Source organism: Acartia tonsa, chromosome 5, assembly GCF_053477335.1.
Source record: "Acartia tonsa isolate MP-2025a chromosome 5, ASM5347733v1, whole genome shotgun sequence".
In the NCBI taxonomy this organism is placed as follows: domain Eukaryota; kingdom Metazoa; phylum Arthropoda; class Copepoda; order Calanoida; family Acartiidae; genus Acartia; species Acartia tonsa.
Genome location: NC_137264.1, coordinates 11,537,049 through 11,751,898, shown reverse-complemented (window position 1 = coordinate 11,751,898; position 214,850 = coordinate 11,537,049). Strand labels below are relative to the sequence as shown.

General features: G+C 32.1%; 3 protein-coding genes across 5 annotated transcripts; all 3 read left to right on the top strand.

The window, feature by feature from the left end:
• The first annotated feature begins 2,755 nt into the window (after positions 1-2,755).
• Positions 2,756-151,746, top strand: LOC145318747 (protein spartin-like). 2 transcript variants are annotated; one of them, XM_080160239.1, is made up of 23 exons: positions 2,756-2,828; positions 15,631-15,720; positions 34,520-34,572; positions 45,610-45,661; positions 56,088-56,150; positions 56,417-56,526; positions 56,772-56,832; positions 61,844-61,893; positions 68,068-68,150; positions 71,082-71,129; positions 79,103-79,150; positions 81,862-81,948; positions 88,927-88,985; positions 90,363-90,429; positions 91,687-91,756; positions 92,207-92,330; positions 96,192-96,267; positions 96,692-96,778; positions 135,054-135,090; positions 148,218-148,338; positions 149,254-149,374; positions 149,772-149,850; positions 150,024-151,746. In XM_080160239.1, the coding sequence occupies exons 1-23, from the start codon at positions 2,800-2,802 to the stop codon at positions 150,113-150,115; spliced, it is 1,707 nt and encodes a 568-aa protein (XP_080016365.1). In that variant the 5' UTR covers positions 2,756-2,799; the 3' UTR covers positions 150,116-151,746. The 2 variants fall into 2 exon arrangements, with proteins under 2 accessions (XP_080016365.1, XP_080016366.1); XM_080160240.1 differs by lacking the exons at positions 2,756-2,828; positions 15,631-15,720; positions 34,520-34,572 and adding an exon at positions 43,305-43,378.
• On the top strand, positions 38,984-41,907 carry LOC145320246 (procathepsin L-like). Its single transcript, XM_080162677.1, has 4 exons — positions 38,984-39,364; positions 39,491-39,548; positions 40,833-41,166; positions 41,263-41,907. The coding sequence occupies exons 1-4, from the start codon at positions 39,274-39,276 to the stop codon at positions 41,890-41,892; spliced, it is 1,113 nt and encodes a 370-aa protein (XP_080018803.1). The 5' UTR covers positions 38,984-39,273; the 3' UTR covers positions 41,893-41,907.
• Positions 105,484-107,762, top strand: LOC145320245 (uncharacterized). Of its 2 annotated transcripts, none has more exons than XM_080162675.1 (2): positions 105,484-106,057; positions 106,193-107,762. In XM_080162675.1, exons 1-2 carry the CDS (start codon positions 105,572-105,574, stop codon positions 106,640-106,642), a joined length of 936 nt encoding a protein of 311 aa, XP_080018801.1. In that variant the 5' UTR covers positions 105,484-105,571; the 3' UTR covers positions 106,643-107,762. The 2 variants fall into 2 exon arrangements, with proteins under 2 accessions (XP_080018801.1, XP_080018802.1); XM_080162676.1 differs by having other exon boundaries at positions 105,484-106,108; positions 106,265-107,762.
• Positions 151,747-214,850: the final 63,104 nt, after the last annotated feature.

Below are 214,850 nucleotides of genomic sequence, written 5' to 3'. Positions count from 1 at the left end.
CTTTTAGGACTGTTGTAATAAAAGTTCAATGTCCCCTTTCTCCCTAATTGTATATGTGTGGTTAGACAGTTTTAATTTCAGAATATAAGATCAAATAGTTAGATATACATATAGTTATAGAGATATAAAGAAATATATAACAAGGAAAATATGTTCTGAAGTAGCGCAGCAATAACAAGTTTATACAAGATGAAATATATAAGATTCAAACAGTAAAATGTTGTACAGTAAAAAAAGATAGATTTATAACTGTTCTCAAAGCAAGAGTATATATGGGGGTGATTAAATATTTTTTTCTTCATTGTCCCTTCCTTGTATCTCTAAAGGTTGAATCTGTAGATTATAGACATGTGAAAATTAATTCCTTCAATAGGTATCCTATCCTTGTATACCTGATGGTTGAATCTGTAGATTATAGACATGTGAAAATTGATCATGATATATAACTTTTTTATTTATTCTAACATCCATACAAAACAACAAAATTTATTCTACCGTTTTAAGTCATATTTTTTTTACTTTAATGTTCCATAACTAATGAAACGATTGACTCTTCCTTTTGAGGGAAGCTTCATATAGGTCCTGCGATGGCTTTTGGGTGTTTTATCTTTAGATTTAAATCATATGATAGATTTAGGTTATTTTTCTGTCCCACCTTTCCATTATAGTCCCTAGATGCTAGGCTAGTGCAATAAATAAGGATAAATAAATCCAATTATAGCTTCTATAACATTGTATTAATCTTCTTGTTTGTTGTATAGTTTCCCGCCGTCTTTTATAACTAAGCAGTTGCGGATTAAAATAGAGATGAAACATTATTGCTATCCCCCCCCCCCACAAAAAAATTCGAGCTAGTAGTTACCGAGATTTTTTGGGGACAAACAGACAAACAAACATCCTATCTTTTTATTAGAATGAGACATTTTCTAGGCGTTCTCCTCTTAGAAATATTTTTTTTCAATGTAAAAATTTTTATACCCCCCCCCCCTCCCCCTTCATGACAGAACAACAATTTTGGTTAGGTTAGGTTTTAGGCTAGGGAGTCGAGCGCTGCTGGTGGGCAGGCAAGGGAGCCGAGCACTGTGGCTAGGCAGGTTAGAGGGCCGAGCGCTGCGGTTAGGCAGGCAAGGGTGCTGAGCGTCTGAGTTCATAGTTTTGTCGAGGGGAAATAAAAATAAATTTTCAAAATTGAAAATATATTTCTAAGAGGATATTACCATTTTTTTTTACTCTCTTTTCATGACTTATTTCATATTATTTACGAGACTATAGATTTTTTAACATTTTGCTATTTCTTCTATTTCTATAGAAACACCGTTTTTACCTTCATCTCTCGTTTTTCTTAAGGTTGTTGGAGGCGTAGCACCTCTATGACTTTAAGTTTTCTTTCCATACATATTGCAGGCAGGAAGGGGACATTTATTGGTATTAGAAGTTTTATGACCATGTTATCTTATTCGTCTGCATATAAACTATAGGTACTTTTATTGAATCTTAATAGGATAGTTAAACTTGAAGTGAGCATATATTTTAACCAATAATTTTAATCTACAAGTGGTTGATCATATTTAATAATTTTTTATGTACAGCAATTTATCGTCCATTGTCCAGTTCTAACTACAGATTGGTGTTAGCATTTTATTAAATTAAACCTTATTATTATTTTCACGAACAATACATGTTGAGCTATGCAACTTTGTTATTTAGTTACTTGTTGTTTTTCTTTACATTTTTGTATTTCTTCCTTTCTTATTTCTTGCCTTGGTTTTGAGTTAATTTATTTGGTTCTTATCAGTTGCTTTTATTTAAATTTTCCTTATTTTTGTTTGTGTTCTTATTTGGTTAATTATCAGTATAATATATAGCCTTAAAATATATGCATTAGTATTCTATGCAGGGAAGCTTATTGGCTGATATAAAAATTTAAAAAGATCCGTTTTTAAGGAGTGGGGACAAAACCGCGACAGGGACAAAACCCAACAGTGTCAAAACCGCGACAGGGACAAAACCGCGACAGTTAAAAAATAACAGAAATATAACTATGTAGGATTTTTTTTGTAGAAATACATGGCCGCAGCGCTCGGCCCCCTGGCCTGCCTAGCCGCGGGCGCTCGGCCCCCTTGCCCATAACCTAACCTAACTATTGTAAAAAAAAATTAAAAATTTGAAAAAAATCTACCAACCCCTTTTTGTAAAATCCACGAAATTCTAAACTACAAATAAGTTAATGTACATTAAAAATTTAAACATATAGGTTAGGTTAGGTTAGATTATAGGCAAGGGGGCCGAGCGCCCGCGGCTAGGCAGGCCAGGGGGCCGAGCTCTGCGGCCATGACCTTCTAGCATTAAGATTTTTTTATTATAGATTTCTTTGCAATGTCGCGGTTTTATCACTGTCGCGGTTTTGTCCCTGTCGCGGTTTTATTATGTCGCGGTTTTGTCCCTGTCGCGGTTTTGTCCCCACTCCGTTTTTAATTCATAATAATGATTTAATTAATCTACATTCTACATACCTTTCTACCCCCCCCCCCCAAGTTACAAAACACTTAAAAAACTTATTTAAAGCAGTGACATGCACAGTAATTCACAAGGGGAGTGTGAAAAATGGGAAGGCAGGCCTTCCCAATTTTGATTGCAATGGTGGTGTTGACTTCCCCAAATGCACGCCACTGATTTGAATCAGATTGATTTATCATTAATTGTCCTAACACTGACAAAAAAATAGTAAATATTCTAAAGTATTTATAAATTTTGCAGAATTTAAAAATGCAAATGTTCTGAAAACGCCCTCTTTGGAAAATGGAGGAAAACAATCTTGCAAAGTTTAGGTTGGTGCAAATTTTCAATACCCCTTGTGGATTTAAGGTTGCCATGTATAGGGATAAGACACAAAAAAACACAAGAATGACAATATCCATAACAGCAAAGCTCTTAAATCAGATGGTAGTACAAACGAACATTAAAACCCAGATGTAACCTAACCTAAATAACAATTAAAAAACAAAAGATCAAACAAAATTTTCAATTTCAAAATAATGTAGGATGGTTTCTGTGCACGACTTAACACATGGAAGGAAACTGACAACGAAGCTTTGACTATAACAAAGATATAGAAGTCTTAGTATAATTTCATTCGGATTTGTCTTGATCATTTTAGACTCAATATAAATTGTTTTAGTTGCATAATTATCCTATTATAAAAGAAATAGAAGGTCCGTATGAAAATTATAATCTATCTCTCCGCTGGACTAATATGGTTCGATTAAAGACTAGTTCTTCTTGAAATTTTTATCAAATAGTTGAAATAAGAAGAGTTTCCTTTTTCCAGTAGATGAAGGTATTTACCATTAGTGAAATAATAGTTTCAAAGATGCAAGTTTCAGAAAACTTGGGTACCAGTGTAATTTACAGTCCAATGTCCTATCTCTCCCTGTAGAAATAAAAGAGTTTCCTTTTACCCGTAGATGAAGGTCTTTAACATTTGTGAAATATTAGTTTCAAAGGAGCAAAGCTTCTCAAAACGTTAGTTCCAGTGTAATTATAGTCCAATTTCCTATCCCTCTCTGTTGAAAAAAGAAGAGTTTTTTTTTACCAGTAGAGGAAGGTATTTACCATTAGTGAAATATTAGTTTCAAAGGAGCAAAGCCTCTCAAAACTTGGGTACCAGTGTAATTATAGTCCAATTTCCTATCTCTCTCTGTTGAAAAAAGAAGAGTTTCCTTTTACCAGGAGAGGAAGGTATTTACCATTAGTGAAATATTAGTTTCAAAGGAGCAATGCTTCTCAAAACTTTGGTACCAGTGTAATTATAGTCTAATTTCCAACCCCTCTCTGTTGAAAAAAGAAGAGTTTCCTTTTACCAGTAGAGGAAGGTATTTACCATTAGTGAAATAATAGTTTCAAAGGAGCAAAGCTTCTCAAAACTTTTGCCACCAATGTTTAATTTCATCTTTCTCTACTGGAAAAAAAGAAGAGTTTCCTCTTACCAGTAGAGGCAGGTATTTACCATTAGTGAAATATTAGTTTCAAAGGAGCAAAGCTTTTCAAAATTTAGTATTAATAATATTTTCTTTTTTAAAAGTAGTAGGTTTTTATTTTGGTTTTTAAAATCAAGTTTACAATTTCAAGAAAGCCTCATATAACTCCTGAGATGGTTCTAAACTATTTTTATTTAGTATTTATTTTATTTTTATTTGTCTCATTTTCTTTATTGAGCGATATTTTCAATATCAACAGTGTATTCAAGTTTATTGTTCTTTTCTTAGTAGAAACATAATTATGAGAAGAAATAAGTTGCAGTGATTTTATAATGAAATTTTTTTTAGATTATCATTTTCTTGTTATTGTTCAAACTATATTTCTGAACTTTATATGAGGTCCCAACGCATTTAATATTGCAGACAACCAACTTTTTCATTGCATGATCTTTGTCAGAAAGTCATTAGTGTGCAAGGTACAGAGATGCACCTGTTTGGACCAAGGAATTTCCCTTCGCACATCTGACATAGCAGCAGTAGGTAACGTCTTTAGTAATGACCCAATTTGGGTCGAGATTCGAACCAATCACCTTCCTAACGACGAGCGGATGATGTCATCCTTGTTAAAAAGCTTCAACCTATCTCTCTCTGTGGTTAGGAAAAACTTTAATGACTTTTTGGTAAAAATAGTCTTGCCTTTTGCAAACCTTTTAAATATTGCGGATAAAAAGTGATCAACATTTGAGAAGGTGGGTTTAACTATACACTCGGATACTTTGATTTATGTGTTTAATAAATTTTACATTACAAGTAACAGGATGTATGTCTGTCTAATCTTTACATGGAAGCTTCTGATAGGTTTATGGAAGGTTTGTAACTGTATTGGTGAGAGGGTACGTCTCCCTTGAGAAATTGAGGTTGAGGGTCGACTTGTACTCCCTTCCACCCCTTACCGTACTATCGATACGTGGAAAAAATATCCAAATCCCCTAACACTTTCTAAAGCCATACAAAGATTTACTATTGAACCGTATAGAGAAGGGGGATAGTCAAATTATCTTCGATTGCTCCATTTCTGTATTTTAATATATAACTAGATGAAGTATCACACCCTTCAGGTTAAAAAAAAACACTTCAATTGCAAATTTAACAAAAATTAATTAATGAGAAAAAAAAGGAAAAATTTCATAAAAGTTAAATGTATTCTTTATCCTATATTGTAGTAGAATATTTATTTTGAATAACCTAAAGTTGTTATGTGATAAACTATACAGGCACATTTGTAAAACTCGTACCTATATAGTATATATAATTAGTTTTCTGGTATGTATCTAAAGCAGGGAGAAGGGGACATTGGACTGTCAATTCACTGGTACCCAAAGTTTTATAACAACGTTATTATATTCGTTAGCGCATAAACTTAGGGGTTACTTTTATTGAATTTTGATTGGTTGGTTTCAATCTACTCGTATCTAAACTTTACAACCAAAATATACAGAAAGGGTAATTTTGTCCAACATTATTGGGTATGTACGTCAATTAATCGAACATTTTCTTATCCTTTAAGATCCCTGATCAAAGGTTATGTAAGAATGAGAATAACACTCAAATTAAGAATTAATGAATGTGCAAACGCTATTTGGGTTTAGTCATATGCTTGTTTTAAGTCTAAAAAAGCAATTTCATAGTATAATGATTTTTAATATCTTAGTAACATAGGTGATATTGATTATTTATTATTTTCAATCTACTTCAAATAAAGGGGAGGGGGGAGCCGACACAGCTTCATTTTCTATTCAGTGTCTCCTTCCTTCCTAGTAAAACCTTTTTAATTATTATTTCGCGCTTTTTTTATGCCTCCACAAGATCTCTAACTCGTGTAGTTTTTAAGAAGAGTAAATTAAAATTACCTCAGGACGGCAGCGCAGCATACCATGGTGGAAATATAAATGCACATTTCAAAGTGTCCCTACCTTACAACTACAATTTGTGCTTACATATTTCTAAATTAATTGTGAATGCTAATCCTTATGATAAAGTAACAGGATGTCTATCTGTTTGTCAGGTGTTTCTATGTTTGTACTTAAGGATCTCGCTAACTGCTGAACCGATCGGGTTAACAGAGCTCGATCTTTAAATCGTTTATAGGTGATTTAAACCGGGGCGATTCATTTGGCGCACCATCAAATTATTAATATCAATCTTTAAATCGAATTTGCATGGGCGATTTGAATCGGGCAGTGGCGCGGTCCCGGCGCGGCAAGGCCACTCACCGAGTGGCATTGCCGGTTTAAATCGGGGTGATTTATTTAATAAATAAATATTTTTTTTTAATTACTTTAATATTTTATTGCAAAACTATTGTGAAAACATTTTTATAGTTATTTTTAAAATAAATTATATATTAATGTTTTATATAAAATACCATGCTGACACGGAATTTTACATAAAATGCCTTACTGACACGGCTTATGTAATAAAGTTGTACTGGCGCGGATCGATATTTTATTGAGTGTCGCAAGCGATTTAACAACACCGCGCCGAAAATCTTTTAAATATCAATGTTTTATAGGCGCGCTGTGGCTAACCACCAGCGCACCTACAAATCACCTGTAAATCGCCCCGATTCAGCGCACTATAAAAACGATTTAAAGATCCAGCTCAGGATAGCTTCTCATAGATACCAGGAAGGATTATAACTAATTTTTGGGGGAGGGTACCACCACCCTCCCAAGAGTTATCACAAATTTGTTTTTTAATATTCTAGTGACTTGATCGAAACATAGAATATTAAAAATTCTGCCCTTTTGGGTCAAGTCCTCATATAAAATTCAAAATTAAGCTTACTACTTAAAAGAAGCGAGTGATTAGACATTGGTCTGTAATTAACACTGGTACCCAAAATTGAAACAAGTTCTTAGTCTTTGTCTAAAAAATTTTATAAAGGGAGAGGTAGGTTGTGCTAAAATTCTGTTAAGGTGTGAGTTTTCAGGCTTAAAAACAGTAGTAGAACGATAATATTCACTAAATATGTGTATTCATTATTAAAAAGAACTATAAACAATTTTTTTTTTAATTTAGCATAAATTTTATCGTTCTACTACTGTTTTCAGCCTTAAAACTAACAATTTACGGAATTTTAGCACAACCTACCTCTCCCTTTGTTTCAATCTTATCTACCAATAATTTTAATCTTCAGAAGGAATAATTTAATGCATAATTATTAGAGATGAATTTATCCTCCATAGTCTTATCCCTAAAAATTCTTGCTTAAAATAAAATTTATTTTGATTCATGACAAATCCTTATAATAAATTAACAGGATGTCTTTTTGTCTGTGTGTTTTGTGTGTATGTTTATACCAAAGGATCTCGGTAACCGCTGAAACAATCGGGTTCTTCTTTGCAAGGTAGCTTCCCATAGGTCCTGGGAAGGTTTTTAACTATTTTGGGGGAGGGTACCACCACCTTGTCAAGAGAAATCGCCCCAAGAAAATTCAGCCTTCCCCCCCCCAAATTTTTTTTCTTTTTTAATCTAAATTAAAAAATTGGGTTTTCAAATTCAACTCCAGCCTCCTCAAGTGCCCATAGAGGCCTCTAGGGTCATAGCCGCTAGTAAAATATAATTCAGATAAAACTCTAATCTGATAAATAAAATAGTAATAAAAGACATGATATATTTGTTAGACATTTTATTGGTTGTTATGTTTGAACACTCCACATTTCAGTGGATCCATCACAATGCATTTAGATGCACACTTAATAAACTTATTGTTTATAGATACAAAAAATTAGTGCTTTCAAAAGGGAATATTAGCTTACGCAATTCCGTAAAATTGTTAGCAAGCTTCCAGTCAAATGCGCTTATTAAGTCTAACTGTTATTAATGTTGACCAAACGCATAATATAATTAAACGCATATTTAAAAACAGTTGCATTTGACTTGAGTCTTACTCACAACTTTATGAAATATTGCAAAAGCTACTATCCCCTTTGTCCAGAATACCGTTCAAGGTTCTTTTACATTTGATATTTTGATAAATAGTATATTAACGTTGATTCGGTGCTTTCCCTCTAAGTACCTATCATGTACTGAACCCCCCCAGCTACTTTTAAAATAATTGAAAATAAGGGGGGGCCGGGGGGGGTTAGTATTTTTCCTGGGCATAACCCAGCGGCGCTACAACCCCGCAGGGCTACCCAGTACCAAATATAACCTAACCTAACCTAAGTATAATAATCCTCCACCCCTCCCTCCCTCTTATTTTCAATTTATTTATAATCAGGTATGAAGGGGACATAGCAGTGTAAATTTCTCTGGTACTCAATTAATAATTAATCCTCTAAACCTGATAGCTTAATTTTTCACACATACACCTTCTTCTTCATGCAACATTGCCCCTCATACACACTTGCATATGCAGGGTGCCTGACTAATAATCAAGGAGGGAGGGGACAATGCACTGCAAATTACTCTGGTACCCAAATAATTAATATTCCTCTAAATCTAATAGCTTAATTTTTCACACATACACCTTCTTCTTCATGCAACATCGCCCCTCATACACACTTGCATATGCAGGGTGCCTGCCTAATCACGGAGAGAGGGGACATTACACTGTAAATAATACTGGTACCCAATTAATTAATATTCCTCTAAATCTAATAGCTTAATTTTTCACACATACACCTTCTTCTTCATGCAACATCGCCCCTCATACACACTTGCATATGCAGGGTGCCTGACTAATAATCAAGGAGGGAGGGGACATTGCAACGTAACTCACTATGGTTCATCTTCTTCGTTGGCTTAAATTATTGGGTACTTTTATTGAATTGTAGTGGTGTACATCAATTTATCGTCAATTGTCTTATCCCTTTAGATCCCTGACTAAATGGTTTTTAATTTTTAACAAAGATTAGGATGTCTGTCTGTCTGTGTATGTGTGTGTAGCTTAAGGTCAAGTTAGTGGAGGGTCTATTGACTCTAAGGGCGTGGTAACGCTTCGGGTACAAGTCCTCTCCGCGTCACCTTTGAACATACTATGCATTTTAAATTGCAATTTAACGAGCTCAATCGCCTGGGGTATCAACACCCATCAGACAACCAATCCTTTAATTGTACGACCTTTGTTTAAGTAGTTCTAACTGTGCATGTTAATGAGTTGCGCCTATTTTGGGCCTAGGCATTTCCTTTGCTCTAACTATTCATGTCGCGCATCTGACATAGCAGCAGTAGGAACCATTTTTAACGTCTTTAGTTATGTTGCGCTGTCGGACCGAGATTCGAACCTATCACCTTTTCGAGTGGATGCGCTAAGTGCTGAGCCTCGGTTGCGGGTTATTAGTTGAGGGTCTAATCAAGAGACTCTAGAGGCGTAGCAGCTTTTTTACAGAAGGACACCCTGTATATTTAATATGTATGTATTTAATCTTACATACACATTAGTAATCTAGGGTAGGGTAAATTAGATTATAAAAAAGTTTCAACACATTATCTTATTGGTTGCCTTAAGAACTTTTGTTACTATTAATAACTATTGATAGGTTGGTTCAAACTAGTAGTGGCCGCACTTTTTTTGTTTATTTAGGATTCACATTTATTTATTGTCCATTGTCTTATTCCTTAAGATCCATAATTTTTCTAGGGGGGGGGGGGAGGGGTTAATGCAACCAACTCGTAATAAATGTATAAATAAATCAACGAAAAATTTGCATGATTAATCCTTGGTAGGTCTATTTTCCCTATATCGAACAAAAAGTTAAAAAAGTAACGGCTCAGCAGATTTTTGGCTATTTTTAGGGCAAATCTATCATAAATTACGTATAATTCAACTATTTGAAACATAGTTTTGCTTTAAATCATGTAAAAAAATTTTTTTTTTAGATTTCTAGTACCAGCAACTACCGGCTGGAACCGTTTGAAAATGTTTTGTAGCGGAAAAGAGTATTATGAGGAGATAGGTTTCGTGATGGATTTGCCTCGAAAAAAGCCATAAAATAGCTAAACGGCTAAGCCGCCAGCCGTTACTTTCCCAACTTTTTGTTCGATTTAGGGAAAATAGACCTACCAAGGATTACTCATGCAAAATTTCAGATCGAAATTCGAATTCTAAGTGCCATTTATACATTGATTACAAGATGGTTGCATTAACCCCCCCCCTTCCCCCCCCCCCCCCCCCCAGCAACTACCGGCTAGAACCGTTTGAAAACGTTTTGGAGCGGAAAAGAGTATTATGAGGAGATAGGTTTCGTGATGGATTTGCCTTGAAAAATGCCATAAAATAGCTAAACGGCTGAGCCGTTACTTTCCCAACTTTTTGTTCGATTTAGGGAAAATAGACCTACCAAGGATTACTCATGCAAAATTTCAGATCAAAATTCCAATTCGAATTCTAAGTGCCATTTATACATTGATTACAAGATGGTTGCATTACCCCCCCCCCCCCCCCCTTAGGATTAAAGATCTCCTTGAGGAATGAAAAATCCGTGAAATTTTTAAAAAGATTTACACTGCACTGGATAAAAATGAATATATAAAATACTTTTAATGAACAATCTATAATTATATAGATACATGTTTTTGTCACATAATCATAATTAAAGATTTTTCTTTGAAACTAAAATAAGTTCTACATCATTGATTATTAAAATTATTTAATTATAGACAATTTATGTCCTGTATAAAGCTATGGCGCCCCCCCCCCCCCATTTTTGAAGTAGATTGAAAATAAGGTGGAGATTGGGGGGGGGGGGGTTGTTTTTTTGGTGTTAATTATAACCTGAAGCTAGTTTAGGTTAGGTTATATTTGGTACAAGGAAGCCCCGCGGAGGTTATACCTATGAAAAAGAACTACCCATCCTCTATATTTTCAGATTATTTCAAAAATAAGTGGGGGTAGGGGGATCATTGCTCAATAGGCACTGTAAGGGAAAGAACCAAGAAATGTTTCTTAAAGCTGATTTTGTACAAAACTAAAAATAATTTTAACCTCATTGATAATTAAAAATGTAATTATTATATCCTGTTTAAATCTATTTTTAGGAAGTGTTGTCTATTTCCACTTATAGACATGGCTAATTTTTTGGCTGATAACCTAAAAAAATTAACAAATCATCACAGAAATTAAGTTTTATATCTTTAGAAATGACCATCGGCTACGCCCCTAGAATCCTTTAGGGGCACTCGTGGGAAGAGTGGGGGCGGGGTGTCAACCCTGAATTTTCCGTTTCAGTTTTGAAAGAAAAAGTAAATTTTTAAAAATAGGTTTGTATTTCTCTATTGGCGATTTTCTAAACCGTCTTAGATCATTAAGAAAATTCACTTTAATGGTAAGCGTGATTCTTCACTAGATATACAGATAGACATCCTGTTACTTTTATATAAGAATTATTAAAGATTTTTGCCCTTTACCTGCTATTCTTTGGTGGAAAGTGCGTAATGAAATCAACAGTTTTTATAAAATATTTTTCAAAGTTGTAAACCTTAGAAATGTTGTAAGTATAAAAACAAGGATGACAACATTCTTATATTCTTAAAAGACAACAAAATATTATTATGTACGAGATTCAATGAATACAAAAAAACTTCAACATCTATGAACGCATGTAGAGAGTTATATTTGATACAGAATGCGTGGATATTGTGAATGATTCTTGCATTCCATAATAAAATTTGTTTCTCTCATCATAACGATATCCCCCATTTCCCCCATTATTACTTTACCCCATCCCCTCCCAACCACATATTGACCAATATATGAAGACTATATAAGCAACCTAAATTGACTACACTAATTCCCCTGTCACAATATCCACGTATTCTATACTTATTAAAGTTATTGACATATTAGAGTAGCTGCGCTACATAAAAATATCTAAACAAATATACATTCTCATTTTGGCAAGCGGAAATTGTACCTTGTATAAAATGCACTCCTTATGTTCAATATTGTCCACATGATGCCGCGGAAATTCCTAATATATTTGTGGACAAATCGATGTGGTCAATTTCAAAGCACGATTTTGTACATTTAATGTTCTGTATGTATGGGGGTTTCAAGAATTTTTCAAATCCGTTTTTTAAAGCTGACCGCTATGGTTCTCTATAATTAACCTCTCTCTTACAGTACCAGTGTTCATACCTTTTTATGGGAGGTTGTCTCCAACCTTCCAAGAGAAATCGCCGTCTCCTACTAAAATTGGTGAACTTTTTCTTAATGAATAAATGTAAGAGTTGAAAGTCACCATCCACCTCCCCATTCATTAAGTGCCCCTAGAGGATAAAGAGTCGTAGCCGCTAGTTAACTAAATTGTCCAAATAATTACAGTGTTAAACTCAAATATTAATGTAAAGTTTAAGATCGGTTCTTCTTTTCAGGAAAGATTCAAAGTATTTTTTTTTGTGTCATTGTTTATTTTTTGCAGTTTTTATAAATCACCCTTTCTCTTTCTGTTATAAACTACCAAAAAGGATATCAAAGAAAAGATGGTTGAGGCCGGTTAGTTAGGACAATTCATAAAAAGGATATTTCATTATTAAAAGGGGACACAAAAGCAATCTTGCTTTAGTCAAGTAGCCCAAAGGATGGTTGAGGCCGGTTAGTAAGGACAATTCTTAAAAAGGATTTTTCTTGATTTAAAGAAGACGCAAAAGCAATCTTGCTCTCTTTCATGCATAGTCCCCTTTAGTCAAGTAGCCCAAAGTGATATTTCCAAGAGAAGGTGGTTTAAAACAGATTGTTGATCAAGTAGCCTAAAATTGTAAATCTACAAGAGGTTGTTGGTTAGAATATAAGTATTAGTAAAATTACAATGGTAGATGTTGATTTAGGTTTAAATAATTATCCAAAAATAATTTTCAGGACATAAATATTACAAATTAAGTCCTTTTTTAAACAGAGTAGCATAGTAATTATAAACAATAATTGTAAAAAATCCATGCAATCATATCTTGTATCAAAAAGATTCTCATTTTTTATTTCCATAATGGTTAACAATCACTAGATAGGAAGCAATGTTTTTGTGGAACACCCTGTATACCTGGAAAGCCAGAAGTATATGTACTCGTGAAAATGGATGGACAAAAGAGACAGCAAGGACATGTGGTGTTCATATGTTGGATCAGAAAATGGATGGACAAAAAAGACAGCAAGGACATGCAGTGTTGATACGTTGGCTCAGAAAATGGATGGACAAAAAAGACAGCAAGGACATACAGTGTTCATACATTGGCTCAGAAAATGGATGGACAAAAGAGACAGCAAGGAAATGCAGTGTTCATACCTTGGCTCAGAAAATGGATGGACAAAAAAGACAGCAAGGACATGCAGTGTTCATACGTTGGCTCAGAAAATGGATGGACAAAAAAAGACAGCAAGGACATGTGGTGTTCATATGTTGGCTCAGAAAATGGATGGTCTAAAGAGACAGCAAGGACATGTGGTGTTCATACGTTGTCTCAAAAAATGGATGGTCTAAAGAGACAGCAAGGACATACAGTGTTCATACGTTGGCTGGATGGACAAATAAGACAGCAAGAACATACAGTGTTCATACGTTGGCTCAGAAAATAATTGGACAAAAAAGACAGCAAGGACATACAGTGTTCATACATTGGCTCAGAAAATGGATGGACAAAAAAGACAGCAAGGACATACAGTGTTGATGCGTTGGCTCAGAAAATGGATGGACAAAAAAGACAGCAAGGACATACAGTGTTGATGCGTTGGCTCAGAAAATGGATGGACAAAAAAGACTGCAAGGACATACAGTGTTCATACAATTGGCTCAGAAAATGGATGGACAAAAAAGACAGCAAAGACATTCAGTGTTCATACGTTGGCTCAGAAAATGGATGGACAAAACAAAAGAGACATCATTTATCTTTATTCACTAAAAGGTATAAAACACCCAGGACATTCGTCCATCCCTAACATTTATCTTTACTGTAAGGTATAAACACCCAGGACATTCGTCCATCCCTAACATTTATATTTTTTTACTGTAAGGTATAAACACTCAGGACATTCGTCCATCCCTAACATTTATCAAGTTGTGCCCAGAACACACAAATTTGGGCTAGTTTCTACACTTATTTGATAAGACCCTGGGAGGGAGGGTACTTTGGACTGTATAAATTACACTGGTACCCAAAGTTTTTTAATCCCGTTGTCAAACACTCTTGGTAAAATTTTATTTGACGGTTGCAAACAAGTAATGTCCAAAAAATTAAGGGGTAATTTTGTTAATGATGTAAATAAATTTATCCTCCATAGTCTTATCCCTTAAGACTTAAAAAGACACCAACTATAAGAAGCTTCACTATAAAGGAAAATCATATCAGTTCAGCGATTGAGAGATCTTTTGCAACACACAGACATCCATTTACTTTTAAATAAGGATAACAAATTGTTAATGATAATTATTGTAAAATACTTCATATGAAATTATATGAAACCCATAAGCATTTAGTGCCAAGGTTTATTATGTGCCAAAGCACTAGGGGTTCAATCAAGATGTAAATGATATTGTCACTGTTTCATTGTCGAACAGGACACTATGAAAATGTTCCCATAAACCAACATAATATAAAATTAAAAATAAAACGAATTTAATATATATCTATTTCCTTAAAAGAAAATCTTATTAAAATGAATCTAACTATTACAAAGTTTAGTGGATTCGAAAGTTATACCTTACTAATGTGCAATTCCACTTATTATTTCAAAGGTTTTTTTTTAAATCTAGCTATTTTGTTATAATAAATATATTAATATTTCATAGAAAGTGCAGATGATCATTCTCTTATTCAGACCAATAGAAACAATCCCACCACATTATTAGAAGCTTACACATTTTGCTATAATGGATATAGAATACTTGGATTTATTGAGAGTAAAATATTGGATGCTAATATGGACCTCATCTACTGGTCATCACCTTCGTCTGGTATGAAGAAAGGGGATAGGGTAAAGGGTGTGAAAAGGGGTTACTGGTATTTTAGCTAGCTGGAAGTATTACTTTGTAAGAATAAATAAAAATCTGATTCAACATCCAAGTTATTATTTATCGATTTTTGGAATATAATAAGAAAGAGCAGAGGTGAATTCTTAAAAAACTTTTGCCTCACTAAAATTTTAGTAAGGCAAAATTATACCCTCTAAATTTTTAGCGAGCTTCACTGAGTTTAGCGAGGCAAAAGTTTTTTAAGAATTCAGATATTTTTATGGATTTTTTCATCCTTTTTATTAATATTAATTATAATGTGTAAAGTTTTAACATCAGCTATTTTCTATAGAAATGCATTTCAACACATTAATTAACAATTTGACCTAATTAATCAGATAGGGAGTGTTAGGACATTGGACTAAATATTGTACTAGTCCAAAAAGTTTTATAAAAACTCTGGGTACTTTTGAAAAAAATTACCTATTTTTTTACCAAAAATTGTAATTTGTTTTTCATAATTGGTGGTGTGCAACAATTTATTATTCCTGTCTTTCTATGTGACAATCTAGATTCGAACCCTTGGGCATGCCACTATTTAAGCTAATGCGGGTAAAAGGCAGGAAGGGAAGGGAAATTAGACTGTTACTAACACCAATTCTTTTAATTTATCAATTTGATCCATCCATAATTTATTTTTTTTTAAGATCGTTGCATGACGAAGCCTACCTGTATATCAACCAAGGCATAACACAGGAAGATCCCATGATTGGCAGGAATGATGTTGCCCTTATTATGTGAGTAATCTTTTGGTTCTTTCACACAAAGTGCCTATCAAGCACTGAAACCCCTCCCCTGATTTTTGATAAAATTTTACATCCCTAACCACTGAGGGTAACCAATATAAACTAACCTGCTCTAAAATAATAATTAAATAAACGACTTTGATCTCTCCCCCCCCCCTTTTACATTAGAGGTTCAGTGGATAACTAGACACTTTTAGCGATACTGCCATTTTTCCATTTTAATTTGTGTACAAATTTCTGCCTTTATGCAGGAAATGGAACAAGAATACTTTAAACAAGGATGACAACATCCATGAGTAGCAAAGCATAAAAAAATCATGGACGTAGGTACACCAGGACAAAGTGAGTTATAGAGCAGATGTTCAATTGTCATGAAAAAGAAAGAAAAATATGGAATAGATCATAAAAAATCACGCAACCTTTATAAAAATAGTTATTTATGTCTTTTGAAGCATGACAAACAGACCGACAGACTAAGTAAATCATATATTGGATGGTCATTGATTCAAAGAATATTAACCAAAAAGTTGAGCTGTCTATCTAAAATGGCAGCCGAGAAAATCACATTTTCTCATAGGGGTATGGACGGCCTAACGGACGGACAGACAAAATGAATTACATAGAAACTCTGCTACTAATGAGAGAAACAAGATATTTTTATACAATTTTGTTTTTTTTTCTTCTTTTTTTTCCTTATATTTATTCATCTTGAATTTTGCTCATATAATTTCAAATAAATTAACTACAATTGGAATTAATCGCCCTTTCCTTTACTATGAATATTTATCCATGTCCTAGTGAGAATTCTAAAGAACCTTTCTTAACTAATTAAGTTTTAGGGATTAATTTAGCTGAAGGTTTAACAGCAGTTTCAATTAAGGAAAACATTTGATGAATTAAAAGTGCATAATCCTGAATTCACTTTATGTACTTTTCTTTTGAATGTAGGGTAGGTACTCTACAATAAGGGTCTGTCCTATATTATGGCTTAAAAATATGCAATAATTTTATTGAGTTTTAATTGGTTGTTCATTTATTGTCCAAACGCTTCAACCACTGATTGTAAACTACAGAAAGGGTAATTTTGTTTAACATCATTGATGGTGTATATCAATCCATGAGATCTCTGAATTTTAATAGATAACATTTTATTGTTTTTTTTTCTGCTGAAAATGCACATAAAAAATATTAAGTAGGTATTATGTTTAAACCCTTAGTGAAGGCCTAACCCTGCAGGGCTCTTCTGTACCCATTAGTTTTGTTATTATACTACTGTACATTATTTACTGTACATAAATTGAAAAATGATTGTTTAATTAGAACAAGTAGATTACTAAAAAGCGCAGCAATTGCTATCTAGCAATCGTAAAACAGAAAAGGTTGTTCTTTAAAAGTTGAATCTTAATTATAATTGTTTTTGCTAATAAATCCCTAAATATTTTTTGATTTTAGATATATAAAAAGGGGGAAATTTTTTCACGTATTTTCCGTTGTGTGTAAACTTTTTTTTGTCAAATACCATTATAAAGTCAAACTGTTCATAATTATGACCAAAGGATCAGTATACGAGCAGTTTGACCTAACAGAGCCTTTTACTAAAAGGTTAGGATCTACTGCAGTTCTCGGTAAAATATTGCTGGTAACTAATATTGCCAAAAATCTATGAATTATAAAGGCTGCTAGCTGCCAAACGGCTGAACGTACAGATCATGCCCGCACACTGTTTTAAGCGGCATAAGAAGGCCTAAAAATAATCTGGAATAGCCATAAATCAATAATGCATAATTATCTCGCAGTGCAGAGAAATGCGCAAAAGGGCCTATTTACGCGTTCTGTACGTTCAGCCGTTTGGCAGCTAGCATCCTTTAAAATTCATAGATTTTTGGCAATGTTCGTTACCAGCAATATTTTACCGTCAACTGCAGTAGATCCAAAGGTTACAATCAACTTTCTGGAAAATACAAAAAATGTTATACGTTTTAAAGGTTACAAAGTAGCTGCGCTACAAAAAATAAATTGGTTGGTTGCCAAAATGTTGTCTGATGCAGTTAACCTGAAATTTATAGTTTGCCATAAATATGCTTTTCATATATTCATTTTAAAGATAGGCTGCTATCCATCAATATATTATTTACATCTAGAGAGAGTGGGGACAATGGGCTGTTTATTACATTAGTCCCCAAAGTTTTATAGTAATGCTTTCTTATTCGTTGGCTTACAAACTTTGGGGACTTCATTGAATTTTGATTATAAAGTTGATTTTTGAAACATTTTAACCACTGATTTTAATCTACAGAAGGGGTAATTTTTGTATCATCATTTGGGTTGTACATCAATTTATCGGACATTGCCTTATCTCTTTAGATTCTTGATTCTTAGATTCTTATATAGCGCATTCTATTATTATTATGTTTGTCTAATATATGTGCACGTGCAGGTGCTTTAACTGTAACAGCATAGAGAGCGCAGCAACCCTTTTTTTGACATAAATTAAAAATAAGATAGAAGTATTTTTTATGACTTATCTAATCCTGCTGGGCTACCTAATACAAAATGTAACCTAACCTGACATTAAATAATAAACAAAAATATTAACAAGGCACTTTTATCAAATTGTATTATAAAAGTGAGATGTAATATATATATTATAGCCAGATTTTTTCAAGGGATCTTAAGGAATAACAAAATGAATAAGACGATAAATTGAGGTACATTCCCAATGATTTTAATAAAAATTACCAATTTAATATTAATTTTACTTCTTTTCAATTTAAAGTTTGATTATTTCTTGTAACAACCAATAAAGATTTATCAAAACAAACAATTGGGTAAACGGCGTTTTTAAGAACAATTGTAATTTATAAAACATTGTAATGAATTCAGACTTTCCTGCTGTCCTAAAATACATTAAACCCATATTTTATTTTATATAAAGATAAACTTTCCTTTTTCAACTAAACTTTTAAATATTCTATGAAAGAAGAATATTGTTGAAATCTTGGTTTTCCATGAAAAAAGTTAAGGGATGGAGGGGACATTAGGCTATTTATTACACTAGTCCCCAAAGTTTAATGATAATGTTTTCTTATTTGTTGGCTTCACAACTTTGGGGGGCCTTAGTAAATTTTGATTGGATGGTTGATTAAGTTGAGTGTCCAAACTTTTTAACCACTAATTGTAATCTACAGAAGAGGAAATTTTGTGTATAATCATTGGGGACGTTAATCAATTAATCGGCCATAGGCTTATCCCTTTAGATCCCTGAAAAAAGTTGCTCAGCTTTTGTTATTCGTTTTCCTTATAGACAGACAGACATACATACATATATTGTACCTATATAATACATATGTATATTATTTGTAAACCTTTAAAATCACAGGATAAGGGGAAATGTAAATTGAATTGATAATGGTGTATTTTAACAAGAAATGATCAAAAAAAATCAAATGAGATTATTCCAGAAAATGTATTGAATTAAAAGTTCTCCATTTTAGTAACAGATTTGCAAAGACTTAACAATAGGTCATATTATGTGATTTATTGATAATACCTGCCAGAGACTACATTTATATTGGGGCAGCTTTTCTAAAGTTAAGCTCTATCCGTTCTTCTGTTCATTCCATTTATCGCTTTAGAATTTCTGGGTTTAATTATAAAAATAAGTAATTTTTTTTAATATGTTTAAGTCTTATTAAGTAAAACTGTTCTGATTTATGACCAAATACTCAGTATCCTTTGGGTCATAAATAAGAACAGTTTGAATTAACTAGATCATTTGAAGTAAAGGTTACACTTAACTTTACGGAAATTATATTAGAAAAATGACCCCCTTAGTCAAGTAGATGTTACACCTTTTTTACTTAAGGTTTTATCTTTTTTTTTCATAATAAATTTCTAGCATTATAGCTTACTTTAATATTTAAATTTTTCTTTTCACACAACATTTATTTAGAAATTGTGAGCTTTTTTAGACCATAATTTCAGGGAGGGAAGGAACATTGGACTTCCAACTACCAGGGAGCTAATGGGATAAGACAATAGCCGGTAAATTGATGTACATCTCTAATGATGACACACAAAATTACATCTTCTGTAGATGAAAATTAGTGGTTAAACCTTTAACTTAATAAACCAACCAATCAAAATTTAGTAAAATTCCCCAAAATTGTTAAGCCAACGAATAAGAAAACGTTATAATAAAACTAGTGTAATAAACAGCTCATTTTCCCCTCTCTCTCTGTCAAATTACACTAGTATACTAAAAGCTTTGAATTTTTATATTTAGAGGTTTTGGGGATGTACATCAATTTATCTTACATTGTTTCGTCCCTTAAGATCCTGTACAGTTATATTACAGGGTTTAAAAAAGACTGGAATTTTTATCATTGAAAGAATCTATGAATATGTATTCTACAATTAGAAAACCAATCTAGCTTTACTAAATAAAAGAGCTTGAAACCATGAAAACCATGAAGGGTTCTCTTAGATCTTTTGCTTCAGACAAGCATGGCAATTTCAAACTTTGTCCTGTTAACTTTTCCAAATATGTACAATTTCCTTATTGAAAGGTTAGTTAAGATTTGAATATATGTGGTATTTTAAGTGATGTAGGGGTAGGAAAATGGATGATCTATTAGATCTTTTCTCCAATTCTGAATTTCTGATTAAATTAGTTGGTGAATGTTTGAGGCAAGAAATAGGTTAAAGATTAATTCAATGATCATTGTTCTTTCCCTACCTAGTTATTCCAAGAAATGAGGGAACATTGGACTTTAAATTACACTTGTACCCAAAGTTTTATAGCCCCATTATCTAAATCCTTGGCTTCAAAACTTTAGGTACTTCTGTTGAATTTTAATTGTTTTGTTCAAACCTGCAATTTTCAAAATTTTCCACCAATTTTGATTGTGGATTAATTTATCACCCACTGTCTTATCCCTTAAGATTCCTGGGTTATTCCATATTCCATATGAAAATATGATGAAATATGCACACTGCGCCTTCAATATTATTCTTACATTAAAATAGCATACAAGACTAGAATGAAGGTTTAATGTTATTCTTGATATTGAGATAAATCTAAAATCAGTCAACATCATTGCATAGATATTAAGATAGAATAATCATATATGAAAATAAAGAGCTAGTTGGCTTTGATTATTTGTTTATTCAGTAAAAACTATTAAAAAGTCTCTGATAAATCTGTTTTAAGAGTTAAAGTCACTACAAAAAAGAAACTTGTACTTTTAAAATCTTCTCTCTTAAAAACTTACTCCATGCAAAGAAAGTGAAGTACAAGGTAGATGAGAAAATAAGCATCCTTAAAGCAGTATACAGCTTATTTACTAGAAAAATTATTTCTGCAATATTGCAATAGCCATGTACTTTGTACTTAATAAATTTGCCAGATTCATAAATAGGATGCTTCCTTTAAAGGCTTACATAACTTGCATAGCATTACACTTTATAAATATTGTTAACTTTAAACTTAAAACTTTAGAATACAGTTATGCATTGATTTTCAGTTTAGGATTTTCAAGGTTTTTGGCAAACAGCTTTAACTTGAATTTTCTTCCTCACTTTATTTCTTTTATAGCTCTTGGATAATCATTTACAGAAAAAATCATCAGCATTAATGATCTCTCATTGGTGTATTTTTTAAAACCTTGTTATATTAAATAGAAATCAACTAGTTGTATCAACTATTTCAGTATTTTTCCATATGTATGGACTCAAACTATAAAATTAGTCACCTACCTGACATTCACTTATTTAAACTTATGTTACACATCTTACCACCTGTTGCAATGACAGATTTCCTGACTCCAAACTCTTTTACCAATTGTTTGACAGATTACTAATCCCTTTCCTGAGCTAAGCATGTGTAGAAGAGGTGTGTAATAACTGGATTCTATTGTATTGACATTGGTTTAGAATCCCTTGGTTTGCATGTTAGCCTTATTCCAAATCCCCCTTACCAATTCACATCCAAATATTAATAAAGAGGGTATTTTTTTCTAGTAATACTGTAAAGTTGGGTTGTGGTCAAATGCTCTTATTAGGTCAAAGTGTTCTTTATTATAACCAAATGTATATGTATAAAATGGTCAATAATTAAGAACAGTTTGACTTAATAAGAGCACTTGTCTACAACCCAACACTCAACTTTACGGAATAACGTGAAAAAAATGTAAAAACTGCAAATATACAGAATTGAAAATAATGAATCTTAAAAAGTAAATATTGTTCATCTCAGGAGGTCTGCTTAGATATTTAGACATAAATTAGAACAATCTAGAATTTTGGGCCAGCAATCTTTTTGCTTTCATGTTCCTAACATATTCCTTATAATGATCCTGTTAGTAGTGTATGATGGGATGAATTTGGACCACTTGACAGATCTGGAAGATACTGACATTGGTTCTGTTGCCAATGAACTTCCAACAATTGGAGAATTTCTGTCAGTTTAATGTGTGCTTGTGGTTGTTTGAGGAGGAGAGGGGGGGGGGTGGGTGATGGGCAGAATTGGCTCAACATTATTCACAATCATGGACAGGGAGGTGACAAGATAAAAGTCAATCAGAAATTTCCTGATAAATTCCCTGATATCATATTTACAAAAGATTGGATGACATTTTAATATTCTACACAATAATAGGCTGGGTGATAATTATTAGGGAATGATTTTATTTTTATAACACATTGGTTTTAGGATGTTGTTGATTTCTAAGAAATAATTCAATACTACATTATCAAGAACAATAAAATCAAACAATATTTTGTTTACAGGAGAATTTTTATCATAAAATATTATATTTTGAATATAAAAAACTTAATATTTTTTAAGAAATCTATCCATATCAGTTTTAGGACTTTTTTTACTAATTAATATTAGTTTCACAATGAATGTCTCATATCTCTGACAACAGCAAACCTCAGCTAATCTCTCTCTTGTGTTGGATTTTCAGTCCAGGATTCATTTGAATTTATATTGTGCATAATTCAAATATTATTCTATACTTAATAATTAATTTACATACCACAACTATTGAATGTAACATTGAAAAAAAATAAGTACTTTTTGATTCTTCGCCCTATGAGGTAAATGAAAGTCAACCCTCCTATAAAGACTTTTTCTTAGAGCTATAGATATTTTCAAGAAAGTTATTCTTTGTCAAATTATTCTGTGTAGTTCGCCATATACAGGGTGCGCCACATAAATCCGGACTTTTTTTAAACGGCCATAGCGCCAAAACTACTTGACCAATCAGGACGTTTGACCCCACTATAAAAAGCTTAGGTAATGACCTTTTTGCCCATGAAAATCTTTGGACGATGGAGGACGTGTACGCCGAGCTGGCCGCGCATATGTTCAACAAGGCAGATTCGAATTGCGCAGATGACTTGGGCCTACTAAATCTGACCTCAGCCCATCTGTAGGTGAGATGGACTAATGAAACTTGCTGGAGATACTATCAGATACCTAGTGAAAACACTAGAGAAGACTAGAGCTCTCTATCCCAGCTGACTTGGCTGTAGTACTCCGACAAAGTGGATCGTGGTAGATTTTAAGATGTCAAAAAACGTCAAAAATCTTGAAAATTTCTCGGTTCTTGACTTCAGGGGCCCATATGGAACCTTGTAACTCGTTTTAGACTATGTATTGCGATGATAACCCTATCTTAATCTTCCTGCCATTTTTAAAAAGGTACAAAACGTTGTTCTAGCTTAACTGTGGCCTAAATGAGAGCCGCCGTGTCAAAGGGTAGCTTTAAAGATGGGTTAATTTGGATCCTGCTGTTACTCACTGTTAAGGAGACGCGCCCATACCATAAAGACTTCTCTCATTGCTCCTATCATGGAGAACTTCGCCTGCTTGAACAGGGACATGGTGACCAGGGTCGGCGGGCGGTTAAGGGGGCGGGTAGAGGCGGTGATTGAGGCTGGCAGCGATTTTATTAAATTATCTAATAGTCATATACCTAGGTTGCTTCCCAGTTTTTAAAATTCAATAAAATCTTTAAAATTGACGTTTTTATGTTTATTTTTTTAAAAATAAGAAAAAGTCCGGATTTATGTGGTGCACCCTGTATGTGGTAATCCGAGCTGCAGAGTTCTTGCGGCGGACGTAAATAGAACACCTACTTAAAGAAATGGTGGAAGATTTCTCTTTTTATGGGGAGGCGGGGGGGGGGTTGGGGGTGTCCTATCCCCCAAGAAAATAGCCTTAAACCAACACTGGACTAGTAGGTATATTCCCAGAAGAGTTGAATCCAATTGGTTCAGTGGTTACAGAGATCTTAAAGGATGTACAGACGGACGGACAGACATAAAGCTACTTTGTATTATAGATAAATTATCATAGTAAACCGAATACCCATGACAATCCCAAATGGAAGGCAATAGAAGACAATAAATAGACTGGGCTGGGTCTTTTATGTCTTTTAATCCTAGTGGCCTCCTTCTTCTAAATAGAATACTTGTGCCAATAATGATATAAAGCACTAAATCAAAGGTCATCAACATCAACTTACTTTATGAATTTCATGCTAACTAAATATATAGTCATCTCTGGATATCTTGATTTTGTTCTTTTATAACCTTTAAGTTCAAGTACATAATCAAAAATGCACAAATGAAAACAATTTTAACTTAAATATTATAAATTATAATAGTAAGGAGTAGTTTGATATGATAAGATATATGAAATCTATGATTTAAAAGTAAAAAACTTTATACTATTTCAAAATTATGCTTTCACACCAGGTGCCTTGTTGAGCACTTACCCCCCCCCTGCCCCTCTAATTTTAAAAATTTTGAAAAAAGGAGGGGTAGGGGTTTGTTTTTCGTTTGTTTATTTATTACTTTAGTTCAGGTTAGGTTATAATGGGTACTGGGTAGCACATCAAAGCTTAGGCACCATAGGTATAGTCCTTGGATGGTTAAGATCCCAGCAAGGGATATGCATAGGACAAAATACCTTCTATCTATTTTAAATTTATTTAAAAAATAAGGGGTGGTATTCAGTGTATCAGTGTTTAACAGGCAGTTTGTGTGAGAGCCACAAAATATTATATCATTTTTAAGTACACAAATATATCTTTCTTTTTATCCCAATTTAATGTCTGTAACTAACTAACAAGAGTAATTGAGGTAATCCTGTGTACTTTGATATTTTCTAGACACAAAATTACATATTGGAAAACTAGCTCATAATTTATGTTACCTCATAATAATCTTTTATTTTTTTTACTCATAGTGAAGCAATAATGCTTTCCTTCAAAGTGCCTGTAAAGCACTAAAAGCCCTTCCTAATTTCTAAAATAAAATTAAAATTAAGGGTGTAGTTTCCCTGCAATTTATATATAAACTAACCTAACATGCCATTGCCCAATGCAATAAGCAAACAAAAGCAAAACTACTTGATATTCGATATTATATGATTTTTAAATTCAAAGGGTTTCAATGCTCAAAAATCACTTTGAGGGAATACTCCACTTCACTTGGTTGTCTGACCAACTATCTGTATGTTAAAAAAAGGATATAACTTGCTGCTTATTAACAAACTAGCGGCTACGCCCCTAGAAGACTCTAGAGACACTAAGTTAGGAGGGAAAATAGTTTTATTTTGAGGGCAAAGACACCTTCCCTCCAAAAAGTTTAAAAACCTTCCCTAGACCTATAAGAAGGTTCACTGTAAAAGAAAACCATATCGGTTCAGCAGTTAGCGATTCCTTTGATAGATACAAAAGAAATCTATAAATTTATAAAAATCCAAAGGTATTAAAACAATTGTAACAGACAGAAAACTAATATTTTTTGGCACTAAATCTAATTTCTTGAATTAGTTTAATCCTTTGATTGTTGTATATAATAGAAGATAAGTCCCCTTGCTCCCTTCCTCTGTGGATAATTTGTTGAAATCAGGAATATAGGGTTAGGAAAATTTATTTTTTCAAATTGTTTTTTGTCAGATAAAATTTTCTGAAGAAACCAATAAATAATTTTTTTAATTAGAATAAGTTGTGGAAAAAATAGGAAAGTAGACGTTCTTTTCAGAACTAAATTCTATTATTACTAAGGGATTTTATAATATCTAATCTTTTAAAATTGCTTTGATAAGTGGAAAAGTCTGTGACTAGTTTATGTAGTTATTGACTTCTTATTGGTTAGAAAAAAGTTAGCTTGACATTATAGTTAAAAGAGGGTCATTTTTTTTGCATATTTTCTTTAAAGTTGTGTGTTAGCGTTTAGTCAAATGCGCTTAATAAGTCAAACTGTTTTGACCAAATCTTTATTTATGAAATGTTCATAATTAAGAACAGTTTGACTTAATAAGCGCATTTGACTAAACTCTAACACACAACTTTATGGAAAATACGCGCATAAAATTATTTTCTTTGTCATGAGAAGGGTTGCTGCCTCAGAAATTATCAAAATATAAATATTATGTAATATACCCTTCCCTACATCCCTGGTAAAAGCCGGTAAATTACCCCAGGGAATTGGTGTTGCCAATTCTTGTATCAAGTTTTCACAAACATGGATTATACATAATCATACAAATTACATTTAACCCCCACACTAATGTAGGGATAGTTCATCTACTTGTCCATCCATCTTGAAATTATTTAAAATAAAGGGATCTTTATTGCTAATAATTAAAGATTTTCTTAAGTAAGTGATCATTAATTTGTGTTATCCTCTTATGATTAATATTTTCAATTTTTAAAACCTTTGGGGGGTTTAAAAATTTACAAAATTGAAAAAAATATTTCTAAGAGGATAATACCCATTACTTTCAGTATTCCATAAGAGGATCAATAATTTTTTGGACCCATTAACATTTACTTTTAACTTACGAATTTGTTCATAATACATTAGGATCTCGTTATGGGGGATAAGGCAATGGATGATAAATTAATAACATCCCTAATTATGATAAACTAAACTACCCAATCTGTAGAATAAAATTTTTAACTGAAAAGTTGGACACTAGTTCAATATAACCATTCAAATTCCAAAAAAGTACCCTAAGTTATAGAGACCATGAGTAAGATATTATGGTTATAAAACGTTGGGTACCAGTGTATTTTACAGTCCAATGTCCCCTCCTTCCCTGATAACACATAAGGGGAAAATAAATTCTTCATCTGCTTTTTAAAAATGATAAGTACCAAAACTATTGTAAGAGCATTTTGTGACATAAGTAAAGATATTTTTAAGAGGAAAACTTTAGGAAAGAAAAAGTATTAAATGCAAATCTTCACCAAACCTCTCTGGTAAAAAAATGCTTTAAGGCAGAATATAAATAGAGATGCACCTTGATTACAACAAACAGAGATAGATAGATAGATCTAGGCATCAATAGACAGATATAAATGCACACTATCTTGGCTTCTGGCTTAGCATTGCAACAAATTATAGTTTCTGTTTGATTTTGAATAAATTTGCCCATATGTAAGGAATCCCATTTTCTTTGGTAATATTCATATTTTGCATCCCAGCTCAAAAGTGGAGCAGGAAGTATGGCTTTGAAACCGATTAATATCCGCTGGATTAGAACTGGCTCAAAGCAATACTGAAAAATCATTAATCTATTGTAATATATCCAGTTTTCTGCGAATATTAAGATGTTCTTTCATAATATTAAAACCAGTTTTGTTAGCACATGTCTATGACATATTGAGGCTAACAAAACTGGTTTTAATCTTATAATTGTAAATTTTTATTTCCGCGGAAAGCTGTTTATAATACGTTGCTATAAATAACTATTATCTGTGTATTTGTGTGTGTGACTAAATCTATTTGTCTGTATAGATAGGCAAGTATTATGTAAAAGTGTATTTATATATATGTTTGTCTAATTTAATTTGCATTTTTCTTGTAAGTATGGACAAAGCATATAAAAAATTACTTGTTTTCCTAAGCATCTTAGATATATAATAATAAGAGATTCTAAAATTGAAAATTAGAACTTGTCTGACTAAGAATATGGTAAAGGTTATGGAATGAACTAGAAAAAAAAGATATTACCTTGGTATCTAAAGTTTTAAATATAATTTTAACAATTTTAGTTATTTGCATATTTCATCAAAATCAAATCCAAGATATTTTAATGCCACAAGTTAAATTATAAATGTTTTATTCACAGTTTTTTTTATCATTTGTGCTGTGTCTGCCTATGTAGGTTTACTATAATAGTTATGTTTATTGTTTATTTCACAATTTTTTTCTATCTCCTTGCTATTCAATTAGAAGACAAACAATGTTACAAATTCAAAGACAAATTTTAAATTGTATTAAATTTTGTAACCTATATGTTTTAGAATTTAATTTCATTACTATAAATAAGGTGTTCTACTTTGAAGTCCTTAATTTCCTCTAGATCCTTTAAATTCTAAAAAAAAAAATTTGTATTTTAAAGAGAATGTGTAAAAATATTTTTGCTAGAAGAAAGAATTTGAAACTAACCCCAAGTATTCTTAACTTTAAACCAGAGTCTTATCTTTTAACATAATTTTTTTTATCCCTGTACCCCACATTTCAAGTTATATTGTTGGCAATAGAGTTGCATTAGAAGTAGTAATTATTAAAAGATTTAATTAAACTTTAAGTACCTAACTCTAAAACCTTTCATGATTATTTATTTTATAAGCATCCTTTTTCTTTTATTAATTTTACTTTATGATATATCTATTGATGTAATTTTATTTTAATCTCAGCATTATATTTTTTTTAGTTTTCTGCTTGATTTTGTTCTGTTAAAATCATTCTGACATTTCTATTTGAGGATTTTGTTTATTTATGAATATTTGTTATAGTAAATATTTAATTCTGATTATTCATTAATTGATGTGGCATTTCTATAAAAGTGGATATCTGATGAAATTATCTAACCTTGCTTTTTTTATTCTTCGGTAGAGGAGTTTTGTTGTAATTGATTAAACTGACTTAAAGATTTTGGATCTACTGCAGTTCATGGTAAAATATTGCTGGTAACGAATATTGCCAAAAATCTATGAATTTTAAAGGCTGCTAGCTGCCAAACGGCAAAACGTATCATACCCGCACACCATTTTAAGTGGTATAAGAAGGCCTACAAATAATCTTGAATAGCCAAGATCCAATAATGCACAGGGAAAGATTCACTGAAGAAAAACGCGTAAAATAGGCCCTTTTCGCGCATTTCTCTGCACTACGAGATAATTATGCATTATTGATTTATGGCTTATTTGTAGGCCTTCTTATGCCGCTTAAAAAGTGTGCGGGCATGATCTGTACGTTCAGCCGTTTGGCAGCCTTTAAAATTCATAGATTTTTGGCAATATTCGTTACCATCAATATTTAACCGTGAACTGCAGTAGATCCATGATTTTTATAGAAACTTCTTTTATCATTCATAAGTAAAGACAATTTTAACCTGGATTTGATTCTTATTTAATATATGGGTCAATTGTTAAAAGCTTTTCCAGCTTTGAAAGAAACCTTCTTTTATAATTTTATAGGATTTGGAAAAATATCAATGCAAAGGAACTTTTTGTCCTCGCATTGGTTGTTTTTTCTTCCTATTTATGAGTATATATAGTTTAATTGATATAGGCTCCGATTAATCTGCAATTCATGAGTCAATTGTCCAGTGGAGAGAAGCTTTTGAAGGAAACTAGGGATTATCCTCGACTTATAACTTTCATCTTCCTAACTTTCTTCTCTCAAGACTTGAACAATTGGTTTAGGCTTCGGTTCTGGAAACTCCAGGCCAGAAATTTGTAGGAAAATGATACCAAATGATATTTATTTTTATATTTTTAAAGTGGATTTTTCAAGAAGTGTATTTTATCAAACATTTTTGACTAACCCAAAAAAATTTTAAGTTTGTTTATTTTAGAAAAAAAATTTTAAACATTTAATTTGCAATGCTGATTCAGTACAGTAAAATTTGCGAACATCTCAGATGATTTTTTACATAGTAGAAATTTAAAAATTTAAATTTATAAAGTTTTCAGAAATTTAGATGTAACAAAGGGTTAATTTATTACCTTTTTTATGAAAATTAAGTTATTTATATGCCATAGATGTCCTTTTTTATTGTTTATTTTCATTTTTTAATGCACAATTTACAGGACTCTTTTTATGATAACTAAGTAGATTTTATAAAATCATTATTAATTAGAATCCTTCAAATCCCTGAAATTTGCTACTGTTGAATTAGTTTCATTTTAGCTAACTTATTATGGTTGAATCAATTAAGTAGAAAAAATAACATTTTTATGCATAAAAAATAACAAAGGCATGCATTAAAAGCATTTAAAAGAACAGGGTTGACAATTTTCACAATTCCAATGCACAGAAATAGAAATAAGATTTTTAAATTCTCAAGAAAGGCTAAGAAAAAGATAAATTAAGTTATACAGTAGAACCAAATTTTCAGATATCTATTTTAGCAGCTAAAAAAAAACTTTAATATGAATATTTCTTTATTGCAATTTGTAAAAACTAATTCATTAAAATAGATTCTCAATGGAATCTCTGTAAATATTATTAGCTGTTTATCTTAAATAACAGCATAGAAAATTGCACTCATAAAAATTACCTACTGCCATAGCCTTTCAAATGGACAAAGTTTGTTACTAAATGCTAAATTGGCTAGAAAAAAATTTAAGATATTCAGCTGCTTATCTTGAAAAGTTATGTAAGAGTAATATCTCTTGTAGCAGACTGATAAACAAACAAACAAATCAAGTGTGTTATAAGTATATTTTAAAACACTTTATATCCTAGTAAGTTTAGAATTTTAGTACTTGCTGATTATAACAAAGGATTTTATCTATTGAACAAACTCTGTACAACAAGGTATGCAATATTCAAAGTTGCTACAAAAATTTCAAATCCGTGATACAGTTCATAGCAGACAATCAACCCTTTGTTGCAAGATCTTTGTCTGAAGATTACAACTGTACATGGTTATGAATTGCTCCTGCTTTGTGGGCCAAGACATACCCAGTACTCACACATTTTGGTGTATTATATAGGTGAAAATATATTTACCAGAAAACGAATATTAACAAAAAAAATTTTAAAGGGTAAATAATATTCAGTCTGATAACAAGATAGATAGATAGATATAGTTGGGACAATTAATTCAATTTAAAGATAGTAAAATAAATATTCTAAGGATCTACAAAAAAAAAATGAACTAATGGCAAAGGATGAATTAAAGCCTTATTAACATATTGAGGTATATCTCTAAACATGGCAATATTTAAAAATAAAGCCTTCATTCATTAACTTTATTATTTTTATTTCTATGGTTGGTTCTTTATTTTATCTGTCCTAAACTACAAAGGAATATAATTGTAGAGAATCCTTGCTGTGCACAAGAATACAACAAGCCTAGTTGAAACTTTTCAATGGATTTCAACTTTCAAAGGCTTTTCCTTTGCACAAAAATATTCCAAATTTTACAATTTTACAAATTTCAATTCAGATCCTGAATAAAGATATTTTTTTTATGCTTACTACATGTAAACATTATTTGCAAGTTTTAGGAGCAAAGCTACTCTACAATTATTTTGGTTTGTTGGTCAGTTAAACGACAATATTATGTGTTGTTTTTCTGTTGGTTAATCATTCAGTTGTAATCTATCCGTTGATAGTTTCGCACTTTCTCCCAAAGTGTCAAGTCGAGTAGAGATCCCTCCCCTCCAATATTTTGAAATAAACTGAAATATGGGCGAGGGGTTATTTTTTTTACTTAGATTAGGGGCATAGGGAAAAACTACCCCATCCTACTATTTTCAGTTTATTTTTAAAAAAAGGAGCAAGAAGGTTTCAGAAATTAATAGGCACTTAATGGGAAATAACCACTAAAAGGCATTTGTTGTCCTTATTACTACTATTTATTAAGCTTAAAAGTTTGCTTTTATTTGACCTATTTGATCTTGTTTTAAATATATTTTTTAATAGAAAGCTTTGATAATATTTTCTGTTATGCAATACAAAATTCAAACATTTTAATTTCATGAAGAGATTTTTTCTTTCAAGCAAAATAGAAAATTAAAGTCTTATGGAATATTAACATATTTCATAATGAGTATTTTATGTCATTCTATCTAAAATTGTTGAGGTTTATTTTATGACACACATAGCAAAAATTAATAATACTATTATAATACAGGTATTAAATATTCATATACAAACAATAAAATTGAATATAAATAAAAATTAAGGACAAATTATTCAAATATGAATTATGTACAGTACAGTGTCAAAGGACTAAACAATCTTGTGAGAGGTAGTATAAAGGTTTGAAGAGTATCTGTATGTGTATTTTTTCTATGGGGGGGAAAGCTTTAAATTGGTCATTACATACTTTTATCAAACAACGTCAATGGTGCGAATCCTCTAGTTAACATTGTATGTCTAATCTCCTAAGTTTATTGCCAAGTAAAATACTTTTAATTATATAAGAATATTATACTATGTTCATTTTCCACAAATATTCAATTTACTTTATATATTTTAGGGAATGATACTTATTTACTAGAAATCTTCCCCTCTCCACCCACCTCAAAAAAGTATTAGGATTATTTTGTTTTAAGATAGAAAAATCTGGAATAGTCCCTTTCGTAACATCGCCCAATAAGGGCCGATTCTTTGTATTTTTAAATGGCTTTTTATAGGTTAGGTTAGGTTATATTGGGTTAGGTGATTGCCCTACAATGTTAGGTAATTGGCCCCGCAGGGTTACGGCCCCACCGCAGGGGCTAGAAATAGGAGAAAAGCTACTGTGAAAAATACAAAGAATCACCCATAAGGTGCGATGTTACGAAAGGGTCTATACCCGAAAAATCCTCTAAATGCTTTCTCCCTAGACTTTAAAAATGAATTGAGGACTGACAATTTTTTTTCATGACATATATATAGATATTGAAATTTTTTTACTTTTGGAGTAATTCTATATAAATTTTGTTTGTAATAGTAAAGTAGCAAAAAATGATGTTTTGACAATCTTTGACAAACATCCTATTTCTACTTTATGCCCAATATATTTATTTTCAAAAATAATTTATATCTGTCCAATATCTCAAGCAAGAATGATTATATCCATTAAGACAAAGCTTTCAAAATAATCACATACTAAAACTATCCTTTGATATAAAGTAGAAAGGGTTTTTGTCTAAAGCTTAAAATCTTAAAAACTACTGCTTTTTAGATTTTACTACATTAAAGAACGATAAATCTCATTTTATTTTATTTAAAAAACAAGGGTTATGGCAAAAGAAGATCTTATTTGGTTATGACTTACATACCCTTATTATAGAAAAGCTTTGCATTTTAAAATGATTAATTTCTATCCTTACTTTAAAAACATATATTTTTTTCAAATACCTAGATATACACTATATAGGTCATTAAAAGTTCTAGCATAACTTCAAGAGGGTAATTTCTTATGTTTGATTTATGATATTACAATATCTCCCATAGATTAATATTACTCAAAGGTTAGGTAGCTAATCGTAAATTATACTGGTACCCAAAGTTTTAATAAACACTTTTCTCATTAGTTGGCCTTTAAACTTTGGTTGATTATCTTTATAGGTTGGTTTATTAAATAGCAATGTCTAAACTTTTTATCCAATAATTGTAATACACAAAAGTTGTAATTTTGTTAAGAATCATTGTCTTATCTTTAAAGAGCCCCTGAACTAAAGCAAGTATTAAAATTTGAAAAATAAATAATTTATATATCCTTTTCTTTGGTTCCTTAGCTGCCAAATCCTATTCTTAAAGGGACTGTGAACGTAAATTTTTCTCATCTTGATATCATATCTTAACATTATCTCATTCATAATATCTCACAGATAGAGCAAAACGCGCTTTTGTTTGCTTAAAAAACGGCTTTTTCCGACGATTTTTATAAGGTAAAGGGAAAGGAAGAAATTTTCCGTATTATATAAAATGTGCGTTAAATTGCTTTTTTCTCCCATTATAGCTAAAATTAAACTTTTTCACATAGTTCTGGATTTTTCCTAACGGTTAAGCTAACTTTTAACATAATCCTTGCTTTAAACCAATGTATAGTTACTTAGAAATTGATAAAATAAGCAATATTTTTTATTGAAAACCAAATACAATAACAAAGCTAGAAACAGGTTATTTTATTAGTATCCAATTAACTTTAGATGGCCCATCTCTCGCCCACCTTTAATTACAAATTTGTAAATAATAAAGACGCAATATTTCTTTATAAACAGTCTGATAAAAGTGTAAACTAATTCTCGAAAGTGGGTTATTTATTGTCCAACACAATAAAAAGGGATATTCTTATTTTAAATAACCTATGAGATTCAACCCTTTGTAGACAGTGAGGTATTTTTTTTTTCAATAATACGAATTTAAAATAGGTCTTTATTACCTAATTACTACGTTATGAAAAATCTAATTGGCAATTTTATATCATAAAATAAATCCTTAACAGTAAGTAAATTGTTTCAACTATATATGACAAGTTAAATATTCCTACAAACATTATAAGAAACAAAAACGTTCAGATTTTCCCTGTTTTTTCCTTTTTCCCTTCCAAAATACCATAAAATCAAGGCTTTATTTCTGGATATTTTTGTTAATAGGACGTTTTTGGTGGATCAGTGTAGTGAAATGTGCTTAGAAAATGTTAAGATTTGATAATCAGATGAGAAATATTTACGTTCACACTCCCTTTAACAGACAGACAAACATCTTGTTAATTTGTTGTTAATTAACCCAAATAAATGTTTATGTATTTTAGGTATCAAAGAGGACTTGGTCTCTTGGATATGGCACTTTGCTTTGATACAGAAGGTCAGTATATATAATAGTAAAGATTTGCTTTTAATTTAATGTTAAAAAAAACAAGAATAACATTATCCATAACAGTTGCTTTGTTATTATATTAGGGAAGCTCAATCAAATTCTATTTTACTGATTCATAATGTTTTAAATATTTGATTTATTTGTTAGATTGTAGCTATGCTTAAAAAAGTACAAACACACAAAATTGTGCAATCCATAAAAATATAGATGTTAAAATTTTCTTTACAGAAAACTTTAAGTGTACAGACTTTCAGCAAAAGAGATCATTCCATACCTATATGAGCTACAACTTTTTCTGTTTTTTACCTTATTAAATATTTTCGACATATTTTTTATAAAACGGCTTGCTTTATTGCATCAAGATCCATGGCAGATCTATATAGGAAATAAACGTCTATAAATGAGCTCAAGTCTTCCATTGGTAGAGTGATTTATACTTATAGTGCTCTAATAATTCTAATTAAACTCTCATTGACCAAGGCGATAAGACCTTTATTCTATTTGTTTATAGAATGAATTAAGTTTTTCACTTTATGTTGATATTTGAATTACATTGAAGTATTTAATCTTTATTAAATAAACAAAAAATATATGTTCATAATAAAGTAAATTTAAGAAAACTCTATTTAAAAGAATTCGATTGTGGCGACACTTACTTTGTGTGTTCAAATATTAAAACTAAAATTTAAATCATATTAACCCTTTGGTGATGGTAATGTGAAAAAATATAATTGAAAAAATCTTTTAAAATCATTTAGATTATTAAATATTTACTTCTTTATTTTAGACTAGCGGCTTTGCCCCTAGCCTCTAGGGGCTTTGCCCCAAGAGGTTTGATCAAACCAATTTTTGTATTTTAGATTTAAAAGAAAAAAGAAAAAAAAAATTTTTTGGGGGGGGGAATTTTTTGTTTTGTTTGGGGGGGGGGTTAGTCGACCCCACTATTTTCATTTTTGGGGGGTTGGGGGTGTCCCACCCCCCAAGAAAATAGTTATAAACCTTCCTAGGACCTATGAGAAGCTACCCTGTAAATGAGAACCCGATCGGTTCAGCGGTTAGCAAGATCCTTTGCTACAAACAAACAGACAAACAAACACACAAACAGACTGACATCGTTCTACTTTGTATTATAGATAGCCAATTACTTATAGAAAATTAGCCAATAGCGAGATAGTTATATCGCGCAAACTCTAGTTAAGAATATAAGCTTCAAACAAAAAAAACTTCGTACTTTATATCATAAGAATTATTTTACTAATAGGAAAATTGAGTTAAAAGTAATTTTGTAGATGTTAGTTTGTTTATTCTGATTAATATCTTAATCGTTTATACAAATACAGTTGTTAAGTATTAGAGATATATTAAAGTATTACAATATTCAATGCTTATATGACTCTTCGCTCTTAGATTACAGTAGCTTTACTCCAATAAGGAGGTGAAAAATCCCCCATTAATTTTTAGGGCCCATTTGACTTCGCTCTAAATAGTTAAACTGTTTTTAACCTATTTTTAAAACGTTTATAAAAAATATACTATGACACCAGTAAAATCAGACTGCAGAGCCTAAATTTGAATTAAGTCCCCAATAAACTTTTTTGGGGGGATTTAAATATTAATTTTTACTGTTGCCATGGTCATTTTGACCAAAGCAAAAGGTCTTTTTTTATTTGGGTAAAATTCGTAGCTTTTAGAGTGTTTTGCTTCATAAATATTGTATTCTGGTGAAGAGTAAAATTAGGCCTTATGATTTTACTATAAAAATTCACTAAAAAGTTAAATCTTTACAATATACCAATGAATTAACATTAACATGTTTGTGTTTGTTCACCTATTTTAAACACATAAAAATTGGCTGTAAAGGGTTAAATTTGATGACAAGATGACATGATGTCAACAAATGTTTATGCAATACAACAAAATTATTTTTGACACATATACAAATATGATATAAAATAAGATTATTCAAACTTATTTTTTTTAAATATTTTTAAAAAGTATGTATAAGTATCTTTTACGTGTATAGTTTTCATTCTTTTCATTTTAATTAAATAAAAATTATTTAACTACATTGTAAATAAGTCACTTTGTGAAAACACTCTTTTGGAAATTATAAATAATTGAAATGAAACAAGAAATCTTATTGGTTTAACTTTAGCATTATGTGTTTTATTGTATTATGTTAATTTTTTTACTAAAATTGATTGTTTTAGAAAAAAAAATTATTTCCATCTAACAGAGTAGAGTTTTTTTTATTATTGTATTGATATAAACTTAATCATATAAAATTTTTCTGTAAGAAACAATTTAACCCCAAACTAAAAGTTGCTTTTGCTCCCGTCAAAATGATCACAGCAACATATAAAATTAATTTTTAAATCCCCCCAAAAAAGTTTATTGGGGACTTAATTCAAATTTGGGCTCTGCAGTCTGATTCTACTGGTGTCATAGTATATTTTAGATATATGATTGAAAAATAGGTTAAAAACAGTTTAATAATCAACGCAATACATTTAAGAAGCTTTATTATAATAACCCATTTACATTCGTCAAATAAGAACAGACATGCTGTTTCACTTTTTCTATATCAATAAATTTCATAAATTAACCACCTTCAAGTAGGAACTGTGAAAAAACGGCGGCGCAACCGCCGAAAACCGCCGAGAAAAGGCAAAAAAAATTTCGGCGGGAAACGGCGGTTTTCGGCGGTTGCGCCGCCGTTTCTTCACAGTTCCATATTGTACCCCTATAAAGCAACTGCCATGCAAAATCTCAGACCTGTAACTCTTTTTTTAGTTGAGTTCCTTTGTTGACTTTTAGTTTTGGTTACAAAAAGTGTCACTTTCGCCCCCCCCCCCTTATTATACAATTGTATGTATGGTCGTCAGTGGTTTTAAGACTAAGATAAATTTTAAATCATCCAGAGGTGTATTATACTCTTAAAAATCATTTGCAGATCCCCGCTTTGGTCTCAGAAAAAAAAAGGTCCAAAATCAATCCACCCTAATTTCTATATACTTCACATAGTTTGCTTTTTTGGTCCGTTTTTCAATTTCTTTGTAGATTACAGTATCAAATATATATTTCCAGTTGTTCTAAGGGATTTTTAAAATTAGGAAATTACCTTTTTTGATTTTTACATATTACCCCTTGTCATTACTTTCAAAAACTTTCTAAAAAAATGTATCAAAATTCAATTTTTTATCGTTCTAAAGGATTTACATCTGTTTATAGATGCTAGGCTAATTTGCTTTTTTACAAATTTCTTTCATTTCCTTGTATTTTTAATTTTTTTTCTTCTTGATAATAGTCTCAAATTAAACTTTCCTGCATTGTAAATGATTTTTGTGTCTTTAAATGAAAGGACAAGAACCTTTACTTAAACTCTTTGAATATAAACCTTTTGTCTTTTCTTACTTCTGGTACGTTTTAGTGTTAAATGGATAGGTAGCTTTATTGCAGCATTTGATATGCTTCTTGGAAGATTTTAGATGATTTCTCTGATTTATTAGCATTCATTCTATATTTTACTTATTTCTCTGAATGGCATTTTAAAAGATTTTTGTGATATTCAAGCACACATAAAAGACTTGGAAAATCAAATAAAATCCACTTAAAATAACTGTGCCTTTTTTAGACTGCTTCTCATTAAAATATAATTGATGGTGGGGTTATCTATATTATTTCTTTATTAGAGTTTACTTTTCTTTTGCATTTACTAGCTTATTATTAGTTTGCTGTTTTTGTTTATATTAATAAATGAGGGTTAATATTTACTTCATTTAATCTTTCTCAGGAGCAATTATTAAGTGATTTATTAAAAAAAATGATGAAGTCACCTTTTTATACCCTTTCCCTATAGAGCATAAATTTTACAAAAAAAATTTAATTGATTGAATTCATAATTAGTATCATTTAATAAAATGTTAATACTCAAAATGAAAAAGAATGAGAGATATTTAGTAGATCTAATATTAACACAAAAACACTTGTTATGGGTTATAAATACGGAGGTATGATGAAAAATTAATCAGAAACATGCAGTTCTCTGTCTTCCTAGCTCAGGTAAAAGATTTACAGTATTTTTAAAATAGATAAACGATAAAAAAGACTTCATACTGTCCTACCTCTGGTCAATTAAAATGTATTGTATAACCTCATTTTTTTTATAGGCAAAGCTTCAAGTTGGTTCATTTATATAGGTTTTTCCATTTAGAGCACCATTATTGTTATTGTAATTACAAGAAATATTTTAGTTTTTCATGTAATTTAACAAGTTTATGTATTGTAGATTTAACTTTTCCATTAAAATTTTATTTACAACTTAAAATATTTAATGAAATGCTATCATGTTTATTTTAGGCCCTCTTGTTCCAGCTTGGTCAACATGCTGACTTCAATGCTCTTGATCCTAATGATGACATGAATGAGGAAGAGTTTGAAAAGTATTACAACAAGCTGCCTCCACAAGACCCTGATGAATACAAGAGAAGAGAAGAAGCTCTGAAGAAAAACGAGGAGGAAGTTAAAGAGGTGAATAAGAAGTTTATGTAAGGAGAATCCACCTGGTTTGAAGGCGTCAATGAGTTCTCTGATCTGCCTGAGGATGAATTTAAACAGGAAAGAACTGGATACAATGCTCCTGACCTAAATATTACTGAGGGAAGGGGTCTTCTGAAGCCTACACCTGACATGGTTGTTCATCCTGATTCTGAGCTTTATTTTGCATCAGTTAGATTGAACAGGGGTAATGCTCCCAGGTCTTACAGCTCTGTTGATCAGGGTAAATAGTTTCATAATTCAAGTTTAAATATAAAATTATACAAAATGATTTTTCCATAAAACAAAATATATACATATCTTAATCTAAATTAATTAATCTTTTGATTCCTAAATACTTTTGTAAAAGGTTATGCGACAAGTGTAAAAAGCCAAGAAACCTGTGGTTCCTGTGTTGCCTTTTCAACGTAAGTTTAACTCTTAAAGGGCGAATATAGGTTGGATATGATATGAGCTTATATCAAAGGTGCAAGTATATACATTATGAATAACTCAAGCAAATAAAGATATTCCATTGGATAAGGCCGTTATAGCTAAAAACCTAGCCAATTGGGCTAATTTGTGACGTCAGAGGAGTTGTTCCCTAACATATTCAAATACCAATATTCACAACAGGATGCGTGTAGAGTTTGCCTAAATACTGTTGTTATTTTGCAGTACAAATAAATGAGAAAAAGATAGCCTGATATCTAGTTGCCGAAAGTGTACGCAGTTTCCTGGGTGTTTCCTCATCCTAGCTCAATATTTACTACTAGCTAAAAAAGCTTCAAACTTCAAAAAAAAAAAATCAAAATTTAAAAAATTCAAATTTATAATGTATATTGTATAAATCGTTTACACATTCAAATTTTGATTTTTTTAAGGGAAGTTTGAAGATTTGTAGCTAGTAGTAAATATTGAGCGAGGATGAGGAAACACCCAGGAAACTGCGTACACTTTCGGCAACTAGATATCAGGCTATCGAGAAAAAGGTTTCGGGAATTAATCAGGGGTAAATATACCCTCCTTCTACCTTCATACAAAATATATAAAGTAAAATATTTAAAAGTTAAAAAAACATCAAATAATGTAAAAAATAAAAAAAAAATAATCAATAAAATTTTCTTGGAGGAAGAATGATTTCAAATCCCTGTTTTTTTGTGGCCGTGTGTGTGTGTGTTGAAAATGCGTAATTAAGGGTTGTTTATATCATCATGAATTAATCAAAGATCTCTGTACAGAAAATAAACTTTAAGACGTATTATTTACCCTAGTCAATAGTCCTGACGCCCTTCTACGCAAATTATTTTTATGCTTTTTAAAAATGAAATAAAATAGTATTTAATCTAAAATAATAAACATTTAAATTATCTTCTAAGGTGCGTGCCAATGTAATAGTCAATCAAACTTAAGCAAAATAGTCAAAAAAAGTCTTGTAAAGGGCTAAAATAAACGATTTTGTCGGCAATCTCATTTATTATATGTTCAATTGAATCAGAAAATTGCAAAATCTACTTAAGGATTTTTTTGAATTTTTAAATTTGGCATAGATATTCTAAAAGTATGTAATGGCACCTTTGATATAAGCTCATATCATATCGAACCTATATTCGCCCTTTAAACACAACATTTTCATCAATTTAAAATTATTTTTAGTAATAACTTAATTTTGATAATTTGCATAAAATTGAGTTTGAACATTCATATTTTAGTGCTGCCGCTCTTGAGGTGTGCTTTGCAAAAGTACTTGGAAAAAAAACTGATGTGTCAGAACAAAACTTTCTTGACTGTGGATATCAGCAAAACAGAGCTGGTGGCTGTAATGGAGCCCAGCTTTATTCTTATGGCAAAACTTGGGTAGACAAAAAATTGAGCCTTGCCCATGAAGCTCAATATCCTTACAAGAATACAGTTAACCAATGCAACAATGTACCTAAATATAAATTTGGAGCTGAGATTGTTGAAAATTATCACACCTATAGTGGAGATGAAGAATTGATGAAAGAACTTGTTTACAAACATGGTGCAGTTGTAACATCACTTGCGGTAAATACTTTTAATGTGGAGACATTAATACATTTGTTTTTCAAAATATTGAATATGATTAGTAAATTTCTTTCATTAAAATCTGTCTTTATTTAGGCTGCAGGACCCTTTCAACAATACAAGGGTGGTATATTTGCTGGTTGTACAAGCAAGCAGCGTGACCATGCTGTTACAGTTGTTGGCTATGGAGAAGAAAAAGGAATCCCCTACTGGCTCATCAAGAACAGCTGGGGTGAAAACATAGGTGAAAAGGGATATTGGAGAGTAAGACGAGGAGTTAATATGTGTGGCATTGGAATTGACATATCTATTCCAATCTGTGGTAAAGTATCTGGGCCCACTGATGCTCCAATGAAAGTAGAAAAGCCTTGCAAGGATAATTCTGATCAATGTCCTCAATATGCAAAATACTGCACTCAAGGAAATTTAAAGAAAGTATGTCCAAAAACTTGTGGAACCTGTGGTAGCAACACTGGAGGAAATACTGGAGGCAATACTGAGAGCACATGCAAGGACAAGTACTCCAACTGTGGCAACTATAAGAGTTGGTGCACCAAGAATGCTGAAGTCCAGGCTGGTTGTCCTGTCACCTGTGGAACATGCAATGGTAACACCAAGCCAGTCAGTAACTGTAAAGATCAAGCCAATGAATGTCCTTACTATAAAGACTACTGTTCTTACCAACAAATTTCTCAGTACTGTGAGAAGACTTGCGGTCTTTGTTAATGACAGGATATGGATTTCTACTAGGGTTGGGCCGGATACTTTTTTGGCCGGATACCGGATACCGGATATCCGGCTGATTTCCAATGCCGGATATCCGGTAACCGGCCGGATATCCGGCCAACGCCGGATATCCGGCAAATATCCGGTTATCCGGCCAAATTACCGGATAACCGGCCAAATTAACAGATATTTAAGTAGTAAAAAAAAATTTCTTCAGAAATCTTATATAAATTTACATAAAGTTAAACTTATTCAGAAAAAATGTTCTTCTAGCTTCAATAATAAGAAAATTATAGCCATTTAAGATTTTAAAAAGCAGAGATTTTTGGTGTAAAGTATAAAAAATGATAGTGCCAGATATCCGGCCGGATAGTTTCAATATCCGGTATCCGGCCACACCGGATATCCGGCCCAACCCTAATTTCTACCCCAACCCAATGATTTCAATGTAACTTTTAGTTTTAAAAATTGTTATTATTTTAATATGTTTTGTTTGATTAAATAAATTATGCAATTATCTAAATGTGTTACTAACTTATTATGAGTCTGTCTACATTGAGATAAAACAACATTTAATGGAAACTTTTATAACTTCATTCCCTCTCCTTATTCTTTAAAAGGAAGAATTATTATAAAAATTACCTTCGTTTGCCCTAATCCTTTATCCCTAGTAATTTCCCCTGTCATTATATATTATATATCCACTAGTGGCTTCACTCCTAGCCTCTAGGGGCTTTTTTCTGAAGGTTCAGGGGAAAATTTTAAAAATTTTGTTAACATTTTTTTTTTTAGATATTTTCTGTATTTTAAAACTCTTTATATCATTTTATAACACTTTATAACATTTTATAACTCTTTATAACATTTTATATTGATTTATATTATTTAAAACCTTTAAATTTTTTCTTTTTTTAATGTTTTTTCAAATTTCTTTGCCATTAGCCTTTTTGGGGCTTCGCCCCTACAGGAGAAGGAAGTTTTCACAATCTTTTTGAATTTGATAAAACAAAGTTTAAAAGAAGAAAAGAAATTTAAAAAGAAGAAAAATATTGAAAATATAAAGAAAATATAAAAAAGTATAAAAAAATATAAAAGTTTATAAAAATATATAAAAACATTAAAATTAGAAAAAAAATATGAAATGTTTTTTTTTTTGGGGGGGGGGGAATTTTCATTTTTTGGGGGGTTGGGGGTGTCCCACCCCCGAAGAAAATAGCTTAAAATCACCACAGGACCAATAGGTATATACCCTGAAGAGTAGAATCCAATCGGTTCAGTGGTTACCAAGATCTTAAGCTTCAGACGGACGGACTGACAGACATCATTTTACTTTGTATTATTGATTATTAAGAAAAGATGATCTAATCATTTTGTTATCAAAATTGAGAAGTTGCCATCATCAAATTTTAAGTCAGTGATCAGTATAGTGTGATTAATTAATGTTATCAAGAAATATTTGTTATAAGAAATAGTTTGTAATTAAAAGGTGATATCATTTGAATGGATAATAATTCTATATTTGTAGAATTTTTACCTTTGATACCTGGTTATTTGATATTAAGTAAAAGTAGGGACGAATAAAGATAAAAACTGACATAATAATACACGGCTGGTTTTTTATTAAATGAATAAGTTAGGGTACAATGTTTGGCACTTTCGATATAAGTAAATGATAATAAAAAACCCATAGAATGCGATAATAACTTCAGAAAAATCGAAGAAAATAGTTTTCATACTTAATTAACGTTTTTAAGTTTTTCTTCAAAAAGTTTAGATAAGATGCCTTTAAAAGTCGTCTATGATTTTGTCAGGGATAAAAATGTAACTTTTAAATAAGAATTACAACATATTTTGTCAATTAGTACAAAGTAAAATTTTGAACATTTTATTGATCAGTATATTTTTTAAAATGTGAAGTAGAAACCTGAATATTTTATCATGAAAATTGTGTTATGATTTGATTGTCTGCTAGATTACAAGAAAAAAGATACTGACAGTACTTGTTGGTTCTTTAAAAAAAATTAGGTAGATTACTTTCAGAACCCCTCTTTTTGCAACGTTATTTTAATAGAACAGAGACGTAATCTTAGTGTACTCAATATCTAGACAGCCAACCATTGTTTTAGAATTGTTCAATTTTTTTAACTTCTGATAAAAACAGAATTAATGGTATTTTTGTAAATATTATACCTCCAAGAAATGGCTATACTTCCCAATCATATGTTGTGTGATATTTAAGAGGAATTATTTTGATATAATGTCATTAAAATATTCGTTGAAAAAAGTGCTATTCTAGCTTATACTTTACATTTTAATGTGTATGATAATTCAAATAAAAGATAATGAAGATTTATATTATATTTAATTGTTATAATTATAAAGAAAAACCTGGAAACAGTAAAAAACTGACTTTATTTTATTGACGTAGGGAAAATTTTGTCAAATATTTGAATAAAAAAGCAATATAAAACAAAATAAATTATTTTTAATATAGTCACAAAAAGGCTTAATGAGTTTAGGAAATATTTCATTCACTAATCATGTCATGTAAACTCTATTACATAGAATACAGTGTAAAAAGATGTTCTCGTTTTAATTTTAAGTAATTTCAAATGCATTTTAATACCTTTTAATGATTTATTTTTTGAAACATCTTTTTATAAAATGTTAATGATTTTTGAAGTTATATGTTAAAATGTTTTTAAATTATGTTAACATTTTGTTTTAAATGTAGAAAATTGGTAATTCTAAACATTCTAAAAATGATTTTATTAAATTTTCATCACTTAAATTGCATATTTGATGAAATTTTCAACTGATAATTCAAGAAAAATCGTTTAAGTTTTATTATATTTTACTTTGAAATGTTAAAAAAATATATTATTGTCAAAAATGTGGAAGTTATACTTTCCTCAAAAAAAGACCTAAAACATGCAAATTAACACGTGTAATGAGATTTTTTTTCTTTCAGGTTTAATTTTAAGTAATTATTGATATTTTTTGTAAAAAGGATTTTATATAAAAAGTTTTAAAACTCGAGTTATGTAGTGGTTCTAAAAAAGGTTGCGAATTTATGCAATTTTCTTGCAAAAAAAATTTTCTAGGATTTTAAAAATAGCAAAGGATGTTATTAGACGTACTTACAGATACAATTGCTAAGTCATTTTGGCCAAACACTAAAATAAAGTTTTGACATCTGAGGGCCCATACGTGAATAGTCAACTTTAAAGTATAAAAAACAAGGATAAATAAAGATGGACAAATAATCATGTATGGACAAACAAACATAGTAAATTAAAATAATGTTCGGTGGTCATAACATAAGGTAAAGAAAGAGAGATAAATTTATGATCTTAAAATGTAATAAATTAAAAATCTTTACATTTAAAAATTTAATAGCATTTCCGTGACAGACATTGCGTCACTGACGGACGGAGGGACAGACAAAGAGATTTAAAAAGTGCTTCTCAAATATATATACTGAGAGAAAATTTTTTTACTTCATTTTGGTTTAGAACCATTAATAAGTTTTATAATTTTTCTTTTTACTATCCATGGAAAGCTGTCTATAAAACGATGCTATAAATAACTATTCTAGAATGGCTTCGAAACCGATTAATATTCCCTGTATTAAAACCGAAACTGAGCCATACTAATCTTACAATTTTTCATTTTATTTTCCGCGAAAAGCTGTCCATATAACTAATATTTTTCTAGGCGACACTGAGGAGCATGTAAAAGCACGAAAGATGCAAACCAAGATGGCAAGGTAAATTATTCTTTAACCGTCTGATTACTTAATTATTATTTGGATAAAAAAATATAGTTGCGGAGGAGTTCAGACAAAGATCCTGTTACTTTTATGTAATACCTTTAAGGTGTTTAATGTTTCTTATGACCTTTAGTTTCCTGGCTTGTTTGTTTGTTGAAAATATCTAAAATTGAATGTCAATATCTTTATATTGAACTATATGTCAAAATCTTTGTCTACAAACAAATCATCTTATTCAAGGTTGTTACTTAAGATATTAATAATGGATGCGCCCCTACTCTTCTTTATTTAGTAAACCCATAATATATATATATTTCTAGCTTTTAAGGGAGTTTCTAACCTTGCGGGTCAAATATCTGTTGGCTTACTAACTCTTACATAACCTAACATAAGTAATTGTTTGATTTTTATCCTATTGTAAATAAAATAACTTGAATATACAGACGATGTAACTTTGTATATCATCATTGGGGATGTACATCAATTCTTCATACATTGTCTTATCCGTTTGAATCACTATATATATAAAGAATTAATTTAAGGTTATTATCAAGGGAGGGAGGGGTTATTGGGCTGTTAAACTAGTTCCCAAAGTTTTATAAAAATGTTTATTGTTCGTTGGCTCAATAACTCAGAGGACTTTTGTTGAATTTGATTGCTTAGCTCATTAGGCTGAGTGTCCAAACTTTTCAGAAGGGGTAATTTTGTTTATCATAATCGTGAATCAATTCATTCAGTATTGTCTTGTCCCTTTAGATCCCTTGGTATATAGGATATTTTTAAGGTTGTGGTCAATCTAGTAATGAAACTCTCTAGTACTGCTGCAGATTTATTTATTTCTTAGCCATCTTAAATTCCCAGCTTATAGCCTCAAAAAATACTTCCCACATAACAGCAAATATTTTTAGAGCCCAAACGAAAATCTTTTTAAATGAAATTAAATCAATATTCGCAATAGCAGGGAATAGTGTAGGTTGGTAGAAATCATTATGATCAAGGAGACATTTTCTTGGAGGGAGAGACATTTAATTATATTGTTACCCAAAGTTTTATAAAAACAATTTCTTCAATTTTAGATTAAACTTTGATTAGATCCTGATTGATTTGTATAAAACAGTAAGTGTCCAATATTTTAATCTACAGAAGAGGTAGTTTTGTTTGTGATAATTGTGGGTGTACATCAATTTAACTTCCATTGTCTTATCCCTTCAATAACCCAGTGATTGTGATTGAACTACAAAAATTATCCGTGTATAAATGTTATACAAATTTATTTAGATGAAAAACTTTTATCCCTAATGTGAAAACGTCTCCCCCCAAAATCATTGGAAAAAATAACGGAAACCAATAACCGCGTGAGAAGCCCTTATGACTGTTAATAGCTAAAAATATATATAACATAGAAGGAATAATCTTTAGAAATTTGATAGGTATTTATTAATTATGGTCTAGTGGTTTATAAGGTTTTTTATGTCTGTAGCTTAATTTTTTTATTTTTCTGATTTCTCCATTTTAGGGAAGCCTAACATAGGTCCATTGATGGTTATAGGCTATTTAATATTTATACCAAAGATTGGGATGTTTTTTGGGCATATTTTTGGTATATATGAAGATATTTATCCTAAAACCTTTCCTGAACTATCGGTTAAGTACTTAAAGAGACCTTAGCGGACATATAGAAGGCAGAAAAATACCTGTTACTGTAGTTAATTATATAGAAATTATTGTTCTAATTTCTACTTTTCCAATGAAATCTGAACCAACCTTCATAATGCTGTAAATATAAAAATGTTTTAGCTTCTTTTTATAGTTTTGTAATGAATGTTAATAGTTTTAGGTAATATTAGTGACTTCGCTCATTAGAGGTTAAGGGTAACCCCCTCATTTTTGGTGGGAAGCATTTTTTTGGAGGAGGGGCATATAGAGTAGGTGGAATTCTCTCCTCCTCTTTGAAATACACTTTTTTTTCAGTAGGATTTCTTTACAAAAGAAATTATTGTAAAACTCCGGGAGAGAAAAGACATTGGACTCAAAGTTTGGTAAACACGTTTTCTTATTCATTGACTTAAAAACGTTTGGATACTTCTATTTAATCTACTAACTAGCATTAGCATTGTCAAAACTTTTAACTAATAAGTATTATTTACAAAAGAGATAATTTTGTTTAACATCTTTGATAATTCATCGTGCATTGTCTTATTTCTTAAGATCCATGTGTAAAACTATGAAAACTATGAACTTAATGATAGAACATTAAATTTAAATTATAAATTCCAAAAATTTTAGTTTTTTGCAATCTGTATTTCGTACCTAGTGAACCTTTTTCAGGATTTTAACCTACAACCATTTATCCCCCTAAAATTTACAGAGAGGGAGGGGACATTGGGCTGTTTACTACACTGTTTCCCAAAGCTTTATAATAACGTTGTTCTATTGTTGGCTCAATAACTTTGGGGACTTTTATTGCATTTGAGTGTTTAGTTCATTAATGGTGGTGTCCAAACGTTCCAACCACTACTTGTAATCTACAGAAGGGGTAATTTTGTGTTTTATCATTGGGGGTGTAACTCAATTTTTCTGTCATTGCATTATCCATTTAGATCCTTGAAAATTTACCATAGTTATATTTCCAAAAGAAGTGTGGGGGAAGATTTATTTGACATCAATTTACCTATCCCCCATATCCCTGAAGAAGAAACCCAAGTAGGTTAAACATGGAAATTGAATTTTGATTTTGCGCTGCAATTTAACAATTTAAATCTACTTTACCTCTGAAAAGTTGGGACTACGGATATGAAGTAAAGGGTGTTCAGTTCATACCACCTGTTAAGTCATTTTGACGATAAAAATTCCAAATTTTTATTTTCCAATGCGTTAGGAAAATAAACAACCCAAAAAAGATAGGTACATAAGTTTTAAAAAACTACTTAAACGAATATAATTAAATGATTTAATTCAATTTTTTTGAGCATTGGAGAACGTATTGTAAACCCAGAACCACTTCATTATGCAATCTACATTTTCCTGGATATTTTGTCTACGGTATTCCATAAGTGTACAGCTTTACAGTACATTTTTTCTATTTGTTAAAGCAACACGTATGATAAAAGAAAAAGATTCTGTTTAAAGTAAAATGCTTATATTTCAATCAAAATCTATTTTTTTGTATTTTTTACCGATCCACTTCATTATGCAAATCAAAAGAAAATCGATGGGAAAACGTTTGTTTTGCCCTTTTCTACACTTTTAAAAATTAATTCTGATAAAATAACAATTTTTTAAGGGATTTATGCATTAATTATAATGAAAAACAGTTTAAGGTAGATTTTAATGATTTTTCTAAATAAGAATTAATTGAAAAAAAGAAAAATATCCAGGAAAATGTAGATTGCATAATGAAGTGGTTCTGGGTTTAGATTGTAGTTATTATGTAGGTTCCCTTTTTTTTATTGTTAGAGCTTTTTTAATATTGAGTATTTGCTCGTTTTTGTATGGATACTTTGATAAAATAGTATGACTGCATATATGAAATATTAGAATATTAGAAATATGTGTTCCTAGTATGATATAGTGGTAAAGGGATGTGTTTATTGACATCAGTTATTCCAAGGCTCCCAAATAAATATTCATTAAAATGTGTAAATAAGTGGCGTGCACAGCGTTTCTCCAGAAGTGTCAAGCCCTAAAGTGATGCAAAAAGAGGAGGGCAGTTGTTCCAACTGTCTTGCTTTAGGGGTGTTGACACTCACTTTGGCACGTTATACTGCATTATATTCTTTAAAAGTAGTGTAAAAAAAAACAATTTTTGGGCTTTGGAATTGATTTAGTTGTAGTAGTCATGGAGGGAAGGGACCATTGAACTGTAAATCATGCTTGTCTCCAAAGTTTCTCACATTTTCTGTATTGCGTTGAATAAACATAATTGGGTAATTTTATATCATCTTTATTCGGTTGTTTAAACTGACAATGTCCATTCCCAAACTTTGGGAAGGAGAATAAGAATAAGAGTAAAAAAGACCTATTAAAAATATAACTTAAGATCACAAGTATAGGTTTTTAAATTCTTAAAAAATGCAGAATTAATGCGTTTCTCTATATTTTACTTTTTATGCCATATTTCCTTTCTATTTATTTTCTTACAAAACCATACAAATTAATTTGCATGAACATTAAAAATTAAATTGAAAAATTTACTTTTTGCTTTATCACTGGTTATAAGGCATCTTCTAGATAAATTCACAAATTTGGAGTTTACACAAAATAGATGATATTTTTAATAGCGAAGCTTTTCTATAAAAATTGTCGGTCTTTTCTAAAAGGATAGTTTTCATTATTAATTAAGGCATGTTTGACCTGTCCTATCGATTTCAAACTTAAATAAAAGTTGCTATTTTCTTTGCAGATATTGTCTAAAATTCAATAAACTTGGTTTGTTAAGGCGTGTTAGATGTGTCCTATCGATTTTAAACTGTTATAAAAGTTGCCATTTTGACAGTTATTGTCTAAAATTCAATTTTTTATGGAATTGCTGCTGAAAATGAATACCATCAAATTTCATTAGATTTGTGCTGCAAGAATAATTGACATATGTACCAGAGATCTTAGGGGATAAGACAATGAACGTTAAATTTATGTACACCTCCAATGACGATAAACAAATCATTCTTTAAAATTTATGGTAGAAAAACTTGTAGACATCCAATCAATATTTCTTAAAGGTACCTTATTTTTGAATCAAAGAATAAGATAATTTGGTTCTAAAACTTTGGGTACCAGTGTAATTTACAGTCCAATATCCCTTTCCTTTCTGTTTCTGTATATACTTTTATAATTCTTGTTTATCCATCTATCAAATAATATCTTTACCTATATAGTCTATCTATCTAATACATAGTTATAACTTTTATCTATTATCTATCTATCACACTTTTTGAAATTAATATCCCAATACTGATTTTTAGAGGTCAGTTTCTTTGTGTTTGTTTTTTTAGTTGCAAAAAAGGCATATCCGACTCCCCCCCCCCCCCCCACATATATAAAAGCAAGCAACAAAAATAGTAAAGAATGTTCTTCATGAATAACGATAGTAAATTGTGTTATATGTAATTAAAGGACGCCTGCAAGTAATACATCGCTTTAACTGCTAAAAGACTGCCACAAGTAGACCCAATACCCCAAATTTAAAGCCTTCAGCTTCAATAACAAAAAAGTTCTAGGCATTTCAAAATAGCATTTTATGTACAATGAAAATTTTGAAAGATTTACAATGCTTATAAAAGAAAAAACAATATTAAATTACGTCGCCTAGACACAAAATTATGACTTTATCTTTGTCAGTAACTTAGATTCCCGGTAACTGATTACATTTTTACAATAAAAACACCACATCTCATAGTCAAAATCCATGAAAAAAATTCGATTTAAATTGCATTTTTAAACGAAAATCAAACGGAAACAAAGGGGAAAACTAAAACAAGCTCAGCTGTGATTGGTTGTTTAGCTGATTCAGCCTTCTCTTCTGATTGGCTACAGTACACTCGGTACAACGCAAGTTAAACTTAATTTTTTTTAATGATTTTGACTATAAAAATGGGTATTTTTATTGTAAAAATATAATTAGTTACTGGTTGCCTAAATTTATGACAAAAATAAGCTTATAATTTTGTTTCTAGGCCACGTAGTTTAATTTCAAAATTTCTAACATTAGCACTGCAATTCTTTCAAAATTTTCATTGTACATAAAATGTCATTTTAAAATGCCTAGAACTTTTTTGTTATAGAAGCTGAAGGCTTCAAATTTGGGGTATTGGGTCTACTTGTGGCAGTCTTTCAGCAGTTAAAGCGTAGTATTTCTTGCAGGCTTCCTTTAAGAGAGAATTATTTTGTACCATTTTCCGTAATTTCTGAGCTTTATTGTTTTAAATTATGCTGTACAGAATTGATTTTTATCACGTCATATTATACACACACAGATTTCTGCGGATATTAAAATGAAAAATTTCAAGATTAATTCCAGTTTTGAAGGCGTAAAGCGGTCAACAAAACAGTGATTAACTTTATAATTTTAATTTCATTATTCATGGAAAATTGTCGATAGGACACCGTGTTCCAGAAAAGCCAAAAAATGACAAAAAATCATAGAGAGTGTATATTTTAAAATTTTGATGAAATTTTATTTAAATAGCAATAAGTATCCATATATCTTTCAATATAATGGCGAAATTTTAAATATCTTCATCCTGGCTGGCACAGGATGCCAGCAAACCTGGCAGGGTCATACAGGTAAAGAGTAAAAATATTTTGTTTGCCTTAAACTAAGTATTTTAAGTTACCAAATACTAAAATATCCTATACTAGTACATACCAATATGAAATTTAAGTGTTTAAGTCAATTTCAGGGTCCAGGTATGATCCTGCAGGTCCTGATCCCTCTGAAATCTTTCAACAGCTCTTGAGACCGCAATTTTTGACCTATAGACTTCAAATTTTAAACATAAGCTTTTCTAACAAGCATGTATGACCTACTGAAATTATATGAAAATTTGCCGCCGTTTTCCCGCCGATCGCCGCCGCCGAAATATGTATTTTGAGATTTCTAATCTAAAGTTTACATACAGTTGAGTCTATTTCTTATTTATTTTCTGTGTGTATATGTAGGGAGGGAGTGGACAATGGGCTGTTAATTATAATAGTCCCCAAATTCACAAATAGCGTTATCTTATTTGTTGGCATAACAATTTGTGGGACTTTTATTGAATTTTGATTGGTTGGTTTATTAGTTGAGTGTCCAAACGTTTCAATCACTAATTATAATTTATAGAAGGGGCAATTTTGTGTATTAGCATTGGGAATGTACATTAATTTCTCGGCCATTGTCTAATCCCTATAAATCTCTGATATGAAAGACTTTCATTTTATTTTCAATTTACTTGAAAGGAAGCATTTTCTATCTTAAACAATACAAATTCTATTTATCTTTTTTAATAAGTATGAAAGCACCATTGGAAAAAGGTTGCTTAATAAAAGGGAGGAAGGGGGTAAATAACGCTAACGAATTAAATAAGAATATATATTTGAACTAAAAACCACATACAATTTTTTAACTTCTAGCTTTAATGGGTTCAGATGTGGATATAAGTCGGGCATTCCCCCCCCCCCCCCAATAAAAAGGTAAAATGGTTCAGATAAGAGCCTAGACATTTAGGGATTATCTTTATTTAAAACTTTTCTCTACTTTTAGTTTAATTGAATATGTGTTGGAAATAAGTAGAAAAATAAATTACTTTTATATCTTTAAAAATTGTTATTTTTTGATAGACCCTAGTATCTTTAGGGCTTAAAAAAACAAACTTCGCATACCTTCGCATACACAGGGTAAAGTTCTCTGATATTATACATACATCTAATATCACCATGTAAGAGGATTTGCTTGGACTTTTTTGGTCTTAAAAGATCTGGAACCAAACGTAAAATTTTCATTAGAAGAAAATTGTCTATTTTACAGAAATCGGGTATGCTAAGAAAACCATCTACAATTACAACAAAAAATGGAGATTTGACTTCTTTTAAAGGCTAAACGTATAAATTATTACATACTGATTCCAAAAATATATAATACTTAAAAATAGCTTTAAAAATAAAGGGTCCACGATGATTTGAAATGTAGTTTAGTTGACCTTAAAAATAGTTGTTTACAATGATGAAAAGGAACTTAATTCCATACCTCTGGTATAATATCATATAAAATTCTTATTTTTCATAGTAAAGAGCTAATTCTTTCGGCTTTATTTCCAAAAACTTGTGTATATTACTGAACAATTGTTTAAAAGTGTATTTTCCAAAATGTAAAAAACGATTTTTTGTCACCCGTGGAACATAGTGTAGGATACAATACATGATTTTTTACTTCTGGTTATAGTTTAACTGATATTAATCGGATATTAAGCTATACTGAAAGATGCAAGACATACAGTGTAGCTTCACTAGCTACTAAACATAATTTTCTAAATTCTATTGTTATTCATTCTTTCAAGAATCATGAAAAAAAGACAATGAGTTGTAAACTAAAGGAAACACTAAATTAAATTAATTAATTCTAGAGACTCTAACCCGGACTTGTATAGAGTCGAAGACAAGTTTTATTAAAACTAATAGTAAAATAGGAAACATTTAAGATGTAGTATAAAATTGATGGAACACCTTAATAAAAGCTACATAATGCTTGTCTGTGTATTTGTACCATGTTCCCTGTATTCCCCCCCCCCCCCCAGTTTTTCTGTTTTAAAATTTAAAAATTAATGTGTTATATATCTTTTAAAAAATGTTAATTTAAAATTACAATTAAAGGATCTGCTGTTTGCAGTTTATTATTGTATTACACTATTAAAAATAATTTTTTTATTTAGTATCAATTGATACTCTGGAGAGTATTGGACCCGTAAATGTGCTAGTAGAATAGTTTATTAAAATAGTAATATTTGATACCCTCTATCAAACGGGAAATTACGCTGTAGAAAAGTTTATTAAAATGGTAATATTTTATACCCTCTATCGTACGGGAAATTACGCTGTAGAAAAGTTTATTAAAATAGTAATATTTGATACCCTCTATCGTACGGGAAATTACGCTGTAGAATAGTGTATTAAAATAGTAATATTTGATACCCTCTATCGTACGGGAAAATACGCTGGAGTAAAGTTTATCTAATATAGTAATATTTGATACACTGTAGAGTATTGGACAATACGCAAGAGAATAGTATATTAAAATAGTAACTATTCATACCTTCTAGGGTACGAATCTGTACTGTAAAGAATAATTGAAACAGACACCAATCGTGCACACCTCTCATGGAAGTGTTTTCAGCTTGGTCGTTTTAGACTAAGATGAAAAGTTACTGTTTATGCTCACATTTATAGTTTTGATTTTTGTAATTATGGCTGACCATAGTTTTTATTTTTAAGGATCATGTTTAGCCCTAAACATCTTTAAAGTCATTTTTTTACTAAATTTACATTTAAATTAATGTTTTATTGCTCTGCTTGGTATGTTTGTTGATATAACAAAATGTATATGTACATATAATAATCATATATTATAAACTGATCTTTCATCCAAAGTAAAACAGTTTCATACTCTACAGAGTATCAAAAATTATGATAGAGGGTATCAAAAATTGCGAAGGAGAGTATTAAAAACTTACTTCTACCGTATTGAATATTATTCCAAAGAGCGTATTGGATAATACTATACAGACAAATACATTATTTAGTACTACATGTTACTCCACAGTACAATATCTAATACCCAATACAGTATTGAAAACTTCCTTGTATCGTAATGAGGTTTTTTTTCCTATAATGTACGGATTGATACTATACATTAATGTGAAGAATATATAGTATTATCTGATGCTAAAAAAAAAAATTATTTTTAACAGTGTATGTATTGAAAAAACATCGCACCTTATGGGGCAATTCTTCGTATTTTTCACAGTAGCTTTTCTCCTATTTCTAGCCTCTGCGGGGGGCTCTAACCCTGCGGGGCCAATTACCTAACCCTGTGGGGCAATCGCCTAACCCAATATAACCTAACCTAACCTAAAATAACCTATAAAAAGCCATTTTAAAAATACAACGAATCGCCCCTTATGGGGCGATGTTACGAAAGGGACTATTCCCAAATTTTCTTATAAGTTTGGTTTATTGTGATAAAAATTGTCCTTTCACAGCTGCTGAGACTTTTTAACATTTTAGAATTAAAATTAATCTGAAGGAAAATTAGATTTCAGAAACATTCTTATGTAAACACAAAAAGGAATTTCAGATTTTCATTTTTATTAAGATCAATTTTATTTAATAGAACATTAATATTGTTTAGAGATAATTGATTATACACACAGTGTAAAAGGCCAAATAACACCCTTTCATGAGATTTTATTTCCTGAAGTTATATCATTGTATATTAATTTATTATTTTTAAATTTTGTCACATACTTTTACAATAGTGCTTTTAAGTTTCTTATAGGTCCTGGAACATTTTTGAACTAATTTTGGGAATGTGTCTCAACCCTGCCAAGAAATATTGCATCTATTATCCCCCTATTCTATAAATGGCTTTTAGGGGCTAGCTGATATTTCTATATACAAAAAGTAACTTTTTTTCTGTCCATTAAGATATTGCTAACCACTGAACCAATGGAATTCTTAATTTAGGGAAGCTTCACATCAGTCCTGGGATAACTTTAGGCTATTTTGAGCCTACTTCCTCATATTTTGAATAAAGAGCACTTGAGTTAGGGTTGCAACAGCTAGTGGCTAATACAACATTTAATATTTATCTTTAAATTTTTAGTGGTTATTCTAAGTAATTTTAATTGTTTGTTGAATCTATAATAAATGACTGTTATTCCATTATTTTTAGAAGCAGAGAGCATATCCACAGTAGAATTATTGAAATTACAGATATTTTGGCCCCTCCAATTAGGTAATATATTAAGACTATCACAATCTATCTATCTGTGCATCAATTTACTATTCTTTTTGATATCAAAAATATAAATAAATAAATATTTTTTTTTATCAATTAGTCCAACTTACTACCTAAAATTTCAACTATTTATCTAAGTAAAAATCTATCTATTACTTAATCTATTGGCTATGGGATTATAAACTTTCTATTTTTACATCACTGTTCATCTATCTTTCTATAAATCTAACCATTAGTCTATATTTATCTTTTTATATTTACAGTGGAAACACCTCAAATGCTCCTGGGTGCTCTAGCTACTCCTCCCGTCCACCAGCTTACGGGAGCTCGGATTCAGATCCCCCTCCCTCCTATAACGCGGCCACCTCTAGAGGAAATCAATTTTAGATTGATACTATTTTTGTTTAATTATATTAATTTGGGAGGAGACTTTAGACTTTGTGTATTATATTGGTACCCAAAGTTTTACAATTAAGTTATGTTATTCGTTGGTTTAAAACATTGGGTACTTTTCTTGAATCTTTATTAATTTTTAACAATAATTTTAATTTACTGAAGGGGTAATTTTGTTAATTATCAATGGGGATGTATATGAATTAATCTAAAAATTATTGTTAGAAGTACCAGCCCGCCCTCCCCCACCTCGCCCCCGTTCCCCACAGCCTTACAACACTCAAATGTAAGTATGATTGATAGTTAGACACATAGATTAATATATACATATATTAAGCTATAAAAATTGGAAAGAATTTTAATGAATATAATAGATTTGAAATCTGCATAAAATTTTAAGGAATTTTTATAAAATTCGTTTTTTGTATAATTCTTTATCTATAAGCGCAAATACAAATTAAGTTAAATAATTTTGACATGTGTGATTGGTGGATTGAAAACTATCTGCGCCCTGATTGGAGAAGCTTAAGTGACGTACATCATTCAACCAATTAGAGCGCAGGTAGTTTCCAATCCACCTATCCTATTGGTCAAAATTTATTAACTTAAATTGGATTTGCGCTTTTAAATAATGAATTATATAAAAAACGAATTTTATAAAAAATCCTTAAAATTTTATGCAGATTTTTAATCTATTATATTCATTAAAAATCTTTCCAATTTTTATAGCTTAACATATATAGATGGATAGATAGATGCAAAAATTTATAAGATGCATGGATAGATGGATTGATAGATGCATAGATTTATAAGATGCATAGATAGATAGATTGATAGATAGATAGATTGATAAATACAATATATAGATAGATGGATTGATAGATGCATAGATTTATAAGATGCATAGATAGATAGATTTATAGATAGATAGATTGATAAATACAATATATAGATAGATGGATTGATAGATGCATAGATTTATAAGATGCATAGATAGATAGATGCATAGATAGATAGATTGATAGATAGATAGATTGATAAATACAATATATAGATAGATGGATTGATAGATGCATAGATTTATAAGATGCATAGATAGATAGATTGATAGATACATATAGATAGATGGATTGATAGATGCATAGATAGATAGATTGATAGATACATAGGTAGATTGGTTGATAGATATAATGTATATATTTATATATATAAGACTAGCGGCTTCACCCCTAGCCTCTAGGGGCTTTGCCCCAAGAGGTTTGATCAAACCAATTTTTCGTATTTTAGATTTAAAAGAAAACTTTAAAAAAGAAATTTTTCTTTGGGAGGGGGGGGGGAGTCGACACCACTATTTTAATTTTAGTTTTAAAAAGAAAAAAAAAATTTTTTGGGGGGGTATTTTTCATTCTTTTTGGGGGGGTTGGGGGTGTCCCACCTCCCAAGAAAATAGTTATAAACCTTCCTGGGAGAAGCTACCCTGTAAAGGAGAACCCGATCGCTACAAACAGACAGACAGACATCGTTCTACTTTGTATTATAAATAGATAGAAATATTGAAACATAGATATAATGAATTAGAATGATAGATAGATGGATTAATAGATTGCTAGATAAATGGATACTTAGATTGATATAGATGGATAGATAGATACATAATTTGATAGATAGATACATAGAGTGATAGATTGTATGATAGATAGATGGATTGATAGATTTATATCTAACTAGATACATAGATAGGGGGATAGATAAATACATAATTTGATAGATAGATAGACACAGAGATTGAAAGATAGATAGATTTTTGATAGAAGAATAGTTGGTATAAACCTTAGTTGTAAATAGTTTATCAGCTATTGGAAGTAATCTTCCTTGTTTAACTCCTTGATACTCTGTTGCTATGAGTACAAAAAATCAGCAAAAATCCTACATACATGATATTATCCTTATATACATATACTATATTAGTATTATATATTTCAGGCATATAATAATAAACTTTAGTATAGTGGGTATATACTTTGATAAATGGATGTTTCTATAACAGAATCTTATACAATAATCACAATAGAATATTTATTCCTTAATATCTGATTCTGAACTGTTATTGCTGTTACTAATGAACTGTAGGAACCATAAAAAATCAGGGAAGATGTTTATGAAAAAGTGCATTTATTTATGATACACCATACAAATATAAACTCAAAAATTGCTATCATTAAATATAGCATAAAAAATAAAACATTACATATATTTGACACAAGAATATTACTCAAATAGTAAATATTCTTTTAAAGGAAATTTCACCTTCCTTAAATAAGTAGCTGCTGGTACTAGAAATATCAAATATGGGTTTTGGTATCATTTCACATGAGTTAAAGCAAAAATATGTTTCAAAAAGTTAATTCCTACGTAATTAATGATAGATTTGCCCTAAAATTAGCCAAAAACAGCTAAACGGCTTTTCTTTTAGCTGTTACTTACCCATCTTTTTGTTGGATTTAGGGAAAATAGACCTACCAAGGATTATTCATGCCTAAGGTAAAGCATCCAAAAAAACAAACAACTCATTCTTATTTTATGAAAGAAGTCTCCAATAAATCTTAATATTAAAGTAACAAGATGTCTGTCTTTCTGTATCAAAGAATCCTGCTAAGCACTGAACTGATATGGATCTCTTTTTACAATATAGCTCTTCAAAGGTCCAGGAAAGGTTTATAATAATTTTGGGTGACAGTACCCTGGAAAAAAATGTCCCCTGATAATATTTTTTACTCTTATTTTTAGATTTGAAACGGAAAATAGGGGGAGGTTCCCTTCCAGGTCCTTCACCACAAGATCCCCTCGGGGCTTCTAGGGGTGTAGTTGCTTGTGACAGATAAAGATATAAAGTAGCATAATATTTGACATGCAGTTTATAAGTAAAGCCCCACCCACACACAGCAAACAGCTTTTTTTGCACAAGAGCAAGAAATATGTTTATCCTGAAGAAATTGGGTCTATCAACTTTTATATTTTCACATATAAAATACCTTGCAGCCTATCTATCTATCTATCCTGTAACTAAAATATGAAAAAAATGCAATACTCCATACAAGAAATCTTACCAATTTATCTTTCTCTCATTTAAGATAACTTGCATCAAATTTATATACATCTTTTCTTTCTCATTTCATTTAAATGAAATCCGCAATTTATTACTCTTTGAACCTTTTTCTTTTTATAGATAAATTGTTTTAATAAGCATATAAAAGGCCATACACTTTGATATAAAATATGGATGACAATTGCATAAGTAAAGCTCCAGAGATCAAAGAATTAGACAAACTAATTGTGCTTTTTATATCAAAGAAACATAATTTTTAATAGTCAACATTAATATTTTAAAGATGCTATGCTTAGAATTAAATTTATTACTTTATTAACATTATTATTATTATTACACATCATTAAATCAGGCCAAAATTAAATACAACAATGTAATTGACTTTGATTGTGGAGCGGCTTTCAAGATTTTACCTTATTGTTAAAGGAACATCATGTAATGCTTGAAATCTATTAATAACCTACAAACCTTGAATATCTAAAAGCCTCTCTTTTGTAAAATACACCAACTGTTTTTGATTGTCAATTTTTTGTTACCTGTTACAAAATACATTTATCTCACAGGTTGAAGATAAATCATATTGATTGAATAAGCTTTGTTCAGTTGATTTTTTCTTCTTACCAATTTTATCAAATTCTCATATTTGATTTATGTTATTATTATATATAGATTAGGAAAGACAAATAATTTATTTTTCTTGAGATATTTTTATCTTGGCCAATTAAAAAATGCTATTGTGTGGAAAGAAATATCTAAAACAATAAAATACTAATATAAGTGGAACAAAAACAATGTAAGCTTCTATTTATTTACTGCTCAAAAACTGTTATTGAATCTAAATTGTTTTGTTATTTTACATATATGCTTATTACAATATCAACTTCTAGATCTGTAACTTTCAAAACTGCAAAACCAAAATTTGCTTTAGCAGAAAAGACAGCTAAAACCTAATTAATTATAAGAATCCAGATTTCATGCCTTTGATAAGTTATTTTGATTTTATAAATCTTATATTGAGCTATAATAGTTTAATTATTAGATATTCTCTTGATTGTAAGACCACCCAGCTGGAATTTATGAATTTTTATGAGGCAAATGCATAATATTTGCATTTTGGGCTTTCTGAGATGTTTAGCAAAGAATGGTCAAATAGTTGAAAATTATTGCTTATTGAATGCTGTGTTGCTTTCAAATTAATAGCTTTAAATAAAAGTAAATTATCACAAATCTTTCAAATGATCCATATATTAGTTAAAACAAAGGTTTTTTTCTCAAAAAACTGGGTAGAACTTGATTTTTTTCCATTCCTCTTAGCAAACATTCAACATAAATAAACTTGTCATTATTGCATGGCTAGAAGGAGCTTGAAATTATATTTCTCTTTTTAAAGCATAGTCCCGTTTGGTATAACTTTTCATTATCTCCTGAAGTCAAAAATGATGATTTTGAATTACTCCTTGAAATGTTCTAAACTAAAAGAATTATGGTAAATATATTTCAAATAGAATGCATTTAAAAAAAGACATTAAATAAAAAATGAATAAAGGGTCACAGATGAGATCACATGTAGTATACAATAATAAATAAATAGATTTAAATATTACAATAACAATAATGTCATGTGTATGTGTGTTTTTATCCAAAAAATCTCAGAAATCAATACTTGTCAATTTTAAAAGAATATTGTTTATTTAGTTTTTTTTTCTTTTTTTTGAAACAAAAATATTTATCAAAGAAATTGTCACAGAAAAATATAAACATCACTGCTATCAGTTTTTTTTATTTCAATCCGAAACATAAAACTGGATTTATAGGGAATGAGGGGCGGTGGGAGGGCCTCCCTCTTAGGAAATAGCCACTTATGACGAAAAAAATGAGCATTGAGACAATGAGTTTTATTATTTTAAAGAGTTTATCACTTTAATGGTTCTAGATGGCCCATTATTTATAAATATTTATTTAAATCTGCATGGTTAGCTTTGGATTTTTAATATAAAATTATTTTTAAAGACAACTGTAGCCTCTGTCCTTTATTTCTATAAGAAAATATATGTTATAACCCTGTGGGGCTCTATTCCTGTTGATCTGTAGCCTTTTAATTTTATCTAATCTAACCTAACATAGGGTCAAAAACCAGATTGGTTTGGTAGTTTAGTAGTAAAAAATTAGTATTAACTGATATTTTTTACAGGTGTGATACAAGAGAAGATAATGTTGGTGCAACAGGAAATAACAAATCAGGTAATTAAATGACTAAGGGAATGCTCTTCTGATAAAACGAAAAATTAGTAAATTTACATTCTCATGAACAGTAAAAATAGTTGAAAAAAAATGTGACGCAACAAAATAAGGTTGCAAAATTTAAGATAGCCAAACGTTTTTCGATGCATAAGCTTCTTTATAAATAATATCCTTATCTTATCTGTTAGCTAGCTTTTGCTGTGCTATTATGGTCAAAATTTTCCTTGCATGGTTAATATAATTATAAAAGGGATCCTAAGGGATAAGAAAATGGACAATAAATTGATATTCATCCCCAACTATTATAAACAAAATTACCCCTTCTATAGATTGGATTTATCAGTTGAAAAGTTTGGACCCAATCAATCAAAATTGAATAAAAGTAACCAAAGTTTTTAAGTCAACGAATAAGTTAATGTGTTATAAAACATTTAGTACCTATGTAATTTGCAGTCTAATGTTTCCTCCCTCCCTTGGTTTTGATTGTAGAAAATTCAGAAGCTTGTATGAAGATATTCATTAGTTACATAATTAAATTTACATAATTGTCTGTCTTGTGGATTAATTAATTTATAGTTATAATTTACAATTTTAATTAACCGCAGAATAGGAGTATTTATTTTCATCACATAAGTAAAGTGGTGCTTTCCCCCCAGGGACGTCAAAGCTTTTTTATTTTCAAAATTAGCGGGTTCAAAGGTTTGAGAAGGTAATTAAATGTATTTTTAAAATTTCCAGGGGGGGGGGGATTAGGGAATCCTAAGTTTTAGGGGTTTATATAAACACCCCTTTACCCCCATCATTGGACGTCTATGTCTTTCCCTCAAAGCAAAGAACCTGGACCCTTCCATAGTTAAATTATTGGTGACATATTTGGACACAACTCGTTCGTAAAAACCAATGTTTTTAAGCAAACAAACGAGGACACATGCTTATAAAACTTTGGGTACCAATATAATTTTTAGTCTAATGTCTCCTTTTTCCCTGCAAAAGACATGACACTAATACTGGTATTTACCATCTAGCCCCCCACCCATCATTTATTCCCCTTGTAAAACTTGTACAGTTTGACCGCTTGATTTATAAAAAAGAGTCTTCTCCAGTTCACATTAAGATTAAGTTTGGTGAAAACATGCAATTAAGTGACTTAGTAATGTTAAGTAAATTAAGGACGGAACAGTTACTTATCGCATAGTATTATAATCATCTTTCCGCGGATATAAAAATGTACAAAGGCACGGGCTAAAAAACTGGTTTTAACTTTAAATCATATGATTGTATATTTTTATGTTTGTAGGAAATTGGAAATAATATTATGCTATACATAATTTTTAAGTATGGCTAAGAACCGGTTCTTATCCACCGTATAATTATCGGTTTAGAAGCGAAATTAAAAAAATATATTATATTGCTGGTGCTTTTTGGATAGTTTTTCGTTTGTTTGTTTATATTTTTAGGTCAGGTTAGGCTAGGTTAGATTATATTGGACAGCGGGTAGCCCCGCAGGGTTAGGCCACTGCAGGAACAAACTCACATGGTAATTGTCCTCGCAGGGGAAAAACTATCCCCTTCTCCTTACTTTCAATTTATTTCCAAATAAAAGAGAGGGGGGAGGATAATAGTGCTCAACATGCACTTTTTGTGAAAGCATATTGAAAGCATATTGAAAGAAGCTTAATTGAAAATAATTTGATTGTTCTTGTTAAAAGATGAAATCAGTTTTGACGCAGTAGTTACCATTCAAAATAATGGGAGGAAAATATTGTTATGTTATACAGACTTGTTTATATGTTGCTTCAACCCTAGCCTTTATGAGGGGGGGGGGGCGGTTAAGGTCAGAAAAGTTGGCTATAATTACCTGAGAGATTTTAAAATCTAGCTTGAAAAGTATAACCAATTCGGACAGGTATTTTCCGAGATCCTAAGCTTCAGACAAAAAATATGAATAGCGGTTGCGCCACTAGCATATAGAGGATCTGTGTTCAAATGGATAATAATGGGACAGAAGAATAGTCAAAAACCATCCACAAGACTTAAATCTTAAAATATAAATAGCCTTAAACGCAATACCCAAAAAATAAAAGTACCCAATTAGTTTTTGAGTAAACTTATAATTTGCACAATGCTAGTTTGTACTAAATTAATTAAGTCCCCAACGCCAACTAATGAGATAACAGGTTTAGAAATGTTTGGGTACCAGTGTAATTTTAGTCCAATATCTTCTCTCTCCCTGTTGAATATAATTTAAGATATTATGCAGATAATAAAAACTCCATTTCTGTACAGAGAGACCAGATCTTAAACAATATATTTGACAACCGTCGATAGAATCATATTTTTATCCTCATATATAAGTAACTATTTTGGGGGCGGGTACCCCCACCGTTCCAAAAAAAAGATGACCTCCCCTCCCCCATAGGCGTCCAAGGGGGGGGGGGGTAATGGGGCGATTACCCCCCCCCCATTCAAAATTTACCCCTACCCTGGGGGTAACCATTTAGGAGGGGGTATTTACCCCCCCAAACAATTTTGGGGGGGTAAATACCCCCCCCCAAAATAAAAAATCTCTAATAAAAAAAATGTTTGCGCACTTTGCGCGCATTTTAAATACTATATATTTAATAAAATTTAAATTACCCCCCCAAAAATTTTACTTCGGGGGTAAATTTTGGGGGGGGTAAACTAAATTTACCCCTGCCAACAGATTTCAGGGGGGGTAATTACCCCCCCCAAGCAAATTATACCCCCGGGGTAAAAATTTTGGGGGGTGTAAAAAAAATTTGCGGCGCGCTTCGCGCGCCATTTTACCCCCCCAAACACGAATTACCCCCCCCCTAAAAAATTTTTACCCCCCCCCAAATAAAAAGCTTGGATGCCCCTGCCCTCCCCCCTAGACAATCCTTTTCAAACTAAAATTAAAAATAGAGGGTCGACTTTCCCCTTCCTTATGTGTCTCTAAAGATGATTTTTTTTGGGCTTTCCCTAAAAGTGCCTGTAGATCACTGCTTTATTTTTTTTAATAAATTGAAAATATGGGAGATGGGGTATTTTTTCCCTTTGCCTTACTCCTGTGGGAGACCATAACCCTGTGTTGCTACCCAGTACCCAATATAACCTGATCTAACCTAAAGTAGTAATCAGAACATAAAAAATATCACTTTCTTGTTTTCAATTTGTTAAAGAAGGGGGAGGTGGAGGAGTACTCTAATTTTGGAAGATTAAAAAAATATTTCTCATATACTTATTTTTTTAAGAACCAGACTCAGTTTTGTACAAGTCACTATTCTAATATGTATTTAATGGCCTTTACTTTCTTAATATATAAAATACAAGGACAGTGATTTCAGTTATTAGTACTTCACTTTGTCAATCCGTCCGTCTGTTAAGAATTGAATAAAAAGCTGAAATATTTTGTTGCATTTTTTTGAGCCAAAAAGTGGTACATGTGGAACAGGTTTGCAGATGAAGGGGTTGCAACACCCACACATATCATTTTTGGAAAGTATATACTTTCCGGAAGCCAATCTTTATGAGGAAGGTATTTTTAGAAAGGGGAAAATGTGTAGAAAACACCCATGTAAATTAGAAAATCCGCAGAAATCATTTTTAAAAGTTATTGGCAAACATTTGCAATGTTAATTTGCAAAATTAATTTTATGCCCTAAATGACATATTCTGAAGTAAATCTTTTATGAAAGTTTATTATCTATGAGTTTAGGACATGCTTAAAACATAAAAAATATTTTCAGTGTTACTTTTTTCGCCCTACATGTGAAAAAAGGCATTTCTCACATTTTATTATAGAAAATTGCATATAAACAAAATAATTTTTTTTGTTCTACAGTCAACATAATAATTGGGATAAAATCTTTCATTTTAAATGTAGAAGTCAGATAAAGAATCCTTTTTAGAGCAAATATAGTGCAAAAAGTAACCAAGACGTTTTAGCAAAGTATGAATATCTAATGAAATAGATACTTTTAAATTTTGATATACATATCAGATAAAAATATATAAAAAAAGAGATCAAAAACTATAAAACAAGGTATATATTTTTTTCACTCTGTCACTGAATAAAGAGCACTTTTAGGTTTGATTTTAACCAATGCAGCACTTAAACACTCATTTTTCAAGGCAAATAAACAAAATGAATGCAATTATACAATTAAGTCAGTTTAATAATACAGTAAGCCTTTTTGTAGCAATTTTTTTTTGTTGAAATTATTCTTTATTTCTATAATAAACTGTATTAAAATCTAATGATTTGAAAATTCGTAATTAAGAACTTCATTTTTACACTGTTTAGACATGTAAATTACAAAGAAAAAGATTAAATCCTTTAAGGTTGAATAATACTTTATATATTTACATAATAAAAACATTAAAATTGTTAAAGATTAAAAAAAAAGATAAAAATAAGTAATTTTTAAAATCATTTTGTGTCGTCTTCATAAACTATTTCCCCTTTTATATTTTAGTCTGGTAGAATTCATAATTATAAATAACCTTTCTTGAGCATATATATGTTTTATTGAAATTAATTATAAGAATGTAAAACATTTTTTGATTGATTTAATATTAACAATTCACCTAACATTTTGTTATTTTACTATTTTTTGAAACTCTTTTATTCTTATTAATAATTCTATTTAACACAAAAAGCTCATAGGGAGTTGATAACCTTTATTTCTTGCTTTGTATTCTAATCAGGTATTTTATTTGACTAAATTTTTAAAACTATACAGCATGCATGTTTGTGTCAATAATGAAGACATTATGGGTTTTTATGTACAAAAAGTTGTTTTAAAGCAAGAAAAAAAATATAATCTTTCTAGTAACTAATATACAATTTTGTAGTTTTAAATATGTCTGTATTTTGGTTTCTAAAAAAAGTACTATACCAACAAACATGCATGCCTGAAAATTAGTTTCAATTAAACAGGAAAAAGAAACTAAGTCGTCGTTATAATTATTGTTTGTTATTTTTGGTGTAAGGTTTTTTTAATGAAACTTTTTTGGATCTTGTTAATTCTATTTCTGCGGATTTTCTGGTTGCCAGAAATGAAATCTACGCATCTTTTTTAGCTAGATGGCATTTGTCTGGTTAAGATTGGATAAAAAATTCTTTGGTTGGTTAAATTTAATAAGTGTGCCACCTAATCTTTGAAATTTGGTGGACCTGGTTCCCCTACTTTTTATCTCTTTGAGATATACCCCCTTGGCAAAGCCCTGTGCATGTATATTTTCAGGGATTGACAGACATTTTTATATTGTGTAATATTAATTAGATGCAAATTCTCAAATATAACAACAATTATAAATATAAATTGGATATTATATACATTAATATATACTGTCAAGTTTTCTTTATATGATTATTTTATGATATAGGAAGTATGCAGTAATACGTATTCACACATTGTTTTCATACAGGCCATATAACATTTTTTAATAAATTTCAGAAATGACTCGTAGCACACGTTGGGAGGAGGGTATTATTGTTATCTCTTTACCATATATTCAGATATTCTATATTTCAGAAATATTCAGATATTCTATATTTCAGAAATATTCAGATATTCTATATTTCAGAAATATTCAGATATTCTATATTTCAGAAATATTCAGATATTCTATATTTCAGAAATATTCAGATATTCTATATTTCAGAAATATTCAGATATTCTATATTTCAGAAATATTCAGATATTCTATATTTCAGAAATATTCAGATATTCTATATTTTTGAAATATTCAGATATTTTATATTTCAGAAATGTTCAGATAATCTATATTTTAGATATGTTCATATATTCTATATTATAGAAATGACACGTAGCACAAGTTGGGAGGAGGGTATTATTATCTTCTCTTTACCAGATGTCCAGATATTTTATATTTCATTATGCAGCAATATTGTTTTTTTTAGAATGCAGTAATGCGTATTCACACATTGTTTTCATACAGGCCATATAACATTTTTTAAATTTCAGAAATGACTCATAGCACAAGTTGGGAGGAGGGTATAATTGTCTTCTCTTTACCATGTATTTAGATATTCTATATTTGTCTTTTTATCAGATGTTTAAATATTGTTTTTTTAGAATGCAGTAATGTGTATTCACACACTGTTTTCATATAGGCCATATTGAAATAACATTTTTAAAATTTCAGAAATGACTCGCAGCACAAGTTGGGAGGAGGGTATTATTATCTTCTCTTTACCAGATGTTCAGATATTCTATATCTCTAATAATGTAAGTTTTTATATTTTAGTAGTGAAGCTACTCCATGCACCTCTTGTATTGGTTTTGTCAGTAAATATAAAAAGTTAAGGGGGGTGCTTTTAAATTAAGCTAAAAAGTTATATAATGTTTTCCTCTATAAGTGCCTAGCGGGCACAGAAACCTCCAATCCCTTTTTTAGAATTAAAATTAGTATGGGTTATTTTATATGCCAAACCCCTGCGGGTAGGGGAGGGGGCTATCCTAAACACATAAATTTCCTCAAACCCTTAATTTCAATTTCTTTCAAAATAAAGGGTGGGTGGTTCTGTAATAGACACGCGTTTTATTAGCAGCAAAACTATATTTAAAAAAAAATATTTTTGTTTGTCAATAAATAAAACAGAGTGACGAAGTATTATCTGTCGAATTACAATTCAATAAAAGCATGAAGATCAAAGTTATCGTTTTAGCTGCCTTAATATATATGATTAAAACAATTTACTAATCTTAACACACATTCTATTACTCTAAAACCGGATGTACAAAACAAATAATGAACCAAAGCTAAAAAGTTTAATTTACTTTTTGTGGAATGGCTTTTAGCATTTTAAGTGGAAAACAAAAAGTATTTTATCTGTAAGAAATTTTATACTCACAAGAGAGAGAGGGGACAATAAGCTATTTATTACACTAGTCCCCAAAGTTTTATAATAACGCTTTGCTATTCGTTGGCTTAACAACTTTGGGGACTTGAGCGAATTTTGATTGATTAAATTGAGTGTTCAAATGGTTCAACCACAAATTTTAATCTACAGAAGGGGTAAATTTGTATATTATCATTGGGGATTTATCGGCCATTGTCTTATCCCTTTAGATCCCTGATTTTTGTGTAAAACAAAAACCTTTTCTAAGTGTAAGAATGTTATACTCACACAGAGCTGGATCTTTAAATCATTTTAGTGGTGAGCCAGATCGGGGTGAGCCAACTTTCCACCAATGAGAGCACAGCATTTTATGAAATGCCACGCTGTGATTGGCTGAAATTCGGCTCACCCAGATCTGGCTCACCACTAAAATGATTTAAAGATCCAGCTCTAGATTAGATTTAATTATAAGTCGAGTGTAAGATATAAAAATTGTATTTTTATTTCTTGGTTTTATAGACAATTATCCACGAATTGAAAAATAAAAAATGATAACATAAGGCCTTTTCTTGTTGGCTGAAAGTACGGACTAATAATAGATTACTTATTTTTGGGACTATTTCTAAAAATCCAAAGAATACATATTTTTTTCATCACGTAAGAAAAAATTAACTAACTAAGCTAACTTCTTGCCTAACAAAGTAAATTATTGAGAAAAAATTAATATTATTTATTATGTTATTGTTTAATATCATGCTTTGATTTTGATTAATTACAAAAAAAAAGATAATAACTCATAAACTTTTGCGAGCAAATGTTGTTTTTTTTTCAAATTATTTTTATTTGTAATTTTATTTAAGAAGATAATCTAAAAGTAAAATCTTACTGATCAGATAGACATAATATTGAACATTACGTCAATTTTGTAAAAAAAAAGATACAATTTGAAAACCTGAAGTTTAATTTTTTTTCCTGAAATCAATTTTCGTGGACGTGTCATCTATTGAACAAGATTTATTAACTTTTCATATTTTTTTACTTTTTCTTTTTTGGTCTATAATCCCCCCCCCCCCCCCCTACCAAATAAAAAGGATACAAAATTAGCTCTCAATAATTATGTTGTAAGGAAAATAGTGGCGTGTGTTTGATAGGGGGTGTTTTTCTCGAGTTGGTAAATTTGAGGGGACCGTTGACTCCTGTCTTCTGCACGTTTTTGGATCAGATTTTTAAACTTAAAACGAAAACTTGGTTAATAGTAAGAGTCGGGGAATGTCTTGACAGGGGCTATTAATTACAAATAGAGGTTGTGCACTGGTGCAGTCATTAGTTAAGGGGGTGGGGACTTAGAGTATCTTAAAAAACAAAAAGGATACTTTCCATATTTTCTCAATTGGGATTATTATACTAGGCCATTCATGATTTTGTACAGTAGAACAAGAATAATTTCTTCCATAAGTAGTGCACCTAATCCTTATATAAAAAATCATAAAATTCCGCTAGCTGATAACCGATATAGTTCTTCTTTAAAGTGAAGCTTCATGTATGTATAGGGAAGTTTAATTAAATTAAAATGGTAAGTGTGAGGTTGACTTAACCCCACCCCTTTCCTTAAGTGTCCTTATAGGTCTCTAGAGGCATAGCATCTAGTGTTTAGATACACTAAGAACGGCTGTGTCAAATTAAAAAAAAAACAATGTTTAGACTTTTTTTGGGGTTAAAATTTGATTATAGAGTAGCCTTTCACTTTTTAGAAAAAATATAATAAGGATATATTTGCGAGGCAAAATATAATAAGATATGTTTTCTTACGGAAAATATATTATTTTTGAAAATAATAACCAAAACAGAAAACGATATTTATTAATCGCATCGTATTATGACAGCTTTCCGCGGATATTAAAATGATAAATTGTAAGATTAAAACCGTTTTTATTAGCCCCGAGGCCCGGGCTAACAAAACTGGTATTAATTTTATGATTTTTATTTTAATATTCGTGGAAAATTGTCTGTAATATGTTGCTATGTATGATTATGAGTATGGCTGAGAACCGGTTCTAATCCAGCGGATATCAATCGGTTTGGAATTTAAGCATTTTAAATTGCATGTCTATAGTAATTAAGTAACTTGATGTAGTAACGTGTGTAATTTATGTATGTACATTTCAACTATTTTGTTTATCATAATTGGGATGTACATCAATTTATCATCTCTTATCTTAAACCTTAAGTTCCTTGTGCCTTGATAAATCTTGATTAATTGGTTGGTACAAACTGCCAGTGTCTAAACTTTTTAACCAATAAAATATTCTTGTTATAGGGGGAGGTTAGTACACCATCCTATCCAGAAACTCTGCACATTGTCAAGGTAGGTTCTGCAGTAGCGAAGCTACTCTATGATGCGAAACTTCCGTCCGTCAGTCTGTATGTAAGAGACGGTATGGGGGATTTTTCGGCCCCTGTTAGTGTTACATGGCTGAATTTTTTGTGAAGATTCCTCATATTTATGATCATTCAGTACATAATTTACTTGGTCCGTCGGTCTGTCGGTCATATTACTTGTGTTAGGCTTCTAAAGCTTTTAAAGATTATTAGCCAATACAGATTTATTAGTTGTTAAAGTAGCGGTCTTTTTCTACCAATTCACGACATTTTTTTTTGAGATAGGCGCGGCGTTTTCTGATATGAATATACCACGAAATTCAGAATCTCTTTAAACTAATAAAATGGTTTTTTTTTATATTTATTTTTTACTGTCATATTCATTTTTTTAGATATTAAAATTTTGGTGAATAATATTCAATATTTAACATCCTGTTTAGTATTTCGTTATAATTTTTTTTATCCTGCATCAATGATATTTTGAAGTTTGGAAAATAAATCTATAAACATACATGTATAACCAGACAGCTGCCTGAATCCTCCTGTTGGGGACTTTTTTCGTCAGCAAGCAAACTGCTTTCTGATCTTTTGTAACACTTGGATTTGTTAATATTCCCGACGCTATTGGTTGAATTTCAAGGGTCCAATTCGAAACAGTCGCCACAGGGTCCTTGGGAAGGGGACATTTAACCCCTTCCCCCCTTTTGTTTTACTCTAATGTTTGGAAGTAGATGATGGACAAATTCAAGGTCTGATTTTGTAAATAGAGTTTTTCAAATATACTAGAAAGGATTATTTACAAAAATATACAAAACGAAAAGATTTTTGACAAAATATGAAATAAACTTTAAGAAGCAGTATTTTATTGGTTATTTGCCCTAGTTCTCTTTCGTATGGGTGTAGGTTACAAGGAAGTATGCAGCACCGTAGCTACTCTACATTACTCGGTAATTTGCATGTCTGACTGTCGGCAATGCACCATTTGTTCAGATTTTGGAAAATTGATTGAACGAAATAAATAAATTCTTTCTGGATATAAATCCAATCTACACAAGGTGTAATTTTGAATTTTGATTTTTTTTATGATAAACCTAAATCATTCGTTCATCGCTTTTATGTAGCTGCCAAGATATATATACAGTGTGTTTTTTTATGAGAACTTTTTTGAAAGCAATTTTACCCCACTCATAGTTATCAGACTAATGATTAATGGCTTATTTTCTTCGTTTTTTAATGCAAATAATAGAACACCAAAAAAATATTTAACTTTTATTTAAAATTACATTAAAACCTAAAATTCAAAACTTAGGTGTCAACATCTAAAATGGTTTTAGCGCATTTTTCTTATGCCTAAATTTTCTACCCTTTGCAAGAAAAAAATTGAATTTTCTGTAGTCGACTTTGAGGGGCCAGTACTCCCTCCCTGGTTGAGATATGACCTTCAAACTTTGATATGTTCTAGTACATGTCCCTAATAGTATCTGTTTTAGCTCTATATCTCAACCTTAAGGTGTTTGGCAGCCATTCTTGCAAAAGATTGAATATTTGAACATAAGAAAAATACGCTAAAACCATTTTTAGATGTTGACACCTTAGTTTTGAATTTTAGATTTTACTGTACTTTAAATAAAAACTGAAATATTTTTTGTTGTTCTATTAATTGCATTAAAAAACTAAGAAAATAAGCCATTAATCATTAAATTCTGATAACTATAAATGGGGTAAAATTGCTTTCTAAAAAGTTCTCATAAAAAACACACTGTATAAGCCTCAAACGGATTTTTAAAATAGTAAAATTATGATATGATTGAGGCTTACAGGCGGTTGAAGCGCGGCTGCCGAGCCCCGGAATATCTATTCCTTATTTCTGTAACCAAAAAGTGAAAAATCCTAATGGCTACAGAATACGTGGATTGGATATTGTTATATATTCTCTCATAACTTGACAAAATGTTTCTCCTAGCTGGCTAAAATTACGATACCGCCTTGCCAGCACCTGACAATGGAGGAACATATTGACCAATATGTGAGGACTTAATTAGCAACTTAAATTGACGACAAAATATCCCCTGTCACAATATCCTTGTATTATACATCCATTAAATTCCTGATTTTAATATTTACGTTGAATATCACAAAATTTTTCATACAAAGTGTTTTCACTAAAATTTCAGATATTTTTCATTTTTTTTGTGTGGGGGAAGAGCGAAGCAGCTCTTTTATTTATTTTATTATTCTTTTTGTGAACTTTTTTGGGGGGTTTAATAGCCCAAATGAATTAATGCTTTTAGGTAACAAACAGAGGGTATGGAAAGGATATACATTAATAAAATTCTATTAGCTTCATCATTAATAAAAGATTAATTTTACGATTCTTTTTATCTCTTACATAAATCTTTTTAATATGGAAAGTGATGAAAATTTAAATTTTATATTAAAACGAAAACACAAAGAAATTTAATAGAATCATCTGAACCGATTGATTTCTCCAAAGGATAGCTTGGGATAGTTTCAGGATATTTTTCTGACCTCTCGTTAATATTTCGATAACCATTGAACCGATTCAAGGTCCCAGGTTTGACTTGGCTGTATTGTATTTGAGTTAAGTCTTGGGATGGTTTTAGGCTTTTATTTAACCCTCGTTCCCATTAAATATAGATTCCCTAGATACCAGGTTTGCTTTAAAAACATTTGAAAATTGGAGGAAAAGTTTTGCATACTGCCACAGCGAGTTTGTTTGCATAAAAAATGTATGAAAATTGAATTTTTATCGATATCATTGTTCAACGTGTTTATTCAGGGGACCGTCTCCAACACGAGTTAGAGATGGGGTATAGAGAGTCGGATAAAATACAGGGAGGGAGGGGACAGTGGACTTTAATTTATCATTCTAAAATAATGTTATCTTACTTATTTGCTTAATAAATTGTAGGGGACTTCTGTCAAAATTTGATTTGTTAGTACACACTAGTAGTGTTCGAACTTTTCTGCCAATGATTTTATTCAAAGAAGAGGTAATTTGAAATTCGTTCATTATACTATCCCTTAAGATCCATGTAAAAAACATTTAGTAGGACAAAAAGTTATCTTCTGATAACACACCAATTGATTTTTTTTCACTAAACTATTTAGAGGAAGAAAGAGTCATAATGTACATTAATTTTTAAAGTTAATTTTTCTCTCCCTCCCTTATAATCAAAAGACCTAATTTACTCAGCCTGCTTTTAAAAACTTGTTCTCTTCAGGAATAAGAAAAGACTTTTGAAAATTATTTTGTAAATATAATTTTTGTGTCTTAAATTATGGAATGACAAACGGACAACTTAATTTATATAGCAGAAGTTGCATTGTTCTTTGTCATAAAAAAGTGAAAATTTCTAATAAATTATACAAATCACAAAATCTTGAGAAAAAAGTCTTTTTAAGCATGAGAGAAAGACCGACGGACAAAGTAAATTTTATGCTGGATACTTGTTGGTACAGGGCATCTTCAGATAAAGTAGCTTTTGCTACAAATTACTTAGTTAAATGGTAGAAATCTTTACTGCTTTACCCGGATTTTTATATAGATTTTTGGAAGATTTATTCCTCTCCCCTCGTCTCTTTGAATACAGATTGTTATCGAGATATCTCAAGTGAAGTTCAATATAATAGGAGATTGAAAACTTATTTTCAGCTTTTTTTTTAGATGCGCAGCTGCTCTATAAATATAGTATTCCCATACATTACTGCTTAAGTCTGTTGGAATATTTACTAAGGGGGAGATAGATTGTGCTAATTCCATAAAGGTGTAAGTTTTGAGGCTTAAAAACAGTATTAGAACGATAAGACAGACTGTGGGGGGGGGGGGGACACTAGTCATCAAAGTTTAACAATAACGTTTTCTTATTAATTGGCTCAACAGCTTTGGGTATTTTTTTAAAAAAATTGTTAGTTGGTTTGTTAATTTGAGTGTCCAAACGTTCCAACCACTTAAATCAATCAACTATATGGGTAATGTTGTGTATCATTATTGGGAATGTACATTAATGTATTGACCATTGTCTTAACTTTTTAGATTTCTGCACTAATGTTTTTTTAATCTAAATATTTTTTATTTTATAATTGATTTGCTACTTTTATGGACACAGCTATTCTTGTTTAATTTAAACTTACAAGATTTACTTTTGGAAAATAGAGTATGTACTTACTCTTATATGAAGGTAAAATATTATAAACTAGAGAATTGAGGAGGCAGGAAAATAGCCTAAAACCAACCAAGGACGTATGTGTAGCTTCCTTTAACTAGAAAAATCAATCGGTTCAGCGAAATCCTTATGGACAAAGAAAAAACCTTACTTCTGATTATGTAACAGGATAAAACTAAAATATTGGAGAATAGTCCCTTTCGTAACATCGCCCCATATTATTTTAAAAATGGCTTTTTACAGGTTATTTTAGGTTAGGTTAGGTTATATTGGGTTAGATGATTGCCCCACAGGGTTAGGTAATGGCCCCCCAGGGTTAGAGCCCCCTGCAGGGGCTAGAAAAAGGAAAAAAGGTACTGTGGAAAATACGAAGAATCGCCCCATAAGGTGCGATGTTACGAAAGGGACTATACCCAAATATTGTTTTTTTTAAATAGTCAAACACTTCGCTAATGTCTAACTGCTCCTTATTATGCTTTATTAGCGAAAACTAAAATAGAAAAAACTTTATTAAAGGGTAGCTTATTCCTCCAATGAATAACAAACAGGGGTTAGGTGTTAAAAGGGCTGTCTTACTTTTTTCCTCATCCCCTCGAGGCTTACAATCCCTGTACACGCCAATGTATCTAGTTATCAACCTTCACAGCTTTTTTTTATCAAATTCAAGATTTCAAACTTTGTATTAGTATTTAAAAGATTTAGGTATTCTATTTTATTACTTGAAAAAATGAAATTACAGGATGATTAATGATTATTTTTTTTAATCAGCTACTGACCAACGTATTTAATTGAAGAAAAGCCTAGGTAAATTTAAATTGTTTGTCTCAGTGAAGAAAAACACAGACGTAACGTGTTTCAATTATTGGAAGAAAATTACCAATTTAACTATTATACAACATATTGCCATTTTATTTTCAATTTCTATTACAATTTATTTCTTGTAGGGGCGTTCTAATTTCCGCTTAACATTTCATTAATTATGAATGATTCAAGGATGACATTAGAACAAAGTAGCGAAGAAAAAAAAACCATAGACAAAGTGAGTTATAAAGCTGATAAATCATGAAAATTACATATCTCAAAACATAAATGTCTTTTTTGGCATTTTGACGGATACGGGTAGAAAGTCTTATACTGCATGTTTTATGTTGTATGTGGAATCTTCAAGAAAAATAGTCTTTCTACTATTGCAAGGGTAGACTGTCTGACAGACAGTAAAGCTGTGGAGTTTATGGCCATTTACAGTAAGAATAAATTTTATGCGGATTTGATGTTTCATTTTTCTTATATTGTAAGTTCTTTGATGCGAATACGAACAAGGATAACATTATCCTTATAATACAAAGTAGAATGATGTCTGTCCGTCCCTTAAGATCTCGGTAACCACTGATCCGATTGGATTCTACTCTTCAGGGAATATACCTACTGGTCCTGTGGTGGTTTTAGGCTATTTTCTTGGGGGGTGGGACACCCCCAACCCCCCCCAAAACAATAAAATCCCCCCCCATCTTTTTATTTTTTTTTTGCTGAAGATTTCCTTGGTCCTTTTACGAATTTCGCCCAAAATTTTTTTTTGGTCATCTCTTGGGTTAAAGCCCCTAGAGGCTAGGGGCGAAGCCGCTAGTGTAAAATAACATAATAGCTCATTTCTTATTTCTAGATTGAATTCATTGAAATTCAATTGAATAGGAAAATGTAAATAAAGATCAGCTGATCATAATGCTCAATTGCCACATAAAGTTATGAAAATTGTAAGGTCGTATTTGTTTATGTTGTAAAATATAACAAAGTATAAAGGGATAGTTGCACGAAGTGCATTTAAAGAAAATAGTGAACTGTTTTTATTTTAAGTATTAGAGAATGATTTGCCGCATATTTTACAAGAGTTATAAAAAAATTGAACAGGGGTTACTTAAAAAACTTGCCTTAACATATATATATATATATTTTTAGATATTGTCAAATAAAAAAAGTTTGGTCAGGTCAATGTTAAAAATTCTTTAACACATAATCTTATCTATCCAATGCCTAATATATTCTACCAAGACATATACAAGTTAACGACTCCAAGTACCTTAACTTTTTAAATACACTTCGTGCAACTATCTCTTTAAAATATTTCTATGACTTTTTGAAAAGGCATTTGGTTTTACTTCTTCCACCAATTTAAAAAAAAAAATTTCAGTGCTTTATTATCATTTTATGATCCATGTTTTATATAGGCTTTCTTTCGTGAATATAATTATAATAAATAAAATGTTCGTACAGCTTTACAGGATGTAAAGAATTATATAGTCGCTACTCTCCAAAATAACAATATTTGTTCGGAAATGAAAATGTATTTGTTTGTGACAGAGGCACTGATGCATTATTGACAACTTGCCACCTTTCTTCAAAAGGGCATCTCTTACGTTTATGTTATTCTTAAATTTTTAGCTGTGCATCCCCGATGATGCTAGAAAATTTTTTTACTTCTATAGATCTAAATTAATGGTTTACATGTTTAGACACTGCTAGTTTAACATGTGCTAAACACTGTTTTTCACAATGGCCTTATATTAGCAATACCAACTGACAACATCAGGGAGGGATTAGAAATTGAATTGTAAAATGCACTAGTACCAAAATATTATAACAGCATTATCTAATTTGTTTTTTAAAATTTTTTGGGTACTTTCATTGAATTATGATTGTTTGGTTCCAAACATAAACCATTAATTTTAATCTACAGATAGGATATTTTTAATCGTATATTGTCTTATCCCTTAAGATTCCTGTACATTATAAGATAGCATACCAATCAACTATAAAAACAAACTAAGGATTGTCCCTTTCAACTCTCTCTCTCTTGAAGAAAAAGTAAAACAACAAAAACAATTTCTAAAATTCTGTTGAATCTGCCATTTCTCACATCCCATGCATATTTAATACCCGCAATATGTCAGTGACAAGTATCCTTAAAAAGGATTATAATTTTGCTAGTGAGCACTAAAAAGCTTACTTAATGCTGGCGTATTTAGTACCCTAACACTGCAGGACTACCTAGGTTAGTTATCTATAATACAAAGTAGCTTGATGTCTGTCCGTCCGTCCCTTAAGATCTCGGTAAACACTGAACCGATCGGATTCTACTTTTTAGGGTATATACCTTTTGGTCATGTGTTGGTTTTAAGATATTTTCTTTGGGGGTGGGACACCCCCTTCCCCCCTAAAAATGGAAAATTCCGCCCTCAAAAAAAAATTTTTCCTGAGAAACTACTTCAAAATAAATGACAGCACCAGAAATACTTATTTATTTAGTCGGTGGGTTCTTTTATTAAAATCTTAATTAGTTGGTACAAACTGTCCATTAATATTTTTAATAAAAAAAAGTAGTAATTGTTTTAGTATCATTGGGAATGAACATTAATTAATCGCCTATTGTCTTTTCCCTTAAGATTTTTACTTTCCCTTAAGAAATTGACTTTTTTCAAACCTTGCAAATTTACAAGAATTAAAATTAAGAAATTGAATATTGTCTAAAAATTGATTTGTCTAATGTTTATAGTAGAAGAATTGGTGCTTTGCCTCAAAATATTTACCAAGCACTGAAAACCTATGCTTGACCTCTGCGGGGTCTTAACATATTGCTCAATATAGCGTAAAGCATTAAACTAACAAATATAATTACCCTCTCCCCTGATTTATTTTTTTTGTTAAAGTGCTATGGGTTTGTTTGCTCGATGAGGCACTTGTATATAACTATACTTAATTAAATGTTCTTTTATTTTAGTTTGCCCGGAAGAATGAAGAGAAGGACCTTCCTCCCGCGTTTATTGAGGTGTGAATTTAGAACAGCTGTATATCTACTTTACAAGATGTGGTTGTTGATCAGCTGATCATTTATTATTAGGGACAACGCCACTTTTTATTGATATATGTACTTGTCCTTATAGTCCAGGGATAAGACAATGGATGATAAATTGATATACAATCCCAATTATGATGAACAAAGGAACTCATGTAGCTTAAAATTATTAGTTGAAGATACAATCACAATGCAATAAATGTATCCAAAGTTTTTAAGCCAATGAATAAGATAAAGCGGTTAATATAACTTTGGATACTAGTGTAGTTTACAGTCCATTGTCCTCTCCCTCCCTGAATACTATAATAATGAAACAAACAGACAACAGAACAAACAAGTTATAGATTAACTTCGCTGCATAGCAGTTGATTAAAATAAATCTTTTGTCTTTGTCTTGCTTGATCTAGGACAGGTGCAAATATTCAAACAAATTGAAAATAGAATAATTGTATAGTAGCTAAGATAGGAAGTACCAGCAAGGAGGGAAAATAATTCTGTTTATAAACACCTTCACTAATTCTTAGGCTTAAAACTTTGTATAACTTTATAAAATATTAAATTTGGGATTTACATTAAATTATTGTTAAATTTCTTAACGAAATTTTTGATGGCGGCCTTGGAAGTAGATTGTTTAAGAAGATTAATGGAGGAAACCCCTAGATTTATTAAAAATCACCTAGAGTTGATAGATTGCCTGTATACTTTGAAGACTAGTATGATTTATAGTCAAATGTTGCCTTTCTCCCTGATTTGGAATACTTTATACTATACTAGCGGCTGCGCCCCCTAGCATCTAGGTACTCTGTATTTTAAAGGGAAGAACAGAAAAATAGCCTTAAACCATCCCAAGACTTAGATTTAAAAAAAATAAAACTGTCTAAAACCATCACGGGACCTATATGAAGTTTTCCTGAAATGGAGGACTCAATCGGTTCAGTAGTTATAGAAATCTTAAGATACAGACAAAAATACCTTATTACTTTATATATTAGGATATAAATGCAAATTTGCTTTTTTCTCATATGTAGTTAAATATTAACATATGCGCTCAATAATCCACATGGATATTCAAGTTAAAAATGAACCAAAATTTCTTCTTTAGATCTTTATTTCTCTTAATATTTATCTTTATCTCGAGTGCAAAATTGGATTGGACAATATGTCCTGATTTTCAGACTTACTTCGTCAGGCCAAAGACGAAAATGCGGAAAATCAAAAGATGTTAAAAAATGACAGTTTCCCTGTAAAGCCTAGTCAGAAACAAAACTCCCTTAATTTAGTTAATTGAAAATAATACGGAGGGGGGTGAGTTTTCCGTTTGATTTTTAATTAATTTATGTTAAGATAGGTTAATACGGGTACTGGTTAGCCCCGCAGGGGTAGGCACAGGAAGAAACTAGCCACCACCTTATTTTCAATTTATTTAACAAATAAGAGAAGATAGGAGGTGTGGGGGAGGATATTTTCTTATTCCTTGGCTTTTGGGACTTCTATTGAATTTTTGTTGGTTTGTTCATTAAGTTGAGTGTCCAAACGTTACAACCACAAATTGTAACGTTGTGTATCATCATTTTGGATCAATTTATCGGCCATTGTCTTATTCCAAGAATTTTTTTTACTTTTTTTTTGTTCAGAATACTTGCCCCTATAAAGATGGACTCTAAGTGAATAAATTGATTAGGCCGCCAAATAAAGCTTGTCTCAAGACAAAAGAACGGACGATATAAAGTACGTAAATAACAGGGACCTTAAGGGATAAGACAATGGACAACACGAAAAAATGAAGTATCTCCAGGTAGGGACGTGACTTTGGGCTGTTTATTACACTAGGCCCCAAAGTTTTACAATAACGTTTTCATATTCGTTGGCTTAACAACTTTGAGTACTTGAATTTGATTGGTCGGTTCATCAAGATAAGTGTCCAAATGTTTCAACCACTAGTTGTGTAATCTACAGCAGGTGTAATTTTGTGTATCATTATTTGGGGTGTACATCAATGTAAATGCCATTGTCTTATCCTTTTCCTTGAGGCAGGGGTAGTTGAATTTGATAACCATTTTTTTAAAATTTAATTTTTAATTTTCTAGGGGGGTATTTTTTTCTAGGGGCGATTTCTCTGGGGGGGGGGATACCCTTCCCCAAAATAGTTATAAACCTTCCCATCAGCTATGAGAAGTTACCCTATAAAGGAGAACCCAATCGGTTCAGCAGTTAGCGAGATCCTTTGGTACAGACAAACAGACAGACACACAGACAGACAAACAAACACATAGACATCCTGTTACTTTATTATAAGAATATCTCTGATGTATTCCCCTAATCATAAAAAAAATACCTAACCGTTTTATTATTTGTTCTCTTATTAGTTGGCTTATAACTTTAGGGTCTTTCATTAAATCTTGATTGAGTAGTACTAACTAGGAGTATCTAAACTAATAAAGAGTAGGGTTAATTTTGGTTATCATTGTCTTATCCCTTTAGATCCCTGCGTTAGGTACAAATTGTTTAAGTAGATTGTTCGTAACTACAACGTATGCACAAACCATATTATCGACTTAGATATCTAAAAGGTACCCAAAGTTTTTTAATTTTCTAATGTAAATAATACTTTGGGTACCAATATAATATGCACTTTATTTCCCCTTCTTCCCTGATTATCAAATTGATATACCTATTCTTTTTAGCTTGGTGCCTTCACGTATCCGCTAGTGCCTGGAAAATCAGCCATCCTCAAGTCCGACTATGGAGGCTACATTCTACCAGATTTGGAGGTATTCATTATCAGATTTTGATGATTTTCGTCGTTTTACTTAAATTTTTAAGAACAAAGCAATGCAATATATTCTTTTCGGTATGGATGGTGAATGCCTTGGCCTTAAATAAGCGTATATCGTTACAATACAAAGTTAAGACTAGCAAGAAATGTTGTGAAAGCAAAGGGGTTGTTAGATGGATATATAAAACAGGATAAGAAACAAAGGCGGTTTCTCTCAACATGCATAGTTGAGCAAAGAAACTTCCCTCCCCCTTAAAATTTTTTTTTGGGTGGGGGATTGTTTTCTTCAGAGCTGAATCTTTAAATGTGTAGCCGTTGCCGTGGCCGTGGCCGTGGCCGTAGTCGTAGCCGTAGCCGTAGCCGTCACCACTGCCAGTGCTGCCAATAAAACATGGATTTTCAAAAGATTTTACAGCAGTGCAATGCCAGAAATATGGATATCTAAAATCTTCTATGTCCCACCCAAAAAATAAATTTTTTTAAAGAAGTTGTATCAACTTTTTTGCTTTTTATTTAAGATAGCTAGCCGGTCCTTTCAGTAAGTAGTAGATGTAAAATTTTTCATAGAATTCAGATATGCAATCGGTTTTTTTGTAGACCTCTTATTTTTTAAGTAATTTAAGTTTTTTTAAAAAAATAATTAAGTCGGTTTTAAGGTACTAAAACGCAACAAAATAAAAGAAGAAAATAGCCAGTATAAACAAAAATAGTAAGATCTTTAATTTGACACCTTACTTTTAAAATTCTGTTGAGTAATTGTTGAAAAAATCAATTTTTTTAACCTCGGTTTAATCAAAACATTAAACCTAAATATTTTCTCATACAGACATAAAAAATATGGGTTCATATATACCATTAGAATGAGAAAAATAATATGAATCCATTGTAAGCAAAATTGAAAAAGTTTAAAAAAATTGTAATAAAAAATAGAAAAAATAAAAAAGTTATTTTAAGAATTGTAACTACTAAACTAGCCAATCACAAATCGCAAAAATTGACGAATCGGGAAGCTTAATCTATAAAATTAACCTATAGAATTGCCAGAAAAAAAGGAGAACGTTCATACAATATATACAACAGATACTACAATAAATATAGTGATATTAAAGAACATGTAAAGAATGAAAAATTATGAACAAATATGCATCAGTCTTTTTATAAACTTCAAAACAATGCAGTTAAAAATACATTATTGTTTCTTGTGTTTAAAAAATATCTGCTACATTGCATTGTCTTTTGTTTAGGTTTTGTTCAGGTTTGGTTCAAGCTAACCCTTTAAAGCCGAAAATTATGATTCTTAAAATAAACTTATTTTTTTTATTATAGTTTTATAAAACTTTTTCAATTTTGCTTTAAATAGATTCGTAATATTTTTCTGATTCTAAAGGTATATATGAACCCATGTTTTTTATGTCTGTTCGAGAAAATATTTAGGTCTAAAGTTTTTATTAAACCGAGGTTAAAAAAATAGATTTTTTCAATAATTACTCAACAGAATTTTAAAAGTAAGGTGTCAAATTAAAGATCTTACTATTTTTGTTCATACTGGCCATTTTCTTCTTTTATTTTGTTGCGTTTTAGTACCTTAAAACCGACTTAATTATTTTTTTAAAAAACTTAAATTACTTAAAAAATAAGAGGTCTACAAAAAAACCGATTGCATATCTGAATTCTATGAAAAATTTTACATCTACTACTTACTGAAAGGACCGGCTAGCTATCTTAAATAAAAAGCAAAAAAGTTGATACAACTTCTTTTTAAATTTTATTTTTATTTGGCCACGGCTAGCCGTAGCCAATTTGATTTTAAGATCGATATTAGGTTAGTGGCTGTACCTCTGGCAGCGGCAATGACAACGGCTAGACATTTAAAGATCCAGCTCTGGTTTAATAATGTTAGGTTAGTTTATACTGGGTAGAGGGTGGCCTTGCGATGCCACATGGGATAGGTATAAAGAAAGAAAATAACTACACTTCCTTATTTTCAATTTAAGAAAAAAGAGTTTTGTTTTCTGTGCTTGCAGAAAACTAAAAAAAAGTTACCAATTCTGCAGTATGTTGAAATATCATCTTTCAAAACAAAGTACAAAAATACAATTTATTTTGTATAAATCTGACAAAGCAATTTGTTTTAGAAAAGTCATTGTCTCACGTTTTGGTATTATACTCATCTGATTTGAAAAGGCATAAACAGAGAGAGCGAGATGTGGCAATAGGATTTTTATTACTTACAAAAGTCCCCAAAGTTTTGTAAAAAAGTTTGGGTATAGTCTCTTTCGTGGCAACGCCTCTTAAGGGGCGTTTCGTCGTATTTTAACTGTAGATTTTCCCTATATTTTTTTTTTTTTTTTTGGGGGGGGGGCAGGAATTTAAAGGAATAAGACAAAATGCACATTCCCAATGATGATACACAAAATTATCCTTGCTGTAGATTGCAATAAGTGGTTGCTAGTACATGAACCAACGAATTAAAATTCAATAAAAGTCTCAAAGAATGATAACCCAACGAAAAGGAAAACGTTATTATAATACTTCGGGTACTAGTGTAATAAATAGCCTACTACCCCCCCCCTCTCCCTGGTTCTAGAAATATATTAAAAAAAAGAGACACCCCCCTTCACCTAATTAAAAAGGCTTAGCTCACTGCCTACACCCCTCTTTTGCTACCTGACATTAACGCGCTTGTCATGATTTTTTTTATATGAATTTTATATTTTTATGCTTGCATCAATTTGCCTATCTTGGTACTTTTTTCCTATCTTGGCTACCCAAAAATCTAGTTTTAGAGTTCCCAGGAAACTGTTCTTATTAGGATTTCAAAAAATAAAAAATGTGGAAACATATTTTTGTAGGCAAAACGCATATTAAACCTGTAGGAAGCAACCTATCTTTAAAAAACAGGAAAGCTAATTTTTGACGCATTGTCGAATTATTCTTTTCTGCCTTCTAATATTCATGTTTTCAACATACAGTGAGATTTTAACTTGACTAAAAAACAATGAGATACAGAGCAAATTTTCAGTTGTCATTAAAAAAAGAAAGAAGAAAAAGAAAGAAAAAGAAGAACCTGATAGAAAATTACGAAACTTAAAAAAATGTTTTTACCTCTTGTTGTATGGCCGACAGACCGACAGACAAAGAAAGTTGTGTACTGGATGCTCGTTGGATAGGTGTATCTTCACAAAAATGTCTGCTGTATATCTTAGATAGCAGCCAAGAAAAATAGATTTCCCCTATATCGTTACGGAATGACTAACGGGGTCATCTCAAAAAACGCTTATCTCAGAAAACGCCTATCTCAAAAAACGCCCATCTCAGAAAACGCCTATCTCAAAAAACGCCCATCTCAGAAAACGCCTATCTCAAAAAACGCCTTTTACATAAAATGCCCACTACATTTTTTATAAATAAAATTTTTTAAAAAACGAACAGATAGACAAAATGAATTACAGAGTAGCTTCGATACTTACATAACTTGTAAAGTTGTGACAATTAATAGAAATAAGATCTTTTATGAAACTCAGGGCTGCTCCGTAGTCGCTAATTTTGGTTATTTATGCTGATTGCTAAAAAAATTTTTGATTCTGCCTAGTCCTAATAAATACTATATGCTACTTATATTTTCTTACAATAGTTGTTATGAATAAACATCCCCCAAAGATGTTCTGTTAGATTAGATTAATGAGATGTCACAGGATAAAAAGAGTGAGCACTATTATGCTGCAGTATGCCACAGGGTGAGGCAAAATACAGGGTTTGAAAATAAAATAATTTTTTTTTGTAGTCTTGAAAACTTGATAAAAAAGAAGAGAAATTAAAATACAGTGTTAAAGACAGAAATATAGATTTTTTTACAGAATAAAAAGAGTGATCACTATCATGCTACGGGGTCCTGTAAAAAAAAAAAAATAATACATAGTTTGAAAATTGTCATGACTAGTTATCAAAGAAGGCCCCTCCAATTTAAAATAAAATTCAGATTGAAAATACAAGGTACAAAAAGAGTAGTAACTATTGTTATGCAGTAGATTACCAGATCCTGTAAATAAAAAATTACATTAAAAATTTTAAATTATATTTTTTGTAGGGGTGGTTTCTCATAGTAGGTTGGTGGTACCAACCCCCAATATAGTTAGAAACCTTTCCAGGACCTATGAGAAGCTAAATTATAAGGGAGAACCATGTCGGTTCTGTGGTTAGAGAGATCCTTGGGAACACACAGAGAGACATCCTGTTATTTTTATATAAGGATAGGTTTTAAAAATAATTTAGTAACCCTGTATAAAAACATGAATGATCCCTAGGTAGACCACCAGATCTTTTGCACCACATCTAATAGAATATATACATCAAAATGTACATAAATAATATGATTGATATACTTTGTGGCCCAAATTGATAGGTTATTTCATGAAAAGTAGCATCTGTTTAAACAGTAACTTCTTGATTGATGGTCTGTTTCCTAAATCTTTGAATATAGATGTATAACCCAGACAACTACCTGGATCCCCCTGTTGAGAACTTTTTTAGTATACTAGCAAATTTCTTTCTGCTCTTTTGTAGCCTCGTGGCTGTGTTATTATTCCCGACGCTACTGGGTGATTTTCAAAGTCGGCACAGGGTCCTAGTGGTGGGGACATACAGTTATTTAACCTCTTCCCCCTCTATTGTTTTACTCTAATGTCTGTTTATTAAACAATAATCTGAATCTGTTATTATAAATTATAAGAAACTTACAGCGGCTGAAAATGTTTTAAATATCAAAGAATACAGAAATAATGAAAGTAACTAACTTTCCTTGAAAGAACACTCTCTCTTTTCTCTTTTCTCACTAAAAGGTACCCTATCAAGAATAACAGTAACCATAGGAATCAATCTTTTAGGTTGATTTCCCGAAAAGTGGCTTTTAAGCACTTAAAACAACCTTACATATTTTTAAAATAAATTGAAAAAAGAGGAAATGGGAAGGAATTTTTTTTCCTATGCCCTACCCCTAACCCAGTTAAGCCTATACCTGCGGTGCCGCCATAACCCAGCAGGAATACCCAGCACCAAATATAATCTTACATACCATGGCCTAAAGTAATAAACAAACAAAAGAAAAACAATTTGCCTCCCTTATTTTCAATTTGAGAAAACTTATATCTCTTAGTGCTCAAGAAGGCTTCAACTACAAACAATAAACAAATTTATTATTCTAAGAATATGTTTTTTTTTAGGACTATTATTTTCTTAAAATACCACCCTTTGAAACTCTTTTATATATGAAATTATTCTCAAATGAACTGTCTGAACAACCAACAAAATTGGTTGAAGAGTAGCTTAACTACCAAAAAATGCAAAAATCATTGTAAAAAAGCATTAGGATTCACTCAAACAATTCTAATTCTATTAAAAGTTTTGGCTTTTTATAATCCAATTTTCAACTGCACAGAATACTGATTTTAGAGTGCCAATATTGGATGCATAAAACTATGGATACATATTTAATCTATTTTCATGTATTTTTCGTTGGTGGAGGAGGGTGGGGGCGGGATAATTTTTCTTAATATCTAGGGAGGGAGAGAACTGTTAATAACACTAGTACCAAAAGTATTATAGTTATGTTGGTTAATGGAAAGAAAACGAAGTAGCGGGTATCGTCGTATTTTCACAGTAGCTTTTGATAGGTTAGGTAAATGTTAATGATTGGCCAGCAAGGTTAGGAAATTCGCCCCGCAGGGGCTAAATATAGGAGAAAACTACTATCATTGGATATTTAAATTGTGCATTGTCTTATCTCCTAGGATCCCAGCACTCCTAGTAGTCTTAAAAATTAAAAACTTAAAAGCAAAGTCACCCAGAAAACGTTTTAAAGTAATACTAAATATTTTGAATCAGTCAGGGAAATCGTTTTATTAATAGAGTAGGAATATTTATTATCCAGTTATCCATCTATTTATTAGATCCTTAGTGAAGAGAAAAATGTTATTTAGAGGGAGGCAGTAGATTAAAGAGAAACTTTGATTTTTATATTTATTAGCACAAAATACTAATGAATAGAAGCCTATATTGATATGATATTTAGTTCAACTAAAGGCTAATAGATGCTAGTTGTCTGTATGATATTAGCAGATCATTCTTTAAAAAGTTAAAAAGTACACTAAATGAACTTTAAATGACAAGTATTTTTAAAAATGTTCTCTGTACATTATCCATCATGATTTTAAAAATATTGTTTCCATTAAAAATCTTAGGATATGTGTGAGATTTCTTTTAATTGAATTAATTAGGTATTTAATGTTGCTTTAAATTTTTTTTTTTAAATGTACTAAATCCAAAAGTAATCGGGAATATTTTGTTGTCTAATAGTGTCCTCTGAAGGAGTGGGTTAAAAAGGGCAGTAGCATATAGTATATCGAATGCGAAAATACTTTGTTATGGGATGTTTACACAATATATATAAAAAAAATATAGCTAAGCTACATTAAAAGTCTTATCAATTAGGCATATTTTTTCCAGTGTGTCTTCGAAACCAATTAATTTTCGCTGGATTGGAAACGGTTCTCAGCCAGACTGAAATATCATGTATAGTATTATATTGCAGACAATTTTCCATGATTATTAAAATAAAAATCTTAAGATTAATATCAGTTTTGTTAGCCCGGTCTTCTACGTCTCGGGGCTAGCAAAACTGGTTTTAATGTTATAATTTTTCATTTTAGTATCCGCGGAAAGTTGTCTATAATACGATGCGATTTAGTTTAAAGAGTATGAAGTCTTTCTTGGAAATCCCACAACAAATGTACACAAATTTACTTGGCTGTATGAACACCATGAAAAAACTATTTTGTTTTGTGCATGGAAAAGATTACCAATGGCAGATTAAAGGTCGCAGTCTTAGAAAAATATAAATAGATTTACAACTAATATTATATCCTGATGTAAATTAAATAGTAGAATATTTTATTTTTAAAATTGACATTTATTTTAGAAAGGTGGTGGTTCGAGTATTGGAATGATATTGCCAGATAACACCACACAGCATGAAAGGTTATATTATTGCCAATTGCCAAATTGCCATGGATTGTATTTGTAATATATGTATTAAGAGAAATATTTGCATATAATACCTCAAAACATGAAATGTAAAATTATTGCCAGTTGCTACATTGCCATAATGATTTTTATTTTGTATTGCCAGATAACACCAAATAGCAAGAAAGACTCTAATTATTTCTGTTGCCAATTCGGCCTGTTTAACATACTAATGGTTAAATGGTTAAAGTATCAGCATGAAAGTTTGTTGCCATATTGCCATTTTTTAACATAATTCTGGATATTTTTTAGAATATGCACCTATATTTATTTTGTATTGCCAGATAACATCACACAGCATGAAAGGTTATATTATTGCCTGTTGCCAAATTACCATATTTAACATATAAATAGTTAAAAGTATGTAGTTTAAGTATAGGCATTAAAGGATGTTGCCATACTGCTATGATCATGGTTAATTAGAGATAACACCACACAGCATGAAAGGTTATATTATTGCCTGTTGCACTATTGCCTTACATTGAAATTATATTTATATTTCAGTTATATACTATATATTGTATTCTCAATTATAATTGCATAGCAATAAATGTATTGCCTTTTGCTACTTATTGTTATACCTGTATATAAAGTTAAAGTTATGTTAGTTGTTTACATCAAAATGTATGAAAAGATTACCATTTGCATGTTGCCATATTGCCACTATTGTGGAAGCCTAATCTTGAAACACTTTTCATATCCCTATATTCTTGAATTATTCAAGATTTATAAAAGTTTTGAAAAGTTAATTCAATTTTGTACTTATTGAATTGTAAAAGGATGCAGGGATACAGGAATAAGACTATGCAGCTAATACATCTTCCTCTCCATTTTTTTTTATTAAATTCTACTTTTGGTAGCCTATTTTCAATGAAAAGAACTAACCTTTTATGAAACCTTTAAATCAAAAACTTTACCAAAGTAAAATTAAACTGATCATTCAATACGTAGGATTGTGGACATTGGACTGTTAATTTTACTACCCAAAGTTTTAATACTATGTTATCTTATTAGTTAGCTTGTGATTTTGTTTGAAGTCATTTGGAATAAACATCAATATATCGCCAATTGTCTCATTCCTTCAAAATTCCTGCAAATAAGCTGAACCTTATGAATAACAAATTACATATTCAAGAGATATCCACAATAGTGATAAACAAAATTACCACCTTCTTTAGTTTAAAACCATTGGTCGAAAAGTTTAGACATTACCAACTTGAACCAATCAATCATGCTTCTAAAAAAGTATTGTAGTTTTAAACTTTGGGTGTAAATTACAATGCAATGACCTTCTCTGACATATTTCTGATTATAATTGTAAAAAATGTTTAGGGCAAGATTGGACCAATTGTTTCTTACTCTAACAAGATCATCTGCTACTACATCATTTAAAACCCAGGTAAATGTAAATTCCAGTGTACTACCCAATCATGAAAAATTAAATCATTCCCCTTCTGTTGATTAAAATTATTGGTGGAGAAGTTTTAACACTGCTAGTTTGTAATATCTCATCAAGATTTAAAATAGGTTCCAATGAATGAGAGAATGTGGTGTAGAAACTTATTATTTACAATCCTATATCCCCTCCCTCTCAGCAATTAATAATAATGTGTCACTTGGTTAATAAGCTCAAATGGACAGAAAGACAAACTCAGAAAGAAAATTAAACATCCTATTTTTTTTCTACTTCTATTATTGCATTATTTGAACTATAAAATATTATTATGTTTCATTTTTATGCAACCAAATAGTATCTGGAGACCTTGATTTTCAATGAAATCTACTAAAAGTTTAAAATATAATTTTTATTTGTGTACTAATTCAGCAACATTATGTACATGTACTTATGTAGTTTAGAAACTATTATAATTGGCTATTTCAAAGTTTGATATATTACAACTTAAATTGATATTTGTAAGAATGTAATATTCCAATTACATGTTCTTGAAAAGTTTTAAAATGTATTTAGTGTTAATTTGCTTACGTAAGATTACAAAAGTTATAAGTTGCAAAATAGTCAATTTAAATGAAACTTTTTATAATTGTATTATTTCCAAGAATGATATTTTTAAGTTTTAAATTTTTACAAAACCAATAGTGAGCATATTCTTTAAAATAATAAATGATAAAAGAACCCTACTATTTTTGCTTGATATTAATGTATTATATACATCTATAATACAAAGTAGCTTGATGTCTGTCAGTCTGTCTGTCCCTTAAGATCTCAGTAACCACTGAACCGATTGGATTCTACTCTTCAGGGAATATACCTACTGGTCCTGTGGTGGCTATTTTCTTGAGGGGTGGGGCACCCACAACCCCCCCGACCAAAAAAAAGACCTAGAGGCTAGGGGCGAAACCGCTAGTAAAAATACAAGTTGCTACACTCCTATTCTTCAGGAAAGGTTGGGGGAGGTCAGAAAAAAATAGCCTAAAATAACTCCAAGAACATTTATATAGTTTTCCTGATAAGAACAACCCACTAGGACCAACAATTTATGAGATCTTAAGCTTCAGACAAAAGAATTATTATAAGATTTCTTATAATTAAAAATATACAAAGAGCCCACATATTCAGGCAGAGATTGATGAAAAATACAAAGAGCATACAGAAATTTCTTGTTATTGTAATGATACAAGGAGTTTACTTTTTCAGGCTGAGATTGATGAAGAATACAAAGAGTATAAAGAATTTTCTGGAGTCTTTGCTGAAGGAATTGTTAAGGGTAAGAAAAACATTACCTTAATTAGTAAGAATATTCTTCAAAAGATAAATGGAAGTCAGTCACAGTGATTTTTTTACTGTTTAATGCTCATGTTGCCTGTCAGATGCCTGTTCTGTTACTTTTATGAAAAAAGCACAAAAAAACTATCTATTTCTTGATAGTTTATAATAATAACTCAACACTGTGTCATAGCTGAAAACATTACAGTTCCAACTGCTCCCATTTCAGATTGGAGTAGCCTTGGCCCAAGAACATGCGCACCTAATTACCATACACAGACAGTGGTCGTGTTGAGATAGTAGGGAAGGGAATGGTGAAGTGTGCTGTCAAGACCAGTGAATTATTGTTCCTTGGAACCGACTATGCCATGCAGTATATTGATAGGTGCTGTCATGACAAGTTAACTCTTGTTCCTTGGAACCGACTATGCTAAACAATATGTTATTCTAGGTGCTGAGATAGTTGGGAAGGGGATGGTTAAGGGTGCTGTCAAGACAAGTGAACTATTGTTCCTTGGAACTGACTATGCTAAACAGTATGTTACCCCTGAACAAGCTAAGAACATTGATCCCAGGTAAGACTATGATATCTCAATTGATGTTTTTACTTCAAAAACAGTGAATTCAAGTCACCATCTTCATAAATTAAACTAAAGCTACAATAGTAGAATTTATTTAAAAGAAAATATAATGTTGGTTGATAGATGAGAGGGGAATTGGACTGCATGTGATACTGGTACCCAAAGTTTTATCAACACGCTACTTATGGGTACTTTTGTTATACCTGGATTTTTGGTACAAACTTGCTGTGTCCAAATTTTCCATCAATCTACAGAAGGGGTATTTTGTTATTTTAATTTTAGGTTTTATCTATTTATTGTCCATTGTCTTATACTTGTCTTGAGATCCCTGGGTAATACTGATATATCTTTCTTTTGTCTATCCCTATGCCCCTGCATGTCTTAGGACAGGAAACAGTAAAAAGTAAAATTAAAATAATAATAACTGGCCTTCATGGTTGTTCCTTTAAACGACGGGAAATTTAATTTTGATATCTGTAACTGAAAAATTTTTGAAAATCGGACCATAAACACTGAAGATATGGAGAAAAATGTGAAAAATATAAAAATAGCCTTAAACCTGCTAAAAATCGGTCCGAACGCCAATGATGTTTTATTGTCAATTGTGCTCCTTAATGATGGGAATGTTGTCAAAAAATTTCAGCATTCTATCTTTTATATGAGCTGAGTAAATCCCATTTCCCCCATAGCGTTACGGACTGACGGACTGACTGACGGACGGACGGACAAAGTGAATTATAGAGTAGCTTCGCTACTAAAAACAATGTGAGCTATGGGACTTTTATCATTCACATAACGGAATATAGACAGGAACTGCCAGGAAGGGTGTGTACATTGAACTCTGAATTGCACCAGTACCCAAAAATTTAATATGTGTTGTTTAAAAAACTTTAGTTACCTTTAAAAGATATTGATTGTTTAGTTCCAAACTAGTATATAGTGTTAAAACTTTTCAACAAACATTTTAAGGGGTATTTTTGTCGTTATTGCTTATGATGTAAACCATAGGATCGTTGTTGATTATATTGCATACACTTAAAACCTACTTATGGACAACTTAATAACTCCCCCCCCCACAACCTTTCCTTTATTTTTAATTAAAAGAAATAGCATGTTCCTTGCGAGCTGCTCTAACCCTGTAGGTCAGAGCTCTTCTAACCTGTACCTTACCTACCCTAACATTAAGAAAATAACACAAATTATTTTTATATGATAAATTCCCTCCCAAAACTAAAGAATCAGTTCATGTATCTAATTGTAATTACTGCAGAGAACAAAGAGTCTGAAATATTGCAGGGAGGGAGGGGGCATTGGGATCAACTACTTTGGGTACTTTTATTGAATTTTCATTGGTTCATTAAGTTGAGTGTCCAAACGTTACCAACACTAATTGTAATCTACAGAAGTAGTAATTTTGAATATCATTATTGGTGATGTACATCAATTTATCGGCCATTGTCTTATCCCTTTAGATCCCTGGAAATATTGAGAAATTTTTAAAATAAAGGAGGAAGATAATTACAATTTGTCGTGATTTTCAAATGAAAATATTTGAAAATTCGAAGAAAAAGAGATAATCAAGTTTGCCAAAACAAAAGGTTACAAATGTTCATATAAAAAATCAATTAAATTGTGTTTTATATTCCAAATCTATGGATTTTTGGTGCCCTCCTACAAAGGGCCTGTCGATCACTGAACCCTCCCTCCCACTTATTTTTTAAAAAAATTGTAAATATTAGAGAGGGGATAGCTTGTTCTCCTATTCATTACCACTGCGGGGGGCCATAACCCTGCGGGGCCTATACCTAGGGTGACCTAAATCTGCGGTGCAATATCCAAAATAACCTAACATAACCTTGTGTAATAAACTACAAAAGAAAAACTAGCCCCACTCCCTTAATTAAATTTGTTTCAAGGGAAAATGCGAATTTTCAATATATTTTGTCCTATGAATTTTATTTTCAAAAAATATGATATAAACTATAATGTATGTGTCTAAAATGGACGCAAAGGCAAATCTATAGGCAAATTTTAGGACTATTTGCCTAGGTATCACTTTTCCCCAGAGATTTCTAGACATATTTTACGGATGAATCTAACATGGAAACTTTTAATTTTAAATTCTTACATTGTTCAAATGATTTTATTCGAATTTAAAGAAAAAAAAGTGTGTTTGGAATAATGATTACCTAGTGCATTAAAGTGATTTACCTTTGAAATATGTCAATTAAATAAAAGTTAGGACATTGTACTGGTAATTTTGCTGTTCCCAAAATTTGTATAGATACGTACGTTGGCTTGAAAAACTTTGATGATGTTGATTCATTTATAGAAACCTAACAGTTTTCCCTATTTTCAATTAATAATTTTAATTTACCTGTATATTTTTTATGCTATTGTCCATGGAAACGTAAATTTAAAAAGCCATTTTATATTTCTTTGCTCTGATGAAATTAAAATGTATTAAACCACAAAATATTAAAATATAGGTTTTAAACTTATTTTATTTATTTCACTTTTTACCTATTTTAGCTAAAATTAAAAATTAAAAAAACTCACAATTCTTAAGGGATAATACAAATAACGAAAAATTGATTTACATCCTCAATGACGAAAAACAAAATTAATCCTTCTATCGTTTTACTTTTATAACCAGTGTAAATTACATTTAAATTTCTTAGAGAGCGAGAGGGGACAATGGGCTGTTTACTACACTAGTCCCCAAAGTTTTATAATAACTTTTTCTTATTGGTTGGCTAATTTTTACCTACAAATTTTTGTGCATCATGTAAATCAATTTATCGGCCATTGTCTTATCCCTTTAGATCCCTATAAATGTCCCCTCGCTCCCTGTGAAACTTACATTATTAATTAGCCAAAACGTGCCTTGGGCCGTAATTCTCATAAATTTTCTTTTTTCCTTAATTAGTGTCGAGTTAACGAACTGAGAAAATATGTAAAATAGAATTCTTAGAATAACAGATTAGTTTGTATAAATATGTATAAGGTTTTTCTAAGTCGGTAATGCTCTTGTAGGGGACATTTCTGTATAGGAAATGTGATTTTCTTATATGCTAGTTAAAATACACGGCTGGATTATTATACAAATATTCTATCTACTTCTATATATGCGCTTTGCTAATTATAAGAGATGAGGTGAAATTGAACGGTAAATTACACTAGTACCCAAAGTTTTATAACTACGATAAGACGACCCTCTACTTTCAGCTTCAGTTTTAATTTTTCTTCTTTTTCTGGGTCCATTTTATGATTTCTTATGGGAGGGAGGAGGTATCTCCCCCCCCCCCCCCCAATAGTTATAAACCTGTTCTAAACCCAAAAAAGCTTCACTGTAAAGTAGAACCATATAGGTCTAGTAGTTAGCGAGATTCTTCGATACACACAGACAGACATACATCATGTTACTTTCATGTCCTTGCCCCTCGTATTGTATGTGATCTTCCTAGGTAAAAACGCTACTTGTATTTTGTAAAAGTAATAATGGTAAGAAGAACCAATTAGCAAAGATAATTTGTCCTCGCTGGAGTAATTTATATTTTTATCGTATATCCAGAAATTGAACTAAATCTTTTGTTTTCAAGGAATCTTAATTGACTGCCTAAAAATTTTATTAATCCTTCATTTCTTAACATTTAATGCATAAGTCAATAAATAATGCTTATTAAAAGTATAGATTTTATACATAGTATCTTTTTTAAAATTTCAATTTGACATCTAATACTTGTTTATAGGGGGCTATATGTGAATTTTTAGCGTTCTATTGTGTTACCTAATGTATAATTAGTTACGTTTATAACGAGAGTTCTATATCAATCCAAACCCCTCTTTGTTTAGGTTAATGAAAGGGCTTGAAATCGCGAGTACGGTTAGCCATGGAGCCTGCAGGGTTTCTGGTTATCTTGTTAGTAAGGTAATAATAATATTATATTTATATAGTTAGCCATGGGGCCTGCAGGGTTTCTGGTTATCTTGTTAGTAAGGTAATAATACTTTTTGTATTCTAGTGTGGAAATGTATAGAGAACAATGTACATATGCTTCTTTTGTTAATAAACCAGGAATTAAGGGCACATACCATTGAAATAACTTATTTGGAACATACACTACTCTATACTAGCATCTATGATCTGGAGTCAATTTATTCACTGTCTATTATATATCTAATAATTACAGTGTATTTATCTTCTATCGATCTATTTATACAGTCAACTTTTTATCTAGAATCTACTATCTATCTACATTTAATAATCAATTTATAGTCAATTTATCCATTTATTTCTGTCTTCAGGCAATTTATCAATTACAAATCTGTCTATTTTTTATCTATCTATCTAGATTGGCTCTGCTACAATGAAGCTTGGGCGTTTAGCCGCCCCCCACCTAGAACGAGGAGCAACCAAAGCTCTGACCCATATCTCAGGAAAAAACAGTGTTTTATTTAGAATTAGCGGTTTATGCATCAAGCATCTAGAAGGGAAGAATTAAAAATAGCCTAAAACCAATTCAAGATTTGAATATGAAATACAAATTGGCCTAAAACCGTCCAAGGGCCTATGTGTAGATTCTCTAAAATGGAAAACCCAATCGGTTCATTAGTCATAGAAATCTTAAGCTTCAGGCAAAAAAACCTAACTACTTTATATTATACTTGCGGCTTCGCCCCTAGCCTCTAGGGGCTTCCCCCCCCCCCAGAGATAATTAAAAAAAAATTAATAAAGTACTACTGGTGCTTGGTCTAATGTGTTCCCAAGAAAATTTTCATTTTTTGGGGAGATTAGGGGTGTCCCACCCCTAGATATACCACACTTTTCTGGGATCTTGCTGGGTCAAGTATCAACTGTTGGGAATATCAAAGGATGACTCCATGCAAAATTTGAGCCGGATCCGGCCAAAACCGGCCGTGAATTTTATGAAAAACCGGTTTTTTCCGGTTTTTAGGGGGTATCTGTAAATCGATTCAGCTGGAGCAAAACCGGTTAGATCAACAAAAAATTTTGATTTTTTGATGGATTTCTTAGATGAAATGACAGGCCGGTCAATTTTTAGGCCATTTTTTGCTGTTTTCGGCCCGCCACGCCCAAACGGTTTGAGATAATCTCACGGGACCTTTTGCCCGACCTAAGCCTGGTTATTTGTAAGGTCTAAGAAAAAAAAAATCCCAGATTTGATGAAGCACGACGTCGCTGCGTGCCGTCAAAAATCGCTGGTCGGCTCATTTTGCCCCCTCAAACCCTCACCTCGTGCCATTTTTCTGTGTAAAGATTATAATTATAATCTTTTGCGTAAGTCTGTTTTTTTTCCTAGACCTCACAAATAACCAGACTTAGGTTGGGCAAAAGGTCCCGTGAGATTATCTCAAACCGTTTGGGCGTGACGGCCCAAAAACCGCAAAAAATGGCCTAAAAATTGACCGGCCTGTCATTTCATCAAAGAAATCCATCAAAAAATCACAATTTGAAATTTTAATTAATTAATAACTTTTTTCTCATAAGAGATAATGACACAAGACTTTCACTTGGTGAAAATTCAGCATTGTGGGCCGCCTAGACTTTATATTTGGTGACCCTGGGGTGACGGGTTCAGTGCCCCCCACACCCACGAAGTGGGCATACTTTTGAAAATCACGTTTTTTCAGTTTTTCCCCTTAAAGGAGGGGAAGGAGTCGTTTTAGAGACTTCAAGCATCTCTGTGATGTTGAACAACTTTTTGAGGCAGACATTTCTTTATTTATGTTTCATTCGCCTCCGGCTGACCGTTTAGCCGTTATTTGCCGCCGAAGGCGTGATTTTTGGCGATTTTTGCCGTTTCCGAGGTTTTAATGGACATTTAGGAGGGGAAAGAGTTGTCCAACCAAGTTGATGATGAAGTACATTTTTGTAGGCAATTGCATTGGCTAAATTTCATGTGAAGTAAAATTTTTTGTACCTCTAACCGGTTTTGCTCCAGCTGAATCGATTTACAGATACCCCCTAAAAACCGGAAAAAACCGGTTTTTCATAAAATTCACGGCCGGTTTTGGCCGGATCCGGCTCAAATTTTGCATGGAGTCATCCTTTGATATTCCCAACAGTTGATACTTGACCCAGCAAGATCCGCGAAAAGTGTGGTATATCTACCCACCCCCCAAGAAAATAGCTTAAAACCACCAATAGGTATATACCCTGCAGAGTAGAATCCGATCGGTTCAGTGGTTACCGAGATCTTAAGGGACGGACGGACGGACAGACAGACAGACAGACAGACAGACATTGTTCTACTTTGTATTATAGATGATCATTATTGTTAGTGTTTTGGCTCCAGATGCGCAGATTCATGAAAACTAGATACCCTAAGTGATTAGACAATGGACGATGAATTAATATTCATACCCAATGATGAAAACAAATTAACCCTTTCTATAGATTAAAATTTTTGAATGAAAAGTTTTAACCAACAAAATAAGATATCATAAAGTTTTTATGCTAACCAATAAGGGGGTGCTGAGAAAACTTTGGGTAACAGTGTAATTTAAAGTTCAATGTCCATGAATGAAGCGCATTTGTTAAATTGACTACATTTTCATAATACTCTTGGAAATAACATCAAACCACCATAGAACCTAAAAAAACTTTGATTAACAGTGTAATATAAAGTCCAATGTCACATACCTCCATGGATGAAGCGCATTTGTTAAATTGACTACATTTTCATAAACTCTGGGAAAATAGCATCAAACCACCATAGAACCTAAAAAAACTTTGATTAACAGTGTAATTTAAAGTTCAATGTCCATGGATGAAGCGCATTTGTTAAATTGACTACATTTTCATAATACTCTTGGAAAATAGCATCAAACCATCATAGCACCTGAAAAAAACTCTATCAGAAGGATAGAAAAACGAACTGTAACATACTTGTAAAGTAACATGGTGTTGAATAAACTTTTCATTGCACTAAGTTGGTAAATATAAATCTGAATATCATGATTCAATTTATGAAAAGTAGAGGGTTTTTAATTTTGAATTAAGCCCGGTATTAAACAGTATATATACTCTTCAGTGTGGTTGAAATGTAACAAATGTTTACTTCTTATAAAAGCAAATACTTAATAAGTTGGAGTATTCACAAAGTTAATAACAATGCCTTTCTTGAGTAAAAAGAAAATTTTGAACTTTTCCATCAAATTTCTTATCCGACATAGAAACCCCCATCTTATTTTTGAAATAAATTGAAAAGAAAGGGGGGGGGGGGGGTGTAATATGAATTGTTTTTCTTTATGTCTATTCTAACCCCACTCGGGGGGCCTTAATCCTGCGGGCCTATACCTTCTTTACCACTGTCCTTCGGGGTTACCCTGTACCCAATATAACATAATCCACCTGACTCCTATTTTTAATTTTAAAAAAAGAGGGTGGGGGTGGATGGTAGTACTCCATTTAGCCATCTTATTTCGTTCCAATAGCTTGTACGAAAAACATTTGTTTTCCCTTAACAAGTAATCTTATTTTTGTCGGTTTTATGATTTTGCTTAAACATATGATCACCGCCATGCCATATTTTGCTATGTTTTCATTTCAAACCTTTCATATCCAAACACACACACACAAACATACACCTACACCCACACACCTACACACACACAAACATCCACACACACACACATGCAGACCTTTTTGATAAAATATTCTCTTTCTAATATAAATACACTTACTTTCAGATTTTTTTTCATGAATTGATATATTTATGCATATTTATATTTTAGAGGATTTTTAATATGGCTCATTGAAAAGAAAACATGGATGACAACATCCATAAGTAGCGACTTTAAAATGCAATAAAGATATTTTAGAAGTATTGGCTTTAGAGGATAAGGTTTTATCATGATTGGGCTGTAAAAAGTGACAATGTCTAAATTTGTCCACCAATTGTTTGATCAATGTGAGGGGCAATATTTAGTTTTTATTAAAAGCATAAACACACTGCAAATCTATGATTTTAAATAAATTTTTTATAAATTTTTACTAATTAGTATGAAATAAAGCATGTTTATAGGAAATATTTTCACAGAAAACTATGAAAACTTACAATTTACCAATTTAAACGTTCATTTAAAAGTTCATTTAGAGACTGTTTGACTTCAACATGGCATTTGATAAACAATTGTACTAAAAATTCTGTTAAAAAACAAATAAATCAAAAATCAGTTATAAAAAAATATATATGGATTATAAATAAAGATGGTCTTTTAGCTGTACCGCTAACAGATAGACAGACCTACATATTTTGTTTTGAAGTATTTTTACTTCGATAAAATTATAAAGAAGGTGTATCAACTTTTTTGCTTTTTATTTAAGATAGCTAGCCGGTTCTTTCAGTAAGTAGTAGATGTAAAATTTTTCATAGAATTCAGATATGCAATCGGTTTTTTTGTAGACCTCTTATTTTTTAAGTAATTTAAGTTTAAAAAAAAAATAATTAAGTCGGTTTTAAGGTACTAAAACGCAAAAAAATAAAAGAAGAAAATGGCCAATATGAACAAAAATAGTAAGATCTTTAATTTGACACCTTACTTTTAAAATTCTGTTGAGTAATTATTGAAAAAATCTATTTTTTTAACCTCGGTTGAATAAAAACTTTAGACCTAAATATTTTCTCAAACAGACATAAAAAACATGGGTTCATATATACCTTTAGAATCAGAAAAATATTACGAATCTATTCTAAGCAAAATTGAAAAAGTTTTATAAAACTATAATAAAAAAATAAGTTTATTTTAAGAATCATAATTTTCGGCTTTAAAGGGTTAGCTTGAACCAAACCTGAACAAAACCTAAACAAAAGACAATGCAATGTAGCAGATATTTTTTAAACACAAGAAACAATAATGTATTTTTAACTGCATTGTTTTGAAGTTTATAAACAGACTGATGCATATTTGTTCATAATTTTTCATTCTTTACATGTTCTTTAATATCACTATATTTATTGTAGTATCTATTGTATATATTGTATGAACGTTCTCCTTTTTTTCTGGCAATTCTATAGGTTAATTTTATAGGTTAAGCTTCCCGATTCGTCAATTTTTGCGATTTGTGATTGGCTAGTTTAGTAGTTACAATTCTTAAAATAAACTTTTTATTTTTTCTATTTTTTATTACAATTTTTTGAACTTTTTCAATTTTGCTTAGAATGGATTCATATTATTTTTCTCATTCTAATGGTATATATGAGCCCATATTTTTTATGTCTGTATGAGAAAATATTTAGGTTTAATGTTTTGATTAAACCGAGGTTAAAAAAATAGATGTTTTCAACAATTACTCAACAGAATTTTAAAAGTAAGGTGTCAAATTAAAGATCTTACTATTTTTGTTCATACTGGCTATTTTCTTCTTTTATTTTGTTGCGTTTTAGTACCTTAAAACCGACTTAATTATTTTTAAAAAAAACTTAAATTACTTAAAAAATAAGAGGTCTACAAAAAAACCGATTGCATATCTGAATTCTGTGAAAAATTTTACATCTACTACTTACTGAAAGAACCGGCTAGCTATCTTAAATAAAAAGCAAAAAAGTTGATACAACTTCTTTAAAGTTATCTTATTCGTAGACTCAAAAACTTATTTTGATTGTTTGGTTCCAAACTTTTATTCTCTAAACTTTTTAACCAATATTTAATTATCAAAAGGGGTTGATTTGTTATCATTGGAGATGTATATAAATTTATTTTCCAATGACTTATGCCTTAAGATCGCTAAGACAAAGTAGAACCAATATCTAGTTTAAATTATTCAATTTAGAACTAAATTTGTAGTAACCCATCACAAGACTAAAACGGAGGAGGGAGAGGACATTGGACTGTGAAATATACTGGTCCCAAACTTTCATGAATACGTTATCTTATTCGTTGGCTTTAAAATTGTGATACTTTTATTAAATTTCTTACAAAATAACAATGTCCATACTTTTCCAACTATAATGGTCTTTATAATTTTTATTGTTATAATGGTCTTTATAATTTTTATTGTTGCGCTTTTTACGTATGTAACCTTTCCTTTTTCTCAATTAGACAGACAATGACTTATTTTCTATTAGAATTTAGTTTTTCATTTCAAGAAATTTGGGTTGTTACCTTCATATTTAAAGGTTATCTTTATATAATATAATAGTTGTTATGCCTCTAACCTCTAGGGGAAGGGATGTAAAAAATAGACACTTTCAAAAATTACACGTAATTCACACCAACAATAACAGAGATTTTATGCTTCCCTCACATGGAGAACCCAAACTTTTATGCTAAAGACAAAAAACCTTACTTCTTTATATAAATGGATTATCACCCATAAAGTTAACACTCAACCCCCATGCAGGAGATATAACCTTTTCATTTCCAGGGGTGGTTTTGGGCTTTTTTTCTGGCCTCCCACGCCCATCCCCAGAGGCTAGGGAAGAGGCAAGTAGTAATAATGTTAAATTAATGAGGTCAAAATAGATATATTTTTGTTGTAAAAGGAAAATAAGTTAGGATGCAAAACAGTGGAAAGGCCATTTGGAGTGTTCATACAATATTGCATTATTTTTTCTTTTTATATAGGGTAAGTAGGTATTAGAGGACAGAAAAATTGCAGTAAACCATTATATTATTTATTCTTATATAAAAGTATCAGACTCTATGTCTGTCTGTGTGTGTGCCATAGAATCTCGCTGACCACTGAACCGATATGATTCTTCACAGCATAAGTTCTCAAATTTTGCAGATTTTTGTGAGAAAAATACCAACAACCTCCCAAGAGAAATCCCCTTTTTCTCTCACCTCCAATGCCTCTAGATGCTTAGGGGCGAAGCCGCTGGCATTTATACCTACCACTCATATTTAAAGGTGGCCAAATGTACCCTATTTTTAAACTTGCATATTTTATAGCGCAGCTTTTCTACATTTAGTGTTTATTGTATGCTAAAATCTGCTCTCACTGTTCTACATGAACATAGAAATGGCACCGGGAAAAAATGAATCTTTTTCCCATTTTCTTCACTTGACATTTTTATATTTATACATTGCCAAATACATTACAAGGAGCACTGAACATATTAGATAGATACATAGATAGATAGATAGACAGGTAGATATAAAATGGATAGGATAGATAGATTGATGGACAGGTAGATGGATAGTCAGATAAATGAATAGATAAATAGATTAATAACAAAATAATATACATTGCCAAATACATTACAAGGAGCACTGAACATATTAGATAGATACATAGATAGATAGATAGACAGGTAGATATAAAATGGATAGGATAGATAGATTGATGGACAGGTAGATGGATAGTTAGATAAATGAATAGATAAATAGATTAATAACAAAATAATATACATTGCCAAATACATTACAAGGAGCACTGAACATCTGAGATAGATAGATAGATAGATAGGTAAAAAAATAGATGGATAGGAAGCTGGATAGATAGATAAATTGATAACAAAATAATATACATTGCCAAATACATTACAAGGAGCACTGACCATATTAGATAGATAGATAAGCAGGTATATAAATAGATGGATAGGAAGCTGGATAGATAGATAAAAAGACAAATAGATAGATAAATTGATAACAAAATAGTATACATTGCCAAATACATTACAAGGAACACTGAACATCTGAGATAGATAGATAGATAGATAGATTGATTGGTAGATAGGTAGATGGATTTATAGATATATAGATATATTGATTGATACATAGTTAAGATACATTGATAACAAAATAGTATACATTGCCAAATACATTACAAGGTGCACTGAAGATCTTAGATATATTATTATCTAGTTTTCAAGCAAGCAACACATACTAAGTTTGACTGCTATAATCCTATTCATGTGAATTACATTTAACCAGTAGGGTGACACAAAATTTTTATTTCTAAAAAATGGCCAAGAAAGTTGATGTCGAGGTAGTGAAAGATGTATTGAAGAAAATGGGAAGAGAAAAGTGTGAAGTTGATATTAATAACAACAAAGCACTTTTAAACTAACTATTTATTGTTTGCCAGCACATAAACAGATTACTCATTGCAACGTAATCTTAAGGGCAACTTTTTACTTACTAGCCCACCTAATGTTGAAAAAGGATGGAAAAGTCTCTTTGAACCCCATGCTGATCAGGACACAAGAACTCTCACAGAAAGGACATTAGATCTTGTCCATGAGTGCTATGGAGTCAGAATTCCTGAATCTGACATAACAGCAGTACATGAACTGAAAAACAACTCAGTCCTGCTAAAAATATGGAACAGAAAAAATGGGTCAGCCTATTTTGATTTGGTTTCCGCTGTGAAAAGAGGAGGAGTAAAGAAGTCAGATATGCCGAAAAATGGAGGCGGGGATATGTGTGGTGAGGGGGTCAAGAAGGAGGGGGATGGGGACAAGAAGGATTGTGAGGGGGACAAGAAGGAGGGGGAGGATATGAGCAACAAATCCGACTCTACACTTCCGGGACAAAAGGTAAAATCAAACATTCCTAGGCAAAGATTCTTTATAAACTTTCAACTAACCAAAAATCGTTACAAGATTTTAGGTCATATCAAAATTCTGAAGAAAAAAGGCATCTTTCACAAATTTGATACAAACCAAAATGGTGACATTAACATGACTGTCAAAGAAGGAGAAAAACCTGTATGGTTAACTTATTATCCTAAAAGTGAAAATTCATTTACTTACACCATAAGTGATATCGACAGCTATCTGCCTAACCATGTTGGTGTTAAATCTGATATAAAGCCAAAATATGTGAAAAAGAATTAAATAGAATCTTATTTAAAAATCATTCTCTGATATCAAATCTAATATATGTTTAAACTAACATCACCACTCTACACATTATCTCTATTGTATGTGTGATGTAAAGTCCCTTTCTCCCTGCCTTGAGAGCATTGTATGTATTTTATATATTAACTTTTAGTTCTTGTGTCACCTATCTTGGAGCAAGTCTTTGCTCTGCGATTCGGCACGAACCCTAAAGTGTTAACCTTGTAATAATTATTAATATCTATTTTGTATGTTTAATCTGTCTTTGAATTAATACACTTTATTAGAATATTTAGCTGTTTATTCTTATTATTACTACACGTCATTTTTGGCGCAGTAGTGTAGTTCGAATCTATAGCTCAGATTTTCTTTTGATTGTATTATTTCTTTGCTTTGTTTTTATTCAGGATATTTTTGTGAGCGATGAAGGTGGACATTGCTCATTTCAAGAAGCTGTCTCCGGAGGAGAAGCTTGAGTACATCTTCGAATCGATAACCTCGTTGCAGGGTGATGTTCATTCCAATGGGAATATGCTGGTTAATTTGACTGGGCGAATGACGCCGCTGGAGACGAAGGTTCAGGAGTTGACGGATAATGTTAATACTAATGGTGCTGCGGTTACAGGATTAGCTATTAGTATGGACGATTTCGAAGCTCGAACTGCTAATGAAAAATTTTGTTTCCTTGAACAAGAAAGTTTGGTGGTGTTGCCAACACTTTCTATGGACGATTTCAAAGCTTCAATTGCTAATGAAAAATTGTGTTTCCTTGAACAAGAAAGTTTGGTGGTGTTGCCAAACAGGTTAGGGGGGGGAGAGTGTATAGGTGGAGAGGACCAGGTAACAGTCAAGGAGATGGTGAACCAGGTCGAACCTCTGGAGGAGGAGAGACATGTGATGCTGGACCAGGTCGAATTCCTGGACCAGTTATGCTTGAAGAATGGAGAGATGGTGAACCAGGTCGAACCCCTGGAGGAGGAGAGATATGAGATGGTGAACCAGGTCGAACCTCTGATGGAGGAGAGACATGTGATGCTGGACCAGGTCGAATTCCTGGACCAGGAGAAGGATGGAGAGATGGTGGACCAAAAGAAGGATGGAGAGATGGTGAACCAGGTCGAACCCCTGGTGAAGGAGAGATATGTGATGGTTAAGAACACCATGTCACCATCCTGTCCATTGAAGGACACCACGACACCATCCTGTCTAGTGAAGGACAACATGTGGGTGGAGGACACCAACATAATGTCCAGGGAAAGATATGTGACGCCCTGGACATGTACTATGTTGGTGGAGGACACCATGAAGGGGGAAAAGGTGCCGCCCTGGACATTGCAGGACAACATGTGGGTGGAGGACACCAACATAATGTCCAGGGAAAGATATGTGCCGCCCTGGACATGTACTATGTTGGTGGAGGACACCATGAAAGGGGAAAAGGTGCCGCCCTGGACATGTATCAGCAGGGAGAGAAGGATAGACATGTGTTGTTAAAAATATATCCTTTTACAGTTTGTTTCTACAGGGAGACGAGGACAAACGAGTATCATTAAATGTGTATTCTCTCTACAATTTATTTCAGGGAGACGAGGACAGTCGAATATTGGTAAATATGTATTCTCTCTACAGTTTATTTCAGGGAGACGAGGACAGTCGAGTATTGTTAAATATGTATTCTCTCTACAGTTTATTTCAGGGAGACGAGGACAGATGAGTATTGTTAAATATGTATTCTCTCTACAGTTTATGTCTTTCTACAATTTGCAGGGAAGCAAGGATTACATGTATCGTAAACAAGGACAGACGTATATTGTTAGACATGTATTTATTTCTATAGTTTATTCAGGACAGACGTGTATTGATTAAACGAGTATTTCTTACAGATCTGGATTGTATCAGCAGGATATACATGTACTACGGCGATTTGACGGTGGTGTGGCGGCGATCGATTTTTGGTAGTTTTGCAATTAAGATATCTATGATTGGATAAGTTTTGTATCTGATAGATTTGGCATGACGGCTTATAAAAATGTATAGAAGTTGTGTATTTTTATTCAGGATGAAAAACTCAGAGATGTTATGTTGACATACAAATCATATCAATTATTTGTGGAGCAACTTTTTCTAGAATGAACGAAAATTTATCTACTATTGTTATATCCATGTATATTACTGATCTTACTCGATTTTTTGGGAATGAACGAAAATTTATCTACTATTGTTATATCCATGTATATTACTGATCTTACTTGATTTTTTGGGAATGAACGTCAATTTATTTGCTATTGTCGTATCCATTGCTAATCAATGCAAATCTCTGATATTATTCGAATTAGTGGGATAAATGTTAATTTATCTGCCATTGATGTATCCATGCACAGAGTTTATAACATGTATAATTTGAAAAGCGCTGACATTGTTTAAATAATAAGGAGAGAAACGAAGCAACTCTATAAAGTGTGATGGAAAATATTTTGATTTATGATAGTTATTTGAATTCTGAGTATATAACATTTTTTGGATATTGAATACGGGTCTATGAGATATTTGGATATATTCATTGTTGTTTCAGACTATTGATGTGTCTGACAGGGATAAGAATAATAAAAGTTAGAAGATGGTTCAATTTCAATGACAACAGGAATACGATTTTGTAAAATTGTTAGAAAGATGGATTTATTAAATATTAATATTACGATTTGATAGTAATTGGAGAATATTTGAAATTATATATTGAAAAAATGGAATTTTGATGAAAAGCTGTAAATTGTTTTAAGTTTGAGTCAGATATTATAGTTTTAAATATTTAGTTTTAAAAAAAAACAATTATATTGCGATTTATGTATAAATAAGAGTAGAGCTACTCTTAAGTTTATATGTATGGAAACAAAGTATTTTGAATATGGAATACTATGAATAATAACGATAGTATTTGCGTAAATATAGATATGTGATTTTTGATCTGTGACATATTATTCATAGTACGAAATTTCTATTATAGATAGAACAGAAATTTTGTTTGTTTTATTTTTGAATTTACGTTGATTTGGATTGATACATACTTGTTATCATGATCAGTAGAATGTGATATTTGATTAGTGGACGGAATTTTTGTGGATTTAACTAGATTTATTTTAAACAATTAAATGGCGATTTAAGATTGGAATGCATAACTCAACAAAAATTTTTAATGAAGCAAAAATTGTTATTCAGTATTTGATTATGATGTGAGAAAGAGAGAGAGAGAGAGAGAGAGAGAGAGAGAGAGAGAGAGAGAGAGAGAGAGAGAGAGAGAGAGAGAGAGAGAGAGAGAGATATGTGTGTAGAATTGGATTGTACAATGGACATATTATATGTGGATGAATTATGATATGTGTGCAGAATTGGATTGTATAATGGACATATTATATATATATGGATGAATTATGATATGTGTGCAGAATTGAAATGTATAATGGACATATTATATATATATGGATGAATTATCAGAAATATTTGTATGGTACGGAAATGAATGTTATTGGAAATACTTGTATGGAGAGAAGAGAACACTTGTTGATGTGTGTACAATGGATATATTACAGTATGACCCTCGAAAAAGTATTTTTAAGCATCTGCAGCCCTTATTTCTCAATGAATTATTAAAAAATGCATATGTCCTTGTTCTCCATAGTATTCCACGTAAGTAGATATAAAAATATTTTTTTTACCTCCATTAACACCGGAGATTTTTAGAGCTAAAGTTTTCAAAAAGTGACTGAGAAAAAGAATTTTTTTTTGTTTCTCTTATTTTTTGGATGGTTATATTATGTTTTTCTGGCAACTGAATAATGAGACACAAAGAAAAACAAGTTAACTAAATATTTGTTTTTATTCCACCAAAAAATATAAATTTTTAATGGCAAAAAATACTACTGAATGTATTGGTTATTTGCAAATTTTAGGTTATTTATTAACCCTTATTTATAGAAAAGGATTAATTATGACAGTTGCTCCGCCTACTTTTCTGACATCTCAATTATTTAATAGGGGGTAAATTAAGCTTTTTAGACTAAAAAATCATTATGTTTTATTTTTATTTTCTTTCTAACTTTTTGGTTATTAAATTTAGGATTGTGAAACAAAAACAATTTTCCTGCTATATTCATAGAGATTTATTTGGTTCTTTAATCTTAAACAATTTTGCCTAATAAGTAAGTTTTTCAAAATATCATTAAACTAAAAAGACTCAAAAAATATGTGTAAAAAAATGCTTTTTTCTCAAAAACTAAATTTTTTATTTCATTTTTGTATAAAGTTTCTGCTAGTAACAAAAATAAAAGGATTTCTAGCTTAATTTTGCTAAAAAAGTCGTTTCATGTTAAAAGTTACTTTTTCCTCAGTCACTTTTTCAAAACTTTAGCACTAAAAATCTCCGGTGTTAATGGAGGTAAAAAAAATATTTTTATATCTACTTACGTGGAATACTATGGAGAACAAGGACATATGCATTTTTTAATAATTCATTGAGAAATAAGGGCTGCAGATGCTTAAAAATACTTTTTCGAGGGTCATACTGTATATATGGATGCTTGTTGAAAATAAAACTTTGTGCAAGTTTTAACAATAGATCTATTATATATAAACGATTGAGTAGGGAACTTGTTGATGTGTGTACAATGGATATATTATATATGGATGCTTGTTGAAAATAAAACTTTGTGCAAGTTTTGACAATAGATCTATTATGACTTCTATTGTATATGAAACGTTTTCGAATATGACGTATAAACCAAGGATGATAATATTCATAAAAATGGAGCATTAACACTCGTATAGTAAATGTTGATATATGATTTTTATTGTAATGAGAATATGATGTATAAAAACAAAGATGACAGCATCCGTAAAAACGAAGCAATGGAATGGCAGGACAAACGGACATCAACACTTGTACAGTGTCAAAACTGAATAATCAGAAAATAAGTGCATAAGAGTCGATGTAAAATTGTAAGTAAATTTGTTAAAAAAGAACTGATTGATACAGATTGATGTTTTACTTACATTTTATGAACTTGATTATAGAGTGGCTTCGCTTGTAAACCGCTTAATACGTAGCACATTTATTTGTCGTTGGGTAGGTGATAGGTTTGAATCTTGGTCTGACACTGAGTCATAACTAACAAAGTTAAAAATGGTTCCTACTGCTACTATGTGAGATGTGTGACGTAACAGTTAGAGTGGGGGAAATGTTTTGGCCAAAACAGGTGAAACTCGTTACCATGCACAGACGTTAAAAATGGTTCTCACTGCTACTATGTCAGATACTCGAAGTAAATGAAGTAAATAGTTAGAGTGGGGGAATACCTTGGGCCAAAACATATCATTATTATGCATAGACGTTAAAGTTGGTTCACTGCTACTGTGTCAGATGACTAGTTAGAGTGGGGGAATGCCTTGGGCCAAAACAGGCGCAACTCAATACCATGCACAGTTAAGATTTCTCGAAAAAGGTTGTGCATCTCAGAGTGTTGGTTGTCTGAAGGGTGATTGGATGCTTGACACTGCAATCATAAAGTATTGTACTTTGTTGTCCCAGGAATCAATATACATCGAATCAATCGGATAATTAGATCATATAAAATTATTGGATAATTAGATATTTTAACTGTTTCGATTATAATGTTGAATTTTGTTGTTTCCGGAATTGGTATACAATCGGATAATTAGATCATATAGAAATTTGTGGTCAAATCAACATGTTTAAAAATGGAAGTACGGACGTCATAGAAATGATTATAGTGTTGCTACGTTTTCTAAATCGTACCTACCTGCTGCAGAAATCACCATGTAAAGTTCGAAATACAAAAAGTAGATAGATGTAAAGTGTGGAAGCGATAACACAATGCTGACATGTATTAATTAACGAAAAAGCTAAAAGGATTGACGTATAGAGTGACGGAAGGACGAACGGTCGTATGGACGGGCGGACCGAACCTAATTATAGAAAAAAACAAATATATCAATAACACAGGGTGGTAAATCAAAATTGCACGCAAACTTGAAATTGAAATATTATGTGTTGCGAAATTTTGGATGGATCAAAATAAAGTGAATAGATGTGGGCGGATTTCAATCTATTAAAAAAACTTGGAATATAATGAACGTATTGCAAAAGTTTTGGTGGATCGGAATAAAATGGAAGAATATTGAGGGGCGGATTGAAATCTACTAAAACTTGGAATTATAATGGATGTGTTAAGAAAAATGTTCAGAAACGTATGTTAAGTTTTTGTTTAAGCTTAAATTTTATTATTTTTATTAAGGACACTCGATATTGAATAGTATATATTGCGATTTAGTGATGTTGATTCAGCAAAATTATTTATGAAGCTTAGAATTTCATGAAGCAAAATTGTTGTAATGCATTAGATATTTGTGTGGAGCTGTCTCTCTTCATGGAGAAGGGGGGTGGGCAAAAATTTGCAAGGAAAGTTGGCACTGTCTCTCGGAGTTGGTATGCGCAAGATGGGGTGGTGCAGAGAGGTAGCTGCAATGATGAGCAGGAGTTGGGCGTTGCATGCGCAAAAGTTGAGCTGCGCAAGAAAGTGCTCTCAGGTATAGAGAAGAATAGTTAGTTGTGCTTCAACTTTCAAGATTCTAATACATAAAAATAGTTGTGGATGATATAAGTTATTATTCTGATATTTCATAGAATAATTAGGTAAATTTTTTACTGTATTAGACTAATATATTGTATTAAGAATTATTTTTATGTTGCTCGATAACTGACAAACATTTGATTAAGATTATATTTCTTAATACATTTTTAAGTAGACATGTTGAAATTTTATTTGTTAAGTGATAACATTTAAGTATGGCATCTAAAATAATTGTATTATGTTTTAGATTGGTCGAAAAGAGGAGTAGTTGTGGTGGTTGAGATACAGTATTACCTGTTGGTGAGTTTTAGTTTGTTAAGATTTTATTTTTATGATGTTCAATATTGATATACATTTGATTAATGTTATATATACTAATACATGTTAAAGAAATTATTTTATTTTGTTGAGTAAAAATAAAATATGTATTAAATAAATTTTGGCATCTAAAATGTTTGTGTTATGTTTTAGATCGGCCGCAAGAGAAGTAGTTGGTGGTGACTGAAATCTAGTTTTGAATTTGGCCATTGTTTTGTGTTGACATTGATATTATTTGTCGGTGAGTGATTTGTTTTGTTTTATGATATAGTTAAAGGAGTGTTCTTTCTGGTTATTGGTGGTGAGAGAGTGGAGGCTGGTACATGATACACTTTGCTCTGACCGATTAAATGGTTGTTGGTGGTGAGAGAGTAGAGGCTGGTACATTTTACACTTTGCTCTGACCGATTACATGGTATATGGTATATTTATGATTGTTTAGTAATTGGATCTATTACTATTATTGCTATTGCTGTTGGTAAGAGACAATCTGTTTATAGATGTGAAGTCTGTTGAAGTTCGGAATGCTAAACAGGATGCTAAAACTGCTCTCAAGAATGCAGTCAAGAAGCTTGGAGTATCACCAGGAAGGCAGATATCAAGTTCAAGGTTCCTGTATTCTCTGGCAACTATAGGGAGATTGATTGTCAAGGAGATTTAGTGATTATGAAAAGTATCTGAAGCTAACAACTGAGTGCTTGCACAAAACTCCAAAGGAAGCCTGTGCTAGGTTGACAACATATTTGGAATGTATGGAGCTGCTGAAGTTTATGGATGTTTATGGAGTTACTGATATTCTGTCTATTGTGCAACAGAATATGTTTCCTTATGATGTACTAGAGCTGAAGAAGAGAGTTGAAAGTAAAAGGAGAGCTGATGATGTTACAGATTGCAAACAATGAATCATATGCAGCTAATGATAGTACTGGTGATAGTGATGATCATAATCCTACTGAAGCAAGTCAATCTGTTGGTACTGTTGTTGCAACCCTTTCTCAACCTGTTACAAGTACTCCAATCAACAGTCCAACTGCTGCCAAGGAGAAGAAAAGTAATTTAGATTGCTAGATTTATAATAACCGTTGAAAAGTTTTGAAGACTTGGGGGTGTTAAATTTAAGCAACAGTTGTGGATGTGTAAAACGTCGGAGAGTAGTTTTGAAGCTTAAATTGAAAATTGAGGATTCGTATGTCAAGGATAATGAAATAACATTGAGTTAAACGAATTATGTTGATATTTATTTTGAACAGATGTGCACAGTGTGTCAGGATGATGCAAATAAATGCACAGTGAGTCAGGTAGCTACAAAGAGATGTATTTACAGTTGTCTAAATGAGAAGTATTTAGTTGATAGATAATGATATACAGAGATATACACCATGGGCTAGAAGCTATTGTGAAGTTGTGCAGAATTTTCAATAGCATGCATTGTATCTTAAATATATTTATGACTGATAAAACGGATATTTGTAAGTTGTTAATACAGTGGGCAGTTAAAGTAAAATGCTGGTTAGTGAAGTTTTAGCTGTTCTAAAGAAGGCGGGGCTTAAAGATGATGTGGCTGTTGTAGATTTGACTGCCAGGTTGGATATTTTACTTGTTAATAGTTGGTGTTTTTGTCGATAGTTAGTATTGAAAAAAGAAATGGATCAGATTTCGAATCAATCTATGGCGAAGGTTTTGGTTGCTTTTGTTCGGCTGCAGTTTTCTCTGTGTTGGTTGCTTCTGTTCATTGTTTTCAATGTTATCATTGGTTGGAGTGTCGACAGTAGCATCATTGATATAACGAAAATCATTGACAGTTTCTGTATTTTGAATGACATGTCGATTTTTGGATTCTAACAGAGATGTTATTAGCAGTTATTGTGGTTGTCATTATTAGGCTTAAGTCATGCCTGACTATGCAATAGATATAATCTCCTGGATGATAAATGTGAACAGCAGTTCTGATTTTGACCTGAGACCTCAAACATTTGGCAGGTGATTAACTTACTGGTCTGGCAGGTTTTTTTTGACAGGATAAATGTTGGGGAGTTTACGAAGCTGTCGATGGTCGATAAGATGATTTTTATTTTTAATAGCTAGTAGATGAAATGAGAGCTGATGGTAACGCTAACATTGATTCTGTTGCAGGTTTGGCTATTAGAATGGTTGAGTTAGATGCTTGGTTGGCTAACCTGCAGGATCAGCAACGTATTTTGAATCAGGAAAGGGTGAATTTTGGGAAGTAGCTAGAGTCGATGCTAGAAAGGATTCGATCCCAATTTTTTGAAGATGTTAGAGGCTTCTTGTGGTGGAGGTGAATGGCTGTTGTGTTGTTTGAGAAAATCACAGTTGCTAAGTGGAAACCAGTTTATAACTAAGTTTATAACTAAGCTAAGGTCAACTGGCTGGTATGGTTATATCATTTGTGGTGTTGTAGCATTGGTATGGTTATATCATTTGTGAGATGTTGATGGATTGATGGATAATGATGGATTGATGGATATGAATGATACTACTATGGTTGGTATGGTTATATCATTTGTGAGATGTTGATGGATTGATGGATAATGATGGATTGATGGATATGAATGATACTACTATTATCAAGAAAAATCTGGCAAAAGAAAATGAATATTATGATCAAGTATAATTATAGTTTTATGTGTGTTAATTCATAGTTTTTTTTTATGTATTAATGTTTAAGTATTTGTCGAGGCAGTAGTAGTCTCTGAAGTGTGGTATTCACCATCCAAGTTTATGTATCCCCATCCCTGTCCACATTCCTATACTTCTCTGGCTGAGTCAGACCTCCACTTGTAACCGCCACTATACTCCATCCTGCTGTGTTGAGAGCTAGTTGATTGTTGCAGGCCAAAGAGTGAATACTTCTCTCCCGTCTGCATTCGGTTAGATACAAGCCTATAAGTCTAGGCTGGCGGTATCTATATATCCCACGTGTTCAAGTACGTCGTTTCTTACCTAACTAAGAAACAGGACGTCCAAGCCTTTAATTGATATCATATTAAATATATCCTTTAATAATAATCCCATTAATCTGCCTATTCTAACCAGTTTTAATTGCTTAATAAATGTTGTATTTTTTAGAAATACCTTGTTATATTATTGATATTTAATTGTATCGAAGCTACTCTATACTCGTATTCCAGTCTGTCTGTACATCCCCTCATACGTCATTTTGGCGCAGTCTTGTCTACCACTCAATTTTTGAGGGGGGAAGGTATAGATAATTAGCGTACAGACAAAATTAAATTGTAAAGTAGCTTCGATTGCAAAGTGAAATTAATATTTTCCTGATAACTAAGTTTATTCACGGAAACAGTTTACAGTAACAATTTGTTACAGAATATTTTTAATAATTATTTCGTGGCAAACTGCCAAATAAAGATAAAAAGGAACCCGCCTTTTATTTTCACACTAGTATTTAATTTCACACATTTCCATATTTTCTCCTTAAAACAGGAAGAAAGGGATATTCCCAAGTTCTTAAAAAAGTTTCGTGGTTGACAAATCAGTGTTAACGAACACTACACTCCAGCACCATGACCGATAATGTCAAGAAAGGGGATAATGATAAAACCAAAAATCCGCCGCCTCCGCCGGCTCCGGCCGTCCCTGGTACCTCGCAGCAGCAACAGGCTGACCCGCTTTCCCCTGAAAAAATCAAAGAACTCATATCGGAAGCGTTAAATGTTAAGTTAAACGAATACTCGTCACATTATAGAGATTTAATAAAACAAGAATCCGAGATTATGCAGCTCGAAATAGAAACAAAATGGGCAGGGTTTAAGGACACGGAATCACATCGCAGATTATTAGCCGACACCGACATCTTAGATCTAAAACGTAGAGTATCAAAACTCCCAGCGGACGGAAATCTTGGCCCATTGTTTGCGGAAAAAACGTTAAACGAAAGTCTTAACATGACTCATTTTAACACCATAGGTGATGATTCAATTAATGCCACTTTTTATGACCGGATATCGGTCCAGCAAAAGATAAACGTGGTCGAATGGGTCACCAAGGGTAGGATGACAGCCCCAGGTTGTATGGCCTATTCAATTGTAGGCTTTATAGGTCCGGCGGATAATGACAATTGGATGAATGTAAGAGAAACTTCTCTAACAGAATATGAAAAAACCTTATTAGAGAGGATTCCCTTTATCCCTGATAGGATTAAGTCGTTAGAGCCCCTCCGTAGATCTACACGGTCTGCACCCAATGTAGCAACAAGACCCTCTACAAGAAACACGCCAAACACAGGCACAGCCGCAACGGCAACAACTAGCGCCGCCGACGATGACTTTATTAAAGAATGCTTTATTAAGGGACAAAAATGGGATTCCGATTTTGCGAGGGATGCCCCTAGGTGGGACGGTAGGGCCGACTTTGATAATTTCTTTTCTAATATGTGGAGGGTTGCAAAGACATACAGAATCTGTGACCCAATCCTTTTTAAGGATATTTTATACCAGCGAATTTATGACTCTAGAGGGGAACGATTAGGAGACTTAATTACGCCTGAAAGAAATCAGGCCTTATCTGCTTTAAGTTATTACCTGATGATTAGGAGGCTGGTCACTCCTTTCTCGGATCCAGAAGTAGCCTCGCAGTACTTCTACAACCTAAAACAGGAGACTAATCAACCCCTTGACACCTATTTTGAAAACAAACTTAGGGTGTTCAAACTCATGAATCCTGGCCTCATACCTAAAAAGAAGTGGAAAGAATTCTATCTTAACGTTAGCAAAAATCTGCTGTATACCAACCTTGCCATGGACATGGCCAATTACGTTGAGAGTATGCAATTTTTGGACGATTACAACGCTTACTTAAATAAACTTATTAACCTCGGACAAAGATACGTTAATTGGGATGGGTCTGGCCATATTAGCAAGGAAAACCTTTCGGCTTGCTATTCTCAAGCCATGGAAATGTTCCTACCTAAAAATTCTGCGGAAACGAAAAAACAACCCATAATCAGCATTATCGAAGATAATATCCCCACTAACACGGCAATGTATAAGGAAAACTTAACCGAAGAACCTGACGAGGTTCCCTCTTGGGTAGATCATGAGGATGATCCTATTGCTTGGGATCAAATCGAGGGCGTTATAGGAGCCTTTAATGGGAGGAGTAAAAATATTAAATGCTGGCATTGTAATATCCCTGGCCATGTAGTGCAGAATTGCAACAAAAAGAAAGCTGGGGAGCCCCCAAATCCTGAGTCCCGCTTTGGTAAAACACGGAGTAAATTCAAGCCTAGAAAAGCTCCAAGTAATAGTAATAAAATACCTGAGCAGTATGCGCGTAAAACTATCAACCAAATGGATCAGGAAGCCAGCGAGGAATCTGAAATAGATAAATATGTACAAGCGATTGTTAAAAATCACGTCCACTAGATGTAAAAGTGGATTTATGCGATATTAATTGTCCCTATCCCAGAAAATAAAAATTTGCTGAATGAATTTCATATTTTGATATGAAAGATAAACAAAATATCCCATGCCAAGCTAAGCTTGCAAATTCCTTAATATCAAATATCCCTTGCCAAGCAATGCTTTGGCGCGAAAAAATAAAACAAATTATTATTATTAAGTCTGACTAAGCAACACAAAATAAACTCCTCCCCCTCCTTTCCCTATCCAAATGTAGCTGATACAGGAAATTGGGGGAAATAGGGAAGTAACCTGAGGAGCATTTCACATGCACTTAATATTTCCATTTTTTAAAATCTAATAGTCTTTATCAAGAAGCTAACAAGTGAATACCTATTTTCTATTTAGTAGTATTTATTTTTAATATCGCATGACCTATCTAAAATGTAAATATCGTATATTTTGAATGTATATATATTAGAATCTAAAACATTCTAGTTCAATTTTTAACCGCTAGGGGAACTTAAGCGAATTATCTGTATATAAACAATAATTCTTGAGTTGAATCCTCAGTATCAATTTTATCTGAGAGTTGCTCACTCTTAGCCTCTGATTTTTGTAGCTGAAATATCTCAGCAATTATGTATAATAACTTATTCATATGGATAAATATTATTGCATTTTGTACAGTGACAATAATAGAACTATATTTAATTTATTATGTATCCGAAAGATGTCGCCTAGAATGCTACCGCGGTCCGTATAAGTAAATAATAAGATTAAGAAGGGGGGGGGTCTACTGGAAAATCTGTATAAATACGAGCAAATTTCCAAATCTAAGTCAGTTGTTCTTCAGTTCTTTGTTGTTATCATTTACTCTCTGATTTTTTGAGCTGCAATTAGGCAGCAATTAAAAATTAAAAAACTTTAATCACTTAAAACGTGATTAATAAAATCTTAAAACATTTTGATTAAATTATTTTCCGCTAGGATTACTAGCAGAATAAAATAAACTTAGTTCTATTAGCTTCCGCTAGGATTATCAGCGGAATAAAAAGTCTATATAAAAGTGAATGCATATTATTAATCAAGGCCAGTTACTATCAAAGCAGTTACTACAAACCACATCTTATTTTTGAAGCTGATATTCAGCATTAATTATACTTTAGTAAATATATAAACTTGTTCTACCCCATAGGTGGAAAAATTAAGTATAAATACTAACAATATCAGAATAATAAATCAGTCATCATTGACCCTCTTTATTATATTAGCCATATCTAATATTTTTTGAGCTGTAATTCAGCGCTAACTTTATATTATTTGATATTGTGAATCAAATACTAACTAGTAAAACCATAGTTTGTATAAATACAGAGATAAATCAAAAAATAAGTCAGTCTGTTTTTAATGTCTTGTTAGTTGCAAGCTGAACACTTATTTTTAAGCTACTTTGTAGCCTTTCAATCTTTCGAAAACTTTTTAGTTTAATTTTATCCCGATAGGTTTTTATCATATATCCAAGTATATAAATAAGGACCCGTATTAAAGTTTAATAGTTTCTTTAGAACTATCAACATTCTCATGCTTATTAAGAAATTTCTGGAGCTGAAAAGCGTTTAATAAAAAAAACTTAATGAAACCCAGAAAGTTATATAAAATTATTTTAACAATTAACCATATTGTTAAAACATTTCATTATTTGAAAAAATTCGACAGACAACTATACCTGGAACACAGGAAATCTCTGTGTGAGGATTACCATCGTCTAACCACTGAGGTGGGGATCTTGGAAAATATGCATCTTAGGCTTCGACTAAAAATATAATTTATTTTATAATGCCTATCTGTGCAAAACTAAAAGTTCTTAATCCCGTGGGGGGGGAATTCCTGCAACACGCTTTAGTGGATACAGGAAACAACTTTAGGTCCCTTATTTCTAAAGAAATCTTAGATGATAATAAAATCACATTCACCCCTGCCAATCTTAGCGCTCTGTCTGTAGATTTAAAACCAGTAAATATCATAGGACACGTAAGTTTAAAATTCAGCTTTGATGGGTCAGATAAAATATTCGAAGAAACGTTTTACATCCCTGAAATAACGTCTAAAATTATAAATCTAGGATATGAATTTCTCAAAGTTAATCGAATTAATTTGTTACTAGATAAGTTGTCCTTTGAGCTCCCTACTGGCGAGCAAATCCCAATAGAAAATTCAACAATTAACATAGTTGAAGAAAGTAAAAACATACCCTTGATTCCTACAAATAATGTTCATACGGAACAAAACTCCCTTATCCCAGGAATAAATTGGAGTAACCAGGGGGGGACTGGGACATTAAAACAAAATAAAACATGCGTAAAATTAGCAAAGAAAACAACATTCTTGCCGGGGGGGAATACAACAGTGATAACAATACCTATCCATCAAAAAAATAGGAAGCTGTATATATCCCCAAATAATTCTAAAATGACAAGCCATAACGGTTTGATGCTTATGGAGGGCATTTATAATGTAAATGAGAAGGGAGAATGTTGGGTAAATTTTGTCAATTTAGCAGGAAAAAATATTACCTTATTGAATAACGTTAAAGTTGGATATTGCTTTGAATTCGAATCAGATTCCCCAAATTCCTGCAATAAAAGTATTAATCAAATAAATGAATTGTCAGGAACTACACTTCTTAAAAGAATTAAATTCATTAAAGAAAAATTAGACTTAGAAAATAGTGATCTTATCAAAAATAACCCAGGGATGAAGGAAAAGGTAGTAAAATTATGCCTTGATCATTTCGATATATTTTCGGTTGACGATGCTGATATCGGTAACTGCGATCTCTTACAGTATAAAATAGACTTGATCCCCGGGGCTAAACCTATTAAGGCTAGAAACATTCAATTAAACCCATTATACGAAGCCAAAAATAAAAGAACAAATTGAAAATTGGCTAAGGGGGGGCGTCATTGAGGAGGGCTACAGCGAGTGGTCCTCCCCAATCTTTGCGGTAAAGAAAAAACCAACGGCTGGGGGGGAAGGCAAGCTTAGGTTCGTTATCGATTTTCGTGCGCTTAATAGTGTAACACGAAAAATTAATTGGCCCCTTCCCCTGATTTCTAGTAATTTAGAAAAATTAGGCACTGGCAATGTATTTACCACCCTCGACTTGACTAGCGCATTCCATGCGCTAGCCATTTCGGAGGAAAGTAAACACTTGACAGCGTTCACAGCCCTTAACAGGCAGTATCTTTTCAAGAAACTGCCGTTCGGACTGTGTAACGCGCCAAGTGTTTTCTGCCATTTGATGGACAGAGTCCTAACCCTTATCCCTGGCTTATACGAATTTATAATTTCTTACCTTGATGATCTTATTATATTCTCAAAGAATGTTGAGGAACATCTGAAGCATCTCAGAAAACTCTTCGGAGTCCTAAAAATAGCAAAACTTAAGTTAAATCTAGCCAAATGTAAATTTTTCACATCCGAATGTACATATTTAGGTCATATAGTCAGTTCCCAAGGACTTAAAATGAACCCCGCATATTTAGAACAAATTAAAAATTGGAGCAGGCCCAGGACAGGCAAGGAACTCCAGCGTTTCCTGGGCTTCTCCAATTATTATAGGGCCTATTTCCCATCCTATGCGAAAAATTCTTGTACCCTAGACGAACACAGAAACGATAAAGTTATCGAATGGACCAATTCCCTATCAAAAGATTGGGAAAATTTCATAAATATGTTCTCAAATTCTATAAGTAAAGGCTATCCCCAGTGGGATAATCCTAACCCCTTTATAGTAGACGTAGATTTTTCTACGAGTTATTTCGCTGGAATTCTCAGCCAAAACCAAGGGGGGGAAGAAAGAATTATTGGAATATGTTCCAAAAAATGTAACGGGGCAGAGAAAAATTACCCAAGTTATAAAGGCGAATTAGCATGTCTAGTATTTGTTCTTAAAACCTTTCTTCATTATTTAAGATTTAGAAACTTTATTGTGCGTACAGATTCGATTTCCTTAGTTCATTACAAAAAATGGCAAAAAGGAACAATAAATGGTGTAACTCTGAGATGGATTTTCTTTATCCAAAGTTTTGACTTTACAGTAATTCATCGGAAGGGTAGGGACCATTGCAATGCCGACAATCTATCTAGAGGGCAATTTTTATGCAAAGAACATAAGGAAACCGACTGTGAAAAATGTACTAGCTCATTTACCTTGGATCCTTATGAACAGGATTGCCCATACCAAGACCAGATTTTTGAGTTACATTCGGCTTCGGAAGTCGGTGTGCACAATGTTTGGCAATCTGAAACACAAAAAGATCAAGTATTATCTGAAATTCGTAGGTGGATATTCGAAAAAAAGAAGTTGTCGAGTTTTGAAAAAGCTGAACTAACCGGCCGGAAAGAGGTCCTTTTTAAATTAATAGAACATTTATACGTTATGGAGGGACTTCTAATATTTAGACAACCTCTTAGCAATGGAACATTCATTGAAAGACCCGTCGTACCCATTGGATTATATAATAAAGTTTTTGAATTGGCACATAATAATAGTATAGGTCACAAGGGGGTTAACGAAACAATACGCAAGATAAATGAAAGATTCTTCCTTATAGGAATTAATAAGTTTGTAGAATCACGCATCAAAAATTGTATTACCTGCCTAAGAAAAATAGGGCAGGTACCTAAACACAAACAACCTATCACCCATTCAGCCATTAGTCACGAGATTTTTGGCCAGGTATCAGTAGACCTTATCGGTCCTTTAACCCCTAACTATTTCCAAGGACAACATGTCCGTTACATATTTATCCTAGTTGACCTATTCTCTAGGTACATAATCGCCCACCCCATCAAGGACGCCACCGTGGAAAGCACGGTGAAGGTCATCCTTGAACAGGTGGTACCCACCTACGGCTTATTTCGGTCATTGAGGAGTGACAGGGGAACAAATTTTACTGGGGAAGTTTTCAAAAAAGTTATGGATGAACTAGGTATTGAAACTAAACTTATTCCCCCAAGAAACCCTAATAGTAACCCATGTGAAAGGCATAATCAAAGCATTTATGCAGGTCTAAGATCTTTGACCACTTTTGTAATTAACTCTAGTACGTCTAGAAGAACGGGGTATACGCCATATTACCTTATGTTCGGCAGACAACCAACTCTCAATCTCGATTTCTTTTCTCCAATTTTGCAGAAAAGGCAGGACATTGACTGCAGGTCTTACTTAAACTACCTAAAAAATTTGGAAGAAATTATTGCACAGGTTTCCAAAAAATCTAAAATCTATTTAGAGTTTCAAAATAAATCTAGGAAGGCTTCATCTCCCCTGTTCGTTAACGACGTATGCTATGCATTTTTTAACCTAGTCAAGATAGGGGTCAGTAAAAAATTGCAATCTTTCTATGGGGGTCCTTTTATTGTAACAAAAAAATTCTCAGAGGCCCTTTTTGAACTCAGTCCCTTTGGATCAAATCCAATAAAAACTAACCAAGTTGTTAGTAGAGATAAAATACGAAAAATAGATTCTAAAATAGAATTATTGGGGGAAACACTTTCCTTTAACGTCTTTCCAATTGAGGAAATCGTCCCGTCTGAGGAAATAACCTTGACCATAGATAATACCGGGCAAACCGAAATAAACGATAATAAAGGTATGGAAAATGACGATTTTACCTACCTAGATAACGATGGTGACGATTTTATAGAAGAAAACCCTGAAACTAGTCAGGACTCACCCCAGGGGGAGGTGGATTGTGATGGGGGAGGGGATATAATGGAAAAAAACTCACCATTTGAGTCACAACCCAAAGATCAAGAACCCCCTGGCGCAGATCGGTCATCCGGTCCTCACATCCACGTCGAAAATAGTTTCTTGGAAGAAACCGTCCCGTCCGAGGCTTCTTTCTTCGCACAAAGACCCAAACAATCCAGCCCTGAAAAGGTTATTAATGTTAACAAACAAAGCATAGTACCCAAGTATATATTAGAAGAAGAAAGAAAAACTAGGTCGCAAGGGGGGGATAACCGCATACATGTCCAAATCGGACTGCATAATCCAATTAAAAGGAAGAAATAAAATGTATATAAAATGTATAATTATATAAAACCAAGGTGGCAAATGTATATAGCTTAATCTACGTATGTATAATAACGAAAATAAACAAAAAAAAATATATGTTAAAACTAACTAATTAACATATTTCAGAGAAAAACGAGAAGCATAAAAATAAAATGCAGCATCATTTGGCAAAGGCACCAGGAGCTCGAGGTAAATTTATTTTGGGATTCTTGGGGCTTTTTATTATTTTGGCAAAATCAAATGCGTCCGAAATAATACAAATAGATGCGACTCAATGTGTAGCAAACGAAAATCCACGTTTGAAAATCTCTGAATGCGCTGCGTTTCTTAATATTACCAATATTGAACAAAAACAATTTCACCTGCTTCAAAAGGTTGAAAGAAAAATTATACCTGGAATTCGTTGCCACCTCCGAACCAGTACTCATTACTGGTATTGTGGCAGATATAGCCACATACACCTCGCTGCTCCAGCACTCGTGGAGATACCGAACCTCGTAACTTATGAAGACTGTTACACCATGTCCAAAACTAAAATATTTAACTTTGAAGGGAAATCAGTCTCAGTGTATGAACACCAGATGTCATACACGCGTTTCCTGGTAAACGGGACACTTACTTACCCCAACGACCTCCTTAACGGCATCGACCCCGCCTGCGAGGGAAACGGCGTAACCATTAACGGCATTTTTATCCCTGGGACATTTGAGGAAAAACAAATAGGGGTCCAGGCTGAGCCTGTTGAATTATTACAAACAAAAGCGGGCTGTTACCTGGGCAGTCACTGGGTGGGAAACAATTGTTTAGATCACAATCTTAGAATAGGCTACGATAGAATTATCTCAGATGATAAAACTGATAGCGCACAAAAATTCACTTCTCCTTGGCGAACGGTAGACATCTTTAATATTTCATTGTTTACATTTGAAGGAGAACAGGGTGCCCAAAAATATCTAGTGATCGATCCCCAAATTACGCTAGCGCTAGAACTTAAAGATAAAAAACATTTTGAAAATCTAATTCCCGAATTATTTTATTACAAAACTAATATTGATAACTTAATGGTATGGTTCACAAATTCTATAAAACCATATTTCCCACTCTTAAACGCTAAAGAAAAAGATGACATGTTATCACTAGAGATTCTCTATTCCTACCAACAATATAGTAAATTAATTGTCCCCGAAACTCGCTGTTTACAGAACCATTTTCTGTCTAAAAGCAGTATTCAGACTCATCGTAAAAAACTAGTTAGGGCGCTCGGTGAGCTGGATTTAGTAATACAGTGCGATAGTCTTAAAATCAATGTTTCTTTGGGAGAAAATTTACCCTGTTTTGTGGATCATTTCTCGGTTTCAATCAATAATAAGACTATGGGAATATCACCATTTTCACGCAGATTGGTTAACACCACCCATTTAACTCCGACTAAATGTTCCGAAAATCCAATTTTCTTACATTTGTACCAAGGGAAATTCCTTGGGAATCAAGGGCAGGGTATGCAAATACTAAATGTAAACCAATATCTTATGGATAAACCGATTAGCCTATTTCTATATCATTCTTGGCAAAGCCTAGAAAAAACCAATTTCTCAGAAAGTGCCGAGGAATTATACCTCAGCCAACTTGCCGCAGACTCCAATAATTTTGAAGTAAAAATAACTGACTCCTGGTTTATTCAAACGTATCATAAGGTGGTTGATTTTCTATCTAGTACTTGGTATCATATAGTGCTTGTAGTAGCAGCCATCCTTACAGGAATAGGGTCGTTATTATGCGTCGCTTTTATCATTTACATATTAGCCTGCACCAAAATTCACGCGTACAAAGAAGGAGGTACGAGTGAAACACACGAATTGCGGGATTTTACAAATAATGGGGGAAACTAATCCCCAAAAAACGGACGACCTGTATCAGACATATATACCTATAAGATTGTCGTCCCTAAAGGTCGTCTTTGTAAAAATATTTCCTTATTCGGTATAAGGAATTAATGACCCTTAATTTTAAGTTTATTATTTTTGTTTTAGGATATCCCAGGCGGAATTTTTCAAGGGGTTTTCACCACTCCCATGGGGCCGGTCACTCTTCATACCGTCGAGAATATGAAGAGGCACCCTTTTACAATGAAGAGGACTATTATTATGACAGCAATCATGGCTATCCCCAGGGCGGCCCTGAGGAAGCCTACTATGAACCTGACGAGAACAGGTATCAGCCGCGAGTAAAACCGCCACGCAACCCTGAAAACCTCAGTGAACTTCAATGTGTCTCAAGATCAATCCACGTTTACCGCACCGCGAGAAAAGAGGTTCCAAAGGAACTCCTTGACTTACAAGAAAAATTGCGGCAGGCTAAAAATTTAGAGGCCAACGAATATCCCGATAAAGCCAGGCCTAGAGCCAGGCCTCTAATGGAACAAAATAGGGGAGGGGAACCGCAAAAAAATCGGGTGGAATCGCCGCCAAAACGTAGTGCCTCACCTGAATTGGAGGTAGTCGCCGTAAAATCAGCCCCAAAAGCGGTAGAAAAACGTCCGCCAACACCAACAGGCAGCGGCGGCCCAGTAGCCAAGAAGGCTAAGGTGGAAATTCAACCGCCTCCATTACCCCCTAAAAAGAAAGAGACATTAGCAGAAAGCAAAATTGAGCCTAAGGCTTTTTGGGTGACTGCGGAGGAATGGAAAAAAGTCCTATCCTCCACTGTAAAAGAAGCAATGGAGGAAGCTCTTCTCCCCTTCCAGAGAAGTCTGGAATCTAAAATTGCTAGCAATGCTTCATTTGTTGAGAAAGCATATATACAACATGGCAAGCGCCTTATTGAAATTTCCGCAGAATTACTGCGGAACCGCAAAACTTTGCGCGAAAAAATTCGCACTGTCTCTGAGGACTCGACCGTTGAGTTAAAATCACGAATGACCACGGTCATTGAGGCCACTAGTCGATTGTTGGACCAAAACTCCGACAGGGTAATTAAATATATTAATACTCGTTGTAATATTATGAATGTACCTGGGCAGAATGTGGCGAACATAGAGGCATCTCTTCCCGCTGGGGACGTACCCCGGCCAGATGATGATGGAGTTGAGCTGATTTCTCATTATGGCGGTTCTGAGTGCTCTGATGAGTACAGGCCCACCGATAGAGAAGGCAATCCAGAGGTCCTGGATCCTGCAGAGGAAAACAGTGACACAGAGCTCGATGCTCAAATCAGTGAGCTCTTTCCATCTGGAATTGATCTACCTGTTAATCCGCAGGCTGGTGCTGCCTCTGAAGATCCAGTAGCCACGGCTCCCTGTGAGGGCATGTTGGCCCTCCAGAATGCTGTTGCTCCAGAGCCTCCAGCAGCTCCAGAAGATCCTACTCCCTCAGAACCCAATCCTGTTGATATCGTAGAGAGGGCTATGGCCGCAATCGAAGAACCTGCGAGTACAACAGCAACCCGCAGAAGCAGGCGTGCAGGTCAACTGTGAGGGAATATTTCATATTCCCTCAGAGGGGGCAAGTGTGGTATTCACCATCCAAGTTTATGTATCCCCATCCCTGTCCACATTCCTATACTTCTCTGGCTGAGTCAGACCTCCACTTGTAACCGCCACTATACTCCATCCTGCTGTGTTGAGAGCTAGTTGATTGTTGCAGGCCAAAGAGTGAATACTTCTCTCCCGTCTGCATTCGGTTAGATACAAGCCTATAAGTCTAGGCTGGCGGTATCTATATATCCCACGTGTTCAAGTACGTCGTTTCTTACCTAACTAAGAAACAGGACGTCCAAGCCTTTAATTGATATCATATTAAATATATCCTTTAATAATAATCCCATTAATCTGCCTATTCTAACCAGTTTTAATTGCTTAATAAATGTTGTATTTTTTAGAAATACCTTGTTATATTATTGATATTTAATTGTATCGAAGCTACTCTATACTCGTATTCCAGTCTGTCTGTACATCCCCTCATACGTCAGAAGGTTATATGTTATCAATGTTTTTTTATATCAATGCATCTCTAATGATTATGTGTTAATCAATGCATTTCTGATGGTTATATGTTAATCAATGTTTTTTTATATCAATGCATCTCTGATGATTATATGTTAATCAATGCTTTATAAAAATATATATAAAAGAGAAAAAAAACACATAAAGAGTTAAAAAAAGGAACATAAAAAAAAACATAAAAGAGTTTTAAAAAAACCAAATAAAAAAATATATATGAAATGTTAAAAGATCTGAAAAGAAAATTAAAAAAGAAAAAAAAAAAAATCTATGACAGGTGTCATAACAGATCAATCATTATTTAGTTGATAAGCATTTAATGCTACCTATACAATATTTGATAAAATAACATGTAATAAACATATTGTTATATTCAACATGTAATGTTACAGTTTCGAAATTTATGTTCATATTAAAGCCGGGGAGAAATGTGATGTAAAGTCCCTTTCTCCCTGCCTTGAGAGCATTGTATGTATTTTATATATTAACTTTTAGTTCTTGTGTCACCTATCTTGGAGCAAGTCTTTGCTCTGCGATTCGATTTTGTATGTTTAATCTGTCTTTGAATTAATACACTTTATTAGAATATTTAGCTGTTTATTCTTATTATTACTACACGTCATATGTCACTAATCTTTTACTATATGCTAATCAAGTTTACTATTTTGGGGTTAAATAGTAAAACTTATCAAATTAATTTTCCAAATTGGCAATTTCTAACAGTAAAATTTAAACTTATCTGTTATTATAAGGCTTCGATGAAGATATAGAACTAATTTCAAGTAATGGTCAGAATGAGCTTATAATAAATAGAGATTTTGGGCACAGCTGTAAGTATGTTGATCAAAATGAATTTAAATCGCTAGTTAGTAATAAAAGTGAACAATTTTCCGTTTTAAGCTTAAATATTCGTAGTATTTCAAATAAATCAAATGATTTTAGAGATTTGATAGAGGAAACAAAAAGCCAAGACTTTAATTTTTCTTGTTTATGTGTTCAGGAGACGTGGGGAATTAAAAATAAAGATTTAGTCTGTCTAAATAATTATAATCTAATCTCAAAAGACAGGGAAGAAAAGAGAGGAGGAGGTTTGGCTATTTATTTATCTAACTTAAAAAACTATGAAATTATTAAAGAATTCTCGTGCTTTAATGACAATTTTGAATCTCTAATAATTAAAGTTTACATTTCAAAAAACAAGTTTAAGATAATCGCAAATATTTATGGAATACCAAATAGCAATTTACAATTTTTTTCTGATTGGCTTAACACAACTCTAACATCTCTTAAAATTATGAATGCAGAAGAAATAATTCTTTGCTCTGACTTAAATATTAATCTGCTTAAATATAATGAACATTCTCCAACCAACGACTTTTTAAATATGTTAATCTCTCATTCATTTTTACCAGTTATTACATTACCTAGCAGAATTACACCAACAAGTGCCACTTTGATTGATAATATTTTAACAAATAAAAGGATGGATAATTACAATGCTGGACTTATTTATTCAAGCCTATCTGACCATCTCCCAATATTTTACTTAAATGTAAGTAATCCTAAGCCAAACAAAGATTCTTCTTTACAAAAAAGAAATATGTCTAATGAAAATACTGATATATTTAAGCAATCCTTATCTTCTTTTCATTGGTCTGACATAACTACAGATTTTAGTCCAGAGAGTGCTTTTGAAAACTTTTCTAATGTTATCAACAAAAACTTTGAAAAATGTTTCCCTTTTAAAACTATAAAACCCAACAAAAGAGTTATCCCCCAAAATCCCTGGATGTCACCAGATTTACTAAACCTAAGAAAGAAAAAGGAAATGTTATTAAGAAAAAAATTTAAGGATAAAACCGTTGATAGCAATAGAAAATTTGTCACTGCAAATAATATTTATAAATCTGCAGTTAGAAAAGCCAAAAAAGAGTACTATTTTTCTAAATTCAATGAATTTTCGTCTAACATGAAAAAAACTTGGTCTACAATTAATCAACTCATTAACAAGAATAAAAAACGCATTCTATCCCAAATCTTTTTACTGATGATAACAGATCTTATGAAAACTTTCAAGATATTTGTGAAGGTTTTAACAATTTTTTTATTAATGTTGGTCCCAGACTAGCGGATGAAATTCCATTTTGCGAAAATGATTTTAATGACTACCTTGGGGTTCCAGTCAATGAAAATTTTGTGTTTCAAAAAATCACCCCTCAAATAATTTTTTCTACTCTCAATAAGCTAAAACCTAAACTAAGTTGTGGGCCTGACAATATTTCTACTAAACTTTTAAAAGAAATTATGCCAAGTATTATAGAGCCTGTTGTACACCTATTTAATCTATCTTTTAAACATGGCTTTGTTCCAAACAGTTATAAACGCGCTAAAATTTTGCCAATCTTTAAATCAGGAAGGATTAATTCATTTGATAACTATAGACCTATTAGTATATTAAATGCCTTTTCTAAGCTTCTGGAAAAAATAGTTGCCTGTCAAATGTTTAAATACTTAAATAAGTTCAATATTCTTTATAAACATCAGTATGGATTTAGACCCAAGCACAACACAACCCAGCCCTTAATTCAACTATTGAATAAAATATACCAAGGTCTTGATTCTCAAACACCAGAATACACACTGGGATGCTTCATTGACTTAAAAAAGGCATTTGATACTTGCAATGTCCAAATCCTTTTAAACAAACTAAATCATTATGGTTTTAAAGGTATATCAAATAAATGGTTCCATTCTTATTTAAATAATCGTTCTCAATATGTAGAAATTAATGGTATCAAATCATCTATTCAAAACATAACCCATGGAGTCCCACAGGGAAGTGTTCTTGGTCCTATACTGTTTTTATTATATATAAATGACTTGCCTAATGCAATTGATATATTTTCCTCACTTTTTGCTGATGACACAATTTTTGCACATAGTGATAGCAATTTAAAAAGATTAGAGGAGAGGGTAAACATTGAACTAGAAAAAGCTAAACTTTGGTTTCAAGCAAATAAACTTTCACTTAATGTTGCCAAAACTAAGTTTATGGTTTTTAGAACCAAACAAATGCAGTGTGTTAAAGATTCATTAGACATAAAAATTGGTGGTGAAAAAATTGAAAGAATCGGGAATGATTGTAATATTAAATCTTTTAAATTTGTAGGTGTTCATTTAGATGAGTTTATAACATGGGAACACCATATAAACTCAGTTATTAACAAAGTATCTAGTGCTAATTTTGTATTAAATCAATTAAAAAAGTTTGTACCCACTAAAATTCGTAAATCTATATATAATTCCCTTGTAAAATCGCACTTGGAATTTTCTATTATAACATGGGGTAATGCTAAATGTGAGGGAATGAATAGATTATTATTAAAACAAAAGCAAGCTGTGAGATATGTCGCTAATGCAAAGTACAATGCTCATGTAGATCCATTACTTGAAAAGCTTGAGTTACTTAAACTTGAAGATATTAAGATAGTTAATATAGGTAGCTTTGTAAAAAGTTTCCTTGCAGGACAAATGCCAGACTCATTCAATAATATTTTTGAACCAATGTTATCAAACAGAGTAATGAAATTAAAAGTACCTTTACCTAAACATAAATCCCTGGAAACTTTTCCCAATGTCTGCTTTGTTAAAACATGGAACAATCTAGACACTGCTATAAGGTGTGCTAAAACTAAAAATTCCACTAAAAATCTCATTAAAAAGAAATCATTAGATAAGTACAAGAGTTTTAACTGTAATAAGCAAAAATGTTTTGTCTGTAAAAATAATTAAAATCTGCCTAAATTTGTTGTAAAATTTTTAACAACTCTCTAACCCCATTGTATCATAGTGTAAATACTATTGTTAATACCATACTATTTATTTATTTATTTGTTCTGTTTAAACCTATTTATATGTTATATGTATATATCCAATATGACTATCTTATATAAAATTCGATGTAGCTAGAAACCTTATAAAATCTTTTTGAATATGTTTGTCATGAACTGGTAGTTTCAGCTTATGCAACGGCCAATCCAGGTTATGAAAGTACCAAACTATGCCTAAAAATATGTGAATATGTGTAATAATTTTATTATTATTATTTTGTATGCTTATGTTGAAATACATATCTTTTATAGACAGGTAGCTGGATAGATAGGAATATAAATAGAAAGATAGATAGATAGATAAATTAATATAAAAATAGTACACATTGCCAAATACAAGAAGCACTGAGAGATAGATAGCTAGATAGATATATTAATAACAAAATAGGGTTATAGTCCTTTCCACGACATCCCTCCATAAGAAGCGATTCTTCGTATTTTTCACTGTAGCTTTTCTCCTATTACTAGCCCCTGCGGGGGGCTCTAACCCTGCGGGGCCAATTACCTAACCCTGTGGGGCAATCACCTAACACAATATAACCTAACATAACCTAAAATAACCTATAAAAAGCCATTTTAAAAATACGAAGAATCGCTCCTAATGGAGGGATGTCGTGGAAAGGACTATACCCCAAAATAGCATACATCTCCATATTCCTTACCACAGGAGGATTGAACATTTGAGACTGGCAGATAGATAGATATACAGGAAGATAAGGGATAGATAGATAAACAGATAGTTATATAGTTAATTAGATCATTTTTAAAAGCACTGAAAGATAGAACTGAAAATATTAATATGTCTATTATTTGTAAGTTTACAGACAAAATTAACAAAAATAAATCAAATGCTTTTTTGGGTTCAAAGTGACCTTAATAGAATCAAATTTAATTTGTAAACCACATTACATAGGATCTTTGTTTGTCTGTGTTTATGTACCTTTAAAGAAAAACCCAAGATAAATTTTCTCTAGAAATTTCTTTTTAAAATTTAAATTTAAAGTGGTGAGAGTGTCTACTTTCTCAATCCCACCTTTAAGAGCCCCTAGAGTCCTCTATGGGTGTACCTCTAGTTAAAATTTAAGTACAGACATACATTTATATATACATTTCTTTCTTACTTTTAAGTACAGCTAATTATTTCTTAGAATTAACCAACTTGCTATCACTAACCAATTTATGTTTGTAGAGATCAATTTCTTGTATTGAAGCAATAGGAATGTTTCTGTGTATGTAAGTTTGTGTATCAAAAGTTATCGCTAACCACTGGACCGATATGGCTCTCCTTTACATTGAAGATTGAAGGATCTACCCTAAGATCTCCCTCATTCTCTAGATTAGAATTACTGGTTAACCAAATAAGATAATATGGTTAAAACTTTGGGTACCAGTGCAATTTACAATCCAATGGTCCCTCCCCCCCTGTGAATATTATTTCAGTATGGAACCTGCTTTTCAATTTCTCATAATCCAGAGAGTTTAGTTTTAAAACTTGATTGAGTTACTCTAAAATCTAATATTAGTTTAGGTCCATATTATACTGTAATAAAACTGTTACTTATATCTTTGGAACCCACTGAAAGATTTTGGGCAATTTCCCTCAAAGAGTTTATTCGATCACAGAACCCCCCATTCCTTTAAAAAAATAAATTGAAATTAACGGGAATGGGTAAGCTTCTTTTTTTATTACGTTAGGTTAGGTTAAGTTAAATCTGGGTTAAATCTGGTTCTCTACAGGGACGCCCCACAGGGTTAGACAATAGAATTTAATACTATTCCTCACTACATTATTTTCAATTTATTTTAAAAATATAGTGGGGAGGGGGGAGTCAAGAGGCACTTTGAGAAAAAGCTTTAAATATTTTGTTAATTCTGACAGTACAGCCCAAACTAAAACCTATAACTAAGTACAAACAACGCCATTTACTCTTCAGAGGACCCTACTCATTTTTACTTTATTTCAATAAAGGACATCTGGTTGTTTGTTAACACCCAATAGACAACCAACATGTCTATTGCACAAGTTTAGTAAAAAGTCCCAAATATATATTTAGAGGAATGAAAATAACAGTACTATTTTAAATATAGTTAATAATTAAAAAGATATATAAAATTGTAATTTAATTGTTCCTTAATTTCACAACTACTGCAATCGTGTTATTAAATAGTTGCTATATAAAAATTAAGTATTATAATATAAGAGTTATCTTTAGTCTTAAAGTTTTGTTTTCTCGAGTTGAGAAGTTTTATGAAATGAAAACAGGCCCAATTAACTAGAAGTATAAGTAGATATAAACTATAGATAGATATCAGATAGATAAATATAAGATAGATAGATATTATATGAAAAGTTTTATGAAATAAAACAGTGGGCCCAATTAATTGGGAAAATCAAGATACCTAGAAGTATAAGTAGATATAAAAGATAGATAGATATGAGTTAGATAGATATCATAACAAGGATAGATTTAAAATAGATCGATATGAGTTAGAGAGATATCTGGGTCAATTAACTGGGACAATCAAAATACCAAAAAATATAGATATCTCAGGTAGATAGTTGTTAGATAGATAGATATAAGATAGATAGGTATAAAATATATATAGATTATAGATATCTATTATATATATATACTAGCGGCTTCGCCCCTAGCCTCTAGGGGCTTTGCCCCAAGAGGTGATAAAAAAAATTAATATTTATTGTTTTTAGTGAGAGAATGTTGCTATTCTTTCATTCAAAATAAATGCTGGAATAAAAAATATTTTTTAACAAAGGACCTAGGAAATCTTCAGCAAATAAAAAAAAAAAAAAAAAAAAAAAAATGGGGGGGGATTTTTTTGTTTTTGGGGGGGTTGGGGGTGTCCCACCCCCCAAGAAAATAGCTTAAAACCACCACAGGACCAATAGGTATATACCCTGAAGAGTAGAATCCGATCGGTTCAGTGGTTACCGAGATCTTAAGGGACAGACAGACAGACGAATGGACAGACGGTCAGACGGACAGACGGACAGACAGACATCGTCCTACTTTGTATTATAGATTAGATAGACATATGCAAAAATAGATATCATATAGATAGAAATCGCATAGATAGATAGATGGATATATAATTTGAATTAATTTAATTAGCTAAATATATATTTAGATAGATAATAAACATCCTTAAAAATAATATTTTAAATTATAAAATTCTGTCTTTGATTGTTAGCATTAATCCTTAATTTATGTTTGTCTGTCTGTGTGTTTGTACCGCTTAATCTATATGGTTCGCCTTTACAGTGAAGCTTCTAATTACTCCATAGAATGTTTATACGTATCACTATTTAAATAAAGAAAAACTAAATGTAGAGTAGAGGTTCGTCCACCCTCGCCCCCCGAGGCCAGGGACGGTACACTTGTATAAAATACGCCTTCACAGTGATGATTCAAATCAGTCCATAGAATGTTTATAACTATAATTATTAAAATAAAAATAATAAATGTAGAGCAAAGGTTCGACCCCCCCCCCCCCCCCCCCCGAGGCCAAGGACGATACACTGGTATAAAATAAAGTGAACTAATATAACACTGTTTTTCAAATATACAGGACAGTCCAATGTAGAATCAAATAACCAGCTCAAAATAGGTAAGTGATTTATTTTATTTATTAAGTTTTCTATAAAACTTTAGTACCATTAAAATTGTTTTAATATTTTCTCTTGAAAGTTTGGGCCGTCATTAATGTTCACTAAAAATCTATAAACATATCTGCTACTTCGGTATACTGAACAAATGTATTCAAGCTAAATGGGAGTTTGATCTTTTACCAAAAAAACCCCATTAAGTACAAATATTTCCTTTTAAGAGCCTCATACAAAACAAAAAACATTCCTTATATTAAAGTTTGCTTTGTTTATATTTTAAGATGTTTTTATATTTTTCTGAAATAGGATGTTTTTTTAGTAGCGAAACTACTCTTTAATCCGCCTTTCTGTACGTCTGTTGGTCAGTAACGCAATTTTCTTGGTTTTTATTAAAGATTGTTCATGATTTATTTAGATATTGTTAGTACCCTCTTCAAATAGCATCCGGTATACGGTCATTTGGTCATGCTACATGAGACAAATAATATTTTATAAAGGTTTCGGGATTATCTATAATTCTTCTATTTTTTATTCTTTCTCTTTTTTTGAGTATATTAGCCCTATTGATTATTTTCCTTTTTGTAAATCCAGGATTTATAGATGTTGTCATCCTTGTTTATGTATTATCGACAATATGTATATCTAATGTCAAATATGTACTTCCAAGTCATAAAATATTTAAATGTATGTTTCAATATGTACATGTTATTATTCGGATGAAGAGAGAGGCAAATGAAAAATAAATAACTTCATTTTCTTACACCCTACTGGAGTAACTTAGAAGACATTTATATATATTTACTGACATTGACCATGAAGTGAGATACAAGACAATGGGCGACCATTAAACCATGGCCTATGGCCCCTCCTACCTTTTGGAAGAGTAGGGGAAGAATGGGGGATAAACAACAATCTAGCCCCTTGGTCGTTTCTGGAACCATTGTAGAGATCACATGTTTTAAGTGGTAAGGACAAAAATGAATTACAATATCTTCATAAAGGTTTATCGGTGCATTCCCTCAAAGTGCCTATCGAGCACTAAAACTCACTGAGGTTAACCTTACTATCCTGTACCCAATATTACCAAACTTAATCTTACCTACTTTGGTTACTTTTTGGAAGATTTTTTTATTTACATATCCTTTTATCTAGGCATCTGGGAGTATTATGGGGGGAATATTGGGGAACTTGTAAATACAAACTTTATATTTTCTTATGTTAAAATCTGTAAAAAAAACAGGGATTTTAAGGGATAAGACAATAATAGATAACTTTATCTATGTAAAGTGTACACCCCTCAATGAAGATAAACATTGTAAACAAAGCTACTCCTTCCTTAGATTACAATTATTGGTTTAACAGTATGGAAACTGATAGTTTGTACAAACCAATCAAGCATTCAGGAAAAAAATACGAATACTTTAAAACTTTTTGTTTGAGTGTCATACCTACCTCATGGGACGGTTTATAAAAACTTAGGACCAGACTTTTAGAGTAGGTCCTAAGACAAACAGACAACCAACCCGATTTGATTGCACAACCTTTGTGGTGAAGTCATAACTGTCCATGGCAATTAGTTGTGCCCTAAATGGCCCAAAGCATATACAAAACTCTTACTAATAATGCGTGCATCTGACAAAGCACCATGTAGTAGGTACAACTTTTAACGTCTTTAATTATGAGACTAGAGAATCGAACCTATCATCCCTCCAACGACGAGCGGATGCGTTGCTTGCTAAGCTCCTAAAATATATAGGTCATATAATCATAAAATAGAAAACCTATAAAGACACTACGCATTTAAAATTATATTGAAATGTTGAATGTTGATAATTTAACCCATTTCCTTTCATTGAATTGAAAATATTTTCCCACTACAATGTTGTTGTCGCTAATGAAAATTATATTTCAGTGGAAAAACAAGAATGATACTCATCTTATTCGTTGGCTCAAAAACTAAATTTTGATAAGTTATACTTAGATTTGTCTTAACTTTTCAACCATAATTTTTATGTTATGGGATGTTAATCATTTCATTACCAATTGTCTTATCCCTTAAGATCTCTGATAAAACTTAGGAAAATACTTTTTTGATTATTAAATCGTGTGACTTACACATAAAATAACAGAACTTTATTTCCAGTACGGTTTCCAAACCGATTAATATCCGCTGGATTAGAATAGGTTCTCAGCCATTCTGATAAATCATTTATAGCATCGAATTACAGTTAATTTCCACTAATGAATTTAAAATCATAGAATTAATGCCAGTTTTGTTGATCCCAAGGAGCCGAAGGTTTTTATCTTATAATTTTTCATTTTAATATCTATGGAAATCTGTCTGTAATACCACGCGATAAATACACCTAATGAATTGATAAGATTGATAGACAAAACGAATTATATAAATGCTGTGCCTCAGAGATAACAACATTGAGAATTGGTTCAGAAATAAATTGTAGACGTAGTGAAATTCAATTTCAAGAAATTTCAATATCCTATATTAAAGCTCACTCGAAGGTTGGGTTCTAGAATTATTTTATAGTCAACTATCACAATTAAATATTGTTTCATATAGTCTATTACTCTTATGTTATTGAATTGTATTGTAATTATTATAGAATTTGCGCCTGAAATTGTAAATTACAGTTTCTATTTAAGGTTCTCAGAGTCTTGATTGTAATGAAATCACACCTTCTCTAATAAGTAAGCAGATATCTTAAGAGACATGACAATAGATGATAAATTGTTATAATTCCTAATAATGATTGACAAAATTAACCCTTCTGTTGATGAAATTTATTAGTTGTAAAGTTTAGACAAAAAAAGTTTAAAACCAGTCAATCAAAATCAATAAAAGTACCCACTTTTTTTAATCAATGAATAAATATCGGGTTTGTTATAAAAGTGTAATTTACAGTCCAATGTCCCCTCCCTCTCTTGATGGTTGACAACCATTCACTGAAAGAATACTAGAAAGAAGAATAGCAACTATATTATCTTTTTTAAAAAAATTGAATATTAATAACTTAATTGTTTTTCATCAATAATACATGGAGTGAATGGTTAAATTAATCTAAATTAATTAGAATTTTACAGATTAAATAATTGTCTTTACATTTTAGTATTCCTAAACCACATAGCCAAATATATTCATAGATCAATAAAATAAAAATATTGTTTATACATCATCGAGGCAGAATTTACAGAATATGATTTGAAAAAATAATAATTTATAATTAGTCCAATCACTCTAATATAAAATATTTAAATATTCCTCTAAACACAATCATAAGTCAAAGATAAATATATTCATGAATTAGAAAAATATTGTTTATAAGCTTAGAATGAAATACCATTCCTCCTTTTTGCCTTTTGAATGGAGTTTATGGCTGAGCTGTGCACAAATCCCATATTTCATTGTAAAATATCTCTACAAATACAAAATACTTATAGCTAGGCTTCACAGGGCTTTCCTCTGGATGTAAGAATCTTATGTAACTTCTTTCCAACTCAAATTTGTCCATATTTTCACATGTAAAGAAATAAACACTTTAACTTTTCCAATTTTGTTCAACTTTTATTTTCAATGAATACAATCACTTTAAATATAAAAGAAAAAGAATCAAGGGCAGTGGTATCCAGATCTTTAACAAGCCAACATTTTCAAAAATATCTTAAGGCAGTAAAAAGAAAATCTGGTGCTGAAATTATCATTAAAGTTCATTTATTTTCTGAAAATAAAATATAAAATTCTTTAATTTTATGAAGGACAATCAGCGTTAAGTACAAGATGCTGATTTTATTGGCAGGACATGAAATAGTTTCATAGCCTTATCTTTAGTCCAAATTAGTCAAAGAAAATATAAGGAATATTCCTAATCATGTAACATCAAAATACAGAAATGATATTCACAAACATTGCCTGAAAAGAATGAATCTTTGATTCAACCCAAATATGATAAAATATTATGAAAGCAATGCAAGCAATAATTTTGTAAGAGGAACGTGATAAAAACATTCAAGTCTTCTCATTCTTTACGTTAAACTTTTCTATTTATTGTATTAAGTGTGTTGGTTTTATTTAAAATTTTTGCATTGTTTTATCTTTCTAACAAATTATATTTTGATGGTGTTAACCATAATTTATGCAATTGTTTTGAGTTTTTATGATACTTATATAAACTTATTATCGTCCTAAGAATCACCATTTTTTGTGTGAACAAGAAGATTTTTCATGATATGATATATATCAGTTTAAGTGAAAAAAAGTGTGCCTAATGATAAAAGAAATCTTCATGTAGTGTGTGATATCAAAAAGAGATTTTAACAATACTTTATAAACTATTGTACAGGGTGCGGCACATAAATCGAGACAAATTCTAATTTTTAAACAAATGAACTTAAAATAGTCAATTTTAAAGATTTTATTGAATTTTAAAAACTGAGAGGCAGAATAGGCATATGACTATTAGATTATTCAAAAAAATGGCCGCCAACCTCAATCACTGCCTCTACCCGCCTCCTCAACCGCCGGCAGGTCCAGGTCAAAATGTACCTGTCCAAGCTGGCGTAGTTCTCCTTGGTAGTGGCAATGAGGGAGGTCTTTGTGGTATGGGCACGTCTATTGGTGCATGCTTCAAAGTAGCCCCAGGCCCAAAAGTCCATTGAATTAAGATCGGGCTGCTGGGAGGCCACATTTCCTTAGGAACGTGAATAACCGCAGGATCCAAATTCGCTCAACTTTCAAGCTACCCTTAGACACGGAGGCTCTTATTTGGACCACAGTTGAGCTAGAACGACGTTCTTTACCTTTTTAGGAATGGCATGCAGTTTCAGCTTGGGTTGTCAGCGCAACCCATAGTCTAAAATGAGTTTTAAATTTCAATAATATGGGTCCCTGAAGTCAAGAACCGAAAAATTTTCACGGTTTTTGAATTTTTTTACATTTAAAAATCTGCCCCGTTTCACTTTGCTGGAGTACTACGGCCAAGCCATTTCAGATAGAGAGCTCTAGTCTTTTCTAGTGTCTTACTTATGTATCTAACAGTATCCCCAGCAAGTTGCATAACTCTACCTCACCTACAGATGGGCTGAGGTCTGATTTAGTAAGCCCTAGTCGAGAATCCAGATTAAACCACCGGCGCATATGGAATCTGCCTTGTTGTACATATGCGCGGCCAGCTCGGTGTACATGTCCATCTTCGTCCAAAGATTTTTTTGTGCTAAAAGGTCATTACCTAAGCTTTTTATAGTGGGGTCAAACGTCCTGATAGGTCAAGTAGTTTTGACGCTATGGCCATTTAAAAAACGTCTCGATTTATGTGCCGCACCCTGTATGTATGAATTAGACACTTTCTAATGTAAAAAAGATTGATTCTGAAACTTTTTTATGATATCAATAGTTACACTACCAATCCCTTCCTTCCACCCCAATAACTTAAATACAAGATATTGTGACCTATGAATATAAACTGATCCTTTATCAGACACATTGTCTTACAATTTATCAGGACTAACAACATTATATAAAATCATTTTATAAAAGTATTAGGATGTTTGTCTGTCCATCTGTTCGTATGTTGCCTAAGATCTTGGTAACAAATATATTGCATGGTTCTCCTTTACACTGAAAATTCTTACAGGTTCAGGGGAGATTTATGACTTTTCTCAAGTGCCCCTGGAGGCCTCTAAGGTCGTAAATACAAAGTTAATTTTTGATTCATGTTACCATTTTACTTTTTGATGGATTTAAAAGAATTTTCTAAATATTTTGTTCTAGTTATTTTCCTTAATCACAGAAGAAAGATAACCAAAATAATGTAATAATACCAGTATTTTGTACCCTGTTTCTGTCTGAATTTTACAGTTCTATACTCACTTGTTTCGATTGGCATAGCACAAATTTCAGATAAATAACAAATAATCTTTTTCAATGTTCTTAATTTTTGACCATTTCATCTATATACATTTGGTCAACATTAGCAACAATTTGACCTAAATAATAAACTATTAGTATTTGTTTTGTAACAAATTGAAAAAGTATTACATTCATCGTAATATCTTATATGTATATTTCATTGAAAATATATTTAAAACTATTCATTTGTGATTAAATTTTTCCTTTCACAACATTGAATAATAGTCGATGACTCTTTAGTTTAATCGTTTAGTCTAATGCGCTTTTAAGTCAAACTGATCTTGATTATGACCAAATATATATTATATATATATGTAATGGTCATAATTAAAAACAGTTTGACTTAATTTTGACGTATTTGAGTAGACGATTACACACAGCCTAACGAAAAATATGCAAAAAATACCACCTTTATTCAATTTTGGAGCAAGCCTAACAATTTTAGTATAGTTGCTTAGAGTAATACCCTATAAACAGATGATCCCCACCTTAACTTCTCCTTTGTTTTAGGCTTAATACTTACAAATAAGCAGTTCCTGCATGGCCGCTGAATTTTCCTTCTAGACAAAGGCATGGAGAGAGGGGACATTGGGCTGCTTATTACACTAGTCCCCAAAGTATAATACTAACGTTTTCTTATTCATTAGCTTTGGGACTTTAGTGAATTTTGATTGGTTGATTCATTAAGTTGAGTGTTGAAACGTTTCAACCAATAATTATAATATACCGTTTGTGTATCATCATCGGGTATGTACATCAATTTATCGGCCATTGTCTTATCCCTTTGGATCCCTGAGATAAAGGACAATAAATCTAGTAATAAACATATATAAAATTCAATAAAATTAAAATAGATTTATTCAGCTTATCTAACCTAAACAATATTTATAAATGCCAAAAAATCATATTTGTTTGTATTTTGAAAACACTTGAAATAAACCTAATCCCAACTCTAAACCTTACACAATATACAACATTTACAAAAATCTTTTTTTCCTCAAATATTACATTTTTACTTTTTAAGTCAAAATAGTTTAAGGGAAAAATATTATTAATGCTTTTAAGTTTATTTAAATATTGATAATATTTTAATAATATAATATTTTAGAATTCAGACAATATTTTATTTTAAATGTCTTAACTCCCAGGGATCTACAGGGATAATACAATGGCTCATAAATTGATGTACATTGTACATACCAAATAATGACACACAAGATAATTGTGTAGATAATTAGTGTTTGAAACGTTTGGACACCCAACTTAACAAACCAACTAATCAAAATTCAATAAAATTAAACATTGGGGACTAGTGTAATGAAGAGCCCAATGTCGCCTCCTTTCCTGTTTAACCCTACTTGAACTGAGACTCTAATACAACAATTTATATGTGTGTTTGTTTTGTGTAGATAAAACTATGTAAAACATTTGATGCTATTATGATGGACATAAATGCATTTGATGGCAGTAGCACTATTACAGTCTTATCCAACTATTGACCCACATTTACAAATAGACAAATATTATGCCTCTTCCTTGCTTACAGGGTGCCATAAAGAGGGTAACTTTTTCGTAAAGTTGTGTATCATCGTTTAGTCAAATACACTGCTGTTAATTATGAATATTTCAATTCATACATTTTACAATTATAACACAATTATAACAGTTTGACTTAATAAGCGCATTTAACTAAACCCAACACACAACTTTTCAGAAAATACGCGAAAAAAATGACCCTCTTTTTAATGAAATGAAAGAATCAAATGTAATACTAGAAATAGATTCTTATTAGATAGATTAGTTTAAAACTGGATAGAGAGCATCTGAATAAATACAGTTAATAGATGTTAAATTAATTTCCTTTAAGGTGCATATTGACCACTGTCTTTTTTTTCTAAATAAATTGAAAACTAAAGGGGTAGTTTTTTCATAGCTTTACCACTGCTGGGGACCTATACTGCGGTGCCCTAGCCCTGCAAGGCTTCTCAGAACCCAAGATAACCTAATTGACCTAAAGTAATAAATAACTTATTTTTAGATTTTTATTCTCATTCATAAAACTTCTTTGTTTCCCTGTATGCATATGAATGTTTGTTATAGTTTACATAAAAATTGAGTAAATCTTGTGCTTGCATTCAATTATTCACATACACATACTAGCACACACACACAAAGATACACACACACACACACACCACACTCACCCATATATATTTACAAGGATTTACAGAACAATCTGAAACACTCGATAACAGCAATAAGGGGGTTTAAATTTCTGTCTGGACTAAAATATAGCATTTATTTCCATGGAAACAAAGGAATAAGACAATGACCAATAAATTGGTGTACAATGTACAATTACATCCACAATGATGATATACAAATTTAAACCTTCTGCAGATTACAATTAGTGATTAAAACGATTAGACTCTCAACTAAATGAACCAACAAATCAAAATATTATAAAGTTCCAAGATAGTCAAGCAAACGAATAAAAAACCAAATTATAAGACTTTGGGGATTAATGCAATAAACAGCCCAATGGCTCCTCCCTCCATTATCCAGTTACTTTTATATAAGGATTTCATACATTTGTCTAAGCAGGGATCTAAAGGATAAGACAATAAACGATAAATTGGTGAACAAAACTATTTCTTATGTAAATTTAACTTAATGGTTGCAAGGTTTGGAACCAATTAATAAAAATCCAACGTTTTAAGCCAACAAATAAGATAATGTTGATATGAAACTTTGGGCACCAGTGTTTTTGTCCAACGTCCCCTCCCCTTCCCGGCTAATATAAAATATGGATGTCTTTTTTTTATTAATACATTATCCCAAGCGTAGGGTATGATTAAAATTTATTGACTGTTTGTTAGCCTTTTTTGATACTTGCATGTGTATACTTTTTTCAGTTATAACAAAATCTATCATCTTAAAATTTCTTGTGTTTTTTTTTACTGGGCTATTTACACATAGCATTGAAGCTGTTTTTGAATAGTTTTTTGGCACATCCTTAAAATCATTGAAAAGAAGGCCCAGATGCTAGGGACACATCCCATAGTCCTCATCAAAGAAAAATACTAAATTGTCTAAAACCTACATTTACAAAAAAATTACATATAAAGAAAAGTAATTTTAAATAAATTTTAAGAATTTATGTAAGTATCATTCTTTACTTGTATGTATAACTAAGTCAAAGTTGTCGCAAATATAGGTATTAAATAATATGTAATTCAATTGGTTGAAATATAAATTTTGCCCTAAAATTTGAAGATAGAGAAAGCAAGTGTGTAAATTGAGTTTCCTAGTACAAGTAATGTATGATATTTACCAGGGAGGGAGAGGACAATGGACTGTTTATTACTCTAGTCCTCAAAGTTTTATGTTTTCATATTTGTTTGCCTAACAACTTTGGGGATTTTAGTGAATTTTGATTGGTAGTTCAATAAGTTGGGTGTTCAAAATTTCAACCAATTATTTGATGCTACATAAGGGTTAATTTTTTGTGTCATTATTGGGGATGTAAATCAATTTATCAGTTATTGTCTTATGCCTTTTGATCCCTAAATATCTGCACTACATGGTTACAAAGATAAATATTAAATATATAATATGCAGAGTTAAAGTATTAAATAAGATAAGATAACATTTACAATTTTCTTCTTTTTTGTGAATTTAAATCTAAATATGAAACCTCACAATAGTTTACTGTAACCTTTTTCAAGAATTAGGGTTCTATTTAGGAAATGTTAATATCCAGAAGATATTTTTTTTTGTATGTGTCTTTTTATTAGAGAAGCTATTCAAAAATGTAAATTAAATCTGTCTGTCTGCCTGTCTACTACAACATAAAAATATTGAAAAATGTTAAAATACGCCAGAAATGTTTAGTGATTTCTATTATATATTCACTAGCGGCTTTGCCCCTAGCCTCTAGGGGCTTTGCCCCAAGAGGTATAATTACATCTTCTATTACTTACCCAGCAGAACGGATTGCAAATTTTTGCACCTACCCAGCAGGAAAACATTTTCTTGTTTAAATAACGAATTCACAAAATTCGTAAAAAAATAGTCTAATGTGTTCTCAAGAAAATTACTACTGGTGCTGCTCATAGTCTAATGTGTTCTCAAGAAATTTTTTTTTGAGGGGGGGTAAATTTTCATTTTTGGGGGGGTTGGGGGTGTCCCAACCCCCAAGAAAATAGCTTAAAACCACCACAGGACCGATAGGTATATACCCTGAAGAGTAGAATCCAATCGGTTCAGTGGTTACCGAGATCTTAAGCTTCAGATGGACGGACAGACAGACGGACGGACGGACGGACAGACATCAAGCTACTTTGTATTATAGATAGTACATCCTGTATATAAAGATTTAATATACATAATATTAGTATATTCTTTCATATTTCTAGAATATATTCATAGTACACCCTGTATATAAAAATTTAATATACATAATATTAGTATATTCTTTCATATTTCTAGAATATATTCATAGTACACCCTGTATATAAAAATTTAATATACATAATATTAGTATATTCTTTCATATTTCTAGAATATGTTCATAGTACACCCTGTATATAAAAATTTAATATACATAATATTAGTATATTCTTTCATATTTCTAGATATGTTCATAGTACACCCTGTATATAAAGATTTAATATACACAATATTAGTATATTCTTTCATATTTCTAGAATATGTTCATAGTACACCCTGTATATAAAGATTTAATATACATAATATTAATATATTCTTTCATATTTCTAGAATATATTCATAGTACACCCTGTATATACAGATTTAATATACATAATATTAGTATATTCTTTCATATTTCTAGAATATATTGTGTGTTGAGATAAAACTAAGTTGTGTATCAGAGCTTTGTTGAGATTCAGAATACTAACATATTTCAGGGATCTTAAGGGACAAGACAATGGACGATAAATTGATATATATCTTCATTGATGATAAACAAAATTACCCCTTTTTGTAGATTAAAATTATTGATTTGACTATGCTGGTTTGTTAATAGATAAATGTACCCAGAGTTTTTGTACCAAGGAATAAGATAATTTTGTTTTAAAACTTTGGGTACCATTGTAATTTTCCAGCTAATGTCCCCTCCCTCCCTGAACAGAATCTCATTCATAACTGGGTCTACATACTTATATTCAATTACTTTTAAAATTGTTTTATTTTAGATTCTCATTCATTTTTAACTACATATTAAAACTTATAAAAGATAAAATATAACATAATACTTAATGTTTTGTTGCAATGAAATAAGCTTTTTTGGTAGAACAGCTACTCTACAATTAGGTTTTATATCCATCACTAACCGTTTGAATTTACATTATCAATTTGATTAAAGTTCTCAGATTTGCTATTTTATGACTTATTTGAATAATCTGACCATATTATTTAAATTTAAAAAAAAATTATTTCGCCTAAATTTATTGAAATAAATCATATGTTTAAAATCTATTGGTGGTTGCTTTTTAATGCAATAAATAAAAGAAATGATAACTATTTGTTGTTAATTTTCCATTAATGGTCAATATAACAAGGTATAAAACAAGAATTAACATTTTTATCACCTTTTTTTTGCACACAAATTTTTTGTGCAAAAATTGTTATGTTAGCAAATACTCTAGCAACCAACGTAGGTTAGATTTTGCAGGGATTAGGGGATAGTTAATCAAGTTTAGGTTGTGTTTGTGGATTGAATCTCAATGCAATTTTAAGACAGGTTTTACAATATCTAGCAAAGGTAAGCAATAGAAAAATAAAAAAATGAATGAATGAACCCTCTCAAATGTAGCTAAGATAAATTTTCATGTTAAAAATAAATCAATAAAACAATTTTACCATTTCAAAAGAAGAATACACCTACAGCTAATATATGTAAAAAATATTCTAAAATTCTCTCCGACCATCCGTGACGCTATTCAAAATAGACTGCTGATTTGATATATATACCGATTAACAAAAAGCATCCAATAAACATCTTACTTGGTCCATCTCTCTGTTGATCATGCTAAAAAAGACAAATATTTTCATTTTTTTTGTTTTATGTTTTTCTACTTGTTAATTATCATAATTCACTCTTCCTTCTTCTATTTTATGACACTGAATATCTGCTCTAGAATTCAATTTATCCGTTGTACCATCATGATTTTTTGTGTATTGATTTTGGTTACACTTAAATATCTTTGATGTTCCTGTACTTATTTAAGGATGTAAAAATCAATTCCTATTGACAACATTTTCTATTCCATCAAGTCTCTCTCTCATTCTCTCTCTCGCTATGACTCTCTCTCACCCCCCTCTCTCTTTAATCCCCCCTCTCTCTCTCACCCCCCTCACCCCCTCTCTCTCCCTCTTTCTCTTTCTTAATAAAAAAAACGTTTGGCTTTTTACATTTTACTAAATAATCTTGTATTTTTTATTTAAAATCTTTTGTCATTACAGATATACATTTGAGAATTTTTAGTAGCGAATCTACTCAATAGTTTCCTTCGGCCTGTTAGTCGGTGATAGATATTTTCTACTTATCATTTTGTTGAGAAACCTGAAAAAACTACAAAAGTAATATTATAGCTATGTTGTATTTACCAACACTAAAAATAGTCCAAAAACAACCAAAAGTATATTTCTATTAGAACATCTAATTTATTTATTTTAAGCTGGGGAGATAGCAAGTGGTACCCTTGCAGCAGCATCTACCCCATACATAGCACTGTTGGACAAATAAATATCTTTATATTTTAGCTGGTGAGATAGCAAGTGGTACCCTGGCAGCTGTATCTACCCTGTACAATTACATTACACTTGAGTCATCTAGATATTTTTATTTTTTAGCTGGTAAGATAGCAAGTGGTACCCTTGCAGCAGTATTTACCCTGTGCATGGCACTGGAGATATCTAGATATTTTTATATTTTAGCTGGGGAAATAGCAAGTGTTACCCTGGCAGCAGTATCTACCCTGTACATGGCACTGGAGACATCTAGATATCTTTATTTTAGCTGGTGAGATAGCAAGTGGTACCCTAGCAGCAGTATCTACCTTGTACATGGCACTGGAGACATTTAGATATCTTTATTTTAGCTAGTGAGATAGCAAGTGGTACCCTAGCAGCAGTATCCACCCTGTACATGGCACTGGAGACATCTAGATATCTTTATTTTAGCTGGTGAGATAGCAAGTGGTACCCTAGCAGCAGTATCTACCTTGTACATGGCACTGGAGAACAGCTCCAAGATCTTGGCCAAGAATATTGCTAACAATACTGTCATGATTGTTTCTCACAAGTAAGTATATTTTAACGTAATCGGTAACATTTTGGTTTGCTATTGGGGAGGTGTCTAGTCTGGGCCCCACCGCGTCATACTAAAATATTGCTAATAACACTGTTATGATTGTTTCTCATAAGTAATTACACTTTACAAAATATGAAAGAAGGCCATTGGAATATAACATGGATGTAGAGGTCATTGGACCGTAAATTATATTGGTATTATTAAGGTTTATTAACTTTCAATGGACTATATAATTTACGGTAATCTTTTAATACGAAATAATAGTGTCCAAAATTTTCAGTCAATAAGTTTCATCTTAGATGAAAAGATTTAGTTTATCATTATTGGGGATGTACATCAATTTGTCGTTCACTGTTTCATCTCTTAAGATCCTTGATGATAATTCCACTAATTTATCCTAATTTAAAGTAATTTAATATAGCTTTTAGACAGATAAATTTGTTATATACCATCGGTGCCCTAATAAATTCAGCCACCCTGTTTCCAATACATCCTAACCTAACCTTACCTAAAGTAAATAAGACACAAAAAAAATTCTACCCCCCAGCTTTCCCTTTTAATCTTAATTTATTTAAAATAATGCGTGGAAGGGATGGGGGTTCTGTGCCCAACTTGGTAAAACTTTTGGTAAAACCACCATATTTTCTAACATTTAATTTTACACAATAAATATTTCTTAACTCTAGGCTACTTTACTAAACTAACATCTTTGTACATATCATAATTAAGCATTTTCTTGCTGTGACTAACAATGCCTTGTCAACAGCTGGTAACAGCTACCTGTTATTTTATAATTATTATTCCTTGCTCCAGGTATTGAACAGATGCAGCTGCTGTCATTAACAAACCTTTACCAACAGCTGGTAACTGCTTTCGGCATTGTATAATCATTATTCCTTAATCCAGGTATGGAACAGATGCAGCTGCTGTCACTAACAACGCCTTATCAACAGCTGGTAACAGCTACCTGGCATTCTATAATGCAGCCGCTCTTGGTCCTAAAGGCGTTGCTAAACGGATTGCTAAGGTAATATTTAGTTATCTTATCCTGTAACATAAAAAAGTAATTTTTTTTGTCTTTTTTTGTTTTTTGTCTGGTCCGAATTGATTTCAGGAAAGCTTTATAAATGTCTTTGGATGGTTTTAGGCTTTTTTGTCCTCCTTTAGATGCTAGGGGCGAATCTACTAGTTTTATTTAAAGTAGAAAGATTTGTTTTGTCTATAGATTTGGTTAATTGATTGGTTATTCTTTTTTTGCGAAGCCTCACAGATGTCCTAGAACGGTTTTAGGCTATTACCTTTTAGATAAGAGTCTTAGGATCCTAAATCTTACCCACTAACAGATAGGCTAACATACCTACAATATAGCTTTGTTACTAAAAATGCTCCTATTAGAAATTCTAAATAATTAGTTCTATTTACAGGATACTGGAAAAGCAATGATCGGTTTTGATCCATCAGAAGTTAATGAAAGAGCATCGCGAGCCCCTGATTCTAATATAGGTAGGTTTCTTTTATAAAAATGATACATAATATTTAGATTTTAGATGAGATGTTAAACTATAACAGCAATAATAAGGTATCAAAGGCAAGGGTGCCCAACATAACACTTTGTGTGAAAGCAACTTTTAATCACTAAAATAAAAGGTATCTTTTAAAAGTATCATTTTTTTCAGATTCTGTAAGCCTACTTGAAGCTTTAAGTGCTCAAGCAAGAAGAGAAAAGAAAAGCATTGAAGATAAAACTAACAAGGAAAATGGCACCTAAGCATTTTGGTCATTTTTTTGGTGTATTTTCCGTAAAATTGTGTGTAATGGTTTAGTCAAATGCTCAAAAGAACAGTTAGATTTAATAAGCGCATTTCACTAAAAACTTACACACAACTTTGCGGAAAATACGCAAATAATTACATTACTCCTTTTTTTTTTAAAATCTAGCAATTTTTTTTGTTTCTTTTATTTAATTGTTTGAAATTATTTAATCACTGATTAACCAAAATGCTTATTGTCTTTTTTCTTTTTAATTTAAGATTTTAAAGAGATTAAAATCCACTAGTAATACTAATATTAGTAATGGTAATAATGTATTATCTGGAGAAAGAAATATTAAGAGTAAAGCTAGCTCTGATAGGAGTAAAGCTAGCTGTGATAAGAGTAAAGCTAGCTCTGATAAGAGTAAAGCTAACTCAGATAAGAGTAAAGCTAATTCTAATAAGAGTAAAGCTAACTCAGATTTGAGTAAAGCTAGCTCTGATAAGAGTAAATTTAGCTCTGAAAAGAGTAAAAATAGCTCTGATAAGAGTAAAGTAAGCTCTGATAAGAGTAAAGCTTGCTCTGATAAGAGTAAAGCTTGCTCTGATAAGAGTAAAGCTAGCTCTAAGAAGAGTAAAGCTAGCTCTGATAAGAGTAAAGCTAGCTCTGATAAGAGTATAGCTAGCTCTGATAATAGTAAAGCTAGCTCAGAAAAGAGTAAAGCTGGCTCTGATAAGAGTAAAGCTAGCTCGAATAAGAGTATAGCTAGCTCTGATAAGAGTAAAGCTAGCTCTGAGATCAAAACAAACAGCAACAGCAGAGCTACCAAAGATTTAAATAAAGATCTAAAAAAGCACAATAATATTGCATGTGATAGATTTGCTTAAAAGCTATTTGATGTAGTCACTTTTATATATTGTATTATTAGGTAACTAAAATATTTAATTAGTTAATTAGAGCTTAACTATTTGCCATAATTGCTAAAATATGTGTCATATAAGGTATGATCAATGTGATAAAATTTTACATATGTTAAGCCATTTGCTAAAGTTTTAGATAAAAGAAATACTAAAGTATTGTGATCACAGATATGTTTGATATTAGAATTTGGCTATTAAAAATATTTAATGAGCTTTGGCAATGTTTTTTTTTATTATTCTGAAAAGTAATAAGTATTGGCAAATTTAAAACATTTTAAATATGAATAAGGGATTTGACACTCTTTGAATCAAACAGACATGAACTTATCCTAAAGAAGCCCCAATGATATATATCGTTTTTAAGGAAAAGCTCCTTCAGTTGGTTCCTAAAAGTGACATATCTGCCCTTCTCTACCTTTAGTAAAATAAATCTTGATTTCTGCATCTACTTTGATCTTATATATATTTTAGGTGTTTAATACAATTAACATAATTATTTAATTGGAATTTTATGTAAGGTTCCATATAACATGTTGCTTAGTACTCTAATAATAATATGAAAATATCATATTTGCTATTTTTTTTTTATAAAGATTGGCAAATTGCTTGGAAAAACAGTTAATTAATTCTTTTAATGAAATAATTCTAAAACAGCAATACGATATTTATTATTTTATCCTATATTTAACCTGTACATTACTTATAAAGAAATGAAAATAAAACTATATTTGATTGGATCTTTTAATAATGTAAATAAATTAGCAATAAGATAGAGTTATGTAATTCTACCTATTCCTATTTATTTATTTAAAGATATATTAATAAAAATAAATGAAATATTGAAAAAAAGAAAACTTATTGTAGCTGCACATCATTTATCTTTAGAAAAGAACAATATTGCAAATGTATAAAAATACAGGAATATAGCAATAGGTAACAAGACGAGTGTAATCATTCTCAACATTTTGAAGCACTTAGCTTTTCTATATTTAGGATGTGTCCGTCTATACAAGACTCCTTAATTTTGTCTTTCTTGACTCCTAACTTTGTGAGAAGATTTGTATAAAAAAAGGGGGGGGGGAGGTGGGGGTTAATGCAACCATCTCGTAATCAATGATTAAATGGCACTTAGAATTCGAATTTCGATCTGAAATTTTGCGTGAGTAATCCTTGGTAGGTACAGCATGACCCTCGAAAAAGTATTTTTAAGCATCTGCAGCCTATATTTCTCAATAAAATATTAAAAGATTCATATGTACTTGTTCTCTATAATTTTCTACATCAAAGGATATCAAAATATTTTTTTTACATCAATTAACAGCCGAGATTTTTAAAGCCAAAGTTTGGAAAAAGTGCTTGAGAAACTGGATATTGCTAAATATTTTTTAGTTTTTTATTAGTATATTACTTTTTATCAACCAGTTAAAAAACAAATAAGAAAGAAGAGCAAGTTTACAATTGATACATTTTTTATTGCATTAAAAAACGTTACTTTTACATATAAAAAACTACTTTTCAAATTTTACTGAATACATTTTTCTTATAACCATTTTCCATCAAATCTTATAATATCTCCCACTTATTAATATGACCTTAAATAAACCCCTCCCCAATTTATGCTCATTACCGGAAGTATTAGCGCAACCTTTACCAATAAATTCACGCCCACTCATCAAATTAATCTAAGACACATAAAAATCATTTAATTTGTTAAATGTTCAATAAAAGTTTGTAGCTGTAACTTTTTGTTTTTTTAACTTATTTTGATAAAATAAAAAGTGTTTGATTTCTGTTTATGTAAACTTTCAATTTGCTACTATTTTTTATAGGATTTCTTTCTGTAAGGGTGTTTTTGCAATTTACACTAATCTAAAAATGCCTTTTAGAGCAAGTGAAAAAAGTGCTTTCAGCATGGAATAAATTTCTTGGAAACATCTTTATATAAGTTTTATAAAAAGTATTGAAATTATGAGGAAAACACGTCATTTCACTTTAAAAAACATTTTTCTTGAAAAGTTACATTTTCCTCAGCCACTTTTTCAAAACTTTGGCTCTAAAAATCTCAGCTGTTAATTGATGTAAAAAAAATATTTTTATATCTACTTATGTGGAAATCTACAGAGAACAAGGACATATACATTTTTTGATAATTCATTGAGAAATATGGGCTGCAGATGCTTAAAAATACTTTTTCGAGGGTCATGCTGTATATTTTCTCTAATCGAACAAAAAGTTGGAAAAGTAACCGCCAACGGCTGGTGGCAAATTAGTCACGAAACCTATCTCCACATAATACTCTTTGCCGCTCCAAAACGTTTTCTAACGGTTCTAGTCAATAGCTGTTGGTAATAGAAATTTTAAAAATGGTTCTTGCTATCATTTAACATGAATTTAACCAAAAATATGTTTTAAAAGTTGATTCTTACGTAATTAATGATAAATTTGCCCTGAAAATAGGCAAAAAACGGCTAAAAGGCTGATCCGCCAGCCGTTACTTTTTCAACTTTTTGTTCGATTTAGGGAAATTCGAATTCTAAGTGCCATTTACAAGGTGGTTGCATTAACCCTCACCCCCCCCCCTTAAATTATTATCTCAGTATTATAGCAAATTTAGTAATTAACAGATGGTAAATTCTTTCAATTGGATAAATCTCTTAATAATAAAAAAAACACTTTAATTGACTGACAAATTTATGTATATTGTATAACCCAGACAACTACCTGGATAATGATGTGTTGGGAACCTTTTTCCTCTGCTAGCAAATTATTTTCTGCTCTTTTTAAGCGACTTAGCTGTGTTAATATATCCAACGCTATTGGCTGCTATTTAAAAACCCAATTGAAATTCGGCACCTGGTCCACAGGGTGGGGACATGCAGATATTTAACCCCTTCCCCCTTATTGTTTTACTTAATTTATAGACGCAATTATAAAATCATTTTAATGAAAATAAATAGTTAAAAATGGTTAACAAATTAATCATTGAATTTTTTTATTTGTGTCAGTCTATCAGATGTTTTTATAGGTTTTCAGTTCATGAGTAAATTTACTTAACCTATACAACAATAATATAACCTATCCATATATACCTGGATTAAAATATATATAAAATGTAAAAATGCACTTGATTAATAGTACCAAAGTAAAATTTATTTTCTTCCTTTTTTTTCAAATAACTTTTTATTCCTGCTTTTGAAATGTAAAGGTTATCCTTGCAACTATTTGTTGGCAATTATAAGCTGAGAGTTGATTCATATATATACATTTGGTCATAATTAAGAACAGTTTGACTTAATAAGAGCATTTGACTTACACTCAACACCCAACTTTATGGAAACTACATGGATTTAATTTTAGAAACGAAACATTTATTAATCATTTTATTTCTCTAGTTGAGTTTTATTAATTATCTTGCTATCACACTATCAATTAGTAATAAAATGAATATTACAAAAATTTCTAAAAAGTATAACAGTCTGGCTTCTCTATAAGTTACTCAAGTTTGCCTATATTGATTTCATTCAAAGTTTCTCTTTCTTTTTTAGTATTATTTTTTATAAAACCAATTATAAGTTGTTTGGTTAAATAAAATTATAATTATTTTATTACTGTTAAATTTAGGGTATCCTGGCCATTTTTATAATGATTTTAATTTTTGTAGTTTGTACAACTAATACCAGTATCGCTTTGAAGCCAATTAATATCCTGTGGATTAGAACCGGTTCTCAGCCATACTGAAAATATATGTATAGCATCGTATTAGCCTGTGCCTATCCTATATAACTTATCCTATTATATTGGTCATTGCCTTATCCCTTTAAATTCATAAAAATTTGAGGTTATCCTGGCCATTTTTCATATAATTTTATTTTTTGTTGTTTAAACTTCTTTCTTATTTCTTCATCTTAATATTTATTTACAAGAATGCTGTGCTAACTCTGAAACCATTATATTCTATTGGTCATTATCTTATCCCTTTAGATTCCTGAAAATTTGGGGTATTCTGGCTATTTTTATATGATTTGAATTTTGTTTTTTGTACAACTTTTTTTTGTTTTTTACTCCATCTTGATATTTATAAGAATGGTATGCTCTCCCTGAAACCAATATATTCTATCCTAAGTAGTTTAAACTTTACCTACAAACTATATTCAAGGATATGAGGATAAGAAAAAATGGTGGTTCAAGTGTATTGTTGCTTGGGTTAAATCCTTCCTCTCCGAATTTAAATTATCTTAAAAAAATAAGATGCCTGGACAGCCTTGGTAGATTACTAGATACTGTACTAATATGGGGAACTAAAATTACCCGTGACCGTGGCACAACACGTAGCGCACCTGCTCGTCGTTGGGGAGGGGATAGGTTCGAATCTCGGTCCTACACCGCGTCATAACTAATGACGCTGAACATAGTTCCTACTGCTGCTATGACAGTTCCACGACATAAATAGTTAGAATAGGGGAAATGCACCCAGACAAAGGTCGTGCCATCAAACGGTTGTCTGTTGGATGTTACTTAACCTAATATCCTTGAGCGCATCCCATTACATGCAAATAATGATCTGGATTTACTAGATGATCACTTAAAAATCGAAGGAGAATCTGAGGTAAGGTAATAAGAGGAATTAATTTGTTTGGAAATTTGGAAATTCTCACTTATAAAGTATTTGTAAGAACTATTATACTACAGTCAGGTTGGATGGCTGGAGGTGCTCTAGTTATTCTTGTAATTATAAAGCAAATCACTATAAAGCCTATTCCTATACCCTGGTGTATAACCCAAAGTTTAAACATTTATCTTAACCAATTCATTTCACCCTTGCACTCTAATCAGTCAGGCACACACACACACACTCCCACACACATACGTACACACACCTAGACATACACACACACACATACGTACAAACACACACACTCCCACACACACACACACACACACTATAATCAGTCAGGCACACACACACACATACGTACACACACCCAGACATACACACACACATACGTACAAACACACACACTCCCACACACACACACATACGTACAAACATACACGCACTATGATCAGTCAGGCAGAGAGAACAGGGCAGACATAAATTTTATTCCAGTATGGCTTTGAAATCGATTAATATCTGCTAGATTAGAACTGGTTCCCAACCATACTGAAAAACCATGTATATCATCGTATTATAGAAAATTTTCCACGAATTTTAATATAAAAAAAATCATAATTTTTTTAGGGACTGTTTGTTCATTAAGTTGAATGTCAAATCGTTTCAACCACTAACTGTAATCTATATCATTCCATTTCCTAATCACATAAGAAGAAATTTCGAGAAAAATCTAATACAGCTTTTTTAGAGAAGAAACTTAAACCAAAATTTAGATAATAAATAGCCATGAGGGCACATCTTTCTTGAAGTGTAAATGGAAAACAAAAAATGTGACATTTATATCAAGATTAAATCCTAAAAGAAGCTGTCTTAACTTTTTTGCTTTTTATTTAAGATAGCTAGTCGATGCTTTTAGTAAGTAGTAGATGTAAAATTTTCCATAGAATTTAGATATGCAATCGTTTTTTTTGTAGACCTCTTATTTTTTAAATAATTTAAGTTTAAAAAAAAAAATTTAAGTTGGTTTTAAGGCACTAAAACGGAACAAAAAAAAGAAAAAAATAGCCATAATGAACAAAAATAGTAAGATCTTTAATTTGACACCTAATTTTTTAAATTCTGTTGAGTAATTGTTGAAAAAATCAATTTTTTTAACCTCGGTGAACGAAAACTTTGAACTGATTTATATCCTGAAATAGACATAAAAATATGTATTTATATATACCTTTAGAATGAGAAAAATATTACAAATCCATTCTAAGCAAAATTGAAAAAAGTAATAAAAATGATAAAAGGTATTATATTAAAAATGGCCAAAAATATTATACATTAAAGACAACCTTTACTTTCATTATTTAGCTGTGAATTAATTTAGCCCAATCTAGATTTCTATTTTACATTTGTTTTGTTATGAAATTAATATTTAACGAAATACTTTTTTACGATGTATTATCTTTATTATTTTATAATTAAAGTATTTGATTTTTGTTCTAAATGATCATCAATAAGACATCTAAAATGAATGACCCTCTTTAGATGAAAATGGAAGTTAAAAGCTAGAAAAAAAAGTCTCTATAAGTTACCTTTACATGGCAGAAAGAAATTGAGACATAGCTTAAGTAAATGTTGCCAGTAATGTTATAATATTTTGGCAAATTTCATATAATTTTTTATCATAGTTTATTTACTATTTTTCAATTGTGCTTAGAATGGATTTGTAATATTTTTCTCATTCTAAAGGTATATATAAATACATATTTTTATGTCTATTTCAGGAAATAAATCAGTTCAAAGTTTTTGTTACCTGAGGTAAAAAAAAATATATTTTTTCAACAATTACTCAACAGAATTAGAAAAGTAAGGTGTCAAATTAAAGATCTTACTATTTTTGTTCATTATGGCTATTTTTTTCTTTTTTTTTGTTCCGTTTTAGTACCTTAAAACCGACTTAAATTTAAAAAAAAAAACTTAAATTACTTCAAAACTAAGAGGTCTACAAAAAAAAACGATTGCATATATAAATTCTATGGAAAATTTTACATCTATTACTTACTAAAACTCCCTACAGGAGTGGTTTATAAAAGCAAACTTGTTCAAAATTTTAAATAAATAATCTTTGCTTTTCTTGTCGTGATTATGCGTTGACTCCTGGGGAATGAAAATTGAACTTGAAATTTTTAAATCTAATTTTCTCCAAAAACCCTCGTTAGAATATTTTGAAAATTTCAGGATTAAATCTTGATATAAATGTCTAAAACTTTTGTTTTCTTCTTATAGGGCACACATTTTTTGTTTTCCATTTACACTTCAAGAAAGATGTGAGGGATAAAGAAAGACATTCTGTAATATTATTTCTCGTATTCATTCGAATCCGGTGGATAGGAACCGGTTCTCATTCATAGGAAAAAACTATGTCTAGCATCGTATTATATCCAGCTTTCTACGAATATAAAAATGTACAATTATAATAAAAACTGGTTTTAATCTCATAATTGTACATTCTATATCCGCGGAAAGCTGTTTATAATACGATGCGAGAAATAACTATTATCGCATCGTATTATAGACAGCTTTCTGCGGATAAAAAATATAAGATTAAAACCAGTATTGTTACCCCGAGGGGCCAAAGGCCCAGGGTAACAAAACTGGTTTAAATTTTTTGGTTTCGGTTTCGAAGCCTTATCATATTGGAATGGATCATCAAGTATCAAAGGTTAAAAAGATATTTATTTTAATAATTCATTTGATTGCTTTAAAATTTCTCTGATTCATAACATTTTGCCTTTAGAAATGTTCTCTAATTAAGTGAAACACGCAGCGGGCTTTAACCCATCCACTCCCATCCTACTGGAAGAACGAACTGACCTATAAATATCATAGAAAAAGCAACCAAAATTGACGACCATTTTTTCCTTTGTCATAATATACACGACACGTATATTATTAGCTTTTTATGTATTTCTATAATATATAACTACCAGCTTCGCCCATAGCCTTTAGGGGCTTTGCCCCAAGAGGTAATTTAAAAAACTAACACAGGACGAGTAGGTATATTCCCTAAAGAGTGGAATCCGATCGGTTCAGTGGTTACTGAGATCTTAAGGGACGGACAGACAGAAAGACGGACGGACAGACATCATTCTACTTTGAATTATAGATATTCATCCCTATTGATGTTAACAATAAAACTGTAATTCATGAATATAACGACAATAATTAAATTAAAATTCAACTATAGTACAATCAGAGTTAGTAGAATACAAGAAAATAATTTAAGGAATTGGCCAAAAATATATTGTATATTTAGGCATCATTTATTTCTTAGAAAAAATTGTTTAACCAACAACGTCTAAATTATTGGTGCTTTCTCTCCTAAGTTTCTATCGTGTATAGAAACACCCTTTTTTATTTTTGAATTAAATTTAAATTGGAAGTAGGGTAGGGGTATTTGTTCTCCTTACTATACTCTGCCCCTTATTTTCAAAAAAATTGAGAAGGGGGTGAAGGTTGTCCTCGACTATAATCCAAAATAAACATTTGAATACAGAAATATGTCATTAAATGTTAGGATATAAGAATGTCAGCAGTGACCATTTTCATTTAATGATATCTAATTGATATAAATATTCATCGGCACAAAAGCATTCATTGAATTATGTATTGTTTGTTTAAAAAAAAACAACTAAGCAAACAGATTTATTTCAATTATTAATTGCGGCATTGTTAGCGACCTTTGCGCTTCAAAAGAAAATCTTAAAGTGCGCGTAATTAAAAGAATAACTTTTGTTTAAATATCCTTGATTGCAATGAAAATTATGCAGATTTACACAGATAAAACAAACATTATGCCTTCATTAAGAATCATTTTTAGAATGCGAAGATGCTCTTCAATTTTAACCATTTGTCACTCTACAATTAACTTTATCTGTCCGTCTTTCCATAACATAATAAAAAATGGTTTTCTTAACATCTATTTATCATATACAACTGATTTTTATGCTTCTTTACAAAGAGCATACAGTTTACTTTGTCTCTCGGTCATGCTAGTAAAGACATTTTATATTGGTATGAAAAGGTTTCGTGATTTCCTTTTATTTATCTTATTCTTCAGATTTTCTCCTTTCTCCCATTCTTTTTTTATGGCCGCTGAAAATCTGCTTTAGTTCTCAATTTGTCCGTTTGTACATCCATTGTGAGCAATCACTTTATGTTTGTTTCTAATTTGGCCTTGGCGTTATAAGAATTTCTTTCAAATTTTAATTTAACAATGTAAAACAATGTTTGGTATTCCAGCAGTAAAACTAATTAAATGTTAAAACAATACAAATTTAGTATTCTAGAACAGTTGGGAGATTGAAACCAAATCTTCTCTCTTAATTCTATTATATAAAATAGTAAGCTTTTTCCTGTACCTTAAAATTATATACAGAACCAATTTCAGGGATGGTAGTAAAATTAGTAAATTATTGCAGTAAAATTATCAGTGGCGTGCGAACCGAAGGGGGCATTTGGGGCAATCGCCCCCCCCCCTAGCGACCAAAACGCCCCCCCCTGCCCCCCCCTAGCCACCGCCCCCCTGCCCCCCCCTAAATGTTGAAAAATGCCCCATTTTGCCCCCCCCCTGGTCAACAAAAATGCCCCTTTTTGCCCCCTACCCTACAAAAAGCAAAACTATCCCAGTTTCCAAAAAAAAAGATCAAGAAATACTCAAAAAAAAAAATTTTGGCGCTTCGCGCCAAACAGACAGTTACTATTCATTTAACCTTACCAAATTTTCTAATTAGTGTAGAAATTAGGTTATAATCTTTTTTCACTGAACATAACAAACCAGGTAATAGGAAGTATTTTATTTTGTAAAATATAAACTTTTTACCAAAGAAATTTTGTACATCCCCAATGATGATAAACAAAATTACCCCTTATATAGATTACAATTAGTGGATGAAATGTATGGAAACTCGACTTAATTAACCAACCAATCAAAATTCCATAATAAAAACATGTTTTTTGTAAGGGTATGTACACAAGTTCCCAAAGTTGTTGAGCCATCGAATAAGAAAATTTTATATGAAATATTGGGGACTAGTGTAATAAATAGCCCAAAAACCCCTCCCTCCCTGCATATTTGAAGAAAAAAATTTGCGCTTCGCGCCCTTCCAAATGGTTTCTGCTTTTTATCACATTGTATATATTTTGTTTTTATTTCTATAAAAACATGTGTAAACAACAAATATTTAATCAAAAAGTTATTTTATATAAAAAAGAAATAGCGTTGATATTTATCTAAGCCTTTTTCTCAACACTGTATGTCTGTCTAAATGAATAACTATATATGATGTCATATTATTTTCAGGGTAAGTTTATCATTTTTTTTGTGTACATACCCTTACAAAAAAACATGTTTTTTTTATGTAAATTTTGAATTTTCATTAAAAACACTTAAAACTAACTACACTCTATATTCCTAACTTGATAAAATACGCCACTCTTGTTGTCTTTAATTGATTTTAGTTCAAAGGGGGAGTAAATATTTTTAGGTGCGCTTCACACACCCCCCTTATAAATCCTTGGAAACACCACTTAATCAAAAATTAACAAAGTTTTAAAGTGCCATTTAAAGAGGGTAGGATATGTTGATATAACTTTTTAGCTTCTCTATAATCCACTATGGCTGTCAGTACGTAATGCTAAAGGGGAAATGTGATTTTTTCAACTGCAATTAAAGATAGAAGGCTAAAACTTAATGTTAACATTCTCATCATTATGGAGTATAATTAACTATTAAAAATTCATGGAGGTCGGATGATTTTTTGTGCTTTGCTACTTAAAGATGTTATTATCCTTGTTGTCATACAATAAAGAAATATTGAAAATCAGTATTACAGATTAGGTTAATTTTTGGTAAATTATTTCCAAAATGAGTGTTTTTATCTCCCCCCCAAAAATTTTTTTAATGGGGTTATTCATCCTTCCTGCTGAGATTTTATAACATCCCCTTTCACCCATAAAAAATGTATTGTGGGGGGGGGGGGAAGGTTAAATTATCTTCTGTATTTTTTTTTCGAAGATGCTTTCTAGCTCCCTTCCCTTCGGTCATTGCAGGGTGGGGAGAAGGGATGGGGGAGAAGAGATGGGGGGGAAGAGATGGGGGATATAAATGGGAAATAGGGATGGGGAAAGGGATGGGGAAGAAGGGATAAGGACTAGAAGGCCCATAATCAAATAATCCCACCCCTTAAAACGCCCTTATTTAAAATTAGTATATATAATCAAAATGCCCCCCCTAAAGCAAAGTGCCCCCCCGGGGCACTTTGATTTAGGGGGGGGCAAAATTTTACAAAATCTTCAAAATGCCCCCCCCTAGACAAAGTGCTTCGCACGCCACTGAAAATTATTTTTAAACGTCCTGAATTTGAAAATTAAACAAATTTGCTGTTGATTGTGTTTTGATATCTCTTAGTTTCTGGAATATGATGGGATGCCCCCCCCCCTAGATATACCACACTTTTCTGGGATCTTGCTGAGTCAAGTATCAACTGTTGGGAATATCAAAGGATGACTCCATGCAAAATTTGAGCCGGATCTGGCCAAAACCAGCCGTGAATTTTATAAAAAAACGTTTTTTTCCGGTTTTTAGGGGGTATCTGTAAATCGATTCAGCTGGAGCAAAACCGGTTGGAGGTACAAAAAATTTTACTTCACATGAAAGTCTTGTGTCATTATCTCTTATGAGAAAAAAGTTATTAACTAATTAAAATTTCAAATTGTGATTTTTTGATGGATTTCTTTGATTAAATGACAGGCTGGTCAATTTTTAGGCCATTTTTTGCGGTTTTTGGGCCGTCATGCCCCAACGGTTTGAGATAATCTCACGGGACCTTTTGCCCAACCTAAGTCTGGTTATTTGTGAGGTCTAGGAAAAAAAATCAGACTTACGCAAAAGATTATAATTATAATCTTTACACAGAAAAATGGCACGAGGTGAGGGTTTGAGGGGACAAAATGAGCCGACCAGCAATTTTTGTGGGCGCGCAGCGACGTCGTGCTTCATCCAATCCGGGATTTTTTTCTTTCTTAGACCTCACAAATAACCAGACTTAGGTCGGGCAAAAGGTCCCATGAGATTATCTCAAACCATTTAGGCGTGGCAGGCCGAAAACAGCAAAAATTGGCCTAAAAATTGACCGGCCTGTCATTTAATCAAAGAAATCCATCAAAAAATCACAATTTGAAATTTTAATTAGTTAATAACTTTTTTCTCATAAGAGATAATGACACAAGACTTTCACTTGGTGAAAATTCAGCATTGTGGGCCGCCTAAACTTTATATTTGGTGACCCTGGGGTGACGGGTTCAGTGCCCCCCACACCCACGAAGTGGGCATACTTTTGAAAATCACGTTTTTTTAGTTTTTCCCTTTAAAGGAGGGGAAGGAGTCGTTTAAGAGACTTCAAGCATCTCTTTGATGTTGAACAACTTTTTGAGGCAGACATTTCTTTACTTATGTTTCATTCGCCTCCGGCTGACCGTTTAGCCGTTATTCGCCGCCGAAGGCGTGATTTTTGGCGATTTTTGCCGTTCTGAGGTTTTAATGGACATTTAGGAGGGGAAAGAGTTGTCCAATCAAGTTGATGATGAAGTACATTTTTGTTGGCAATTGCATTGGCTAAATTTCATGTGGAGTAAAATTTTTTGCACCTCCAACCGGTTTTGCTCCAGCTGAATCGATTTACAGATACACCCTAAAAACCGGAAAAAACCGTTTTTTTTATAAAATTCACGGCCGGTTTTGGCCGGATCCGGCTCAAATTTGCATGGAGTCATCCTTTGATATTCCCAACAGTTGATACTTGACTCAGCAAGATCCCAGAAAAGTGTGGTATATCTACCCCCCCCCCTGGAATAGGGTTAAAAGCGATAGTGGACAATTTAATGCCACGTCTCACGGTCGTAGCGGTCATGCGTCATATTGTAAGGGTGACGCAAATTTTAGATCTCGTTTTTCGCTGATTTTTCTTCATAAGATAAAAGCGACGCTTGCAAGATTATTTAATTCGCTATAATATAAAGATAAATTTTTCTCAAATCGCGAAATCATGTATCTGAAATTTGCGTAACCCTCCCCCCCCCCACCCATTTGTAACATATTTTCTTGAAAAAGAATAACCAAATAAATTATATGCAGCGCAGCAAAAACGTGTCAACTACATTCATCAAGGCTTAAAAGAACATAAATACAGTAAAGTAAGAATCCATTGCATTGTTTCTTGCCAGCCAAATTCAATCATCAAATCAAATCTACACTCCTTAAGACCTCCTATTGAATAACGTTTTTATTTAAGAAAAGTAAGAACTTTAGAGTTGCAGTGCTTCTCTAATTTGGGTTGATATGAAAGATAAAGAGGGTTGCATTGATCCCATGGCGTAAAGGGACATTGGACTGTAAAATATACTATTCCCCAAAGTTTTATTCGATGGACTAAAACCGTTAAGGTCTTATTCCAAATCTTGATTGGATTGTACAAACTCCCAATTTACAAACTTTTTCAACAGTAATTTTTATTAACTAAAGGGAATATTTTGTTTTTATCATAATTGTCTTATCCCCTGGGATCCATGAATTGTCCTTAATTTATTAAGCAGTTGTAAAGCAATGTTCACATTATATGGATTATACTTGAACAGGGAGGGAGTGGACCATGATGATTAATTTAATCTACAACAAAGCAGGAAACAGAGGCTATTATAAATAAATTATAATGGTACCGAAAAATTTATAATCACACAGTAAAAAAAGTTGTTATTTTTATCAAATCTTCATTGATTGGTTTTATAAATTAGCAGTGTCATTCTTTTCCACCAATAATATTAATCAAAAGAATAGGTAATTTTTGCAATTGTCTTATCCCTTAAGGTCCCTGACTTTACAGTCATTGCATTCATAGATAGATAGATTATATAAAACAGAGATAGATAGATTGATTAAGTAGTTGGTGACTTGTAAAGCATAGTTAAGATTAAATGGATTATAGTTTATAGCTTCTGCATTCATGTAATAGATAGATGGGCAGATTTGTTCTTGTATAAAAGTAACAGAACGCCTGTTTGTGTTATGAAGGATCTCGCTAACTGATGAACCAATATTGTGTATCTTTCTTATATCTCATGGGAAGGTATATAACTATCTTGGGTAAGGCCACCTCAGCCATACCAATTGAAATTGCTTCTGAACTTTTGTTTTACTTTTTATTTTCAAGACTAAAATTATTACCTACCCTTTTATTTTTAAAAGCGAAGCTTTATTATAATTAGCGTAGGTCCGTCCATACGTCCGTCCGTCCGTCCGTACGTCCGTACGTCCGTCCGTCACAGAGAGATAGCTTTTTTCGTTAATTTAGGCATGTTAGAATTGTCCTATCGATTTCAAACTTTGCATGGTGATTTCTTTAGTAGTTAGGTACGATTTAGAAAGCGTAGGAACTCTATAATCATTGCATGAATGTCCGCGCGTCCATTTTAAACATGTTGATTTTTCTACTTTTTTAACAACAAATTTCTATGTGATCTAATCATCCGATGTCCATAAACATTATCCTGTATCAAGCAGTTTTTCAACAAATTTACTTACAATTTTGCTTCGACTCTTATACATTTATATCTGATTATTCTGTTCTGACACTATACAAGTATTATTGTCCGTTTGTCTTACCGTTTCAGTTCTTCACTTTTATGGATGTTGTCATCCTTGTTTAATTGTCCCTAGGGGCACTAAAAGTTTAGTAGATTAATAGAAGGCTTGAAACTTGAAAGATAATTTTGCCAAAATTCTTCTGGGTATCGCAGGTGTCCCAGATAAATTAACTCTTATGACTGGCAATCCAGTACATTAACCTTATGGACCTAAGGAACAAGGCATTGGAAGATAAATTGATCTTTACCTCGAATTACGATAGACAATATAACCCACACTGTCAACTCATCGGAGGAAAAGTGGAAAAATAATGATGAAAAAAGTACCTAAAGTTTAGAGCCAATCAATGAAAGATCAATAAAACTTTTTAGTCTGGTATAATTCACAGTACAATGTTCCCTACCTCCCAAATTAAGTGAGAATCTTATTAAGTATTTACATTTTTTGGAACACATGTTTATGTCCCTGCATCAAAATGATTCAAAATTGGTGAAAAAAGGCTCAGCAATGATCGTATTAAAATTTCCAGGAAAATGGCGACAATTTTATTTTACCCTTTAAATAAAAAGTTGGAAAGTTTCTCACTTTTTTGCGGATTTTTTTTGCAAAAATTGGATTGCAATTTCAAGGAACACTATTCTATTCATTCTTATGAAAAGAGCAAAAATAGTTATTGGATTAATTCCTGTTTTTCATTCTAAATGAAGCAAATTCGTTCGAATTATTAAACACAGGTTCTATAAAAATTTGCTTTGTTAGTCAAGTGGTTAGGGTTAGGTCGATATAATGGACTATGTAGTATGTATGCCATACAAAACTTAACGTCTTGGCTAGGCATAGAAATTTTATAGGTTTTAGCCTATTTTCTATCATGAAGAATTAAAATAATTTAAATTTAACGTGCAACCCTTATTCTAATAATGGCTATAGTCTATAATAACATAAAAGTACGTAGTTTCCTTATAAGTAAATGCATTAAATGTTTCCCTCACTTGGTATATGCTCATATAAACCTTCAAGAGCCTTTCAAAATTATATCTTCACTAAATCCTCATAAGAAGCGTAGCATTTCATGATTAAACCTCATAAAATCATCTTTTGTAGTTGATACCGATTTTCCTCTTTTAATAAATATTATAAGATAAAGAATATCTCAAAATACCGCAAAAACTAATGTCTTTTCTAAATGTATCTGGATCTGGACCTCTAAGAAAATTTAAAAAACAAACAAACTATTTTTATACTTAATTTAGGTTAGATTAGGTTAGGTTAAGAAAAGTACAGTACGTAATACAGAAATATGGTAAGTCTCAATGGCCTTGTTTAGGTCAAGCTAACATTAAATACAAAAATTCAAAAACATGCTTTTAAAGATAGACGGCTAAAACATCCCTATGACAATGAGCATCCAGCATAAAATTCACTTGGTTCGTTGGTCTGTCGATCATGCTACAAATGTCCAATTTCATAAAAAGAGGATTCGTGATTTTGTACTTTTTATATATCTATCTATTTATGTAACAAATTTCGTACGTTTGTTTAACTATGATTTGTAACCATTTTTTTCAGTATGGCTTCAAACCCTATTAATATCCGCTCGATTAGAACCGGTTCCGAACAATACTGAACTATATTAACATGCTAATGCTAACAAATCAGGTGTTAATCTTATAATTTTTCATTATAATATCCGCGGAAAGATGTCTATAATACAATGTGATAAATAATTAATATAAAGGTACTTGTTCTAGTGGTACTAAAACTGTCCACGGTCACATAATGCGAGGAAATGTTAAAAATAAATCCCTGGACACACATTTACGAGTCATAGAGATTTACATTGTAAGGTTCACCAAAATTAATCACAAATATAAATTGTAAAATAGAAAAATATCATTGATGGACATCGTATATGGACAATTGGTTAAAGTTACTTAGAAAGTGATCATAGAAAAAAAAGAGAACATAGTGGACTTTCACAAAAACTTTCTAAAACAGAAAATTTGTCTCTTGAAGAACCTAGAAAAAGTGTCTGAGTCTGATTATGACGTAAAAAAAATTAGCCAATGAGAGGCCAGTATACATGCACTGTAATTGACAAATGGTAAAATTTATAGTGGCCTCTCATTGGTTAATTTTTTTTGACGTTATAATCTGAGTAAAAGACTAACTCAAGTAGTAGCCGAGGAAATCAGAGTGCCAGACAACAGGATGGACTATTTAGTAGAATTAAACGCCTTAACATTCATCTTAAATTATAAAAAGTTTTTTTCTGTTGAGCTTTTTTTATGGACATATATTTCCTAGTTTAGTTTAAGAATATATATATTCCTGAATCAGATTAAGAAAAACAGCAACTCCATAAATTTTACTTTAACCAATTGCTTTTTATCAAAATCTAACATTCATATTTAATCTAAAATATATTGACTTCAATAAAAGTAAGAAGTGAATATGTGATTTATAGTCAAGTTTTTAGATATTTTTAGAAATTAGACCAATGCCAAAATTTATACATATATATACACAATTTAAACAATATACATTCTATTAAAGAAATGTTTACCAATTCTATTAGTTACTGTTTCATGCATAATTGGAATTTCTGGGAATTTTGTTTGTATTGGATCACAATTATGCAGGCAGGGAGGGGACACTAAACTATAAAAAATATACATTTATTCACCCTTGTACTTTTTGGTTGGATTAAAAACATTGGGCACTCAAAATTTTATTTGTTTGTTAACTAAAGGTGTCCAAACTTTTCAACCAACAATTGTGGAGATGCGATCCTCAATTTTCAAATTCTTTGAACGTACATATAAGACTTTTACAGAAATGCTTCGCATCCAAACTATCTATCTATGCTTGATATAAAGTTAACACTATATAGAGCAGATTATGAATATTTGATTGATGTGTGCCCCGCAATTATCCAGTAGCGCTCAGGCACAAGACACAATTACTTTAGCTAGGCCCAAGGCATTATTTGTATCCTTTTATGCATTCATAGGCCTATCTCTACCTATATGACACCATATATGGGTAACGCTAGCCTATTCATGGTAATTTGTATGTGATTTGCTAATATTATATGTTTATTAAAGACATTATGTTTATTGTTAAAGTAACCATGTAACCAATCAGTACAAATATGTATGCCTACAACCATGCCTGATTTACGTCACAAATTAACATACAGACATTTAATTGCACAGACAAACACTAAGATCCTGGTCCAAAGCTAATGTTATAGCATGTACCTCTTAAATTTAGTTAGTTATTTATTGACTCTCCTACCATCAACTTCTCTTTCTGGCTTTAAAAGGTAATGACTTAGTTGTTTGGCATGCATTGTAGTTTAAATTTAGGACCCTTAGTACTTATCATGAATTGAGCTTAGGCCTTATGTTAGAATTCTAACACTTAGCACAATTCACTGCTTGGGACTTAGGGCACTTTTCTGTCCTACTCTACTTATGATTTTAACACTTATCCTGTAAATATTTTCATACTTAACTTATGCACTTGTAATATAAATACACTTTATAAAAACATTTTCCTTCCTTAATACTTAATATACTTATATAATTCTGATCGAATATCAAAACCAACCATTTATTCTTAGATTAAAGCAGCATAATACTTCGCGTGGGTCTTTTGTTGAGCTTCCACCAGCTCAACCAAATTCGTATTATACTTGTGGGAATAGAGGGTTAAGCATTCTAAACAAACGAACCGACGATGAGAATGTCTATGTGTATTGCAGTAAAAGTAGGTTTTTTAGTAGTACTCATAGAAGAGCGGTCTCCATACCTAAATTTGGACAAACGCCCCATTCGCACTCACAATGGTGCAACTTACTGGTTGTATCTTGGAAAATTTTACTAAGGCAGGTATTTTTACCAAAATCGAACAGTTGTAGTTATGGCAAAATCGGATTTTCCAAAACTTGTGAAACTATTTGAGAGCAAGGTTAGGACTATGAGGCGTTTGAAGAGATAGGGACTGAAAGGCACGACACAAATGCAATTGAGAGCCTCGTGTACGAGCAGTTGCACTAGCTGACACTCTAGAGGCCCTAGAGAATGCTAGCATATTTGTGGCCATTGGTCGCCGCCCTATAAGGACACTCGGACTGGTTGACACTCTAGAGGCCCTAGAGAATACCAGCACACCGGCACCTCCATGTCCGCCTCTCTTTAGTAAATCACTTGGGTTGGAATAATCTATGATCGAGCTATATGCAAAATTTTGATTTTCAGACTTAGTCAGATTTTTGAGATTTGAGAGTTGTGCTAGGTGGCAAAGTATATATATAAATCTTTGGACTTAGTATGATTTTTATTTTTTCGGAAATTCTCTAAGTGTTGAAATACTTGGATCTTTGATACTTAAACCAGAACTTACTAGGAATCAAGCATGGAGTAACTTTTCATTTATAAGCTATTAAAATACTATTTGTAAAGGACTATTTTGAATTGTCTTATTAAATGAAAACTTAGGAGCAAATCCTATAGAACACGGGAAAAGCTGTTAGTTGGGATACATATTGTCTTTGGAGCCATGTTTCTGAAACAATATGCCGAAAGCAGTTAGTACTCTTGAGTCGTAGTAAAGGGCCAAAAGATTATTACAAACTTGTAGCATTTACTCAAGTTAAAATGTACTAATACTTTGGTACCGTTAGAACCGATTTTCTGAGATTTGCACTTACTTGTACATGCATAGGTCTTACATTCCTAACGCAATTCTGATTTATATGCGGATTTATCAAAATAACTATTTTCTCCTAAAGATTTTGAGTTAAACAAATTATTCAAAGGCTCAAAGATATTCTCAACATCGATCGGTTGTAATGATATAAGTGTAAACAAATTACTTTATGCAATCAGCAAAAGTTCCAAAGATTTCCTGATACTCTGAGCAGAATATTCCATATTTTGGACTTAGCACCGTTCTATTTCTTTTGTTACAGAGAGAATTTTGAATTTCTGGACTTATAGTAATTTTTATGAAAATGTGAACTTGGTTGGAAATCTACCAAATTTGGACTTGTAATAATTGCAATTTTTCCAACTAAATTAACAAACTTCATTTTTCACACTTAAAAGAAAATTTCGTTTTAGAGTAATTCTATCTTAGCTAAAATATTCCAACTTTGGACTTAGAGAGATTCTATTTCTTTTGGTGAAGGATAAATTCTAACACTCTAATACTTTATGACTTTAAAATCCTTAACTTAGCGAGATTTGCACTTAGTCAAAATATTCCAATAGTGGACTTAGAGTGATTCTATTTCTTTTGATTTAAGGGCAATCTCTAAAGTAGCTTTGTGAATGAACTGTTAGGAAATTTCATCTTGGACAAAATATTCCACGTCTGGACTTAGAGTGATTCTATTTCTTTTGTCTCAGGATAAATTCACTAATTTTGTACTTAGCATAATTTCATTGAAAAGTTTTTGGACTTAGTCAAAATTCACTAATTTTGTACTTAGCATAATTTCATTGAAAAGTTTTTGGACTTAGTCAAAATTCACTAATTATGTACTTAGCATAATTTCATTGAAAAGTTTTTGGACTTAGTCAAAATTTATTAATTCTGCACTTAAGATATTTTCGTAATTTTTCTTAGCCAAAATTTATTGATTTTGTACTTAGAGTATTTTCATTAGAAACTTTTTGGACTTAGTCAAAATTTTCCAACTTTGGACTTAGAGTGATTCTATTTTATTTTGACTTAGAAAGTTTTTAATTCAATCTTAACTTAGAAAATTTTTGTTTGTATGTTCCTTACAAACACATACATAAATACAATAAAACAGTTCACCCAATAATAAGTAGGACATGAAAACTAAATTTTTACTTACTTTGTTAATGCTAACATTTCTATTTCATGTACCAACAGAATTCAGCAGTGAAAGTGAAGACAAGTTAATTACTAGTGATAGTGACCATTAGTGATATAAAAGTATAGTCAACAATATAGGCCCTATATGTATTAAATAGCACGCTTATAAGAGACAAAGTTCTATAAACCAAACGCAGCAGGAGGTTGCAGCAGCCTACCTTGGGAGAGTAGGACGTCTCTAAAAAGAAGTAGCAGACGTACTACGGAAAGTACCCTACTGTCTTTAAAATCCGGATTATTATAATTAAAGAATATTGAGAAACGTATGTTTACTTAGGCTTATTAGCATACAGACTATAACCAAGTAACATAAAGTGTGTCTACATATAGCCCAGAGTTCTTATAACCGAACAGAATACCTTTAGATAAATAAGAAAGAAGTGCACTAAAACCAGTTGGATTAGTTTTCAAAATTATAAGTGTTTGTTTAATTCAAAGTCAATAGGCTACTTTGAAGTTTGATTGACAACCTCCACAATATAGGTTGGCCACCTAGTGTAGGATCTCACACTTCCTCAGAGTAAACTTGCACTTGAATATTGTATTACTACTAATTATAATTAGATTACATCTGGTTAGATAATTTTTGAAAACAATCTTTTACATATATATACATAGGTATATCTAAATTGTATATCTTAATACAGTTATAAGAATTGAAGTCATAAGTGAAGCCCCAATCTTTGCGCAACTTACTTTATAGGATTGGTAGGAAAACCCCTAATACAACTATAAGTAAGAGGTGGCGAGATCTTTGACATTCAGGCAAAATTGTTGCAATATTATTAGAATATAGACGATCCTTTGGGAGTGAACCTTAGTAAGTTATATTCATAATAGCCTTACAGGAATAAGTAGATCGTAGGCTATAAATACATATCCTTAGAGTGAAGTAAGAATTCAACAAGGATTATAAATTGCTGTTTCTTTTTCTCGACAACCATAATTTGCTAGGAAAGTCGACTCCTGAGCAAACTAAAGTTAATTTGTGATAGTATATAAGCATACCCAAATTAACTCTGCTGCAAACATTACTTAACTTGATAACTAATTTGAATAGCTAAATAGCTCAAATTGGCTTCATAAACAAACATATATAAAAGTTAAGTAGAGGTGTTTCTACAGTTGAGCTTAATTAAGGATAAGAGTGCATTAGCGCACACTTCAGAATAACAATCAAAGCTCACACGCAAGTATATACGACGTAGAAACAACTATAGGTGAGGTAGGTACGACACCCATCTATAGCTAAGCAAACTTAAAGAAAAGATTTGTTAGTTTAAACAAATTCTTGGTTGTTTTAAGTTATACACATTATTTGTACTCCTCTTGAACTTTCGCTATTTTTATCCTAAAAATAGTACAACATCTCATAGGCTTTTAAAGAACTTACAAATAGTTCGAAGGCTTTAAAGCAACCGCAATGTCATCTTCCTGCAAACAAGGCAAGAAGAATGATGAAGCTGACAAGGAAACCACTCCTTGTCGAGGACGCTCGACAATACCTGGTAGAAGAACCCCTTCAGCTAATACAGACACTAGAGAATCTGATGCTTATGAGGAGATACAAATATCCAATCTAGAAGAGCCAGAACAAATTGGTGAGAGGAATAAGAGCCCTGAAATGGATGAGATATCTTTGGACTCACTGTCAACTCAAGCTAACTCACCAGAACCGTGGAAAACTGATTCCAGTGTGCAAACAACAGTAGCAGAACCAGCAGAGGAGCTTCTACTCTCACAGCAACTGAATACAATACAACTTGGTAGTCCTAACACGAGCGGTTCACTGGAAGTTGGGAAGAATCTCTGCACAAACTGTACCAAGAGTGTAGTGCACAAGAGAACCAACAACACAAACAGCTCGAAGTCTAAGGAGAGAAGAGCTAACTACCAAGATAAACAAGCTGCTAAGCTAAAAGCCATCTCAAACTATTATAAAAGAAAATCCACTGTTAGAGAAATGTCTGCAAAATCACCCAACCCTAAACCTTATCACAGGGATAACAGGGACAGGCAATTTCAAAGGAACACCAAGCGAGATTATCAGGCTTCTTATAGATCATCACCTGGACGCTACTGTGCAGCATGTGGACAAAATTCTCACAAAATATCAGATGGATGTAGATTATTGTGTGATGATACAGGGAGGTTATACCCAACTGTATTGACATCAGCATTCTGCACAAACTGTTACAAGACATATGGTAAAGAGTTATACCATTCTCGACATCTATGTCCTGGAAGGCCAGCCATGATGGAACTGTACCATAGTGGTAAGGTGAAACCTGGTGGTGTATTCAGGCAAACATATGAAGAATGGGCTAAAGCCAACGCTAAGGAGTCACCTAAAGATTGTAACCTCAGTGGAGTCAAAGCTACCGTAGCTGAAATAACTCTCAATGAGCCTAACGATCAAATAGGAGACAACATTGCACCCACTAAGCAGGAAGAAAGGAAATTGTACCTTCATTGCTCTGGTTGTATGCCAGAAGAAGTAGATTGTAAATATGACTATGATGTACGTATGACAGCTTTGCTTGACTCAGCAACAGACAAAAACATCATATCAGCCAGGTACTACAGCAAGTTGTTTGGCGTAATAATGCACGATGATAAGAATCAGTTGGAGGAAAGTGATGTGCCACCAGTCACATATGCAGATCACAAGATCCCCGAACCTGGAGATATAACTCTTATGATTCGTCCCACATCATTTTCAGGCCGTCATTACCCAATTCTCTTTTCGATTGTATCTGAAGACCATGAAGATGTCGCACCTATGATAATTGGACTGAATGGTATTAGAAATCTACAGCTAGCATGGACTTCCTTCACAGACAAGTGCCGTTCAGCACCATGTTTGTATTCTGTACTTCATCCTGAGGGACCACTGAGCAGTATCTTCTGTTCTGACTTCGAACTCCAGCTCTGTACAGGAATAGCTAAAAAGATCAAAGCTAAAGAAACTCAAGTGATAGTGATGAACATCAACCACTTCTTCAACCTGGCACCTGGAACACAAGTGATCCTCAGCGACGATCATATTGCAAAAGGAAACGCAGGAATTAAGATCTTACCTGGACAAACACAACTCATTATCAATGATGATGGACAACTCAGCGGCAGAGCTCTAATAATCAACAACTCCGATCATACTATCACCAATACAGTCATCACTGGCTACATAGAGTCTAGCGACCAATCTATTGTGAGAGAGGTAGTCGTTGACTTTGATTTCACAGGGTCATTCATATATGGAATACCTATGATACCAGAAATAGATGATTCTGACGAAGAATTGGAGCAACGTGCCATAGCACGAAACACGCCAGCTATCAACTAGATCACGCTAGATACTAATAACCAACCCAATATTACTCTTATAACCATCTGAAACACAAGTTCATTAATCAACTCGATTAATCTTTTGGCTGATAGATACACTCCAAATCATACAGCTATCGAAAAAAGGCACTCAAATATCATGTGTGGTCTTAATCTGATTATCATCTTAATGTTGATAAAATTTCTAGTCTCATCTAATCCTGAATGAAGTAAACTCGTTGAAAACAGAGATAATATTGTAGAGTTTAGATTAAGGTATATGGTTGAGATTGGCAATCTCACACACTAACATTTTAATTAGTACACAAAAGTAGTAATAAAGCTAATGTTTTATGGTATAGCTTTAGAATCCTTATACGTTCACAATTAGACAGGAAAATCTTAGACCTACAACTGTGCCAAAGTATCTCTGGAACTTTGCTTAAAAACTGTTATTACTTGTGAATCAAATTTTACACTGAAATTCAACCTATGACAACCAAGACAAAGTTGTACAAAAAGAGGACGTGACCTAGGTAGTACACTCCTCCACCCCAGGTGTCCAGTATACTTAGGGAATATCATTAAATTGATTGAACTATCTAAGGCCGAAATCTGAATCATTGAGCATACATTTTAAATATTCTGAAGAAAGTTGTGTAAAAATACGCACATAAAAGAGAGAAAATTAGTTTAAAAAAAAAAAAAAAAAAATTCTCTCACTTTGAAAAGTTGTGACTTTCCCTTGGTTCTTATTTTACATGCCTATTGTAGTATAAATCAGAGGCGAGCAATAAAAGCCTTCAAAATATATCTGACCTTACGGATCTCACTGTAATGAGACTTTTATAAGCATATTCACAACAGTATGCATAAATATGTAACGGACCAATAGCATACTCTGATCTCACTTACATTTTCAGGATTAAATAAAACTTTTGTCTCAACTCTGGAACAAGGGTGAACTTTAGAGGACATTAAGAAAGCTTTGGCAGCTGGACCAATTTTAGTAAATTAACTAGCATATTGACACGTAAGAAGAATTCTGTCAAATAAAGCCGGCACCACTTCTGGCTTTTACGCAGCAATCTTATTATAAACTATATTGCCAGAATGCACAGACCACTTTTATCACCTGGTCTAATCCTTAAATAATCATACACTACTATCTCATTCCTGGTGACAAGCTACCAAGCTTATCGTTACTTTTGCGAATTAAGGAAAACAGTATCAAGGATTGTACTAATGTATGTCCGAAGATGGACCGCCTAATTTAAGTATTTTTTTTGCTATTAACTTTGGTTTATCCCGAAAACCCTATGTATTATAGTTCTTAAGTAAACTTGCGGTTAACATTAGGTCTAAAACACATTTCGGATACTTAACCTATCATCCTACAACAATGTCCGAAATATATGCCCAAAACCATATTGCGACAAAAGTGTATCTAATTTGTATATAACAATGATGAAGATAAAACTATCGATTAAAATCTGTACGGACAAAATTATACTTTTCATGCTTTTACTATAAGAATACAGGGACAGTATATATTGTGATATGCTACGATTTCATCTACCAATAATTTTAACTTACAAGTTCTAGTAATCAGACTTGAAGTCATTGCATACCCCTCGAAAAAGGTTCATTCGCAATTATCGCCATGACATATCATAATTGGACATCTTTAAAAACTATTTATGCGACAATTCATTCAGAGCTTTAATATGACCCAAATACTAATGCATCTTGTTAACGAATGAAAAATGGGCTTATTACATTTCTAACCAAAGTATATTTAGTACCGCTGAATATACCAAAGAATTAGACTCTTACTTGGTTAATCCTAAGGCTGAAACAACAATATCCTCCCTAAGAAGAAAGGACAAGGTATCAATTCCTAACCAGGACACATAAAAGCTATGTTAACAAGCCTAAAAATAATCCAGTAACAAATATTCATTAAAACTGATTTTAAACACTAGCCCCAATGTAAAAATTTGGACTGTTATAACGACAGACACAATTAATAATAATGCCATAAAATATTTAAGTTATAAACGCATATAAGCTAAATTATACTTCATATCATAAGAAGAGAACACTTTTGCTCTTCTTTCCTTTAGCGATATTATATGTTGTACGCAACTTCTGATAAACAAGGATAGTTAAAAGTTTAAATAACAAGATTTCCCTCGCTCTAATTTAAAAATATCAAAACTTATCAGAACCTGCTTTAGTTGCTAACTAAAAGAATGCAATTACAACTAAAATATGCAAAAATATAAGGTAAAACTTACAAAAGGTTCGTAAAATTAATTAAAGCGATACTTTCCACACAAGACCAACTCTAACCGCACTAAATCCTCTCACAGTATATAGTAAATTGCAAGTTTTCAAAATAAACATGGTTGAAAGGAGTTCTGATATAAATACAGACAAGTTAAATACCCTTTCAAAATCAAAAGATTCGAACCAATTGACAAATATTTTGACACCTTCATAGAGGATACAAAAGAGTAATTATAAAGTCTTACAATAAACTCATGGACTAAAAGATAATTACATTAGCTAAAGGAATACGCTTCCGCTTATATTTCCGGCTAAAGCAAAATCTGCAACCAGAAATATGTGCACATTCATCTCTTTATGCACAAATAAGCAACGAAAGCGATTACCATTATAACCAAAATGCAAGCTTAAATAATACAAAATCTATAATTCTGAACACGTACCGAATTTATATCTAAGAAACATTGAACATAAATTATAAATATCAGATTGCAAAAGGTATAAGTTCACTCCAATATCAATTACTTACATTTCCGTTTACCCTGTAAACTCGGGAACAATATAATAATATGTTATTCTAATCTGATAACTGAGATATCATAATTTATGTAGAATTTTCCCACTCAAGGTTATATATCCAGTGGTAAAATTTACGTTTTCTCTCTTGAGAGGGGGAGACCAACCATATACAATACACGTCGACTAAATAAGTCGATCCCTTCAAAAATATTTATACGCAAAAATATATAAAAGGAAAATTGTATATGTATAAGTTTTGAATCTGTATAGTCTAAACAGAGTCAAACGAGTAATACAAACTGTACAAATATACGCATGTCACTGCGTAATCCAATATATACAAAATTGAGTTAAAATATCTAATATAAACTATGTAAATTACACAAGCATAACAATATTATTAGACAACCTATATATATGCCTTGAATTGAGATGAACTTGATTAGTTATTAAGCCTATAACCAATCTACATACAAAAAATATGTCAAAACTTTAATTATAGCTAGAAACCGGAAACGCCCACTCAGAATCTAGCAGTAGCGAAAGTAGGATAATAAATAGATTTTAGAAAATAAGTTAGTTTATCATAGAACTCCAAGCAGTGAAGACCTTATTTATTAGTGTAAGTGTATCAATCAGAAAAGTAACTTTTGATTGTGGATATAAGCATTTATTAAATAAACTTAGCTGTTTAACAATGTATCCTAAGATAATATTAATAATACTAAGTATGTACTACTATAGTACAACAGCAAACACAATGACAGACTTGATACCCACTCACTATCAAAGTGGAGAGTATATAGGCTACACAGCTGTAGCAATTCAATCCATTCAAGTTGATATATCTGTAGGCAATACAGCGCCTGAAATAGCAATCTATGATGGCCTGAAGACTCAATTAGACATTAACTACGATGGACGCACATTCACCTCAGCGCAAACTAAACTCATAGGCAAGTTATATACCAAAAAGATTAAGGACTTGCTTACTGATGTAATGGAACTTATCCGCACAATCAAGGAAGCTATTGAAACAGTAACTCCCTTAATAAGTTCTAACCGCATTGAAGTGACTAATAACGTAAATAAGCTTTCTTATAAGCTAGATCATGATAAGTTTGACTTTACACAGTTACTGCTTGCGGAAATAGTACCACAAATCGTAAGTGGGATAATTCTTCATGCCAAAGCAGCTAACTTTGTGCAAACAGCAGAATACTCTTATGTTGATAGCTTGAGCAACTTAGCAATCACAAACTTAGAGGAGCTTAAAGCAGACTTAAACTTTAGACATACTCTAATTCAAGATCTTGCAAAGACGGACATCACAGACACTATTAAAACTTTTGTAAGACAAGAGCTAAAACTGGACTATATTCATAACCTCGGATTGGAAGTCCAAAGCCGTTTAAGTGGTGGTACAACATCATTTACCACTATACTGTCTATGGAATTAAGTTCTGAGCCAATAAAAATCTACAGATACGCACAAATTCCTTTTGATGAATGCTACATCGATTCCATTTATTATTTGGATAAAACCAAAAGAGTATACAGACAATCTTACTATAACGCTTATCTACCGGTTGAGGCTGACCAGTGCCTTAAGGGACTACTTAGCGTTAATGAGACATTGATAACCAAGCACTGCCCTTTGGCAAAACAAACTTATCCTTATGCTCACGTGCAAGATGGAATTGTTTTTAATAGCTTGAGTGAGAATACCAACCACAGTTTAGAGAACGCATCGATAACTATTACATCCACTCCTTTTATTATAACAGGAGGATCATATAATCTCACATTGGGAGATACGATCACACAGTTCGCACTAGGCTACGACAGACAGACCACGGCACGAACTTTACCATTTGCATCGGAATCATTGTGCCCACCTAAACCTAAAGAACCATTGACCATTAGAACCATCTTCGCTCATATAGAAGAAATAGCTATATATGTGTCGATAACAATTATCATGGTTATAATATTAGACAGGGTCACTACCTTCTTAGTCAGACTCTTGAAGAGGGTATTAAGAGTATTTCAGAGGAGCTTGCGTATACGTGGCAGAACGCTTATCCCTCAACGACCAGATGCACATCATCATAACCTAACGGTAATCTACGGCAGGAGAGGTCACCCCGCCGCAACTACCGCTAGTTATCGACCTAGAAACTCAAACAGAATAGTCAGATAAACATATAAGTTAACCTGATACCTATAACTTGATTTCTAATGTACACGGATAGAAAGACTTACGGACATTCCCCAATGATATAAAAGATTTTGCTAAACGGAAATATAAAACTCTTGTACTTATATATATAATATTGTACTTATATTCTTGTATGTTCTTATAAAAACCTCTATGTAATTATTGTAAAATTTGTCCTAAAAGGTAGTGAAAGAAACGGTAAGAAATAAATTGCATATATCGTAACTATGATACCGGAAGAACATAGCAGGTAATGTTATTACTTATGTAAATCGTTATAAAATAAGCGAATTTCAAGCTAGGCTAAACGCTTCACAAAGGTAACAATTCAATTTAATTATTATCATTAGATCTTTTCATGAAAATACTCTTTTTCGAATTTTAGTCTTCTGCTAACCTAAAAAGTTACTTTAGGAGCCTAGAAATACATGTACAAAATTTCAGTTCTATATCTCTACTGGCGACCTAGCGCCAGGCATGTAAAATATCAACAGATAACGGTAGCACGGCGGTTTTAACAATATCTCAGCAATGTGCAGGTTTTAAGCTCTTCTGCATATTTCAATTTAAACACATAAGGACAAAGGTATATTATCCCAAAAATCTTTTGTCAAAGTCTACTCTACACCTAGCGCCAGTAAGTTTTCTAAAATCATACATTTTATACCTGTGAAAATAGAAATCGCCAGCGCTAGGTGTAGAGTAGACTTTGACAAAAGATTTTTGGGATATTATATCTTTGGCCTTATGTGTTTAAGTTGAAATATGCAGAACACCTGAATTCATCTTCCAAGCCATTCTCTAGGCATTTTAATTTTTTTTTATGAAATAACGGGATTTCAAAACTGCCCTTTGAAAAGGCCTAAAAAATATCTTTTTTTGTCACTTTTTTTACTGCTTATAGTTACAACTTATTAAGATATTATGCTCAGTTAAAAAAATCGGCGCCTCCAGCACCAAAACCGGCAAAAACTGGCAGTTAAACTTCTGTGCCCCTACTTGCCCCCCTCTTCGGTAAACAGTAGTTATCTCAAGAAGTAAAAGAGATATCAACACACAGAAAGAAAGCTTTTTAAATAAAACTGAACTAAGTAACTATTACAAATTTAATTTTGGGACTTTCCTTCTAGGGGCTTGTGGAGCAAAAGACCCACCAAAACACTAAAAATATGAGTTCTGAGCTTATTTTTAAAGATATCAACCTGATTTTTTTTAAAATCTTTTGTTACCATAATTGAACTCAGTAACATTTACAGATTTCATTTTGGGACTTTCCTTCTAGGGGCTTGTTTGGCAAAAGACCCCCAAAAACTAAAAATATGAGTTCTGGACTTAGTTTTAAAGTTATCAACCTAATTTTTTTTGAGAAAACTTTTTTCATATAACCAAACTCAGCAACCTATACAGATTTCATTTTAGGACTTTCCTTCCAGGTGCTAGTGGAGCAAAAGACCCCCCAAAACACAAAAAAATATGAGTTCTGAGCTTATTTTTAAAGATATCAACCTGATTTTTTTAAAGAAAATGTTTTAAATAAAACTGAACTCAGTAATGATTACACATTTCATTTTGGGATTTTCCTTTGAGGGGCTTGTGCAGCAAAAGACCCCCCAAAAAACAAATAATTTTTAAAGATATCAACCTGATTTTTTTTAAAATCTTTTGTTACCATAATTGAACTCAGTAACATTTACAGATTTCATTTTGGGACTTTCCTTCTAGGGGCTTGTTTGGCAAAAGACCCCCAAAAACTAAAAATATGAGTTCTGGACTTAGTTTTAAAGTTATCAACCTAATTTTTTTTGAGAAAACTTTTTTCATATAACCAAACTCAGCAACCTATACAGATTTCATTTTAGGACTTTCCTTCCAGGTGCTAGTGGAGCAAAAGACCCCCCAAAACACAAAAAAATATGAGTTCTGAGCTTATTTTTAAAGATATCAACCTGATTTTTTTAAAGAAAATGTTTTAAATAAAACTGAACTCAGTAATGATTACACATTTCATTTTGGGATTTTCCTTTGAGGGGCTTGTGCAGCAAAAGACCCCCCAAAACACAAAAAATATGAGTTCTGAGCTGATATTTAAAGATATCAAACTGATTTTTTAAAGAAAATTTTTTTAACATAACCAAACTCAGCAGGGGCGTCCAAGCTTTTTTTTGGGGGGGTAAAATTTGAAATCTGTTGGTAAACAAAATTAGCCCCCAGGGTAAGTTTTTTTTTTTTTTTGGAGGGGTTATTTAAATTTTATTAAAAATTTAGTATTTTTTATTTTTTGAGGGTATTCAAAATTGTTTACCCCTCCTAAAATACCCCCTCCTAAATGGTTGATATATTTAAAAATAAGTCCAGAACTCATATTTTTAGTTTTTGGGGGTCTTTTGCCAAACAAGCCTCTAGAAGGAAAGTCACAAAATGAAATCTGTAAATGTTACTGAGTTTGGTTATGTTAACAAAGTTTTCAAAAAAAAAAAATCAGGTTGATATCTTAAAAAATAAGCTCAGAACTCATATTTTTGATTTTGGGGGTCTTTTGCCCAACTAGCCCCTAGAAGGAAAGTCCTAAAATGAAATCTGTAAACATTACTGAGTTTCAGAGACGTCCAAGAGGGGGGGTAAAGTGGGGATTACCCCCCCCCCCCCCAGACTAATTTGGGGGTGCGCCCCCCCCCAAAAAAAGAAAAAAAGCTTGGAGGCCCCTGCTGAGTTTGGTTATGTTAAAAAAGTTTCCTTTAAAAAAATCAGGTTGATATCTTTAAATATCAGCTCAGAACTCATATTTTTTGTGTTTTGGGGGGTCTTTTGCTCCACAAGCCTTCAAAGGAAAGTCCCAAAATGAAATGTGTAATCATTACTGAGTTCAGTTTTATTTAAAAAAATTTCTTTAAAAAAATCAGGTTGATATCTTTAAAAATAAGCTCAGAACTCATAATTTTTGTGTTTTGGGGGGTCTTTTGCTCCACTAGCACCTGGAAGGAAAGTCCCAAAATGAAATCTGTATAGGTTGCTGAGTTTGGTTATATGAAAAAAGTTTTCTCAAAAAAAATTAGGTTGATATATTTAAAAATAAGTCCAGAACTCACATTTTTAGTTTTTGGGGTCTTTTGCCAAACAAGCAACTAGAAGGAAAGTCCCAAAATGAAATCTGTAAATGTTACTGAGTTCAATTATGGTAACAAAAGATTTAAAAAAAAATCAGGTTGATATCTTTAAAAATAAGCTCAGAACTCATATTATTAGTGTTTTGGTGGGTCTTTTGCTCCACAAGCCCCTAGAAGGAAAGTCCCAAAATTAAATGTGTAATAGTTACTTAGTTCAGTTTTATTTAAAAGTTTTCTTTCTGTGTGTTGATATCTCTTTTACTTCTTGAGATAACTACTGTTTACCGAAGAGGGGGGCAAGTAGGGGCACAGAAGTTTAACTGCCAGTTTTTGCCGGTTTTGGTGCTGAGGGCGCCGATTTTTTTTAACTGAGCATAATATCTTAATAAGTTGTAACTATAAGCAGTGAAAAAAGTGACAAAAAAAGATATTTTTTAGGCCTTTTCAAAGGGCAGTTTTGAAATCCCGTTATTTCATAAAAAAAAATTAAAATGCCTAGGGAATGGCTTGGAAGATGAATTTAGGTGTTCTGCATATTTCAACTTAAACACATAAGGCCAAAGATATAATATCCCAAAAATCTTTTGTCAAAGTCTACTCTACACCTAGCGCTGGCGATTTCTATTTTCACAGGTATAAAATGCATTATTTTAGAAAACTGACTGGCGCTAGGTGTAGAGTAGACTTTGACAAAAGATGTTTGGGATAATATATCTTTGCCCTTATGTGTTTAAATTGAAATATGCAGAAGAGCTTAAAACCTGCACATTGCTGAGATATTGTTAAAACCGCCGTGCTACCGTTATCTGTTGATATTTTACATGCCTGGCGCTAGGTCGCCATTAGAGATATAGAACTGAAATTTTGTACATGTATTTCTAGGCTCCTAAGGTAACTTTTTAGGTTAGCAGAAGACTAAAATTCGAAAAAGAGTATTTTCATGAAAAGATCTAATTATCATTACTAATTTGACGAACGAACGAGTAACACTTATAGAGTAGCTACGTAGATGGGAATTTTACACAACATATATTAAATCAGTAATTAACAGTATATATGTTACTTAAAAATCTCTATATTTATTTTTTTAACAAAAGTAGATAATCTTTAGAAAAGGTATAAAATTTTGACAAATATTTCTCTTTGGTGAAAATATAAAATTAAAACAATTTTTGAAAACAGAATATAAATTTTTATTTAACAAATCTTTGGAAAAATTGTGATAATGAGAAAAATTTCTGACAAGTTTTAAACAATTTTAGTTAATATACTTTTTAGACTTAAGCTGTATACTGGCACATAAGAAAAACTACGAGATCATTAAAATAATTGAGTGCTAAATGCAAAAACTTGTATATATATATATAGGCACATAGCCTATCAACGATTCTACTCGAACCAGGTTAACTCTACTTGGTGGAAATAAAACTTAGATTTAATTTTAAAGAAGGACATGAGAAAATTTTATCCCGAAACATTAAGCTTTATGACTATTGTATTAAGATTTAAAAGGGATGTTAAGTTCTCTAATTTTGAAAGGAAACGTTATTTATTCTAAGCCTTAACAATTAAACAAATCTTCCTTAATGAGATCACCCGATCAATGATATTGCTTTATTATTCAAATATTAGAATTGCACACAGTCTTAACATGATATCTATTAAAGTACTTGAATAAGCGTATTTATATAACTTTGTCTAGCGTCAGTCTTTCAGTCTACTTAGATATTGGTTACAAAAAAAAAATATATATGCTATTTACAGGTCCTCTCTATATCACAGCACAATTAAAATTCACGATTAATGCACAGGGATGGATATAAACGAATTTTTAGAGAAAAGGTACTGAGGTGCGAGCTCGATTAAATATCTATATATACATAACCCTTAAAAGCTAACAAGAATGAATAAATTGCGACATAAGGCTGTAATTAAAGTTGTTAATATACTATTGAGAAAAGAAAATTAATTCATTTACGAAGAAAGTAATTGAGATTAAATGAAGTTTTAAGTTATGGGCAAAAGAAAATACAACCTTACATCTTTTTCCTTACATACTAAGTTCCTTACAAACTAACATGTATATACATAACAAAATGACGACGGTGTAAATTATTTGGTCTTGTACAGTATAAAAGTCATAACGTCTAATATTTTACTAAATAGTGATCACTACTTGACTAGTTACATTGAATAAAAGTTTTGGTCACACTTGTCTGAACAGTCTTTGTCTAATAAAGTTGTGGGTCTACGACCAAGCTAACAATTGCCACTTCAACGCGTACGCTTGGGGCAGGCAGAACCCCGACGCCGAGGGACTCCCTCAGCGTCGGACTCCTCCCTGCTATCATTTGAAGAACGTGTAACCGAATTCAGGCTAGCCGTCTCTGAGGCAGTCTCTGGCGGAAGGGCAGGGGTTGGGGTCTCAACCGTAAGACGCAGCCGCTCTAAGCCTCCGACAACTCTCTCCGGTAAAGGGAACTGAATCTCACTGTCCATAGAACTGAACCGGCTGGGTGGGATATCGATCTCGAAAACGTCCACCAGGGGAATTGTACTTTCCGCGTCCTAAAATAGGGAAGGGAATATTAATTAGACAGAAAGTTTTAATAAATATTCGGGAAAAATATAATAATGTCTATCCATATAGGTTGTTAGGCAATCTTGACATTCTAAAAGATTATTAAATAAATTATCCAAAGTCATAATATTAACCATTAAGAAGGGACAAAATTATAGTTAAAATAATTTACTGTCTACAAGCATAGCTGAACTCACAAAAGCTTTTATTTTAAGTTACGTAACCTTTGCAGATAAGAACTTTAAAAGAATTTATCAAACTTACCGCTGATAGGTCTGCTGCAGATGGAGAATCAATGCGACTAAGGCATAAAGATGAGCTGTAGCTGGATCTCTCCGCCGACCCTCCAGTACTGGGCGGGCTAAACCTTCGCATAGTTGTATAGTGCTGCACCAGGTTAACTGAATTCGTAGCCTAAAATAAAATAAGTTTTATTAGTTTTAATCGCAACACTAAACAAAGTTCAGAAAAATCAGGACATGAGAACGCCTAAAATCCTGTAAAGCCATATGTTTAAGTAATGACTCAACTCACTTTATGATAGAATTAAAATCTTAAAATGGTTCAAAAATGCTTACACAACCATATGTTTTAAGGCTAACATTCTACCAATTAAAAAAAATTATTAGTTACAAACACTTTTAGAAATGTGTGTAAAGGAAAATTAGGTACGGCCTCTTTCTGAAAAATTAATATAGAAAGGACTAATATATCTATACTTACATGAAGCCGCTCAGGTTGATCGAATATCAACGGGCGGAATCCAGGACTTCCTGATGGGCTGTCCAATCTCGCAGGCACATTACTACCGGTAGGCCGATCCTCGGTGGGAGACAGGTTGTGTACAGCGAAATTCCCGGCTCTGGACCTCACCTCAGCTGGAGTTGATGGACTTACAGAGGGAGCCTAAAACAAAAAAGGAAAATAAGTTTTGTAATAACTTCAGAGAACCCCAATGGGATACGTGCGGCATGAGCAGACTCTCAACTTTCCCAGAAGGAAATAATAATAATTAAAACTCTAGCTAAAGTCAACTGGTATCTCAATTTGATTGCGGTAACCGGGCGGATTTCTCTGGTGACATAAACGGTGACAAACGGTGAGCGATATATATGGAAGAGCCGAAAGTCAACGTTGAGGAAGTGAGAATAGGACAGAACAATCCTGCAACGACATGATGCTTTAATAGACAAAATGGGTGGCTATACAAAAAAAAAAAAATATAAAAAACATTACAAAAGAAGAAAAGTTCACCTGTGTGTCTGACAGAATATCATCCATCACAGAGGACGTGGCCTCGTAAACGCCTGTATCTGACGTCTCCACAGTCGGCGAAGCAACCCCAGACCGAGTCCTGCGATTGCAGGGGAGAAGCTCAATAGTCCGGACGCCTATATCACGGATGCGCCTGCATACATCTCGAATCCAGCGAGCCAGCGACCTGTCCGAGGCATCATCTAAACGATTTAAAGTCTCAAGCCCTACAGCGCCAAAGAAGACAACTAGGAGAGCACAAGCAAACAAGCCTAAACCCAATAACATGTTGAACAAGCCACTCATGTTGATTGTGTCCAGACTCGTCTTCTGGTCTCTCCTCGACTCGGCAGACCCAGAATCACCTCCGACAACATTGTCTCCAATGTCACCGCAGGAATTCCGCATCACCGAATTGAGGAGAGACCAGAGTATCTGAATTGTCCTACTAAGCATCAGTGAGAGATGCTCGTTGCCAAACATCTCCCCTTGATACCCTTCGGGTTCAGAAGCGTCGTAAGTACTCCCATAGTCATCAACGTCGGCGAGGCTTGGTACCTCGGACGCGTCACTGTACACTGAATTCGAGTCGTCTAAGGAGGTTTCGAGAAGAGAGGAATTGGCGAGAGTGGCCGCAGCCGCTCTCATCGACTCCTCGAATCTCTCCTTAATGTTCTGATGCGCATCTAGGCTGTCCGGTATAAACATAATGAGCAAATGTAAATTTTAATAGGGGACTAGTGATTCTGAAAGGCAATATATTAAAATTAATTTTATGAAAGAGACTGTACACATAAACGTTTTTACAATCTAGTGTTTAAAGTAACTATAGTTGAGCTACCTAAACATTAAACTTTGATTTATCATTTAAAAGTAGATTTACTTGAGCTAATGAATGTGTAATTAATCTTACATAATTTAATGCCTAAAAATAGCTATCGTCGAGCTACCTAACCATTAAACTTTGATTTATCATTTAAAAGTAGACTTACTTGAGCTAATGAATGTGTAATTAATTTTACATAATTTAACGCTTAAATATAGCTATCGTCGAGCTATCCAAACATAAAATTTTGATTTATCATTTAAAAGTAGATTTAATTAAGCTAATGAAAGTGTAATTAATTTTACATAATTCAACGCTTAAAAATAGCTATCGTTGAGCTATCTAAACATTTTCTTTATGATTTATCAAGCAAAAAAAAAATTTTTGAGCTAACTAAGCATAATTGTTTTTATATAACATAGTGTTTTAAAAAAGTAATTATAATTGAGCTACCTAAAACATAATCTTATGAACTATTTACTTAAAAGTACCTAAGATGGAGCTAATTAAACATAATTTTTATAAGCGATTGTTTAAAAGTATCTATAGTTGAGTTACTTGAAACGTAATTTTATATAACCTATTAATTAAAAGTAATTATAGTCGAATTAAGTAAACAAAAATCTTATTTTAAAATCTAAATTATAGCGAACTTATTTTAGAAGATTTAAGTCAATATTCGATAAACTTTGATTACAAAAAGGGATGCTGTAATCAAAAGCTAAAAGCGAATAAAATGATAGAACATATCTGTGTCAATATAAGTATATATTTACGATGGGTAAGCTTAACCTTTTGCAGACGGAAAACGTAAACAAAACCAAGGTACGTCAATTTACCTGATGACTCAGATATGTCCTATCAAAACTGCAAATATTATATAAAACAGAATCGTCGTAGATTGAAGATATGCCCATATTATTTCTAACCCACTTTTGATCAAAATATAGTGATAAAAGCCTTATTGACGAAGAAATATTCCTTCCTGAGTCTTAAATAGTGGCTAACGATAACAATAATGAGCATATCAACAATCTATAACATAAAAACATTTATATAAAACAAACGAATTACTAAATTTTGTCACTTTTATATAAATTTTCTTAAAATTAGCGGTAAAATTAAAACACTCGAACGCAAGCTCCGCTCGCAAAGACAATTGTTGTTAAGATGAGCAGAATTATTGGGCCGCCAGCTATTTATAGCCTCGCTCAAATCTAACCCCAATCACTTTTGACCGCCCAAACATAAACAAAGGGTTAACAACTTATTGTTACGCAAATTTTAATTACGGACGTCGAACGATATATTTCATAGACATTAGGTCTAATAGATATACTTGACAGCGATGTAACGTAAGATATTAGCTTTGAATTGATTAAAATTTATTCATATTAAAAATAAAATGAAATACAGCTAATACCAAAAATGGTATAAACCATATGTACATATACAAAATATACAAACAAGGGTTACCAACTATTGTCGGTAAAACCTTATACTTATACATATATACGAATAATTTAACCAAAGAAATTAATACGATATGTAAATATTAATTGTACTTATTTTTTATATAAAATATTGTTTAAATTCAGGATACAGTTATATTTAACAGAGATAGAGATAACTAATCAATCCATTATAGGTCTATCTGTAACGAAAAGAATTTCTAGAATATCCCAGGGATAAAATAATTAATAAAAGATTATTAAAAGTTCTTTTGTTTAGATTACCATAGCCAGGATACCCCAAGGAACCGGTTGGAGCACGCGCACTAACTCTTTTTAGGATCTACCATGGACCAGCCTGGAGATAACCTAGATGACCATGGAGTATTGGAGCCCTACCACCACCCTACCTTGGACGGATTACGGTTGTGTTCCTGTCAACACCTTGAGATGGTAGACGAGAACAACAACATTATCACCACACCGGACTACGATGGATTCTCAGAGAACCTGTCCATCACCATCCAGACTTTCTTGTTAAATACAGCCCTGAATACCAGAGCAGACAGTAGAGTGGAGACCGATAGTGATATTAGTTCCAGCAGCACACTATCCCTCTCTACCGATGACCTCAACCAACTCTACTATGACCTGGAAAGTCACTCAATCACCTTGGACGAGAATGGCAACGAGGTAGCACAAGTGGACGCCCTTAGCTACATATCTACCTCCCCACCAACCTCAGTCTACTCTTCAAAAGAGATTACTTCCACACCCAGTTCACCATCAGAAGAAGCTGAACTACCCAGAACAACAGAAGCAAAAACATTTATTGATGTGACAATGTTAGATAAAACTAAACCCTTCAAGAAAAGAATGTATTCTGAATGGGAGGTTTATCATCTTGTATACCCAGCTATGAAAATACGCAAAGCCTACTTTCTTAATGGCAAGCGCATTTAACTTAACTTGTTATACATGCCTATAGTTTATTATATATGCCTATAATGGGACTACTAAAATTTTTCTTTTTCTCTTTTTTCTTTTTTAACAACTTACCCCCACTGGAGATGCGATCCTCAATTTTCAAATTCTTTGAACGTACATATAAGACTTTTACAGAAATGCTTCGCATCCAAACTATCTATCTATGCTTGATATAAAGTTAACACTATATAGAGCAGATTATGAATATTTGATTGATGTGTGCCCCGCAATTATCCAGTAGCGCTCAGGCACAAGACACAATTACTTTAGCTAGGCCCAAGGCATTATTTGTATCCTTTTATGCATTCATAGGCCTATCTCTACCTATATGACACCATATATGGGTAACGCTAGCCTATTCATGGTAATTTGTATGTGATTTGCTAATATTATATGTTTATTAAAGACATTATGTTTATTGTTAAAGTAACCATGTAACCAATCAGTACAAATATGTATGCCTACAACCATGCCTGATTTACGTCACAAATTAACATACAGACATTTAATTGCACAGACAAACACTAAGATCCTGGTCCAAAGCTAATGTTATAGCATGTACCTCTTAAATTTAGTTAGTTATTTATTGACTCTCCTACCATCAACTTCTCTTTCTGGCTTTAAAAGGTAATGACTTAGTTGTTTGGCATGCATTGTAGTTTAAATTTAGGACCCTTAGTACTTAGCATGAATTGAGCTTAGGCCTTATGTTAGAATTCTAACACTTAGCACAATTCACTGCTTGGGACTTAGGGCACTTTTCTGTCCTACTCTACTTATGATTTTAACACTTATCCTGTAAATATTTTCATACTTAACTTATTCACTTGTAATATAAATACACTTTATAAAAACATTTTCCTTCCTTAATACTTAATATACTTATATAATTCTGATCGAATATCAAAACCAACCATTTATTCTTAGATTAAAGCAGCATAATACTTCGCGTGGGTCTTTTGTTGAGCTTCCACCAGCTCAACCAAATTCGTATTATACTTGTGGGAATAGAGGGTTAAGCATTCTAAACAAACGAACCGACGATGAGAATGTCTATGTGTATTGCAGTAAAAGTAGGTTTTTTAGTAGTACTCATAGAAGAGCGGTCTCCATACCTAAATTTGGACAAACGCCCCATTCGCACTCACAATTGTAATCCTTAGATGGGGTAATTATGTCTTTTAACCTTGTATATGTTCAACATTTTATCTTCAATTGTCTTATCTCTTAAAGTCCCTGAATTTGTTAGGCTAAAATTCATCCAATTATTAATTTAACCTTGTTTATCTAATAAAAACATACAATAGGACAGTATAAAAATTGCTGATTGACCTTCTTTAATTGTACATAGAGTACTTGACTTTTACACATTTAAATAAAAATCGTATAAAGTCTGAGAAGTTTAAGGTTAAGTTTTGTCCATTTGTTTAACTACATGAACATGAGTTGTAATTAATGGCAGGGAGTGATTATCTGAAAATTAAATTTAAATTAAACCGTAAATATTTTAGAGAATGGTGATTTCCCTCAAAGTACTTATTAAGCTCAGAACTCCCTATCCCTTATTTTGAAGGTTTATAGCTATTATGGGGGAGGGTACCACCACCGTCCCAAGATAAATCGCTTCTAGAAAAAAAATATTCCCCCCTCACAAAAAAATCTATCATTTTATTAAACTAAAATAAAAAATTGTGGGGGGGGGGGTACGTAGTATAAATATAACTTTAGGACTTGATTATAGAGTTGATTCGCTAATACTATTGTTCTTTGTTGTCCCAGGAATCAATATACCAAAAATCAGATCAAACGGATAATTAGATCACATAAAAATTTGTTGTTAAAAAGTAGAAAAATCAACATGTTTAAAATGGACGTACGGACATTCTGGTAATTATTATAGAGTTGCTACGGTTTCTAAATCGTACCTAACTACTACCTGAATCATCATGCAAAATTTGAATTCGATAGGACCATTCTAACATGCCTAAATTAACGAATAAAAGCTATCTATCTCGGACGGACGTACGGACGGACGGACCGACCCTAATTATAGAAATGCCTCGCTTTTAAAACGTGTAAGAAACCTTATCTCTGTCTGAAATTAATGGCTGTCTTTACAATTATAAGAATTAGTTTAGATTAGATCATCTAAATACATGTATGTATAACAACAAGTATTCATTACATTAGGGGATTAGATAGATGGATAAATGGATAAATGAAAAGATTAATAGATGGATATATGTAATAATGGATAAATGAAAACATAGTTATATTGTAGATTGGTATGAATAGATGGACAAGTAGAAAAAGTAATTGATAGAGAAATATATATGTAGATGATTGGATAAATGAACAGATTGATAAATAGATGGATAAAGAGATAGATGGATAAATATAGAGATTGATAGATGGATAATTGGATAGATGGATAAATGGATAAATGGATAGATGAATAAATAGATAAATGAATAAAAAAATAATAGATGTATTAATAGATAGATGGATAAATATATATATGGATAAATGGTTAGATAATTAGATGTATAAATGGATAGATGGTTAGATGGATAAATGGATAGCTGGATGAATGGATATATGGACGAATAAGATGATAGTAGATAAATGTTTATGCAGATAAATGGATAAATGGAAAGATTGATTTGGATAGATTTGGACAAATTGATAGATAACAGATGAATAGATGTATTAAATACTTAACTGCTAGATAAACAGATAGTTTTTATTCAGTACTTATCTAGACAGAACGATAGATAGATAGACATAAATCTAATTAGATAGATAGATAGTGTTTGCAATTACATGAATTAGTTTGAATGAGATAATTTAAATGGATTGCAAAGCACAGAGCACGTGAACTAAAAGCTGTTTCTTTAGTCATTGGATTCAAAGGCTCTATTGCAATTCTCAGTAAAATATTCCTGGTATCGATTATCTCCAAAAATATATGAACTTTAAAGGCTGTATTGTTGGGTAATGACTATTCCAGATTATTTGTAGGACCTCTTTTGTTGGTTAAAGTTTTGTTCGAGCATAATCTAGAGGGTGTTTTTTAATAGGAGAAAACTAGAGTTTATGACGATTTTAACGGTATGCCTAACATTTTTCTACTATTAACACAAGTCGCGCAATTTGTATTTTAAAAATGTACGCATTTTTGCACACCTTTTAAATTGGTCATGATCCAAAAATCTTCTAAAAACAGGAACTTTGGAAAACCAGGTTTTTAAGGCATAATATGTCGAAAATCACTAAATATGTTTTTCTTATACAAAACTCCCCCAACAAAATAAAGAAATTTATATAAAGATTATTAATTTCTGTCAATGACAAGTGAGTTAAATTAAGTAATATTTATTATTTATGTCCTATTAAATAAAAACACCCTGTATCTATAGGTCCCACCACTTGGCCGTTAACAGCCATTAAAGTCAATATATTTTTGAAGATAATCGTTACCAGGAACATTTTTCAGTGAATTGATTTAATTCAAAGTACCAAACTTCGGTGATCGACCATATCATTCTTAAAATCAAGTCACAATGCAATGAATATAATATCATATTAATTGCAAGATTGATCGAGGGGACATAAATCTGTATTAACACTGATGCCCAAAGTTTTAAAATCATATTTTCTTATTTGTTGGCTCAAAAATTTTGGACACATTTTTTAAAATTTTGATTGCTTGGTTCTAAACTAGTAGTGTTGTGCAAACTTTTAACAAATTATTTTGATCTACAGATAGGGTTATTTAGTTTATCACATTTTGGATGCATTGTCTTATTCCTGGATATCCTTGAAAAGTAAAATACAGTTATTCTAGTGTCCGGTATTGATTGTGGAAATTTGTGTACAGGACAAATGTGCTTACCACATAGAATTGTCTTATCCATTAATACTGTGATACTGTGAAGTATTGTAATTCTACTGTCCTGTATTTACTGTGGATAAGTGTACAGGACAAATGGGCTTACCACATAGAATTGTCTTATCCCTTGATATCCCTGGAAGGCAATAAAGTACTGTAACTCTACTAAACTGTATTGACTGTGGAAACTCCTATACAGGACAAATGGGCAAACCACATAGAATTGTTTTATCCTTTAATACTGTGATACTGTGAAGTATTGTAATTATACTGTCCTAAATTGACTATTGAAATTTTTGTACTGGACAAATGGACTTACCACATAGAATTTTAAATATATAGAATTATATCAAAATAAAAATACATTTACTTATCAAATGTATGAAAATTGATCGTATAGGGTGTTTGTTTTTTTAAATACTAGCGGCTTCGCCCCTAGCCTCTAGGGGCTTTGCCCCAAGAGGTGATAAAAAAATTAAGGTGAAATTCATAAAAGGACCAGGGAAATCTTGAGCAATATAAAAAAGGACTAAGAAAATCTTCTGCAAAAGTGGTGGGGTTTGGGGTGTCCCACCTTCCAAAAAAATAGCCTAAAACCACAACAGGACCAGTAGGTATATACCATGACAGACGGACAGACATCATTCTACTTTGTATTATAGATGTCCTAAACAATTGCTAGACAGTATTCTAAATGGGTTAGCCTTTTATCTATCTGTATATGTATTTAAATCTATCTCTTTATTAATGTATCTATCTATCTACATTTATATATCTATCTATCTATATTTATATATCTATCTATCTATATTTATATATCTATCTATCTATCTATCTATCTATCTATCAATCTATCAATCTATCAATCTATCAATCTATCAATCTATCAATCTACCAATATATTAATCTATCAATCTATCAATCTATCAATCTATCAATCTATCAATCTATCAATCTATCAATCTATCAATCTATCAATCTATCAATCTATCAATCTATCAATCTATCAATCTATCATTCTATCAATCTATCAATCTATCAATCTATCAATCTATCAATCTATCAATCTATCAATCTATCAATCTATCAATCTATCAATCTATCAATCTATCAATCTATCAATCTATCAATCTATCAATCTATCAATCTATCAATCTATCAATCTATCAATCTATCAATCTATCAATCTATCAATCTATCAATCTATCAATCTATCAATCTATCAATCTATCAATCTATCAATCTATCAATCTATCAATCTATCAATCTATCAATCTATCAATCTATCAATCTATCAATCTATCAATCTATCAATCTATCAATCTATCAATCTATCAATCTATCAATCTATCAATCTATCAATCTATCAATCTATCAATCTATCAATCTATCAATCTATCAATCTATCTATCTATCTATCTATCTATCTATCTATCTATCTATCTATCTATCTATCTATCTATCTATCTATCTATCTATCTATCTATCTATCTATCTATCTATCTATCTATCTATCTATCTATCTATCTTTCAATCTATCTATCTATCTATCTATCTATCTATAATCATGAATATTAGTGGCTCAGAACGTAATCCTTTTATTATGAGAATGTGAGTAAAGTACAGGATCAAAAGCTTTGGTAACATCCAAATATTGCATATTAGACGGCCTTTTGTCAGGTCACTTTGTGCTTAACCCATTCTTTATTTTCAGGAAAGGGGACAATAGGCTGTTTTTTTACACTGGTCTCCAATGTTTTTAATAACGTCTTCTAATTCGTTGCCTTCACAGCTTTGGGGGTTTTTAATGAATTTAAGTTGGTTGATTCTTTAAGTTTAGTGTCCAAACGTTTCAACCAATAATATAATCTACAGATGAGAGAATTATGTGTATCATCATTTTGGGATGTACACCAATTTATCAGCCATTGTCTTATCACTTTAGATCCCTGCTTTATTTTAGTATCCTATTATTTTTCCTCCTTATACTGTAATATATGTATTAAAAGTAAACTTTTTTTTAACACACTCATACACACACACATACCCGCTCAGAATGGTACAAAAAATACAGAAACTTTCTCTCAAAAAGTCTTTATATATTTTGTATATTTGTTTTAGACATTTTTTATGAATAAAAATCAAGCTTATTGAAATCATTTCTATATTTAATTTACTTATCTTTTAAACTTCGCTTTATGGATGTTATCATCCTTGCTCTTTGATATCTCCCCCCAATAATTTCCTACCATAAACTACAGCAAAATCTGACATAAATTTGAGAATTGAAAGAAATATTCATGTGATGCTATTTCAGATTAGAATTAATATTTCCCTCCCCCTACAACCAACAGAGGTTTTAAAGAGTGATAGTTATTGGAATTAATTTTCCTTTAAAAAGTTTAAGATGAATCATATTTTTGTCTGTTAATTCTAAATACATTTTTGTTATTAATATTTAAAGACTTTAATCAGTTAAGTTGTTAGCAAGATCTCAACAGGCAGTCAAAAAATATAACTAAATACACTATACACTAATTTCGACGATTTTACTTCATGAAAATAGCCTAAAACCATCTATATGAAGCTTTCTTAAGAAACACAGAGTTAACCTTTTTATTGGATATGTTTGAGGGGAAATTAGCAGAATATAGTCAAAAACCATCCCATGACAAATATGAAAATAAACTAAAAATCATCGCTCAATCAGGCCAGCCATTCCAAAGATTTTTTCTTCTAACAAATAACCTTACTAGCTAAATAACTAGTACCCCTATAGCATCTAGGTATATGTATTCGAAAGCGAGGGATGGGTAGAAAAATAGCCTAAAATCATCCCAAATCTTAAATCTAAACATAAATAGTCTAAAGCTCTCCCTGGACCTATGTCAAACTTCCATAAAATAGAGAACTCTATCGGTTCAATAGCTTTTGAAATCTTAATCTATAGACAAAAAACTTACTACTTTATATTATACTTTAAATAATCCTAAAGAATAGTCTAAAAATTCCGAATATCTGGGGGTAAAATGTCAAATGAAAATTGTCAAGATAAACTGCAAATAAAATAGAATTAAGAATAGTCTAAAAATTCTCGAATATCTGGGGGTAAAATGTCATATGAAAATTGTCAAGATTAACTATCATAAATTATTCCTCACAGTTGGACAAAATTGAAAAGATAAGTACTCAAAATCAGGGAGGAAGGGAGGGGACAATAAGCAATTAATTCAATCTAAGAGTTATCAAAGAAAGGCCAAGGAATCCAAAAAAATAGAGAGGAAAATGTAAAGTGATTATAAATTAAATTTTTAAACTGTAAACTAAGAAAAAAGTTCCAAGAAAAAAAGTAATCAATTGAAAATTACATTACCAGTATATCAGACTGACGTAATCATTCTGTAATTAATTACTAGAAAAGTATCCCTGGAACTCTCCAGATGACAGGGAAAGGGAAAAGAAAGGTGGGGGCAAGGGATGTGAACAGGGGAAAAAGGGGAAGGCAGGCGTGTAGGATGATATTCTAGCCCATAATAATAGATTTCCATAGCATCATGTAAAGTGAAATCACAACTTGTTTTTTGAAGAATTATGTTGAGGTATTATGGTGTGATTTTTATATTACAAGATTATTGGACCCAGCAACTGCTACTGGCTGGGCAAGATGACCCGATACGCCTGCCTGCCCCTTTTTATCCTGTTTATTTCCTTGCCCCCACTTTCCTTCTCCCTTTCCCTATCGTCTGCTTTAAAAAAGGGAGGTGGGAGAGAGGAGAGTGAAATAGAGTATGGGAAGGGGGCCGTGTATTCTTAACTTTTATATTTTAACGAGTCGCGGCATTTCATGCGCAAGTACCCAAACTCAGCCAGAAAGTGCTAAATTCTTGCACATTCCCTTTAAGCCTTTAATCCTTTAAGATAGATGGAAAGATTTATGTTAGAAACAGGTTAATTTCTCTAATCTAAAGTTTTGGAGAAATTCAAATAAACTGTGTCAGTTTCTTCTCTTCTAATAAAGGCTCTAGGAAGGTTTACATCTATTTTATTAAAGGTTAAGTCATTCTCTCTCAAATACGCAATAAAAAGCACTTATTTTGAAATTGGGTGTCTTTCTAGGCGTTTGTAGCTAAGAATCTCGCTTACCGCCGTACTGATATGGTTCTCCTTTACAAAGATGCTTCATAACTATTATAGAGGATGGTACCTCCAATATCCCAAGAGGAATATCCCCTATAACGAATACCCCTATTAAAAGCTTGGGTCGATTCCCCTCCTCCTCTAGTGGCGTAGCAGATAATATCTACCTTAAAAAAATAATGTACACGGTGTTTCAGAAAAAAAACTGTGTTTTCCGTTTTTCTGACACAACCAGAAGGAATACAGAAAAAACGATTATATGTCCTTATTCTCTGTAAAAAAGTACATCAAATTTATAACAGGTGTTTTTCATTATCTCTAAAAATACGGCCTTTATGATAGGTACATAGTTTCCAAAAATGCTTTATGTGAAAAATGTTGTGCAAGAAAAATCAAAATAACTCTTTTATTATGTATAAAAAAAATCATAGAATTTCAATATTAATTTAGAAAAAGGTATAAGAAAAGTACCTTAATGAGTTTTAAAGGTGAATTGCTTTTTAGCCCCACACGAAAGCATTTTTAAGAAACTGCAATTTGTCATTTTTTCACATTTCTTGATTGTGATGCATTTGCAGTAAAAGAATCTTCTTTAATAATGACGCAAATTCTGACGCAAATTCTGAACGCAATTCTCACGTTTATCTAAAAATGCAACATATAATAATAGCTATGAAAACAATTTTCAAGCATAACTTTTATCTTATTAGGATAACAATTAAATAAGAAAAATATTTTTACCATATGAAATTCGTGATCAAACACCTAATTGAAAAAAAAATGCAAGACATAGCTTTTATTTTAAGAAAGACTAGGGGCAACGGACGCCCCTAAGAAGCCTCTAGGTGTTCTTAAGGTGGGAGGGGGATAAGTCCCAAAATAGTTAAAAACCTTCCCTGTACCTAAAAAAAAGCTTGATTGCAAAGGAAAACCAAACAGATGTCATTTTTTAACAATTTTATAAAAAAAACATTGGCGCACTTGTATAAACACCTTATCGCTGACAAGTTTTGGAATAGATAATCTAGAACCATCCAGTTCAAAGGGAATGCAGAAAGAGAGGGGGTGAGAGGGGGTGAATCTAGTTTGAAAAGATCCGAGAATAGTTATGATCGAGATCTTCCTTCATCAATTAAAGGATTAAATGAGGGGTGGGGATTTACGAACATGAGCAATTTTTAAGGTCATGTTTCTTAAGTATACAAAAAGAAAAACTGAATATTTGTTTTCAGTGAGGGAATTTTAAATGAAATTTTTAGTGTAATTGCTAGAAAATTGTATTGGCCGTATTAAGATGTTGTTTTCAAGTGAATAAATTTTTGAAAACCAACCTTAAGGCACAAAATTCTACCAGAAAAAAAGCTTCATATGCATCTTTTGAAATATTTATGCTTTAAAATGCGCCGTTATTTTCAGAGATATTAAAAAACACCTGTAACAATTTCGATGCATATTTTTATAGAGAATATTGACATATAATTATTTTTTTTGTACTCCTAATGGTTGTTTCCCTTGGAAAACGCAGTTTTTTTGAAACGCCCTGTATATAAAATATTGTGTGTAGATCTTGTGTTGAGATTGCTTTATGAACTTTGCATTCAGGGATCTCAAGGGATAAGACAATGGCCGATAAATTAATGACATCCCCAATAATTAAACGCAAAATTACCATTCTTTAGATTAGAATTATAGTAGAAACGTTTGGACTCTCAACTTAATAGTCAAACCAATTAAAATCAATAAAAGTCCCCAAAGTTGTTAAACCAAATAATGATAAAATATTATTATAAAACTTTGGGGGCTTGTTTAATGCACAGCCCAATGTCCCCTCCCTCCCTGCCTTGCATTACACATATATTGTAAATGCCAGGTGCGGGGATCCTAATACACATTAAATATATATTAGCTAATTCTATAAAAGTAATAGGATGTCTATCTGTATACATATATTCATATATTGTAAATTAATTTATGATTAGTGTTGCAGTTTCCCTCAAAGTTCCTAATTAGGACAGAACCCCACCACTATCTTTTAAATAATTGAAAGTAAGGTGAGAGACAGTTTTATTTTTCAATGCCTACTAAACCCTAAAGGGAGGGTCCTAGCCTAGCGAGACCCTAACCCTGCGGGTTTAACCTGTACCTAATAGAATTTAACCTAACCTAATCTAAAGTAAAACACACAAATGATTATCCCCCTAAATTTATAACCTAGTCGGGGGTTCAGAGTCAGAAACCTAATGAAAAAATGAATAAATATCAAGACCTACATTAATCTCACTTTCATTGAATAATTGCTTCATGTTGTTGTCATATGCATCAAAGGCATTTACCAAAAAAATGTGTACTTATCTAAATCAGATTATTTTTTATTATCTTGTATTCAAGAACCCCAATCCTGATATTAGAGCTGAAGCTAATTTTGTGCATGAACATAATTTGCATAGTTTTCCCTACTTCATGTACAGATATTATATGCGCAAGGACACAAGAGCCAATACAGATAAGAGTTTACTTTATTAGAGGGTTAATATTTGTTTAAATTTGTTTATCGTTTTTTATACGATAATGTATAGGTTACTTTATGGAAAAATGAAACTATAGTTCATGCACAAGAACACAAGACCCAAAACAGATTATAGTTTAACTTTTTTAGAGGGTTAATATTTGTATGAATTTGTTTACCGTATGTTATACGATATTTTATAAGTTACCTCATGGAAAAATGAAATTGTAGTTCATGCGCAAGAACTCAAGTCCCAAAACAGATTATAGTTATGTTATATGATAATGTATCAGTTATGGTATGAAAAAATCAAACTGTAATTCATATGCAAGGACACTAGAGCCAATACAGATTAGAGTTTAACTTTATTAGAGGGCTAATATTTGTTTATATCTATCTATATATTTTAAATGATAATGTATCAGTTAGGGTGTGAAGAAATACAACTGTAATTCATGCTTAAGGGCAAAAGAGCTAGTGCAATTTAGAGATTTATTTCTAGAAGGAAATTTTTTATATTTATCCTTAAACCCTGCGTGGTTATCCTGTACTCATTTAACCTAACCTAATATGAAAAACATACAAATGCCAAACTAAACAACTGTGGTATTTATACCACAAAGTTCTGATGGTAAATAGTTAGTTATAGAGTAACAATACTAAGTATAAATAACAAATACTTTGAATATTTGCTAAATGTATTCTAATAATATTTATGTTTAAATCAGATTAGGTTAGGTATATTAATATATATATTCATATATGTTGAACTGGCTGAAGCTATGATCAATTAATATATAACAAGCTCTCTAAATAGACTTGGAGCTTGTTATGCTGTCCAGGCCTCACTCTGGCGATGACTTGACTAATAAATCCTATAGTGTGTAACTATATAGGATTCTCAAACAGAACTGATGCCTAAACTTCTTTTTTTCAAACTTCTTGATTACTTTATTTTTCATAGCTTCATACATATAAATCAAAGATCATTGTAATGTGGTAGTAGGGAAGCAAATGAATACTGTAACTGTTATGGTGGTTTGTGTTTGAAAGGACCATCTGCAAGAATGCAAGTCATTGTGCCCTGCAAGGGGAGGGAGGGGTGTAACCCCTCACTCCCCCCCTAACCACTGGACCTATACCACTGTCATTGTATTGATTTACCGTTATATAACCAACCACCTGTTTGGTCTCCCCCCTCCCCCCAACCATCCATGGAACCTTCCCCTTTCCCCAGCTGCGCCTCTACACAGCCCTTTTCGCCCCTGCTTATCCCCTCCATCACCTGGACCACCAGGCCCCCCAGGCTGTTGTTCTCATGGCTGACCTGCAATATCTATCTATTTATTGTGTATATGAGTATTTATATGGATGTAATTCTGTATTTTAACTCAGTTCAAATGTAGCTGCTTTCCAACCTTCATCTGTCTATTGTTTTGCTGCCCAACTATACCGTAGAGGTTTCCATCTTTTACTCGTTAGAGTAACACACATTGAGTCAACTCTACAATTCTGTCATTACGACACAACTAACTATCCTGCTTATTTTCAAGTTATTTCAAAACAAGGGGGTGGCGTAGTTTTCTCTTTTTGACTTTTGAGGAAAACGCTATCTAAGAGCTTTATTGATCCTCTGATGTGAGCATAACTAGAATCTCTATTGCCTTATTGTATTGCACACTAATAAGATGACAACATCAACTATAATTTAACTATTTTTCTGCTAAAATTAACTTTTAGGAAAAAAAGAGTAATAAATGTTATACCTTAAATACAAAAAGTAATTACAAACAAAACTAAATTATCTCTGATAAAAAGGATTTTAGCAAGTTGTTATTTTTGGTGATTTTATTCCAAGTGCCTTGTACAATGTACACCACAGAAATCCACTCTTTCCCTATATTCTGAAGTCAATTCAAAATAAGAGATGAGGGAAGGGGATTCATATTTTTCAAAAATTAGGGAAGGGGGGGGGGGTCCATTGTTAAAGAGGCAAATATTTTTCCCTTATAACAAGTCTCTTCACTTTATAATGTTTAGCTCAATTATGACCCACAGCAGGGATTTTTTTATAACAAAATTTAATATATTTAACTTCTAAATGAAATACATCTGAAGATGTTGCAGAATATCATGAACCAAAGGTTCTCTTTCATTTCAAATTTGTATCAGCTTTACAAAAGCTTGTCTCAGCCCACAGGCGTTATTATTCAACTTCTCATTTATAATCAGTTTCAAAACAAACAGACAACTCCCTCTGTGACTATTAAATTAAATTATAGATTTAAAATATGTAAATTGACATATAGGATAATTAATTGAAATAATTTTCAAAAATGTTGAGCTTCAATTTTAATATTTAAAATTATATTGTTAGGAAAATGTCACCTACTTTTTAAATTCTAAATATATGTTAGTCTAAAATTTATATTGAAACCTTTCAGTAGATCAAGTTCAGATGGTGAAGAGTATCAATAAAAATAGAATTATTGCTCTGAAGATTTAATCAAAATAAAATTTTGCTCTAACCTTGTTTTGTTGTTTTAAAATGATATATTTCAACTTTAGGAAAAGATATCATACATATTAAAATAAAAATCATAAACATTCTACATGTATATAAAATTACTGTGTAATCATAATTACTATTTTAATACAACACAAAATATTGAATAGCAAAATTGTTATAATAATGAGTTATTATACAGGTTAATACATATACATACGTAGGTTTATACATATACATACGTATGTCATTTAAGAAAAGGATTAATACCTTCTCATTGTTAAAAATAGATAAGATACCCACAGTCCCACAGTGGGAAAAAAACATTGGACACAATGTTATAATATAGTTAAAAATCATGATAGCACATATAATGCAAATTTAGATAAACAGTGAATAATTTATATAATCACTACAATAATGATAAAACATCATTAATATTCAACTGTTAGGTGTGTTATGTAGATTGATAATATTTCGTTTCACAGATAAATTTTATACTTTGTAGTCTGATACAGTTTTACTTAATATCTTAGATAGATATTCACTAAATTGAAACATTGATTGAAGATGTATAAACCATTGCTTTGCTATTGCTTCTATTTACAGTTTGTACAATGCTGGTTTCATCTGTCATACTATTTTGGCGGAAAAATTAAAATGAAAATGCCAGAAATGATAACATGTCGTCTGCAGCCCGACGCAAAACATCCAATGAAGGATGCCTTTTACTCATTTTAATAACTGGCAGAAACCAACAGCCTGAGTAGTAGCCAGAGGATAAATATTGAGTAGCAACCAACAAATCTGTATCCTCAGCATAATTTGTTTAGTTCCTAGTAATTCCCATTGTGAATGATTAGTGTGTTGAACAGTGCAGCGGTCATCTTAGGTTATCTTACATCTTGGGGTTGGTAGGAGGGAGAGGGAGGATAATATCATCTTACACAAGCTTTATTTGACGGAATTTTTTTTTGTAGGCGAAAAAAAGGTGGCTTCACTGTTTTTGTTGTATATTGCAGATTTTTTTTTGATGGTAAATGTTCACAACACACGAATTGGTTTGGGTACCCATACATTTTCAACCCATGTTTGCAATAAGCTGACTGCAAGGGTAAGATTGAAAAAATCAATCTACACAGGAAAAACAAGAGCACGTCTGCTCGCCTCCGTTGTCTGTGTGCTACTGATTTTGCTCTAACCTTATAATGATGACTTTTAGGGGTATGGATGTCGCTTTGGGTTCAAGACATCTCCATGCACCTTGAAACATACTCTGCAACTTATGTTTGCAGTAAAAATTGTCAATTCGCCCAACAGACAACCAACCCTTTGATTGTAATACCTTTGTCTTTGAAGTTCTAATGAGTTGTGAAATTTATGGGCAAAGGCATTCCCCTTAATCTTACTATATATATTACACGCCTAACATAGTAGCAGTATGCACCCTTTTTACCGTCTCTATTATGACTTGGTGTGGTCCAGACTCGAACTCAACACCCCCCGGACAACATTCTGACACGTTACCAATTATGCTAGAGCCGCGGGTAAAAACCTCACATGTACCTTATTGTCTACCTTGATTTACATTTATTCTTAAGGAAACATATGACTGTCCATGATCAAGTTCACCTCCTTAGAGAATTAATTTCTCCCTGTAGAATTAAAAACTTTACTAAGAGTTGTCGACAATAATACATCTGAAAGGTGAGGTGGATCCACGTGGAGTTCTTGAATTATAGCAAAACTTGTATTATAATTTCCACTTGCAATTTTCAATGGTCTCAGCCGATGATATAATAAAAATTGATATATTTTTTCTTGGATGTTGCAACAGATTTTCATGTTTTCTAATAAAGTTGTAATCACATCTGGCCAAATTAGCGATACCACAAATCCACCCTCTTTACCCCATTCCCTCCCCTCTTACTGGATGAACAAACTGACCAATAAATGACAAGGTCAAAAGCAACCTAAATTTACGACAATTTTTCCCTGTCTGTATTATTGGCCCATAATTGGTCATTTGTGTTGTATGACGTCTTTTTTTAAAGGCACTATAAACAGCTTCCAGGGCCACAGTTGGAAAGTAATTCGCTGCCGCTATGGTTCTCCTAGATTTTGTATAGCCTCTATTAGACTACCATTCCTGCATGCATTAGTCGGTTATTTTTATGATATTAAGACATCCAACATTAATATCAGACCTGTTAAAATTCAAAAAGATTAAATCGAAGCTCTTTATAGTGTCTAAAAAAAGAGATAAATTTAAACACTTTTGTCCGAAAAATCCCGAATAATAATAATATTCATAATATGACGTCATTCAGGATACTTTGGTCGAAAGTTTTTAAATTTACCCCATTTTTTAAAGGCACTTAAAAAGCTTCGATTAAGACCAGAATTTTATTTAAAGCATATTTTTAGAATTAAATGTAAAAATTCTAATCCGCTGTTTTGTTTGAAAGTAATGAAAGGTATTCTGCATAAATTAGTATTCTCAAATTAAAGATTATCTAACATAGACAAATAACTGGTGAATTATTCATGGGGAAATAGGTACCCAAAGTTTTATAAACACTGCATTATCTAATTCTTTGGCTTAGCTATTATTTTCTTTTTATTAAATCTTGATATGTTGGTTTCAACTAGCAAAACTTATCTACTAATATCTATGATCTACAGAAGGGGTATTTTGTTTATCATCAATTATATGCAAGGTCCGTTAGTTTGGTAACCCCTATTAATTAAGGATTATAGTTGTCTATTGTATAAATCTAATGTTAGAATATCAGACACATGAATACAACAGAATAACTAAGTTATATACAATTCAAACCTTTCTCTTTCATTTTTAGTAGCGAAGCTACTCTATAATTCTATTTGCGTTTCCGTCAGCTATTAAAGATAGACAGCTGAAATTTTCATTAAAGACTCCTATGACATATGCACACCTAGTCTACACATTGCTTGGTTCGTCTGTCATTGGGTCAAGCTTTTTGGAAAAGGTTTTTTGATTTTTTTCTCAGACACGAACTCAGCATGGTGACAATTAACTATTAATACCAATGTAGCGAGTTATTTTCGAGATATTACAATACTCGATTTAAACCTCTGGGGATTTTTGATGATAATTTTGTATTAAGGCCAAAAGCTCTAACATTCAACTATTGCAAACAACCAATCCTTTGATTTCCCGACCCTTGCCTGGGAGACTTAACTGTACATGGTAATAAGTTGCGCCTGTTTGTTAGTTGGCATCCCCATCACTCTCTTTAACATAGTGGATGTGCCCCTGGCCTCTAGGGGCACTGCATAAAAGAGGCAAGACAAATAGCTTAAAACCATCCCAAGACCTAAATCTGAAAATGAAATAGCCTAAAACTATCACAAGACCTACCTGTGTTAACCTTACCTAATATGAAGAACCCAATTGGTTCAGTAGTTATTGAGATCTTAAGCTTTAGAAAAACAAACAAAAAACCTTACTACGTTATATAAAAGGATATTTACACAGGTACTTTTGATATTTATGTTAAAACAAAATTAGTTAACATAAAAGTATCCTTTCTTAATAACTCCAAAACAGTTTTTATAATTTTGATTCATAAAAAGTTTGTTTTTGTTTATCTTTTTACAGATGAAAAAGAACATATAAAGTTTTACTTTTAATTTGTTTTGGTTTAGAAATGAAAATATAAGTTATTAAATTCTAATAAATACCTGTTAAACTTCTAAGAAAATTTATTATTTTTCATTTAATTAGAGAAAAGATTAAAATGGAATTGTTAAAAATAGAAAACTGTTTGTTAGATGTAAGGTCAATTCAGAGTCCGATTGCTTACGGTAAATGTTTATTTCTTGATTTTAAAAAGGTTTAACGTGCCTTAGAACTTTTTTGGGGGGGAAGTAAAACTCCCCAAGAAACCTCAAAACCTCTAATGCATCTATTTTTTTTTCAAAATCAGTAATTTTTTTCTACTAGACATTCAAAATATGTGTTTTTACCCCCTCAATGAAATTATAAATTTAAAGAAAAAAAATTATGCGTTTTTCGTGCACCATTCCCCCCCCCCCCCAACCTCTTCCCAATGATTTTTTATCCCCCTCCCCTCATAAAAACGTCCATCAACGTACAAATATATTTATGGATCTGTACAAAAGATCTATAGATAGATGGATAAAATAAGTTTGTAAACAATTTGCATGTTATTGATATTCTTAGACAGAAGAGAAACACAGATGATACAACATATTTACATAAACCAGTGTGGCTTGTGAAATTAAAATGGATAGGCTAGGATAAATTTAAATTTAATTTTGAAATTGATAGGCATTTTTTTCACAAATCTTTTTACATTGTTTACTCAGTTTTTTAAAAAATAATAAAAAAAAGTTTAAAAAGGAATCATAGTTTTAAGTATCCTTTTTTTGACCATAAGCAATGTATAAAAAAACTCAAATCGTAAGGGTTGTACCCCCCTGCCCCCCCCCCCCCTAGTTTTCTGGATACTGATTACACCCCTAAGCCAGTTTTACCTAAAAACGGGGTCATTTTTTTCGCCTTTTTCCATAGTTGAGGGTGTTTTAAGACTTTAAAACAGGAGTAGAACTCTAAAATTTGACATGACAGTTGCTCTAATATGATACAATAAAGAACTGTAAAGAAACGGCGGTAAAAATCGGTAAATGCCGCCAACGAAGACCAAAATACATAACTTTTGCACCACTTTTTACGTCATATTCTCCATCTCTTTTTTAGGGGTTTAATTTCCCACTTCTCCTCTCATCTTTTCCATTATATGACGTCACAGGAATCAAAAGTGACACAAAAGTTATGCATTTTGGTCTTCGTTAATGCCGACAAAAGTTTTTTTTAGTTTTTTTATATTACACAAATTTAAATCATTTAAGACAAACTTATCATTTTCCAATAAAGTTGACCTTTTATTTGCTCTGGACACATTTTTGTTGGATTTTAGCATTGAAAACTTGTCCCAACTCTACCAAAAAAACAGTGTGAGGTTAAAATATAGGAGAAATTTTTAAGAAAAGAAGTCATACCCCATTAAAGCAACTTCCATGCCAAAATTTTCTACTCCTATTTTAAAGTCTTAAAACACCCACCTATACGGAAAAATATAATTTAAAAAAAGCTACACTGCTTTGGCCGATTTCCAACACTGTTGTGACAGTATAAATGTATCTGGACAGTGCTGTTACTATGATGTAACAGAGCAATTTATTGAGAACTAAGAAAATAACCTTAAGAAATATTTACATTTTATTATGTAAGTCTAGATATAGAATATATCGTATTATATATAAAGTTGTAAGGTTTTTGGGCTGTAACAAATTGGAAGAAATTGGTTGTATTTTTAAAGGAAGCTTTGAATATTTTTTGAGGTAGTTTTTAGCTAATTTGAGCTCCTCCGTCCTCCCTCAAATGCTAGGGGCGCAGCTGCCAGTACTCTTATAAGTAGTAAGGTATTTTTTTTCTGTAGCTTAAGATTTCGATAACTACTTAGTACTGAACCGATTTAATTTTTATTGGATGGTATTAAACTACTTAATTTTTAGATTATGTCTTGATACGGTTTAACCTATTTTTCTGCTTTCCTCATACCTTTTGATTTTCTAATTTCGAGTCTGAAAGTAAAAAACATTCAATGTCTAATTAGTTAGATCTTTTTTTACATAAAACAGAATGAAATAAATTAGGCTACTAAGGTCGATTATTCATTTTGGTAAAAAGTTTACCTATTTCGAATGTAGATAATAAGAACCATAAGTTAAGAAAGGTGTAAATGTTCTGATTGTGTATGATTCCAGGTAAAACGAGATCAATACATTATACAATCCTATCATAAAAGTACAAACAGACAAGTGCATGTATATCCTGCTTAGCGCAGCAACAAATTTGTTATTTTAAGGGAAATTAGTAAAGCAGTTTTAATCCTTTCTTATTGGAAACAGGATTAAAAACTATGTTGTGGAAGGATACCTCCAAACCGGCCCATATAAATATCCACTGGAAAAAAATCCTCTCTCAAAAAAATTCTTTTATTTTTCTTTCTAATGAAAACTACCATCCCTTCCTTTAGAGGCCTCTAGGGACGAAGGCGCTAATTACAAATAATCCAGTATATAGAATTACAGCCATTTGGGTCACATTTAAAAGTGATTACAGAACTTGGATTGTCAATTATATTAATGTTATTTATAAACAAGAAATAGATACTTGAGAGATTTACATTGTGATTAACAGACATACTTAAGTTATAGAGTTGCTACACTACTGCTCAAAGAATAGTTCACCAGAACTTGTAATATGATGATATAACAAATGAATATGCACAAATGGAAAAACCGTGTCTAGATAATCTAATATGTTTCTTCAGGGATAAGAAAATGGACTATAATTTAACCGTTCCCAAATTTCATGTGTATATAACTGGGTATAAAAAGGTTTTAATTTATTTTATTGTCATTGTCATTGAAAGCTGTACATTTCTTATTGATCCCTCTATCAATCCATCTATCAATCCATCTATCAATCCATAGATATTAATATACATTGACCTAAAATTCAATTAAATATAAATTATTTAATTGAATTATCACAAATTTATTTTAGAATTAAAATTAAATAAAGGTATTTGTGTCTTTATAAAATGTGACAGAATGATTAATGACAAGTCCTGTGCTGGCAACTAAACTGACACAGGGTAAAAACTAAATTGAAAAGTGACACAGATAATGTCATACCGACATATAGATGTACTATAACTTTCTATTTATCTATCTATCTATTTCTCTTTTCAATCATCTATCTATCTGTCTATCTATCTATTTTCCTATATATTTTTCTATCTATCTTTCTATCCACGTATCTGTCTAACTATCTATTTATCTATCTAACTGACTATCTATCTATCTATCTATTGATCTACCTATCTATCTATCTATATATCTATCTGTCTATCTATCTTTCAATCTAATATAGTCACATAGAATGAATAACAAAAGAATATTTCTAAAACATCATTTTTCATGCATTTGATTTAAACAATCTTTAGTTACAATTATCTTTCAATACTCTTATCTATCTATCTTTCATTCATCTATATCTTTAACTGTACTTTTTAAAAGCAAAGCTTTTCTATAATTAGGGTCGGTCTGTCCGTCCGTACGTCCGTCCGTCCGTCCGTCCGTACGTCCGTCCGTCCGTCCGTCCGTACGTCCGTCCGAGATAGATAGCTTTTATTCGTTAATTTAGGCATGTTAGAATTGTCCTATCGATTTCAAACTTTGCATGATGATTCCTGTAGTAGTTGGGCACGATTTAGAAAGCGTAGCAACTCTATAATCATTACCAGAATGTCCGTACGTCCATTTTAAAAATGTTGATTTTTCTACTTTTTTAACAACAAATTTTCAAGTGTTCTAATTATCCGTTTGATCTGATTTTTGGTATATTGATTCCTGGGACAACAACGAACAATATTATAAGCGAAGCAACTCTACAATCAAGTCCAAAAATGTAAGTATGTCCATAAACATTATCCTGCTTCAAGCAGTTTTTTTCAACAAATTTACTTACAATTTTGCTTCGACTCTAATACTTTTAAATTCTGATTATTCAGTTCAGATACCATACAAGTGTTAATGTCCGTTTGTCCTACCGTTTCAGTGCTTCGCTTTTATGGATGTTGTCATCCTTGTTACACTTAGTTTCTAATTGGATGGCTAAACCAGAAGAAGTATTAATGAAGAAATAAAGGATGTAGTTTCTTCTTAATTAAAACAGAATCTAACTTAGCACTTTCTTTTAACTTTCTACTCTGATACTTAATTCTAGCTGGAATCCAAAAAAACATTTTTTTATAAATATTTGATCACATTCATTTGTTATTATTTTTTCAATTTTTATACCTATAATATAATTCAACTTTTAAATATAAAATAATTTTCGGGTATAGTCCTTTCCATGACATCGCTCCATATGGGGCGATGATTTTAATTGATCGCCTCTTATGACATGGGGCGATGTAATGGCTCCTTGAAAGGAGCGATTTAATAGCCCCTTATAACAAGAGGCGATGTTATGACTCCTTGAAAGGAGCGATTTAATAGCCCCTTGCCCTAAGAGGCGATTAAATGATCCTTTATCGCTCCTTTATCGCCCCTTCTAAAGAGGAGATGATATGTCCTCTTATCCCAAGGGGCTATTTAATTAAATATCGCCTCTTCATGGCCCCTTCACTATTATATATATCTTAGTCCCTTGATGGCCCCTACATCGCTCCTACATCGCCCCTTCATCGCTCCTCCATCGCTCCTTCTCCAAATTTATATTACATTGTACTTTGATGGCCCCTACATCGCCCCTCCATCGCTCCTACATCACCCCTTCATCGCTCCTTCTTCAAATTTATATTACATTGTACTTTGATGGCCCCTACATCGCCCCTCCATCGCTCCTACATCGCCCCTTCATCGCTCCTTCTTCAAATTTATATTACATTGTACTGTGATGGCCCCTACATCGCTCCTACATCGCTCCTTCATCGCTCCTACATCGCCCCTTCTCCAAATTTATATTACATTGCAACTTGATGGCCCCTACATCGCTCCTACATCGCTCCTCCATCGCCCCTTCATCGCTCCTTCTCCAAATTTATATAACATTGCAACTTGATGGCCCCTACATCGCTGCTACATCGCTCCTCCATCGCTCCTCCATCGCTCCTACATCGCCCCTTCATCGCTCCTTCCACAAATTTATATTACATTGTACTTTGATGGCCCCTACATCTCTCCTCCATCGCTCCTCCATCGCCCCATCGCCCCTTAATAGCCCCTTACCTTAATTTATATAAAAAAGCCCCTACATAGCCTCTCCATCGCCCCTTAATAGCTCCTTACCTTAATTTTTATAACATAGCCCCTACATAGCCTCTCCATCGCCCCTTAATAGCCCCTTATCTTAATTTATATAACAAAGCCCCTACATAGCCTCTCCATCGCCCCTAATAGCCCCTTACCTTTATTTATATAACAAAGCTCCTACATAGCCTCTCCATTGCCCCTTAATAGTCCCTTACCTTAATTTATATAACATAGCTCCTACATAGCCTCTCCATCGCCCCTTAAAAGCCCATTACCTTAATTTATATAACATAGCCCCTACATAGCCTCTCCATCGCCCCTTACCTTAATTTATATAACATAGCCCCTACATAGCCTCTCCATCGCCCCTTACCTTAATTTATATAACATAGCCCCTACATCGCCCCTCCATCGCTCCTACATCGCCCCTTCATCGCTCCTTCTTCAAATTTATATTAAATTGTACTGTGATGGCCCCTACATCGCTCCTACATCGCTCCTTCATTGCTCCTACATCGCCCCTTCATCGCTCCTTCTCCAAATTTATATTACATTGCAACTTGATGGCCCCTACATCGCTCCTACATAGCTCCTCCATCGCTCCTCCATCGCTCCTTCATTGCTCCTACATCGCCCCTTCATCGCTCCTTCTCCAAATTTATATTACATTGCAACTTGATGGCCCCTACATCGCTCCTCCATCGCCCCTTAATAGCCCCTTACCTTAATTTATATAACAAAGCTCCTATATGGCCTCTCTATCGCCCCTTAATAGCCACTTAATTTAATTATATAACATTGCCCCTACATAGCCTCTCCATCGCCCCTTAATAGCCCCTTACCTAAATTTATATAACAAAGCTCCTATATAGCCTCTCCATCGCCCCTTAATAGCCCCTTACCTTAATTATGTAACATAGCCCCTACATAGCCTCTCAATCGCCCCTTAATAGCCTCTTACCTTAATTTATATAACATAGCCCCTATATAGCCTCTCCATCGCCCCTTAATAGCCCCTTACCCTAATCTATATAACATAGCCCCTACAAAGCCTCTCCATCGCCCCTTAATAGCCCCTTACCTTAATCTATATAACAAAGCTCCTACATAGCCTCTCCATCGCCCCATAATAGCCTCTTACCTTAATTATGTAACATAGCCCCTACATAGCCTCTCCATCGCCCCTAAATAGCCCCTTACCCTAATTTATATAACATAGCCCCTACATAGCCTCTCCATCGCCCCTTAATAGCTCCTTACCTTAATTTATATAACATAGCCCCTACATAGCCTCTCCATCGCCCCTTAATAGCCCCTTACCTTAATTTATATAACATAGCCCTACATAGCCTCTCCATCGCCCCTTAATAGCCCCTTACCTTAATTTATATAGCATAGCCCCTACATAGCCTCTCCATCGCCCCTTAATAGCCTCTTACCTTAATTTATATAATCCTTACCTTAATATATATAACATAGCCCCTACATAGCCTCTCCATCGCCCCTAAATAGCCCCTTACCCTAATTTATATAACATAGCCCCTACATAGCCTCTCCATCGCCCCTTACCTTAATTTATATAACATAGCCCCTACATCGCCCCTCCATCGCTCCTACATCGCCCCTTCATCGCTCCTTCTTCAAATTTATATTAAATTGTACTGTGATGGCCCCTACATCGCTCCTACATCGCTCCTTCATTGCTCCTACATCGCCCCTTCATCGCTCCTTCTCCAAATTTATATTACATTGCAACTTGATGGCCCCTACATCGCTCCTACATAGCTCCTCCATCGCTCCTCCATCGCTCCTTCATCGCTCCTACATCGCCCCTTCATCGCTCCTTCTCCAAATTTATATTACATTGCAACTTGATGGCCCCTACATCGCTCCTCCATCGCCCCTTAATAGCCCCTTACCTTAATTTATATAACAAAGCTCCTGTATGGCCTCTCTATCGCCCCTTAATAGCCACTTAATTTAATTATATAACATTGCCCCTACATAGCCTCTCCATCGCCCCTTAATAGCCCCTTACCTAAATTTATATAACAAAGCTCCTATATAGCCTCTCCATCGCCCCTTAATAGCCCCTTACCTTAATTATGTAACATAGCCCCTACATAGCCTCTCAATCGCCCCTTAATAGCCTCTTACCTTAATTTATATAAAATAGCCCCTATATAGCCTCTCCATCGCCCCTTAATAGCCCCTTACCCTAATCTATATAACATAGCCCCTACAAAGCCTCTCCATCGCCCCTTAATAGCCCCTTACCTTAATCTACATAACAAAGCTCCTACATAGCCTCTCCATCGCCCCATAATAGCCTCTTACCTTAATTATGTAACATAGCCCCTACATAGCCTCTCCATCGCCCCTAAATAGCCCCTTACCCTAATTTATATAACATAGCCCCTACATAGCCTCTCCATCGCCCCTTAATAGCTCCTTACCTTAATTTATATAACATAGCCCCTACATAGCCTCTCCATCGCCCCTTAATAGCCCCTTACCTTAATTTATATAACATAGCCCTACATAGCCTCTCCATCGCCCCTTAATAGCCCCTTACCTTAATTTATATAGCATAGCCCCTACATAGCCTCTCCATCGCCCCTTAATAGCCTCTTACCTTAATTTATATAATCCTTACCTTAATATATATAACATAGCCCCTACATAGCCTCTCCATCGCCCCTAAATAGCCCCTTACCCTAATTTATATAACATAGCCCCTACATAGCCTCTCCATCGCCCCTTAATAGCCCCTTACCTTAATTTATATAACATAGCCTCTACATAGCCTCTCCATCGCCCCTTAATAGCCCCTTACCTTAATTTATATAACATAGCCCTACATAGCCTCTCCATCGCCCCTTAATAGCCCCTTACCTTAATTTATATAGCATAGCCCCTACATAGCCTCTCCATCGCCCCTTAATAGCCTCTTACCTTAATTTATATAATCCTTACCTTAATATATATAACATAGCCCCTACATAGCCTCTCCATCGCCCCTGAATAGCCCCTTACCCTAATTTATATAACATAGCCCCTACATAGCCTCTCCATCGCCCCTTAATAGCTCCCTACCTTAATTTATATAACATAGCCCCT

What these genes read in the sequence shown, in the direction of transcription:
- LOC145320246 (XM_080162677.1), top strand. Translation starts at nt 39,274, where the DNA reads ATGGTTGTTCATCCTGATTCTGAGCTTTATTTTGCATCAGTTAGATTG. An exon ending in TTACAGCTCTGTTGATCAGG is followed by an intron (nt 39,365 to 39,490) that starts GTAAATAGTTTC and finishes CTTTTGTAAAAG; the next exon opens with GTTATGCGACAAGTGTAAAA. An exon ending in TCCTGTGTTGCCTTTTCAAC is followed by an intron (nt 39,549 to 40,832) that starts GTAAGTTTAACT and finishes TTCATATTTTAG; the next exon opens with TGCTGCCGCTCTTGAGGTGT.
- LOC145320245 (XM_080162675.1), top strand. Translation starts at nt 105,572, where the DNA reads ATGAAGGTGGACATTGCTCATTTCAAGAAGCTGTCTCCGGAGGAGAAG. An exon ending in GACATGTGATGCTGGACCAG is followed by an intron (nt 106,058 to 106,192) that starts GTCGAATTCCTG and finishes ATGCTGGACCAG; the next exon opens with GTCGAATTCCTGGACCAGGA.
- LOC145318747 (XM_080160239.1), top strand. Translation starts at nt 2,800, where the DNA reads ATGGAGGAAAACAATCTTGCAAAGTTTAG. An exon ending in TAACGCGGCCACCTCTAGAG is followed by an intron (nt 56,527 to 56,771) that starts GAAATCAATTTT and finishes AATTATTGTTAG; the next exon opens with AAGTACCAGCCCGCCCTCCC. An exon ending in TTGCTAAACGGATTGCTAAG is followed by an intron (nt 149,375 to 149,771) that starts GTAATATTTAGT and finishes TTCTATTTACAG; the next exon opens with GATACTGGAAAAGCAATGAT.